The sequence below is a fragment of the Genypterus blacodes genome, unplaced genomic scaffold, assembly GCF_046128005.1.
Source record: "Genypterus blacodes isolate CSIRO-AG114 ecotype Tasmania unplaced genomic scaffold, CSIRO-AGI_Gbla_v1 ptg000045l_1, whole genome shotgun sequence".
Lineage (NCBI taxonomy): Eukaryota > Metazoa > Chordata > Actinopteri > Ophidiiformes > Ophidiidae > Genypterus > Genypterus blacodes.
The window spans coordinates 901,063-1,189,420 of record NW_027466858.1 but is presented as its reverse complement, the minus strand read 5'-3'; the positions used below and the strand labels follow the sequence as shown (position 1 = coordinate 1,189,420).

General features: G+C 41.1%; 12 protein-coding genes, 1 long non-coding RNA gene and 3 other non-coding genes across 21 annotated transcripts; 7 read left to right on the top strand and 9 right to left on the bottom strand.

The window, feature by feature from the left end:
• The first annotated feature begins 2,091 nt into the window (after positions 1 to 2,091).
• LOC143000136 (putative phospholipid-transporting ATPase IM) lies at positions 2,092 to 31,628 on the top strand. The gene is made up of 28 exons (XM_076149342.1): positions 2,092 to 2,219; positions 11,609 to 11,695; positions 12,175 to 12,233; positions 16,004 to 16,117; positions 16,891 to 16,989; positions 19,179 to 19,240; positions 20,439 to 20,511; positions 21,097 to 21,167; positions 21,509 to 21,591; positions 21,687 to 21,845; positions 22,595 to 22,683; positions 22,801 to 22,994; positions 23,153 to 23,361; positions 23,679 to 23,722; positions 24,504 to 24,669; positions 24,866 to 25,054; positions 25,189 to 25,304; positions 25,441 to 25,605; positions 25,741 to 25,852; positions 26,282 to 26,387; positions 26,500 to 26,641; positions 26,720 to 26,903; positions 27,091 to 27,314; positions 27,398 to 27,481; positions 27,596 to 27,841; positions 27,955 to 28,093; positions 28,416 to 28,546; positions 28,634 to 31,628. The coding sequence occupies exons 2-28, from the start codon at positions 11,653 to 11,655 to the stop codon at positions 28,958 to 28,960; spliced, it is 3,630 nt and encodes a 1,209-aa protein (XP_076005457.1). The 5' UTR covers positions 2,092 to 2,219; positions 11,609 to 11,652; the 3' UTR covers positions 28,961 to 31,628.
• trnad-guc (transfer RNA aspartic acid (anticodon GUC)) lies at positions 14,468 to 14,539 on the bottom strand. The gene has a single exon. It is a non-coding gene; the product is annotated as a tRNA-Asp (tRNA).
• Positions 31,629 to 34,124: 2,496 nt separating the features above from the next.
• dapk1 (death-associated protein kinase 1) lies at positions 34,125 to 82,448 on the top strand. 3 transcript variants are annotated; one of them, XM_076149326.1, is made up of 26 exons: positions 34,125 to 34,291; positions 35,011 to 35,196; positions 50,860 to 51,081; positions 54,183 to 54,321; positions 55,500 to 55,629; positions 58,079 to 58,127; positions 58,256 to 58,282; positions 61,515 to 61,667; positions 63,372 to 63,417; positions 63,528 to 63,617; positions 64,122 to 64,214; positions 65,701 to 65,820; positions 67,216 to 67,314; positions 67,720 to 67,818; positions 68,961 to 69,059; positions 69,205 to 69,402; positions 69,489 to 69,686; positions 71,211 to 71,309; positions 74,780 to 74,857; positions 75,966 to 76,182; positions 78,828 to 79,013; positions 79,185 to 79,382; positions 79,504 to 79,642; positions 79,825 to 79,945; positions 80,203 to 80,391; positions 80,850 to 82,448. In XM_076149326.1, exons 2-26 carry the CDS (start codon positions 35,135 to 35,137, stop codon positions 82,143 to 82,145), a joined length of 4,347 nt encoding a protein of 1,448 aa, XP_076005441.1. In that variant the 5' UTR covers positions 34,125 to 34,291; positions 35,011 to 35,134; the 3' UTR covers positions 82,146 to 82,448. The 3 variants fall into 3 exon arrangements, with proteins under 3 accessions (XP_076005441.1, XP_076005443.1, XP_076005442.1); XM_076149328.1 differs by lacking the exon at positions 34,125 to 34,291 and adding an exon at positions 34,628 to 34,839; XM_076149327.1 differs by lacking the exon at positions 34,125 to 34,291 and adding an exon at positions 34,628 to 34,859.
• Positions 82,449 to 85,625: 3,177 nt separating this feature from the next.
• Positions 85,626 to 89,472, bottom strand: LOC143000218 (uncharacterized). The gene is made up of 3 exons (XR_012963604.1): positions 89,362 to 89,472; positions 88,118 to 88,270; positions 85,626 to 87,308 (listed from the first exon to the last, which is right to left on the bottom strand). It is a non-coding gene; the product is annotated as an uncharacterized LOC143000218 (long non-coding RNA).
• A 134-nt stretch (positions 89,473 to 89,606) lies between these two features.
• ctsla (cathepsin La) lies at positions 89,607 to 92,563 on the top strand. The gene is made up of 8 exons (XM_076149329.1): positions 89,607 to 89,698; positions 90,531 to 90,665; positions 90,766 to 90,888; positions 90,979 to 91,131; positions 91,574 to 91,798; positions 91,899 to 92,067; positions 92,172 to 92,289; positions 92,429 to 92,563. Exons 2-8 carry the CDS (start codon positions 90,543 to 90,545, stop codon positions 92,526 to 92,528), a joined length of 1,011 nt encoding a protein of 336 aa, XP_076005444.1. The 5' UTR covers positions 89,607 to 89,698; positions 90,531 to 90,542; the 3' UTR covers positions 92,529 to 92,563.
• Positions 92,564 to 94,473: 1,910 nt separating this feature from the next.
• fbp2 (fructose-1,6-bisphosphatase 2) lies at positions 94,474 to 101,259 on the bottom strand. The gene is made up of 7 exons (XM_076149359.1): positions 101,087 to 101,259; positions 100,394 to 100,556; positions 99,919 to 100,011; positions 98,667 to 98,807; positions 98,180 to 98,317; positions 95,134 to 95,253; positions 94,474 to 94,659 (listed from the first exon to the last, which is right to left on the bottom strand). The coding sequence occupies exons 1-7, from the start codon at positions 101,257 to 101,259 to the stop codon at positions 94,474 to 94,476; spliced, it is 1,014 nt and encodes a 337-aa protein (XP_076005474.1).
• trnaa-ugc (transfer RNA alanine (anticodon UGC)) lies at positions 99,551 to 99,622 on the bottom strand. The gene has a single exon. It is a non-coding gene; the product is annotated as a tRNA-Ala (tRNA).
• Positions 101,260 to 102,299: 1,040 nt separating the features above from the next.
• LOC143000267 (fructose-1,6-bisphosphatase 1-like) lies at positions 102,300 to 105,609 on the bottom strand. Its single transcript, XM_076149521.1, has 7 exons — positions 105,361 to 105,609; positions 104,556 to 104,718; positions 103,867 to 103,959; positions 103,636 to 103,776; positions 103,399 to 103,536; positions 103,072 to 103,191; positions 102,300 to 102,887 (listed from the first exon to the last, which is right to left on the bottom strand). Exons 1-7 carry the CDS (start codon positions 105,528 to 105,530, stop codon positions 102,696 to 102,698), a joined length of 1,017 nt encoding a protein of 338 aa, XP_076005636.1. The 5' UTR covers positions 105,531 to 105,609; the 3' UTR covers positions 102,300 to 102,695.
• Positions 105,610 to 108,285: 2,676 nt separating this feature from the next.
• On the bottom strand, positions 108,286 to 121,962 carry slc39a14 (solute carrier family 39 member 14). Of its 4 annotated transcripts, none has more exons than XM_076149449.1 (10): positions 121,748 to 121,962; positions 117,820 to 117,899; positions 117,097 to 117,434; positions 115,736 to 115,910; positions 113,692 to 113,861; positions 111,451 to 111,573; positions 111,113 to 111,286; positions 110,634 to 110,868; positions 110,297 to 110,481; positions 108,286 to 110,093 (listed from the first exon to the last, which is right to left on the bottom strand). In XM_076149449.1, the coding sequence occupies exons 3-10, from the start codon at positions 117,403 to 117,405 to the stop codon at positions 109,941 to 109,943; spliced, it is 1,524 nt and encodes a 507-aa protein (XP_076005564.1). In that variant the 5' UTR covers positions 117,406 to 117,434; positions 117,820 to 117,899; positions 121,748 to 121,962; the 3' UTR covers positions 108,286 to 109,940. The 4 variants fall into 4 exon arrangements, with proteins under 4 accessions (XP_076005564.1, XP_076005563.1, XP_076005565.1 ...); XM_076149448.1 differs by lacking the exon at positions 113,692 to 113,861 and adding an exon at positions 112,895 to 113,064; XM_076149450.1 differs by lacking the exons at positions 113,692 to 113,861; positions 121,748 to 121,962 and adding exons at positions 112,895 to 113,064; positions 119,884 to 120,170.
• An 856-nt stretch (positions 121,963 to 122,818) lies between these two features.
• On the top strand, positions 122,819 to 129,006 carry LOC143000258 (STAM-binding protein-like A). The gene is made up of 10 exons (XM_076149509.1): positions 122,819 to 122,948; positions 124,090 to 124,314; positions 125,559 to 125,634; positions 125,712 to 125,807; positions 126,350 to 126,731; positions 126,880 to 127,004; positions 127,132 to 127,269; positions 127,577 to 127,689; positions 127,839 to 127,938; positions 128,074 to 129,006. Exons 2-10 carry the CDS (start codon positions 124,112 to 124,114, stop codon positions 128,128 to 128,130), a joined length of 1,290 nt encoding a protein of 429 aa, XP_076005624.1. The 5' UTR covers positions 122,819 to 122,948; positions 124,090 to 124,111; the 3' UTR covers positions 128,131 to 129,006.
• A 2,491-nt stretch (positions 129,007 to 131,497) lies between these two features.
• trnad-guc (transfer RNA aspartic acid (anticodon GUC)) lies at positions 131,498 to 131,569 on the top strand. The gene has a single exon. It is a non-coding gene; the product is annotated as a tRNA-Asp (tRNA).
• Positions 131,570 to 131,977: 408 nt separating this feature from the next.
• Positions 131,978 to 138,955, bottom strand: bmp3 (bone morphogenetic protein 3). The gene is made up of 3 exons (XM_076149551.1): positions 138,273 to 138,955; positions 136,756 to 137,675; positions 131,978 to 135,043 (listed from the first exon to the last, which is right to left on the bottom strand). The coding sequence occupies exons 1-3, from the start codon at positions 138,550 to 138,552 to the stop codon at positions 134,852 to 134,854; spliced, it is 1,392 nt and encodes a 463-aa protein (XP_076005666.1). The 5' UTR covers positions 138,553 to 138,955; the 3' UTR covers positions 131,978 to 134,851.
• Positions 138,956 to 142,538: 3,583 nt separating this feature from the next.
• On the bottom strand, positions 142,539 to 175,033 carry cfap299 (cilia and flagella associated protein 299). The gene is made up of 6 exons (XM_076149358.1): positions 174,926 to 175,033; positions 172,130 to 172,272; positions 162,111 to 162,201; positions 151,902 to 152,044; positions 143,963 to 144,092; positions 142,539 to 142,631 (listed from the first exon to the last, which is right to left on the bottom strand). Exons 1-6 carry the CDS (start codon positions 175,031 to 175,033, stop codon positions 142,539 to 142,541), a joined length of 708 nt encoding a protein of 235 aa, XP_076005473.1.
• Positions 175,034 to 176,592: 1,559 nt separating this feature from the next.
• On the top strand, positions 176,593 to 184,593 carry fgf5 (fibroblast growth factor 5). Its single transcript, XM_076149325.1, has 3 exons — positions 176,593 to 176,803; positions 178,442 to 178,545; positions 184,237 to 184,593. The coding sequence occupies exons 1-3, from the start codon at positions 176,593 to 176,595 to the stop codon at positions 184,591 to 184,593; spliced, it is 672 nt and encodes a 223-aa protein (XP_076005440.1).
• Positions 184,594 to 189,505: 4,912 nt separating this feature from the next.
• prdm8b (PR domain containing 8b) lies at positions 189,506 to 195,020 on the bottom strand. Its single transcript, XM_076149488.1, has 4 exons — positions 194,745 to 195,020; positions 192,160 to 192,384; positions 191,563 to 191,794; positions 189,506 to 191,214 (listed from the first exon to the last, which is right to left on the bottom strand). The coding sequence occupies exons 2-4, from the start codon at positions 192,376 to 192,378 to the stop codon at positions 189,944 to 189,946; spliced, it is 1,722 nt and encodes a 573-aa protein (XP_076005603.1). The 5' UTR covers positions 192,379 to 192,384; positions 194,745 to 195,020; the 3' UTR covers positions 189,506 to 189,943.
• Positions 195,021 to 218,870: 23,850 nt separating this feature from the next.
• Positions 218,871 to 277,784, top strand: antxr2a (ANTXR cell adhesion molecule 2a). The gene is made up of 17 exons (XM_076149415.1): positions 218,871 to 219,388; positions 221,539 to 221,610; positions 225,052 to 225,123; positions 225,570 to 225,651; positions 225,762 to 225,866; positions 226,214 to 226,282; positions 228,616 to 228,696; positions 232,490 to 232,550; positions 233,718 to 233,813; positions 235,343 to 235,412; positions 241,844 to 241,922; positions 242,760 to 242,855; positions 249,041 to 249,091; positions 249,550 to 249,639; positions 251,538 to 251,708; positions 251,831 to 251,911; positions 274,586 to 277,784. Exons 1-17 carry the CDS (start codon positions 219,108 to 219,110, stop codon positions 274,622 to 274,624), a joined length of 1,596 nt encoding a protein of 531 aa, XP_076005530.1. The 5' UTR covers positions 218,871 to 219,107; the 3' UTR covers positions 274,625 to 277,784.
• The last annotated feature ends 10,574 nt before the right edge of the window (positions 277,785 to 288,358 follow it).

Below are 288,358 nucleotides of genomic sequence, written 5' to 3'. Positions count from 1 at the left end.
TGTGCATTCTGTTTACCATGTGCCAAGGAACACAAGCGTTTGTGTTGGTAGCCGTTGTAAACCTCCCACTTTTAACTTCACATTTGCCAAATGACTGCAGCACTTTGGCTTCACCTGCAAAAGGGACTGAGCTTGAATCCCATTTTAAACCAACTTGATTCAGTGACCTGGGGTGAAATAAGACAGCAGAGCTTTGTTTTCTTCAATTCAGCTGTTTTATATCCAACACATGTCTAGAGAATGGACACAGGATAAGACAGAAATGGGGGTTCTACCTTGATCACCCACTGCATTGACAACTGAAGTCTTGCACTCTGTTAAAAAGATTATTTTCAGTTTAAAAAAGAAAAAAAGAAAAAGCCTATGAACAGAGCATGTATTTATTGTATAGAATCAAAGTAAGCTAGAATTGTGACATTTTTAATGTATGTACTGTCAAATATGAAAATGGATCAAATGTATGTAAAGTACTTATCAATATTCTATTGTGATATATGGTGAATATACGGATATTATTTTGTATATAAAATGTTTAAAAAATGAAAGCAGTGGTTTCTATAGTTTTTGTTTTTGAAATATTTATTTGTGGCATTGTTTAATTGTTTTAACACTGGGATCGTGCAGTAATTAGTAATCGGCAGGACAAAAGGTTGAAACTCTGCAACAGACAGGAAGTCCCACAGTAAATCGTCGTGTCCTTGAGGTCATCCAACCCAAAAATACATGAATCTGTCATCCCTAACAGTGTTTTAAAGGACTGAACTGCTCCCCTAACCCCTGATCACTGGACCTTGCTCTGGAACAAATAGGTATTACGTTTCCATGAGTAAACGATTACAGACTCAACAAATTACAATTATGTAGTGCTTTCTCTATTTTTGTTCTGTCGTCTGGAAGGATAAGACTGAAAAAACACAAAGACCAGCATGGAACACAATCATTACTTGTACCTTTCTCTTGTTAATCAATGGAGAAATGGTCACCGATATTGTTTGTTAGAGTATTAGGAAAGTAAATATACACAGAAGAAAAAATGCCACCATGTACCATAGGCCAGGGAATCCCCATAATACCCCCTTCTGTTATTGTCATTGCTTTTCTTTACCACTTGATGGCAATACTGTAATTATCTTGCATGTAGCTGATAGATAAGGTTAAAGAGCCAAATGTGCTTTGCTGTCCCAACATTCAAATGTATTAGAAAGGGAACAGAAAACATCATGAGACTTTCAAATGTGGGACAGTTAATGGCAGTATCAATCGTACAACAGGCTCTGTCTCTATGCCCCCTGAGCTGTCAGGCCCCTGGAAATGTGTCCAGTTGCACTGCTCAGTAATCCAAGTCTTGTTTGTCTTTCTATATGTATGTCCATCGCTTCCTGACACAGAGGTTTGGCTGAATCATACCAAGAACTATCACAGTGAATAATTGATCAGCACTGATACATAATACAGTAAATGCAGGCTGAAGGGTCCAAAGGGCTGTTCCAACAACACACATTTACACACACCACACACTGTTTACCTGACCTCCCACACACTAACAGGTGTGTATTTACTCACTACTGTAGCCACATGCACCGCTGACTATATGAGGATCACTGCAGCAAGCACTCACTGTAGTTTGTGTATTCCACTGAGTGCACTACTGTTAGTTAGGATGAATACTGTTTATTTTAAACACTGTCTGATTTGTAGAATGTGGTCTCTCCTTTTGCCATGATACAATTATAGTAGTAATGAGTGACTGTCAGGTTCACAGAAGTAGCTTAGGAATAGTAACGTTGCCATGAATCATAATAGATGTAATATTAACAATAAAGTACACATCCTTAGTGGGTTACTTTGCATATTAAGCTTGTATATTCAAAAACGTGAATTTAGCCTTAACAAAAAAGTAAGTAGAAAGAAAGAAAGAAAGAAAGAAAGAAAGTGTGGTTGTGCGCATCACAAACACAAAGCGGGAAGTGAGTCAAGTTTAGTGGGAATTGTGCTAAACAGAACCGGGGAGCGTGGACACGGGGCGAGGGAGGCGTGGAAGACGGAAGGGAAGTAGGGGGGACATGAGAGAGGGAGGAAGAGCGGCGGAGGAGGAGGAGAGGAGGGCTGGAGAAAAACATTAGCCCAGGGTTATTCCTGCTGTTTAAGGGGGAGAGACTGTGTGTTGTATCGCCGGGACCGCGGAGGGACGCAGCCGCACGCAGCCAGGACGCAGCACGGTAAGCACGCGCGGCACGGCAGCGACGCTCGGCTCACCTCCAGCGGGGAAGGAGTGACGCTAAGCCGGGGAGGGGAGGGAGGTCTGCTGGGTGAGGAGAACTAACTCAGAAAGGAGACAGATGGAGGAGAAAAGGGAGAGAAAAGTCGCATGCAAAGACGAACAGGAAGTTGTGACGAGTGCGTAAGAAATCCCGTTGTCTCTCTCTCTTCACTTTCCTCGGCCATGGCTTTCTGGGTTCGAAAATAAGAGTTTTGTTCTCCAGGATGGTACGAACAAGCAGATGTCTCCTCCACAGCAGAGGCACACTAGCCGGCTGCTGCAAGCGGAAACATACACAAGGCTCCGGGAGAAAAGCGAGCAATTCGACCCTAAACTTTGTTTGCCTAGTTCGTCAAACTTTTTTTGTGACTGCAGTTTGCTTTTATCGTTCTTGAGATGGTGCCACATGATTGTAGAGTTTCACCTCGTTAACGACTCAGAGAACAAACTAAAGCACAGCATCTGTCTGATAAAGTCGTAAAGGGGAAGGACGGTTAAAGGTCACCTTTATGGGATGATTATGGCTATGATTGTATACTTCTCTGTACACACAGTGATGTCATAGGTCATTCAATTAAAAATGCAGATGATTTGAAAATTAAATCAGTATGTTGTATCTTAGTTCTCATCTCCTTGTAACCTAAAGGAGAATATATATATATGTAAAATAACTCCTATAGTTTGCTCAGTGATATACTACTACAACTAATAATAATAGTAAAAAAAATATCTTAATCATATTTAAATATTTTTTGTTTATAAATTGGCTAAGAAAACAGTCTCAAGCTTTTCAGGTCCTCAACTTTCTTCACACGCAATTTGTTTAAGTCTTTTTGATATTTGACACTTAAGTTTCGAGAGAGAGAGGGAGAGAGAGGGAGAGAGAGAGAGAGTCCAGCATTAACTTCCCCTTTCAGTCCAACTGTCATCGCTCCAGGTTTACATCTTGTGTGTGATGATAACTGTCAGTTCATTAGTGTATTCCAGGATTCCTCTAATGCCTTGCTGTGTTGTGGTGTTTCATATTCAGACTGACTTAGAATACAGAAGTGAGAGTGTGAGCAACACAGATGGACCAAATGTTGGCAAGAATGTGGGCAAAAAGGAGACCTGGCACCCCTTTTGAGTGACAGACTATTTTTCTATGCACACATAGTATTTGGTACTAAATGGTAGTAAATAGGATTCAGCTGTTCTCCCACTTTCTATGTCATGTTGTTTCATTGCAATATGAGAGAAGAGGTAAGGAACTGAAGCTTACTTAGACTGAGACTCCTAGATGCTGGAGTTAATCCCTTTACAGTCACATAAACTCAGTGTGAAACTAAGTGGATTAATTATAATTTCATTCCAATTATGGTCTTTATAGGACATTGGAAACAAATTCCTTATTTGTATGTAATGACAGAATCCTTGAGCCAGATTTCCCCAAGAATCAGTTTCTCTGTTTACCGTTTGCAGACTCTTGCTTGAAATGCTCCGACCATCCCAAGTTGATGGTAAGAGCACAGAATTGGCATTTTATGGTTGTAATTTGTTTTAACTGATCTGTGTAGTTATTAATTGTATTACTGACATGGAAAAGTGAATATAAATTTTAATATGTGCTTGCTACAGTTACATAACTTTACACGAACAGCCATTTAGTTTAGATCTGGGGAATGGTAGTGATTTGTAGTCATTTTGGTTTGGTTGAGTCCCTTTATAAATGATTACATTCACAATAAAGGCTTTTATGTTTCCTGATGTTGTGGGTCTGTAAACCCCTCTGAGACTTTGTATGTGATATTGGGCGATAGAAATGAAGTTGACTTGACTTGACTTAATGCCGTGTGTGGTCCTCTACTCATGATGTGTTTAGGTTTCAGATGTTTGGTCCATAGAAATGAGAAAAAGGTGTGAAATCAAACGTGAATGAAATGAATCTAACAGAAATGAACCCAGGTGAAGGTAAATGGGAGTGTTCCTCAACTGATATCTGTGAGCTGTCCTGTCTAAGTAAATCTGTCAGTGAGCATAATCACTGACAAAATAGTAATAAGTTGTTTGGCCACGATGAGGTGAATTTGATCTCAGCCAAGAAATCGTGCCTCATGAAAGTTTCATGAACTGACTGTGGGTCAAAATCCAAGTTTCTGTCTCGAGCACAAAGACACAGAAGGTCACGGTTATTCAGACGGGGTTGAGACTGAGCCACTATGATACATGTATCTTAATAGGTCAATCAAAATGTCAGGCTTTTGATCAGGTAAGATGAGAGAAGGAGTGGCTTTGTGACCCGAGAGGTCAAGTGAATAATTCATAGGTTGATTGTCTGGACCTTCTCATACGTTTGGGAGCTCCAGCTTGCTCAAAGCACAGATGCTGAGTTGTGCCTTTGTCATATAACAGCTTCTCACTTTTCCGTTGTTGCTTTGATGGTGTCTGTCCTTGTTAATAATTAAGAATTGGAAAAGGTCAGAAGAGGCCAATGCATAGTGAATTAATATGATAAAGAGTGTTAGAGTTCAAAAAGGGTTCATGCAGGCAGAATTCCCCTAAAAATGCTCAAATGTCCCAGCGGCAACGTTTCAGGACTCATTTTGTCTCCATTAGAAAGCAAATCGGCACGAATGAATCACAGAAGAATGCGATATCTGACATTTTAAGCTTCCTATTTCACAGTCACAGTCAAACACATCGCTGCTTATCATTAATGAGTAACCCACAGTGACTTTGTAAAACCCCTGCTGCCTGCATGGAACCTTTTGTTTGTTTGTTTAACCCAGTTGTCAGATAGATGGTAGCAGATTTCATGCTCATTTCAACACTGTGTAAGGGAAATCTGATGGGGGGAAATGGACAAACAATAGCAGGACCTCTTGCTGGCTGGCTGTGTTATGGGTTGCCAAAACGGAAAACAAATTTGGGCGTTCGCTGTTGGTTGAGGTCCATATTTGAACTTTTCTAACTTTTAAGAACTAACTAATACACAGTACGTGTACAATAGGTTTTCTCCGTCTTATTCATATGTGACTTTTGTGGTTAGCGGAGGAGGAGATTGTGATCTGTGTGCTTCAGTAGGCAACAAAACAGTAAAGCAGTGTGACGGTGGAGAAGAGACGACGACGATGGCTGAGGAAGATATCAAAACTCTGTGTCCATTATGTGATATTGGGCTACACAAATGAAATTGAATTGAGTTTTAGTCACAAATTAGTCCAGGTCTGGTCACAAGTCAGTGATGTCCAAGTCTGAGCTCACTTAGATATCAAGTGGTCAGCAAAGTCCTGGATCTCAAGTCCACAACACTGGATGAGCCTTTGGTTGATGAGATTTAGAGGCAGATCTGGATACAGGGTTTTCTCTCACTTTGTTTAACGTGGGAAGATAGAATCAGTTCCTCATGTCTAGCAGATTTGGTCATATGCTCAGAACAGCAGTCAGCAGGTTTGAATACATCTGCTTTCAAGTTAGAACAGTTTAATTTTAGATTTAAATGAGAAGAAGAGCATTTGTGTGATGTATTTATTCTCATTGGTGCATATTTGAAACTGTTATCAATGAAAAGAAGAACAAAATGTGTAATTGTTTCGTTGAACGGCATTAGTGCAGGAAGCGCATGCAGGCACTGGGTGTTCTATAGCTTCCTCTAAGGCTGAGAGTAGAAACCTGTGGTTAAACAGTGAAATCCAGAACCCCCTCTGCAAAAGAAGAGTGTTGCTCATTTCTTCACTTGGAGCAATGACCTAGATAGATCTGTGGTTGAGTCTAACAATCACTGTGGGATTGAACTTGTTCTTGTCCAAACCTAAAGCTTACCTAGCCACTGTGCTCACTTTGTGCCAAAGAACATTTCTACAGTGCACAAACCATTGCAACAATCACATTCATAAAGTCAGCAGCATTCAACCATGAATGTCTTATTTACATTTGCACACAGATGAGAAAGTGTAGTAGATACACAGACTTGGCAATACTTTACGAAGGATATACTTAATGGCACAAGTTGTTCAAGGTTACAGCTACTTTACTCTTTGTTTCACCTGTCCAAATATCCTTGTAAAAGACCAATAAAGGTCGACATTGAATGATTGATTGGTAGACAATTACTTTACTCACATGCCTGTCGTGCATCCAGGCATACGTTTAGTTTCTCTGAGGTGGACAGGAAACTCTGATTTGCCCGTCTGTGTGAATGTGAATCAGCTTCTCAACCTGTGTCAGCCCTGTGATGGACTGGAGCCCGATCCAGAGTGATGAGGCACTTACAGAGAATGGATGGAGAGACGGATGTTTTAGCCTGCAAGACTTCCTCCATGCTTGATCAGTGTCGCCTTAATGGCTTACAAATCATCAGTGCCGCCTTAAAAGTGTTTTAGATCCTTTTTCCAAACATTGTGAGTTACTGTCAGTGCCAATTAGCGCGACCCTTCTATCATCAATCATTTCCGACAATTGAAAATACATTAACAGCAACACTGTTTGTGTATTATAAGACAACACACACACACACACAGAAACACACATACACTATTTTCAGAGAGTGTGTAGTTGTAGGTGTGGTATTCACACAGGGGAGTTTCCATGTATTTCAACAGAAAAGCTTTGATCAGAGCGATTTACAAAACCCGTTCTGTTGACCATACAGCTGTGTGTCGCTATTTTATTTATTTATTTTATTTTCTATCACTCCTAAAGAGATCTGCAAATCAGCCAATGATCTAAGTGTCCAGTTTGAGTACTGCAGATACCGTCATACACACAAGGAAGCTGATCAGGAAATTCTCAAGAAAAGTGACGTAATACCAATGAAGTTGCAATAATTCTAAGTGACAGTAACGTCTTGAGACTGTTCTGGAAGTTACAGTGGGAATGGAAGCTATTAATAGTTGGGAACACTGATAAGACAAGTACCTGTTGAAAGAGAAATTGTGAGAAGGATGGTTGTGGAATGTTGCACACTGCAGCATGGGTTCACTTGGGCTTGTGTTAAGATTTAGGCAAGGTTTCTTTCTCTCACCTAGAAACACAAAAATCCAAATCTCTGCTCTGTGGTCCTTCCTTAGGTCCTCCCCCCCAAACTGGTTTACATTTACCACATTGCTCATTTTAGTGTCAAACAAACTCGCACAGACAAATAACATGTGGTCCCAGAAATACAACACCTGTCTCTACTGACTAATCTACTGTGTGTGTATATGTCTGATTATTTGCTCTTGGAAACTATTATGTAACGGCTCTTATCATGCTCAGTTTTTTGAAGTAGTTGCACGAGGGTTTCGTGTTATTTTAGTTGTGATACAAGTTTGGACGTGCCTCATAAAGTTGGTGTAATGGGGTGTAAATAAATGGCTGGACCAGGATTTTGATGGTGGTCAAGATGCTAAAGTGAAAGGAGTTATGGGGACGGTGTGGATCGTTAGAATGTATAGAGAGGGACCTTTGGTGACAAGAGGATACTCAAAAACTAGATTAGTCACATTTCTGCCACGTACTCAACTAGCTGATGTGGAAGTGATGGTATGAAGTTGTAGCATAAGGAAGTTCTTTTTTTGAGGCACATGTGGTCCGAGGATGCAGTTCTGATCCGGGATTCCAACCCCCAGAAGCTTTACCTCTGCTCTGGCCTGATGTCCCAACAAATACAACTGCACCTGTTTCCTTTAAGGAAGCACGACCAATTCAGTTCTCAGCAGCGGTTATAAGGGCTCATAGTGAAGTATGATTAAAACATTTCCCATCAAGACATGCTTGAGATACTATGCCCACGTCACAAATTTATCACGGTATAATAAAGTAACGTCTGGTTGGGTGCTTTAACGAGAACACAAAGGTTATCTTTCACGATGTGGGATTATGACTGCGTGTTTCATTGATAACCTTTGTCAGACTTGGACCAAACATTGTATACATAAATGTTGTGTCAATCCCAAAATGTATTCAGATTCTACACTTTCAGGATCAGACATTATTGACAAAAGTTTTGTTATAGCGTTACCATCAGGTCAACTGATAACACTTTTTGCAGAAGAAGTGGATTTGGTTACAATAGACAATAAACATTCACAAGCTCTTCCTAGCTTTCTAGACTCCACAAAAAGTGCCCTTGCATTAGACAGAGCCACACCCTCTCAAATTTCAAACTGGCAAATAAGATAAAACTTTTAGTCAGCTTGGTCCAGAAATGCTACATGTACAATTTGTGACAAACAGCTAAAATTGGTGGCGATGCAAAAATTCTAAATGGAGAAATTACATAATTATAACTTTTTTTTTTTAAAACGTTTTCATCCATATACTATTGATCAATTGAGATAGTTGACAGTTTAATTTACATGAGCTTGTTTCTTCAAGCTCTGACTGCTGTTAGTTGTTAACCTGAGACTGTGTAACGTTGTAGTGCTGTACATACTTACAGCCAACACACAATAACTCAAAAGGGCTCTTTGGGCATTTGAACACACTGCCATCTGTCTACAAAAACACACACACACCTGCGCCTGTGCACACACACACATACTTAGGTACATTTGAATGCCCACGTGCACCGAGTGGAAAAGGATCTTTCTTTCAGGAGCAAACAAGGAGTCAGTTTGATAAAAGAACACTGTTTGGTAGAGAAACCAGAGATCACAGAGACAGACAAGACACCCATTCATCTATACGACCTCTGACCTCTTCAGCCAGTCACAGGTGACTGTGACACTGGGATAGTGTTACACACTTTTGTTTGACCTGAATGACACTAATGCATTTGTTTGCTGCCTACACTTAAATCAGTAAAAGGGCCTTGAGAACTTTCTGTGGAAAAGAAAGTGGAAGATACAGATACAGGTCTCTACCTTGGTGCTGCCGTTTTTTATTGGTAAATGCGGTTGAACTTAGACCGCACCATGTTCTGTTTAAACCCCTGCATCTCCTCCCTCCTCCTTCTAACCCCAAATGTTTCCACTGTGGCTTTGCAGCTCAATTAAACGACAACTTAACCAACACTACAGATCTATAGGTTTCTCAGAGTAAAAATTATCACTGTTATGATTATTCCAGCTTAATGTTCAAATATGAGACCTGTTAGAAGGACAGTAGCTTACCTAAGACAAATTACCATTTCTAGACTTGTCTTAAGGCAAGATTTCTAGAATAAAATGTTATTTTCTACAGATACACAGATACGTGTATTGTGTATTGTGGATGAAGTCTGCGTAGTAAGTGTTAAGTATGAACAGATTGCCTGCATTGTGATTGCAGGCAATCTATTAAGCATTGTTATAGTGAGTTGCTCTGTGTTGCTATTCAGCACAGTAAGTAAAGGCATAGTGCCATGACAAATGAAGTCTCTTAATCTTAATCTTAATGACACTTTTTTATTTAACCAGCCCTGGAATAAAAAAAAATACTTTGACATTTAGCATTAAAGCCTCGACATGATAACTGTTGGACATAAGTCTCACTTTTTCCAGTTGTAAAGTGCTGACGCGTGGGCGCTGAGACGCCCCTCTGCGTCAGATCACCTTTGACTGTGGAATAAACTGAGTGGATCATTTAGTGGAGCTGTAAAGTGGATGATTGAATATTTGCTTTGAATGTTTGCTTTAGTGGTTTTGGTGGGACTTTGACAAAGTGGATATTTGCTAGGATGTTATAGTTAGTGTATGTGTGTGTGTATGTGTGTGTTTGTGTGAGTGTAAACTGACATAACGCAACCCACACATACACATTTGCAGACGCAACAACTGGGATGCAGATACACAGGCCTGCTCATGTGTCCAGGTACAAAGCGTATGTGTGTATTTTTCCATGGCCTTCCATGGCCTTGGCATTCCTGTTAAAACACACATTCTTCAACACACACATATGGGTGATATTTATAGCTCCTGCACTGACGTTACCTTGGCAACCACCATTTAGGGGTGGGATGGCAAAAACCATTGCTTCCTGTCTGGGAATCCTAAATAGCAATACTCGGACTTGCTCAACACACACACACACACACGCTCACTCACAGAAACACAAATACACACACCAATATGTCTGTCACTTATGACCCCAGGTTTATTTTGACACATATGCATGCATGCACACACACACACACAGACACCCACCCACACACACACACACACACACACACACACACACACACACACACACACACACACACACACACACACACACACACAGTGTGTATATGTATATATGCCAGGTGTGTGTAGAGGTTTCTTTATGGGAACATAGTTGAGTAATACCAGGGTAAATGACATCAGATGTTGGGAAATGCTAACAAAACAGTAATGTTTAAAACTGCAACTGACATAAACTTACTTATCGTTATGACTTTTGGCTCCAAAGTCAAACAGAACTATTCAAAGTATCACTTCCATTAGAAAGGGTGGCTAAACAAAGGAAATGCAGATATGGAAACTTTCATGATCAGTACGGGTCACCATGTTGGGTTTTGCTGGCACAGAGTAAAAATAATAATTTTTTACAAAAATGTCTCTAGTTTGTCTTTCATATCCAACACAGAAAATAATCAACCTCACTGCATTCATTAGTAAACACACTGTGTCGGGCCAGAACCCTCAGAGCACCAATACATATCTGACTGTGCCAAAAAGTGAAAAAGTATTGGAAATGCTCTGCAGGGCAAAAATATGCCCAGAAAACAGGAAGCGAGAGAGTAGTGTGTGCGTGTATGTGTGTAGTAGGACACAGCCCTCGGTGCTGTTTCTGTACGTCAGGGCTCCTGGGTGAGTGACTGGATGAGTGGATTGGAGGCCTGGGGGGTGCCTGAGTCACTCTCTGCTACATGGGAAAAACATTAAGAGGGCTTGATTAAAACTGTTGGAGGGAAAAGGAAGTGAAGGCTTGACACACACACACACACGCACACACTGAGCTTGATACTGGATTGTAAACACTGGATTGTTTCTTCTTTAAATGACTTTTGGCTTTCTTATTTTTTCTATAAAGGAATCCAAGTAGAAGGCAGAAGTAAACAACTGCTATTGCTGCAGTGATACTTGAACTGTAGTTGATGTACAGGATGCAACTGTCATATCTTCTCTCAGTCAAACCGGATATTTCATTGTCAATAAATAGAAACAAAATCTTAAGAACAGCTGTGCACAGCAGAGCAAACACCCAAGACACTCAAACAGTCAATTAAAATCACATGCTCCTAGGAAAGCATTACCTCATATGTCATGGAAATGGTCTAATGGCAGCTGGTGTGTGTACAGAGTCCTCACTGAGCAGTGAACTTTAAATACCCAGCATGCTGAATATAAGTAGGTTTTCGGCGGAGACATTGGGTGACACAGACTTATCATTCATCCAGTGGTGTAACATCTGTCTATCCTTTCACAGAGCACCATGGTGGATAGATAGCAGAAAGAGAAGAGGAAGAGAAGATGTCATTCTTTGGGCTGGACTGTCTCGGGAAGAAAGAGAGAGGTAGGTTGTGACTATGGAACCTGCAGGACAATTTTTCAGATTTCATTCTCGTAGTCAGACATGTATTTAAAGTCTGCATCTAATGCTGCAAAATCCTAAATTGCCTAAATCCTCAATGTTTTATTAGGTATTTATGTGCATTTATCCAGATGTATTCAATCAGTTTGAAATGTGGACCCACTTCAAGTGCTGCTATTTGAGGATTCTTGCCAGGAGCCATCTTTTCTTGTTAGAATCCCAGTTCCATTTTGGTGGAAATGCTCAGGAAGACAATTATGTGTTGGGGGAAAGTAGACATGACAGTGAACAATGGGTTCCATGGCTAACCAAATCGACTATAAACGTTGACTGTATATTCACTAGGTGGACAGCAACACAACTCTAGTGACAAAGTTTACACACACACACACACACACTTTACACACACATGAGCAAAGTGAACACATGAGTTCTGATCATTTCTCTTTCTTTTTGATCAGAGCTGGAGAGGAAACTCCAAGCCAATGACCGCGAGTACAACCTTTCCTTCAAATATGCTGTAAGTATCCCTGTGTGCGTGTGTGTGTCCATTCACACAAGCACCCAGCCATCATTTAGACAGCCAATTGTTCTCTAAAAATGTGGCCAGCCCCCAAATAAGAGGAAGCGTTGTGCAGTCTTGAGGAACTACCAGACAAAACTGTTCGTTTTTGGGCTGAAATTGTGAGACCATATAGAGAAGAGCGCTGTGTTTGGGGCGTGTCAGTGGCTGCTATCAGGAGACTGGATGTCAGCCAGGATTTAGGAGTTGTTACTGAGTAAGGTCATCCTGCTGACTTTGTGCTCTGTGCTCTGTGTGGTAAGATTGATCTCTTAATTGTCTTCTTAGTGGTGCCCCGGGGCCTAAGTGGTCTCAGATGCAAACTATAACCTTTGTTACAACCTGATGCAGCCTATGTGTGCTGTAGTCATCTAAAAACACACACTTTTTAGACACATATAAAAGAAAATCTACACCCCCCCACTCTCCCATTGTATGTCACCAACTTCAACAATAATACAATTATAAGAAAGGGTCCAAATGATGATACATCCCATTTAATACACATATTTGATAGAGACGTTACATTAAACTGATCATGTGTTCTTTGAAATTACTGGATGTATATACTTTGCTTTGAAATAGATGTTTCCTTCAAGGGATACTAAACATTTCCAAGCCCATCCATACAGTTAACACCACGGAATTGCATCGTCTCAATTTCTCTCACCATTAAATCTTGGGGTTAAAGCACTTGGGGTTATTCTGGAACATTCTACTATATAAACAATCAGTGTTGTGTACATAAAACATTGATGGCTTTATAATTTACTCTCCCACTTCTGTCTTTTGCCTCATGCATTCCTCCTGCACTTACAGTATCTTGAAGCCCTGCAGGCCTAAATGCTACACAGTGAAAGTATCATCAAGCAAATATGTCCCGAGATCCTTAATCCAATATGACTGATTTGATCCATGTTGTTCTTCCCAGAAATTAAGCTAACTTAGCTCAGTGAAGCAGACATGACAGGGTTTGTTATCTGCAAGGGGGTGGAACTGGCAGAAACCAGCAAAAAGGAAGAATCCATTCATTTATCCTCCTCTCCTTTGTTTACATGTGTAAGGCAAACACACATCTGTTCAGTCAGTGGGCTGTGTGGTCCGATGATAAAGCAGTGAGGGGGTTACATTCGCCAAACATTCAACTTCCTCATAAAATCCACCTGGTGCAAAGCCTCTAAACTACAGCCTTCAGGAGCGCTCAAGGATTTTTCACACAACAGAACAAAGGAAACCTGGTAGATTTTGTACCAAGGATCCACAAAGCCACCGTCACCAAATTTCTTAAACCTAGATAGAGCGTTTTACCTCCTGAGATCTTTCCTGAAACCTGCTTGGGCCACCTTTTTTAAATCAACCCAACATCCTTAAGTTCTGGGGGAACACAGAGAGTCACCGAGCACGCAGGCTATGCAGTGTGCAACAGTTGGAGTTACAACATACCTATGCAGTAGGTCATGTCCATGGTGTCTCAACGACTCCATCTTCTCTTTTTATTTCTTATTTAGTCTTTGTGATTTCTTGACTCAACTCATTTCTGATGCAAGAGATTTTGGGGATGTTCCCGTTTTGGGGTTGTGGACTCTGGACTGGCTCGTCTAATGGAATCTGTGTGACGTTGCGGCCAAATGTTTGAAGTCCCAAATCTGTGAATATTACCATTGTGTTTTTACATGTTGTAATAAAATTTGATAAGATATGTTAAGCCTTGTATTGTGAACCAGGCATTAAACGACCCTACACGTATCAGCCTCCCTTAAGGCTTGCTGAGCCGATATGCACTGTTGGATGTCCCAGAACTAAGCACAGATAAGTCAGATATTCTCCCGTTTGGCTTGCCTCCTTCAAATTCTAAATGGAATGACTTTACTCCTGTCTCAGCCATAGGTCCCTACTTTGCTTGCAGTTGGGGCAGAACGTGGCTAATAACCCCGGTCTTCTGCGTGACAGGCAGAGATACGGTCCACTACACTAACAAGTGAATTTGTAAATGTTATCGATACTTTTTAAAGCTCTTTATGCATAACATTCATGCATAAATGTGTAAACATACGTAAATGAGATATTCTTCCTGTTTGGTGCTTTTCAGTCTTACCTGAACTTCACTGGGTGCCAGTTGAATTTAGAATTGACTTTAAGTTAAGATCAAACTTTATTATCGCAAGGGAAATTGCTGATATTATAAAGCAAGTCTCCCCGTCGGGGAATCGAACCCCGGTCTTCTGCGTGACAGGCAGAGATACTGTCCACTATACTAACGAGGAGTGAAATTCGACGGGTCCTCGTCACTTTTGAAAGTTCTTCATACATCATATTCATGTATAGTGATTGGCCACTTTTTCACATCACCGCAGGCAATGTTCGGTCTGCGGGGAATACATCTCAAACGTGATCTAAATGTAGTCTCAGATTCTTTCTAAGGATACTTCCAGCTTCGAAATTACAGGAAGACCACAAATCGATTCCATGTCTTTGCAGAATTAAGGCTGAGAAAGGGAATTATAACTGTTATTCACTTGTGTTATAACCAGAAAATTCTTTTTTCATGGTGAATTAACATGTTCAAATGGTTTTCCAACTTTTTAAATGGCTATTGTTTGTAATGAGGTCTACTTCCTGTCAACACATGCTGAATAACCCTGTACTTCTCAGGTCAGCCAGATAAGGATTGTATGACTCCTTACTGTTTGCCTGTTTAAGAGTCTGCTGCTTCCTTCTCACTAGGTCAATATCTCTTGAGTATATATTCTGTGGCAAGCTCTTCCTCTCTGTGTAGCACCTACTGTTACCATGAACCTTTACCCTGAAATAAACCCCGCCTGGCTGCCTGATCTCATTTCATTGCTGTCACAAACAGCTGATAAGGGATTCACACATATTTTCTGCACCATCACCTACATCCTCATTGCGTTTATCATAGTTTCATGTATCGTGCTGTCCTGTACGATAGGAAACTGCTCACGCCCACAACATCTTCAGTATGAGCGTAAGCCACCTCGACTCCCACTCCTCCCTACATTCCCTCCTCCTCCTCCTCCTCCTTCTCCGTCCTCTTCTTGTCCATACAAGTCTGACACAGTGCATGACATTCTCTCACCATCAGGCTCACAAGAGGTTAAAGTATTCAAAAGTACCTCAAATTTGTACTCATGCACAGGACTCAATGCTTAGTTGTTGCTCATTTTCTTTCCGTCATAGCCAGACAGGAACATAATGACACAACACTTTGGTGTTTGAATATCCAAAGAACCACAGCCAAAAGCAAATATTTATTTAGGCCATGAAGCTGATTTCTCGCCATTTATTTTCTCTTATCATCCCGGATGCACAGAGCCACTTTTACATAAGGTAACCATTAACTGGAAATTTCAAAAGCAGCAGACAAAATGACACACACATCTTCACACACACTCATGTGACATATTCAATATCAACAACTGTATGAAGACTTTGGGGAAACAAAGTTTGATGAGATTCTCAAGCTTTATTTTTATTTCGTCATTGTTCTTCCTCTTTTTATTTCCTCTTTTACTGCTTGGGATTTTTTGGTGGCCTCACTTATACACTGATGAAGCAAAGAAGAATCAGCTAACTGTTAGGAAATGGAGATCTGCTTTGAAATGTCATCAAAGAGCTTGAAAGACTGACATTTACTGAAATATTCCATTAGGTTACTCAATGTCTGTGTTCTTCTCATTTTCTTCTCCCACCTTTCATACCTCCTCCAGACAAATGCCATCAAGACCTCTAAGTACAACCTCTTCACTTTCCTACCTCTCAACCTGTTCGAGCAGCTCCAGAGAATCGCTAATGCCTACTTCCTGTTCCTGCTAGTACTTCAGGTAAGGGGAACACACACACAAACACACACACCTTTCTCTCTGCAAAAATGACAAAAGGAAAGATTTTTTTTAAATATTTTTATTAAAGATAGCAGCTGAAGACATAATAAGCATGACAAGTGAAGTAATAAGCGGAGACAAGTTGTATACTTAGAGGGAAAAACTAATGAAAATAAGTTATATGTTATGATGACATCAATGTGATCCTGTTAGATGATGATATTATTGCTGTATGTTTTCTAGATGACACCTTTTATCGCTCTGCCCTGCAAGTCTTTTGCCACTTTGACAATCTGCTAACATACACATGCACCCATGATCCAGCAGGGCTCATTCACAGCCAGCTGTTATACCGAGAGTCTTTGTGGTAATAAAACCGGATGTTAACAAATCCAGTTTTGTGACCTTAAGTTAGTATGATATGTAGTACAGGAAATTGCGTTATTTTGTGCGCACAACAGTCATGTTGCACAATAACTCTGTACCAACTTCAATACAAAGAAGAATTCTAATTATCTTTTGTTAAATTATTTCATTTACATGTTCATAGCCAAACTGTGTGTCTGTCTTGGTTAGAAAAGACATTTTCCGACAAAATATTGCATAAAAAAACACTTGTTTGTGGCTTGTTTCACCTTAATTTTCTGTATTAATTATTTTGAGTTGCTGATCTCGGTATCACCAACAGAGTATGCTTTTCCTCTCTCTGTGTATTGAAATTGAAATTCTAAACCTAAACTCAAACCATCAACACCATTCTGTTTGTTCTGTAGGTGATCCCTCAGATTTCCTCCCTGTCCTGGTTTACTACTGTAGTGCCCCTGGTCCTGGTGCTGTCAGTCACCGCTGCAAAGGATGCCACTGATGATATTGTAAGTACAATCTGCCACATGGGTCATTTTGTTTTCAACATGTCACCACCAAAACAATTTGAGATCTGAGTATAAGCCTGTGAAGAGACACTGGTGCACTTTGCTGCCTTTCATACAGTTGCGTCTTTAAAGTACGTAGCAACGGATCCCTTAGTGGCAATACTTTAATATCACATGAACGGTGACTGTGCTCATTGATATTATCAGTTCATCCCATTTAAAAACTTTGGTCCAGCATGGAATTCAGAGTATGTGAGACAAAACTGAAACATTGCGGCCTTCTATCTTGAGTCACATTAGTAAGGCATTTTTCTGTGACAAAGTGAAGTTTATTGCTCGAGTGGACGCAGTTCCCTCGGAAAGAAACACAATCAGTCACTCTGGTTATTTACAAATCATTTACCACAGCAGAAACAGAGCAGAGTCATGAATTAATTAGATAGCAATGCTGACTACTATAGCAACTATAGACTTAACACAGATGTTATTCAGGCTTAGCAGCTCCTTAGACAGAAACTCTGGCCAGACTGGGCAGAAATCTGATAAAGCTTAAGCAAAGCAATCTGTTCTCTGTCATGACGTAAGAAAATAAACACCTTGTGCTCGTTTAACACCAATAAGGAGCTGTGTTTTCATTGGCAGCAGAATATCTCAGGACATCGGAATATCAGGATCCAAATACAGAAATCTCTCTTTCTTTTTTATTTTCTCAAAAACTGCTAAACTAATTCTATTGAAAATATCAATATCTATCTGCGTACAATAGATTAAGATACTGCATATGCTTGGACCGAGGGTTCGGGTTGGCCTTCGTGTTGTATTGAACAGGTGGGAAGAGTACACTGTATTGTTTCCTTTGAGTTGCCATCTGAAAACATTGACCAGCTGTGATAATGAAGACCTCCCCCTCGTCACAACAGAGGCTGATTTGTATATTCAAAACTCACCCCTGCTGCATAAACAGTAGTAATAATAATACCTCACACCAACAGCACACAGTGTCACTTCTGTCACTGATAATCATTGTGTACTTTGTGGATGAGGGAACAGCTCCGTGTGCAAAACACCACTTGCCACTACAACACTCGGTCCACCTTTTAAAATTGCAATGTTCTCCCTGATTTACCATGGCAACTCGTGCTGGAGCAAGGGCCATATTGACTTAGAGCTCAAGCCCATTTTCACCTCAGCGGACCCCACACTGCTGTTGTGTTTGTATCGTGAGAATAAGCTGCTCCTGCCTCAGTGTGACTCATATCTTTTCTGTGGAAGTGAAATTACACAGATTCTTACTTGATACATCCTGATTTGTGGGAATGCTATCGAGTAGTGACAAAACCTAGCGTCATGTAAAAGTTAAACTGGAGTTAGTTATTCCTGAAGCTCTCCTCCCTCCAGACAGACTTGTTATCACCTTATCAGTAAGATACAACAAGGAGAAAAAGCAATGAAATGAGTTTCTCCCAGCAAACGGGGAATGTGATGTCGTGGATTAAATATTAACTTAATGGAGAGAACAAGGGCGTTTCTGTATGTGGCTGTGCTCTTGGCCGATCCTCAGCACCGTTTGCCATCTGTTGCTTTGGGGACGTCACAGGATTTAGACCTGATTTTGCTTTTAGCAGATACCAACCACAGTCTGGCCATGTATGGTAGGGAGACCAGCTTACAAAGTAAATGCTGAAATAGCTAAACAAAGCACAAAGTAAAGTACAGTTTTACCAGCTACTTCTAACCTCATACAGGAAGAAGTTGCAGTGAAGCCACAAGCCTCAGAGGCCTAAGACACAGTTCAAACGGTTATGTGTGAGAAATGTCATCCATCCATCCAATATCTATCACCGCTTATCCACTTGTCTAGTGGGTCGCGGGGTCGCTGGAGCCAATCCCAGCTGTCAACGGGCCGCTCCGATATGTTACCTCTTTACAAATATATACAAATTATAGAATGAGATGTTCAATGTAATGTTAACTCTCCATTGTAAACAGTTCTGCCAGTATATATACAAATATACAGTACAGTACATATGGAGTACAGTTTTGGATTATGATAAGCAGGCTAGTGGAATCCTTTTATTTGATGGCTTCCCATTGGCAATGACTTTGATTATTAATGTCATTAATTAATGGTTTTTGTGGTTTATTTATTGATTTTCTTTCTTGTGCTCTCTCTCTGTTCTCCCTTCTAGAACCGTTACAAGAGTGACAATCAAGTCAACAACCGCAAAGTTCAAGTTCTTATCGATAGAAAGTAAGTGTTAATGTCTAAGTAAGGATTCATATCTTTGGAATGTTCCAAATATTTGAAGTTTTGGCTACGTCATGATGCATGTTGCTTGTGAATCTTTCTGCTTGTGTGCTTTGTGGTGCCTCACAAACACAACACACTGGTAAGATGAGGCTCTTTGGATAAAACAGTCGGCAAGTATGTTGTGTCTTTGATGATTTTCCTGAAATTCCTGGTTTCTCTGGCTGGCTGCTTGCCAGTATTTTGATGTCCTCCCTGTAAGACAACCAGGATGACAGGAAACAGCTGCAGGGTGGCAGGAAGTGCATGTTGTCTTCCTGTTGCTGTTAAAAATATGTGGGTGACATTTCTCTTGGTCTCGATCTGACCTGGACTTTCACTATCACGTGGCCAAATTTCATCAGATGTACGAACAGATCAGGTTGCATTCATAAAGTAATGATCAAGCACTTGTTTGAGTTATTGGATAGTTTGAATTGGCGTTTAAGCAAAGACCCTTGTAAGCAATATTATTTGGTTTTACTGACCTAATGTAGATTGTTGTGAGCATTACAGCATTTAAAGAAGTGAAAAGAGTGAGTGAACAGATTTTTTTCTCTTTATTTTCTTCTATTTTGGAAGATTTCACCAAATTGTGGTGAAAGAAGATTGACCACAAATCCTACATAATGAAAAAGTGGTTTGTTCATAATAGTAGCTTGTTTCATTGAGGGTATTTCTTTCATTGTGCTTCATTTTGATCCCACCATTTCTTTTCTTGTAGTAAAAAAGCACATGTACCTTGTACTGGTGTTGACTCAAAATATTGATTTGATTAGATTTGACACTCGACTTAAATGAATCAAAAAGACTTCCAACTCTACTTTGACACCATTGACTTATGACTCAAATGTTAAAAGTTAAGCTAGCTAAGCTGTCTAGAAAAAGTGGATCTTAATGTTTTTTTTTATTGCTTCTATTTTAAGCACACAGACTTATGATACAGGAAGCTGGCAGGAAAATCCAGTGAAGCAGAGCAGTACTATTAAAATGACCTCAGTGTCCAGGGATGTGTTATAGTCCCTCAGAGTGACTGTGCAAAACTAAAGGGAAAACCCTCTCTTATATGTGTGTGTGTGTGTGTGTGTGTGTGTGCGTGTGCGTGTGTATGTGTGTGTGTTTGTGTGGGTCATTCACTTACCAGTCTGTTCTCTCCTTGTAGACTACGGAGTGAGAAATGGATGGACGTGCAAGTTGGCGACATCATCAAGCTGGAAAACAACCAGTTTGTCACGGTGAGTGTATTAGTGAAAGTCATCAGCTTCATTTGTCTGAATTTAAAACTGAACAGCCATTTTTGTATAAAACCAAAAAAAGAACGAGGACGTAGGACATTTCAGTGTCACATGATATCCATATTTATCAGTCTCATCCTTTGCATTACTTGCCTCCATTCACCATTTCTTGCACGATCAAAGTGGACTGCAGAATCAAAATGTGGAAAATGTCATTCCCATAGACTCTTGACATGAGACCATAATGTCATGAACTATGTAGAATGTAGGTTCCATGAAACAATGCTCACTATCTGGCCCTGTAACACTGAATAATGGTGATATGATCTGCATGTACACAGGGAGCTCTTACTGAGATATTACATATAACGTTCCATGTGTATCCTAGATCAGGAAATAAAGATTTCTTTTAATCATCACTCGCTCATTCTGACATACAGTGAACATATTAGTCAAACATTGTTAATTTTGTGTTAAGTAAATTTTAATTAAGCAGGAGCCAATTTAGCTGTTATGACAGGTGACTGCTTATTCACCACTCAAATATGAAGGTGAATAAATGAATCACCTTCTCTGTAATTTCAGGCCGATCTCCTCCTGCTCTCAAGCAGCGAGCCGCTTAACTTGGTCTACATCGAGACAGCAGAACTAGATGGGTAAGTCTGTGTGTGTGTGTGCGCGTGTGTGTGTGTGTGTGTGTGTTTGTGTGTGTGTGTGTGTGTGTGTGTGTGAGAGAGACAGAGTGAAAGTAATTAATCCATTTTGAAGGAAATCATGATGAAGATGAACTTTCTTCATCACCTATTTCCATGTTTTTCTCCTCTTCTTTCTCATTTTTGTCTCCTTTCATTCTCCCGTTTGCCTTCTTCTCTTCTTCTGGCTGATTCTCCTCTTTCCCCACATATTTTCTTTTTTCCGCTCTTAATCTCATTGTTTCTGCTTCACCTCACCCATCTGTGTGATATTTTAACTCCTTCAAATCACTCCTCTTCCTCAGAGAGACCAATCTAAAGGTGAGACAGGCCCTGCCAGTGACAGGAGACCTGGAAGACAACATTGAGAGACTGGCAGACTTTAACGGTGAGACTACTGGGGGAAAAAAACTCTGTATAGATGCACGTGTTCCATTTCCTTTGTGATGAGACTGTTATTGTTTTGCCCTTGTCCTCCTCTAGGCGCGGTGGCCTGCGAGCCCCCCAACAACCGCCTCGACCGCTTCGCAGGGACACTAAGCTACGGTGGTCAGAAATATTCCCTGGATAATGAAAAGATCCTGCTGCGGGGCTGCACACTGAGGAACACTAAGTGGTGCTTTGGACTGGTGCTGTTTGGAGGTGGGCAGATGTTTCAGTGGCTGTGATTTATTCACTGCTAAACAAAAGCAGAAAGTATTGATCTTATATTCCAAAATATTTGAAGTTCTTTTGAAGCCCGCGAGCGATGGCAAAGGTTTCTATCAGCATGAAAATCCTGGGAATTCAGGGATTTAGAAAATGTGTCTGGATTTTTTTGGGAAAACGACTAAACAGCTAAGTGTTTGGAAAAGTGATGGAATTTTAAATAATGGTCTTGATCTCGACAAGTCAAACTAGAACCAGAGAAAAGGTTATTCTTTAATACAAAACAACAGAACTGATGCCTGTTCCACCTCATTTTCTGTGGGTGTTACCACCAAATTAGTTAGAATTAAGGCTGCCAGCAAACATAGAAATCTGTAGCCGACAGATAAGAAAGTCCCATCCACAGACGTTATGTGCACTCAGGTGGAGCAACGGCTGTTCAATGTTTTCAAGACGGTTGGATTGCAAAAAGACTACAGGGGTTACAGCACAGTTAACACTTTTTGGAAAACACCTTGTTTCATGTAATTCCTTAAAATTGCAGTCCACACCTCAGCTTGTGTGACAAGTTCAGTTAAGAAGGTCAGAGTGTGTGTAAGGTCACTTTACTTATGACATTGTAGAAATAAAATTGCAGATATTTGGTAGGTACAGTACTTATGAACAGGCCATGTTGATGTTTTTGAAATGTTATGGCACTAAGAATGTTGAATGAAATCAAAGGGGACTTCTTATTGTTGCAGGTCCAGAGACTAAACTGATGCAGAACTGTGGGAAGAGCACATTTAAGAGGACCACCATAGACCGACTGATGAACGTCCTCGTGCTTAGTGTGAGCTCTCCTGTCATTCTATTGTTTGGCTTGTTTCATGCTCCCAAGTTTGTTAAAGGTCCACATCTTCTTTTGGCTTGGGAATTCTCTAAACCCCTTTTTAAATTCTGTCTGCAGATTTTTGGTTTCCTAGCCTTGATGTGCACCGTCCTGGCTATAGGAAATGGATTCTGGGAGATTAACGAGGGCTCTGAATTCATGGTCTTCTTGCCTAGGCAAGATGACAACAGTTCTTTTCTGTCCGCCTTCCTCACATTCTGGTCCTATGTCATCATCCTCAACACCGTGGTGCCCATCTCTCTCTATGTAAGGTAAACATGTGCAACCACTTCACCCAAAGTATGCTTTTTGTACTATGAACGGGAAAGAGGGATTTAGGGCAAAGTAGATTTCAAACATTTGGGGAAAACGATACAAACGCAAATTACATTGAAATTAAATTCTTCATATACTGCTCTGCTTTTGGCAGTGTGGAGTTTATTCGGCTAGGGAACAGCTTCTACATCGACTGGGACAGGAAGATGTACCATGCACACAGTAACACCCCAGCCGAGGCTCGTACCACTACACTGAACGAGGAGCTGGGCCAGATCAAGTATGTCTTTAGTGACAAAACCGGGACACTGACTCAGAACATCATGACCTTCAAAAAGTGCTCCATCAATGGCAAATCCTATGGTAAGAATCAACACCTGTAGTTTATATTACCATATAAGTGATCTTGGTCATCAAAAGTAAGTAGAAGAGCTACTACAGATGAAAGGTTTGTAGAAGCAGTTTTAGGTTTCATGGAGTTCCTCAGGGAATGCTCTCAGGCCCCCTCTGTTGTGATCTGACACTTAGAATCCTATGTAATCCTTCTCACTCTCATCCTTCATGTTTTTACAAGAATACCTCAGATTAAGAAACGAACATGGCTGTTCTTCATTAGAATATCAAATAAAATAAGTTTCCCACAGCACTAAGTAATTCACATTTCCTCTTCTCCTCTCCAGGGGATGTATATGACTACAGTGGCCAACGAACAGAAATTACTGAGGTGAATTCAATTCTGCTGATGGTGCATATGTGTATTCTGTCAGATTATCTTTTATTTTCCTTTTCTACTCTTAAAAGCTAATCCACAACATATTTACTTCACATAAAAACAGTGTTGTCAACTGTTATCTTCTTGCAACATGCATAGATGCTACAATATATTTCAGGGCATTGGATTCAATTATAGCAGAGTGTGTAGGAAAGGGGAGGGGAAAGGAAGGGGAAAAGAAAAATGAAGAAACCAAGGTGATCAGATCATTGGAGGCATCTGAGAGGTAGGAGTGGAGCAAATATAAACAAATTTTCAGCAGAGTAAAGGAGAACAAAGGGAGAGGAAAGTGAAAGAAATGAGAATGATAGATCAGGATGAAAATCCAGTTTATTTTGGTTTGATTTCCATTTATCTCTGGATTCTATTTCCCAAAATGAAAAACCAGTCTGCACTCTCCCAGCTTCACAAATACACCAATTTCAACAAATTCCCTCAGGATAGATAAAGTTCTATCTTATCTTATCTTCACAACTCTCCCAAACTCTCCACCTGGATCCGCAAAGCTGCTTCCCATTATACGAACAAACAGTGGCCACCCCTGAACAGTTCTCAGACCTGAATGACATGGCCTTTTATCCCCCTACCTAAAGTACTCACCATTTTTGAACTGGACAAAACATACACACACCTCTTTCCCACTTTCATCACACCAATCTTTAAGGAGTAATTGCCGTGAATGCTTCCAGCCACGTTTCTCCTTTCTGACGTTCCTTTGTCTGCTGCTCACCAGCACACTGAGGTGGTGGACTTCTCCTTCAACCCACTGGCCGACCTTCGTTTCACCTTCCATGACCATGCTCTGGTGGAGACGGTGAAGCTGGAGAACCCAGAGGCCCATGCCTTCTTCAGACTGCTGGCCCTCTGCCACACTGTTATGGCTGAGGACAAAGAAGAAGGTGAGGGGAGGAAAATGTGTTTGTATGAGAGATTGGAACACAAACCATATCTCAATCTCACATTGCGTGTAATGCTTCACATATGATTTTCCCACTTTAACCTCAACTCAGAAGCACAATCCTTGCAATCCTACTAGAATTTGTGGAAGGATTCCTCTTCCTCCTGTTACAAGAAATGACCTCATTGTTCCTCCAGGTGAGCTGCTCTACCAGGCCCAATCTCCAGATGAGGGAGCGTTGGTTACGGCAGCCAGGAATTTTGGATTTGTCTTCCAGTCACGCACACCAGCGAGCGTTTCCATCGTTGAAATGGGAAAGCGGCGCAGCTATGAGCTTCTGGCCATTCTCGATTTCAACAATGTCCGAAAGAGAATGTCTGTCATAGGTAAATCATCCATTAGAGGTTGTTTGTATACACTGTATGTACACTGTTACTGCATAAACTGTTGTCCCAGGTCTTAAGTAAAGAAAATGCATCTTTGGTCTAATGTGTGTATGTGTGTGTGTTTGTGTTTATAGTGCGGAGTCCAGAAGGGAAGCTCTCTCTGTATTGTAAAGGTGCCGACACTATCATCTATGAGAGGCTGCACCCGTCCTGTAGCAAGTTAATGGAAGTCACTACAGACCATCTGGATGTCAGTAATATTCTGTTTGACTGTGTTTGTTTGTGGTTGTCTGAACCTGCTGATTTGAACTTGCAGATGTGTTTAAATCATTTGTGACATACTAACCGTAGTATTGATTGATATCCATGTGCGTATGTGCATGCAGGAGTTTGCAGGGGAGGGCTTGCGGACTCTGGCTCTGGCCTATAGAGATCTGGATGAGGAGTATTTCAGACAGTGGAAACAGCGCCACCACGAAGTCAGCGTTTCACTGGACAACCGAGAAGACAGACTGGACCTTCTGTATGAGGAGATAGAAAAAGACCTCATGGTAGATTCATTTTATGTTTACATGAACAGGCACGAACAAATGTATTAATTGGAACATTGAAGTTAAAGCAAATCATAATTCCATGATGTGTAATACTGATCATGTATTTGATGTGTGTTTTCTTTTTCTTTTCAGTTGCTTGGAGCGACAGCCATTGAAGATAAGTTACAAGATGGAGTACCTCAGACCATTGAGCAGCTTTCCAAAGCCGACATTAAAATCTGGGTTTTGACTGGTGACAAGCAAGGTATCATCATCACAGAGCGTCACAGAACATGTACCTTAATTCCCCTCATTATGTATGAGCCATGATGACCCATAAGCATTAAATATGAACCTGTAGATAACGCCAAATCAAATGAATGTATGTTTTATGCCATTGATTATGTCATTTGGATCCTGCAACTCTTCTAGTATTCCAATATTCAGGCTTTGCTACTCATTAGTTGGGACTCAAGTACAAATTTACAGATCATGTTCAGTTAAGATACGGTTATTATTTTCAAACTACATACAGTATACCATAGGCATATAGGCCTACATTATTTATGCAATGCTGCCACTTGCTGGACATAGTGACCATGTCGTATTTGTTTTGAAAGTAACAGCTTTTCATCAGTGTCACGCTTCTCAGATCCATTTTTCATGATGGCGGAATTTTTTTCATGTGCAACAGAAACTGCAGAGAATATCGGATACTCGTGCAACTTACTGAGGGAGGAAATGAACGAGGTCTTCATCATCTCAGGCAACACACCTGACGACGTGAGGCAGGAACTGAGGTCAGAAGAAGTGTTGTGGTTGCCTTTAAAGAACAATTTCCACTGCATGCCGTTCAGGCTGAGCAGAATTGAATCAGTGATTGTAAATATTGTTTCCTTTCTTGCGGTCTAGAAATGCACAGACCACCATGAAACCAGAAGGTGCAGACGGCACGTTCTTTCTGCAGGGGGGCATTCTGGGTAATAGTTCAAAGGTTGTCGAAGATGAGATGGTGAATGGAGAATACGGCCTCGTTATCAACGGACCCAGCCTGGTAATTACACTTTTATCTTATTATAACGCAGTCATCAATTTTTTTGATTCATTGTTAGACTAAGAACTGATTTTGCAGGCGTACGCCCTGGAGCCCGGCATGGAGCTGGAGTTCCTGAGGACAGCGTGCATGTCCAAGGCTGTGATATGCTGTCGGGTCACACCTCTCCAAAAGGCTCAGGTGGTCGAACTGGTCAAGAAGTACAAGCAGGCGGTCACACTGGCTATAGGAGATGGGGCCAATGATGTCAGCATGATCAAAGGTATGAGAAGAGTCCTTATGATGGTACTCATCCCCCCCACCGATTTGTTGATCCATCCATCCTTCCATTTTTCATAACTTATATTCATATCAGAAGAATGAAGACAATGATACATGATAGGAAATACAGTACTTTGTCTTTGTCTCTATCTGTCTCCCCCTCACACCCCGCCCCCATACACTCACAGCGGCCCATATAGGTGTGGGCATCTCTGGACAGGAAGGCATGCAGGCTGTGCTGTCCAGCGATTACTCCATTGCCCAGTTTCGATTCCTGCAGCGCCTCCTGCTGGTCCACGGCCGCTGGTCCTACCTACGCATGTGCAAGTTCCTTCGCTACTTCTTCTACAAGAACTTCACCTTCACCTTTGTCCACTTCTGGTACGCCTTCTTCTGTGGATACTCTGCCCAGGTAAGAAAGTGATGAAGTGGAAAGCGAAGAGGACATTCTCACTTTTTACAGCCATAGTTTTGACTTTCTGCTTTGGTTTTCAGACGGTGTATGATGAGTGGTTTATAACACTCTACAATTTGGTGTACACAGCACTACCTGTACTGGGAATGAGCCTGTTTGAACAGGTAACTACTGCGTGTTAGGGGCACGGTGGCCACAGTGGTTAGCCCTGATGCCTCACAACAAGAAGGTCACACACACACACACAGATCCTCTTCTTTGTTCCTTCTTTGTGTCAGGATGTAAATGACGTGTGGAGTTTCCAGCACCCTCAGCTGTACGTCCCGGGTCAGCTCAACGTTTATTTCAGCAAAAAGGCCTTCTTCAAGTGTGCCCTCCATAGCTGTTACAGCTCCATGGTGCTCTTCTTCATCCCTTACGCTGCCATGCATGACACAGTGAGGAATGATGGGAAGGATGTAGCTGACTATCAGTCTTTTGCTGTCCTCGCCCAGACATGCTTACTTTTTGCCGTCACCATCCAGGTATCAGCAAAAATCATCTTTTGTGTTTAAACTCCTGCAGTTTGTTAAGTCGCTGAAGAAAGTTTGCAATATTTGTATCTAATTGTACTTTTTTGTTTTCTCCTCCTCTCTAGCTGGCGTTGGACATGACATACTGGACAGCAGTTAACGCAGGCTTTGTGTTGGGCAGCCTGGCCATGTACTTTGCTGTCACCTTCGCCATGTACAGTAATGGCATGTTTCTCATAATGCCATCAACCTTCCCCTTCATAGGTGAGTGAGTGATCTGTCACTGAACAATAACATTAAAGGCACAGCACCTAACCTCTTGCTTTTGCATAACATTATCATTATCTTTTGTATGTTTTTGTTCTTCCATTCAAAGTATTCTTTAGCACCTTCCTTAGAGAGAACTCAGGGGGTTTACAGGACCGGACAGGAAGTTCTTAACTGCAATGTATCTATAAAGTCTAAAAAATTAGGAATAATGTTCGGAGTTCATAGATAGTACTTATAAATATAAATGCACAGTACATTTATGTGAATCTATGCATGTATGTGTGAACGTATGTACCTTATGTGTGCAATTAACCAGGAACGGCAAGGAACTCTCTTAACCAGCCCAACATTTGGCTCACAATCCTCCTCACATCCGTTCTGTGTGTTCTTCCTGTGGTTGCCTACCGCTTCCTATTGCTCCAGGTCTCCCCCACCATCAACGACAAGGTACAAAGTAGCACTGGAAACAAACCAGAAACAAACAATGAATTGGTCACAGAGTGTTTCAGCTGCCCTTTCATTTGGAATTTTCAGGTCATGTTCAAAGCGAGACAGGCCAAAGCAATGCCGCCTCCTCCAACTCGACGCGCCCGCATCCGCCGCACCAGTTCCCGCCGGTCAGGCTACGCCTTCTCACATGCACAGGGCTACGGGGACTTGGTAACATCTGGCAACTTTCTGCGACGTCCCGCAGCGGCACGATCATCTGGTTTCACCCACACAGGACGCACCACCGGCTTCAGCCCCATGGGAAGATCAGCTGGCTACAGTCCAAGTGGACGGCCACAGAATGTCAGGTTTCAGGATGTAGAAGCGACCTCGCTGCAAATGTACAGAACAATCAAGGATCCATCACTCTGAGAGCCAGGGACGGATAAGTTTTGGAGGTGGTTGTAGGACCACAGATATCTCTTGAGGTCTCTCTGCGACATCCCTGCTGTGAAGAACTTGCCCGGCCATTTCAGAGATAGGTGTCAAGTACTTTTACAGCCCAGTCAACTAAGAGAGTTTTGAAGAAAAAAATACTTTTGAATTTTAGAATTGAATTTTGCAATGGTTTATCAATGACACCGACCACTTCTGATGGGTATATGAATCACTTTCCACATTCTGCTGCTCATGAGATTCTAAGATCGTGAGTGCTGATTTCAAACATGTTTGATTTAAGGGCTTGCCACAAAATGAGAGACTGACAAATGCAGTCTTTCTATTACTAGAAACGGTAGCAGGGTGACTCATCTCTAGGCAAGAACTACTCTGTGATGAGTATGAAAGAGAACATTTCTTTGTCGAGTTAATTAACACACACTTAGTACAATCTGTATTAATCCCTGTTGGCAGTGGTGAGTTCAAAATGTTTACAGACGACCCAGGGTGTATCAAATATTCTTAACAATGGGAGTCCAGAGATATTGCAGGGATTTGTATGGAGGATATCACCAGCATCCTATCTTTGCAATGGAAATAGAGATTGTAGCATTTGGGCTGTGCAAAGCGGCAGATGAACTGAATACATGATATCAGGATGCACACAAGGTAAAGATGTGGGATGTTATAGCCAGTCAGTCTTTTCTGTACGGACTTCTATTCTTTTATCTCCGTGTGCTGAGACAATTTCCTGGAAGTGACAATACTAAACTACAATTTTGGGCAAATAAGGCAAATCTCAGCGAGGACCAGGATGAGAAGATGCCTACTGTTTTGCCTTTCTCATTTTTTAATTATCTTGACTTAAAGAAGATATGTGATAGAAACAACTTGTCTACAGTATAACTTGTCATTGCCTGAGGCCTTGTTTGAACTGAGAGTTAGTCTAGATTTCTCTGAGAAGGACTTAAGTTTACACCTGTTCCAGTCCTGTATGGACCAAGAAAGTGGACTGGCAGCTGGAGAGTTGCCAGTTTGCCTCCAGGGCACTGCTGGGGTGCCCATGAGCAAGGCACCAAACCCCTAAGAGGGGCACGCAAGACAAACTTCAGATTGACGTGTTTGCATGTGATTTGACCCATTAAAGTTTCTTAGAGAAGAGGAGCTCAGGCACAAAGCTGTCTGGTGTGAAGGGATCACAGTGCATCTTACAAGTCTTACTTAACTTCACCAAGGAGGTTATGTTTATTGTTGAATAATCAATTTGCATGAATATCTCCTCATCATTCCGAGGTGGCTCAGGAAGGTAGACCAGTCATTTAGGAATCTGAACGTTTCTGGCTCAATTCTAGTCTCCCCCAGAGAGCCTCTTAAAGTGTTCCTGCAAGACACTAACTGCCCCTGATGTGCAGGTCGGCTCCTTGCATGGTATTTCCCTGTCACCAGTACATGACTGGGTGAATGTGATGTCATTCTAAATATAAGTACAATCCATGTTTCCAAGGTCAAGGAGTGAGATTATGAAGTTAAATGTACACAGATATGAATAGAAATGTTTGGTGTGATTGCAGTTTAGAGAGACAGTTTAGTCTTGGTAAAGGTTTGCAGTCTCTCTCATTGTAAATCTGTTGAAGCATTTAGCTAGTCATTACTATGTCTATCTATTCAGACAATCAACATTTTCTTGGTTGGGAAGGAGGTTCCTAATCAGCAGAGTAAAGCACCAGTAAGCCTTATCTGTTTATATCAGCACCAGGTTTGCCTTTGACCTCATTCTAAATGTTGAAGTTTAAAAACTACACAGGCTGAATTCAGTTCATAAGTAAATTAATTCCCAACAATTATAATATGCGTGTTTACCTTTGCTGCAGCTTTTATCTAACTTGCAAAATTAACACATTGATAAGGAATCTACGTTTTGGACATGGTCATGGATTCAGGCTTTTAATTGGTTTTATTTGGTTTATGTCTTTTATTAAAATGTCCAAACGGAATCAAGTCAATAATTAAATGGCTTTATTTTTCATATTTCATGGTATCCATGAATATTAAGGGACTGGTTTTGTACACTTTGTATTAAAGATCTAACAGATGCCAGGAAGCCATTGTAGTCTTTGAATTAGAACATCTGTTACCAAAATTGAATGTACTGTGTATCGGCTGTGAACCAAAGATTGTGCATCAGACAGACACGTGTTAGTGAGGTAAAGCATCTATCTCTGTCCCCACAGGGAGAGATGTCTGTCATCTTCTCTCACTGCAGATATGCCAGTGATTATAAATCAAATACTGCATTTGACTCCACACCCAAGATAATGTTATAGAACTTTTCAGCTGTGGAAACGATGAAGAACTGTCAAGAGGCGTTGCTCTAAATTATTTTAAATCTCAATGAGCTTTGATGGAAGAACCAATCCGGTTTAAATGTATTAGGGTATATAATTACTTCTTTGTTTAATGTTTCTATGGTACGTTCCATTATAAACTGCAGCTTTCATGGTTATTCCATACATGACTGATTTTAGCTCCAGACGCTGCGACATGAGAGATTTTTGCAGCCTGGCAGTGAACTGAATGACTTTTACCTTTGTTTTTCTGGAAAACCCATTTGTATAACTTTGTACAATAAAATCGTTTTACATTAATAAAAATGACTCAAAGATCCAAAGGCATCCTATTTTACACCTTTTTCCCCCACAATTTTCCCCCACAGATTCTCCATTTGGACAGCAAACTTATTTATTTAATATTTCTGTCAGCTGACACAAATGCAGTGGCAATTTCCATTCAAGAAAACATTCAATAAGTTTCAATAGTGTTTAAAACAAGCAAAGGGAGAGTAAAATTAGACATGCAGTAAGATTCTTCATATCCAGGTTGTCACCAGTAGATGGCAGAACAGCCCCTGGTTTACACCAATGAGCATCATCCCAACCATAACACACCAGTCTGATGGCTTTCATTAAGGAGAAGCACTGAAGGGATCTCAGTTTACTGCAGCCCAGCAGATGTGGGGGAGTGGCCCAGGTTGGTTACAGACACACACTGACACTTATTGACTTCTAGATCAAAATGATCTTGGTCTGCAGAAAGTGATATCATTAACCAGACTAGTTACAGGTGGCTGAAGTTTTAAATTCTTCTTACAACTCATTCTCCATGTTGTACTATTTCTGACCACAGTGCCACAGTCCTATGGCAAGGCAAAATCTTATCTCATATCTTAGATCTTATGTCATCTTATATACTATATCATTGGAGAGCAGTGTGTGTTTGTCTGTCTTTAGCACCATTCCTACAATCGCACCCACACTTCTTATAAATGCTGTTCAGGTGTCCAGAGGAATGGCAAAAGGTAGAACCCCCCAAAAGATGCTTTAATGGGGTGGGACGAGGGAGGCAGGGGGGAGGAAGGGTGTTCAGGAGAGGCTGGGGTTAGGAGTAATGGTAGGCTGGAGCGATGGGGGAGGATATATAGGGAAACGCACACGATTGCTTTGCTCTAGCCACTGTAGATTGATTGGTCTGGCTCTATATCTCCTGTCTGCTGAACCCTGACCTCTGGTCCGCTTCCAACACATCAAGATCTATTTGACTCTCTTTCTGAGGGTTGATGTTTAAATACATTTTGATTGCTTACTTTTCTCTATTTTTGATTAAGAATATTTAAACTGAGATAGGATCTTAATACTATTCACTAAATTACACTCTTGTTTTCATTAAACTGACATTCATTCGTGATGCAATGGCACCTGTAAAGAGAAAACAAACTCAATGCTGACCAGTTAATCTGTAGGATGAGATGAGATACTTTCTGTGGAAAAGAAATAAATGGATATTTTGAATCTACGTTCCAACAACACAGGACCCCACATTCTGTAAATCTTAGATATAATGCAGTTTTGGAGGGAGTAACTCATCACCATCACTACAGTAATGATCTCCATTATTCAAAATCTTACCCTCGGGTGTAAGCATAAATGATTTAGTGAGAAACAAACTGCACAAATTAGACCAAGAGGCCCCTGTTGACCTTTGGGTCTGTGGGCCTCATTATGACAGTGATTTGCATTGTACATGCTTAGCCAAGGTGAAGTGCATGTGCATGCTGACCAGCTGTGACCCTTCTGTGAAAGCTCTTCTACACTGGAAAGGTTATAACAACCAACGCCATGGAAAGATTCTGATTATTTTAGACCCTCTTCCATGGTAATGATATTACTCCTTTAGTTCCGACATCTTAGGATACTAAAGATACTCCGCTCTGAAGTGAGGACGTGTTTGGACTTGTGGCCCTTGGAACAATTTGTCCATCATCTAAAGAGCATCTGAGGCATATAATTGTGCACTTAGTGAAGGAACCAGCAAAAGTGACCACTGAGTTAGAGTTCAATTATTTACCACATTCCAAATAGGTGCTATAATAGATCCAAAGCACAGACAGGAGGCGTGTTACTTCTGTACCATCGCTTGAATGCAGAATGTAAGTCTTTTGTTTCATTGTCTATAATAGTGTAAATGTATCAATGCAATCCAAGGATTCCTATTTTTGAGATGACTGCAACATGGATTAACTATTGCAGATGCTATGACACACAAATATGGCATTAAATAATTAATATTCGGTGTCTCTTTCGTGATTTAAATAGTTTATCTGGACTTACATTCTTCCTAAATTAAATTGTGAGCTTCGTGTAAAAGTTAAAGCATTGCTGCCCTCCTCCGGCCGAAGTGGTGCATCAACTGGCACTCAGAATTGCTGCATTCAGGGCGCAGAAAAACGTAGCAGTTACGGAACCCCTACTTGAAAAGACAATTTACTTGTATTTCTATTTGAGAAACTCTACTATTAGTAGCCCATCATGTGACTTAAGTTGATAAAATCGCCCATTTTCTTCGATTTCATCCACGGTGAGCTTCACTGGGCGTAATCGTATTCTTTATAAATACGACACATAAGTTCCGGAAAGAAGCCACGCATAACGAAATCTACCGCGGTTACTGTGGTTGCCATTTGGTTAAGGGGCATTGACGTTCCATTTAGGTGTTGTTGTGTTTTTGCGACTTTAAACGAGTCCACACACCCAAACAGCTTCCTCTTCAACAGCTCGCGTCATTTCACGGCTTTTCCCAATTCCCGCACGACTAGAACGCAGCATCACGAGCAGCCAGGCAGCCAGGCTTGCCTCACATTGTTAACGTTGATTTCTCTCCTTCACGCCAGCATTTTGTCTTCCGCGAGCCAAACCCCTGGACCCGGGCTCCCCCCTTATTACGCATGAAACCACGAATGCATTTGACAGCGGGACGGACTCCAGCAGCACCGTAAGCCTCTTTTACAATTTACCCATACATTTGTTGTCAGTTTCCCCGACCAAAAATTCAATAACGCTCTGCTGAATATTCCAGACTACACGGGAGTATCACGGGGGGGAGAGCGAGTCATATTGGAAACCTTAAGAAAAACTCACTGCTTTGCTCTTTAAATGTGTTTTTAAATGGCTGTTACTTTTTTTCGAATGCAATACAACCGGGCTCACACACCTGCCCGGGTCGTGTCAGGTCATTACGAAAAGACCGTAGTGCCGAGCTGTCGTCTTCTTTCGCCTGGACTGAAAGGAGGAGGAGGAGGAGGAGGAGTAGCTTCGCTGGTGCCGAGCCGTGTTTCCCTTGGCTACACCAAGCTTTTTCTCAGGGGTTATTTGCATTCCTGACGAGCCGGTGAAACACAGTTATGGCTACTATGAGCTGTAAAAACCCTGGAAAACTCTTTGATAACACACGAGTCCCTGTGGAGAGGAGGAGCGACAGTAAGGAGGTAGTAGGGAGAGCATAAAAAGCTCAGTCCCAGGAGTCGTGACGTCGCCCTGGAGGTGCAGGTTCACACAGCTCTGTCAGTTTGGTTTCCCTTTGTTGACTGAACACCCACCTCCTTAATCCCCCCAAACTCAGGCCGGTTCTCATGGTTCCAGGTCCACTAATGGGTTTTGTTTTTGTTGTTTTTTTTTCTCTCTCTCTCTCCCCCCCCCATTTTCGTCTTGAAGCCCTAACATGAGGAGGGTTCGGCCGTAACCCTGCCCAGACCGGAGGCTGTTTGTAAGGGGATGGTGCCGCTGTGAAGAGTCACTGTGCCGTTCGGGAGGATTAGCAGACAGCACCTGGACCAAGATGACCGGGTTCAACCAGGAGAATGTGGAGGAATTTTACGAAATTGGAAACGAGCTCGGGAGGTAAGTTGAACTCAAGTCTAACCTCGTCAGCTATAAGTATTCTGAATGCGTACGAACTTCCCCTTTCTATTATTGAGGCGTGAGAATAATAGGAGTGCTTGTCTTTATTTCCTTTATTTTCAATGTAGATGATAGTGTACAGTTGTATATTAACGCCAGTGAGGATATCCAGTGAAGGGCAATAGGTGTAAATGCTGTATATGAGTGTTCCTGCACAGAAACATGAATGGTGACAGTCACACTAGCACCTATGACTGGACGACAAATCATTTCAATCGCCATATTTTTCAACCCTTTGGTATACTTGATACATCTCCACATTATCTGATGATGACCCACGCAGTTTGATGCCTTCTCTATCCTGTAAGAGATGCTGTTAGAGGCGGTGCAATAGATCGCTTGTGCTTCCAGATTTGGTTTGGATTCTGTGTTCCAAGGTTGTGTTTTTGTGCACAACATCTCTTGCTACACCGATCTCATGCTCCATCCAGACTAAAACAGCGTTTTGAATATCTGTAAACGATTTGAACTTTGGTAGACACTCTCCAGAGTGGATAAGTCTGTAGCCTTCAGCTCATCGTTTCATTGCATAGAGGAGCTGGACCTTTTCAAATACTCCAGCCATGTCATTCACACTCTGGCTGTCACACATCATCAGTGGCGAGGGACGTGTTGGGCTGTTGTTTTCATTACTCTCTGTTTTGATTGCTTGGTTGGCATTAAATGCATCTTCAACACACGAGCAGCACAAAGACAAAATGCTTTGCAATCATTGTTGTCATTGATTGTGTTGCAGATTGTGATGAGCTCATTAACATCATCAGTCACACAAAAAAGCCTTGATTTTAGTCCAGGGGCCTCATTTGTAAAACATTGTGTAGAGTCCCAACTAAATCATGGCGATTGCTGAAAACAGAGAAATGGCATTTGTAAAGAAAAAGTCAGATTCATAAGACGAAGAAGAAGAAGACCCTTTTATTCTCCCATCTATAAACGTTCATTCATACATTCAGATACATGCGGTTTATAATTCATGCAGTTCTTACATACATGCTTACATGCTCACATGTTTACATGCTTACGTGCTTACACAATGCAAATCACACACATCTGGAAATTGGGCCCAGCTACACACGCATGCACACAGCCAGCAGTGCCTTGCTCAAGGGCACCTCGGCAGCGCCCTGGAGGCAAACTGGCAACTCTTCAGCTGCCAGCTGTCAGTCCACGCGTTTTGGTCCTCGAGGGACTCGAACCAGCTACCCTCCATTCCCCCATAGACTGCCACCCCCAAAGTCACTTGTATGCAATTTCCCCTTTTTAGATTACAACTGATGAGAAAAGGTTTGCACACCAACAAACCTCATATCGTGCTCCCATCACGGACCCAATTTGCTATAAACGGTCGAATCAAATGGATGAATGAATATTGAAATGAGCCAGTCGTGCACCGTCGAGTGGGAGAACGTCGCTGTCACTGCTGCTGCGTGTGTGTGTCCTGTAGACATTCGGACACAAGCACACATACATTTACATTGTGGATGCTTATTCTCTGGTAGAGGTTGTGTGTTTGTGACGTTGATGCTGTGAAGATGAAGCCCTGTGAAATCTGGTTTCACTGCATGTCCTTCGGCACCTCTCTGAAATGTGCTTACGTATGAGTCAGAGTTGCAGTACTGGTGCGCACATTCTCCTGTAACGTTGCCCTTACAAATCCCAGTGTTTGCGTAGAGAGTGTCGTACGCTACGGTTATAAATGAGGCCTCGGTTCTGGACGGGCGAGTGCCAGTGGAGAACAGGGGAATGATGTGATTTCAGGCACAATTGTGTGGACTTGTGTGGAAAAACTATCCAGACTAGTGTGATGTAGTATGTAGTTTTGTGCGGCAAGACTAGACCTCACATCTGGCCTCACGAGACCATGCATGGCGTCTTGGAGAATACTCGGAACAGCTCAAAGAGTTGAGAATAGATGAAGTGTAGCCTAGAGCCTCTTTACAAAACTTACAAAGCCAAATAGAAATCATCACAATGTTAACAATGTTGCTTAATTTAACATCTCCGGCAAAATCATTTCTAATGTATGGTAAATATTCACTACACCGTCGGGTATGACTCATTACCCATCGGCATACTGCGCGTATACAAATTGTCACACACCAAAGCATTACCCAGAACAGCCTCCCCCTACTGTGAGTGTGTCTGATGGGCTGTGATTAATGCTGCCCATAATGCATCCTTGTCAGTGATGAAGAGGTTAGTGTTGGTTATTGTAGCCGCCTCCCTCCCCAGAGATTTATTGCAAGAGGGGGACATACGGCATCACTCTTTGTCTTTACCTCAGGAGGATTTACATGTAACGCAGCCTGTCTCTGTCTCCGCCTCACTCATTCTCACACACTCTGTGTTCAGGCAGAAACAGTTTGATGTAAAATGTGTGTGTGTGTGAGGTGATGTGTCAAATCTAAACAATGCAGTAGAGTGTGAGGAAGCTGGATCAAGGGTTTATGCAGATGTACGGTTTGTTTAATGTCAAAAGAACTCAGCCTGGTGATATGAGGGCACATAAATCACATTACGTCTCTTTGGTTCACTTAAATCCACTGTTGCATACATCAAAAGCATATTGTATCTAATTCCTGGAGCAGGCACCTTCTCAGATGACAGAGAAACATGGAAGTGGATCTATGGCTCCTGGTCATCAAAGCAACAGATGTCCTTTGTCGATAATAATCACCCAGTTGTTTTTCTAATGTCCAGCGTCTGCCTCACAGTATAGCCTCTCATTAAAGCCCTCACACTCCTGCTCCTGTGAGGCAGCACCGTTGTCGCCGTCGTAGCTGCTTTACTATGCTACTTTGGTAATGGAGACGATTGGAGCTTTGTGTAATGGGATTGAGTTACTGGCTGGAGGTATACAGACTTCTCTCCATGACTGTGATAGTCTCATTCCAAACCTAAGGATCAGTTCTCTTTCCTGGTTTGACTTAGAAGAGTAGAGTAAAGTTATATTGAGGTTATCTGCAATTATGTGCTATACAGTGATAATAGGATAATCAACAACATCAGGCTCAACATCTGGGTTGAGGACATTTTTAAGTCAGTTATCTTGTAAATATGCACGTCATAAATTGTAGACTTGATATTCTGTCTATTCTGAATGAATCTTTGATAGAAGTGACTTGTTAATGCTAATAAATATCCTTTGTTTTGGCGTTCATTAAGATTACCGTACTGTATTTAGAAATACTAGTTTTGTTTTTTAAAGGGATTTTCCACTGTTGGTTTGGCTCCACATAGATGGACTTTGTATTATGATGAATGTTGGTTTATGTCTCTGTTCATTAAGTAGATTACAGCGGCGTGACCTGCTCTGTAAAGCTTTGCACCCTTAACACAGAGAGCCTTTTGATCTGACTGTACTTAAGGTTAGACTCTGGCTGTAAAGAGAATGGGGCCCATTAGGTTTGGCAAAATGGGAATCGCTCAAGCATTTCATTCACGACATTGACACGGCACGCTTCGGTGAGCACGGCTTTGGTGAAGCCTGAAAGAAATCAAGAATTCAAGCTTTATTTCTCCATCTTATCGAGCCACACTAATCATGGAGGCAATGCAGAAGAATGTGGATTTGTCTCACGGTCAGCACCAAATGTAAAAAAAAAAACTAATAGCGTCTACAAGTTTCTCTCCATTTTAGTTGTGAAGTGTTCAGCCGGGAATGTCTGACCCTCTGATGATGATGATGTGACATTAATCATTCTCTGTGCAGAGTTGACCTTTTTTTTCATCATGAGGTCTGTGGAAAAAATGGAGCTTGTCTTCTCCAACCCATCCTCTTTAATAAGCGCTAAAGCTGTGACTGCATCTGTGACCAGCTGATCTCTCTCTCTCTGCCTCAGTGATCATCTGAAACGTCTCCTTTCATCTCTTAAATCAGCAGGGAATTACCTATAGAACTTGTCGATACTGGCATCTATGATACATCTTGAGTTGAGTCATGTTGCAGTGAAGATAACAGCAGTATTCTGCCTGCCGCCTGACGCAGCGACATTTCAGCAGCCCTGTGTGCACGCCACAACCGCCTGTCTCCAGTCCCCAGCTTCATTGTAGCGCCTCTCTTCTGTACGCTGAGGCTTTGGGTAAAGCGTGAGGAGCCAGCACCTGGTGGCAGCTAATTAGTGCCGTGTGCAGGTCGTGCTCTAACTGATAGAGCAAAGATAGGTCAGGCAAAGTCAGACGTAAATGATTCATTCTTCTCTAATGTGCAGAATATTAAGTCGTTATTTCAGTGTGCCATTATGCGCCAATGTCACTGGCTTTGGTTTGTCTGAGTTGTTATCATTGAGTCACACCTTGAATTTGTTGAAATCATTTGGATAACAGGAATTTGAGCTGTAATTGGATAGCCTGTCCAATGGAAATGGAAAATTGGACCACGTGGTAGCCCAAAGTGCAGTTCTTTTGCATCCAGTCGATTCCATGGAACGCATGCCTGACCGGGGTTTCAATTCACGTCAGATCAGGTCTTGTGAGATTTCCTCAGGTCTTGGATCTCTATGTCAGTACCTGGAGTCATTATTTTATCAGCGTAACTGACTATAATTGTGTATTGTTTCTACTCCAGCTCAGGTTTAAGTGTCCTCACATCCTTTTCAGTACGACCTCTCTTTGTTTTTGTTTGTTTTTATATGAATCATTGCATGATGTGTTTCAATTGGATTTCCATAGACATGATTCCACATTTCCACATTTCCATTACACTGTTGGCCTTGTATTTGTTACAGCACAGTGGGCTCATTCAAACTTCTTACTATTGAAATTGAATTAAATCAATTGAATATTGTGTGAGGAGGGTCATTGGAAATGCTTTGCCTTGTGTCAATTTCTATTGGAAGTGTGCACATTATCCTGTCAAGTCTGTCACAATCAAGTTTAATCTGTTACAATTCCCAACTTTTACATAGCGAATCTTTGAAGCACTACATAACAGTGATGGATGGCAAATATTCCAAGGCCTATTCATTGCTTTGTTGCCATTATCCTGTTTGCAATTTTAGTCGTACAGCTCACCCTCTTAGCTGTAGAAGTTCCTGAATACAATAAGTGCTTCGGTCTCTACATTGCCAATGTTACAGAGAAGCGGCAAATAATGCATGAGGCAGAGAGGGATGATTATATTTTTATGAATACTGGGAGATAAGGACAGCAGAAGTAGAGATTTAATTTTGCCTGAAAATGTGCGTGAAAGTAAATGACCCATAAAATGGTTCACATGTTTTTTTCTCCCCCCCCCCCATGATCTCTTTTGTCTACTTGGCAAGTCTGTCCATGTTTGACTTGACACCTTATGTTTCCTCAGACATAATACTCAAATTGCGGTCAGCTTATAATTCAATTGGGATTCACAGGGTAAAATGTACTCGAGTCCTCCAGGAACCTAATGAGTAATTTTCAATTAATCTCTGCAGTCAATGGGGGATGGTTGGAAGCCTGCCAACTGTGTTAGCTGTGTGAATGGCAGGGGATGCCTTGCTTTTTTTGTGTGTCATGGGGTGGAGACTGTGTTGTCACCCATTGTGATCAATGAGGAAAGGACTGCAGCCAGGCAATCGTAGAAACTAAGGGCTATAATTGCTGGGGAATGGTAATATCTTCCTTTTTTCCTTTGATGCATTTTGTTGCTTTTCGAACAGTTGCAAATTGAATTGATTCTGTTTGAAAGGAATGTTTTGAACCTTTTATCATTCATTTAGTTACCATGTAGCTATTGTTTGTAGATCTGCATGTGTTCGCTGGTAAGTTTACCAAAGAGTACATGTCTATAATTAAAAAATAATTACCATCTCCTAACTACCACAACTATTCTTGCTAAGCCCATTAACATGATGGGTTTCTTCTGCTCTAGGCCAGTTTCATGGGATGTGGCATCTTCTGACTGGGCATGGGGTTCTCCAATGGGAGAATGTTGAATGTGTGGAAAGAACTCTGAGGTACCTATGTCCTCTTATGCAGAAACACAAGCTGAAGGTGAACATGAGCAGTTAAAGGCTAAAAATGACTTGCCCAGCTTCCTCTTTGGTTTTAGGGAAGGTAAAGTTAAACACGGGGAGAGTGAAGTTCAGGTCCAGATTCCTCCAAAGTATTTGTTGCAGGATCTGAAGACTCTGCTTAGATCTCCCCTGGGCCCCAAAAGGGACATTATTAAAGCGTGTAGCTGTATACACTCCTCTGAACAAGGATATCGGCCTGTCAGGTTCCTTGACTCATTAACCCTCTGGAATACCTGACCATAAGATTAAAATAGAAGTAGGAGCTTCAGTCATGCTGCTTAGGAACCTGCAAGATCAAGGTCAGGGTCAAGGGAATGAGCAAGTTGACATTTACCTTCCTTGGCCTGTGTTCGATAACGGCAGCTTTACACAGCATTCTGCAGGGGCGAGCGAGCCAGCAGTGTGCAGATTTTCATTGTTCCAGTCATAATAAATGGGGACACAAACTTTCACTTCAGGAGATGAGTGGGATTGTTGTCTTTTGTGTTTTTGTAGCCGCCAGACAATTGTATTGTAAATGGATAAAGGATAGAGTTTTTCTTCCACTTCTCTCTGTGGAGTGCTGACAGCATGTTGACGGGCAAATTAAATTAAGGTAGGAAGTGTAGCCCTTTCTAAATTTCACACCTCACCACAAGTGGCCAGTCTCTGCTTGAAGCGGAAGGGCTTAATGGAGTGGTAGAGTTGAAAATCTTCTTCTTCTCTTCTAGTTCTTTTTTTTGTTGTATCTTTGCCAATGTTGCCTAAGTTGTGTTCATGCTCACACAGTGTTGTTTCTTTTTCCTTAAGGGCAACGGAATGACTTCCAAAAATGTTTTCAATTTAATGAATGCCACATTGGTGAAACTTGAGATAAAGATTCATATTAGTCTGAACATCATTTACCCTTCAAATGTCATCTGTCATCAAAGAAGGGGTCAAACCGGCACACAAGGTCTCAGCAAAACATACGAAACCTGTTGTGCTCCTCCCCACGTTGACTGAGTTATGGTCGAGGTAGCCACCATGAAAGCAGGTAAATGTCAGTTTCAGCAGACATGCGGGGCCCTGTCCTAAAGACCAAACAAAGTTGATATAGGAGATGACAGACGAACCCGCTGATTGCCTCCTTGAGTACCACCACTCCTCCAAAACGTCTGCCACCATTGCCTCTGTTGTCAATGGTCTTGAGTCCCTCTCAAACTGACATCCATGCTAGAATTTCTAGTATCTACTTATACATATGTGATGAGTGCACCAAAGCCTTTCCCTGTTCAAAGGGTCATTCAAGAATTGCTTAACCTACATGTCTGAGTGCAAACATGAATGTGTGGTAAGGTCGTAAACAGGGTTTCAGTGGACCAGAGAGGTGTGTCTCACCTCTTAGCATTACATTACTATTCAGTGCTTTTCAAAGCTCACATGGGTCACAAACTGGTTCAAACTGTGAAATCTGCAGTAACAGAAAAATTGCTTATTGCTAATTGTCATTTTTTTAAAAACTATTTCTGATATTTTTAAATGTGTGCAAGTTCCTTAACTTGTCCCAATTTTCAGATTTATTTTCCATAGGGAATCACCAGATGTACAAGTGTATTTGTGAGTCTAATGATTGTTTTCATTTCGGACAAATTTGCATTTCTGTAGCAAAGACCAGTGATCACAAGTAGTGAGACCAGATTCTTAAAATGTAACAAAGATGCAAGCATATTTACGTCAATATAGATTATGAAAGACGTATGCTTGAATCTTCGTTATTCTGTACTGTGTACTCTTTTGCCGTCTTACTTTATTTGGGAGTCCTCCATGATGATCATATCCGGCCCAATGTAATCAGAGCCACTGGACATAGACGTGTGGTTTGCAGTACCTTTCACCTCTCCCTAACTCTAAACACAATGTGTCCTTTGTTGATGCTGCCTTAAAACTTCAATTTGGGGGAGCTGAATGACATTCCACTGACATGTTGAATTGCCTTTTTTCTGTGGTTATTAGACGAGGGCAAACACTGCCTACTCTCATTGGGGTTTCCATTAGACATATGCCTGTCATTGCACATAGTTTTTAGAAGCTCCTACCAAGTTCAGATATTTATTTGGCAGGTCAACAGTAAATCTGGAATGTGCATAAACACATTCCAGGTGATAAAAATGTTAGGGTTGTTTTGACTGAGGATCATTAACAATTTCCAGAGACTACGTTACACTTCTGCAGTTTTAATGTCAGCTTTTTGGCTGGCTAACTGGACTGTCTCGTCCGCAATTGTTTGAAATTGTTTAAGTCATCAGATTGGCACCATATCTATTCTTATGAGGGAAGTAGCTGCAGTGGTATGTAATGCAACTATGCTAGTTTGGTTTATTAGATCATCTTACCATGCTGCATAGCGGTTGTAACTAACAAATAAGTTGTTCAACTGAGTTAACTCTTCTCAAGTCACTACACAACTTATATTTGAGAGTAAAGGGCAGGCTTTTAAGAGGCAGACATTTTCCTCAAAATATGGGAATAAGGCAACATTACCAAAGTCAAACTACACTCCCTCTTTTCCAGACAAATGATATTGTCTGATTTTTTGCCTCAAGGTGCTTAAAAATGGCCTTAGACAATGGCTTCAGTAATACTGGCTTGCAGATTTAAAGGACTTCAAAACCATTGTCATCAAGATTTGATAGTACAAACAGACACTTGGTACTGTGTTTAAATATTAAGACAGTCCTTTGTCCAAAGTCAAATTTTGAGCCTATTGAAATTAAGCTCTTCTGTTTATTATAACAGCTAACAAAACAAGTAGGAGGGAGATCATCTCATGGCTTCCTCAAATTTGTTATTGAACATTAACTGGGTCATCCGTTTGTGTATCGTGTGTTTCTAGGCCTTAAATCAAGGACTGGGAAATATGGGTTAAAATTTAGCTTCCATCAAAATGTGTATATAAATATTTGTTCATATTTTACATAAATAAAATCTTAATATTGTCTGCCGCCGTAGGACAGCACAATGAATATCAAATGACTCAGTATGGTCTGCGGTCAGACAAAATCTGATCATTCGGACAAAACACACTCTGTGTGTAGACAAACAATTTTCTCACCCAGCCAGGATTATCTACCACACTCTTCCTTCCTCTAGACAGCACATGTTCCACTGTTCAATCTCTGTATCCTGTTGCCATGGTTATCCTTCCGTCGTACACAATGGCTTGGCGGTTGCATAATGTTTTTCTGCCAGTGTAGTTTGTGGCCCACACTACAGCTGAGTGGGCAGGGAGCACTCCAAGCCACCCTCCCACACTTTGTTCCATGCTAATGAAAAGCTTGGCCTCACAAGGGAATTTTCACAGAGAATGATCCTCCTCCCAGTCAGATAAGAAAGATTCTTGGAGTGTGTTGTTGTTACCTTGCTTTCAAGGCTGTGTTCTTCAGACTCCTCCACTGCCTTAGAATTGAACTGCAAATGTAAGGCAGTCAAAGATTGATATTCATCCCTGAACCTGGTGGAACTCCACAGGGCCGTCCAACTTAGCTTTGGGTATAACTTAAGTTTTATGGCGATTTTATTGGAGTTGATTGTGTGAACTGTATTGGGTATCCAGTAACTATAAGATCTATTCATTTAATTAAGTCACTGAGCTTTTATTGGGTGCAATACAATGGGGTTTAGATGAGAAATGATTTAAAGTGGAGTAGAGTAAAGTAATTGTGATGTAATGAAACCAGCTTAAAGAAAATAAAACTTGCTCTGTTGCCGAGTTCTTCTCTGAAATCAAATGAAAGTTTGAATGACTGCAGCTTGTTCTGGAGTCCCTTCATTGTAACGGTGCAGTGGTGCTGTGACTGAAGTGTCTCCCTGGGCTGCTAGTGACAACAATTGCTCAATTGCATGGATGCTGAACATTTATTGTTGATCACTGTTAAGTGTCCATGGAGCACTGAATGCCAATTGACATGTGTGGGAGTGTTGGTTGATACATTTTTCTGTTTGTTTGTTTTTTTGAATTGTCCTGCTTTGCATTGTGTTTTAATATTTTAAAGTACAGTAATTCTCAGGTGATGCTAACAGCAATTCCATTCTATTCCTCCCATGCGCCAAAGATAATTCAGGTTGGTCGTTTTTTCACTTTTTTTGTGAAGATGACCTAATTCCTCTTTGGGTTATGTTATTGACATGAAACAGTAATATCTGCACACACATATATACGCTGAAACATTTCCCACTTACACAGCTGTACTTTTCTATCGCTCTTGTTCTCACTTCTTCTTTCTTTGTGTCTGGACCAGTGCCAAAGTAATTGGCAGGAGGTATTCTTGAAGTATTAATCTCTGCTTTTCAAAAGGAAATTGCCTATTACACATCCAAGGTTATTACTCTTTTTTTGTTCTTTACATGACTTAAGAACTTAAGCTAAATGGGGCAGTGATATTTGTTAAATCACAGTCATCACTACACATGTTGGTAAGTGCAAAAGGTTGACTGAGTATTCTTACAGAAGCCCAGAGCTGATGTTTTGACTTTTAAACAAACTGATTGTTGGACACATTATTTGATATTAAACTATACCATCTTCCTTCTTCTGAACTAAGTGATAGAAATATATCAGATAGATGTTTAGAACTCCTGCACTGTTCAGAATTGAAGTCGAAAGATGCACAACATTGCTGCCCATTATAATGGCTCAGATCAGATCGAGGATGGATATTCCTCTGTCTTAAGCAATAAACCTACTGTTGTTCATTATGTAATTATTATTATGATCCTGTATTTAGCTCACTGGGGAACAGCAATGGCCAGGTAAAACCTTTTGCCATTGCATTTGAATTAATGTGATCCACTCTTACTTTTGCTTGTACAGTATTAAGAGTTAACAAAAAACCTATTGTACTCCAAACCATAACTTTAGGTGTGATCACACCCATTGTGTTTTTCTCTTGTGTGTATTCCTCCCTCAGTTATGCACAAGTATCGCTTTTGACAGAGGGAAATTTGTCTCTGGTATACTGTATGTGGCTCACTGCTACCCTGTCTGCAAATGTACTGAACACTTTTCGGCTTTTCAGCACCATATCCTATTACACAGTAGTAGTAGTAGTAGTAGTACACTGCCAATCAATAGCTGGCTCACTGCAACACAAGCTTGTACCGGTCAGTGTAGTACTTCTTTTTTTTTTGCTGTTTCGATAACCCCTCTCACACTAATCCAACTCTGGCTGAGGTGGTCATTCTGTGAGAGAAACTTTGGAGACTACAGAGACTTTGGAGACAGAATCCCCACAGGCTGAATCCCCATTTTGTTGTCAAACATGCTTGTGTCACTATAACTATTTGATACAAACACCACAGAATATGTATTGGACTGAAAGGATTATCTAGTATTTTGTTTGGCAGATTTGCTGGTATAGTATAGCTAGTAACCACCATGGAACAAGTTTAGCAGGTAACCTATCCATCCTGTGCCAGGCATTTCATATGATATATAACATGACCTTAAACTCCCACCCACATTATTATTATAAATTATTAACAAAGAAGACGTAAGCATCCAAATGACAATTAATAAATAAATAAATCTTATCTTATCTTACCTAGCAACAAATCTTTTGATGATTTATTTATTTATTGACTATGTACTGTATATACTTATAGGGTGGAGGTATGAGGTGATGGTCTTCGGAGCCCTCACTGGTCTTATTATTAAGCAATTGATGAATTGATTGAATTCCAGTTATTTTCGGGATTTAGTGTTTGGAAGGCTCATACTGAGAGTGCCTGCTTGATCATTTACTGAAGTGTGTGTGTGTGTGTGTGTGTGTGTGTGTGTGTGTGTGTGTGTGTGTGTGTGTGTGTGTGTGTGTGTGTGTGTGTGTGTGTGTGTGTGTGTGTGTGTGTGTGTGTGTGTGTGTGTGTGTGTGTGTGGAAAGTAGCTCTACATGTGTCATTGACGGCAAGTCAACTGCTGTCAGCCCAAGCTGTGCCAGACACCCTTCATGACAACTTTAGCATTAGCCTGATCTTGTTATCACCACGTTCTCCTAAAGGAAGCTGTCTTTGAACCCTATAAAACATTGTATCACATTTAAATTACCCATGCATACTGATGTGTCTTATATGCTATTGAGTTACACATGAGCTGATGTTGTTTATAATTGTCCATCAGTGTGTTCACTGTTATGTTATCATGCAGTGCACATTCTGTAAAAGAGCAATAGCTTATTCTCTTCCTGGGTGTCTGGATCTCACCGTGGGATTCATATTGTAAACATAAATGAGGTGGGAAATACAAAAATGTACTGCAAATATAGAAAAGTAGCTTTACAGAAAACATCTAACCTCCAGCTCCTTTTTTTATTGATAATGATTTACCTACTTTATATTATACACTTAAGTTGAGTTGTTTCTGGTTTTAGTTTACAAGGCCTTTCTAATGCTTATTGCATCATGGAAGGACCGAGCACCATAGCTTTGCATCTGTGGATTGCTGCAATATCTTTCTTGGCCATCCAGCCAGCAGTGTTAAGTAATCCAAGGCTGTCCTACACCCTGGCCAGTCTGACTGAAAACAAAATAACCTCGCTTTTCCTCCGTCATTGCTTTCCCCACCTCTCCACTTCTCTCCTTTCCCCTCTTAACATCCCCTCCCCTGCAGTTGGACTATGGAAACAAGTAGGCCAAAAGTTAGAAGCCTTGTCTGTCCTAAAGCACAACAAAGGAAAGAAAGCAATTTGATCCTGCACACTATCTGGGGTTTTGCACTTCACAGGGGTGGGGGGAGCTGCTTGCAAAAATGACTTCTCTACCTCTGCTTGTGTGTGAATTTCAAGCTGCATTTTTCTCCACTACTCGCTCATTATCTCCGTCCCTCCTTTGTGCTTATTCAGCAGCACTTGTGCGAGTCAGTGCTCTCCCAGAGAATCCCTGAGGAATAAGAGGGATTTCCTTGCTCGCATCCGATTGTACATACAACACGAGTACACAATCATACAGGGGGAATCCACAGCATGAATGTTTTGACTGCCAGTCTTAGCTTTAAGTAGGTAAAACTTTAGTTTTTTTATGGCAGCATTGGATTTTGGGTTTCCTCTCCTGCCTCACTAAGGAAAGAGAGTGCATTTGAACCACTGCCATTTCCCTCTTTTTGTATCTGTATGCAGCTGGTGTTGTTAATGAAGGTTGGGTTCACTTTCCCATCTCTTTATGTGTGTACATTGGAAGAATTTTGGCAATAACAGCAGTGTGGGGTATTGGTTAGCTTCCCACAGGCTATGAGCTATAACTACAAACAAGCAGCTGGCAGCTGTTTTCCTAATAGGACTTTGACTGTGATATTTTCTTAGTCTACGCACTTAAATGGGCGGTAGGAATATTTGTCATATTTTTTGTTTTGTTTCCTGGACACAGAGAAGAATGTTCCTCAATATTATTGATTTGCCGTCATACAAGTTTCATTTAAGTTTTAACATGCAAGTAGTAATACTGATGGGAATTTAGTTAAATTAAAATGTAAGTTTTATCCTGCCAACCCTGAGTGGAATAAGTCATTGTTACTGAAAGAAGAAAAGAGCAGCAGAGGAGATGCACGGGAGATTTCACCTGTTTTTCAGTCGATCCAAGAAGAAACTATTGCGAAACACCATGGATGCAGAGGATTTCACATGTAAAGGATGACGATTAAGTCACCTTAGTGTGGATGTAACAACAGTGGCAGTCACGTTAGGTGCGGGTCAGGACAAGATTACTGACGCTGTCCCGAGGGATGAGGAATTGCAACATTGGGAGGTGGAGATTTTCTAGGATTTTGTCTATTTTTTTTCTGTTTAAAGCTCATGAATATCTGGCCTTGTGTTAGTCTGGATGCTCGTCAAATTTTGGTAGATGCATGATAGAGAGTGGAAGCCATATCACTAAATTACTAAACCACTTCCTGACAACTGTGCACTCTACTCTTGGCAGAGCTTAGGGAGTCAGATGACAGGACACACGGCTGCCTCTTCATTTTGGCCACATTCGTGCCAAGGAAGGGAAGCTTTTGCCAGATTGCTTCCTCACTACCGAAAGTCTGTCTGAAAGTGTACCAATCTGAAAATTTTAACAGAACGTACCATTCTCTCTTCTTCAACTCTCTCACTTTTCATTTTCTCCCCCTCCCTCTGTGGGTGTTCAGTACATTAAGTGCTCGGCGACTGCCAGGGCCATGAGGTGGCACAATTGGCAGAGGCGTCAACAGCCCACAGTCAAGTGTCCTTGCTTCCCCAAGTGGTTTCACTGTCGGTGCTTTGGTCGAATGGCAATGGAGTCGGCAGTACCCAGTCTCATAGCACCATTCAACAATACATGGCAACGGGACAGTGGAATTCCTTCTTCATGCCTACGTATACGTCATACATGTTCACCACATTTGGATTGCCTCAAACTGTGAAATTTCATATGCTGGCTCTTCAGCACTTGTTGCATCTGATCAATTTCCTTGCAGTAAACCGAGACCTTTACGTCATACAGTCACATTAACCTGTTGGGTAACCTGTTTGGCAAAAAATACAAGGACTTTTGAGGGTGTTTAAATGTGTTCATATCAGTGTTTTGTGTGGGATCCACATCCAAAATGCTCATAACTATTTTGAAGTTATTTGAGGTTGGAACATGTGCTGCATATGGGGATAAGAACATGCCAGATGGATTCATGATGGAGAGTTCCTTTGATCACTTCAATGCACATTAAGTGTACAAATATTTAACATTTTTTAAATTGAATTGCCATTTATGTGGATCATTCATAGTTGATCAGTATTTAAGTTTAAAATGTTTGTAGGTGAAGATTAATCCTCCATCAAACATTAAGCTTTTGATGAACTATGGCATTAGAGATGCGTATGTAGCAACCTTCATTACATTTCCGTTTTAATAATTCAAAGTTGACACGTGAATAATGTAAGAAATCAGAAAACATTTCAGAGAAGCAGTTTTACAGGCAAATTTTAACATGCTAAATTCCACAATAAAACGTTCACTCTTTTTAATTAGTCGTATGAAAGATCTGTAATTGATGATTGATTGCATGATTCATATAATGTCAGTGTAGTGAATTACACATTTAATTTAAGCAGCAAAGGTTTATGCCACCTTTCAACATTGATCCGTAGTTGAGGCTTTTCACGTAGCCACGTTGCTTGGCTGGTTGTCAGGTGGAGGGGATGATGGTGTGGTGAGCGGTGTGTTGCTGACACTCAGCACTAGATTTTACACACTGTTGTCAAACGGAATATGAGCAGTCGCTAAGAGTAAACGCAGGTGCTGTTTGTCTTCCACACAGATGCTTGATACCTCTTTTTCCCACTCCTGTAATGATTACTGAGTAGGAATCTACTCTGTACTCCTCTAAATAACATTGCTGTCATGTAACCAACTTCCCAGCAAGAAAGTTTATCCTTTTTTATATTACAAAAGAAACAGAATGGTTTATTAGATTAACAGAAAAACTTGTTTTGAACCTTATTTCTTTCTTATTTCTTTCTTGCATTGGAAAGTGTTTGATATACTGTTCTACAAATAGCAACTAACTTTCTATAGTATCTATCTGAAGTGATAATGATCATAAGTGTTAAATGCCTGGTGCACCTTCTTGTTCTTATCTTGGCAGCGGTCAGTTTGCTGTGGTCAGGAGATGTCGGAACAGAAGCACAGGTGGGGACTATGCTGCCAAGTATATCAAGAAGCGGCGGAGCAAATCGAGCCGTCGAGGGGTGACCAGGGAGGACATAGAGCGCGAGGTGAACATCCTGAAGGAAATCCAGCACCCCAACATCATCACTCTACAAGAAGTCTATGAAAATAAGGCTGAAGTGATCCTCATCCTGGAGCTGTGAGTGGCTTGATCTCCTCCTTTTGCAGTGCAATGATCTCCTGTTGTATTTCTAGATGGCTCTCCTCTGTTTGTGTCTCCTAATAACTCTCTGCATCCATTACGCAACATTTATGGTCTGATCTTCTGCCTGAATGGAAAGAAGGGGATTGAGTCATTTGTAAGGAATATCAGCTCAAAGCGATTGGCAACGGATCAATTGCAGCTGTTGGTTACATACTGTACATACCCATGTCTATGTACTAAGAACAGTCAGTCATATTATTTGCTGATATAGTCAAATACATATGTACTGCAAATTCTATTAAGGTTTAATGAGATCTGTATTGTCAAAATGGACAATGTGCTGTAAGAATTGTGTAAGCGGACATTCAATGGGAAAAGGTTATCAACTGTATATATTGTTTGCGAAAAGGCTAACAGGAGTTTCGAGGGTTTAACAGTATAATTGAACTGACATGTGAACATGGTCCAATAACAATAGTAGCACATACACATGTACTGTGAGTGTGTGCAGCTCTAATCTGTTTCAGTTAATGTGGAACGGGCACTAAGCTCCAGTCAGACCAGTTTTACCAGATATACAACGCTCACACAAAATGCTGCACGGTTATTTGTTTATATTACTAACATGTAGGCGACTCTCTTGTACAACAGAAACCACTTAGTCGGGTCCCTTTTTTCCGACCTATATTAATGAGTGCAAAGGTCAAAGCAGTTGCCAAACAACATTCCTGACCCTAAATCATGTAAGATAATGGACCTGGAAAGAAATACAAATATGATCTATGGATTGTGCTCAAAGTGGAGATTGCAGGAGATGGAGTATAATTTGTCAGGGGGAGGTTGTTGGTTTTATTGTTAACGAGTTCATGTGGCATTTTCAGCAAAACAACAATTATCAAGTTTGGTCACATTAGTTTGGGACACTGACAGCAGTGATCAGTATACATTGGGTTATTAATACCATTGCAATCAAGTAGCTGATGTGTGAATCTTAAATCTATTGTTAAACTAGGCTTCATACAAAGTAATGCAGTTTAGCGCAATTGACACTTATCTGGCAAAGGCAAGATACGGAAGAATCACAATTTGTTAGAGAATCTATGTTTCTTGCCATGGCTAATGCTGAGGAGAAGAAGGCAGCAACATCTGCTGGGAAAGTGCTGTCAGGTGCTTTCCTGGAAGAAAGGTTTAACATGCTTACAACGTTTTTGTTTCTTTTCTGGTTTGGGTGCTGACTGTGCAAGGTGCCCTTCCCCAAGGTGTTTACCCCACAGCTGGCCCAGTGAAAACCAGCTCTACTGAGTGGCTCCCACCTGTGAATGTGTGTGATAGAATCAGCGTGAGCTCATGCCTGCAAAGCAAATCTGTGAAAATGGGATGAAAGTAGTAAATTGTACTCGATGACTGGTCCCCACTGTTTGCTTTTTGCTTGGTTGGTGCAAGGACAAGAAGGTTCAGCAAAATGTATTTCAAACTCTGTCCTATTCATACTATGTAGTCATGGTATTGTTAACTGGTCATCACCAGATGTTATGGCTGTTTTTAAGTAGATCTTCTCTGTCCCGCCATTGCATGGTGGCACAATTGGACGTGAGGAAAAATGCAGTGTTTTGCCCAAAGAGACTGTAGATATGTTGTGTATGTGTGTGTGTAAGCCACACACACCTTCCTCTTAATCACTGTTGTAGTGTTTTTATCTTACCTCTGTTGACATGGTTCAAGCATTTCCATTAGAATATTTAACAAGCATTCATAAGCCATTTATTGCAGTTAGGTAATGTGCATTCCATAATGTAGGAGACGTAAACATTTTTAGTTCAAAAGTCTATCGAGGTTTTAAGTACTTTGATGACATAGAACCTTTCCACTGTGACCAGGGCCACCTTATCAACATTCTACAAGAAAATGAAGAAATCCTGCAGCCCAAACAGGACAGCAGACAAACATGATGCCATTTTTTTTTAGCACATCTCAAATTATTTTGACCGAACTTCCATTTACTATATTTAATGTAATTTGATTATTAACACTATTTTCATACTGACTTCCTAGAGAGTTTGGGTGGAGTCATCGAATTTCCTGATGTTGTCAGCTTGTAAAGCCCTTTGAGGCATTGCCTTTCATGTTGGGCTATAGAAATAAAGTTGACTTGCCTTGACTATAAACAGCACGACTGTTGACTGAAATAAAATGTTTTCTGAACATTTTGTAAAATTGGGAATGACCCAAAGGTGTAACTGTTACAGCTGAGTGAAAGATGTCGGAGGGAAAGATCAACGCGTGTTTGTGTTTGGATGGCTCAGTGAATGCTGAAAGACTGGATCAGCATGGCCGTAATTACAGTTCTCTTCACGCTTCCTTTATCTTTCGTTCTGTGTCACACTTCCCCTGGCCACCGACTGTGACTAATTTGCTGCTCTCCGTCTCTCTCTCTCTCTCTCTCTCTCGTTCTGAGTTTCGTCATTCCTCCTTTTTTTCCTGGTCGTCATCTGTTTTTGCCATGCTCTGTTTCTGTGCTTGTTTTTAAGTAAACGAGACAGCATGGGAATCAAGACACAATTAGATTGGATTCTTATATTTTGAAATTTAGTGTGTATATCAAATGGATCCAAACACCCCTTAGGAATTTGACATAAATTACGCATACACATACACGTTGTACACACTTTTAACTTTTAAATGTATTTACTTTACTAATAACTTATGTATCTATGTGTTATAATGCATGCATGAGTCTGTTATGTAATGAATTAAAAAAATGTCCAAATATTCCAATAACTCAACCCATTTGCTCTACAACATTTGTTTCACATCTCTAAATTTGCTTCCTTTTTGTATTTATTGGATGGTTTGCATTATATGAAAATGACTTAGGAGTGAGATATGAGGAGTTAATTGTGGAAGGATATGTTCAAAATGTTCTGCAGATGTGTAAATGAGTCAGACTCTAATGTATCATAGTGTCAGGATGATTAGATTACACTGCTTTAGCTCTTTTAAGAAGGGATTTGTAGTTGGCCCTGATCCTGCATTCTCTTTCTCTCCCTCTCCCTCTCCCTCTCCCTCTCCCTCTCCCTCTCTCTCCCTCTGTCTAGTGTGGCTGGTGGTGAGCTCTTCGACTTCTTGGCTGAGAAGGAGTCGCTGTCTGAGGAGGAAGCCACCCAGTTCCTTAAGCAGATCCTGGATGGAGTGTTCTACCTGCACTCCAAACGCATTGCCCACTTTGACCTTAAGGTACTGCCTCAACAAAACACAAATAATCCCTCTGTCAATTTTGTCTGCTGACAGATCAAGCAGTGAGACTGACTTTGTCTCTGTCTTTGACTCAGGCCATTGTGTGTTTCTCTCTATATCTGTTTTAAGAGATGGATGCATTAAGTCTTGATCAAGGCAACACAGTGTTGATCAAGCAAACATAGTGGGAAATTCATGGTCAGAGAAAGAAGCATCCCTGTGGCCCCAATGACCTGTAAACTGCAGGTACCCAGTGTAAAGTCATACTGACGTGACGGTTCTTACAAATGATTCTCTTTTTGCAGTCTGATCAATTCTACAGAGACAGAAATATTGGCCGTGCTCGTACTTATTGAGTTGTGGCACAGCATTAAATTAGTCTGCCCTTTCCCCTAATGGAGTTTAATATCAAATCATCATCAGTGGCCATAGCCATTCATATGCATTTGGTATTGTCAGTGGCGTAAATGACTTGACGACTCATTCTAACTGTTTATACATAATAACTGTTCTCTCTAGTGAGGCTCCAGAAGTAGAGGCAGCAATACATTTATTGTGTTCAAATTTTGATCACCGAGGACTGGGTTGCTACTCTTGATATGAATGCAAAACGGTGATCTCAGAGTTAGTTTGTATTTTCTCATCACCTCATGTTCAATTTTTCAATGCTTCCCACCTTGAATCGGTTCTTTTTCATTCCTCTGCTAAATCTTTAATCTATAGGCTAATGCTCAAATTACACAAAGGCATATAAATGGCCCCTCTTTGTGTAGTTTGACATTGCTTTCTGCCCATCTTTACCCTCCTGTCCTTTCTTCTCTGCCACTACCTCATGAGATTTGACCCATGTTTTGCATGGGATTTCCATGGCTGATGAGTCACCTGTTCCTGGTGTGTGATCTGCTGTCTCTGTGCTGCGTGTTCTGTTTTTACACTTTGAATAGTTTTGCATCATTCCCTGATAATTGTGCTCTAGCTGGTTAATTTTCTTTCGTCTTTCAAAGTGATGTATTTGCGTTGTTACAGTTTCTAATTGAATCCTCACAGATGGGCTCCTGTAACAAATTGTTTGAAAGTCTATACTTTGCTTGTGTGAATTTGAAATTGTCCTTGCATCTTTCTCTTACTGTTCCGGTTTAACTCTCTCTCTCTCTGTCTTTGTTCATCTCCTTCTATAGCCGGAGAACATCATGCTGTTGAACCGCACAATGCCTCACCCACGTATCAAGCTCATTGATTTTGGCCTGGCACACAAGATTGATTTCGGCAATGACTTCAAAAACATTTTTGGCACTCCAGAGTTTGTAGGTCAGTCATGTGTCTTTTTCTGTGTGAGTGTGTGTGTGTCCGTGTGTGTCTCTGTCTCCGTGCCCTTGAGAAATGAGAGGAATTAACAAATTGGTTAAATGAGTTGGTAATAATGAGGAGTATAGAAAGAGAGGAACATTTGTTAATTGGTTTGTGATCACAATTATCAAACCCCCTGAAATTATAATCACAGCACAGTTTGAATTTTGGATCGTAATAATACATGTTATTTATTTTCCCCTCATTGTTTTGATGGCATTTAATGCTAAACCAAGCATTTGTGTGGCTGATAAAATACCACTCACACTACTGTTGTGGATATAAGATATTTGTTTTCACCAGCTGTGCTTTTATCCATTGTTGGCTATTTAGCACCTCAAAGGGCAAAATGTCGAGTATGAGGAATTTGAGCATGCACAACTACAACATAACGAGCTATCAGTGCACATTTAGAGGACATATTCCAGCACAATGCTACACAGGCAGCAGTCTTAGGATTTCTGCATACATTTTCCATCAAATGTGGTTTGATATGCACCTACGTGACAATAGACAAACACACTCTGGCTGAACTCGTTTAACTCTTCCTCTGGTTTTATGACTCAGTCCCATGGGTTTTGAACTCTACTCTCATGTGGTGGGCATCCTGCGAAGAGCCCACCAATACCACAATATACAGAACTGAAAGAGGTGAAAAAGAACCCATGGGTAATAGCGAGAGGTATTTACGACATGATGGTTCATTTGTAAACAGCAGCTATGAGATATAACCTGGAGAAGGCTGTTCATATAAGTAATAACAGAAATATTGCTGAACTGAAAGTGTTGTGTTGTGAGGAACAGTCTAAACGTATCATCAGTGTCTCATCCCTGTTGTGTACGCTTATTCAGCATCAACAGGAAACATCTGGTGGAGATTGCTGTTGCTATAGAAGTAGATTCTAGCAGTCAATACAAGGTCCGCTTACTTTTTACCCTGGGCTATGGATTCTAAAAGAAGATGTTCAATAAATACATGCACAATTTTGCCATTATTTTAAGCAGAATATGTTTTATGTTTATGGAGTTTAAACCATATTTGATAGGTAATGTGGAGAATTCCAGGACTCCAAAAATGTTTTCTGCTACTGTGTCTGTGAATAGAACAGGTTGAGAATGTGTTCTGCTCCGACAGAACTTGTGCTCTACCTCACTTATACTGTGCAGTTTAAGCGAGCTTGTACCCCACCTGGGACCTGATGTGGGCTCTCAGGGTTCGACATGCTCAACACTGTTGTGAAGAGTTAACCGGGTTAGCCTTCCTGTCAACTCAAACCACTCTGGCCATTCACCTCTGACTTCTCTCATAAACATTTTCCGCCCGCAGAAATGCAGAAACTGCTCACTGGTCTTTACTTATTTTACTTTTTTTTGCACCATTCTTTGTAAGATCTAGAAACTGTTGTGCACAAAAGTCCCAGATTATTATTTTCGGAAATACTTCCAAGTAACCAACAAGCTGATGGTTGATGTGCTTCCTCATGTTTGGCTTGAATGAATGAGCAGGTATTTCCAATAAAGTGGTGTGAGTACCAGTTATACTGCCCACCCCTATCTATGAAGTGTCTCTGCACTCACTTACACACGCACATTCCCTATGCTTTACTCACAGAGAGGAAACCAACCTGTTTTCTTGGCTGTATTGCATCGTGTGTTAGCAGTGTCATAGGGACAAAGTGAGAACGACCTGATGAATGACAGGAGAGCTGCAGAACTGTGCTTCCTTGCCAACACAAACACATACTGAAACACTCCACTGGCTCTGTCACATTTTCTTCACCTACTGCCTTGCCAGGGGTGTGTGCCAGCACTGCCACTCTCATCGTGCCCAGTGTCAGTGCCCACTAACAGTCAGAGGCCAGCGCTTGTTCCCAACTCAGCAGGCTGACGGCATTCAAATGGTCTAAATAAAGATGATCCAGTGGCCATAAGCCAGATCAAAAGAGAATTGATCCTGGATAACATGACAGGTCATTCAGGGTGGCTAGGCATGCTTTCATTTAAATAAGCACAAACAATAATTTGACTAATTGGGGAAAATAACTTGAGGGCAGATTTGCAGTTCCATTTGCCTTTCCAGAATTCTGTTTTTATTGTGCCAGGCTGTTGTGTGTAATAGCTGCCACCAACATGTCTACAGCTATAGCTTATCCATTTTTATTCCAACCCCTAATGTGATTGTTTAGATTTGATTTGACGTATTGATTTTGACTGCTTTATAACATTAATGTAATTGTATTAAAAGTATTATCAAACAAAATCAATGGAACAGAGGGTATAGACTGAATAACACACTGTGCAGGGAGGCAAACGTCATCAAAGAATAATGCAGTTTGTGAGTGTAAAACTATGTGTGAATTGTGCATTGACCTCAACAATAATGTTCAGTCTGTTGTGCATTGGCTTTCAGCTCCTGAGGTGGTCAACTATGAACCTTTGGGCCTGGAGGCAGACATGTGGTGAGTAAATACACACTCCACACAGATTTTGAGGCCCTGCATGTAGTATTACAGTCACCATATACAATTGTTCCTGTAATGTTATTTGAATTCTCTTCCTTTTCTCTGTCCCCCCCCTCCCATCTCAGGAGTGTTGGCGTGATAACCTACATACTGTAAGTACCTGGAATGCCACCAATGCACCAATGATAAATGACTTAAGACTGTGTGAACCATGTTGCACGACTCGGAGACATCCCTTCCCGCAGGGTTACGACATGCTCCCTCCCCATTATGCTGACACCATCTTAAAAGCCACAGGGGCTATGTCTCTCAGAACAAACTATGTATGAATGTTTGTCAAGGCATGAAGAGGCTGATGGCTGCTCTCTGACACATTTATGCCATTCAACCCAGCGGTCCACTTGGGGGTCGCAGTGCTGCTGTGTACGCCATTTGTCATGAATAATGTAATAACTTGCAGCAAGGACCACTGGTGTGTGTGTGTGTGTGTTCATTTGAGTGTGCATGTGCGTTTGGATGTGACATCCCTTCAGCCATAGTGTGAGCACTGTACGGTGCTTTTCAACTAGTTTGTACACAAATCTTGCTTTGCTGATGAATAAATCCTCTTACTCCACGCAGAAATGTTCTAAGTCAGCCCAGTGGGAATCAAACCCAGGACCTTCTTGGTTTGAGGAAACATTGCCACTTGCACAATCGGTGTTGCCCCCAGTCATTGATTATGATTGTAGATCTGGCATGTTAATCATTTGATAAACTCTCCTTCAACACTAGTGTATATTCACCCACATGTATATCTTACTTGCGTTTTGCCTTAATGCATTACAGCACAAAACAATCTGTGTTTAAAATGAATCTATCTTTATATTTTGTAATATCTATGTCGCTCAGTCCACCAGATTCCTCCCAAACCTGACCTGGTACTGTATAGAGACTGATAGTGGACGGTCAAACTAAGATACTCACATTGGACTTTGTTCAAAGTCCAGTAAGCCTTTATTGGAGCGTGTCAGCATGTTATGCTTCTGTTAGCCATATTGATGTCTTTCTGTCTTTTAAACATGGCACGTGACTAAACCAAGTATTTCTAAACCGCAACTTTTTACCTGTGTGCCAGTCTGTGGGCTGTGTCTCACCACAAAGTAGCAATGTAAAAAACAAAATGCATTTTGACGCTTGTTGGACAGCCCATTCTAAAACCATGTGCATTAATATGGGAGGGGAGTCTTTGGGAATGTGTGCCTATTCAGCCACAAACGTCAGGCACTGATATCGGACAACAAGGCCTGGCTGGCAGTCAACATTCCAATCATCCCAAAGGTGTTCAATGGAGGTCAGGGCTCTGTAAATGCCACTTGAGTTCCTCCACACCAAACTGGTCAAACCGTCTCTTCTTGCTTTGTGCACAGGGACTGTGCTGGAACAGGAGAGGGCCTTCCCCAAACTGTTGGAATGTTGGAAGCACAATAATGCCTAAAATGCCTTTGTATACTGTAGCATTAAGATGACTCTTAACTGGAAATAAGGGGCCTCGCTCCAGTCCAGACCATTATCTCTCTTCCATCAGACTTTACAGTAGGCACCATGCATTCCGGTAGGATACGTTTTCCTGGCACCTGCCACACCCATATTCCTCCATCCGAGTGCCAGATAGTGAAGCGTGATTCATCCCTGAACATCACTGCGGACACATTTCCACTGCTCCTGACTCCAGTGACGGCGTGCTTTACACCGCTCCAGCCGACGCCTTGCATTGTACATAATGATCTTCCATTTACGCAGCTGCTGGCCCATGGAAACCCATTTCATGAAACTCCACACGCACAGTTGCTTCTAGAGGCAATTTTGAACTCACTCACAGCAGTGAGTGAGCACGCACAGCTGACTTGGGCAGATCTGACAGAGCAGAACAGCAAGGTTGCATCCTATGACATTGCCTCATTTTAAAGTCGGTGATCTCTTCAGTATCAGTATGGCCCCATCTACTTCCAATGTTTGTCTATGGAGATGGAATGTCTCTTTGCACCTGTGAGCAATGGGTGTGGCTGAAAAACCAGAACTCCATAATTAGGAGGGGTGTCCACATTTTGGTCATGTTGTGTATGAGCAGACATTTGCCTCCCTATTGGCTAGTGTAAATGTGTAATGCCATTATGATCCAAACCGTAAAATCATACTTTATATAACTTCTAACATTTGAGATGAGCAAAGCTAGTACAGTTAAAATGTATGGCTCATTTTCCATCTTCTCTATGGAGCCAGACATTAACTTGCACTGCATTCGTAGATACATGGATACACTTACTCTCACACACACATGCTCTGTTCATGGTGTCCACCCACACAGCTGTCACAGCTTAGCCTGGCATGGTAAAAAAATAGACATTTCACTGTTTATTATCAGGGCCAAGCAACAGCAAGGTGCTGGATACTATTCTGCATTTAGAAGAATTTAAGAAAAATGCTGAAAATTGATGTACCCACAGTCGCCTCCGCTGTTCTTTTCAACAGTGGCTTTCTCTCTGCCACATTCATGTACAGGTGTAACTGGTGAAGCACACAAGACAACAGCAGCTTTATGCCCGGCCTCGCCAAACCATATAAATAACATACAACATAATAACAACATAAACTCGCCATATAACACAGCCCCTCCAGAGGTGCCTTGTCAATAACCATGTTGCGGATGTGCGTTAATTTGTCTACATCATATCCCTTTGCACTAACTGCTCACCATCTTCCGTATAAAGGTGCATTTTTGTCTCACATTGACTGCACACAGGGGACCTCAATTCCCTGGGGCATCCAATGGATAGCTTGTTTCCTGTCCTGCTGTTACATGAAGGCTCATGCCAACAATAAAGACGATTGGGGAAGAATTGCCTTAATTAGTTGTTTGTTGTGAGCAGATGTGCCTTATGCATTTGACAAATTCATATATTTCCATTTAGCCTGTGCTTGACCCTTACAGCCACAATATATGATCCAGCTGGCATGTTAATTAACTGCTGCTGAGTTATAGAGGCATTACCCCCCCCCACACACACACACACACTCACGCGTGACCTTATTAGAATGTGTTACCTGTGTGTGTGTGTGTGTGTGTGTGTGTGTGTGTGTGTGTGTGTACTGTATATCTGCATATAGTTGGGAATTGTGAATGTGCTTCAGTGTTCATAGGATTAAATTATTTAGGGTTTAATGTTTCGGCACTTAACTGAAAAGTGACAGTGTTCAATTCATATATGCTGCTGTTTTTTAAAAGGGCCAATTCTTCTTTTTTAATGAATATTCACTTAAATTGTTGTCGTTCTCTCTGCTTAGGAAGAGAAGCCATTGTGTTCTCCTCTAACCTTGTTGCTAATCTCTCTTCCTTCTGTTCAGTCTAAGCGGTGCATCTCCCTTTCTGGGTGACAACAAGCAAGAAACGCTGGCCAACGTGTCTGCTGTGGACTACAGTTTTGACGAGGAGTTCTTCAGCAACACCAGCATCCTGGCCAAAGATTTCATTGCGAGGCTACTCGTCAAAGATCCCAAGTATGCATGCTCATCCTTTGTTAGGAATCTGTTGTCGATTGGTATATTTCAACAAAGCGACTGATAATTAAAGTCAATCATAAAATGGAATGTAGGCATTCTACAGATATTCTAAATAAAAGCCCCTTGTTAAGACCGGAACATATGCATGTTGGTGTAATTACATGAAACAGAACATCCTATCCTTTTTTCTAAAAACCGTTGAATAGCTGCAACTGCATTTTATGATAGTGAGTGGCATCAAAATTTTTGTCACACATAATTACTTTAGAACAATGGTGTGAGAGCGAGGGGGCAGACGGTGGTGAATAATTGTAGGTGTTGAGATAATTTCATTTAGAGAAGCTAATGTAAGATAAGAGACAGCAAAAGGGAAGCCACAGTTTACATTAAACAGACAGTGGGTGAATAAACTAGGCCGGCTTTACAAACCTCACGTAACGGGGCTTTTAGTATATGACAATGGAGCTACTTTTAATTGATCTAAAGTACATTGTGTGCAGACATGGATCCACAGAGCTGGCAGGAAGATTCATGAAGCGTCCCTTTAGAGAAAGTACTCATTACTGTTGAGCTACGTCTGGGACACTGCACCAGCAGTTATTGCGTCTTGTGCTCTATGCTGTACATTTTCGGTGCTTAGATTGGGGTAATACTCTGTGACACTATCCAACATTAGGGCGGCTGTTAACACATTGGCTTAAAGGTCACGGGAGTCACAGGCTGTAGGTTGTTAAGTGTGCTGCAGTTGTTTGTTGGTGTAGGAACAGCCTCAGTTTGAAACATGGATGTGGTAATACAGGGATGTGGACAGAAGGAACCGATGTGTACAGCTCATGTCTGACCACAGCAGTGTCGCTTTGTATTGTTATTTCCTGTTTTGACTGTAAGGTTGGTAGGTTTCTTACGTCAAAGACGAGTACCAAATACCAGTGAAGGATGTGGCAAGATCAAGGAGAGTGGTGTTTATGGTTGACCAGACCATGCCAAACTATGCTGGCTTATATTGAATATCAGATGATTAAATGTCTTGATCATTTGAGCATTAGTCTGTCCTTTACTTTTTTACTTGCCTGTAACCATTGGGTTGTCTCAGTACTTTGTTTGAGGTATAGCTAAAGAGAAGTAAGAGGTGTTGTGAAAAGGAAATAAGATGTTCTGGATCATACTTTTCTCTTAAGGGTCAGGTTAGGAGAAATTTCTACAGGGATTATGACGCATTATGGGGAAACGGCAAGATTGGATACGTTTTAGTATCTTGTAATTCTCTGCAATAATGGACCATTGAGAGATCCATTGAAAATCCACTCTCTGGTCGTATGTAAATAATACTTTGTATGTGCCAACAGTGTCTAGTTCACTATGTGCACAGCTGTCAAGGATTATTGACTTGTTATCAGTGTCTCCACCCATCTCTGACTCTGACCCTTATTTTCCAAATATAGCTTCAATTGAATTATGCATTTAACAACCTAACACAATCCAATAATACATTAATCTTTGTCAAAACCTTGTGGTAAATTGTGAAGCCATATTTTGCAATTGATATTGACTAAAGTTGTCTCCCAGTAAAGAAAAAAAGGGAAAAACCATCCAGATTTTCTGTCACTTATACTTTCACCTCACAGGATATCATTTTTCTGCTGCAAAACTGACTCTTGACTTGTTTCCATCTTCTTAATTTGTATTTTTGTCTGTTCAAAGAAAGAGAATGACTATTCAGGACAGCCTCCTGCATCCCTGGATCAAGGTTGGCAGGCTAATCTCTTTCTCCTGAACACAAAAAGCACATTTAATTAGTGTTGTTTTTCTATTTTTATGTTGTGGTATTTATTAATACATTGATTGTTTTAAAACCAGCCAAAAGACACTCAACAGGCACTGAGCCGAAAGGAGTCAGCTGTCAACATGGAAAAATTCAAGAAGTTTGCAGCACGAAGAAAATGGAAAGTAAGTCTTTATTGTTCTTGATGCATACACTCATGTTTCAAGAAAGCTTTTGTCTAGAACACCCCACAGTTATTTTACTTTGATGGCACCGCTGTCCTGCCCGTACCACAATCAGCAGATTTACTGCCAGTGCCTGCTTGAATAGTAGACACCCTGTCTGTTATGGTTTATCATGCCTGACCCATCCCTGCCACTGCTAGCCTGTGGGGAAGGCTGGGATACTTCATCTGTGGTGGCTTGTCGGTGTTGTCATACCATATCTGTGTCACTGCTCTAAGAGCCTGGCACGCGCTCAGCTTCTAGCCCTTCAGATGACTTTGGCTTTATTTACTTACAAAAATTACAAAAATACAGTTGGTGAGTCAGATAGTCGTGCAATATCTCATGCAATAACAAGAAATCAAAGTAAAGTCAGAGAGCATGAGGTTCCCTGTATTCAATACTTGTTCTGTAGGTGTTGATTAATATGCAACTCTTCTTCTTTTTGTCTCTGATATTTCCCAGCAATCTGTTCGACTTATCTCCTTATGCAACCGCCTCTCCCGCTCTTTCCTGTCCCGAAGTAACATGAGCGTGGCACGTAGTGAGGACACATTGGTAAGTGCTGAAAATATATATAAATATATATATATGAAATATAAATATAGGACATGTCCATGTATTTGCTGCATGTCTGCATAAGAAGGCTTGACTGTTATTTGTGATTTAAGTATCAGTTTATGAATTAATCCAAGCAAGCGTGGCTGAGAGGGAAGGATTGCAACCTGGGTGAGAGGTTAAATGATTTGCAAAGCATTACAAGCAGGCCGAGGCCATGTTTCTGGTGCATTGGTAGATCGGAGTAGACATGTTGAAGATGCTGCGCCCCCGTACTTTTCAAAGAGAATTTTGGCAGCATTTGTTTTTGAAGTTGAGGTTACCGAGTGCCATGACAGTCTTCATCGCCAGGTCAGTTTCAGGATTAAATGCATTCTTGACAAGCTCAACCTCTGGTAGGATTTAAGGAACCTCTGTACATTTTGAAACAATGCTTAAAATGTTTGTGTTTAGTCTTAGAGGCTCTGTGTCAGAGGGTAAGAAAGTATTATCATAGCATATTATGCATGGGATGAATAATTAGAGAATCATTCAGAGATAAGGGCCCAAAAAAAGTAAATGCAATTTATTAATAAGTATCAAATGCAGTGCAAAGCTTTTTGTGGAAGAGGAGAGATGCATCTCTTCTCTCTACCAGCTCAGTTTTCCGAGCCTGTCACGGATTGCAGCTGCTGACCTTCAGTCACAAGACCACTTCTGTAATTTGCTGGATACCAACCCCCTTTCTTTGCGCAGTGTGTAGTGTTTATTTGTTGTTGTGATTCCTTTGATCAGGAGTCAGAGGAGTCGAATAAACATAAGAGGTCAAACACAAACACAGTCTGTCATTCATTTGTCTTCGTTTGATAGGGGATTTCTTAAATGGGCGGTCACTTTCAGTTGACTATTATTAGAAACCACGTCTCTAAATAGTTAACTCTGAGGTAAAGCAGGTGGGTAATGCTTTTTAATTCTGCTTCACTCGTTACACCGCTAGTAGGCAATATCCAGATGGGCGACAGCAAAATCCCCAGCAGGGAGTTTGCTGTTCATATATATTTGTGTTTGGTTTCCTCCACTCTGAGATAGTTTAGTCATGGCTCACCCAGCAGGGAGGTTATGGTGAGGAATGCAGCGAGAGTTTCACGCATGGCTGAACAAAACCCCATATCAGTCTTGTTTCCTTCCTCCTTCCTTCGCTCTTTTCCCTTCTGGCTCTTGATGTTTTGTGCAGTAGAGCATTGCAGCCAGGTTCTGTGCTGTCTAGCTGACTCTGGTTGAAGGTTGTTGGATTACATGACATGTTGCACATAGAAGGTCTGTGTTTTTCATCTGAATTGTAGGTGCTGATTTCTCCCCAAGGGGAATTGGTCTTTGTGTTCTCATCACAGATCACCCATGCTTGAGAACTACATCATTGCCAACTCTAAGAGAACCCACAGGAGTGATTCAGGTTTACAATGCCCTATAAACACCTAACATGTATCTGCCTTCCCCACCCATCCAGGATGAGGAAGACTCCTTTGTGATGAAGGCCATCATCCATGCCATAAATGATGACAACGTGCCCGGCCTGCAGCACCTGCTTGGCTCCTTGACCAGTTATGACGTCAACCAGCCCAACAAGGTGAAACACACATGCATGACAATCTTTATAATATTGTTATTAGTTTGATAATGGCTGTGCTTAATCAACCAGCAACTGATTTTGAAGATGTGCTAATTTAGATGCTAGTGGCTACGCTCTCACACAACAGCACCATAACACAAGTGTCGTATTTAATTGAGATCGTGTGTGATTGCCTGTTGACTGAAGAAAATGTGCCTGCATATACCAAGTTATTATATAACAACATTTAAAAGAATTGGATCATTACAGTAAACAGACTACAGTGTGAAATATTAAAATAAAATCTTGCTATTCTGCTATGCTACTTCTTAACAGGGAATTTATTGTGAATTATTTATTTTGTATTATTTATTTATTCATATGCTTTCATAGAATATTGTGTTTTTATGGAGACTATTTAGTTTTCAACATGTTTTCTTCTGGATTTTGTTCCACCTTATTAGCCATTTTTCATCTGTGTTCTAAAGGGGAAGAGATGTGTCTGCTGGTTTACTGTCACATATGTTTACTATGCAACATTGCACAACCACATCAGGAATGCCACACCCCAGCAGAGCTATAAACTATAATTATTGGAATAATGCCTTGGAACACAATGCACCAGAAAGCAAATAAGGCGGGATTGCCACCAGCTGTCTTTGTGTTTTATTGTTACCATTCCACTCTTCAATCATCATAAAGGCATTGAGACTCTAGTGCCATTTCTATATAATTCCTCAATGCGTTCTCTGTTATCTTACCTTCCCAAAGACGTGACTGCAAATATTTGGAGCATCAGAGAAAAGACCCTGTTTGTTGACATTGACAAGTGGGGGGTATATGTGATGGTGTCATGCTCAGGGAAGTGTGGACGAAAAGGGGAGTAGGAAGTCAAAGAGAGTGTAAACAAGAATATTTAGAGATGCAGAAAGGAGAGAGAGATTGTAAAGAACACAGAAAGATAGCACGTGAGAGGGGGCAAAACAGAGTGTTGGCAGTCGGCGGTTGGCAGCTTTCATCACTGCCGAAGCACGTGAACACATTCACAAAAGGTCCTTGTGCCAATCTCACACTCGCTCGCTCTCTGTCGGCGCCCTCCATCCTTCTATCTTCCTCCCTTGATCTTTTCTGCTTTCACAATTGTCTCCTTTTACACACATACATGTGTTGTACCTGAACATTTGGATTGTGAATCACACTTGAGGAAACTTGTAAACACCGTTATATTCACACTATTCTTTATTAAGTGTGGTGGAAAATCAGGCCTGATCTCTTTTATGTATAATTGCTGGTTTCCTGTCACATTTGTGTATACAGCTCTAGATTTAGCACACTTAAAGACAAACAGCTCATTAACAAGCTATGGCCTCTAAGACTGAAATGATAATGTGTGTGTACATGTGCATATTGCAGCATGGGACTCCTCCCCTTCTGATTGCAGCCGACTGTGGTAACATCCAGATCATTGAGGTGCTGATGAGAAAAGGTGCTGAGATACAAGCCCATGATAAGGTGAGTTTACCTAGTATGAATACGACTGAGTCTCAACACGTTATAGACATTGCAGGCATTAATAGTGTAGTAATGAATACTAATGAGTTCACAGCTCATTTGGAGTACACATGCAAAATTGCAACATGCCTCCAGAGTTGAGAGATCATGCAATTGGCGTTCTGAGTGCAGGACCTATACAGCTGTGGGCAGAGTAATGGGTGTTCAGCTCTACAGGGCGGCAAATGCATACTGTATCCCAAATTATCAGTTAAACAGTCAAGGAGGTATATACAGATATATACTATATGAATATGTTGAGCAGTATTTTCAGAGAGGAGCTCATATTTTGTGGCTCCCAGCACAGTCCCAGAATGAAGGCTGAGGAAATGTTAGCTCCCTTCTCACTCGTTCCTCTCCCTCCAGAGTGGAGCCAATGCTATCTACTATGCAGCAAGACATGGCCATGTGGAGACCCTGAAATTCCTTCATCAAAAGAAGTGCCCCCTGGACGTCCAAGATAAGGTGACTCAATACCCCATTTTCTCTCTCCCTGTGTCTCTCACAGGCACACACAGATCCACAGATGCACTCACTTTGAAGCACTCAGCACACTCATCTATCTGCAATTACTCACATACTCCAATCTATGAGCCCCCCCTTGGAACCATTAGTTTTTTTTCTCAAAATGTTGAGAAACAACCACACACAGGAACACAGACACACACAGACACACGCAGAGCACTCCACACCTGGGTATTCTGGCATTTTATCATCTTATTTGCTGTTGCTATAGAAACAGGTCTTACAGAAGATGTGAAAATGGGTGTGTGTGTGCTTGCTGTGTGTATGTGAATGTGTCTGCTTTTGATGCTGGTCTAGCCTCAATTACAAAGCTAGCTAGAGTAAACCAAATCCCCAAAGCATTTCTCTGTGTTTTTGGACATTTTACCCTGTGGCCTCCTCCTCCTCTTCCTCTTTATAATGTGTAACCATGCACTCGTGCAACGCAAGTGAGTCCCTAGATCAGAGCTAATCTGCACTCCAGGCGCTATTCTGATTATTATCTACTTACTTTGAAAGCGTGATTGCAGTTTCATCTTACTTTATATTAAAATCCGAAGATGAGGTGTTATTATTAATGTGAGAAACAAGAGAGCACTCAGTTTCACAGCACAGCAGAACTTTTCACACCATATTTCACTTGTGCTGCAGATTTCTATAACTCTCTAATTAAATCTGTGAAGCTTTTTCAGTCCCCGTCTTGGTAAAGCAGTTTCTCTGCTGTTCTAGCCGACGGCTCCATTTCCATCAAGTCTAGTGACTGCAGAGACAGTCGAGCAAAATCAGAATCAGTCTGGAGAGGAGGAGGTTATTTTTCATAGTTGCTGAATCAGGGGAATTATATGACTAACAGGGATGGGCTTTTCACTGACATTTCTACATACTTCCAAGTACAGAACCACAAGAAATATTGGGAAATGTCACATCTGTGGTTGTCCTCTGTCAAGGATTTGTCTCCTTTTAATTTCATGAAAGTGATTGTTTGGTCTTCTAAGAAATATGCTTTACTCTGGAAACATTTGCTTAACATATCAACCTATCTTTGAACAGTTGAACATTTGACATGAAGTACTGATTTGTAATGTTATTGGTGTATCCTGTAGTCTGGGGAGACGGCTCTTCATGTGGCAGCTCGATATGGCAACGTGGATGTGATCAGCTATCTCTGCAGAATCCAGGCCAATCCAAATTTGACTGACAGGGTGAGTATACACACACACACACACACACACACACACACACACACACACACACACACACACACACACACACACACACACACACACAGACAAACAGCATTGTTACTTTAGTTTTTTTAGACAATCTTTCCTCCATTTGTGCTTGTAGGAGCAGGAAACCCCGCTACATTGTGCTGCCTGGCATGGATACTCAGCAGTTGCCCGGGCCTTGTGCCAGGCAGGCTGCCAGGTCAATGCCCGGAACCGCGAGGGAGAGAGTCCCCTGCTAACGGCTTCGGCTCGGGGGTTCGTAGACATCGTGGAGTGTTTGGTTGAGAACAGGGCTGATGTGGAAGCGACTGACAAGGTAATGAACATTAGGTTTTTTTGACTGACACATACTTAATGAAACTGAGGATTCAGATTTGACCTCCGGCATGTGTGTGTATCTAGGATGGCCACACAGCTCTCCACCTGGCAGTACGGAGGTGCCAGGTCGAAGTTGTCCGCTGCCTCCTCAGACACCACTGTCATCCAGACCACCAGGATCGCCATGGCAATACACCTCTGCACATCGCCTGTAAAGATGGCAACCTGGCCATTGTTATGGCGATATGCAGTGCCAAGACCAGCCTGGACCTCCCCAACAAGGTCAGAATATCTACCAACACCCTATTTTTGAGCCATATTCTTTTGAAATGTTAGACCGATGCCAAGCTACAACCTAATCTGACTTTATTACTTGAACAGAATTATCCTTTTCCCCAAACCTAATTTACTGACAAAGAGCTTTCTGTCTAGACGTTTAGTGAGTGAGAGTTATAGATATATCTGAATTATGTAGCGATAATATCTGAATGGTCCATTTCTGCATTGATTTTGCATTAGTTGCCTATGCAAACTTGGCAAATTTGACAGAAGTCTCGCAAATTACCAATAGATGTTGAATAACCTAATTAAACCCCACTTTTATAAAAGTTACATGCAAAAGAAGACCCACCCTGAAAGAGACCCAAGGACAGTCAAACCTGCTTTCACATACACCCAAGGATGATAAGACCCAATGCATAATTCATAATGCAGCTGACGGCTGCAAATTAACAAACAGATTCCCTTTCAACATGCTCCTCACACCCACCTCACACCAAGAGCCCCTCCATTTCTGGATGATTATGATGCACCATGTGACCAGAGCTGTTAGGGAGTCTGCTTGTATCTACCAGGACAAAGACATATAGACACCCAGGCCAATAGCAGGGGATGAGACCCAATTAGACATTAATAGATAAATAATTAGATACAATTTGAACCAGACCCAACTTGAGTCCCACGTTGGTTCCTTGGAAACGTGTGGACCCATGTTTGGGTTTCTGAAACTCAATAACAGCAAGTGTTGTCCAAGATATCCCAGGCCTTAACATTGACCAGACTAAAGTCATCATTTACGTTTGAGTTTAAACATTAAACAACAGACAGAGTATGTACTTATATTACAGGGTTGTTGTCTTTGTAAAATGTATAATGTGGGGTATTTCATGTTGGTAATGCTTTAGTTAGTCTCTCTATCCAGCAGGGCGCTCTGGGAAGACACAATTCAAATTTACACGTCTCAAATTTCCTGTGAATGTGTTTGCACCACACATTTTAATGTATTATATGGGATTGTTTTTCAAAGACCCTCAGCTTTCCGAAATACGAAGAGATTTTATCGCAGAGCTGCTCACTGAGAAGTGATGTGTATCTTGAGAAGACTGTACAGTCTGAGATTGGTAATTTATTCATTACTTTCAGTTTTTGCTTGTTTCTTTAGGCCTAGCTCAAGCAGCGTGTCACACAGCACTGACCCTGGGCCTGGATCTGTTTTCATTGTAGGCACTGAAAGGGAAAATATGAAAGATGGAAATTAAATTAGCTTCTACACCGTTTACAGCTGAGTAGAATATGTTAAATGCTTCTTTCAATCATCACAAATAGAGTTCCACTTGAAATGCTGCTTTCAAAGTTGATGATTATTGCAGAAATAGTTAATATGCCGCATCTTCAGGTTAATGAGAGTCATGTATTCAATCATTCTTCAAAGTATTTCTTATATGTGGACTGCGACTGGTTTATCTCCAACCTTAAGACATTATTGTCACCTGTTATTAAATAGAAGCTTTCTCTGTCTTTGTGCAGTATGGGAGAACTCCCCTCCACCTGGCAGCTAATAATGGCAGTCTTGAAGTTGTCCGACATCTTTGCCTGGCTGGAGCCAATATTGAAGCTGTCACTAACGTAAGTCCCCACTGAGCCTTTTTTCTCCCCACATTCTCCTTTTAACTTGCAGGTGAAAGCCAAGTGAGGAATGCACGGTGGAGGCTGTGGGTAATTGTCAAAGCAGAGATATGTGTGTGTGTGTACACCCTTCATTCATGTTACTTAGTATGTAGTTATTTGTGTTGCAAGTTCTTACTGTGCAACACACACTCCTAAAAACAGACATGGATGAAGTAATGACAATGAAAAATGTGGTTAAGTGTTTACTGTCACAGTGTTCATTAGAGCAACTTCAAATGTAATACATGAGTAATTTGCATTCATTTCATATTTAACATTAAACATTTCATGACATTATCTTCTGTTCTGCCATATTTTAGATGATTCTTTTAACATATTTAACGCTCAAGGCAATATTTCCTCCTAATCTAGAGAGTAATTATGTTGGCTGCTTTCATTCACATGTAATCACATATGAATGATGTGCAACATTAAAGAATGAAGCAATTCTTAATAGGCGTCCATCCCGAATGCACCACACTGAGGTTTCTCCTCCTCTCCCAGTATAGCCGAGCTGTTAATATTGTATGACATCTGATGTGGCATACATTTTTAATCTAAAAAGCATACATTGAGATGTATATTTAATTGCTCAGTGGCTTACGGTCAGTGGTTTGTTGTTGAGCAGCTGATGGAGGATAAACTTAGGCCTCCACTGTTAACTTAAATTCTGGTTTGAATCCAATTCTTCCAATATCCTGCCAGTCATCAAAGGTGTCTTTGTCCAATATCTCCTGTCACTCTGCCCTGTACGGTCAAACTCTGTTATGACTACATAGAACTTAAACTATGCTTAAAAAGTCAAGTGTCCTGTAAGGAAGGATGAGTGATGGATGAGTTTCAGATGCTACGTTCACAGGTGCAATCTTAATTGTAAAAATGAGAGATTATTTTGCATTGCATTTCAAGCTGTCTTCAGTATTTGTTGTTGCTAAGCAGTAATATTATAAATTGCCATGCTACCATCTGCAAGAATAGGATTTCATGTATTTGCTCGTGTATTAATTTACACTAAGGGCTTGAATTTCAAAAGCTGCACTTCATTTACATTTACAATTATAGCATTTATTTTATTCAAGCAGTGTAATGGTCAGAGTTCAGGGGCCTCCTTTAAAAACACATTGCATAGAATCCCAACTAAATCCTTGCGTCATGTTTAAAATCAAAGTCAGATGTATTAAACCTTGCGCACACACATTTATATGCAGGTTCCACTTTATACTGTAAATCACAACTGACGTGACCCTCATGTATCCCGCTACACTCCCACAATTTATGATAGCATCCACTGCAGATGAATTCATGCATATTGAAGCGAGCCAGTGTGACACCGCTCAGAATGCCGACGTCTCAACCTAAGACCGAAAGAAAAACTTTGCGGAGGCAGGAATTTATGTACTTATGCGAGGTGGAAATGAGGAAAAATGTTTTGTTTTTGTCGGCCGCAGCAGTGGGATAACAAATAAAAAAAAGTCGAGTGAAGTTAGAAATGAGTTGAGTGGGAGAATGGTGCGGCCGCTGTTACTGATTAGCATTATGAAAGAATGGAGTCTGTTGTTCTGTTGCCTCTTTAAAAGACACTGCATAACTTCTTCCTGGATTGGTGTGCATGTGTTGGATGATAGAGTTAGGAGAGTTTTGGTTTTCTCACATTCCTGCAGCATTTTAGCAGCTCTGTGTACTCACACCACGGGCGACTCTGCACAGCTCATCTGTGCTCCGAGAGTTTAGGAACGGAGTGTGGAGCACATGGGGAGCAGACAGGTGGTGAATTTCTGCGTATATTGTAATTTATTGAGAACTTTGGTGGATGAACCATAAGGATGCTATTGCAGAAGTCAGGTCTTGAGGAGATTAATACGTGGATGAGAGTTTCTCTGGCTCAGAAGGAGAGGCAGGATCGGAGACCAGCTTATTTTCTGACCCCAAAAGCATGAGACTTCAGCAGAAGGAAAACAATACACAGACACAGACACAGCTGCAAACCGGAATATCTGTCATTGATCTGTTTTCACATTTAGATAAAGTGACAGGATCTGTTCAAAACAAACCCAGCTGGAGCACCATTTGCTGCCTAGGAAGTGGGAAGCAACCTGTGGGTGTTAGAGGCTGTCCAGGCTTTTCCCTCTGAAAAAGCGTCCAGGGCAGATGGCTGATTTAGTGAAAGAGACGGAGACAAGAAAGTTGTTCAGATTTTATTGCATCAGTGTGCTGTGGGGGGAATGGAGAGATGAATTAGAGCTCAGGCACAGTGCTTGTGTGTCTTCCATGATTGATAGTTTTTTCCCGTTCATACAACACAGCTCCTTTTAAGATGGTTGTCTGAAATATGTAACCCTGACGATAGCTCCGGGTCCCAGTCCTGTCAAATTGTTTGGCTCTGTGGTTCACAATCTTGGTCCTCATCAGCTCTGCAAATTTGCTGTATGTTCCAAAGAGCTCTCCTCCTTTGACCCCCGCCTCACCCCTACACCCTTCCTACCAGGGAGAGTGAGACAGAGAATGGAAGGAGACGAGGAGGGGAGGAGAGGACGCCAGTAATGGACTGTTGTCTTTCCTGTTCTGCCATATGCAGCATTGATGAATGAGGAAATGTCTCTAACTGAGGTTTTACTCTTTCAGCAACACAGATCACAACTCACACAAAAGTATGCAATATTGATGGATTGATCTATTATAGTTTATTATTTTATTTATGAGCTGAGCTGAATTCCATTGGATGTTACATCTGCTGCAGTGTTCTTGAAAAGAAGATATTCAAGGACATATAGAATGAAGTCAAATCCTCTGCCCCCCCCCCTCTGGTAGCTACTGACCAACTAAGGGTGACCTGAGCCTAATGTAAGCCTAAAACCTTGGCTGGCTAATCTCTCTACCGCACTACAGACTGTGATTACTTCCTGTTTATATCTGCAATTATGCACAGGCAAGGTATCATGAGAGTAAGTAGGTTTGTCTTTGAGATTTAGAGATTACAAGAGAATTGGCCTCCTTGACAGTTGCAGGGAGTTTACTCCAGAGAAAATGATCCTGTTAAGAGAAGGCTCTACCTCCTGCATGGTCCTCGGAACAACAATGGCCAAGGAGGAAGGACCAATAATGTCTCTCCTGGGATCTTAGGGCCTGTTAAGGAATGTATGGGGGTTTATTAAGTTTAGAGGAGCCAAGCCCTGAAATATTTTATATGTAAGAAGCAGAACCTTAATATCTGACCTGGTATTGATTGGAAGCAGTGTTATGAATATGCTGCAGTTCAGAGCAGTATAAAAAATGTACCTGCTACCCTGCAATTTCTCACTAATGTAAAATGTCAATAACACAACATATGAGACACATGAACGCATCCCAAGTGGACTTTCTTTTTGTAGCAGATTTGTATATAAAGTATGTATTTTCCCTGCGTATCTAATTTTGTGTCTCTCTTGCAGGATGGGAAGACAGCTGAGGACTTGGCTTCAAGTGAACAACATGAACACATAGTTGTGTTGCTGGGCAAGCTTAAAAAGGTAGATTTACTCACACACACTAATTAAAACAGAATCTTGGGGAGAAAAGAGGAAAAACTGGTATCCGAGTCGCTCCTCACACTTTGTCTATTTCAGTGCAGAGGTGTGGAAAGAGGTGTTTCCACCAGGAATGTGCTATACTGCACATAATATAACATAATCCCACCATTTGTAGACTTTCTGTTAACACTACCCTTAGGGAGAGATCAGAATTAGGATGTCTATCAGGTACTCAAATAATTCTAAAACTTTTTCCTACTTTTCCTAGAACATTCTGCTGCCTTGCCAACGGCTTCACTGTTACGCCGATGGTTGTACTACAGTATATGTCAAGTTTTGTCATGTTTCAGTGCATATGACTGAACTGCTTCAGCCTGAGATGCATATGTATTATTCATATATATTCTTTACATTCAGGGGATTGTGAAAGCAGCTACCATGGATCAGTCATCCTCTGCACACGCTGAGCTATTTTAAAAATGACTTGGCACACTGATGGCAAATTTTGAGGAGAAAAAGATTTGCCCGGAACTCATTAGAAACCAAAATCCCATGCAGGAAACACTCTGACAGAAAACAAGCTTATCTATGTCAAAATGAAAAGTTGTTCACAGAATCACTCAAAGAAGACATCATTATTTCCCAATGTGTTAGTTGGCATTAGTTGGAATCCAGGGTGGGAGGATGGAGTGTTTTCCACATCCCACTCAAACACTCACAATGTATGAGGCCACTTTTGATATGACTCATCTGTCATGGTTAAAATGTGTGTTGCATATTATTTAATGTGATCACTTTAAATGGCAGTGGAGGCAGCCGGCTGAGGACTTTTGTTGTTCTACACTTGTACACAGCTACACAGCACATGTTCAGCGAATTTATATTACGGTTGTGTTATTCACCAGATACATAAGGGTTTCTTGAGACGCTCCGGAACAAACTGGCTCTTCTGAAGCGTTCCGAGGGTTCCTTTTGGGGAGACAGTGAACGACTAGACTGTCTAGCTAATAGCAAAGAATCTTCTAGGCAGACTGATTACTGTGTGGGAGTCTGTTCTGAGTTCATCTATATGGGTTCTCAAATGAAAACCTTTTTGTTTCTGTGTCAGGACAACCACAAGCAGAACTACATCCAACAACTGCGGCCCACTCAGACAGTCCAGCCCAGGATTAAGCTGAAGCTGTTTGGCCACACGGGGGCTGGAAAGAGCACCCTGCTGGAGTCTCTGAAGTGTGGCATCCTGCGCAGCTTCTTCAGGAGGAGGAGACCACGTATGAGCAACACAGCCCGCCACCCCAACTCCCCTATCAACTCCAAACCTGCTGGTAGGTGCCTGTTGGGTCTGGGGAAGCTGCAATCATCCTTCCTACAATGTACTTTGTAGTGTCTTACCTCCCATGGGCTGGGAACCAAAAACACAGATCTGCCATAGATAGTTTGTACAAAATTATTATTCAGTGAATTTGTTCATTGAAATGGTAAAACATTTATGTCAAAATCTAAATGTGTTGACCATGTAAAGCCAAATCCACACACACAGTAATTGAAGAAGTTGAATTCAACCCCGAAACTATTTGCTTGTAACTTCTCTGTTCATATCAGCTATAAATTAACCTTTAATGACTACAAAAACAGAACGTTGATAACTTGGATAGAGTCGTTCTCTGTCCCTTCATTGAAAGACTTCTTCTTCTTCTTCTTTTTTTAGTGGAGTGCCAGCAGCTCTGCTTTCTGTTAAGTAAATATTTGGTGGTGGAGAGTGAGAAGTAGATGAGAATGGAAACATGAAGCAAGTTAGCAAATATTCAGAGATTGTTGTTTGTATCCAGCCCGTATAACACACAGTCTTGAGGAATAAAAGATGGAAACTGGTCTTGTGCAACTTCTGATACTGGAAAAGCAGATTTGATGCATCCCTGTGCTCGGTACAAGCAGATGTAACAGTTATGAAAATAGCCTACAGATCAAAAGACAGGCTTGTAAGATCCCTGATTCAAATCGCTCAACTGACTCGACAAATATTGAAGGGAAACCTGTCTTCCACCCCTTGTTCTATTTCAAACTGATGTCAGAATAACCAAACCAAACCATCTCCATTCAGATCATGTAACATCTCAAACTGTTGGGTGCCACCTACTCTTACTCTAAAAATGTATCCTACTCTTTGAAAGCCCTCACAATGAAACCCTCTGAAGTAAATACTGCCCGACTGTCACCATTACCTCCCCTACTACATAACCCGGCGTCTCCATTACTCCAGTAACCTAAACTGCAATCTTAAAGCTGAAAGGAGTTGATGCTTTCTCCTGCTCCTACACAGAGCAATTGGTCTGGGTTAAGACTCCCTGACGTGTTCGCTGAAGTGTAGCAAACATGTTCAAGCACACATTCAGACACTTTGTCCCTATTTCAGTCACTCTCTGTGTGTGTGTGCTCTCTCTCTCACACGTCCCCACAGTTGTGTTCCCTTTAACCACTCTATTTAGTGATGTGGTGCCCGGTCAGATAATAGTCAATTAAATGAGCCGTATATAGATCTACTCATCCCATCCTCCACACTGTGAACATCTCTAGCGTCTTTAAGTGCTTGCTCGTGATCTTTTAATTGAAGATGGATACCGTAATGGTCTATTGACTGTGTTATATGTGTAGCAAAATACCAAGCGAGTCTGCAGCCCAACACAAAGAAGCAGGCCTGAGAGTGAACGCGTCGTGTCATGATACCTATTTGTGCCACTCATTGATTTCTATACCAGCAAACCAAACAAAACCATCACTTATGTTCCTTTCTTAGCGTGTAAGATGCTTGTCAACACATACAGTATATGCATTGATGGCCTTTAAGGTTATTTGTGCTCACTCTTGCATGTGGAATGACATCTTAAAAGTAAAGACACTGTGCATCGCTTGAATGCAGCCTAGGGTTTTCATTTAGTTGACATTTGTAAATTATTGTCTTATCAAGTTTGTTTTTCATGTGCCTTAGACAGCAGCCAGACAGGATGTCACAAAAGCGAGACGCAGATCAATGACAGAAATTAATTGAGGATATTATAACCACAGTATTCTGTTCTTCTACCGGTAACGTCTGTCTGTCTGAACCATTTCTCTATTTCCCTCGTGTAATTGCAGGACAGGCATCTGATCGCAGTCTCCTGACAAACACAAGATTGTAGTCAATTAATTATACAAGCACTGAAATAATTTGAGTGAAATAAAGTCTGGGGTGAAGCTTTTTTTAGTTTGTGGTTTGGACACTGTGAGCAGTGACTCATTGTTGACACAACAAAGAGATGAGCATTCCTTGTGTATTCCCCAGAGTGCATTGCACATCACTGAGCTGCAGCATGCTTTTGTAGCTTGGTTGTTATAAGGCTCAGTCAGGCATGTATTGGACCGGTGTATTCTCTTTTGAGATGTATTTGTTTGGCCCAGATATGATTTTTGAAGGCCACAGCTCGATGCCTGAAAGTGTGAAAACAGAACTGCTGTGTAAATTCAGAGTTTGAAGAAAATCAGACAAATACAGCTAACACCTCCAAAACAGGTGTGTTATCTGGGTGTAAGGAGCTCCATTTCAACATGAGGTTAACCGTGGCCGGTGCAAACTAAACTATAACCATGCATAATATAAGTGTGTTAAAATATAACAACATAAAACTTGGAAATCAATGTCACTTTGTAATCCCTGGTTACCTAATAATGAGCCAGTTTGTAACTAAAGTAGTACAAAATGCAGAAATGCCATTTTCTGGCACCCAGCGTGTGTCGAGGAGGATGCTGCTTATTAGTGACTTTATTTACAATAGAACAGCACCCCCATGTGTTAGCAAGAGTAAAACCACATTTAGATGTATCCAAATTTAGTTTAGAGTCAAACAAAGCACCCCGCTAAACTGTTAAGTCTGACGTTGGTTTTGAGACTGATAATCTGCAACACCTCCTCATGTCAACTATCCTCTGTCTCCAGTATCAGTGAGCATTTCCAACCTGTACCCGGGCTGTGAGAACGTGAGCGTGCGGAGTCGCAGCATGATGTTTGAGCCCAGTCTGACAAAGGGCGTCCTGGAGGTCTTCTCCCCAACCCACGGTGGCCTGTCCACAGCTGACGACCAGGCCACCAAGGCCATCGACATCCAGCACGCCAACATCCACGGTGAGAACAAGAGAGAGGCAGATATGGAATGAAAGCCACAGACATCATCAGAGTTGTTTTTGGTTATTAAGCTTTGAGTAGTCGTAGTAAAACTTCGATCTTCACAATAAAGGAACTTGCCTGCTCATTAATCTCACAAACACCTCTCCACTTTGTCTCCTCGCCCTGCAGGTGTTGGGGATTTCAGTGTATGGGAGTTTTCGGGGAACCCAGTCTATTGCTGCTCCTACGACTACTTTGCGGCCAACGATGTCATCGCCATCCACCTGGTGCTCTTCAGCCTGGAGGAATCGTACGAGATCCAGCTAGGCCACATCACCTACTGGCTCAATCTGCTGAAAGCCCTCACGCTGCCCCAGGACAACATTGGTAAGGACTGACAGCAAGAATAACACCGTGTGGATGTAACCTATAAAGTTAAGCCTACAGAAGTTTCACTCGTTTGTGTGTGTGTGTGTGTGTGTGTGTGTGTATGCCTGTCTTGCATCAGCTTTTGGAGGTCGTATCCAGCAGCCCCTTGTGGTGGTCCTGGTGGCCACACATGCTGACCTGGCAGACGTCCCTAGAGCTTTTTCTGGAGACTTTAGCTACGATAAGGAAAAGGTGCTGCTCAAGGAAGTCAAGAACAGGTAAGGACACCACACACACACACCACACCACAGCACACAGGAGGTTATCTGCTCACAGCGCATGAAGGGAAGCTCCTGTAGGACAAGGACAGGAAGAAAGAGTGATTCTTGATAAAAAAGGATATGGTGAAAAGTTTTACTCTGAACAAACTGCATGTATGTTGCTGTATGTTCTATTGTAGATTTGGGAATGACCTAGAAATCTATGACAAGCTCTTTATCGTGGATGCTGGAGCCTCCAATTCCAAAGACATGAAGCTCCTGAGGAGTTACCTTCAGGAACTTCGTACCAACATCATCTCGGTGAGCTCCACACACGCACGCACGCACGCACGCACGCACGCACGCACGCACGCACGCACGCACGCACGCACGCACGCACGCACGCACGCACGCACGCACACACACACACACAGGTTCTATTGTTTGTGTGCATAGTGTTCATTCTTTGTAGGAAGATATACTCATCAAATTCAGATATGTGATTGTGGATCAATAAGATAACGATATATGAAGCCACTTACTGTGTGTGTGTGTCCACTCGTCCTTTGTGGGTGCAGAGGTGCAGTCCCATGACGTTGCTGTCGGAGCGCTTGCTGGCCACGCTGCCAACCTGGAGGAAGCTGAGCGGACCCAACCAGCTGACGTCATGGCAGCAGTTTGTCAGCGACGTCCAGGAACACATCAACCCCCTGGTCAGCCAGGATCACCTCCGCACCATGGCCCTGCAGCTCCACAGCATGGGAGAGGTGAGCAGAAACTCTGTTCAGCTTCAATCCACAGTAGCTACAAAGCCATTTATAAATTCTGAGATTAGTTTTTTGAGGTTAGGAGCATCACAGAAAAGAAAAGAAGCTTTGACTTGTATTGTTTCTCTGACGCCTCTCTGTCAGTTCACCACTCTGCCACCAGGGTTCGCTCTTTCTCCATCATTGTTAAGTGTCCACACAAATTCAGTAAGACAAAGGAATAACTGCCAACTTACTGAAGCATTTTCTTCTTTTTTGAGCTCAGATAAAGCACAATGGGTGTCTTGTTGCATGTTCATTGTGTCCCTGCTCTCTCATTCACACACACTGTTTACTTATTTATGCGTTGGTCCAATGTTTACTCTTCCTCTATCATGTTTTCTGTCCCAATGGTTTCTTTCCCTTGCTCTGTCTTTCTCTACACCTTCTCTGGATTTCTTCTCTTGTCCCCTCTACAGATCAACATCATGCAGAGTGAGACGGTACAGGATGTGGTGCTGTTGGAGCCACGTTGGTTATGTAGCAACGTCCTAGCCAGGTTGCTATCCATGGAGACGCCCAAGGCCATACACCACTACAGGGGTCGCTACAGGCTGGAGGAGGTGCAGGCGCTGGCACCCGAGAGCGACGTGGACGAGCTGCTGCAGATACTGGACGCCATGGACGTGTGCGCCCGCGACATGGCCAATCCTTTTATGGTGGACGTACCCGCTCTCATCAAGACTAATGGCCTCCATCGCTCGTGGACGGAAGAAGAGGAGGAGGAGTCGATGCTATACGGTGGAGTACGTCTGGTCCCTGCTGAGCACATAACGGCCTTCCCCTGTGGCTTATTTCACAAACTGCAAGTCAACCTTTGTCGCTGGAGCCACCAGCACAAGCCTGAAGAGGAGGGCGGGGAGGATATGGACGGATACATCCACCTCTGGACCAACGGTGCTAAGGTGAGTCAGGCAGGAGCCGAGGCCATGGTCTCGTTGGTCAATCACGGCCAGGGGCTGGAGATCCAAGTGCGCGGGCACGAATCGGAGCGGGCCAAGTGTTACATGTTGCTGGACACCATTTGTAGTATAACAGAGAACCTCCTGGCCTCCACGCTCCCCGGACTGCTTACAGCCAAATACTATCTGAGCCCTCAGCAGATGCGAGAACATCACGCCCCCATCATGATCTACCAACCCAAAGATTTCTTCCGGGCTCAGGTCCAGCGAGAAAACTCCCTCACCAACACCATGGGCGGCTACAGAGAGAGCTTCAGCAGCATCCTGGCCTTTGGCTGCGCTGAGGTTTACCAACAGGGGACTTTAGGAACGGACATCCACATATCAGACGTTCCCCTATTGGCCCGTAGGAAGCTCTGCCGCATGCTCGACCCCCCGGACGCTTTAGGCAAAGACTGGTGCCTTTTGGCCATGAACTTGGGCCTGACGGAGTTAGTGGCCAAACACAGCAACGGGACCCCCAACGGCACCCCCGAGCTCGACTCCAGCCCGGAGCTGCCGCAGGCCCCGCTGCCGCCCAGCCCCACAGCAGCTCTGCTCCAGGAGTGGAGCGGGCGGGCAGACAGCACCGTCGGCGTTCTGATGGCCAAGCTGAGGGAGCTGGGCCGCCGAGACGTGGCCGACTTCCTGCTTAAAGTTTCGCCCGTTTTCCGGGTCAACACGGAAGCGGTGGGAGGCGCCGCCACCGGCTACGTCCCCACCTGTAACGGAGGAACGTCTTACAACTCCATCAGCTCTGTTGTGTCGCGCTGAAGTAACCAGGGTTTGTCCCAGAGATACAGAGGGTGGAGTGACGTCACAGCTGTGTGAACAAAGTGCAATCCTGGCCAGAGTGTTTAGCTGCTCGTCCCTTTTTTTCTCCGTGAAGGTGCGATAACCTGTGAACCAGATGTTGTGTTTGTGCTGTCCATGCCTGTATTGCCGACCCTTTCCCTCCTCTATGAATGTTGTTAATGAGCCGGTCGTCCTGAGCTCCAAAGAGGAATTCTGTGCTTTACTGATTTGTATTCTATTCTTAATATGTCGTGCTGCTCTTTTTAATACACAGCCCCCCCCCCCCAGTGCACATCCATGTCCACCATTCTTACAGCTGAAGGATACATGATGAGATGATCGGCGGTAATATTGTGTTGTTTTCTAAGGAGTCGGTCGGTGCTTTGGCAGCTCTGATTCTCCATTTCGCTGCTGCACTCAAGATTTGTAGTAATTCAACCTTGAGCTGTTTGCCAATGAGCTTTCAAACATGCACCCGATGACAGAAGAACTGTATTTGAAGTTTAAAGGTTGTACAGTGCCGTCTACTGGTGTTATTAAGGAACCGGTGTAGAGTTCAACTTTAAAGTCGTACCAAAAACGGGACCCGCAGGGGATCACACGGTCAGAAGTAACCAGACTGAACTACTCGGGCTTTGCAGGCTGGCATGTAGTCAAGCTCATATTTGGAATTGTGAGATGAATGAATCCAGAGTTTACAGAGCGTCTCGATGTCACACTTGTTGATCTTGCATGGACGCTCTCATGAACCAAGGAGATCCTGCATGCAACACAACGAGTGAAGCTAGAGTCACACTGCAGAGCTATTTTACCACTGATTCTCTAAATCAAAACTACATTTTTACAGTCTTCAACCAACTCTACATCCTGGATCTTAACAGATGGCAATCTGGCCTTCGGATGGAGTTTTTCATGTCCATTCTGCAGTGCAAAACTGAGGATTGCAGCGTGTTTCATCATCATGTGGCTGCCATCTTGATGCACTCTGTCACAGATAGAGAATCACCTTCCTTGCTCACATGTATCTGATGTTATAACGACCCGTGGGTTCACAGAGTTGCCTTTGTGGCCTTCTACCTCCCTAAAGAGCACAAATACACTTGATAATATATCAAACAATAGTTTTATTCAGACTTTAGAAGAACTGTGCCTTGTTGACACAAATGGTAAAATCTATTTAAAATCAAGTCCAGAGAGCAGAAGAAGTGTCTGCATTTCCATACAGGTCAATATTTAAAATAGAGTTCAAAAGAAAATGCAAACTTGACCACATTTCCATGAGGTAATATCTCTACCCAATATCATTCAATATGTTCTTTATTTGACTGCTGGCACCACAATAAGACCAGAGTGGCTTTCCACTCTATGAAACGCAGCTTCGGACTCCATTTGTTCCTTTAATGGTCCACAGTTTGTTGTTCTTCTGTTGTATTCATCATATCTTCACTTCTCAAAGTTTGTATACAAATATCTGGATGGAAACGTAGCCACAGACATGGAAAGGCCATTTTCTACTGCAGGTTATAAAGAAGAAATATTATGAAGAAGGAAAGTGTTCCGTAAAAAAAAAAAAACAGAATTTAACAACAAAGCTAAAATCGATTGATTCATCGATCTGGGAAATCTAGATTTGTGTGCCAAGTCAGCAGATAAGACGGCTTCAAGGAGCCAGGGATGCTTTGTGGGAAACACAGGCAGAGTCAGAGGGAAACATTGCTTCATGTTTCATGGATAAGTCTGTTGGATGAGGTGTTCTCCTGCAGTCTCATTGAAGGTTGATCCCTCCCATAGCACCAAAGGTAAGGATCACACCGTCTAGGCCTTGTGGTCCCATGTTGACTCCATTAAGGACAGCGTCAGCACATTGTCACCAGGTTGTGTTCATCTCTAAGGTATTCTAACTCTCAGCTCAGATCATTCCAGAGTCGTAGCCACAAGCTTTCAGTGCACCGACGCTGAACATTCTCCTGTTTTCTAAACGGGGCGGCTTTCTGCATTATTGACCAGCAGCGAAGCTCAAGTTACTGTCCGTTGTATCAAAACTGCTCCTTGGACATCAGCGCAGCTTGTGTTGGGGCTAAAGTGAAGCTTCTGTCAGTGTAGCTGTGTGTGTTGCTCAGCCTCTTTCAGTATGATGTTTAATGATGCTAACATGAAGCTCAGCCTGGCCGGGTCAGCAGCAGCAGGGAAAAATGATTTTCAAGGAATGTTTGTAGTATTTCTAGTTGAAAAGGCCAAAGCTGATGCTAATTGATAAAAAAAAAAATACACACACACACTTTTCTAACTTTGAAATTTTCACTTTTCTGACGTGTCTGCTGATATTTTTCAGTGTATAAAAAAAAGAATTGCCCGTACTCAGAAACTGAGGATGATTTTTCTATGCTTTCTTTTCCATATATGGGCGATGACAGGTGGAGAAAAGAATCATTCCGAAAAAAAAGTTTGACTATGTGGATTTAAAGGGCCAGTGTGTCATTCTATGTGCCAGAGTGCAGTATTTCTGTTCCGCTTTCACTCCCTTAGTGTTAACTGTTCAGTCAACACACTCTTTGAAAAAAAGGCTTTGATTTCTTCTTATTTTTGTTTTAACCTGAACTTGCCAATCAAAACTGTGTGTATGTGTAGCTGTGATGTAAATATTCCAGGCCCGTGTTTGTGTTGAAGCTTTTTTTTTTCCCGATCCCAATAAGGTGAAATGAATGTACCACACATTTTCCTACGGTTTGAAAAATGGTGATTAAAGTCCAAACTATATGTAGAGAGAGAGAAAAAGAATTATCCCAAAGTGGTTAGAAATATCCAGAGTCCATTCTCTTGCATTGAAGCAGTTTGAGACAGTGTGTAAAGTTTTTGTTTCTTCTAAAGATTTGGTGATACCATTGCCAATGTTGTGTGCCTAAGCACACATGTCATTCCTGCCTTATACACGAGACAAACTGAAGAGTGATGTTTGAGAAAGGGAAGGGAATATTTAGTTTCTCTTGTTCAAAACAAGGCGCATTTTATAGAAACTGGGAATCACTTTACTGTCATTGAGTTTGCCCTCCTTTTCTGTCTTTTTGGTATAATTGTGACTTTAAGAGGCGCCGCTCTCACCCGCAATGTGTCCAAGCACATCTGAGGGAGGAGAGACGAGGCCACTCTGGAGATAAACGTAATCTCACAAGTGTTTCTGTTCAGTCTGTGCTCTACATAGGAAACACACTCGATGTCATCGAGTGGCTTTCTCACGGTCCAGACGCTGTATTGCACACAAGTCTTTTTGTTGCTATTTATGTTAAGTTCTTTTAGCATGTCTTGGAATGCCATGTTCTTAGTACTTCTGACACTTTATAGTGTAATACATTTTATAATAAATTCTTTACGCAGAACGTCTCTGTCATCATTGAAGATCTGATTGGAAATGTTGAGTCAATAAACTCTGTGTAGCTGCATCTCACACTCGTTCAACCAAAAAGCACTGATTTAGATCAGAATCAGAGGAGCTTTATCGCCAAGTAGGTTTTCACTTATAAGGAGTTTGCTTTGGTAGTTGGTGCAAGCAACAATCAACATAATCAGAGCAGGCAAATTTAAATTAAAACAGTTATTTTACAGAAAATATAATACTATTAACAATTGTACAGATGAAAGAGAGCAGAATGTGCAAGATCAAATGATTTTATTATCATTTTACTTTGCATTTCAGGCAGTCCAGGACGGGGTTGTGTGACTGGAGTTGGGTGACTGTGGGGTTTCGGGCTGGGATGTCCTCTCTGGTTCTTTTCTCTCTCTGTTTCTCACCTATCTCTCTCTCTCTCTCTATCACAACCTGTGATGCGATTAATACTAGCCTACATTGCTGATTGACATCATCCTGTAAATCTGTATGTACCCTATGACATCATTGCAACTCCAGTCCACTTGTACTCTCCCTCATGGTCTCTGTGTATAAAGTTCAACAACAATAGTAGGGATAACACAACCTTCCTTCCTTCTCTCAATCTCTCTCTCTCCTCTTTCCCCTCTTTCTATATAAAAAAAATGATCTCCAAAATATTCTACACCTGTATGCACAATGTCATGTACAATGCCTGCTTCAATAAAAACAGAAAAAAAAAGAAAACAAGATCAAATGATACTGTGCTTGAGATGTATCGCCCTGTCAGGGAATCAAATGCTGTTCTTCCACATGACAGGCAGAGATACTGTCCATTATACTAACAAGGCCTACGTAAGCATAGTTGGTATCACTTAGGATGATTTTCCCATAAACATTAGATCACTTAAACAGAAATCAGAATTTATATTCCTTAATGAAACCCACTTTATGATTTCCCTGGAGAACAAAAGGATGTCAGTAACTTTATCTAGTTCCAACATCATGATGCTCCTCACAGACTTCCTTATTTTGTGAAGCAGCAGCACAAAGGCATCGCTGCTATAAGAGACGACCAATCATGTCAGTTGCCGTCTCATTTGTTTACACGTCAGTACCAAAATTCTCTATGTGAGTTACTCAAAGTGATGAAGCAGAATTAGAGTTTCATTTGTTCACATATTCAGCATTCACATTCTGCCGCTGAAGTTAGATCATTCCACTCGTTAATGGGAGGAAAATACTAAGAAGAAGAGGAAGAAACTTTATTGGGTCAAGTCACATGCAAACATGTCGTAGCGCGCGCACACACACATGCTTTACAGAGGGGTCAGCGCAGGGCAGCCATGATAAGGCGCCCCTGGAGCAATTTTGAGGGTTTCGGTGCCTTGCTCAAGGGCAACTCAAACTGGCGGTTTCTATTTTGTAATTTGACAAATAACAGTTTCACAAAACATGAAATAAATACACCAAAAGTTTTAATAATGAGCATAATCTTAACAAGTCTCAATAGAATCTGAGATGGTTCATTCTGCTGCTGTACAGTTTCACATAGATGGGAAACGGGTTCTGTGTTTGCTTCTGGCGTTGCTCTCTAACAAATTCCAGGTTGTGTTACTCATGCTTCCCCGACTTCTTTGTGTGATGCTTCAACTGCAGGAGCCTCATCAGTCCACCCACGCCGACGCTCACATGATCGGTCTGTTAGGCTGAAGTACTCAGTCAGGGTTTGTCTTAACTTGCCTGTACTGCTGACAGTTGACACCGTCAGCTAAAAACATCTGAACAGAAAGAGATGTGACGAAGGTGTCGCAGTGATTATTGAGCTGCATTAGGAATGATTGGTTGTATTCAAAGGTAAAGGCGCTGTTTGTCCAGTCCCACATTGTTGTTTCTTTGAGATCTGGTCTTGTGGTACATTATTTACTAATTCTCCACTAAGATGATATAGACAAGACAAAATAACCCAAATATGTTCAGTTTGGATGTCGGTGTCTCTCACAAACACTGTCTTTGTTGATTTGATGCACGCTTTCCTTCCTTTCTTTTGCAGGTGTTACTGCCGGTAGAATCTTTTGAAGACATTTTGAACGACATTGAACGGTGCAGTAAGTGTAAGAGATGAAGGAAAGTACAGTGTTGCATTGCGTTGAGTCGCCTACCTAAATAAGTCTTTCTCAAGAACTTCTACGGCACAAAACATGACTACAGCAGATCTATCCATTTATTACTTTGTTAGTCTGGGTCAATAAGCTTGCAGGTTTTCTATTATCTAAGCAGAGAGCTCCTCCTCCCTTGTTGTGTTTACACACTTCAAAGCAGAGGCCTGGCTGTACTTTAAAGGTGAAATGCCTGCAACAACATGAGCGACCTGGTCTGCCAGCATGTATATCAGGTCTGTTCACCTTTGCTGTGCATTTTGGGAGTTAAACACACAATCAGTAAGCTTCTTCCTCTGTTATGTTGTCTGGGGAACTTCAGACGGAGGATAAGATGTTACAACACAAGTCATTTGTTACAGTTAAAGATTAATTAGATCTGAATGGGGTTGCAGATAGACAGGAAACGACTTATACACACAGATGCTGACCATGTGGACTGTATGAGGTGATGACTTGGGTCCAAACTGTACGGTTATGGTTCCAATCTTTCATTGTCATGCAGGAAGTGGCCGAGTCATTATCATGTGTCCGCTCCGCTTGAGCAACAAGATCCACTCACACGTCTGCTGTCTCTGCTGCCACTGTAAGGGAAATGTTATTTTAGAATATAGAAATACATCATCTCATTTTAACTGACCACATCGCTGCACCAGGCAAAAATCACATGAGTGCACATAAATAAGCCTTATGCATGTCATTTAAGATTTAAGATTTAAGATACTTTATTAATCGTCATTTTGCATGCAATTCACAGCAAATCGCATGCAATTGAAATGTATCTTGCATTATCTTGCAATAAACGTGTTGCATTCAAGTGCATAATTACACACCAACATTTGCAGCTTATGGAGATTTTCTGTTGTGTAAGAACTTATCTCACCCCTGACATCATGCATTATTATTAATAACGCAAAATCTACACCATTAAACTGAAATATTACTTCTCTATTTGGTTATGATAAGACCTATTGACATGACATGGAGTAAGTCTAGACTTTGGACTGTATGGGGAGACTTTTGCTGTCAAAAATAAGATGTCACAAGTCGCAACTTTCAAAACAAAAGCTCAGCTTGCGTGAGGAAAACATCAGCTGTTCAGAGTTTCTCATTCTTATCGCATGAACATCCAGCATGATAAGGATTCATTGGTGAATCTCAGTGTGTGTGCTGTACTGTAGTGTACACTCACTGTGAATACTCCCTGCTGCTGTGTCTCCACATCCAGTATAAACAGTAACGCTTTATTAAGTACAGATCCTTTCTCGGATCTAGGATGTCCATGTAAATATTCATGGTGAATAGTCAACCAAGGCCATCCTTGAGTCAACTTAAGCTGAGTGATGATGTGATTTATCTATGTCAAACTCTGCTTTCTCCTGTTTCACTCCAAGTTTCTCTAAATTTAGACTTGTATGAACCGGGTGATCGGTATCTATATCACAAAGTCTAAGTACTTTAGTATAAATGTATAAATGTGACATCATTGGTGTAACTTTCTTTCAGATGACATCATAAACCAGATATTACTGCACAATGTTCAATGGCTACCCGATGATATACATGTTATTCTAGCTGGCATGCATTATTTTTGTACACATTGTCCCAATATTTATTCAGTCATATTTGCTATCTTTAAACAGATTTTAGGGGTTTAAACGCATAAAGTTCTGACCAGCTGCTGGGTCTCTGTGAACAAAGGGGGTTTGCGGTCATGAAGCAGCTTTCTTCCGTGTTTATGTGCGGAAATACGCCTGAAGAAACACTCTGTCCTTTTCTCCAGCCACATGATATTCCAAAGAGAAAAAAAGAAGGGGGGAGAATCACGTGTAAGAAGTGACGTCATCTTCTGGGCGGGGCTGAACGGGAATAAACAACAGGAACGAGCCAATCAGAGAGCTCCGTATAACCTTCTGCAGATCCCGTTCATCCCTTTATAAACTTCAGTCTAGCTCATTGCGAGGAGGCTTGTTTAGTTTTCCACTCTGACCTCAACAGCAGAACAAATAACAGTAAGTGTCTTGCGAGCATATATTTTAATTCAACATGTCTTTATTCTACGTTTTCTAACGCAATGTTTTAAAATATTACGAATTTCTTGTCGTTTTTAAAGGGAGCTGTTTTCATTGTTTTCCACGCTCTTTCTTTCTCATTGTGCATTTGTTTTTGACTTGTGTGAGTTAGAAATGGCGACTTGTGAAGTCTTGATCCACTGTCCCAGCTGCTTTCCTTATGCGTCGTCGTCGCCCCTGCATAAACAACATCCCCTGGCTCGGCATAAATCAATATAGAAAGCGGAAAACTCCTCCAGCGGCCCTCTATAAATAGCAACATTAGTGGTATTTTTTTTACTTTTCTTTTCGTTTCCCTGTTTCGGGTTTCGTTACCGGTTGAGTTTTTCCTCTTGGCTCGCGGCGTCAGGCAGCAGATCCCGTGACTGCCTGGGAACAAAACAAAACCAGGGACGGATTTTTTTTTTGTAGTGTTGGGATTTGGCTCGAATTCCTCCCGAAAGTCTTCATAAAAACAACGTTTGTGCCTTCTTATAATCGACATTTTAATGACCACATTTAAATGTTTAGTTGCATTTGAATCTTTAGCAGGCCTTTGCGCATTTACAGGGACACAGTTTAGGGCGAGGAAGGAACTGCCTGGGCTGGGAATTGCAGCGTCATGCAGGGTCTCTTTGTCCGTACACAGACTTTCAATAACAACATTGCGCCGACATGTTTGTTTGTCTTTACAAAGACGAAGATAAGGAGGCTTTAGCGTTATATCTTATTACTGATCAATCCGTTAGTTAAGGGAGGCCCTCTAACGTTTTTATCCTCTTTCCTCCTGTAGGAAAAACACAAAATGCTGCCTTTAGCTGTGTTGGCAGTTTGCCTTAGCGCCACTCTATCGGCACCGAGCCTGGACCCGCAGCTGGATAAGCACTGGTCGTTGTGGAAGAACTGGCACAGCAAAGATTACCATGAGGTACCTGGGAAAGCGACGTCATTATGTCTAGCACATATACAAATACCTGCTACATTTGAAAAGTGACGAAAGAAAGAAATGATGATGGTGATGTTTGCAGAAGGAAGAAGGCTGGAGGAGGATGGTGTGGGAGAAGAACCTGAGGAAGATTGAGCTGCACAATCTGGAGCACTCCCTGGGCAAGCACTCATACAACCTGGGCATGAACCACTTTGGAGACATGGTATGACCCCGCTTTGTCTAAACAAAACAACCTCCACGCCCTTTAAGTTTGCTTTTGCAGTGTTTTTAATGTGATGTTGTTCTTCTTCAGACTCACGAAGAGTTCCGACAAGTCATGAACGGCTACAAACGCAAACCTGTGAGGAAATTCACCGGCTCTCTGTTCTTGGAGCCCAATTTTGTGGAGGCTCCCCGCTCTGTGGACTGGAGGGAGAAAGGCTACGTCACCCCCGTTAAGGACCAGGTAACCAGGCTTTGACCTACTACAACCTCACCAATTGGTTGCTTTAGGTTGCTTGAACAGAGACAAGATGGCCACTCCTAGGTTGTTTTGTTATCTTTCTGCTCCACACTCTTCTCACCCCTCCTCCTCCTCTTCCTCCTTATCTGCACAGTATGTCCTCTCCGCCACAGTCTAGGCTGAAATGTTTCCTATCAGGCTAAACTGGTTATGTTTACCTTTAGTCACAGTGCAAAGTAGAGATCTATGTCAAATGACTGAAAACTGCGAGTGTGTAGTGTGTGTATTTGAACTCTTCTTTTGATTTTTAACACAGATGATACCAAAGAAAAAGTCAAGTTTCTTAGAGCCAGTGTTTCTTTTATATCACTAACATTTCCAAGACTGTTATGTTGTGTTAACTGTTACCAAAATTCACCAAATCTGTCTCCCTGCTCTCTTCCAGGGCCAGTGTGGCTCCTGTTGGGCCTTCAGCACCACTGGGGCTATGGAGGGGCAACACTTCAGGCAGTCGGGCAAGCTGGTGTCTCTGAGTGAGCAGAACCTGGTGGACTGTTCCCGGCCAGAGGGCAACGAGGGATGCAACGGCGGCTTGATGGACCAGGCCTTCCAGTACATCAAAGACAACAGCGGCCTGGACTCAGAGGACGCCTACCCTTACCTGGGGACGGTAAGAGGCCTTACTAGTCTCCATCTTAAACAGAATCCTTCATGCACACACTATACAGCTGTGGTGATCACTTCCCTTCTGCCCCCACTTCCTTCTCCAGGACGACCAGCCATGCCACTATGACCCCAAGTTCAACACCGCTAATGACACCGGCTTCGTCGACGTTCCCAGCGGCAAGGAGCGCGCCCTGATGAAGGCCGTGGCCACTGTGGGCCCCGTGTCTGTAGCCATCGATGCGGGCCACGACTCCTTCCAGTTCTACCAATCAGGTCCGTTTGTTATTTCATGAAATCTAACTTGCAATGTAGATACAAAGTCCATTTTTCTGGTCATAGCGTTCTGTTGGTGACTGACCTGGTTGTGTCTTCTGTAGGCATCTACTACGAGAAGGAGTGCAGCAGTGAGGAGCTGGACCACGGTGTGCTGGTGGTGGGCTACGGCTTTGAGGGAGAGGATGTGGATGGCAAGAAATTCTGGATCGTCAAGAACAGGTTTGTTTAACGCAGCATTCTAAGATAAGAAGGCACAGGATCTCCTTGTTATGTTTGAATGGCACACATGAAGTTTCCTCCTGAGCTGCGGTTTGATCGACTCTCTCTCTCTCTCTCTCTCCCTCTACTCTCTCAACAGCTGGAGTGAAAAGTGGGGCGACAAAGGCTACATCATGATGGCCAAAGATAGGAAGAACCACTGTGGAATCGCGACGGCTGCCAGTTATCCTCTGGTGTGACGGCCGCACGCTGCAGCCACGTAGTCTTTTAATTGCCGTTGCCCCGTTTGGAGCCGAAGCTTCAGACGGCAACACGTTGACAGGAGATTCTGCAAATGTTAATACTGTTTTTAGGGAAATATGCTATTTTTGGTTTGGCCGGTGTTCTGCCACTTTATTCATTGAAGATTTTAGTTTGAGTGTTTGTTCCTTGTACATACGTGTTCATGCTACCTAGTGAGTGGACTCACAACACTCGCTTTGTGTAAGATTTTTTTTCTACTTTTAACTGTGATCAATAAAAGTTGTAAAACACTGACTTTGGATTTTGGTCTTGTGTGTGTGTGTGTGAAGATAAGTCCCCCAGTCAAGTCAAGCTATTGATTGTTTAAATTGATTCCCAATCCAATCTAATACGAAATCCCTTTAGTATTAGAAAGATAAATCCTTAAAACTGCGACTCCTTCATGGTGCCTTTGCCCTCTGGACCCCAGCTCAGACCTCCAGGTGGCCACAGTGTTATTGATGCCCACACTGCTCCATGTTTGCCTGCTGAACTCTGTGCTAGTTTGACAGGTGGAGGCAGGACGGAGTCACATGAGCCCTTGTCACATAAACACGGCTGAGCTCTCTGTCGCTCTGAGCGCCGTGTGGCACTGAGCTCTGAAAGGATTATGATCGATTCATTCACAATCATCTCAGAAAGTGCGTGTTAAAGGTTAAATCTTAAGTCCTTCATGTCTTAACTTGCCCTGGATAGTTTGTTTGTGCCGGAAGCATTGAAACAAATTTTCTAAAAAACAAAAACCGAAGATAACTCAAAGCATGACCAAGAAATGTTTCGCATAATCCAGAACAATCAATCAATAAGACTGAGTCAGTCCTGCACTTGACCCTAAAGGGTTTCTTACCATTTTAGATCAGTGAGTTCAGGTCAGACTTGTGTGTGTGTGTAGCCTATCTAGCCTTTGCCTGACCCAGATTCCAGCAGTGTGATGTTAGTTTGTTGATCTTTTATAAACACTCATGATCTCACATGAACTCTTAACAAAAGTGAAATCTGGTCGACCCAAATCCCAACAGTACAGTGACGAGTCCCTCTATAATGCTATTTATGTGCCTTGTTTACTTCACCTCAGGGCTCAGAGCAGACTGACGCCCCCGTAGCAACAGCAGGAATGTGTCGTGCAAGCTGGAGAGGGAAAGATGCCAGTCAGGCAAAGGAGGGCGACTGGGATTGAGAGAGAGAGAGAGACGGAGCACAAAGAAATAACTCACCCCAGAAAAAGTGATCTGATCACACCCGGCAGAGTTTGACCCGACAGGAGCGCAAGTAACTTATGTGCCTTCGTCTAAGCGGGCATTTAGTCCAGCATTCTGCATGTGTAAGAGTAAAGTTGGTAATGACTGTGAATGTGCATTTATAGACATTTAAACAGTATTTTGGTCGTGGATGCAAGATGGCTGCCACACATACCTTGTGTTTGTTTGTAGCAACGGTTGTCCACACCAAATAGATTAAGAGGGATTCTTTCACAAGGTGCACTTTGATTGACAGTACAGTATATACAACAAAAACCAGAATGGCAGTAATGTGACCTTTCCCCTCTGCTGCAGTGACGTGACGTGTTTGGTTGTCACAGACCTGCAGTTGGAGGAGTGTGAGTATTAATGGGGCCTTCCCGAGATGAATCTCCTCATATTTATCAGTCCCTAATATATCTAAAAGGGGAATATAACAAGAAGCATTGTTTGTCTGCTGTAACTCTGCATTTCTCTCTGTCAGTTTGCATTTTCACCTTCAGAGTCCTTGCATTCCCTCAGTAAATGGTTCTGAGCAAAATCTCTCAAAAACTCCAAAAACTATTCTTTAGTTCTCTAAATGAGGTCATGAGCGTGTAATGATTGAACACACGCACGCTGAGAAACACTGGGGTCAAGTCAAGTTTTGTAAAATCGATGTTTATTATGGGTATTTCTTGACAAAGGACAGATACTCGTTGACATCATCATGTGATCCCACCACGAAGGGCACCCGCTGATGGAGGGCCTCGGGCTGGACGTCCAGTATCCTCTGGGTGCCGGTGGTGGCGACGCCTCCGGCCTGCTCGATGAGGAAGGCGATGGGGTTGCACTCGTACAGCAGCCGCAGCTTTAGGGAGAGAGAGATGAAGGGATCGGGATTATGGAGGTATGAGGTCGGACCGAGAGTTGGTAGTGAATTATTTACAGCAGACTTCACACAGGATAAAGTTTATTAAACACACAAAATGCCACCATAGTATCAGAGTCGGTACTGTTAAGGGAGCGGTAGTGCCGGTGTTGTTGCTGGTATCAGAGAAATATGAACGTGACTCAGACCTGCCAACCAAATATGGATTGAGCAGAATGACTGTTGATCATGGGAGGAGACGGAGCTCTTTGCAAAGGGCCGTGTTTCTCAAACTGTGTTACAAATACAACTACAACACGTCCTCTCTCTTTGACCTTCTGCTTTGCTCTGTGTGTGTCCTGGCACCGGATTCCAACCTGGTTTGGACGTGTGTTTACCATTGGACTAAATGATTGAAGAATAACATGGCCAACATTAAGAGATGTCTAGCATTGACTCTCTTGTCGGTGTTACCTTTCCCTTGGGGCTCTTCTCATTGGCGGGGTACATGAAGATCCCTCCATAGGCGATGGTACGGTGGACATCTGAGACCATCGAGCCCACATACCGGCCACCATAGGGGGCGCTGCCATCCTAAAAGACACAGGGGAGCACATAATATAAGGCACGGAGCTGGAATCGAACATGTTCAAGGTCTATCGTCAGCATTTGAACCAAGAGTCTTGAGAGCAAACAGTATCTGTGTTTGTTATTGTGTATGTTTCTCAGATTGCAATTTAGTGAAGGAGTTGGTGTCAAGTTGTGAATTTGAGTTCAGTCAACTGCAGAGGTACAACACAGGGCTTTGATTGACTTATAAGTGCTTGCGCAATTCTTGTTGACCTCTTGTCTGTTGTACTGTGCACAACAATCACATGACTAAAAGGGCAAAGTCCGCTTGTCACGCACATACGGATCAATGTCTGCATTGAAAATGATAAAGATAAGTTTGAGACAAAGCTCAGTTATGCTGCGCAATCGTTTAGGCAAAGCTCTGTCTGGCCTTTGTGTGAGACACATTAGATCAGAGTGGAGTGTGTGTGTGTTTAAAGTTGTGTTACGGTTCAGTTGTTTTCTCTGGAGCTCATTAGCTTCAGAACAGTCGGCTGTAACAACATTACATGAAACAGACTCGTGATCTGAGCTGTTAGTTCATTTACTCCTCTGCTGCCTTTGGGTTCCAACAAATCACGGCTATAGAACTACACACACACACACACACACACACACACACACACACACACACACACACACCAGAGTCAATACTGTATTATTTACATTATTACACTCATAGCATTGACTCTATTTGAATGTGAGGCACTAATTGTTTGGGCTTTGGACTTTGACAAAAAAACAATTAAACTTATAAGACACCTGGATTTGAGCATTTTTACTTTTTGAATATTAAAATTGTATGAATGAATTTCCAGATAAGGTGTATAATTAATTTGTTGATCAAGTCTACAAATCTAAACGCTCTCAACCAAGTAAAGTCACAAGTCATCATTGTCAACGTCAAAGTTGACTCATTTTGCTATCAAGTTGGATCAAGTCAGCAAATCTGTGGCTCAGATCCAAGTCAAGTGTACTGTAAGTCATATGATCTCTGGCTTTAACATCCTGCACGATGACAAAACAAGCTAGCTGGGGAACATCTCAGTTAGAGAAGTCCTTGATTCATTTCAGTGGTTTGTTAAGCAGCAGACACACTGATGTCTCCTCTCTGCTTCACAGGGCACGCTGGGGTTTCGTCTGCACAGTCTGATGCAGAGTCATGTGCTTGCTGAGTCACATCCCACTCAGTCAAATGGGAGGAGTGTGTGTCAGTGTTTGTGTGTGTGTGTGTGTGAATGTGTGTGGAAATCCTGGAAAAAACGCACCCTCCCTAACTACGCTGAATTCTCACAATCATCAATCAAAAGTAGATCGGAGGAAGAGGAAGTGAAGAAGAAAAGATAGCGGGAAAACGTGTGTGGGAATCTTTGCTGTAAAGTAAAAACTCAGTCAGTCAGGGTTGCTGGCAGGGAAACTAGTGAATGGTATGAACTCTGTGCTCAAACTCAGGTGACTTTGTAACTTTCTGCAGGTCACAATTCTGCAATTTTATATGAGCAACACAAACTTGCAAGATAGATAAATTACATTCAGCATAAAGATCCTTATATCTGTTATGCTATAATGACTATAATGTCTTAGAAAATCAATGCTCTTACTACTACTATTTGTCCTGACATCAGCATGCATTCACTCATCACCTCACATTAAAAATAAAGATGTTTTGATGGCTAAAACACTTTTAGATCCACAAAGACCAAAGCCACAGTTCGTAAGTCATAGATATGATATTTTGCTTAATTCTCAATATCTCAGTTTGAGGTCATTCATCGATTTGCAATGAGAATTTCAGCAAATTCTACTGCACCCCCTCTGTAATGCATGTGTTTGTGTGTGTGTGTGTGATATGTAAGAGGGGGTGCAATATAATGTGACCTGACCAAAGTAAAGTATCTTATCTTATCTTATCTTATCTTATCTTAAAAGCTTACATAGTGTAGCTTTATGGCATTAAGATCAGTCCCATATTAGAATCAAGAGGTAGCCACTTCTACACAGCTTCATTATGTCTGAGTTGCGATTGTAATGAAAATGCTGATGACCAAGCAGCTCAAGCTTCATCCCTGGTGTGTGTATATGTGTGTGTGTGTGTGAGAGAGAAGTGCTGAGTGTGCATGTGTGACTGGAGTGTCCTGAGGAGGTGCTGCCCTGGTTTCCTGAGGAACAGGCTGCTTCCTGCTGCTCAGCTGACCGTGTCCTGTCCCGCCACTCACATGCTTGCTTACGTTCGTGCTAACTTTGCTTGCGACACCCAGATTCTCTACACGAGACGTTTTTATGCTGTTCGACACTTTCATAAATGAGCAAACATGAATGAATAATCCCTGATGGTGACGGTGAAAGGTCAGCTTCATACAACTGGGCTTTATAAATGTTCTACTCACTTCTTAAAACCAGGACTATTTAAAGAAAGAGAGATAGAAAGACCAGAAGTCCTCTTTACAAGCCTACACTCCATTTCTGAATTGTTGTGATCACTGAAGAAAAGAGAAGTACAAGCTTCAAACTTGATCAAATTCCATCCTCCATCCTTTATTCTAACTGAACTGACATTTATTTAATAGAAATCAGTAATCGTAGCCCCGTCAAACATTTACACAGTTTCTGACTTCGGACCTGCTGAAACCTGCAGGAAAACACTTTGGCATGTTCACGTGAATTCATTCTACCTTCACAAACGCTTTGTCAGGACTCACATGATGCGTCTGACAGGTCGCTGCTGTTTGTGGATGAATCAGCAAAAAGAGATCCTTTCAACGGCACGGAGTCAAAGGATTCCATTCCAAAACAGAAAGTCAAAGCAGTGGAAGTGACGAATGCCACATCTGAGAATAAATCTGTGTGTGTGTGTGTGTGTGTGTGTGTGTGTGTGTGTGTGTGTGTGTGTGTGTGTGTGTGATGTCACCTCAGGGTACTTCTTGTGCTTGAGGTACTCGTTAATGGACGGGTGGAAGTATTTGGCGTAGCCCTCGTTCAGGCTGTAGATCTTTCCCTTGGGTTTGATCCTCACGTTCTTCTCAGTCAGGATGAACTCGCCGATGGCCTGAGGAGCAGGAACAAAGAGCGTAAAAGTCTGCAGAGTTTCCCAGTTATCATAATGTTTTCCACCGGACACACAAGTCTGAAACATCAACTCTTCGCCCCCTCTTTGATAATGTTTAATGCCTTCATATTATCTTTACAGTTTAATGCTTAACCACATGAGCAGGTTTGGTTTTAATACCCAGTGTCAGAGCAATATAAGTTTACTACATGAAAATAAGCTTCAGGGCAGTTAGGAATATAACTGTAATAAAATAAGAGCAGGAAACACAATCATGTTTTCTTTAGCAGAATAATGTTGACGCTAAACGACAGTAAACATCTGAGTGAGCTCAGACTGAAGCACTCACAGGGTCCAGCATGAAGAAGTTGAGGCCGGCTCCCGTGCTGAGAGCCACCAGGGTGGCGCTGCCGTACAGAGCGTAACCTGCACACACGATGCTGCTGCCTGGCTGCAGGGCGTCTGCATCTGTGGGTTCCCCCTCTGATACCTGAGGCCAACAAGATGAGTTAACACAGAGAGAGGAGAGCTGAGCCCTGATACACACCAGGTGAGGGTTAACAGTGTGTGGGTTGTCCTGTGGGAGGTGAAGAGTAGCTCACGAAGCATGCATCTATCAAATGTAGTGTTTTTTGGACTTCTGTACAAATCCAGAGAACAATAAACTGTTACATGTCAACATATCTTCTATTTGAGGTGACGGCTCAGATTCAATGAGCCTATTTGCAAATCTGAGCTTGATCTTGTGGGTTAGTTGGTCTCTCAGTCTGCCGTTTGTGGACACCGCTGTCCCACAATACAAAACGCAAAGCAAAAGGGCCGGCCTGGACAAAATAAGGTCAAATAGAATACACCACAGTGTGTTTTGTTCTTGTTGCTGTGAGTAGCCCCATGGATTGGACAGCAGCGCTCTCTTGTGTCCTTATAGTGTTACTGAACTTGTGAAAAAGCAGATGTAGAATAGAAGTGTGGATATAAGACAAATGAATGAGCGGCATCACAACAGGATTTATAATGAAAATGACGCTGACTTGATCCTCACTCTTTATTGCAAAAGGCTGCAGACTAAAGATAAACTCAGTGACAACATCGCTGCTTTTACTGCAGAGTCATTTCTGAACATGAAGATGGTGCAGAGAAATATCACACACAGTTCAGTCAATAAGATGACAGCTTATAATCATAAGAGGACAATGCACATATAATAACTTATACACACAGGGTGCATTAAAGTGGAGATGCTGGGGATTGAACCCAGGACCTCATACATGCAAAGCATACGCTCTACCACTGAGCTACATCCCCATGTGAATCCAGGTGAACACACACTTTTGCTATCCTCTAATCACGCATACATTTCCCCCAAAGCTGAGCTGAAGACATTTGACACTGGAACTGCTTATGCTTCAGGATTTACTGTATGATGAAACACATAACAGTTTACATTTGCTTTTTATTTGTCTTCATTTGTTTATCTAATATGTCTGGAATGAGCTTCATGACCTTTGAGACCTGGGAGAGCATGCACTACGTAAAGACTTTAGCTAAATGAACATAATGTGATAGCAAAGTGTGCCTGCAGGGTTTGTGGTCAGACTCACCCGTTTGTAGATGGCAAAGATGGTGCCGATAGAAGCCAAGCAGTCGATGTTGCTGGAGCCGTCCAGAGGATCAAAGCAGATCACATACTTCCCCTGAAACCACAGCAGAACATGAAGCAATTGAATTTAACTCAGCCCGGCCTTAGATTTCTGCTAATTAATATTCGGATTTTTAGTTTTTAAGATTTAAGTTTTAGATTTTAAGTTATTTACACACAAATGTCCAGCTCAGTTACAATATTGGTATTCTTTAAATATTGTAAATCTTACAAAAGAGCTGGGATGTTCTCTCACCAAGCTTTATGTGTTTGTGTCTGGAATCTGAAAATAGGATGAACTCTGGTGCCACCCAGAGGAAATAAGAGGTACTTTTTAATTTTGGAAAGTTTGAAGGTTTTCTATACCCAGAAATAAAAGTAACAACATTCTTTTCCCAGCAGATTCAGTTTGTCAGTTCTGTGTTCTCTGCCCCTACCCTCTTCTCTTCTGGGGTGACGATGAGCTTCTCGTTCTCCTCAGACACCATGCAGCAGGACCCGTAGGAGGCCTTCAGCATGTTGATGACCAGGTCGTTAGACAGCACGTCTAGCTTCTTCACATCGTCCCCCGTCACGTTCACTGAACCGGCCAAGCCCTGCCTGCACACACCAACAAGCAGCCGGGCATCAGACTGACACACAGCTTAGACTGCAGCTCCTTCAGGTTATTAAGCCCATAGAACACCTACTGGGTGTTGAATTTGGTGGAACAGATCAGCATTCTGATCCCAACGTCAATGCAAAGTGTAAAAGTGGCCTATGCGTGTGTGTGAGACTCAGCCGCAGCCATGTTGTCATGTTCAGCTGTGGTTAGACTCATGGTTACAGATTGTGATTGATTTATCAGCTGTTGCTTCAGAGCTTCACCTCCGAACAAAGACGGCCCCTTGCCTCACAGAAACCATTCAGAAATGCCCACAGTGTTCTTCATTTCACAACATTCATTTCTCAAGGACACGAGCTGCACTCTAATGTCAATTTACACAAAACAGAAATGGTTATTGTGTCACTTTTCTTACTTTTTAAAGCTTCCACAAACATGTCACACAACAAAGGGCAGCCAGGTCAAGGACAGAATGAGGTCTTAAAGGTGTGTTCAGTATGTGGACATGAAGTACCTGAGTACTTACAGGTGAGCCAGACCCGCCTTGCGCACGGCAGAGGAAATGGCTTTGATGGCGGTCAGCATGGCGTTGATGAGCTGGGTCAGCTCGCCCGTCGCCCCCTTGGCCTGGCGACCCGTCTCCATGACGAACCGGGTGAGCGTCCATACGTCCGTGTCAAAGGCCGAGCGGTCTGTCATGCTGGCTGCAGGTCTGTGTCTGTCGGTGTGGAGAGTCCTCGTAGTCTGTGTGTGTGTGTGTGTGAACAGACGGTGAGTGTGTGAGCGATCTCGTTACAGCACAGGTCCTTTTCATTCCCACAGCCATGAAGGCCGGCCAGGGGATCTATTTGTGTGTGTGTGTGTGTGTGTGTGTGTGTGTGTGTGTGTGTGTGTGTGAGCGTGTGTGTGTCAGTGTGTGGGTGTCAGATGACAGCTGCACTTTTCAGCCCTGCACACTATAATAGAACTTTATTGAGCCAAAAGAAACTTTGCTACAGACTTAACAGGAAGAACGTTTGACTCTTCAATTAGAATAAAATCATTTGGCTTATATTCTCCGTATTAGAACCTTGATGTGTGAACAGCATAGAATTTCTGATTTCATTAGCCGAGTTCATGTGGTGAACAGTTAACTCTTTCATTTCTAATTGTGTGTGTTTACTTCCATCATTTACAACCGGTGCTAAATGAACTTTAACCTATTTTGTCTGCTTTATTTTGTTTATTAAACTTCTTCTGCTGGTGTAAATCACTGCGTTCTTACTCGGTTTGAAGGTTTAAAACCCTGTTGATACAAATTCAAGTGCCCTGTGTGATACGATGTCAAATATTATGAAGAATTCCAGCAGAATATGGAGTAAATACAATAGAATCAGTGTGTAAACTCAGTTGCTCTGTTCAACTGTGTGCCTCAAATGTCACAGGGAGTGTGTGTGTGTGTGTGTGTGTGTGCTACCTTTGACCTTTAGCTTAAAGGTCAATCCCCCTGGATAAAGTATCTCTGAACCTTTGCTTCTGAACAGTACATCTTATGATCTTTGATACGTACACACACACGTTTATCAAACACACAAATCTGTTTCAAATCATCATAATGTCAAATTTTGGAATCTTTGAAATCTCGAGATTCAAAGGAAAATCAGACTTCAATCTCTCAGGATCAATAAACAAACTAAACTAGTGTCAAGTTGAGTTTCTGTAAAGGTGAAGCAGCTTTCAAAGGATCAAAAACACCACGATTGTCTTTTCATTTGGTTTATTAAGAGACTTCATCGTTCCAAACAGGATCCCTTCGTCTAATAAGGCACAGAGTTATGATTTCATTTGGTCCTTCATCATAATAGAACATCTGGAAATGCGAATCGAGGTACAAATGGAGGTAAAATGTTACGGAATGCATTTGTCTTTGGTCTTCTTTGGGCTCAGTTTGGTTTTGGTCACAGTTTGGTCCTGACAGTCACAGCCTTCTACACACAGAGCTTTAATACTGCAGTGCTGCCGTGAGTGTGTCGTCAATCAAAGTGACATATTTGATTCTTTAGGGGTTTAAGCTCATTCTCTGGCTCCTGAGGCTTTATGCACTCAAAAGAACTCTCTAAACACGAGAACTCAGTCCCCTGAGTTTGGTCCCAGGCTCATTTCTTGGCGTGTTTCTTACAAATGGCGACATATTCCAGCACGTCCTCCCGGGAGCCCAGAGCGATGGGCGCCCTCTGGTGGATGTTCTCAGGCTGGATGTCCAGGATGGTCTCCAGGCCCGTGCTGGCCAGCCCGCCCGCCTGCTCCATGATGAAGGCCATGGGGATGCATTCGTACAGCAGCCGCAGCTTTGAGGGACAGAGGGCGGAGTTTAGTCACAATGTCAAAGTCTCCGCATGTGAAAAGTGTTCTAAAGTGGCATTTACAGGTTTGTTTCAAAACTGGAAGGATGTGGAGAGTGAAGAAACGAGATTGTGACACAGCTTTCAGCATGCCAGTTACCAAAGTGACACAGTGCAGATCTGTGTATACCTTTCCCTGTGGGCTCTTTGCGTTCCCCGGGTATAAGAAGATTCCTCCGTACATGAGGGTTCGGTGGACGTCTGCCACCATGGAGCCGATGTAGCGAGAGCCGTAGGCCTCAGTGCCGTCCTGCAGGCAAGAAGAAGAAGAAGAAGAAGCTCGCCTTAGTGTGTATGCATGTAAAGGTGGAGTTAGTGTGAAGGAAATTGGGCTATCAAATCAACTTCATCCTACAAAATCTGATACCAGGCAGAAATCAAGGCGACTTCTAACCCCAGAAATGTGATTGATCAACATGTGAGGATGATTAAGGATCGTGTCCTGCAGCATGGTTACCTGAGGGAACTTCTTCTTCTGCAGGTACTCTGTGACGGCCGGCTCAAACTGTTTGGCGTAGCCTTCGTTCAGACTGTAGATCTTTCCTCGGTTCTTGATCTTCACATCCCGATCCACGAGGATAAATTCACCGATGGCCTGACGGGAAGAAAACGATGGATAACATCAAACCTCCTGATATCACAGCCTCTTCTCTACATTTGATTGTTAAAAGACAAAGACAGACTGGTTACTGACTGGGTCCAGCATGAAGCAGTTGACTCCCTGTCCTGTGGAGATCACCATCATGGTGGCGCTGCCGTAGAGAGCGTATCCTGCCGCCACCAGGTTCCTGCCGGACTGCAGAGCGTCCTTCTCATTCGGCTCATCGTCCGTGTTCTAAACAAACACACACAGAGATTACATTAACGTCCAGAAATGCTGATCAACACCGAGCACGAGCAGCGGGGGGGAAACAAGGTGGAATACCTTTTTGTAGATTGAGAAGATGGTGCCGATGGAGACGAGACAGTCGATGTTGGAGGAGCCGTCCAAAGGATCGAAGCACACGATGTACTTACCCTGAGAAAAGAAGGAGACGTTCTTAAATTGAGTGATGTAATCGCTGCTATAATCATAGTTCTGACACATTTAATACATGTGTGTGAGAGCTGAGACTCACACACTCATAAACATCATCATGGAAGAGATTTGACCTTTCTGCTTCAGGGGCAAGAATGTTGTGATTGAGCAAAATGTATTCACACCAATCTAGGTTTCCTAACACAAACTGAATGGACTGTGTGTTTGTGTGTGTGTGTTTGTGTGTGTGTTTGTGTGTGTGTGTGTGTGTGTGTGTGTGTGTGTGTGTGTGTGTGTGTGTGTTCAGGACTTTGCTGTGTTGCTGTCACGGTCCAACTTGATCCACGTGTTTCCAACAAAGCAGGAGAGAGAATGAGAGTGAGATTAGACCTAAGCTTCTGTCTGGAGCAGATTCAGGCCTCGGAGTTGTGAACACAGGACCAAATCAACTGAAACACTCTTGTTCTCTCTTAAAGAATCTGTGGATCCAGTTTTACTTCGCTGAGGGCCGATAAGAGACAAACGCTCCTTACGGAAGTGAAAGCGGGTATTGTGTACTGTAATGAGGAAATGCAGGTTTGTTTGTTTTCACTCACCCTGCTGTCCGGCTCCACGATGATGGCTCGCTCGTTCTCCTCGGACACCAGGACGCACGAGGTGAAGGAGGACTTCAGCATGTTGATGATCAGGTCGTTGGAGAGGATGTCCAGCTTCTTCACCTGGTCGCCCGTCACGTTGGTGCTTCCAGCGATGCCGTAACTGAGACACGACAGATCAGAACGACGCAGAATGAAAGGTGTTAAAGCTTCATGGATGAGTGAACTTGATTCCTGTTTGACCAGAATGAAGTTGACAGTTTAACCCAGAGGACGGTGATGAGGGCTGATGTGATGAAGACTCCATGACACCGCGTTGCTAAACTGCAGTTATTGCATTAGAATGAATTTCGAAATCAATGTGAAATCTTCTTTATTTGACCACAAAGCAAAACTGACATCGTGCTTCTCTCTTCAGCAAACAAAAGCAAGTTAAGCTCAATGCATGGAACTTTCAAAACACTGATCAGACAAGCAGGCTGACACTTACATCAGCTTTTCATATGGAACGTTTTGTAAAATGAGCAACAGTCTATCTTATACACTGCATGCATTATGTAATATGAATCTTGATGGGAGTGTGTGTAAGTTTTGGAGCTATGCGCTTCCTGATTGGCGCACTGAGAACCTGAAACTCCTGCCAACGTGGATGGAGCTGGTTGAACCTGGAAGTGCATCCAGCATTCCTACACCACTAAACAACAACACAGAGTCCTGATAGAAAAGCTACTTTCCCAAAACTTTCCCTTCCACGGGGAGTGTGAGTCTCTGTGTGTGTGTGGGGTGTGTGTGTGTGTTTACTCACAGATGGGCAATCCCGGCTTTACGCACGGCGCTGGAGATCGCTTTCACCGCCGTGCACATTGAGTTGAGCAGGTTGGTGAGCTCCCCGGTGCCTTTCGCTCTCCGGCCCTCCTCCATGACGAACCGGGTCATGGTGACCACGTTGGTGTCGAACGGCCCGGATTCCGTCATGATGCTTCGGCGATGCTGCCCCTGACTGCGCAACCGAAAGAAGTGTGTGTCTGTGTGCGGAAGGAGGAAACACTGGCGGACTTTAAAAGCGCAGGACGCGGAACTTGGTTGCGGCCAATGCGGGCGCAGCGGCGGCGGAGGTGTGGCTGCGCGCTGGAAACACGATCCGAGATAAAGATACAAATGCGTGGATGTGACGGGAACAAAAGGACTCTTTGTTTGTTTCTGTGTTTTAGCGACAATCTGGATCACGTACGAGTTTGAGATTTTGGGAGGAATGAATGTTTCGACAGTTTGGTAATCTGAGCATGTGACTGAAACACGGCTCCATGTCCTGCAGCCTCAGTCTGAACTTTAGGGACAAAACGCACAGAAGAACAGTTTGAGTTTGATTGCGTAACAACGACATGTTCTCCAAAAGTATGAAGGTTTAAATGTAAAGCGAGGACTTAGAGGGCTAACATGCTTGGTTTTAAAGGAGAGGTTTGTTCATTAAACATTTAGAGAGAGAAAGACATTAAGCATTTAAAGTAAGTCATGTAACTAAGTGTGAAGAGACATTAGAGACATTGTGATCAATTAATGGTTCATCCTTTAATTCTTCAGTAACTTTAAGTCACCTGTACCTTTTAATGATACAAGCTTCTTTATTTTTGCAGCACCTGGAGCAGTTTTTCATCTGCAGCTCCACAAGAAGTCCACAGTATAATTTAGATATAATCTTTCAGTGGCGGTTCCGAAGAGCTGAAACGCCCAAACCAACTGTATAGGCCTCCATTGCTTATCATGATAAGTTTTTTTAAATGTATCTGGACCAAATTGTATATAAATATATATATAATACTACTTGGATGATTTGGTTAGTAATGGCGAACCATATTTTAATGAGCATCGTTTATCCCACATGCTCGCTCCTATTACTGTTCTGGCTCCTCCCCCTTGGAATGGAATGCACGTGAAAGTTGAAGCACGCAATCTGCTGTCAACATTCAGGTTTATTCGGATCATATCTAACTACTTTGCTAGTGTAGCGCCACCCTTGTGCAGTGTTCCATACGTGCAGCTCCTTTAACTGAAGCGGCTTGGAGGTGAAAACCTGGTTTAATATACTGCCACCCTGTGGTGACATGGAGCACTACATGTAGTCCAAGCTCTCGACTCGCAGGTTCAAACAATAATACAAAATGTAATAGCCCACCGTTTCTCTTAATAATAATAATAATAATAATAATAAATTCATCCTTCTTCAGCATTTGCACAATACATGAAATAAATAGAAGAAAAAATGAAAAAAAATGTTGAAGGAGTAATGTTAGATCTCGCCTGTATTTTTGCTTGTTTTGTTCTTCATAAACACATCACAGAAACACAGTAAAGTCCAAAATTGTTGTAGACACCTTCACCATGAGAGTCCACTGAAAGAAAGGCCTGATCGCTGGCCCTTTGAATTTTGGGGTGGTCAACAAAACGTGGCGTCACATCTCCGGCCTGATTAGAGCGAACAAGATGTCAATCAAAAGCTTGAAAGCTCTACAATTGGATAAAACCAATATTTATGAAGTATAAAACCTACAATTATAAAACAGAACAAGTTCAATAACAATTGACACAGAGGTTTTTTTCTTCTTTTTGGGAAAACGTGGTATTTATAAAAAAGCTTTACATGAAACACAGAAGATTCTCATCATTTACATCAGGCACAATAGTTGTGAAACTGAACTATGAGTCAGAAAGAGCATCAACAAAGTTCCCAGAAAGTAAATGTGCACATGTAAAGTCGTGTCCTTGTCCTCTTCATCATCTCAGTCATTTTTCTCATGTAAATCATTCTAGTTTGTGTTTGAGCTGTCAACACTGATCTTGTTCTCAGAGCATAAATAAATATTGCATATCTCAAACAGCAACAAATGATCTTAGGTCACAAGCATCATAACTTCATCTGCTATCATCGCTGAAAGAAAATGTCGTCATTAATATGGTACAGCATGATTAAAATACTAAGATTGAATTTGTATATAGTATGTCACTTCTGTTTACAGTTCATATTCATATTGGATTATAAAGACTCTGGATACTGGAGAGAAACATCTGTACACTCCTGGACATATACTCTTATCAGAAGGCGCTGGTTTAGAAGCATTAATGACTTAAAACGTGTATAGAGTGATGTCCCAAAGTCTGACACACACTGTTTATAGAGTAACATGAAGACGATACAGATATTTGAAAGATTTACCTCTTAATTATGCTATTTTCTGGAGTTTGCTGGAGTAAAACCCAAATATCCCAATGATGTTCCAACTGTTCCAATATTCAAATTCCTGTTTCTTACATTAGCCCTTGAGAACAGAGTTTTTGTTTGTTGCGTGGACAAAGTAGTTTGACCCACAATGGGATTAATAAATATGCTGAAGTTATAAACAGACTGTGAATAAGCGGAGGGTAGGACCGTAATAAAGCTCAAACTCTCCTTCATGAGCACCTGTCAAAGCCATTAAAATTCAAAGCCTTAAAACAGTTCTCATCCCAGGTTGAGGTTGAACTTTTAGTGCTTCAATAAACTGCTAATGTTACAGATGCTGAGCAGTTTGTTGCTGGTTCTTCCAAGCTTTAAATGACTGAGTGAATCAAATAGTTTGCCTTTACAATCTGTTTATCTACACAGAATACAATACAACTTCCTTTCCCTGTATTGCATCACTGTGGATGCAGGTTGCAGAGTTGTCATGGTTGTATTGTGAGAAGAATGGAAGTCTGTGAGAAACATTTTCTTTAATGTATTGGAAGTTAAAAATCCATGAATAAGTACACATCATTCTGGTAAAACAGCCCATGTTTGAGTAAACCTACTTCATGTGACCTTTTTTTAAAAACAGTCCGATGATGTGAAGAATATCTGGATAAATACAAGAAAATAAAAAAATAAACATTGACATTTGGAGTGTTTAGGTTTCAGTAATCACTTCCTTCAAATTGAGGAAGATGGTAAAAATAAAAAGAATCTCTAAGTCTGGTGATTTCTGAAGGTACTGTACTTTCAATCAACCAGATTTGAGCGACTCTGGCTCCCAATACTGCGTATGCCCTCACCTGGTAGCTCTCCACCTCTGATTGCGTGAAACCATCTGATTTGACTGATCAGGTCTGAATGGAGCCGAGGTAGAAGAGAGCCAGAGTATGAAGAGCACATGAGGAGCAGCGCTGGAACCTCTGGGCCGTGATTTGATCCTGGCTCAGAGGTCGAGATGAGCTCTCTGCCTCGGCTCGCACGACACAGCCAACTCACAACTAGAGTCTTAATAATTACCTCCATAAACCATTCTTTCCTATTCTAATAGGAGCAAAAGTCTTCGTTCTTAGAATTAAAACACATTTGGGACAAAGATGTGACCTCTTTCCTGCCTCAGATTCAAAAGTAGATGATGTCATCGCCCCCTGCTCCTTAAAGATCCTTCTAAAGACCTTGTAATCTCTTTTTCAGCTGCTATGTCTACAAGCTTTCATTAAATAATCCAGAACAGCTACGCTTCTATAACAAACACAAATACTCATAACATACAGGCTTCGTTTGCCTCCATCACATTTCTAAAACATGTTGGAGACGATGGAGGTGTATACTTTCAAACCCGTCACACAAATACAGAAACGAGACTTTTTGGATATGTGGAATTCCCAAAAGGTGAAAACGTAGATGGCACAAAGCAAAAAGGTGATTTATGGCTTTCATGTGACAACAAAGGTGAAAAAAAGGAAAGGAAAATTAAGCGTGCCCTTCCCACCAACGCCCATATTTGGTCTTCAAAACAAAGTCTCATTATCGTGTAGAAAAACAGCAACACACAACAATAAACTAAACTAAACTGTACTGAACTGCATTTTGGTCCAAAGCTGTGTTAAATTAGCCGTAGACATAAACACGGATAGAGACTCAAGGGATGATGACAATTTAGCTGTGACATTAGTTGGTCCTGGTTGAGACTCCATGATGTGTGTTACTGCATATCAGCTCAGTTCAGTTCAAGAGTCTCATGTCCTTAAATCTGCAGTTACCTCCGAGCCCACGCTGCAGTTAGGGGGAAAGAAAGAGAGCAGTGATGAGGAAACGTGATGAGGAAACTACTGCATGGGAAAACTAAACACGAGGTCCACATCATGTTTTGATAGATGTGTAGATTGTGAGTTCCTGCCGCACAGCAGCCACATTCACAACATTCTATAGTCCCAATAACTGGGGATTACATGTAAAAAAAAAGGATCTGAGATGGAGGGAGAAGAATAAAAAAAGGAGAAGAACTGGAGCCTCTCTTCTTCGTCTACACGGTCCTTGTTGGGCCCAGTTTAAACTGTTATAAACCAGTAAAAATCCCAGTTCCAGTTCAGGGGTCCCAGCTGGTGTGGAGACCCGAGCTGCTAAGCCATCTGCATCTGTCCAGAGTACATGGTGAGCAGGAGCATGATGGCAAAGCCCGTCAGCAGGCCGGCGTTCTGGATAGCAAAGGTGAGGAGGAAGCTACTGCCGCCTGCGTCCTCTTCCTCACGACTCACTTCGTTCATCTCTGGGAACTGAGGGAGGGCAATAGATAGAAGTTAGATTTATCCAGGGACAGTCGGCTGAGTAGACAATGCATTATCACATGAAGAGTTACACACATTCACACAGAGCAGATTCAGTGTAGGAAGCAGGACAGAAAAGGAAAAGTCCAACCTAAAAAACTACAACTGTGATTAGAAGGTCCAGAATATTTAGATTGATTTCAGACACTGACCATGTCTGCCAGAGCAATGTAGAGGAACATTCCCCCTGCCAGAGCAAAGATCCAATTGGGAGAGAAGCTGTTGCCAGCAAGGATGCCAAAGGCCATGCCCAAGTAGCAGCAACAGGCTGACAGGAAGTTGAAGAATAGAGCCTGCTGGATACTCATGCCAGCATTCAGTAGGATCACAAAATCACCTGGGAAGAGAGGAAGATACAAAGAGAAGGAAATACATGTTAGATATGTGGGATCTGAATGTTCCACTATTGTGTTTGTTCTTTAAACACAGATTCTTCCTTGTCTGCATGCGTACTGTATCTCCACCACATTGCCTCTCCTCCTGACTCACCCAGCTCATGGGGGAACTCCTCACACAGGATGGCTACAGAGGTGCTGATTCCCTGGAAGACCGATGCAGTGAAAGAAGCCCCGATGGCCAGGCCGTCGATGAAGTTGTGTAAGCCGTCGCTCAGCGTAATCATCCAGGCCAGCGTGCCGATATCAGAGTAGCTCGTTCCCTTCAGCCAATAGCAGGCACCGTTACTGCGACGTGTCCGCCCACCGCCCTCTGGGCTCTCAGAGTCCTAGGATAAACAGAGCAAGAACAAAAGAATACATGATTGGTATTAAATCCAATTGAACACATTCAGTGTGTTTGCATGCACTCCTTCCTGTGACAAACATGTGATTAAGCCACATACACACACAGAACTAAGAGGATTTCACAGTTCCCTAAACAAACATTATAAACGGTATAAAACTAGCTCTGAAATGAATCAGTGATGCCCAGGACTTCTGTTCTATCAGATGTGATTCTCTCTCCCTTACCTGTGGCGTCTGCACCGGGTTGAGCATGAGCTCACCGTCTCCTGTATCCACTTTGCCCAGGGCCAGACTGCTGGCCTCTCCATTCTGCTGCAGCTTCTCCGTCACTCCCTCCTCCATGTCCCCGCAAGCTGGTGGGTAACGGTCAGCAGCAGAGTAATGACTGTGACTGTGGGCCTGAGAGAGACGCAGAAGACACAGACTCAGAGATAATACTGCTGTTGTGGGCCTGTAAAGTTAAAAAAAGGTTCTTTCTAATGTGGCTCATCTGAAGTGTTCCCTATCTCCCTTTGGATTACGTGTACAACAAAGAAAGATAGAATTGTTTTTCATTGACTCACCCCAGGTTTCTGTTTGAGAAGCACTTTCAGGACTTTCTCAGTGAAGAAGAAGAGATAGAAGCCTCCAAACACCACCGCCGATTTGGATACGTAGAAATCCACCATGGGGTCAAAGCCAAAGGCCTGCGGTTACAGGAAGGAAGAGAATGATGGTATACAATGATCTCACTGCTGACTGTCCCCTAAGATACAAGTGTCCAAGTGTTCACCTGTTCCTGTGCTAGCTTTATTTATTTGTTCATTAGCATTAGGTCATGGGTTTGAGCCGGTTCAGACACAGCTTTGTGGAGGAGTGGGGTGTGGCCCAAGAAGAACCCAGTAAACTCTGGTGCCCAGGAACAAAACCTCACCCAGGAGTAGAGAGCACATGAGACCGGGTCTGCAGCAAAGGATCAATGAATCCAGAATGCTATTGCATGCATAGATTAGGATGGGTTCTCTATTCTATCCTCTTCTATTCTGTGTATTCATGATGTATTTATTGTAGTCATGACAGCAGAGCTTATTAATTAGAGTGTCTATGACCGTAAACTACTCTTTGTCTTGATTTATACGACTTTGTTGTTGTATATTTTGCTGCACACCTGGTATCATGTGATCACATAAATATTGCTCTGATAAATAACAATCTGGGAGGAAGAGACTCAGTGTGCTGGACGAGCTGGACGTTTCCTATCTCTATGGTTACGAACACCAGGGGTCACTAATACACTTCTCACCTCCTGCACTCAATGGTGCACTGATTTAGTCAATTTGCACCTCTTTAGTAGATATGATCAATCTCTCTGTAGCAGCAGACTCTGTACCACATTCCTGTAAAGCAGCTGTAGTTAAACCAGCTCCATGAACTTTAACCACAACTACACGCCTGTATCTTATCTCCCCTTTCTCTTTAAGATCCTTGAGAAAGCAGCTGCCAATCAGTTTGTGTGGCCGTCTACTTAACAGCTTTGTTCGAGTGTCGTTAAGTCACAAACAAGCTCTTAGTTGCATGAGACAAAGGACTTCTCTCTTACTTGTCCTTTTAGATCTTAGTGCTGCATTTGATGACCCTGCTCATCACATCCTGTTACAGAGACTGGAACATGGAACTGGCATTAGAGGAACTGTATTCAAAGCTGGTTTAGGTCAGATTTATCAGCTCCATTTCAGTTGTATATCAAACAGCTCACAGCTCCAAAGATCTCAACAGTAAAACACAACAGTAATACTACACAATTAAATATTATAATAATCTACACCTACATGTTTGTCCTACTAAGACAAGACGTCCAAACATGAGATTATACTGGAGTATCTTCCACTGCATATTTTACAACCCCTCCCTGCTTTACACACACACACACCTGAATTAGCCAATAGTGTGTGAGTAGAGCAGGGAGAGCAAAGACAGAGGCAGTGTTGGATCAGAATGGAGAAGCACAGGTGAGTGAATCCACTCTACCTCAGGGATGAGTTGAAACAGGGCGTTGGAATAGAGCGTGCCAATGGCCAGGGCTATGAAGTACAGCAGCAGTCTCTTGTAAAAGGTTTTCCTCATGAAGGGCACCACACTCGCCCCCACGAGGGAACACAGCGAGATCAACGTCACACACAGGAACCCATAACCCCACACTGACCACCGTCCGGATGAAGAGAGGAGCCAGAGAGAAAAGAGGTAAACAAAGCAAAGAGGTGATTAGTTGAGTGAAGGTTTGTTTATATGCATACAGTCACCGGGAGAGAGAAGGAACGACGGTGCAGTTCAAACCTGGAAGAATGCAAAGGTTAAGTGATAGAACCCCAAATGACACAACCGGCTCACGGCCAGGAAGAGCGGCAGACACCAAATCTCACATGCAAATGATGAGAAGACTTTTCAAGGTCGTATGCAATCACGTTCATTTTCTCGAGTGAAATTAAGGGTTTTCAGAAAACGTGTACAGACAAAGATATGCAGACATGGAGTGGAACCATAGCTGCACACATAAACCCTTAGATCAGTGATGTTATGCAGATAGAGGTGTCAGTAACCACGGTCACCTTCATTGGTGCTTATTCAAACCCAGAGAAAAGCAGAAATGGAAAACAGGCAGTGAGGAGAGAGAAACAACCAGAGGGCACGAAATGGAGTGGAGCCATTGGAACTGCATTTTGTAAAAAAGCAATGTTGTACTACCGTGAACTCTTTCAACTCTACTTCTACTTTCTAAAAGCAAAAAACTAAAAAGGATGTGGTTGATGGATTGATGAATTGCAAACCTCAGGCAGGAGCTGGAAGACAGCAGAGCAGTAGAGTGTGGCAACGGACAGAGCAATCAAAAAGCTGCGTGCACAGTTCATGTAGCGTGTCTTCATGACGGGCACCAGGAAGGCTCCGGTGAGGGAGAAGGCACTCACTACTGTCACACTCAGGAAAGAGAAGCCCCACACTGGAGGGGTTGGGGGAAAATGGAAGGTGAAACATACTGGCATGTGTTCACCCGTACACAGGGCATGCATACATATCTGTTTTTAAAGAACAAAAACAAGGTATCACAATGTTTTAGACACTTCATACTGAGCCGTGAAGTCACAGCAGATTCAGTGTGGGGTTCATATCTGCAGTCACTAGCTTTGTTTCCATCCAACTATTTGTTTGTTTGATGAACTTGAATGCTGCTAAACTCTGACGGACATACATTCACCAAACAGAAAGGTAAAGGAAATGGAGCGACTTCATTCATCGTTCCTGCTGTCAAACAAGCATCAAGGGACTGAATCTCATATACGAGAAAAACATTGTAATATAAGAAAGCAGCACCAGGATGTCTGCAGCAGAATGTCTACATGTAGCAGGTACAGAGGACTAATGTAAGGAATAGATTGAAGAGGATGAAGCAGCGTTACATAAGAGAAACTCAGGTTTGTAGAGTTTGTTCTGTGATGTTTTCTTCTCTTGTATGTGGATGGAAAGGTGGTCTAATGTGGATAGAAACATAGCTAGTGTTTAACATATAATAATAAAAAGGGTCAAACAAAGTGGACATTAAAAAGAAGAGGTATCAAGTTAAGGTTTGGATTGCAAAAGAGGTTAAAATAATAAAGCAGCAAGAGGATGTTGAGATCAGACATAGAGATGTTGACATCTGCCTCCCTGCTGTCGGTTAAAGCTCCATGGCCTAAACAAAGAAAAACAGCTCGCATTCTTAAAGCCGCAGGTGCAACTGTGTGGCAACCTGAGGGCAGGAGTGCATGGTAAGGAAATAATATTTGTCAGTGGAGAGAGGCGGTTGGAGTTCGGGGCCAGAGCTCCATTTCTCCTCTGCCTGCAAAGCGCGGGATGAAACTATGTTAAGAGGACTTTGAGCAGTTTAGTGTTTGAGTCAGCACACAGTTTTATCACCTTTAAAGTTAGAAGTGAACATTTTACATGCAAACGTGTAAAAAGCTGCATTGTCTGCTTGAAGTATAGTTGGTTTAGATTTATGGTGTTGACAGATTAACAGCAACCACCTGTAGAAAGTTAGGTCACAATATGGATTTCTCTCTACTGTCTAGTCATGACTTCCTGTATGGCTGTGAAGATCAGCCAGGACACTGAAAGGAGAGCGTGATCGCTATCGTGTTACACAAACAAAAAAAGAGAGGAGAGCATCAGTCTGCACATGAGGAATGTACCATAGCACTGGGTTAGAGAAGGAGATCAGCACTTTCGGATCTAAAATGACCCTCATGGTTAGAGACAAGATGCCAATGATTCCCCAACACACCACATGTAAAAAGCATTTACAGTATAACTGAACAATAAAACAGAAGCATGACCTTTCCTTTATACGGCTCTCTGTAATGCACAATCACTGACTGATCAATCAGGACATTCTAGGGTCAATTATTTTGACTTTGACATTGACTAGAATTGCAATTGAGTATTTCTAACATACATTAAAATTTGTATTGTTAAGTGTTTTGATCGATCATGGTTGACTAAATAATGTCAAAGTTTACTGAAGTGAAGTGTGTGTGTGTGTAAATAGATAATTCAGACTGACAGGAGAAGGGGGAGGGACTGACTGAGGGATAACTGTGACCCCACTGGCAGAGAGAGCTCTAAATACTTTTGAAGTTACATGTGTTATTAAATAAAGGCTTACCATGCCCTGCTCATAATAATAAAAAGTGAAGTTAAGTCTATATGAGAGGAAAGACACTATTAAATAAAAACTGATTTTAAAGTTTCCAAAATTAAATACATCGCATAGATATTGTCACTAAATGGAAAGCGAGTTTTTTCTCTCAATAATCCTACTTCTGATGCAGTACTCACCTTCAGCACCAGAGGGCCTGGGAGGGGGCTCACTAAGCTCCTCCTCTTTCTGTGCGCCACAGGTGCCAGCATCTAGCTGCTGCAGCATGGTGGGGCAGAGCTCCTTGAATCCCCGCTCATCCAATCGCGAATGCTCACTGATGTTGTAACTTGCCAAGGTGTCTGCAGTAAAGCACTGGGAATAGAAACAGGTCAGTCAGTTTGTGCCTGTGTCCATTTTCTTTAGCTCTACACAGTCACAGGATGTAGCCTAACATTGTTTGTGCCCCGTTCAAACTGTTCCAAGGCCAACGGTGCCGACTGATTTCACTTCTGAAGCTCCCAGACAAAATAAATTGGAGCCAATCGGGCAAATTTACAAATGTACAAACACTCAGTATACAAACGGGACATTTGTTAGTCTATAGATTGATGGAAGAGACTGTGAAAACAAGAATATCGCCAAACATGTCTGGTTTTCCTCTTCTGATCTCGTGCACCTGCATACGCTGTAGGAGCAATATTTCACATTTGCAACAGGCCCAAGATTTGTCCTAATTTATTTGTGTTAAGAATCATTTCTTTTTAATAAACCACAGATAGCTACAGACTTCTGCCCTGTCCGTGTAACTGTTCACACCTAGTTTTTTAGTTTGTATGATGACAAAAACAAAACTTATCCAACTTACTAACCAAATCAACATAAGCCTGATTGCAAAGTTTGATCAAGAATGGTTTAATGTGTTGAATAAAGGGGAGTGTCTGGAAATCCAATCCAACAAGATTACCACCATGAGGACTTTACTACAGGAGTCACCCGGACTTACAGGTCACAGAAAATTGTGTTGGGCTTTAAGTGAACAATACTGCTACCAAATTTGCAAACAGCGTTGTCTTATTGTTTAAAGATATTCAGCATTATTTCGTTGCTGTGCATGTCTAAAGCATTGACGCAAGTGTGTTGTATTTGCTTTCCTACGCCCATGTTTGCACCATGCTTACTACGTTGGCACCCAAACAGCGGATGAAAGTGTAATGTCACATGAGCAAAGGTAAAAAAGAAAGAACACACACTGGTGAATGTTTGTTACCTAATCGTAAAGTTTGCCAAGTTCATGACATTGTCAGATTACATCTGCTCAAAACAGTTTAGCGAGTATGTGAGCCAACGGCACTAAGCTTGGGAAATATGTTCAGTATGTCAGCTGAATGAATGACTGAACCTATGAGGGCCTTGCTTTCTTTAACAGCAATGGAGGCTCTGGGTACGACACAAGTGCTGCACACGACATACAGTTATGACTGGACAAGAAGCATGTGTTAATGTTTATGTTGAAGTTGCTGATTGCCAACACACAATAAGAGAATATTTTTGTTTTCACCTTGGATCTGTTGGATTTCCGTGTTGTGGCTGAAGGTCTGTCAGTGATGGCGGTCCCATTGCTGCTGCCACTGTCAGCCTGACCCAGGCTGAGTCGGGCCAGCAGAGAGCGTAACTGGGGCACAGTGATAGTGTCGTTATCCCCATAGCGGGCCAGCAGATCCTGGAGCACCTGAGCAGGGGATTGTGTCTGGCTCTGTCCGTGGCCCGTCACACAGAAGAGTACCGCCACGGCCAAGATGACTTTGACCTGGGACTGGAGGAGTGCGTTGGTCATTGTGCTCTGGCCATGATGGAACCAGAAGAGCATGGCTCCTTCACTGGCTACAGAATCTACACCTGTGAGGGAAGAGGGGTGGGAACAAGAGAAAATAGGTTTCATTTGTAGAAAGCAGCTCAGTCTTAGTTTAGACACCAAATCAAACTGCTGCATCACAAAAGGTCAACTGTGGCTAATCGAAAGATCATGGTCAACATTCCAATTCCATTCTCTGTGTCTGCTAACACTGAGATATTCGCTTCAGATGATTCTACATATTGAGATTTCCTTGCCTCTCATGTTGAATGGTATATTAAGTACTCAAGATTTCCTGCAGCCTTAATATAGCTGAACATGTGTTGGATAGTAGGAAAGTATCAAGGAGGCATGTCTAATCAAACACATTAAGTAAAGAGGCTGAATGCGTTTCGGCTCGGAGTAAGCCGACTCATGTCTACATGTTACCTGGAAGCAGTGATGAAGGGGAATAGCAGGTGAAGAAGACAAAACGCCTGCAGAGCAGTTGTCCTCAACAGCGCAGTAGACTGAAAGTGAGACAGACAGATGAAGCAAAGGTTACAACTAATTGGTGAGGAATAAAGGTACAGAAGAAAGCAAACAAGGATGAGTCCATGTCTGCTTACAGAGCTGCAGCATTTCATTCACTTATTGACTTTCTTCATTCACATTTAGCAGATGTTGGAAGGGAGTGTTTTTTTTTTTTTATGTAGGTAGCCATTAGGTTTCTAATCTAACAGCTCCATATCACACCTGTATCATTCATTTTCTAAAATAGGAACATTCACTGAATTGTGTCCAGCCGCATCAATGGAGGCCTTTTAGCTTGCAGGCAGCAGAATCAGACAAGGAGAAACTGCAGAAACTGAGCTCATCTCACCGTCTGATTATGTGTCTGTAACTGTGTTATCAGGTCACAACTGTGATTCATGCTCAGACTCCCCTCACTAACTGGAGAGTCTATAAAGACAAAGTAAAAAGGAGCGAGGGGTTTGGTAACTTCATGGGCATCTCTGAGGTATATTAAAGTGAAAGTACTGGGTAGCTCAGGTGGAATAGAACAGAACACACATAAGGCAAGGCATTTATGAAAGAAGGTTAACACACAGCGATTGACAATCGACACAAAGGGAAGTAAAGTAAATTGATGCTCCATCCTCCTCGTGTATCAATTATTTATTAGGCCAGGAAGAGAAGCAAGGTGCTGAGTAACACAAAGACATTCAAGCCCTACAAGTACATAGAAAGCCACAAACACACACAGTACTTAGTGGAAAAAGAGGTTGAAATATATATATATTTTTAAGTAATTGCATCAAACAAGCTCTGCTCTTTATCACAGCAAACAAGCAGTAGGAAGGCAATCAAAGTGGCATCTATAATTCCATCAGGGTTTAGGGAAAATGTAATCCTCAGTTTCTTCAGGTAGAGTGACTTGGTAAAGCTTCAATATAGTTTTAAGATACAACCAGTCTCCACAAAAAGCACTTCCTTAGCTACTGTGCCCTTAACAGCTGAGTTACAGTAAACCCTGAAGGAGCAGCAGTCTTTGTCTTTTGCTACCTACATTGCCCGACTGAGCGCTGAGACCTAAAAAACAAACTGGGGTCTCAGCTCAGGTCCGTTTTGAGTGTAATGGAAAAATAGGCGGACCATCGACTCAGATTGGCTCCGTATGATCGACCCCCCCGAGTAGACTATAGTCTCAGATCAAGTGCAGAAATGTTGCTCCACCTTGCCTTTTCATGTCAGAATGTCAGGTCAAACTACAATGTCAGACTTCATGTTATACTCTGATAAAACACACAGAGTCACCGTGTCCAAAGCTGAGCTGTGTGTGTCTGCGTGTATGTGTGGATGCTCTAAGAGCAAAGTGTATTTGTGGCTGTGGAGATAAGAGGTGATAGGAACAGACTGTCTTCATACGACCAGGCAGCAGACTCTCTACAGCAAACAGGCAGAATTCACCAAAACACTAAAAAACGTCTTGTGTACTAGATAAAGGCTTTACTGGAACGCCAGAGAGGAAAGAGCAGGAGAAGAATGAACTGTTTTTGTGGGATATACAACCTGACATACAGAACGGAAACAAAAAGAACACCACCAAGTATTTCACCCTTTCACTCACTCAACCAAATGCATTGCCCCTGGACTCATTTCAGCACTGTCACCTGCAGCTGCAACCACAGGCAAACACGCCACAAACAGACATTCACACACACCCTTCACCCATATACACACAGCTCACTGAGAAATTTCCCTTGTCATCACCATTAGAAAAATCAACTCAACTCAAAATCAACTCAACTAGAGGCAACAGAGAAAAGGCCATAGTATTGTGATATTTTAAGCACCTATTGTCAGAAAAGACCTCTCAAAAGACCTCCTAAGTCTGGATCCCAATGTCTTTTGTGTGTCTTTTCTTGCGTAGGCGCTGTCTGGATCAGGTCAGTCAAACACAGGAAAGATGCTCCTTTGTCAGAGACAGCAAATGACTAAAAAGCACCTTACCTTTTTGAAGAACAGAGAGAAATCAACTGTACACAGCTCTTTCAATATCTTTCTTCACTGAAAGCAGTTTGCTCCTTCTAGCAGACTGTGGTTCGTCTCCTCACAAACACTTACTGAACTGAACAATTCCTGATCACAGCTTATACCCAGAGGCAGGTTAAATACTTATCTAGTTTCTTCCAAGGTCCGTAATTATTGCTTCACTCGGTCCTTATGCTGATATCATCAACCGAGACTATCATTAGTTAAGAAAATAATGGGTGTGGACGCAATGTTGGTTCACCAACCACAATGTCTTCTCTTCTCACGCGCAACAAAAGGCAATGCAACGTAGTATTACAGGGTTGACTTGGTCCAGCTCAACCCCCTACTTTCCCAACAGTCAGCTTAGTAGCAGAGTACAATTGATGAATGAGGAGTGATATTGAAAAGGGTTCATTTGTTCTTTTAAAGTTAGATGAGTTGCTCCAAACTGTCATGAAAAGCAGTCAGAGGAAATTTGGAACTTAACTGTGAACACTGAAGAGGAGATTCTTAGAAATGGTTCATGGTCTCGGATCACACGTCATGCAGGCTGAGTTGTAACTGAAATATTGCTTTTCCACTGACAAGACCGGTTTTTCATACTTATAACTCATAATGCAACATATGATGACGTGTGCCTCCAGTCACAGTCAACTGCCCCAGGGTGTGCTGAACACACAGGACTTAACGATACAATATAAATATTAAGTCCTTCGCTCTTAGCCAATAGGGAAGCCCCACCAAAACAATGGCAAAGGGAAATACAAAGATGAGTGCAGGCAAAACTGACACAAGCAGGTGATAAGATTGGTGACAAATAGGATTGCTAATCATTTCGGAGACAAAAGAATAAATCACTGCACAAATGTTTTCTTAAGTAGTTCATCAAGATCCAACTGATTTCTATCAACATCGGTCTCTATAAGCACTAGAAAATAAATACAAATACTGGTCAAATCACAACTAATCCCAATAGGGGTTGTACTAGAAATTCATGAATATTAACACAACTTTCAAACATTCTTTGTGAAGGAAGTGGAACAGGAAAATGACAAATTGGATGGCTCATTATTTAGTTTGCTGGTAAATCGTCCTGGATTTTTCATCAAAATGGTCAAAATAAAGGTAAAATTACTTGAATTGAATGTGGGGGTAAAGAAGGATGTTGCGTGTAAACAATAACATTGCAGACATCAGAGACAATGACCGCCTTCATATTCACCATATGGAGGAAAGCAATGGCTTCAATCTTTGTTTACTACCACAGCGCTGCGTATTTGTCTGTCTCTTCCCAGATTTAACCTCACCTGAGGGGTAGTTTCGGACAAAGCGAAGGTTGTGACTTAGCGAGCTTACTTGGGGCTTCATTTTGAATTTAAAAGGTCCAGAAATGGCAGCCGACTTGATGGAGGTATTAGAGGTCAATTGCCTGAGACCCTGTGCGAGGTAGGGGAAGTCCCAATTTCTTAAGCAGTGTGTAAGCAGCAAATTTAGTTTTGATATTATAATTCTGATTTGAATTTCATATATATGTTCCATATGTGAATACAATTGTTAAAAGATGTACTGCACGTATTAGTTAGTGATGAAGATGATGAAGACAAGCCAATAACACAACATAGCCCCCCAAATAAACACAACTTAAAACTAGCTACAGTAGCTAGAAGCGCAAGTCGTGGAGCTCGGCCTTATGTTTAATTTATTAGATAAAAGAAAGCAAATTAGGCAGCGTTTAAGGGAAACAGCGCGGGATGAAGGAGACATACTTAGCCGGTTCCTATGTGTCGTAGTGAAGCGTAGCCTGTCTGCTTATTAGCTGTACGGGTTGACGTTAGCTTACCCAGTGATGCTGTTGGGCGCACATACGAGCTTGACGTGATCTCCTTTTTTATCGACAACGTCTGTAACTTTTGAGAGAGATGTGACATCAAAATAGACAGAATACGGAGAACAGAGCTGCCCCAAGTGCTTTCAGAGTCGGGAAGGATTTGGCCCCATTCAAGGCACACGGCAGGCAGACAGCGCGTGCGGAATGTCTTAGGGTCATTTTCAGTGGTGACGTCGACACTTCGTTATCTGGTATACAAAATGATTGTGTCGCCCTCATGTGGACGGTAAACAATATTGCAACATGTCAACGCTATATATTAAAGATTTGCACTTTATTCTAGAATATAAATTGATATCATGAAAATAGTAGTTTAAAAAGAGAGTTTGATTAATTAAGATACGCAAGAGGTGAGGAAACAGTCAATACAAAAGTTTTTAATTTTTTGTTTTGTTTTGTCAATTGTTAAATAGCTTGCTCCTATAATGAAACAATCGCTTTAAACTATGTCTGGGTATGGCTGGTTGGTTTGTCAGCTCTGGACCCATTTTTCCATTTAATTTAGATGGTGATACAGCTTTGAATGTAGCTTCCGTTTTTTTTCCATCACTTTTTCTGACATTGCGCGATGTGACATTTTTTTAAAACTCTTTTTCAAAAACTAGCGATATAGATAGAAGATATATGAACAAAACAGAAGTTGTCATTTATAAGGTCACTCAAAAGTGCCGCATTAGGGATATAAACATACAACTGCCAGGCAATGTGTAGCCAAGATGTTGTAGTATGTTATAAACAATTTTGACGCAGTTATCTTCAGTCATTACAGATCGAGAATCAGAAGTAGATGTAGAATGTCCGTAATAATGGATTGATGCCGCACGCCAAATATGCTGTCAACTGTGATTTAATTCTCTACCCGGTTAATACAACACATTAAAATCATGAAAATGTGATTTCTTTTCTCCTTGGGATCAATCAATTTGACTCAACACACACGGAAGTATAAACAGTATCAATAGTAAAAATATGTGATAACAAAAAGGTTTTGATTCGAATGAAATCCGTCGGGCGGAAGTTGTTGTTATTGCGGAAGTGTCCGGATGTAGGAAGAGCTCACTGAGCACTCTGCCTTATTGCCCCTAATAATTTGGGCTTTGTTTTGATCTAGCCACATGTAGGCTGCGGAAACGTCACTCCTCAACACTATCAGGTAAGAATGTTCATAAAACGTGTATGTGTGTGTTAGACTCCGCTTTAGACGTCGACTTGTGAAGCTACTAGGCTCTGCTAAGTTCGCTAACAGTTGGGCGCAGCTAATGGTCCGTTGATTCGAAGAAGCAAAATGTCGAGAGCTCCTGGCGTTAATAATGTCTGAGTAACATCCGCGATCTAACGGTTTGTGAAGAGGTGGAGATGAATGTAATGTGTATACTGAGTTTGCGCCGAGAGGGGACGACAAGTGCACGATATCAACTCTGCCTGTGTGTGTGTGTTTGTGTGAGACATAAAGGGACTGTTTGGTTTCCGGTTTTGGTTCGAATCACTTATTTTTTTTTAGATATAGATAAGAATTATTATTATTAGTATGTTATCATTCATTATTAAAAAAAATTAACTTAACTCATAAGTGTATGCGCACTGTCATGTCAAATGCTTGCTTCAATAAAAATAAAAAAGATATTGATAAGAATTCTATCGGGTAAGGCCAACAGCAAGGAGATCATACTTGGAAAGACCAGGTTGTACATTACAATCATTATTTGACAACTGTGCAGCAATCATCAAATACAGGATTCAAATGGAATAATCTTCTAAATGTGAGCACACAGTTTATCACATGATCTTGCTGCTCTATTCAAGGAGCTTAACAATGTTTCCATGTGTTCCTCTTGTGACTCGTTTCATTTTTGGCACCCTCATAATAAATGTTTTTCTGAACCTCTTGTCATTCTACCATCCATCCCTAAATTCTCTGTAATTTCAAGTCAATCTTTTGCACATGGCCCTTATATGGGCAGCCCTGCCTTTGTTTACTTTAGCTTATTACAACATTCTGATTAAGATCAGGTGGGATTCTTCAACAAGTCCACCAGGGCCTGATGAAATTAGGTGGCTTCATTGAATCACAGGTGGCTCCTCTTATTTTGATTTATTTTCCCTCAGGTACCCCAAAATGAAAGAAATGTTAGGTGGCATCTATGTGTCTTTTAATGGCTCATACTCAATATGCTCAACACATTACCATTAATAGTACTGTACTGTATTACTGTATATCTCGTATGCAAAGAACTTGTGAAGTTGTCAGTTGTGCAGCGTCGCTGTGAAATCAAACCTTGCCTCTGTCTCCTCAGCGTACCACATCGGGCTGTCATCATGGCAGACCACAACGATGTCAGCCTGCTCCCAGCCGAACGTGTCCGGGCATTAATCAAGAAGGGAAGCACTGTTGATGTGAACGACGACGTGCCACCGCGACGCTACTTCCGCTCTGGCATGGAAATGATCCGTATGGCTAACATCTACACAGACGAGGGCAACGTGGAGCACGCATTTGTCCTCTATAATAAGTACATCACGTAAGTACAGCAAGGAATCAGGAGTTTGTGATTTCTACAAAGGCTTCACCTTTTGACTAGTTTATAAATTCGCAATGGTGGTGTTGCCGGTCAGGAGGAGGCAGAGTGGCAGTGGAACCCCAGCAGGTGTGTTTATTGGAGAAGGATAACGGTGAACAGTGTTTGTGCTCTTGTATTGTGCTTGGCAGTGACGGTCCTGCAGGGGTTTGGAGATTGCAGCGATTCTGCTCTGTCAGGCTTTGCTGTCTGTCTGAAATCAAAAGGAGATTGCTCTGAATATAAGCCTCACTCACCTAGGCTCGAGGCTCCGTTTATGTTGAGCCGAGGGAAGTTCTGATGGTAATAATTGGCCACCCGCCCTGTCTTGTTGGCATTTCCCCGCCATGTGCTCCTTGTTTACAAATAGAAACAAAGCGGGCGAAGCTGATCCAGCCAATCATTCTCTGTCTGTGGTGCTGTGGTGCTGTGGTGCCCCAACAGATTCCAAACAGGACTTACTACAGGAGGAGGAAGACAAAGTTATTTTAAATTGTGTTGACCTGACCTGACCCAGCAGCTGTACAGTTCGCATCACAGTTCATCTGCATAGCCATGGGAAGCCCCAGCATTATGGTCCACAGTGAAGTCCTGATGAACCAGGAACCACCTGGGGAACTATACTACTAAGCACAGTTAAGGGGTTAGTCAGCGTTGTTGAAGCTCAAGTCTGATTCTTCAATGTTACAAAGCAGACTCACATCTGGTTCCATTCTGTCAACACGGTAACTTACGCTGTCCAGCAATCCTGGTCAGGAGCTGAGTTGGGCTGAATAATAAAGCACCGCGTTTGGGAAAATAGCGCCACCGTCCTTGCAGGACTCCTTTGGCGTTTCTTTAGGGGGGTTCCCTGTATAAAGCGGGGTGAGGATACTTGGGCTGTGGCAAAAATCAACTTCACTTCCCCGAGGATATTCCTCACCAACGCTACAGATTCTCAGCGGAAGGCAGACATTTATGTACGCTTTGATTTGCCTTGCTGTGTGTTTCACACTGCGGGGATTACAACTAAAAGAGTAATGATGAGTGATGCTTCATCTCTAAGGTATTGATCACAAGTGATACTCAATCAATGAGATACAATGTATGCCGTCACAGTCCGTCACAATGATTATGGTACAGTTGTTATACCTAAGTGCAGCTGTATGGGAATATTGATGGGTTAATAATTGATGGGTTAATAATGAGATCTCTTTCTTTTTGCTCAGGTTGTTTATAGAGAAACTTCCTAAGCACCGGGAATACAAAACAGGATTCATTCCTGAGAAGAAGGACACTCTGAAGGTGCTTATATAGTATTTCATTGTGCGTCTTAGACAACCGATCAATTGCTAAAGCTGTGTTTTGTTTTTCTGCTGCAGAGACTGAAAGATGTTGCATTCCCTCAAGCGGAGGTCCTGAAGAAAGCTCTTCTGAGGAGATATGATCAAGAACATGCACACTACCTTGAGAAAAAGGTAAAGTGGAGTTCACGTGTTGATGTTTTCCTGTCATTATAGTCTCAACACTGTAAGCATGAAGGCACAACAACACTGATGATTAAAACTAGAGCCTGTAAGTCTGTTTGTCTTTGCTTGTCTCCTAACTGTTTGCCACGAGTGACACTGCGTCCCAGTGTGCCCTGATTGCATAGCGGACATTCTGTGGAGACTGGAATGACATCATTGATAATGTCACTTAGGTACAGGTAATGATCCCATAGGGGCAGGTTGTCACAGGATGACAGCATCCAGTGTACCAACAGTTCTCAAACGCACCATGGGCCATGGCAAAGACAAAAGGGGGGAGTGTGAGGGGGGCACATTGTTATTGAAGTCCAGAACTGCTAGGTGGAAACAACCATATGCCACACAGTATAAGCAATCTTTTAGAAATAAATATGATGGCCAGCCTTTGCTAACCCGAAAAATACACTGAACCGAAAAAAGTGTTTGATAAATAAAAAAGGTTCATGGCATTCTCTTTGTAATAATTGAACCTCCTCTGTGTTTATGCTTAGAAAGAGGAAGATGAAGCCCTGGCACGGGAGCAATCCAAGCAGCGAGCGTTGGACGCAGAGCGGGAACGCGTGGCTCATATGCAGCGGCGTCAGCAGGAGCAGGAGCAGTTTAGTGCCTTTGAGGAGATGATTCGACGCAAAGAGCTGGAGAAGGAGCGCCAACGAGTGCTCCTGGAGTTTGCCACACCGGCCACGCCTCCTCCTGACATGCTCCTTCCAGGCATCCAGGGCCCCCCTCCTCCCCACACAGTCTCCCCGACCCCCCCTCAGAGCCCAGGGGACCTGTCGAGCGGCACCAATTCCCAGTCCGGTGGCCTTCCCACTACAGGGACCAATCGACCTACTTTTGACCGATCACTCAAGCCCGGCTCTGTGGGTAATGGTGAGTCGGAGGATTGCAAACACAATCCTGTCTCCTGCTTTGAAGTGTTTCCTCTTCTGAAGTGATTTGTTTATACCATGTTTCAGAAGAATCCAGACTCTAACTTTCCCTTTCAGCTTTTGTTTATTCTGCTCCATGCTCTTTGCAGATACGATGGTTGATGCCCTCCGCAATCTGGCTGTCCCGGCTGAGCTGTGCCGGGGTTTTTTGAGGTTGGCAGAAGCGAACACGAGCCGAGCAGTCGAAACTTGTGGCATCCTGTGTGGCAAACTGGTAATGGCAAATCTTTAAATAGAATATTTTTATTGAAACACCAAAATCAGTGCAAAATTACAGAAATTACATAAAATTGCATGATTAAAAAGGATCTAACTGTTATTTTTTGGTGTGATTGCTTTAGACCAGAAACGAGTTTACAGTGACTCATGTCATAGTACCAAAGCAGTCCGGTGGGCCCGACTACTGTGACACAGAAAACGAGGAGGAACTCTTCCTCATACAGGACCAGTATGATCTCATCACCCTGGGCTGGATCCATGTGAGTTAAGATCTGCAGACATTAGCCAGCATCAGACTTTACTTTCTACATCTCATTAAGTGATCCAACTCCTTTTGGATTACAAAGCAAAGATTCTAGAGCCGTTTATCATTTTTGAAGACTGTTACATGCATAAAAGAGTTTCTTACCTTCAAGCAATTTCCCTCAACTTTGCCTGTTGCCTCCTTTCTGTTTGCAGAAGGTGCTTGTGTTTGAATTTTTAAACCAAATGACTTGTGTGTGTTTTTGCATCTACACTTGCTGAACATGTAAACTGAAGTCTGGCTCTCATGTGTACTTCTCCCAGACTCACCCCACACAAACAGCCTTCCTGTCCAGCGTCGACCTCCACACCCACTGCTCCTACCAGATGATGCTTCCGGAGGCCATTGCTATCGTCTGCTCACCCAAGTTTAACGAGTGAGTCAGTCGGTAGAAAAGCTCTTCTCATTTTGTCGGTGGCCTGGTTTCAGCTTGGTGCCCTTAGATTTGTCAGTATATTGCCACAACGCAGTCTTCAAGTCAGTTCTGAGCTGAAGTGTGACAGCGTTTGTTCTTCATTATTGCAGAATCGGCTACTTCAAGTTGACAGATCGAGGGACAGACGAGATCTCAACATGTAAACAGAAAGGCTTTCACCCTCACAGCAGAGACCCTCCCCTCTTTACAGTGAGTACACCTGCTTTGGGACGACGCACTTCACTGTATTTCAACAACTTTACCCAATCTAGCCAATTTATTCTGCTTGAATAAAATGAAATGATAATGATACAAGCTGACGTAACTCTTGTTTCTCCCTTACAGCACGCAGGACACGTCACTATCACCGACGGCACAGTCTCCATGTTGGATTTGCGCTGATGGTCGTTTTCACCAGCTCACGCACTGACTGTCTGAGAAACAAAAACTTTATTTTGAGGACGGTACTATGATTTACCATCTACACGGACTGTTCTTTCAAGGAGAACAACATTGTGAACTGATTTGCTGTGTCAAACACACACACACACACACACACACACACACACACACACACACACACACACACACACACACATTATTGCACTTTCCAAATAACCTCTTTTCTCTACATAACATATTCATCCTTTTTGTTGTCATTAATGTCCTTGTATGTTTGTCAGTGACATGTAGCTATCAGGTGACCCAAGTTTAGTTTTGTCATTTTTCAGCAAACGCGGTAATGCCTGACAGATAAGTGCCAAGGATAAGAGGATTCATTTGATGACCCCAACATGGATCGTCATCATCAAAGTCTTAAGTTTGACATAAATCAAGTTTTTCTTTTGTCTTGTGAATTGGTTCTATTGGTATTGAGATGCTGAGAGTAGTGAGAGAATGAAATGAAAGCCGACTGTAACTCAGGTTTGCTGGCAGCACTGCTGTCATATATTACATATTTTATATACAAAAACCTATCACTCCACATTATCATTCTTTATCTGAACGTGATTCAGTTTGAAGTTTCATTCCTGTTTCTGATGGATCCAGTTTTGACCTGTTTATTTTGAAGGAAACCTAAACCCTAAGACATGCAGGACACTTGTGCTCCAGGTAATCTGAATGTACTGTACCTTTTACTACACACACCTAACAATCTGACTTCATTCATACATCTGTTTATGTTTGCTCCCTTCTCTGGGTAGATGGTCAAATTTAAAATAATGCATAATTATCTTAACTAAATGCCAAGAAATAAATAAACTTGGTCTAAATTAATATATGCTGCTGTTTTTTGTCAGTTTCTCCCATAATTTAAACCATTTTTTATGACATTACTTGGCCAGTGAGGTAGGAGACAAGGAAGGAAGACTAAATCAAGCAGAAGGATATATGATATATGAAATAATGAAGTGCATGCCCATATACACACACTTGCAATATGATGGAGGAACTGGCAAGGTTTTGTGATGTAAAATGAATTTGAAAATGTGATTCCCAGGCCTCGGAAATGTTTTGAGTTTTGAATAAGTCATGAAAGTTGAGTCATCATCACTGCCAGGCCAAAGTAGTTTGAATTAGGCAATGTGATATGCTGAAATATAAACATTGCTGTGAAAAGGTGTTTGCTCCCTTACATATTTCTTCTGTTTTTGCTTTTTTTTGTCACACTCAAATGTTTCAGATTATCAAACACATTTTAATATCAGACAAAGATAACCTGAGAAAATACAGAAGACAGCTTTTAAATGAGGATTTCATTTATTAAGGGACAGAAGCTATCCAAACCAACCTGACCCTATGTGAAAAAGGAATTGCCCCCTCAACCTAATAACTGGTTATGCCCCCCAACAATTGCAATGAAGCGTTTGAAGTAACTGGCAATGAGTCTTTCACATCCCTGTGGAGGAATTTTGTGATTCTTATCCTCGTACTGCTGCATAACCCAAGTGGGCTTGAGCTTAAGGTCACAAACTGACGGCGGGTCATTCTCCTTCAGGATTTCCTGGTAGAGAGCAGAATTCATGGTTCCATCAATTACGGCAAGTCGTCCAGGTCCTGAAGCAGCAAAGCAGCACCAGACCATCGCACTACCACCACCATGTTTGACTGTCAGTATGATCTTCTTTGTGTTTTTGCTGTCCTTTTTCACACAAGGTCAGATTGGTTTGGATGGCTTTTTTCCCCTGAATAAATGAAATCATCTTTTAAAAAGTGATTTTTGTATATACTCAGGTTATCTATGTGATATTAAAAATTGATAATCTGAAACATTTGTGACAAAAAAGCAAAAACAGAAGAAATCTGTAAGGGGGCAAATACTTTCTCACAGCTCTGTATATTGACTCAAACACACACAGGACCTGCTGGTATGTTGATCTTGCAAATGTCTTATTTTTGAGTTTCTCTATGAGTGCAGAAACCCTGTTCTGAAATTTGAATCCAAAATTGCAAAATCCAGCATATTACAGGCACGGATCATTTCCTTCCCATTGCACGGTATAATTATAGAACTTTATGTACTTTCATGCATTATCTTATTGTTTGTGTGTGTGTCTGTGTGCAGATTCTATGTCCGTGCTGAAGACTACAAAAGCGAAAGCATTAAAAAGCAAATGAAGCCAAAATTATCTCCCTCCCCCCACTTCTAGGAGTGGCTTTATCTTTCATACCACCAACAAACGGTAACCCTTCTAATGTCTGTCTCCCTGGTTTTGCACATTTCCAATTTCACAAAAGCCTTTATTAGAGTTGTTTCCATGTGGTTATTTCTGCTTCCCATGACCAATAAACTTAATTTCAGTGCCTGTTTGGTTTAAATGCGTCTCTAATTATTGTTAAATAAAATAAGATGTGGACTTGCATTTATAGACTAAAATGATCAATGTAAGTCTATACAAATGACTACCATCACACATCTGTGGCTAGGACAACCTGCACCTGGGCAGCATTGCCAGATGGGAAAGTTTGTAGACCGTTATTTACATAAAAGGAGTTCATGATGGACTGGAGGAAGGAAGCGTAACAGCGGCCTCTTAGCAGAGAGCAGGTGCACAGAATGAAACATTCCTTTTACGTCTCCAACGAGAGTGACCTGTTGCTGCCTGAAAGAAACAAGTGCACCCATTAGGCAAGAAGCATGTAGATAGTTGAGATAAGATTTGGCATTGGTGCTGAGAGGATATTTTCAAGTGATGTGGCTGGAACTATGAGTCAGAGGTATTCAGTTTAGAATCTGGATCTACAGTAAGACATAAGAGCCACAGAGATTTCTTCCCTAGAAGAATGAATGATTTGCTCCAGAATGTGGATTGCAACCAGAATGATTAATGTAGCTTGTCTGCATCACCTTGAAGCATCAAGGTCACTAAAATCAGGTGTGCCAGTGATCTCATTAACAACTGTGACATTATTTATGATTCCTTTCATATCTCACATCTCCCACTGCTATTATTTGGTGATGCAACTAAAAAATAAAACTGATAAGTTTATGTAAATGAGATGAAAAGCACCCTATGCAATTTTCAAGACCCCTGAACTTTGTTTCCAGGGACAAGTTTGGAGGCAACTGGAAGAATTGTGTTTGTTGTGGAAATTATTTGTCAGATGGTGAGTAAAGAATTGAAGGCGGTCTTTCGTGGCGTTTATTCTGCAGCTACAGCTACAGACGTTGGCGCAGGGAGTATGACAAAATAATGTTTATCTGCAGTACAAAAGTTTCCTGGGTGTTTAAAATTCTTTTCCAGTCCGATCCCAATACAGCCACCAGTCCTCGTTAGTATAGTGGACAGTATCTCCGCCTGTCACGCGGAAGACCGGGGTTCGATTCCCCGACGGGGAGGTTCCTTTTCTTTACAACGATAGCCACAGTGAATTATGGATATGCCAGATTCGATCATACAGCATTTCACAACAGCCGCACATTAAGCAGCGACGGGACAAAGGGCTGCATGGTTTGAAAGCAGATCGAAAATTGCATCTGAATAAGATTTTGAGCTATGGTATCTGGTGGTTAACCAGAGAATTGTAACCTTAACTAGTTTGGGCAACAGCACCATCGTGTGTTCGACTTAATGATTGCAGCTGATAATAATTGATCTACCTTTTCAGTTTGTAGTGAGAAATGTCCATCCCAGATATTAAAACCATTAACATTTCCAAGCTTTTCTTCTCTGTGCCCACATCTGTGAAACCCACACCACCTCCAGATATGTATTGTACACAGAAAGAAATAGATGCAAAAGTCATGTTAAAGGTCATTTCCATATACAAATAGATTTTTATGCAGCTTATTGTACAAGCAGTTCTTACCTACATCATTACATTTACAAGACATGACTGAACATTTAAGGAAAGGAAGCTCTTAAAAAAAAAACTGCAGCTATACCGTTTATCACATGTGAGTGTCTGATACCTGCACTTCAAACATGTTATTGGTTTGAATAACTTGGATTCAGTTGCCAATGCAGTAAGGGCAGAGGTCTCAAAACCAGCAGTCCTTATTCATGCAGTTATCTGAATAGGCTGTACAGGCAGCACTTTTCCAGTGGAAGGCAAATCAATTTAAGAGCACACAATAAAAAACTGTGTTGGTATAAGATGAGAAAAAAACATATTGGAAAAAAAGTCAGTACAAAATTGTCATTTATATAAAGTAAAACAATCTTCTTCTAGCAATTGACACAAAATAAATGTCTCTGAAATATTAAAATAGTGAATGACTTAAAATACAGTTTGGAATAAGCTCCACTGGCAATCAGAGTATTTCAAAGAATGCAATCATTTTAGACCCTCTGTACCATTACAAGAACCCTTTGCTTCTCATTGCAAACTCTTTATGACTGACAGGAAGTGACATGAATCAGACATGGAGAAGCTGAAATCTACCCAAAGTCAACATATAATGTGCTATATACAAAAGAAGGTACGAGTCTGTATAGAAAAAGATAACTTCTATATTTCAATGTAGATGCTCTAAATAAATATATTTGATTTTCTTCTTCTACAATAATGCACAATCCATGGCAAGGCTTTAGCATTTGACAGTTCTTGCATGAGTGACTGCTGTAAAGTCAATGTATTGTTAACGCAAGGTGTCCTACCACCGTGGAATGTATTATTATGCTCCAGCCACAGCCACGGCTTCTCTTGTTGCCAAGGCCGAAGGCAAAAGTTATTAATCTATAAGGTAAATCTGTTTCACCAAGGAGAGACGCTGGTAATGTAGCATGAAGCAGAAGCATTAAAATAGTGGACTTAGATAAGTCAAACACAAGTACTTCCATTGGCCTTGGTATAGGTAATCAAATAACACACCAAGCCAATACTGTATTTGCAATATTCATTAATAGTGTATAACAGTGATAGTAAAGACATAAATGCACACACGTAGTAACAACAATCATGCAACTGTGAGCACAGGCATCTTTATGATGTTGGTGAAGAAGGAGAAAAAGATCATCAGGACTCCTGAGTTCAAACTAACAGCATTTGCTATTGAACAGATACATTTTCCTGAAAGCTTTCGATAGTTTACCTCTTTCCATTTTTGTTTTTCTTATTAGATCATGAAATGGTTGATGCAAAGTCAACAACAACAGTGATATGAAAGGCTTGTAACCTTTGTGAGTGTTGACGGGGAAAGCAGATCCTTCCTGATGCTCCATGTCATTTGTAAGTTAAAACTGATTCCAGACCAACATGTTTACTTGGGAATCCATGGGTAGCATCTATGAATATGATACCTAGATATGAATCCAACGATGGGCTTAACATCTTGGAAATCCAGTTCTCCACAATCCTAACCCACTGCCATTTGTTCTATTGCCATAAATTGCTAAAAATATAGAAAATAACCCATTCTCCCCAACTGGAAACAGTTCCCTTTACTCTGTAGCTCATGGTACTAATACCTACCCTTAGCCTTGCGCCAACTAGGCTAAGCGAAGGACTCGTCTCCTCTGACACACATGGAGTCACCACACACTTTCCCACCAGCAGTGAGGACCTTCAACAAGAGGCAATAACAAGCATGGAGATTCCAAATAATTTCCCAGACCACACCCCATCCACACAGGTATCCCAACTAACCAGCAGAGTCACCAATTAGTGAGAAGAATATGATCCTGTTAATTTCACGAGTCACACTACCTCATACCTCCCTGAAGGGAAATGAAACGAGACTTTATGCTGTAAATATGGGAGAAACATTATGAAGCTGTAACAAATGTGTTAAGTAGAATACCAGGCCCTTTCCTATGCCCATTTTCAATTAATATTTAAAAAATGTTCCGGAATATGGGAGTTATATCTTTGGGAAAGACAAAACAAATGGGTCACTCCAAACTAAAACTGTTCATCTATTACTGAACACCATTAATGACCTGCACCTTAATTTTCTTGCCTATTCCTAAATTTCATAATGTGGATTCTGTACTACGCAGCAGTGATCTAAACAAAATGACATATGATGATCTACTGTCTATGTCACAATTATGGCTTTAGAATCATATTCATTTCTCTATAGCAGCCAAGCCAATAATTTTGCGCAAAATTCATTCATATAGTGAATAACACAGTGATAGTAAAGACATAAATATACATATATAGTAACAAAAATCATGGAACTGCGAGCACAGGCATCTTTATGATGTTGGTGACAAAGGAAACAGAGATAATCAGGGCTCCTTCAAATGCACCAGTTCAAACTAATAGCATTTGTTTTTGGCTTAAAGAAAAGATAATTGTTTACTTCATTTCTCCTCTCTTATTGGATCATAACATGTCAAGATTGTAAGATTCATGATTGCCTTCCCCCTGCTTACCACCCAGCAGGTAAAGATCTGTGATACCGACGCCATAAATAATGATTGTTGCTTTGTTTGCTTTGATGAGGACGAGGGATGTGATCCATTCATTTCCATTAATAGGTAAGGTGTCACTCTCCTCTTCACATGGGACAACAGGCAGTATTCTCCTACAGTGCAAAAAAAGGAATCATGTTTTCATGTGAATGGTTGTTTGGCAGTCAACAAGAGGAGAGTTTTCTTCTCGGCTGCAATTCATTTCTGTTGTGATCTCTCCTGTTTGATTTGAAGTGTGTGTTTACTCCTGTAAAGAGAAACTATCTACAGGCACAAGAGTCTACGGTCATGTTGGGGTAGACTTTCAGCACCACATTCTTGTCCTCGTCAAAGAAGAGGACACTAAGGGAGGACATCTTCTCAGGGACGCAGCATGGTTCAGGGATGCCCTGAACGACCCCTACTGCCCTCACTATGCTCTGGATGGTGGCATGGTTAGAAGGCTTCAGAGCCTAAAGGAGGGAGACAAAAAGATGTTAAACTCCAGCAAATATGAAGGGTTTTGTTCGAACAGTGCCATATTCACATGTTTAACCACTTAAGCACAGAATGGAAATGTTCTACCAAGTTCATCCCAGATGTCCTCTTAAAAGCCATCAAACATTAAAAACAAATCAAAACTCGTGCTTAAGTGATTTTTGGGACATTTTGGTAAACGTACTTGTTTGCCCTCACATTCAGATGAAAAGAATTATATCTGCATCATCTGCATATGTATACAATAGGTCCAGCATAGATATACAGTAGGTCCAGTACATGTTTAGCCTAATTAGTACAAAGACTGGAAGAGACAGGAAACTGCTAGGCAAGCTTAAGCAAAAGAGAAACTTGATTGACCCAATGGCAAAGAAGAGCACTAAACTCAAGTTTTTGCAAATTAAAGCACGTATCGTCCATATTGCTGCATAAGGCCGGGAGTCAAACCTCCCTTTGCTGTCGGTCTTGAGCAGACCAGTGTTCGTATCACCACTGATTTGACGTTATATAAATAAAGTTGAATTGAATTTTCCAACTACACGTTAGTACTTACTGTGTTAAGACCTGAGCAAGCAACAATGTTTCACCATTTGTGAATTTAAACAGTATTTTATGAACCCTAATTCCTTGTAAAGCTTCAAACTCTTACTGTTCACAAAGAATCGTGCATCTATTCTTTGTTTGGAACACAAATGACCTGCACCTCTATCAAGCAGATCAAAGCCTGGGGGACGATGGCTGCCTCAAGAGCAGATGATGTGTGTGTGTGTGTGTGTGTGTGTGTGTGTGTGTGTGTCATCAGCTAATCAACTGCCTCCCCTACCTCATTTGGATGCATTAAGTGATAGGGCTCTTCATACACATAACAATAACATCACATACTTCCACAGAGCTCTCACAGTGTCAGCAGCTGGTTAGCAGCCTCTGAAAGTGTAGCTTGACAAAGGAGCAACATCACAGGGTGTGTGCCTGAGGGCCTTAGGCCTTCCTGTGGGAATAATTACATCCAACAACAAAGACTCTCTACTCCGAGGCAATGAATTAAGTGGATGGCATTTGTGCATTCCAGCCATGTTTAGAATACCTGTGATGTTATCTTGTCATTAGGGGCAACGGGAAACAAAGTGAGCTAATGTTTAACATCATCTGAAGCAATGGTTTTCCTAGTTTAAATATAGAAACTGACACATTTTCTTAACCCCCACATAGACACCACCCATGTTTTGAATCAAGATAGAACCAATTTACATTTAAATACAAATCACCTACAACAGTGTAACAACTTCCTGTATACTTGCAGTTGAATTAGACGTTTATGTGGCACTATTAGAGGTTAATATTAGGTTCTATGACCAGATGCAGACATGACTCATCCTCGCCTGTTCTCTCATCTCGTTTACCATGCTGCTCCTGTTAATGCTGCATAGAATCAACATACAGACAGATCTATGCAATCTCCTGTGTATTGTCTTGCAGCTAAATGAAGTTGTTGCGACACTATGGGATGCAGTTATGTGAGTTTGGATTTGGTGACAAAGAAAATGAAATGTTCGACCACAAGATGGTGCTGATGTTCAAATAAAGACTGATTCTAAACTTCTGCCAGTGACCAAACAAACAGCACACAATGATGGTTCAAGGGTTAAAGTATGTCACAAACACTGTACTATGAAAGACTGAGGCTCACCTTCGGCATGGGGAATGGACAAGATCCTGAGCAATAGTAGGCATCAAAGGACTTGGGTGAAATAATCCATTCACTCCAGCCAATGTCAGCAAAGTCCACCTTTAGGTATCTTCTTGCACAGTTCCGGGGCTCGTTCCATTGCTTCTTTCGCGCCTTTTTAATAGTCTGCTCATCAAACTGCAGCAGGGGCATCTTGTGCCGTTGATTTTTGCGTGTCTTCTTTCGTGGCCGACGGGTCTGTTTGTTTTCAAATGGCACATATGGACTCGTCTCAGTCCACCCGGTTGTCTCGTAAGGGTATTCAGGCCCAGGGAGTTCATTGTTTTGCAGTGGAAGCAGAATGTTCACTGAGCGCTTGTGTCTAGGCTGCAGCTGTTCTTCTTCTGTGTTGTTATGCTCTTGCAGTCCTGATTCATGGAAGCCTGGTGCGATGGAGCCTTCTCCTCCCACAGAGTGGTGTCTCTGGAGAGAGGCTACCACACTCTCAGGCTCTGAAATCGCAGAATCATTGGCGTAGACCAAGATGTAGGGCGAGCAGACAGAGAGTAGCCTCTTCAACGGCGTATGTGAGGGCAAATCAATACCAATAAAAAGCTCATCGTAGTTCTTGGCCTGGTTGACCACACGGGTTATGTCCCTCCACTGCCAAGATATGAAGTCCCTGTAGAGTATGGACACATTCACAAGGACATGTCCCAGTGTCCTCATCTTATTATCTACAGTGGCAAAACTCCAGATAGCCATTTGGATGTGTCCGTGCCTCTTAAGGGTGTGGTGGCTACAGCTCTTTGTCCTGTAACAGCCATGGGTGCTGTTATGGAGGTCTCCAATGGAATAATGGAGAGTAGCAGTCAGAACATCTTCTGACTTAGTGAGGGAGGTGAGGTTGAAAATCTGCATCTGTTTCTTGTTTATAGTACCTGCAAAGAAAATAATTTTAATTTATAAAAGGAAATACAAATGGGCAGTAATTCAAAAACTAAATTATGCCATAAAGTAACAACAACAACAACAACAACAACAACAACTACTAACAAACAAATACTCATACTAATTGACATATTTTGCCTGGTTCAGTAATCAAATTGTTTGATAGACGTCTACACATCGATAGGCGGCAGTATAACCTAACAAACTTTTCAACTTAGATAGCGATAATGCCTTTAAATAAACAAAAACTCACGAATAGAAGCTTTTAGATTTGAGTTAACAGCATGATTAATAATAAATCAATCAAAAATGAGCAAATGATGTCAATATCCAGGCGGATTCTCTCTCCAAATCTGTGCAAAGTTGTTACCCACATTTCATCACACACACACAAGCTGAATCAACAGGTGGATTTCTGCTTCGGCTCAGCCAAAACTCTCAAATTACAAAATAAGACACCAGCATCAGTTTACGTTACAACTACTCCACTTTAAAGCAATTAAAACTGGATTATAGATAATTTCCTATAGAAATTTTGTTCAGATTGTTGTGCAGATACTTATACATGTTTGAATCTCTTTACATACCCCACTGCGCTTTGAAACTGCGGACGGTGTTTCCGTCCTTAAAAGGGAATCCAGCCCGGTTGTACTTGGCGTAAAGCACCTGCATGTGTTCCGTCATTGTGTCGTGAAACAGCACATCTTGCTCTGTTTTGCTCGGATGCTGCAGTTCGTCCGTCAAATCCGCAAACGCGTTGCTTCTCGCAGCGAAATGATCTTTTTTCAACATCGCGCAGTATCCAACGCACAGAGAACTCCATCCATAAAGCAGCACGACCAAGAAGCCGGAGCAGTATCGAGTCATGTTGGAGCCAGAAAAAGCAAGAAAGAGATAATTCAAAATGTAGAAACAGGTAAAAAAAAATAGTTAGGGTAAAATAAAAACAGCGTGCTTCTTATCTCCAAAAAGACAAACCATCAGCGAATAGGTGCGAATAGATACCATCACCTTTGTTACGGTGCATTTACAGCAGCGGAGGAAGGTGAGGACGGACCAAAAAAAAAGTGTTATCCAACGAGCGTCCCTCTGTGATGTTGATAAGTTGTAGAAATGTGCTCAAGTCCAAAGTTTCAGGGTGGAACAGAGTGTGTAATCATGCAGATGCGGTAGAACTACACTGGTGTATGTTTTCTCTCTTTTTTTTGTTTTTTTGTTTCCCAGTCTGGCCTCATTTGCAGCAGTCAACCGTCCCCCTTCTCAGCTTTCATTGAAGGTAAAGCATGTTGTGCTTCCTATTATAGGGTTTGTGGGACCAGCTGGGTATTCTTCACACATAATCTCTCTCTCTCTCTCTCTCTCTCGCTCGCCCTCTCTCTCTCTCTCCCCGTGTGTGGAGAGAGAGAGAGAGAGAGAGCTAGAGAGAGAGAGATATTTTCAGATTGTTTAAATAACTTAACACGAACACAAAACCATTATTTAACACACTCGGGGGGTTAATTGTGCTGTTTTATTGCACTGATTCGTCACGTATACACTCCTCTGATTTGTAGTACCTGACGTAGTACCTGAACACATCAGGGCTGCAGCCACTACACAGTCCCTGAATGCGTCATTTCTACTCCGCAGAGCTGTGAGTCTGCCGGGCTCGTTGTTGAATGAGGTGGCTTATTGTCGGCATTATAGGCTCGCTCCCCTATTTAGTTTAGTTCAATAGAGTTAAGCACACACATCCTGTACCATCACGGTCTGATCCGGATGCTGTACTTTAAGCCCACCAACCCTCCGCGAAACAACATACCGAGGGCGGGGCTTAAACACCGGACCCCGCCCCCCTTTCCTCACCCCACCCTCCTGTCCCACTCAGCTGGGCTTCCCCACAACTGGGCTTCTCTTTCATGAGCATTTTGCAGATATGCTTAGACCAGGGATGTCCAATCCCTGGTAATACCATTTCCACGCCCGCGGACGTCTGATGGCAATAATATTAGAATGCCACGTCCTTGATAGCAGTCAACTGTGTAGGGAAAAGATAAGCAGGGTCACTTTAACTGTAGCTATGTTTACATTCACATCAATGGACTAACACTAACTGACTATGGGCATTAGGAGTCAGACCACGATATGACCTTAGATCTTAATCCACTAAGATGATTACATTACATTTACATTACGATCATTTGGCAGACGCTTTTATCCAAAGCGACTTACATTACATTACCACCCTTTGCAGAGGGGGGAGCAATTGAGGGTTCGGTGCCTTGCTCAGGGGCACCTCGGCAGGGGCTCGAACCGGCGACCCTCCGGTCCCCAAGCTGAAGCACTACCCACTGAGCCACTGCCTCCCTGATCTAAAAGAGGAGTTATTGTGACAATTTGTGAATCACTGTGTGACTAATGTGATCACTGGATGACATTAAACTGACTGGAGGCCCCCTTTCCTCCTTGTACCAAACAAAGTAACCAATGCACAGGGGCAAAAACAAACCCTCCTTGAGACAGTCAATTGCTGCCACCTTTGTATCTGTGTGTTATCCTTCCTGTATCTATTCAGTTACAGGTTGCACCACCATGCATACTGAGACAAAGGCATTAAAAACCTGCTTCCTTCATGGCTGCCAGAAAAATGTCTTCCCCTTCTTCTTTTACCACTTGAAGAACCACAGGAACAGCACCCCTCTCCACCCTCCATAAAACCAGTCAATGAAATTTTGAAGTGTAAAAGGCTTTTCCAGCATTTGTTTATTCACAGCCCAAAACAGAACCAGAACCCACATCTCTGAAAACTATAAACCCACTAAGAAAACCTGGAACGACAGCCCCTAACCCCAAACCCACATCCCCTTGTCATCGTGCATATTGTTTCAATGAGGCCTGTGGTCAACAGCTTTACAATTCAGTCAGAGCAGACAAACAGATGGAGCTATTTGAGGACTGGTTAGGTATCTGGGTATCACAGAGACAGATGTTGGTGTTGGAATAAACTCTTTTATTCAAAGCCTGTAAGAGTTAGGGAAAAGAAAGTCTTTAGGCCGCATGGGTACTTAGTTAATCTACTTCATTATAGTAGAGAGTACTCCAGTTTAAAGAGGATTCTCTACAAACTCATTGATGGCACTTTGTGAATGATTTTAGAGTTAAGATGGAACAGACTTGAACTAAAACTATATTTCTCAATCAATAGCAGTCATTTCAGTCACTTTGGTACATTTCTCAGAGCAAAATTGAAATTCTCAAAACTACTTGTTTACCTCCACACAATTGTCCTTTTTTTGAACAAATTGCAATTGTAAACATTCATGCAGATGATAATGCACAATTGTCTGCCGTTTCCTACATTATCAATCGCTTATGTCATGTTGCTCAACTGCTAAGAGCTGTGAGATAGATAGATAGATAGATAGATAGATAGATAGATCATCCAAAAATAGGAAACCTTTTAATTCAGAACAAAATTCTGCCCTGGCTATATTGCTCTGTATCTGATTTTCTGTTCTGTTCTCAATAAAGTTGGGATACTGTAGATATATAGTTTATTCACCCCCTAGGGAAAATTCAAGCATCCTGTAGCTTACAGAAGACAAAACACACAATGGATCATAAATACAAAAGACGCATAGGAGAAGACACTCGGATGGAGGGAAGAGTATTGTGCAGTGTGCATTATTGATAAATAATAAACAAAGACAAAATGCTGGTAACCAACATATGTGCTGAAATAGAATTTTGGATATATTTATCTGCAGAATTTACAGATCGATCACACAAATGCAAATAATGTTAATTAAAATATTTTGAATGACACTTTGAGTAGTGTGAGTATGAGTTTGAATGGTCATAAAAAACTACAGGAAGCCAGTTGCAAAGTGACAACTGCTGCAATCAAGCTATTTGTGAACTTGTCTTCCATTAAAATGTCAGAGTGAGTGACTAATATGTAAATGATAGAGGCCTTTGATGTCCTGTAAAGTCTGCCTTGCATCTAGGAACATGCGGAATGCTTTAAACCCATTATCCATTCTTCCAGTCCAATTGGAGCTACCGCAGCCTGGGGGAGGACATAAAAGCAACCCCCATCATCTTTCAAAGTTCTTATGCCTTTAATTTGTTTAGACAAACAGCCCAAAACATGCCAGGCCAAATGATGAGACCAGCCTGGGGTCCCAAAGCAAGTTCCTGCCCATAACATAATAACTTTGGGAATGCTAAACAAACTGAGGTCAAACTGGGTTTGGTCACTAAATAGAATACAAAGACCAAGCAGGCTAAACATTATTTGCACGTGTAAATGTACGCATGTGCTTGCTTTATTTCATATGAACACCTTGTGGTATTGTGGGCGGATTTAACTTGACAAATACGTCCCAGCATTATGGACTGAGTTTACACCTGACTAAGTGTTACTGAGATAGGATCACAGTATGAACATCTGAAACTGCTCTGGCTGGTGGCACAGCAGTTGGATTGCACTTGCATGTTACTAATTAGATGATCCAGCTGATGTTTTGTTGAGGCAGGAGTGAAACAGCCGATTGCCAATCAGCTGATAAATGCACAACTTCATTGTCAGTGCCTGAACTACCTCAAAGTCAATCAACCTACATGCAGCTCAGATAGATGTTCACGTTTCTACTGTAAACTCCAACTTTTTTTAAATTTATTTTTGTCACACTGGTCCAGCATTTCCTGTGGGAGAGTTCAGGCAAAAACAGTTTAGGAGTCAGCGCCCTCCACCAAGATGGCATGCATGATACAAGAGGAAATGTAAATAATGGTGCAACTACAGCTAATTTGTTTATCCAGTTAAGAGAGACTTCTAGTGCGCTCAAAAGTGTCGGCACAGCCTCTGAGGGCTAGACTGTCCTGATATTGTGGTCGTAGATGACCACTTGGATGTAGAGATCCGAATGCAGGAGCACCCTTTTCGAGTCCTCATCGGGTCTAGACTGGAACACAGCACAGAGAGACTAGGGTTAGCAGGCTTGTTTGTAGTTCTAATACAAATGATTAAATCTGACACCAATTTAGTCAAAAGAGAAATTCCTGAGTCTCCCAAAAGCATCCAGTGTGTGTGGATCAATCGTCAACCAGTACACTGAATTTAAACTGTTACTCAGACACAGTTGTGGTCGTCCTAACGCAATGCAGTCTTCCTTTGCAATTTCAAAAGAACGACAATAAAAATAGCATTGGGAGAAAATGGGGAAACTAGATGATAAGCATCTATTTTCACAGAAACCAAAATGTGTTGTTTTATTCATGTCACATAAACTGCTCCCTTTCAACAGCTGCATCTGAATGTATTTTTTGCTTAGAGTGTATGAAGCAACGAGAAGCTTGGAGTCTTTCCAGCTCATTGGTAGGCAGGGCGCACCCTAGATACTCCCAACAGCAATGAGGAGGTATAGGGAATGCAGGTATATTGAATGGATGGATGCGTCAAACCACTGCGATAACAAATATTACACAGCTCCCCCCTTGACTAAATAAATTGGTCATGGTCAAAAGGCTGAAAACCAAACAAACCACCCAAAATGAGTTGATGAGAGCCTTGATTTTGGAAGCTCCGTCTGTGGAACTGTGGCCACATGAGCAGCTAGTGAGATCATAACAGGTTAAAATCCAGATGGTTCTGTGCTTCTCCATACTGAGCCAATCTGGGCTAATCTGAGCTAGGGTTCTGGGCGCACGGGTGGTTTGCTACATCTGACTTCCTATGCCTTCTCTTGTGTTTTTAATAGACAGCCTGGTTGGGGCGGTGCTCGACCGCAGCTAGAACATAGTGCCATTTTGGCGCTTGGCCTCAAAAACGCAGTCCACACAGCTCTGTCTGCAATTTCAAAATAGTTCAGCCCCATCATCTACTTCCCTACCCCCCAGCAAGGAGAGAAACCAGAGAGAAAAACACACGGCTGTCAGTCGTTATTGTTCTAGGGACTTTGCAGGAATGTGAATGTGGAGGAAGCACCTGTCTCAAACCCTTGATCCTTCACCCTGTATGCAGGTGGAGAGCTAAACACCAATCAATTATTTGTCTTTCCCTCAAACGTTTTCTCTTACAGTGAGGCTCTATGAATATCTGTGGTTAATGAAGACAACATGCCAATTAATGAAGTTGGCTGATTGAAGAGATATTACCACCAGTTACTGATAAAATTGTAGTTTTTGCATTAGGTAATAGAAACTGCATGGAGGAAGAATTATGAGGGGCTTCCCTTTCAAAACAGGAGAGTAAAAGCAAACTAAAAGAGGAGCAAGGCACCAAACATATACATACCCAGGGATCCACATTCAGTATCTTTTTATCCTTTTTGCTCTTGAAGAGGAGGCCGTTTGGGTCATCGTGAATCACTTCGTAGTTGAGGCTCGAGTTGCACGAAGTCTTATGTGTCTTCCAATTGCAGTAGCTGTCAAGGAAGAAAGTAAACTTATTAACAGATTAAGATGACACTGTTCAGGAAGCTCTAATTTGATCCTTGCTTGGTACAAAAATGAACTACAAAGCTTCAATCGTGCAACAGTACAATGAAGCCCCAAACCTCTGTAGATGCATATGTTCCATTTGCCAGTGAGAATGGTGATGCTATAAAGGCCACCCTGTGCACTTGTGTGTTAGTAATCAGATGATGATTGATAATTATCCAAAACCAGCTAATGTATTATTGAGACAAGAATGAAACAGCCGATTGCCAATCGTCTGATAAATGCACAGCTGCATTGTCAGTGCCTGAACTACCTCAAAGTCAATTAACCTACATAGAACTAAGATAAATATGTTTATTTTCATGTCTCTAAACTCTTTACATTACTGGACCACAAAGCTGGCAGATCTTTGGTCTTTGGTGATGCAAATTACAACGAAAATAGCTGGGAAATTAAGATATGTCATTATAATACACGGCCTAAATATTGTCTTGTTCTCATGTCAAGTTTGAAGTCAATGTAAGTTCACAAACAAAACCCAACCTGCAGGTGAAAAGGTCCAGGTGTGGTCAAACATGTGTCAATAGTGTTTTCTCACTCAGTGACCTATGATGTCATTATAACAATAGACTGCAGCCTCACACATCAGTGATAACACTTTTTTTTACTGACGCTGCCCTGTTGCTGTTAGAGCTGTGGTCTCTAGGCAGAAGTGACATTTTGGCAGTGTTCAGTGGTTTGCACTGGTGGTGTGAAAAGCAGCTGCTTTGCAATAACACAACTCCAAATCGGACACTTTTGGGCACTAAAAGCTGCTTCACTGGGCTTTCGCTCTTTCCTTGCTGTAGTTTGTGGTCCGAGAACAGAGTGGACAGAGTGGGATGGCTCTCAGCAGTAAGTTGTAAATTGTATAGCATCACATAATAATGGAGTGAGGCCAGTGTGCAGCTATATGATATATTTTACATCTCACTATAGCCAATACATAGCAAACAAGCAAATTTTAATGGATCAAGCTGGTTTTCTCCACCGTTTCTTTCTTCAGCATCCTCTAGTGCCACCTAAAATTGTTTGCCAATACCCAAATACCTTTTTTTCCGACACCTTTAGTACTATATGCTTGCTATAAACAACCATAAAGTACAAGCAATATACAACTTTACCTGTGTGGCCTTTCTAAAACCCACTAGTTTTCTCCCTGCAGGAAAAGCAAATATAATTCCTTACGTAATAGCTTGTTTATGATGAGATAAGGCCAAGTACTCCAGCCAATAAACGCAGAGCAGCTGATTCTACTACTGTATCCAAGCAACATGCTTCCCTGGAATGGTGACTTGTCAGATCGCCAAATGCAGTAATTCAGAATGAGGGGGAAAAGATTGCCTTTGTTGATAGCCTGCTCCTGAGGTCTCACACCAAGGATCAGAAGATATTCTAGCTTTGTTGCCAGCAAATGTGAAAGATTTGAATGTGAGCCTCACTGTTAAGGTTGTACTTTATACGAGTCACAGATTAGATGGTGTGATGGCGTTCTGATGGTTTCTCCAACACCATTTACATACATGAAGAAGACAGAAGATGTGACAATATTCTTTTCATGAATTTTGTATCATGTGAAGTATCTAAGATGTGTGTTGGAATGCACTATGTCTTCAGTCCAAACTGTGTGGAGGAAGATACACTGATGCATAAAATTACAAGGTATGAAAGTGGAATTACGGCCTTTTTTGAGCTTCCGGCAGAGCAGACTTCTACAGCGCCCCAATGAAATAAATTGAGGGTTTTTCCCCAATGTCTGCCACAGACATAGGCATGCTTTTCATTGTAAATAAGAATTGTCAGTGTTTCAGTAGCTATTTATACAGAAATACTGTGCAACAATTAACATTTTGCGGTAGACCGCTCTTCCTGAACCACTTGCTTTTGCTAGAGAAATATGACAGATGCAAGATGTTTGAACACAGAATGAAGAAGGAAAGGGTGAACCCAGTGCCCAAACTTGAAGCAACATTAAGAATCTCATTCATGTGCTTGTTTATTGGTGTCACTTCCATCGCTGTCCCTTATAAACTTTCACCAGGACAACTAACTGCATGGTATGTTCACATTTGGTCACACATAAAACCCCAGCAGCTGGATAGCACCACACACAGTCACACACACACACAAGTAAAAGTGTCAGAACCTGCATTTGGTGTTTTGCTGGCATTTAGCATTGCAGGTAGACATGTGCAATATGCCCTCTCAATGTTCAAAGTAACTGAAAGGCTGAATATAATCTAGTAACCGCTACGTTTTTCTCTTAAAACCACCTAAATCATGAGAAGTAACACAGTAGAGAGATTATCAAGGAAATAAGGAACATGCAAATGCAGTAGTGAGTAAAGGTAAAGCTCTTTTCCCACCTCTGAATGTATACACATATGAGATTTTAATGTTTTGCTGATTACTGTCAGCCGTCCAGAATGCGGCTCATGCACACACACACAAAGGCCAGAGTAGTTACATAATGCACTGACACGAATGGGTGTTACACTATTCAATATGAGTAGAGCTCGAGAGGCTAACTGCCTGGACTGAGAGAGGTCAAATATGTTGTGGTCCCTGGAGGTTCCTCTCTGTTTTTAAAAAGAGCCTAGAATAATATAGGGGACTGGCCCGATTCTTCACTCATATTCCAAGAATGCTCATGAACTACAATGTATGACTCTGGCATGATACCATTTAACAGCAGAGATTTATGGTCACTGATAAACTCTTACAAGCTTGTTCATTTTATAGTTCTACACGTGGGACACTGCAATCAATTCAAACATAAAATCTTAATTGTATAGCTGACATAATAGCCCATCAAGTATGGCAGGAGATTTAAATCCATCAAATACAACGAAGGCAGTATCCACCCTGACGACAAAGAATTCATCTTTACTTTAATTCGGAATATAAATATACTGTATGTCTACCATGTGTGAAGATCCGGCCACATGACATGGAATGTTCTGTCTTTGCAAAGATGCTGGAGGCACATCTGGAATGGCAGGAAGCTTGACGCATGGAGCTGGAGATGTGGGATAATTCAGTGGAGGTTAGACCTATGGCGTGTGTGTGTGTGTGTGTGTGTGTGTCTGTTTGAATTAATGGAGATAAAATGTAATGAAGTTTTAGTCTTTAGGAGCAGCAAACAATTATTCATGAATTAATTAATTAATTCTCCATAGCTGCTTATCCTCTTAGGATGGTGGGGAGGCTGGAGCCGATTCCAGCAGTCACTGGGTGGCTAGATAGAGGCAGGCTACAGCCAGGATAGGTCGCCAGCCTATCGCAGGGCAAACACACAGACAGACTCGGTGCCACTCCCATTCACACCTCAGGGAGTCTCTGATTCTCCTCAGCTGCATGTGTTTGGGGGTGGGAGGAACCAGAAGCACCCGGAGGAATTACTGGATAATGTGAAAACAAAATGCCCCCTATTTGTCTTCCCTAGGGTTTATGATCTCACTGTTACAATAACTAAGACATTCCAGTGATCATCCCCTTAATAATTCAACAACAAAAAAATTAAATAATTCATGTGCACTTACTTAAATGTACATGCAACATAAAATAATGAATTTGTAAACCTTCACATAAACTAAATCATTACTTATGTATAATTCTCTGATTCTGAGGCCCTGCACCTGAGCGTAAACACTGATTGACAGATTGCACCTACTGGTAGAATATCATGGAAAAAAATATACCTGATTTTATCGTTACATTGGTGTATTACTTTATACAAAATTATTGGAAAATTCTTGCGTCTGCCTGTGGATACTGATCGTTCAATAATCCTGCAAACAAACTAACTAAGCATCTACCCAACTAATGGATCCAGACAAAAATATTACCTTGTTCAACGATGCGAAAAACCTCATGTTCCAGACAGATTTAACACTTCTGTCCCTACTGAAACTTATTAACATAAGATATTTTGGTTGAAAACATTACTAAAGTTGAAGACAAAGCAAGCATTTAAGCATTTAAGCATTTAAGCGTGTTCTGCGGTTTAGTTTATTACAATATTCCTTCTTATTTGGAATGATCTGAAATCCATCAAACAAAGTTGGCCAGTTAAGTGAAGTTTTCCACAGACTAAAGTTGATTCACTGTTGTGTTGTTGCAGATCCATGCACTGCTTTTTCATGATAAGATAACCAATAGACATGTCAGTTGTCTAGTGTTTTATGCTTGGTGAGTGAGAAATATTGCTGACTGCCAGTGTGAACCTATCTACCCTTGTTTGAGGTGGGAGGTGGAGACCAGAGCTGGCGCTGGTGTCACTGGTCTGTGTTCTTTGTGGCTGTGGAGGAGGAGGTGGGATGGGATTCAGAGTCCTGCGGTGGGAGGTTTAGTGCACTGAGTGGGCAGCAGCTCTCCAGCATCTGCTCCCTCTTAGCAGCAACCACACTGGTTGTTATTGTTCCCGACAGAGATGAAAAAAGGGAGGGGGGGGTGGAGGATGACATAGGAGGGGAGTGAAGGGTAGAGGTAGCAAAGTATGGAATGTGAGTTTTTAAAAGTAGAAACAGATACATGTATACGGCTCATTAATTCTATAGTCTTAGTGGGCAAAATAAGAGAGTGCTAAGTCAGAGGTCTGTACTATGAAGTGAGATTTAGGGGTTGCAACTGAAACAGATACAGCAGAAAACATGGAAGAAGACTTGTATTTTGTGAATTAAGTCAAATCAAATCCAGCTTTATTTAAAGTGCATTAGACATGGAAGGCTCTGTACACTTTACATAGATCCATAAAAATAGGACAATACACACACACACACACACACACACACACACACGCTCCTTTGACATGAAATATGTATAAGCTGCATGTGAGCGTTCTTCCTATAGGTTTGTTGTTGTGGACACTCCAGCTTTTATGGCACGCCAGGCACGTCGCCTCTTAACGAAGTCGGCATTAACAATGTGTGTTGATTACCAGCTTTGTGATACCCATTCAGTGTCATATCAGGGTTTTGATTTTGTCAAGCCATCTTACACAACCAAGGCCAAGGTCAGTTGAGCTTCCTTGCTAGTATAGGCCCCAGATGTTGGATGGGGAGGACAGGGACACCTGTGGATGGGGGTAACAGCCTCATAACAGCATCAGTCGGGAGTTGCATGATTCTCCAGGCTCAAGCCTACAGTTTGGTAGGGGTTCTACTCACCATAGCCAAGGCATAGCGCTGCCAGGATACATAGGACGAAATGGACAAAGAAAGGGTTTGCATTGCAACTACTGCAACCCAATTTTTACTGTCCTATTAGGGCTGCAGCAAAAATACTTGACGGTGTGTTGCGCTTTTATTGTGGCATGCATAACTTCTATAGTGGTTCTCTCTTCTATAGTGGTTCTCTTGAAGAAATAGCAAACTTATCCAGGTTCATTCAAAGACCTGCAGACCTGGGAAGTTAAGTAAATATCTCCAAAAATGCTGCAACCTATAAATTTCATTGTCATTGTCAACATCATTGACCAAGTTTAGACGTAACTCCCACAAAAATCAGTTCATTCATTAAATGTAATGTAATGTACTGTAATGTCATACTTATATAAATATAACCAGTCCCATGCCTGACCTTTAGCAATGCTGTCCAGGTCAGGTCACTGGGGAACATGCTTAGCTGTTAGGTCTTGTTGCAGTGTCACTGAGGTTGCACAGATTGTTAGATGTTTGGCTGTGTTTGTGCAAGACACACTGTCATTCTCAGTCTGCTGTGTTTCTCCACATGGGATTTTTAGCACATATCTGAAAGGTAGGTAATGTGTTACTATGCAAGAGCATGTGGAATGTGGGAATGGTTTTGGCTCTGATAATTTGCTGACAGCTTTCTATGTACATAGCTCCCCTGTTAGAAAATTATAAAGATATTACCTACCCCACTGAAGGATATAGGCAAGATTTGAGGTTTTAGCCTTCACTTGTGAGGTCAGCAGTTCATTTGTGGTGTGTCCTGGAATCCTGTGATTGGCTCTGATGCACATAGTTACTCTAGCTGTAGCAACATATGTCTGTTTATCCTGTCCTGATCAAGCAGAGCTGTACACTGAAGACATGGACTCCATTCGGCCTCAAGTCATGAAAATGAGAAGTTAAGGCCTGTGTGCTTTCAGACTGATCTAACTTTTACACGTATTGTATCTGCTGTTAATAGTTCACCTCTATGTACACTTACAATGCATTGTGGGGCATATTAACAAAACTTAAATTAAATTTCAGTTTAACCTTAAATTTAAGATTAAACTTAATTTCAGTTTAACTTTAGAGAATTTACACAGACTGGCTTAAATAGTCATAGATTTATCTTGTTCTGAATGAAACTAAAACACAAGAAAGTGGGCAAATGGGCCACTCCCTAGTTTGCCTATATCCAGAAACAGCCGTGGTATACGCACTAGAGAGATACTGTATGTTCCAACTCAGTCTCGCCAAAAGTTCTGCACAAATGCTACGATAATTTTCAGGCTTGTTTCAATTCTGGATGACTTATCTTCAAGTACTGCTGCACACCCTGGACAAATTTGGCTTTCACTTATCAAGTCTGTAGGCATTTGAATAGACCCTTATGGAACCCTGTGTTATATCTTCAACAGCGCAAAGATAGGGCTAAGCATGACATAATAAAAGCTAAGTGTTTCTTGCAGATGTGTCACACTAATGCATGGTTAAAGTAACATTTTCTTTGAGTAAAATTTTTCCTTGCAACGTCCTGCACGCATCTCCACAACATTCGCTCAGCTGCTACACATAAATTCAGCGTGAAACATCAGAGGAAAACATTTTCTGAGGCAACAGAGAACAGGTTACTAGCCAACTTAACTTCTAAATAACTTGTATTAGAGTAGTTTTTAAATTTGTTTAGCACAGGGATCCATGAGGGTCCATTAAAATTTTAATATTTTTTTTATATTGATTGGATTAGTGCTCACCACAGCTCCAATCACAAGTAAACAAGATAATACAAACCAACAGAGAAAAGATTTGACATGTTTACCATGCCACCACCAAACTTTACAAATGTATCTGGAATGACGAGGGACAACATATAATGCATTGGTTTTCTCTGAGGGTGGACCCACTGCTTTATTTGAACAAAGTCATGCAGTACAGAAGAGCGGTGGTGGCGTGCTAAAGCTGAATGAATGGCTGGCGTGATGTGCTGACTTCTTGACTTGTAGAACTATTGGCTGATTCGGTGGTTGGGAGCGAGTCGTTGCCGTCTCTATTTCATTTATGAGTAATCTCAGTCAGTGCTCAAAAACTATTGTCAAACGTGATCTTATCTTAAATGTCCTGAATCCAGATCAAGAACCCCATCACCACATCATTTAATGGGTTTCTCCATGGAAACAGTCATGAAAACCAGAGCTGATAAAGACTGCAAAGTCAAGGAAACTGCCATCAAAAGGGTTACTTCCTGTTAGTGCTTAACACAACAAGAACAGCTGTAAAGTCACGTCTTGTATACTTATTTCATTGTGTATAATCCTTTCACATCTATAAAGGGAAGAGATTGTGTGCATGCTGGTTTGCTGAGGCCCTGAGAGGCCCTGGTTCACAGTGGTTGGTGCTGTATATACTAACCTCAGTGACTATTTGCAGAGCTCCTTCCAAGCATATTGGTCTTTCACGTCAAAATGAATCTTTAATCCTGGATAATCAGATTTCCTTACCCTTCAAATCTTGTCAAAGCTCACTCAAGTCACGGCCTCCCCAACCAATGTGGACATGTTACAATGGAAGCAGACTTACCATAAATCTGAACGTCGTGGCATGAGCCTCTTCTTTCCACTGAAGTATGGTTCAAAATCTTGGGTTTTGAGTTTGTGGGCGTAGTCTATATAGCCTGATACTTCCTGTCCAAGAATATTATGATCCCTTATGAAAATGACAGACTGTAAAAAGACAGAAAAAGAAAGAAACCCTGTGTAAATAATCATGACCATTCAGCCTCTCAAGTAAAAGCCAGGAAGGTCTGGGTCACTTTATACATGTGAAGAGACAGAGGGGTTCAGTTTCACATACACCGACTTTAAAATACAACAGCTAATGTTAGACTGTGAATCCGATTCAAATCAAGAAGACTCCAACATGTGTGTGTGTGCATGCAATGGCCCAAGCTAAATAGGATGAGCTGTCAAAAGAACATCCTGCTCAGATAAGTGTGTGGGCCTGAATCCTTGAAATTACAGTAACTGGAATCTCACTTCCATTCCAACACACCTACAGTAGTGAGAATGCAGCACTGTATGGTATCTAGTTTGAAAGGACAATGTAAAACTTAAAAGGTTGCTTGTGTTATGACTTTTTTGGTAAAAGAATGAAAAGAAAGGTTTGCAAACGTCTTAATTGTCCATCGTTAAAGCACATCATGAGAGCCTGTTGAGGATCTGAACATTTTTTTTCCAAACCAAATCATACAAATTCCAGTGAGGCAGTTAAATATACAGAAACTTTGAGCTGCATCCTTTACTCTTTATTCAATTTCACTTCTTTAGGGGGTCCAGGCACGAAGCATTCCACCCGTAATGCCCTAAAAGTGAACCTACAGCCAAAATATTGCAACATGGAAAAGTGAATGTTGGAAGTTAGGTAAAGGGGAATGAGATCTAGCCACACGTAGAAAATTACACTTCACAACCAGGAAAGGATTAAGCAAAAAGCATAATGGATAATAACTTACTAACTGTGAGACTTTGTTTGGCCAATCAAGCTGCATCTACTGGCACCCAATTCTGCCTATAATTTTTTCCACAAATTTGCAAAATAAAGAGACATGGTGTCAAACTATTCTTTAGAATTTCAAAAAAGTTATCCAAAACATTTCAACTTCATATGCTGGCTACATAGCTCTGAACATTTGGCTTTGTAATTTGCGTCACAATGAGAACATGCAACCAAAAACATTCTCCTGTTCACCTGAAACAACGTTCCCTTCCAAATGGGACCTTGCCATGGATTGCATCAGGGTGCTTGAACCCTTTATTAATTGTTTTCACGTCCAGTTACATTGTACACTGTCAGTTACATTGTCAGTCACACACAAATTCTTTGAAGTGGCTTCAAACTATGCCAGCAAAGACAAAATCAGTGAAATCCGACACAACTGAAAGGCCACCTCAACAAATCCCCTTGGGTGACAGAAAAAAAATGAATGTCCTTTTGATGTTGATTTGATAGCTTTGATGACATTACGACAAACATAGTCAAGTATCAAGAGGTTGTTCGTCTCCATTGACAAAATAAAAAGGTAGCACTTCTTTTTTATGTCTAACTTGCAGGACCTACTTAGTCTGGGCATGAATGAGTCCCACTTGTTAGCCAAAAGCATCTCAGTAAGAACTCAACATAGACTATATCAGCTAGTGATGTCACATTTGTATTACTGTCAGAACACAGTCCATCTGTGGATCGTTTAACTAAAAGGCCAGAGACAAACAGAGCTCAAAAGAGAAGATGGTCTCTCCCTCTCTCTCTCTCTAACATTTAAAACAGATGCCATCAACCTCACAGCTGGCAGGAAGCCTGAGCCAGATACCCCATCCTACTCACTTCTGTGCTTCGGCAGCCCGCCTTGAAAAGACATCATCAGGTGGACCCAGCCAAAGCAACACTAAAAGGGTGTTGAGAGAGTGAAATGAACTATCAAGCAGCTCATAATTAGGTCTGCCAAGGATTTCATGTTTACATACGTCATTTAGGAGTGAGCTATTTTGAAAACCATGTAACAGATTCTAAGCTTGAAAGTTTTGTACTATAAGGAACATTTCCGACTTGCCAGAGGGGGAGAAGGAGACCTAGTATTGACTAAGTTCTCTTGTAGCGTGTAGTACATCTGTTTTTTGCTGCAACAGTATTAGTATCATTACAAGACCATTAAAAAAAGGCAAATCCAATTAGACCATCTGTGTAATAATAATACTAATTCTGATAATCATTATAATAACTATTATCATCATCATCATGCATTTTATTTATAGCTCATTATTGAAAACTCCTCTTCCCCTCTGTATTTATAACAACAATCTCCAAAATTGTCCCATAACTGTATGCTCATTGTTATGTCAGATGCTTTCTTCAATAAAAAAAATCAGCAAAATATACAATAACCCTATCGTAGTTTGCGTACAGCTTAATGAAATGAAGCTCATGATTCCGTGGATTGCAATGAAAGGAAGTGTATTCGCTGCAGTTTCACTGTTATAAAATGTGTAAATGACAGGGGCCTTACTGCTTAAGGGTACAGAGGGAGCTCCCTCTTACACAATGCAAAAAAAGTGGAGATCTTACGTCACCTCCGAACGTTTACAAAGAACAGGTGCTGTGACCTCACAGGGCAGTAAGTGAGAGGCCCTGGTTTATAGCAAACTTCAGTCTGTTAAGTGCCTGGAAAGCTGAGCCTTGCCCAGGTCCCAGGTAATGGCTGGATCTACAATACTCAGGTGTTTCTCTTCAAGGTCTTTCTGTGCAGATGGTTGTAATTCCAGATGACTGGAATAAAAACACAAGTGACCTTAAGATTAAGGTTACGTAAACTACTATAGAATCGTAGGGCGGGAGTTCCCTTTAAATCTATGATCCATGTAGTTTATAAACACAAAGCATTTCAAATTATTGTGGGTAACCCACCCTCAAAGAATCCACTATGTGCACAAACACTGAAACTTGATCAGTGTTGACTATAGCAATCAATGAGGTCTGAAAAAACAGGGGAGAGACCCCTCTGCCAAGTCAGATCTGCAATAATGTGGATTACTTGACTAATTCATATGAAGGATGGATAATCCATAGTAAAACCACAATAAAATGATATCCCATTATAAGTACGAGTAATTCAGTACAAATTACTTTTACAAACAAAAGCAGTAAAACATCAAACATTAACATGAAAAGAACGATTATGATGCTTAGTCCTCCATTCCACAGTAAAGGACATGTCTTATTTTTTCTAGTTATAATTTTAGAAATACCTTAAAATGTGTGAACATTACACCTGAAAAAAACAAAAACAAACTGAAAACCTGCTATCAAATGTATATTGTTAGGTTAATAATAATATACTTTCAGTATAAAGGTAGACATACCTAAAATGAGTTTGTGTGTGTGAGTTTCACTAGGTCAGTAAAACAGCATCCCCACAACAGTGAACCACATTTGACTTAATCCCCTTTTGGACACCAACACCACCCACAAACTATCCAGTCACCCCCATGCCTGCGATCCACTTGCCCAACTGCACCCGCCCCTTGCAGTCCATGGGAACAATTCTGCACTGTCAGGGAGCTGTGCAGGTGCCTTGTGGTGTCAGCTGCCATACTGTTTATTATTGGTGGGCTGCGCTTTAGGAGGATTCCTGGGCCATCACTAACAACTGTGTAAATTTGTTGGGTTAATGAAAACATGGCCTAAACTTGAGGAATGTTTTTAAGTGGGAGTCCTTTTCTGGCAGGATTAGCCTATGTCCCCTTTCTAGATATTCCTTGAGGAGTGCATGTGTGTGCTTTGTATGTGTGTATTGGGGGGTTTGGGAAGGGTTGATGGGTTAAGATGGGGTGGTATTTGACTTGGAAGTGATGTCACACAGCTTGTTGTGTAATAGATGTAAGTTGAGAAAAAAATCATATGCACTGTAGCACCATGCAGGGGATGCAGAAGTCAATCACTGTTTGTAGGCAACCAGGCAAGTTTTTAAACTATAAGCCAGCGGAAAGGTCCAAACCTGTATGAGCATCAGCAACACCCATAAACTGCCCTTACTTTGTTTACTGGTTGTGTTAAAAATGTCAATCTAAAAATCTGGTATTCTCCTGAAGCAATGAGAGCGCCAAGCATGAAATGTTGGTAAGACTAAAGTATGGCGTTTATTATAAACAAATAAATAATTAAATAGAGATTTTTCCCTCATGCATATTTAGCATTTTGTCCCATTGATTGAAATTCGAAGAGAGGATTTCAGACCTTAGTGTTAGCCGGGTATTAGTTAATGAAATTGCAATTTGATTGCATACTGGTCTATGCCATTAAGATCACTCACATTTTACAGACAATAATAATGAGTTCAGATTCGTTTAAGATCCCTGCCTGAAAACGTCTGGATCTGGATCCAATGGACTGAAATTTGCAGCAAGCAAAAAATAAACACAAATGAAAACATAACCTCCTTGGCAGAGGTAATAAAGTTTGAGTATGACAATGTACTATCCCAGCAACATCTTCCACATCTTCCATTGCCATCTGCCACATCTGTCAGGAAACTGTGGTGGCTCAACAGCTCCAGGATCATTATTTGGCATCAAACGAAAATCAAAAACATTGTGTAATAACCCTCTCAGCCAGATATCAAGAGCTTCAATCAACTTCAAATATTTCAGTATCGATGTTGTAACCACAACATTTTAGAGCTTGACATTTCTGTCACTGTTCGGAATTACACTGTGCCATCATGTCACTGGGATTTTAGTCCACAATGCCAAAAATTTAAAGGAACAAAAATACTTCTTTTCTTGACTAAAACAGGCCCAATGTGTGCATATGCATGCAATAAGTAGGAAAATAATCAAAAGATTTCATTCATTTGTCATTTACAATTATAGGGTGTGTCCCTTGACAGATGTCTTGGAACTAGATACAAAACTGCACAACTGTTCAAAAGGAATTCTTGCTTTAATGATATAGCTCAGCATTTCTGAGCAATGTATGGGAAACAGCTTTAATGATATGGATTGTTTGGCTGTTTAGTACAAGGGTGATTTGACCATTTGGTTGTCTCATGTGCTGCCGATCCGTAGCTAAAAAGAGAGTGCATGCGTATTTGTGGAGGAGATGGAACAAAAATCCAGCAGCAGGTGTCCTCCTATTGGGCTTTCTGAACACCCAATAGCAGACAGCTACACCCAGTGAGGTTAGCCATGAGGGCAGGACAACTGTGGCCAGATACCAAACTGGAAGCTGCTCGGTCAATCAGTAAGGAAGTTAAAGCTCAACCCCAGGTTGCGTTGGCCTATGTCTTTTTTGGAGAATTCACCAGTAAAGCCGTCACCACAAATAAGTGACTTGAACCCACACACTTCAAATTACAGGGCACTTGGACTCAGAAAATGCTATCCTGCTTTTCGCAATTGGTGTTTTAGAAATTCTATTAAAACCTCTTTAGTGTGGCCTGCTGTACAGCTGCTGTTTTGCTCTTACTGCATCAGTTCACAATGGTTGAAAGACTTTCGTTATTATCTGTGTTTTGTTTGAATTGATAATGAAAAGGTAAGTATCCCACCACATGGTACATGTAGACCTAAACTCAGTACATAAGGCTGCATTAAATCACAGATGTAACAGAAAGAGCACAGGTTCTGAGCAAGAAGATAACAATGGGAAAGGATATGAGGATATTCCTCGGATTCAGTATGAACATGCCCATTAAAGAGTAAAGTTGACCTCGGAAGAGTTACAGCAGTACACATCCTGTTGCTTAAAATTGATTGATTTATAATCCAAACCCATTGATAGCAATGCAGGAGGTTTGTCTATGTGGATTAAATGCTGGTCCATGAAGACAGAATACCTTTGGTCTAGGCCTGCCAGATCTGCCTCTGGCCTGTGGGATTACTTTAAATTACTATGTCCAAAATGTGCAGCAAAGTCAACATAAAACTGACAAAATGAAAAATAAAATAACAAACAATTCTGAAATATGCAGCGTTTTGTTTAAAATTCTCCCAGGTGACAGACGTTCAACTGATTCACTACTTCATCTGATAAAGGCCTTCCCCATACGGAGCACACACCACTCAGCCTGACAGGTGGCATCACTTATTCTGCTTGGTGGAGAGGTCTGTTACAGAACAGGGGTAATGTTTCTGTTCCCTGGATGAAAAAAATCCCTACAGTAAATTAGTCACATGCCTGAATTCATGGTGGAGTTACGGGTTGAGAATAGCAGGCGGGTCTGGTACATGTGGTTGAAACACAAATCAGTCCTACGCCATCTCAGCTACAGATTTCAGACACCGAAGCGACCAACCAAGGTATATCTATTTCTCCCTCCTCTCCTATAACCATTTTCGACATTCCACTGGCTTTTAAATTACCAGTGGGAAGAAGAATACAAGTTTAGCTAAAAATACACAAGACCGCAAGGACTGCACTGGAGTCATTGTGCACTGAGAAGGCCCTTGTCCCTCTAGCATGAAGCAGATTGATGTGAACTGATCAACACGGAAGAATCCAGTGTTGGGGATTAGCTAGCAACAATTAGTGATCGTACTAACTTAACTACCTTTTCAGTAGCTGGAGAGTAGCGCAACTATTTTCAAAACAATGCAGCTTTTGCAGTAACTATTTTTTAGTAGCTGAGTAGCTTTGAAAAATACTTAGAATGTGAAGGAGGAGTCAGTGAAGAGCACTTTTTTAACCGTTGCTAAACTTCATTCCAATCACACACGTTGACCTCTCAAACACACTGCTACTGGCATCGCTACTCCCGTGATTTATTAAAAAAAACTTTTTTTTATAACTACAGTTTCAGACAGAGATCAGTTTAGAGTTTAAACACACCTGTGTCTAACTCTTTCTGAATACCAAACGCACAAATGTTGAGCTAAAGGCCAGGACTATGGCCAAATACAAACCTCAAAATGTATTGCTGTTCATAACACACACAATCCCAATGAGATTTACATGTTGGCTAGTGTGCAAAATGCTCTAGGCATTACAACATTGTATACATATAATAACAGGAGCAGCAAAATAAGGGCCTTATATTTCTGGCCATGTTTCCAGGCCGACAAAGCCACAGGTGCAAGGCTTTTCAAGGGAAAGTTTACATAAAGCACTGTTCTTAAGACTGAGAAATGACTGCTCGGGCACAGAGCTTAAGGACAATGTGTGTGCTCAATGCAATTACTGTTCTTCAATGAGTCTACATTGAATGTGACTTCCTATGAGAGGTAATTCATAAAACAATCCATGGAAATAACGCAGCGGAACTACCACTTCAATTCACCATCAGGCTGAAAAGGATGTTGAGTTTTGTGTGTGTTTTATGAATGGCTTCCTGACATGCCGATGAGGAAATACCACAGTAACACCTCTTTCAAGGCAAACAAAAGATGATTTATGAATGGGGGAACATGATACAATTTCCCTTCCTTTTATTGACACAGTAAATGTTTAAGTTAAACAATTTACTGGAGAAAAAGAGGAATTACTGTCTCGCACGATACATAAAGCAAATTATACCACTCTGTTAGAGAGACAGTGTCAAAATTATGCTGAAGAACACATTCTCTCTGTAAAATGTGGCCAGATTTTATTTATATAGTGAAACGCAGATAATTAAGCAGTCAAACATTAACAATTAAAATACCAGCAAAATATTGATTTTCAGTTTGACAATTAAAGGTTGAGTTGAGAGAACAGTGAATAAATGAAAGAGTCGTTCATTTAATTAGCAGCACATCTATCCTCAGACAAAAACAAAGCAGAGTAAGTTCCGGAAAATGAAAGTTATGCCTCTGCCAGCAAAGACAATCAGAGACATGAAACTGGCAACAAACATCACCAGTCTGCAAATTTGAGGATTCAGCCTCCAACCAATCACAATTATGGTGCGAGGTACATCCATAGTGGTATCTGTTGGGCAATGTGATTTTTGCCTGTGTGGAATAAGAGTTACACATATGCACCACATACAGTGCCAAATGAAAAACACACACAAAGATGAGATTGAGCAGGATGGATTGATTTTGGAGCAGCTTTTTTCTCTACAGAGCAGTGAATGGACCATATTGTTTTCTGGTATGTTATTAGCAGCGTTGAGCTTCTAAAATGCTATAGCCTTATAGTATAGCTTTATTTGATTTGGGTTCTGAACAGTCTTTGCCATAAATATCACACACTCAATACATCTGGCTGTCATTTCACTTTTAGTCAACATTGTTTTGAAACCGTGTAAGAGCCTCTGAAAACACACAGGGAGTAGGGTGGGTGGTGGTAGCACACCTTCAGTTTCAGAAGTGAACCTGCAACAATGGACACCCTCAGGCATCTCTTGCAGGTGTGACCTGGATTTGATAAAAACTGAACTTTTTACCCAGTGCAAATAAAGCCAGAGCTGCCCAGGTGCAGCTTTTGTTTGAGCGTGACTTTTGGCAGTGAAGCAGCTTTCGCAACAGGGCTGGGAAAGAAAAAGCACAATGAGGGCAGAGTAATGAGGGCTTTAGAAGTTCATCTGAGCAAGATCTGAGATCTGAGAAGCAACACTCCTGCAACATAGCGTTAGGGTTACTGAGTGTTTATTAAGAGAAGACTGAACATAGTGTTATGTAAGTGGACCTTACTTCACTAGTAAGCGTTTCTGTTCCCCTCCAAGTTTGAAGTAGGGGGAAGGAAAGCATGCAGGACAGAAGAGATAGAATAACCTGAAAAGTGTGTTAATTGAGAGGTGCAATTTCAACCTGAAGGCTGAGCATGACTTGAAATGAGAGGCCCATCTGATGATGACAGATGATGGTAATAGGGATTTTCATGCACTTAAAGAAAGCCAATAACTCAATTTAAGTGGATTAGTTTCCTCTTCTTTTGTGCAGCTGAAATAGTTGGCGATCTGTTTCTTAATTATAGTTTAAAAATAACAAATAAATGAATGAATCCCTCATGGTTAATTAAGTACATCTGAAGTTGAAGTTGAAATTGAAGTTTTGTAACCAACCAGATTGTAAGAATCAAGATTCTTACAAGTATTCCAAAATGGAAGGCAACACATCATCCCTCAAAGAACGTGTTTTCTTTTTAACTTTATATGTGTCAACACTGTCAATTTTGCTCAATTTTGCTCAATTTCGATCTGCAGAGCTTCAAACTTTCGAAAGGCCTAAGACTATGTATGAAGTATCTCTGTAGTAAGATATGATTGATATGATATGATGCATTCACTGATCTGCTACAATGTACACTACACTGTCTTCCTGCAACAACGGTTGATTGTACGTACAGATTTGTTCGTGTTCCCTTCTTTGAAAAACTCTTTTTACATAGAATTAACAGAACAGTGGAATCACATCTGATTTTACTTTCATCACATAAAGGACAAATCATAGTAGTATTGAGTGCAAATATAAACATGCAACAAGCTTTTTTTAAAAAAAGATTTTTTTTGTAGAATTGGCTGGAATCCATGGAAGCACCTCCGACTGATGGAATCTGATTTGGGGAAAACCTTTTAAGGCCACAAAGTACCACCTTCTACCACAATAGGGATTGCTACTTGGCATGTCAATCTTGTCTCATGTTCTAAAGTGGGAGGAGGGAGAGGACACAGCAGATAGGGAGAGGAGGAGGGAGTTGATCACATTTTCTCGGTCATTCGTCCCACACCACAATCTTCCAAATTGCTGCCTTAACCAGCAAAATTCCTCTTCTGCATAAGGGAATAGTTTACCTTTCTGACAGAAAGAAGCATGAGTAGTGACAGTGACACGTCTGGACACTGCAACATTTCATTATGTACTTATTCAAACGCAATACAAGGTTGTCTGTGAGAGGAGGAGTACGTGCTTCATGTAGCCGCACCGTTTACAGTTGGATTTATGAGAAACAAAAGATCTCATACCCAATTAATGAAGAACTCAATATTATTACTCAACATTAATGTAAGTTGTATTCTAACCCAAAGCAACAAGTTGGCAAAAATATGAAGCTCTTCCAGGTCTGTACCTCCTCAAATGAGACAGGAGGTGATGTGACAGTCTATGTTGTGTTTTCATTCTGAAGAGAACAAGGTGTTTGTAGATGGGAGCAAGGCTATGGCTGGGAGTGGGGCAGGCAGCTGGTATTTGTGGAAGTAAAGGGGGTATTTTCATTCAACCTGACACAGTATGGATTTTGTTCCCATCCTAAGGGAACTGCAGACATATTTGAGGGGAATCCCATTACGTAGCAATTAGAGTGCTGTAATAATGTACTCACAGTCATTTTCCCAGTGCGGTTGGCCTCCTCTCGCTCAGCTAGGGCTTTCAGGAAGTTATCTTGAAGTTCTTTTCCTGCACTTGCCAGTGTCCTGGAAAAGACAACAGTTTGAAATGTTTCTTTTAACCCCAAAAGGCACATGGATTTTCAGCCTTAACCATATTGTAAATCCATTCTATTTCTGTTCTAATTTTAAGTAAAAGGTGTGAAGTAAAGTCAAGTCAACTTTATTTCTGTAGCCCAATACCACATACAATGTCTCAAAGGACTTTACAGGCCCATCAGGAAATTCCCGCCTCCGCCCAAAAGCTCTCTTGGAAGACAAGGAAAAACCTTAAAAGGTATAAGGAAAAAAGGAAGAAACCTCAGGAGAGGCAATTCCAAGAGATTCCCCCTCCACGAAAAGCCGGGTGTGCAATAGGAACTCCCAGGGGATTATACAAAAGAACAATAAAGCAGGCAAAGAAGTAAACACAAACAGTCGTGCAGTAGGAAATAAGGTGTAAGAAAGAGACGAGGGAGAGAGGCAGAAAGGGACAAAGAAAGAATTACACAACAACTGAAACAACTATCTGATGCACAGGCCGCTGCCTTACTTTCTAAATGTCCTACTCAAAGCCCCTCTCCACTGCACCACACTGAAAAGCTCACAGCCATAACAAGTTCCGACAAACTAGAATTTGAGGAAAGAAAAATGCAATTTATACTAGTCTTTTGGCCAATGTTGATAATGAAAGAAGGAATCACAGTGGTAAAAGTGCAGGGACAGCACATATTTGGAGGCTGGAACCCTACTCCAACTTCTGAGTGAATGAAGGATTGCTGATGGGTCATGGGGGCCGAGGCCCCAAAGTAAACACAGGTGTTGAGGAGGCAAGTGACTGGGGTAACCCCATCCAGTAGCTAAAGTAATACACAGTCACGCTTAGGGAGTGAATAATACTTCAGCAAAACATATGGAGTGCTGCACAAGTCTTCATCAACAGTTTTCTAGCAGGCCTCATTTAGAAGAGACAAGGATTTTGCTATTAAATGATGGTTATTATGGACTAATGACTGGGAACTAAGATAGCTGTGATCAATCATGTATTTAAAGAGTCTAATTTTTTGGTCTGTGGTCTATGCAGGTGGGCCTTGAAATGAGCACTAAAAAGGAATGTGAACATTTATCCAGCTCATTAAAGAAAGCACATTATGTGAAATATATGTGCTACAGTTTGTGCTAACAATAGCAACTACATTTTTCAATATGTTATTGCAAAAGTATTTTCAAAAACTAATTACATTTTCAATTAAAGTATTACTTGGTTAGTGTTAAAATACCAAATACAACCAAAACACATGAAAATCTATCTGCTTCTAGGATATTTTCATTTGAGTGACCAAGAATGTGCTAGAACAAATTTATTTTATGTTATAATATATTAACAAACATTACAACCATTTCTACATATTTACAATCTCCTCATCTTTCCTCTGACTGGTGCTGACATTAAATGATAACACTTTCTATGTTAACATGGACTTTTCAACTTTAATTATACTGTGATTAAGGATATAAATCAGATTAAAAATCAATGTATGCTTACGCTAAATAACAGACCTTCCTTGCCTTGTGTCTAGCTTCTAGTTCTCAATTCATAGCTAACTGGGCAGAACCAACTAACCAAAAAAATTGACTCAGCGAGACAATTCTTTACAAAGGTTCAAAGCCCAGAGACTGCCACATAGCCCAAGGCTTTAAGGACACGTTACACCGCCCTTTTTTTCAGTGGAGTCTTTGGTTTCTTTATATTTGGCTGCAATGCCAGTGAAAAGTCAAAGTGATGTTCTTCTGTGGCCCTGTTCCTTCATTTTTCAAACAAAAGATGCCATATGTCCCTTCAAATTTTGCTTGGATAAATGCATGCAAATACTTTGAACCTCATTATCCCACCACTGAAATACTGCAGCAGTGCTGTCCTACATATTTCTTGTTTTCTTTCTTGTTTTCAGAAGACCAACCACAATGAAATCAGATCTGATTGTGCAGACTGTGGCCATATTGTCACAATCAGATTGGCCATATTGTCAGATTCCGATTCTAATACCACATATGAAAGTGGCTCCAACCTGACCTGATCAAAAATCTCATCCATGTAACATGTGAGGAAGAATCGGATCTGGCCAAATTTATACCTGCTAAGATCTCCCGCCCTTATTGACCTATGAGCTGCCCCTTTACTTTCCTCCTTGCATTTGCCACTATCTTTAGCATATTTAAGCCCTTTGTTACCATTCCCTGCCAGATAGTCTTGTGCCATACCCTTATCAAGCAGTCAAGCCATTGTTCTTTCGTAGTTATCTACCTGTTTTTTGATCTTGCTTGGGACTGGAGTGCAGCTCGGCTGAAAAGCCAATTAGGCTGGCAACCCTTGGGAACTCCTGGTAAATCCTTCCAAAGCACGTCTAACCTCGCTCTTTATTTCCCACCTGGCTGTCTCAATCACACAGGTGGGAGGAAAGGATGAAGGCACAAGATTTGGGGGAGGAGAGACGTCGGAGTCATACATCAGAGAGAGGGCATCCGGCTAAATATTCTTGGAACCTGGGCAATATGAGAAAGAGAAGTTAAAGCGGTTGAAGAAAAGTGCCCACCTGGCTTGCATGGAATTAAGTCTTATTCTTAGTCTATATTTTGTGATCCGTTCAAATGAAAAATGGCTGCTCAGTCCCTTCCAGCCAGTGCCACCACTCCTCTAGTGCAAGCTTGATAAATAATAGTAGTTCCACTCAGCAAAGAAGAGCTTCCGTGCCTTGTCATCTACTTCAAAGCGCTGGGGTAGAACCGCCCCCATTCCAAAATCAGAAGCATCCACTACCACAACAAGAGAAAAGATGTGTTGAACACAAGAGACAAGAGGAATCAAAATAGGAGGAAGACATAACACAACACCCACTGAATGACAACCACCTTTGCCCACGCCTTGAAGTGAGCTTTAATCATGACAGATGTCAGAGAAGAACTGGATGCTACAACACCCTTATCAACTGCCTGTGAGGGCTAAAACTGCTCTGTTCCCCTCTGCCTTCATCTAATCTTTAATCTTGCTCCTTCATATCATTATCTATTCTATCATCTGGCTTCTTTTCATGTCTCCTTTTATGTCGGTTAAAATGCTTACAACCAGCCCGTATCAAAATGGGACAACATTTTGTGCGTTTAGGACCCAAAAACATAGCAAAAGTCTGTGTCATCAATTTGTGTAGGATAAACAAGAGATGTTGAAGCTCCACACGTTTGGGTCGTCAAACTCTGTGGCCACAATGTTAAAAAAACATTATGTGGAATCCAGACCAGGAAATAGAAATAGGAGCAATTGAAACTTCAGCATTAATGAAGGTGCCTGGTGACCAAATTCAAAGGCAGAGGAAGTAAAGGGGCTGCAACTTTCCCATTAGAGGGTGCTTAATTGAAAGACAGAAAGAATCCCTTGTGGTACCAGACTTCACCTTTTGCAGGGCTAAATAGGGTCCAGTAGAAAATCCAAGCACTTCAGAGGCCACGTGCATGCACAATAGTGAAGGAGAGGACAGCTGCATGCATTCTGGGAAATTGTGTCTCTTGGCACAGGTTTTGCAGAAATTTCAACAGTCAGCTTTAAGGCTGGACACTATCAAGGTGAGCTGCCATGGAAACAAGACACTTGTGCTCCATGACAATTTAATAGCAAAGAAAAGATTTGAAAGCTGAAAGAAAAGACTGAGTGCTGCTGATGCACTAATGAGAGATACACCAGCGTCATACACCATGTTCTGCTGATAGCCCTGACAGAAACAGACATTTTTGCTTTGAGATCCTTGTGACTCTACCTACTCAGGATACTAAAAATGAGTTCCGTGTGGCACCTATCCCCTTTCAGCTTGCTGCAACCATCAGAAAGTTTGGGTTAGACCAAACAACCAGAAGATTTCAAGGCTTATTTCAACGTTTATTCTTCTCCCTGAACTGCGGTATTTATTTTTCAAATAAATACACATCAGTCCGAGATATTTCTTGCGAGGACATTTTAATTTGATGACAGGTAATACATTAGCTTTATTCTCAAAACAGATGAACAGATTGAAGCTTTCACTCGCCTGCAGCTTTCAATAGCATTTCAGATGGGAACTTTCAATAATGCAGTGATTCAAGAAACAACACATACTGTACCAGAATATTTTTCCACAGAGTGCTTGAGAAAATGAATCTTATGGACAATATTATTTTGGGCTGGTGGACGTTTAAGGGAAATTCCACACAGCATGACAATTTACTTTATTTCGGGCTTTTTCTAAAATCCTCTGTCACCTCTGATTACAATGAGCTGAATGTATCAGTTACAGATGTGCTCTGCATGATATTCTACCTGAGCCCTCTGTGTATTGTGGCCATATTGGCTCTATTGGGGTTGAGACAGTCGTACATTACACTTGCCAGCCTAAGTTTGTATGTGTTCCTGAATATGGATCCAGTAAAGCATTGTCATGCTTTTACCACAAAATTCTCAGTCAGGAAAAATGAAATAGATTCCTCATGGGTAAAAATGCCTCCAGGTATTGTCATTTCTGTTTCTTCCTCATCAATTACATTTTGCTCACATGTAATCATCTGTGTCCATGGCTACAGCTTGGCAGTGATACAATCAGAAACAGTCATTCACTAAATACTTCACTAATAAATGGTCATTACAAACAACTTTATTTTTCAACTGCACAATATTCACCAACTAACACACTAACCACAGCTTTCATAGAATGTAGAAGCCATGTAAGTCTAAACAAACAATACAGTGGCAAAAACAATAAACAATAAGAAGTAGCCGAATTCGGATGTGATCACTTTTCCCTGAGGTCCCTGGGTAATTTTATGAAAAACAGACACCCCCTAGTGTTATTAATTGCGTCCGTATCCAACGTGTGTTTTTACACACAACTCATGTACACAGAGGGAGTTCCTAAGCTAAGCCAGTTAAAAGGAACACACACTGCTTTTATCGCAGACCTTTGGGATGTGAAAATTACATGTTCATAAAATGCTATGTTGACCCTGACACTAGAAACACACAGCAGGCGGGACTTCAAAGAGTCAAAGTTGCAATGTTGAGTTTCACTTTATGGCATTACAACCCACTGATGATGCTGCACCAGCTGCTCCAAAGCTGCTTGGTAGGGATAGGTGATGCTACCATTTTTTTATTTGATAACTAAATTTTATACTGATACCAATACCATATAACTATCATTATTATTATTATTCTTATTATATAAGAATCACAACAACAATGCAAGGCAAAAACAATGACAGTGAATATTTAAACTTTTGAATATTTAGTTTTTATTAATTGGTACAGGACAATCCAAATTTATCCAATTAACTCAATTGCATGACTCCACCTGCCCATCACAGCTTATATATTGCAAATTAAAATAAATGCAAACCTGAGAGTTTAGGTCTCTGTTCCGTCTGTGAAATTTGTCAAAATATGTCATGAAATAGGCAAATCAATATGGCCAAAAGGATCTGCATTTTTCTGGTAATGATTGATAACTGTATAGTGCCTCAGTATCTATGTATTACCCGTCTTCATATGCATATCCCTGGTGCAGGTTGATCTATACACTGCATTGACAGGATACAGTGGAGAGCCGATACCTGGCAGGACATGTGTCTCTGGACAAAGTTTACTAGAACAACTCCAACCTTACACACACGTTCAAAATTGTTCGATTCAAAGTGCACGGGAGGCAATTGGTTTGACAGCACGTGTAATGGAGACTGCAAAACTTCATAGCCAGAGGCATTTGCCAGAGTAACAGTGGATGAGAATGGCAAGGGTTAGGCTCACTACAAACAATCACTTCTCATCTCAGTTGCATCCACAATCTTATTTGCGCTATACATCTGTAGGTTGGCTATGCAGTGCAATGTATTCAATGCATGTGTATGTTCATAACACTGGTTTTACTTGGCACAGTAAGTGATAGCTTAATTTTAATATAGAGACCAGAGAATTCTTGAGGCAGACTGTAAAAATGTAGCAGCACAATGGACAATGAGCTTGTCTGTGGTTTGGACTGTGGGGAGTCTGATGGAAACCTTACAGGGCTGCCATGAGCACGCGAGGTCAGGACTGTGGACTATGCTGACATGGACTTCTGGGCCTGAGCCAGAACCGAGCAGAGAGGAAACTGAACCCTTGTGTCTTCTCAGCAACGCTCCCTGGTCTTCTTGTTTGTCTCAAACTTTATGTCAAAAGCGATATCGTGCATGTCTGAGATTGAACATATGGCCGTAACACTGACAGTTTATTTTGTTTGCAATAAAGTCAAAGCAATTTCCCTCACATGGTAACTACAGATGTATGAGTGGTAAATTCAAGGCAGTAATGCTATGGGAATGATAACTTGAATAAGAATTTTAGTGAATGGACACAAAACTGAATTTGTAATACAAAATAAATGCCAAAGGTAATCGGTATTTAATTTTAGGTTGATCTGACACTAGCCTTTTGACATGGGCTTCCCCATAACTAAACAACCACAGATGTGACTAAGCATCCTTTTCATTCAAGTTCTGTTTTCCATCCATGCGTTGAACTTCACTAATGTCTGATGAGAGCACCAAGTCTTTTGTTTAGTCTTTTGTGAAGTGCTGGCAAAGCCCCCCTTTCACAGTCAAGCTGTCAAGAGAAGCATGTTGTCCTAAAGAATGAGACAGGGCAACATCTGATTAGCATTCACTGCATTATCTCCACTCCCTTGGTATTTTATTACCACAGGTGCAGGGGTATTCATTGATCAGATGCATGCTACAGAAGACGTTAGGCCTTAATTGAAAACAGCTCTATTTATACACCTGCAGGCACTAAAGGTCTCCAAGAGAGCACAGAGAGGCGGAAAAGAGAAAGGAGGGGAAAAGAGACCAGTGAGAAAAAAAAGATGTGCTTTGGGAGACATACAAGGCCTACAGAGAAAACAAAAGGCATTTCCAAAGCAACATGGCTACGGACTGACAGGGCCAGAAAGCTATGCAGGTGCCAAACGTTTTTGTTCGCCCTTGTTTTTTTTTTTCTGTCTGTCTTTCTTTCTCACACACACACACAGTTTTTTCAACTACCATTTGAACAGATAACTAGAGGTTAATCTCCATGCGCTGATATTTAATTGGTTTTCTAACCACTACATTTACTTTGTTCACGGTACAGCTGTCAATTTGGTTAGAACACAATACTGTTTGTGCTAATGACCTTCACAGGTGGTTTGCTGCATCCTTAGGCTTATGTTTTCACAATGTCACCAGTATGTGAGGTCATGGGGTCAGACTGCTGGAAGACCAATCAGGAAACCACAGTGGAAAGAGCAATGCAGACATTGTGCATTAATTTCCACTTTTGTCTTTTGAAGGTTGTCAAATATGCAGATATGAGAAAGTTATATCCCCATCCTGTGAATTAGTTTATTTCAAATATGTGCATGTCACACTTGCCTATAATAATTAATTAGCCGCTGGCTTTGCAACAACAATTCAAACATTAGGAGAACAATTCTATGGCCACAGTGTGTAACAGCCATTAAAGACAACACACAGTAATAATAAAAGCATAGAGGTGAATTCCAAAACAAAAAATAATTTACTGTAATTCGGGATCATTGAGTTGTTACAGCAGCAAAATAGCTGATCAATAGCTTAAATCAGAGCAGTGGAGCATAGGTTTCAATTTCACAACCTTTCCAATGGGACTGGGGAAAGCAGCATCACACTGTATCTAACATCACCATGAACCGTTGGGACCAGATGAAAGGCTTTGCGACCTAATATGACTGTAACTGCAGGTGTGGAGGCTCCTGTTTCACCAGTGTCACTGATGTGCTGCACATTTGGAAGAGCATCTGAGAGTTCAATCAAATGCAACACCTAGCAGGTAAAGGCTTAGATACCACGAGATACCGTGTGTGTGTGTGTGTGTGTGTGTGTGTGTGTGTGTGTGTGTGTGTGTGTGTGTGTGTGATTATCTAGTGTCTGTTCTGGCTTGTCATCAAAGACGACACTACAACCACTTGGGCCTTTCAAGAATGAGAACATTTCTGATGCTACCCTTCAGGAAAGGTAGTTTGTTTGAGAGCATTGCAATTTGTAATGCAGTCTTTCAGCCTGCTGATATTAAAATACATTGGAGGATTTTGTATTACACATTTTGACCTCGCCATGACCCGCAATGGCTTCAAACCGGGTAGGGATCATTAGAGGACATTACAAGCTTCAAAATGACGGAGCGTTTGGCAAATTTATTCCATATTTTGGTGAAGTTATTCCATATCAAGGCTGCTGCTGTACCTGATGGCTGGCTACTACTGGTTAACTCAAATGTCACATTTATACTTGCAGGTGTCAGCGGCTATCCCTTCTGGTGCTGGCTCCAGAGGAGCAGAGGAGAGGTGCTACAATGTCATTCATGCCCAGGCGCAGCTCAGTTGTGGGTCTCGCAGTACTTGGATGTGTCTGGAGGGAGGCTTCTCGACCAACCAGGCAAAAGTGTGCCTGATTGATAAGTGTTGTGCTATCCATAAAGTAACACTAAATCTCGGCAGAGATCCGGAAAATCATCTGGACCCACTGTATGGCAGCATTCTAAATTAGGGAACCAGTAATGCAGCGCCTTGAAAGAGGTACAGTTACAGTACAAGCAGGCTGACATCAATTTTTTATTGAAGTGTCTATCACATGTTTCAGTTCTTGTATTTGTGCTGCAACATTGTTGATTGCCTGTATTGTCTCCCCATTTGGCTTGTAGGACTGTGTCTGTCAGCACAGGGCCAGAGCAGCAGTCCGGTCAGTGGAGCCGACTGAATCCACTGACGTGGCAACATTCTCCCACTCCAGCAACTTTCTTTTATTGGTGATCCAACTGCTGAGACCAACAAAAAGAACACCATCACTCCCTTCCATCTCGGTGACAAGGGTGTCGATCTCCGCCTCAGTGAAGTTGTTTTTTTTCCACCTTGCTTCTGTATAATTTCACTATTCTGGATGAACTGCTGTCCGAGAGTGGCTGGTTTAATATGATTTGCATTCACCATTTATGGCTTGTTGCGGGAGTGGAGTGGGCCGCAAGTGTGTTTTTTGCACTTGCACCTCATTTCACGTCAGCTGTGATTTATGACCCTAACTTTCTCTCTGTGTACGCCATTTCTCTGATTTCAGCGTCCCTCAAAAAGTCTCACATGACACCAATTGTAATCTCTCTCCAATGTCCCCCATGAAATACAGAATTCAATTCAAAGTTATGTTGACGCCCTATAGAGCTCTGCATAGTCAGACACCTGCCTACATTAGAGCTCTCCTGCAACACGATGTCACCAGCAGGTCTCCAAGGTTCTCTGATCATGGTTTGCTGGTTGTTCTTCAGGCTAGGCTTAAAATTAAAGGACACTGTGCCTTTGAAGTTGTGGCTCATAAACTCTGTAACTCTATCCCATTAGAGTTAAGATCTGTATACACCTTATATTGTGTTTTCATCTATATGTATAATTATGCTTCATTGTGACGCACTTTATGACGGCCATGCTCTTGAAAGGTGCTGTATCAATAAAGATTACTTACCTACTTCCTTACTTAGATTTGCCACTGGCTGCTTGTGACAGAGACCACACCTACACCCGTTGGAAAGCAATCTGATCACAATGCATTTTGTGAGCATTGCATGTGACCTTGTTATCTGGATATGTATGTTTCCCACCCTAAACATCTGAACACCATAATAATCTATTCCACAGCTGACACACAAATCCTCCTCTCACTTTTCTGATGCGTGTCTGCTTCGAGGTCAGGGTTTGCTCTCCCTTGGCAACAAATACTATTATACTACTATTCAGACATTAACCAGATTTTTAGAATATAACAAACTTGCTGGTCTTGGTTATTTGACCAATGGTGTTAATTTATCTCACCTGTTAGTTATACAGACACTAAGGAAAGGATTGCTGATAAATTAACTCACATGGTCTTTCTCCTGCTGTAGAATGCATTGGTCTTTGCAGCCTCTGCAGCCTGTGTGGTTGCTTTCTTCTCCTTAAATTCCTCTCTGCTCAGGACTGTGCCCTTGTGGCCAAACTCTACCAGCTGGCGGGCCACCTCCCTGCTCTGGGAGAGACACGAGAAGGAGCTGGTCAGTCAAAGAGAGTGGAGATTGCCAACAACCTGGGCCTGAAATGCTCACACATTCCCCGTTATTTTTATTTGAGGACATCTGTGCAAAGCAAAGGTGCAATGAAATATGCTAAACAAAAACATTAAATGTTCCTTTATTTCACTCTCCATTCTAAAAATGACTTATTTTCCATTATGTAACTGCAATTTTATGTAATAATTTAAATTTAGGGATTGTAAAGGGTGAGGATTCAAACACAGGCAGAACAGCTTCAATAGATCAAATTGTTCAAAACCGAAATGTTTTAAGTCCTGAACTAAAAATGCCCGGGCAAGGAAAAAAACTCAAAAAAACACAAAAGGAAATCCACAAGTAAACAAAAGTGCAAAAATAAACTTACACAAAACAAGAGAAACCAGGCCGGGGAACAAATGAGGAATCCAGGGAAATGACCATGAGTGGAAAAAAGACATTCAAGGAGTTAACTTGACAAACTATAGAACAGGAGAAACAGGGATGCAGAGATAACAAGGAAAACACAGAATCCAGGACTTATGACAACAAGATAACATGAAGCAAAAGTGGGAGAAACTGGGTGCAACACAGGAAAACAAAATAACATGACAACCTGGCAAAAAGCATCCAAAAACAAAGAGTATAAATAAAGTTAGAATAATGAGTGAACGAGGATCAGGAGGTGAGGGGAACATGGAACAATGGGAAACTAAACAGACACAGGTGAAACCAATGAGTATCAGTCAAGAGGAAACAAGAAAGGGAGATAATACAAAATAAAACAGGAAATGGAGGAAACACAATCAAACACCAGAACACAAGATCATTACAACTAGTGTCACTCTTTCCAGCCTTTTGTTAAAATGTTCTTCACCAATTTAGTGATTTATCTTACAGTGATTACCTCCTCCGCATCACAAGTCTTACATTTAGTTTGGTTTTAAGCTTTGATAGTGATTCCTAACATCTGCACGGGCCAGTTTACTTTCCTATCTTTTAAAAATATCTTTGTGCATTTTTTCCAGTGCCGTTTCAAAGGGTTTGTTTAGCTTCATTCAAATTACTGATTGCAGACTTACAATTCCCTGAGACCACATCTAGTCAAGTCATACTGTCAAATTCTGTGGTTTGAGAGATCAAAGCTTTTACCACACATATTCAAAGAATGTCATACTACCAGATGTGAGTTTAAGACTTCTGCTGGTCCCAAAATGGATCTGAGAATTGTTGTCTTCCTTTGCAAGACTCATTGGTCAAGGACTTTTGAATGAGCTGCTCACAGTCAACACACCAGGATCTGACTTCATATGTTAGCCTGGCAAAAGAAAGCACTAGTGTAATGTCTAACTACTTCACATTTCTGAATAATTATACTCTTTCACAAATTGTAAATAAGTGCAAGCAGGAAAAATAGGTTTGGAATGATTTTATTTATCAGCACTTAGGCCATATCAGCCTGACTGCACAGGTTAGATGACCTGATCTGCCTGCACCATGTGACAGCACAGGGATGAATGAATTTGACAGTGATTAACTGCAGCTGATTATTGGGTAAGATATGACTTATCTGTGTGGACACAGGTGTTCAAACAAAATGAGCAGCGTGAGCCTTGATGTTATTAGCGAGTGTGCCATCTACTGGGAAAATGAGGATACACTTTCTTGACATATAGCCATTAAAAACTATTTAGAGTCCAATAAATAAGGAGGACAACAAGGGCACATAAACATGGGCACAACTATGAGGCAATGTTTTTTTAAGAGGACTTATTTTGCTTAAAACAAGTCCAAATGCTCTAAATACCCCAACTTTCATGCAACAGATTCATCTCATTTTTCCCATCTTCATGAGAAGAATTTTACTAGTTTGAAATCTTGAGATGATGAAGATAACTTATCTACATTTTCTCATTAAGTAAATTTCTAATTTCTCGATCAGCAGTTCCACATATGAACCCGAAGGTAAAAATCAGTGCTCGACTGCCACCGTGCGTCTAGAAACAGAATAGCAAGCTCACGCAGCAGCTGAGAGATTCCAGAGCAGCAACTACATTACCTAATGCTGAAAATGTTGATGTGTAAAATGTTTAAAACGACAATAAATTTAGAACAACGGCGAATTATAAGTTTAGATACATTTAAACTGTGTCCATCTTAACACCTTGTTCTCCAAATTCCGTGAGAACTTATTTTACTTACATCTTTCAAACAGGGATACAAATTTAAGCATGGATTGAAACTATTTGTGGAATAGTTAATGATAATAAATCACGAGAAACGTCTTTACACGCATATTGGTATTTATCAGGCAAATAGGTCGTTAAATTGTTGAATGAAATGTTTTTCTGTTAGTGTCACAGACTTTCTCATGTCCTGTGTACATGTTCAGTTAAATGTTGGGAATGTCCCTCCGGAGCTGCCGTAAAGGTCCGATGAGTTCTATATTGTTGTATAGACTTTATATCAAAATCAAGTTAGGTCATTGCTTACATGGAATAACATCGTCGCCGTCCTGTGTCCTTATCTGACCCCAACCTAACGATGACACAAACCCTTAATCCGTAGTTACATTAGGCAATCTAAGGCAGCGTTCTAAAGCTTACATGAGGCATTTATAATGGAGTGACTCACTTCCAAGTAAAACAAATCCACAGACGTAATTCTGGAGTCCAGATAATCCTCGTAAACCTTAAACTGTGTGATGGAATTGTCGTGTCTATCAGTCGCGTTGTCCTCCATGGTGCGTTGTTAATGGCTGCTATGGTAACCGCGGGAAGCACGTGACCCCTCCAGTCGTTCCTGTCACGTCATATTTACTCGAAACTAAAACGCCTTTCTTTTCCCTCTCCAAACCCGGAATTCCTACTACCCCCTTAAAACACCGCTGTTGAGATTATGTTTCCATTTAGGCTGCCTGTCCACTATGTTTGGTCGAATATTCATGTGTATACTTGACTCTTATCAGTATTGCCACTTCTGTAAGTAATATTCTTGCGGATGTGGAGTGCAGAGACATGAGGAAACATCTTCATGCGTGGGAGATGTCTCAGTCAAACAAAGGTGGAATTGAAAAGTAAGTTTCTTGTGTTCATAATCTACCCCACATCTACACACACAAATTGAAAACATTGTGTTTGTTTGAGTGTTCAGAAATGGGGTTTTTTTTTTGTATGTTCAATAGAAGATAAACATACAAACCTCACCCTGGTTATGCCTCCCAGTTGGACTGAGTTCTGCTACTGTCATTGTTATGATTGTTCCTGTTAGTGATTATGATTGGTTGTGTTAGTTATAGGTGTGGGTCCTGGGTTTAGGTAGAGGATTTCACACAGGGCGTAACTGTAAAAGTGCTTGATGCTCTGTTGGCTCTCTCCTGGACCGCCATGTGTGTATAACTGATAAGAGTATAGGGAAGAGAAGTGTGAGCCTATCAGTTATTATTCATGAATAAACAGAAAGGAAAATACAGCAATGCAATAGAAATGTATTTAATCAACAATCATACACTTTAGCATAAAATGAGTGTAGGATGAAATCAGATTTCAAAGTGAAATCTTCAGTAATCCACAGGAATACAGAGGAGAACAGTTCTCCCCTTTTCCCTGTGTATTCCTGTGGGAGAGGTGAGTAAAATAGTTCCCTGAAGTATACATGTATGTGTACACACATGTAGATGTGGAGACAATGTGTGTTTCTTCTCTGAAATTTCTCAGAATAAGGACACTGCTGTAACCATGAGACAGTGGATTAAACTTTTATAATTCTGGATGCAAGAGGCTCCAGATGAGCAAGAGCAGAAAGAAACTCGTTTGCTCCACCTGGGGGCAGATGACCTGTGTTACTATGTGCTTGAACTATGCGCCACTGTCCTCTCTGATGCAGTCAACCATACATCTTTGCTTTAACACTGGATATGCAGGAAAGACATTCAGATGCAACACTTTCTAACCCATGTTTACCAGCTAGTGAAATGTTGCCTTCAAGGCGTTGCAGTTTGCGCGTTGATTCCTCGACAAATGTGCGTCCGGAGTGATTTGTTAACGCGGGGCTTCTGTAGATTCGTGCCGGTCAACAGCGGCATTTCGACGACAAACTCTGGATGAATGAGCGTCCTTTAGAGTTCAGGCATGCACCAAGTAGTGAGATCATTGGTGTTATAAATATCCCAATGCCTGCAGAACAACTCCAGTGCCCAGGAGCGCTGCGTTTCCACGCGTGTGCGCACGGTGACCCAGAGAAACACAAGCACCGCCAAAGGAAGAGAGAAGTGGCGTAACCAATGTCTCCTTTTTGGAAGAATGAAAGTTCCTCTTTACCTTCTGACCTTCACTCAGCTGATGTGCGCCGTGGTAGAAGCAGAGCGCGTCTTGTTGAAGCACCAACTTCTGGATGAAGGGAGCCGGTCTGGACGCAGGACTTGCAGGCTGTACTGCAGGGTCGGCATCGGCTTCCATCTCCAGATTCATCCCGACGGCAGAGTCAACGGAAGCCACGAACCCGACCAGCAAAGTAAGTTGTTCACTGCTCAAGAAGCACTGTGACTAAATTAGAAAGATAAAATGTAAAATTGACGCACGGGTGAATCCTGTCCATTCTCTGAACTTGCATTTGCTGTTTTTGAATCACTTATACTGTGCATTTAACTCCACTGTGTGTTGTAAATGTGACGATTTGCTTTCATTTTTTGCGGAGAGGTCGGGTAAACTGACTGACAGAATCTGTGATATGTGGCCATCTGGTCCACGCGTCTTGTTCAGGTCTCCCTGGGATGTTGGTAGATGGACTATTTGTAGAAGTAACAGGTGCTGCAGTGAGACACCAGAACGTGCTGGATGGACAGTCACGGTGCTATCATCATACTTTACGGCCACACACACAACACTTATTCTGAGTTTCCACTGGAAAATAGTTTTGCTCCAAGTACATGTCAATAAAGGCAAAACGTCTGGTATGAATAAAACCATGCCATCATCAAATATCTGTTTCTGATTTTACTGCATCATAAGATCTCTTATTGGTTGGCTGATGAAGCCAAAGCTCATCATAGATGTGTACTTGTGAGCATATGAATAGTTAAATTCCACCTTGTCTCCACCTACTGTTTTAGACTTTTGCAGCTTGGCTTGTAAGCCAGAGTGTTTGAAATATGTCACCAACTTTTTCACATCAGTCAGAAGCTTGTCAACTTCAGGAGCTCTATTCATCCCAGCTGAGGAGAAAGCATGTGACAGGTTGGCACAGCAGCTCAATCATTTGAAGCTGCGCAGAGCCACGATCATGTTTGGGGAGTGACAGAGACAATTTGATCTCCCACCCTCTTGAGTTTCTGAAAAAGTAAAGCTTGAATGTTCTCTCTTGTCTTTGATGCACCTTCCAGAAAAGGGGTTGCACAAAGCCCTATCCCTCATTGATGTAAGGAAAGGAGTGCCATCTTTCGATCATTTTCAGTCCAGTTATTTGTCACTATACACCCATACTGTCAGGTCGTCAACAGCAGACCTCAGTGTTTCTTCTCTGTCATCCAGTCAACGTGATACAGTGATTGGATGGGGCAACATATCTCTCAAATCAAACTTTCCAATCCTGGCTGCGGTGTCAACAAGATGCTACAACAACAAGATGCTTTGACACACACGGTCAAAAGGCCGTAGATCTGCATATACATTTTTTTTTGTTAATTTGTCAGTTTCAAGTTATGATTTCACCCTTCATAACTTGACGCATGTGGTTTTTCAGACCTAGTGGCAGACTTGTGATCACTGTATGAGAGCACTTTATTGCATTTATCACTGCAGGCAAACTACAAAGTATTTACCATCACTGTTGCATACAATGGAAAGACTGCCAAATGTCTGACTTTAAATTCCTTGGTTACACAGTTTTAAAGTCGCCTTTCTTTAAAGAAGCATCCTTATCTTCGTTCGTCAGGGATCTTTGTTGTTCGACTGTATTTAGGACAGCTAACCAGACACAAACAAGTGAACAGGAGGCTGAGTTTGTATAGGTTGTATAACTTGCGTCTGGAATAGACATGCACAAAACAGCATGAAAAGTGGGCAGAAGAAAAATATTGTTTTTGCCAGAATTTTGCACCCACTTTCAGAAAGTGGGTGCAAAATTCATCAGGTATGATGTTTGTCCTCGCAGGTGTCCTGGAGCTCTTTGCAGTTTCTCAGGGGGTCATCGGAATCAAAGGGGTCCATAGCAACAGATTCCTAGCTATGAATAAACGAGGACGGCTGCATAGCACTGTAAGTAGTATTACACACTAATCTTCACTAAAATTGACCAGTTATTGTTTTTAGTGACTATTATTTGGTATTGTGCACCATGGTATATTGACTTGACTTGAGCTGGACTCATATTTACCCTTAGGAAAGACATTTTCTATCTTACAGTTAAATTCACGCTGACTATGGATTGTTGGAGTTAACTTTGACATGAATACTAGGTATAAGATCATGCCTAGACCTTGATATAATATGTATCCAGACACAGGCGTTGAGGACCAGACAGTACTTGAAGGAGGGGTGGAGGCTACATCTGTAAAATGAAATGGAGGAGAATAAAGGACTGATGGTGGGGTCACTGAGTAGGGGAAGTGGAGAGATGCATGGGAGTTAAAGCTGACACTCATAGTGGGCCTATAGCTTTTAACAAGCTACGTTGGCCTCTCTGCCTCCTAGTTAGTTGGTTAGTTTTAGTAGTAGACACGTCCTCATTTTATTTTTTAGTAGCCGTCATCCATTAACCTCCCAGGCAAAAGAATACATCAGGTGTAAAGGTGTGTATCACAACAATCCAGTATATAAAACTGAATTGAGTGTGAAGGCTAGTTAGTGTAGAAAATGTAATTATTCAAAGGCTGATTTTAATTATCTATGATTAGGAGTAGGGGGGTCGTTGAAAGAGCTGGTTATCTGGGATGGATGAGAGCATGTGAGGTTCAGGATTGCGTTCTGCCTCTCAGGCGTGTCGTTCTTGTTCAAGTTCACATGTAGCTAAGGTACATTAAGTACATCCAGCCCATGGAGATCAAGATTGTTGTTGTGAATGTAAGTGTGAATTGCCTGATAAGATCGATTATTGATGCCAAGTCTGGCGGTAGATAAGGCAGCACCAAATCCAGAAGGAATAGGTGGGATGGTGTTCTGGATATCTGCCTGATTTACGGATGACTTGGTAAAAATGTAAGTGGAACTGAATTCTTCCTGTTCCTGTGAGAAAGTGTGGGTCTGGTGGTGTAGTATTGTGTGTACAGGTACAGGACCTTGAACTTGTTTATTTGATTAGTGGCTTATAAGGGTTAAAATAAAGTTGCTAAATGCCCTTGGTTACTAAGTGGTGAAATAAAGGTTTAGGTGGAAGATTGGATTGAACTCCATAGCTGCTTAGTTTTGCTTTGCCAGAATGTAAATATGAGCGAGATCTGCTCTGTGATATGGGATGGGATGACGAGAAAGATTGTAGTTTAAGGAAGTAAGGGCTAATTCAGGAAGCGCCTCAGAAAGCCAAAGAAAGGCATGGACTTTCTTTCATTCCCAAACCTACCTGTGTTGGTCATGATTGGTTTTGATCGGATCATTAGTACTTGGGTTTAGGCATATGAACCACATAGGAAAACAAGGAATTCTCCTCATTTTGGAAAAGCTGTTGGGTCTTTTAAGCATTGAAATCATACATATGCCACACAATGCTAAAAGATGATACTAAAAGAAGTGTCTAGGTCTAATGACAAGTAGTAAGTCATCTTTTCTTTTCATTAGAGAGCTTTATGGTGCAGTGGTTTGCACTGTTGACGCTAATCAAGACGTTTGCAGGTTTGAATGTCTGTGCTGAATGCATAAGTCAGTGTTGACGAAGAGCTTTAGCATCTGTACGGTGTAATGAAATTTCTAAATCTAACAATAGCATGTCATGTTGTAATCTTTAGAAATCTGAATTTGTAAGGTGTTTCAAATCCCCCCCACAAACAATAAGTACAAATCTGGCAAAAGCAGCATGGTCTTGAAGCCATAAGCTAGCCATCCATCCATCCAGCCAGCCACTCACACTGGCAAGCTGTACAGTATGTAAGAACCTTGGCAGCCTATAGATGCAGCTCAATAATAGCGCATGTTAATGGGAAGAGCAGATTATGTCCTGTCTGGGAAGGCTGATAATATACAGCTGAGTATGCAAGAAAGTGAAAATCAATATGTTGAGTTAATAATGAGCCAGACGAGCAACAATACCGAGCCAGAGAGTGTGTGACTGTAAAGTGCATCCAACAGGCTGTGGGTGTTCATGCTGCATGCCAACAATGTATGCCCCCTCAGCTCCTCTTGTTGTTTTATTAATGTCATTCATATCAGCAGGTGGAGATGTGGTGTTATTAATCGTGTGAATCACCACTGCTTGTTAAAAATGCCCTAATGCCAACTGAACTGTTCCCTGTTAGGCAGATGATAGAACTTACAGAATGTAGTTGTTATTTCCCCTCATGAAGTGAACAATTAAACTGCAAGCTTTATCCAATATGTTTTAGAGCTAGAGCTCCAACTTTTTCAATCCTCTCCCCTTGTGCCATTCAGAGGTCAATTATCTGTCAACATGATCAGACCTAAACTGAGACCCTTGGAGATGCGAGGTTTCTATGGGTCAAGGGGAAACAATTAGATAAGCTGCAGGGGTCCCAATAGCAGGACTCCTAATTAAGACCCGTGGCCAGATTGTTATAGATCAACATCTCTGAAGATGATGAGATTTATTATCTTGCTCAAGGACATTTCAGTGTGGGGGACGATGTCGCCTGGAAGAAGTGGTTCAGTCAAGTTCAGTCAGACGCCTTGAGTAAGTCAGTCTTTTGCCCTTTTGTGTCTTGTTACTTCGTGTTCTGTTAGTTCCTACTGTGTTTTTTTGCTATGCTACTTGATGCTGACACATCCTTCTAGCGAGATCACAGACCCTAGCCAAGCTCAAGCTGTTGAGCTCCGACTGCCTCATCCTGGTATTGTTAGTGCAGACGTGGATCACTATGTTATCAAAAGGTTTTAGGCTATGGGAGCTATGTGCATGGAGATGGTTCCGAGCTGGATTAGCCCTGGTGTCCGCCAGCAGTGTAAAATTGGATCCTTACGTCAGGAGCTCTGCCAGCCAGTAAACAGAGAACCTTGGCCGGCCTAGCTATTCGAATGCTGCAGTCGATCGAATCCCCAATAACTAGTATCTGTGGAGCCACTAGGGAGCCTCAATATATAGGTGTTCCTTGGTAATGAATGTAAATTGTTGTCAATGAGAGGAGAGGAAGCTCTGTGCTAACAAAATGTTTTATATACCTACCTTGCAATGGGAGAATTTCAATTGAAGCACTAAGAAAAAGAAACTTATGAAGGCAACTTATATATGATGCATTATGAGTAAAGTACCGTTTTTGAATATTATTGTGATTGTGTCATTCAGGTCAGGTTTATTTTGAATCAATTTGATTTCACCACAGACCAAACTGAGGATGGAGAGCCACTGTTACGGATCTGCTGACTACTGATGATTGAAAGAAGCTTTGAGAATTCCTCGGATTGCCTGTGAACTTTGCCAACTGCCAGAGTGGTAGGACAAAATCCCCCCGGGCGTGTGTGTTATTTTATGTATTGCTGTTTTACCAATAGATGTTTTAATTTCACAATTTTGAGGAACAAATGTGTTATTTCCAAAATAAATGCATGGGTATGAATAGTTTTTGATGAGCCTTAAACCTGTATTCCCCCCATAAAGAGGCATTTGTGCATTGTGCACATAGCGGAATGATGCAATAAAATTTATTAAATAGAGAAAGACAGAGAAAAAGATCTCAGTCTGCAAACCTAAACCTTAGTTTCATTGTTGTTAGACATTTAAAGCACATTCTGAAGGCAGTATTCTTGAGCATTTCTCTCAGGATTATATTCTCCATGACAGATTGTTTACAGTCTGCTTTGTGTTATTACTTTGGTTTCAAGCTGGAACACCAATAACAAACAGCTAGGTCATGTGAAAACTTAGTTCAGCAAGGGAGCAAACTGCATTCACAACTTTAACTACAAACATAAGGAGCAGTATGAAGAATGTTATTCTTAAAAACGTTTTTTATTTAGCGCTTTTCAACCCTAAACAGTTAACAGTATCAGTAATTCAAATATATTCCGGAGTAGAGCTCAGTCACAACGAACACACATTACATTTTCTCAATGATGTTTGCCTTTTATGTTCAAGGTAATTTTCAGTTTTCAACCACTTATTGTTTGTTGATTATTGTTTTTAACTTAATCACTACAAAATAATCTTGAATTACTGTTTCAAAATAAACGTGCGAAATCCAAATAATTGTTTGAAATATTTATTATTTACATACTGTAGTGGTCTATTCTTTTTTGTAGACAGTCTTTACATTTAGCGGAACTAAATAGGCAAAGCCTAACTAAAGATAAACTTGACTTAAAGAGAATGACACAAAATTAGACTTCGGTGATTGCATGTTGTGATGTCGTGAGTTTGTACATCAGACATGATTTCCCTTCCATCAACAAGATAACTTTTTAAGATTAAAATGCAAAGTCAACCAATGAATTACCAGTGGAGTCCTGTATCTGTACTTCAGAATAACTGCAAAGAGAATAGAACTTCATAAGTGGTCCGCTTGGGGCCAGAGCACAGGCACTAAGAGCTAAAACTACCGATCATGGGAACAGTACCCTTTTAGGAGTCTGACTAATCCAGCGTGGCATAAGTCTGGTTTAACAGCTGTGTAAGCGTTATGATTTTAACACAACATATGATCTCTGCAGTCAAGCCTCACCCATTAAAATCTATGTAACAGCAGGGATGAAAGCATCTGTGTATTCCTGTGTGTGTGTGTGTGTGTGTGTGTGTGTGTGTGTGTGTGTAAGGCTGGAGTCTGAGTAGTAGTCTGTAGATGTGCAAAAGTTAAAAGGCATAGCAAGTCACTTTGTATAACTTCAATGTTTGTACTGCTCTCTTGTGAATGGCATGTTTACTGAATGCTGGAATGGCATCATTTTCTGCTGTACTGCACTCTTCAGCAAAGCAGAACAGTTTGTTATTTCAGAAATGGAGGAGGAGGTTATATAAGGAAGTCATATGACAGCATGGAAGCAGACATCTCTGAGTAGATTTCCCACCAAAAGTATTTTGGGGTAGAAATCAGGAAACACTGAAAAAGAGGGTCTCACATTCTGACACTAAGCTATGGGGTAGCAGGGTAACATATACATTTTGACATTTAAATATTGTTCTGCATTTTGAGGCTGTTGTACTTAAGTTGAACAAAACGCCTAGAATTCCTCAAAAATGTTGCACCCATTCAGTTCTTTTGAAGTCAATGATGAGAGTTGATATGAAAGGGATATTGACATTACGCCCCTTGCACTGGGATTGTGCCTCTACTCTTCCCTATCCTGACTCGTGAAAAAGGCCAAGTTGTTTTGTTGCACCTGTTCTAACTCCTCCCTCGGTTTGCCGTTGTCCCTTGTCTGAGGGACACTCACTTGTTGTAGTTTGTTGCTGTTGTCATTGCTGTCCACAGCATATTTCACACCACAGGATTTGGACTCTTTGACAGCTCTATAGTTTCAAGGATGATCTTGAATAGACATTTGTATGGCTGTGACCAACTCTCACCAATTACCGATTTACGAGGACCAATTTCTTTGCTGGCAGGCTTGTCACTGTTGGTGCTGCATCCCCACTGGGACATTTTTAGTTTGGATGAAAAATACTTTTTGGGTCTTTGAGGAGTCATACATAATTTATTAACAATGAGATACCATCAAACAATACAAACCAATAGGTAGGTTAGGTTCACAACTTATATAATCATTGCAATTTTGCATTGACAGTCATTTCAGATCAGATTTTGAGATGAATTATTATATGTTTTTTTTCTTGTCTTTCTTAAACTCTTCTAGGAACGGTTCACAGATGACTGTAAATTCAGGGAGCGTTTTCAAGAGAACAGCTACAACACCTATGCCTCAGTCATCCACATGAATCACAGGACTGGTCGCGAGTGGTTTGTTGCCCTCAACAAGAGAGGGAAAGCTAAGATGGGCTCCAGTACACAGGTCAAGTCCCAACATGTCTCCACTCACTTCTTGCCCAGAGTCAGCCTGCTTGACAGTAGTGAGCTTGCCTTCACCATCACGGACTGGAGCAAGGAGAGAAAGAAAACTCCAGCAGCCCTGCCACACAAAGCTAACATCCATGCAGGCTCAGCGGCGAGACGGACACAAGTCAAATACTGGCCTAAGTACCGATTTGGATGAATTTCACGGCGTTTGCCAGAAGGAGACATGGACATGGTAAAAACAGACACTGGTCATTCGGCATGTTCTAATAATTCCAATTATTTGTGTGTATAATGTTCTGTTTTGTATACTAAGGGCTCACTAGTTTCACTGTTTTCACTGTTAACAGTAAATTATGTAACTAAAATGAGAAATCCTTATGTCAGAGTTTTTTTTACTTTTTATTCAAAGTGATGTACATGGAATCTCTTTGTTTTTTCCCGCCACATTTTCTCTATTTTCTGCTATGCATATTCTAAGCTTTCTTCATAACTATGAGAAATTAATCAATGTATAGTTTACAGAGCATTAAGAAAAACTTTAGCTATGCCTGTGCTTGATGAAAGCTTACAATGTTGGGTCAAACTGGCAACTCTCCAGGTGCCAGTCCAATTTCTTGGTCCATATGGGGATTCAAACCCGCGACCCTCTGGTTGCCAAGCCGAGTCCCCTATGGACTGAGCTACTGCCGCCCCTTCCACCAATGAGCTATGTTCACTAACAGATGACTACCTTTGTTCTGAGAAGAGCTCCACCTGTGTGTAAAAATCTGTCTTCTGCTTTGTATCATTTCAGTATTGGGCTGATGTTCTCATCCAGAGCAGGCAGCCATTCAGTGCCTTGCTCATGGACACATTGAGAGGACATTTGGCTGTAGCTGGACCCTTCCACTGCTGGGACTGGTGCTTTGACCATTCTGTTTCCTGACAATCTGTTTTACTACAAGGCCATAATCCAGATTTCTAGCATGCCTTCCAGCTTCTACTGGTGGGGCTGGTGAGGCAGTGAGGCACTGGTGGAGGGTGAGCAGGTAGACAGGGAGACATGGAATGTGATGAAATCAGTCATATTTTTCCATCAGGTTACACAAACAAGGTTTTGTTATATTATATATACTTAGCCCAAAAACAAACACCAACCACCTGTCCTTTTACTGACACCAGGCTAAAGGAAATCAGCATGAAAATAAGGACTTGGCGCTTGACAGCTGTGGGGGATCAAGAAGAAAACTGTCCATCAAAACCATAGTTTTAGCAACCAGCTGTCACCCAAAAAATCCACAGTCATGACCCTACGACATTCCACCCAGGAGGAGCTCACTCCACCACCACTGCAGGGATAAAGATGCCGGGCATGAGTGGAGTCTTGTGTTGAAGAAGGCTCAAGCTGGAGGTTATCAGATGGTATGGCAGCAGGCATGACATGGAATGTGGAGAAAGACATTGATTGGCTGAAAGGATCATATATCCAGTGTTGTTTTAACCTTAAAACTTTCAAAGAACTGATCATGCGTTTAATCTGTACAATGATACAAAGACATGCACATGTGAGTAACAGTTTTTACAGTCTGTCTCAAAACTTTAAATGTAATGTGATTCTGATCTTATTGTTTGTAATGATTAATCCTGAAGTATTTTTACATTAAGGGTTGAAATAGATTGTGAGGGGAGGTGTTCCACCTTGCTCCAGTTACTACCTCTCTGTTCTCCTCATAATGGATGGGGTTCTGCAGACTGCAACCAAAGGTGCCAGCGTAGCACTAAACATATTGATTTATTGTTTTGTTTCATCAAATTGGCTTTTTAGTATTTAGTTAGTAAGAGTTAACAGACTCAGGCTGTGGGTTTGGACCGGGCTTCCATGTTTGGGTTGTTGTGTATTTTGTGTTGCATATATTGGGTTGGGGTATTCAAGTTCTTTTAAAATTAGTGGTCCTTCGTGGGACTCTTTAACTCTGGGTTATTAATATGTTTGCATCTTTTTAAGTATCTAGGAGACTGAGTTCCGTAAGGCCAATGTAATCACAAACTTACTTTGGGGCAGTGTGCTTTCCGGACATTTATTTAATTTTATTTTATTGCTGTAGGAAGTCTGGACAGTACATTAACACTCTCGGGGTCCAGCTGTCCAAGCATGACACACCACTGTACTCAAAACACAACTGTTTGTTTTTTATTTATTTATTCAACTTATTTGTTGAGCATTGCAGTAAAAGGTATTGTACTCCAGAATTGTTGTCTGATATAGTTGCTTCCCAACAAGGAAGTTGCCAGTCTATTGGCTCCCCTTTCCTTGTGACATTTATATACAATTCCTGTTGTGATGGCCCCTTGGTTTGTCCTGCGTGGGTCTTTCTCCCATTCAGGTAGCTGCTTTCCTGTGTCAGAGGCAATAAGCACGATTGACTCCACCTGGAGAGGAGGCCTTAAAGCCTTCTTCTCCTCTCTGTTCTGGTGCTCTCTCACCTCCTGCCTCGATGGCTGGTGCCTGGGCCCTATGAGTTTGTTTGGTTTTGTTTGATTGCACCTTACAACACCCATTCATGTTGCACTCTTATCATGGCACCCAAGCACTTGCACTTCATACTGATCTACTAACAACCACACAGCATACTATTATGTTATTGCTTATTTTGGTAAATTAAAATTAAAACTTTTGTTTAAACCAAACCCTTTACTGTGTGGTCTCCCCTTTTTGTTATGATCGAGACGAGCGGTCATAACACTATGTTCGAACATTAGCTATCCTACTGCAGTATATTGAAGTTTACAAGCTTGGCAGTGGATACATGGGATGTTAACAATTAAAATCGACTTTACAGAAACAAACACAAAGTATCAGCATGGCCTAGCGATATGAGAGCCTGCAATGGTTCATTTCAAGCCTTGACAGCCGTGTGTGCTTTAGAAAGACACTAGATCCTCCTGATTTCTCTACCTGCTCATATTCCTATTAGGTCACACTGGACTACTGTGTCAGCTAAATGCCTGAAATGCAAAATGTACAAATGTAGTATGAGCAGGCTGCAGGCCAAATGGAAGTGCAGGCTTAGCAGAGATATGCTGTGTGAGCTGAGTGATGCAGTGACAAATGTGTAGAGGGGTATAAGGCACAAAAGGCATGATGACATAAGCAGCAAAGCACGGGGCACTAAATATCACAGGGGAAAGGCACTGCAGTTCCAGGAGTGTGTGTGTGAGTGTGTGAGTGTGTGTGTGTGTGTGTGTGTGTGTGTGTGTGTGTGTGTGTGTGTGAGTGTGAGTGCGTGCAGACACAGGGATGAGAGTTAGCAATGTTTCTCTCTCTCTCTCTCCAACCACAAGCCTTGTGGTGAAGCTGCGCTGGTAGGTTTGTTGACATTGGGTGTTTTGATCAGAAATGAGATAAAATATGTAGACATGTGTACTGTTAACACATTACAGGTCTTGGCATATTGAGAATATATATAATAAATAAGGAGTAAGGGTTGAAGCAGAGGTTTGACAGCCCCTTCCCCCAAACCGTCCTATAACCAAAAGCTTAGAGTTTATGCTTGTATGAAGTTGTTAACAAACAAGAACATTTCTATGAGCGACAATAATATTTATTGATAATTTAATTACAGGAATCACTCATATTAAAAAGGAAATGTTTCTGTTGTGTGCTTGTGCAAAGCTATTGCACTGTGATGTAATGTCTCCTCTTTGTTTTTTTAATTGCATTTTAATTAGCAACAGAGCTTCAAAGTAGCAGTTTGTATGATGAACATTCACTGACACAAAATGGTTCATTTCATGCAAAAGCAGTGTCTTATTGAGATTTGTACATAGTCTATGCTTTTGGAATCTATTATAGGCTTGGGCTACACCACAGTATAAGACCGAGCTTCTTTAATAGAAGCATGTAGTTCACATATAAGCCTTTTGATGGCGATGTTGAACTATTTTCCATGGCTCTCTTATGAGAACGTGTCCACACTGTGGTCTTATTACGACTACTCTGTTGTAGTATTTGTAGTATTGATGTATTGATCGCGTTTTGAGTAAAAAAAAAGGAAGACAGAAGTTAATGTTATAACCACTCAAAGCTTGTCTCTTTTACCCACGAAAATAAATCCCTTTGTAAGCTTCAACAAATCACGTAAATACTTACTGGGAAAAAACGTATAATAAGTAAGAGAATTGGAAATTATTCTTTGTTGTGTTTAATATTTGGCTTTAATCAATAGGTCTCTGTCTCTGTCTCTGTCTCTCTCTCCTTTCCTTTACCCGTTTTTCTGTCCATGTCTTTATGAAGTATATTTAAACAATTAGATTTCCTTGTTTGTTCACGGCTTCTAAGAATGTCACTCAGTCAAACGTGACTGATTTGCCTCAAATGCAGACCTCTGTGTTTCATCACATTTAAACCAGCATGTATCCCTCATTAACCAATAATAATATAATTCAATACAAGAATCTTCTGCCACCGAGTTCTGAGGTAATTAAACAGACCATATATCATCTTTGTATGACTTTAAATTCCAATAAATATGTTTTAAATATGCAAATGTATGGAATATGTGATTTCATTAATTGAATATTAATTTATATTTCAACGGCCAAATGGGGTCTCACAGGGGAATAAGGGTAGAACTGAAAAACCTGTTTCAAATAATAAAAATAATAATGATAATAATGATAATAATGTAAATTGTGTGATTTTTATGTAATTTTAAATCCAAATCAATAAAATCTTGGTGGCATTTACTTATTTTTATTTACAGTGTACAATACACTGTGTTTGTTATTTATATTGTTTTATTTTTGTTCCTAATTTTTAACACTAGAATAAATGTTGACTGAGACAAACATCATATCTAATGCATCAATGATGCTTGGCGTTGGGTTACTGGTTGAGGTAATTCAATAATTTCGTATTTCATGTGTAGTAAAAACCAAAATAGAGGAAGGACACGGTTGAAAATAAAGCTATTTTTATTGTCAATGCATTCAACATGAGTAGATAAACTATCAAGAAGTAAATTTCCATAAAAGGAAGAAACACTGAAACTACTCCCCACTGACACAAAATATTACACTTTGTATTTCAGATAAAACAAGGTATTTACATTGCAATGTATAGACTGCATCTTAAATCAATATTATTTCATATTACATGCACTCTGAAATAGATAATATTCCCAATTTGTGTCCATATTCATTGTAGACATGAAAAACTTGCCATGTTGTAAACCATAAAATGAGACGACACTGGTATTTCTTTTCTATATTTGCATTTGTACGATATAAAATACAACTTACTGTACATTTAAACATATTTAAATCTTCCCTCATTTTCAAAGTTTAAGTGCTTCATAAATAGATTCATTTCTGAAGTCAGAACACATTTTCATACACCCAAAACATGACATTTCATACAGGGGACAAAAAGTAACAGACCCAAAAAGAACTAGAAGAGCATTGTCCAAAGTGAAAACAAGTGCACGGAGGAGTTCGTCAATCTCCAATTGAAGCGGTGATATTCCATGTCTGTCCTAGAAAAGTCCCTCCCATATTCATCTTAAAAGTCAGTTATGGGAGGTCATGTGACGTGACAGGTGATGCCGCTCTCGGAATGATTCATTGCAAATGGGACACTTGAGTTTCTCCTCGCGACGCCGCTTGACCAGTGGCTCCATGGCGTACTCCTTTTTGTGATGGGATCGCATGTGGTAAACCAAGTCTGAGGTCATGCGGAAGGAGGCATTGCATTTGGCACACCAGTTCTGTGCTGGTAGACACAGGGAGGTGAAGGAGGGTGGCAGCAGGGTGAGCGCTGAGGGCATCTGAAGCTGAATAGGTCCAGAGTTCTTGGGCCAGAAGGCAGTGGCGTACACAAAGGGGTTTTGCTTGCCCATGCCGCCTGGCACAGGGCAGTTGGCACCTAGCTCTGCCCCATGCAGCTTAGCAGCCAAGTGGTCAGCTTGGTAAAGTCTGTTGGAAGAGATGGTGTCGCCAACCGCAGGATGGCAGTCCAGAAGCTTGGGTGGCATCACCAGTGGTGAAATCTGGGAGAAGGAGGAGCGTGATGGCTGGCTGAATGCGCTCTTCCTCTCTCCACCAGGCCCACCATTGCCCTGCTGGCCCACCGAGGTGAAGGCACTGCCCATGTGTGAAGTCTGCGGTAGCTGTGTCTCTGACAGCACCTGTCTGATGGTGACGTGCTTCTCTGATGGATTGCTGTTGGGATGCCCACCATCCTTGTTTTCTGTGTTGGTGCTCTGCAGGGTTTTGGTGCTATTGTGGTGCTTGAGGTTATGGCCGGACTTTTTGACCTCAGTGAAGGCGCTGCGTTTTGCCTCACCTAGCTCTGTTGATCTTGGTGGGGAAAGAGCCCTGTGGTTCTCCTCCAGGCCATATGCCCCTCTGTAATTATGTGCCGAAGACGCTAGCTCGTCTTTAGATTTAGGCTGAGGCTTCGGAAGACCAGGCCTTCTGCACTCCCTCTCCTCTACGTCTGAGAACTTCCTCTTCCCTGAACTCTCACTGCAGATTTCAGCATCCTTATTGCTTGGCGGGCTGGTCCGGTTGTTCTCTAGATCCCTTGCCAGGTTGTGAAAGTCTGTGGAGGGTTTGCTGCTGTCCAGCGGGCTGGAGAATCCCTCAGAGCGGCCCAGCTTTGGACTGGCCCTGGTTGCGGGTATGTTTGGTATCTCTATGCTGCTCTTCTTGCCGGACTCCTCATCGGGCCCAGTGACACTTTGTAGTCTCTTGGTGCAACGGAACCGAAGGTGAGCCAGGAATGGAAACTCAAACTGGAATCGTTGGCTGCAGTCTGGACACGAGTGATGGGAGGAACCTGGAAGAGAAGGGATTCGATTTTAGAAGCAATAAAACAAAAATAAAACACTATATCATGAAAAAATACACTGATGGGGTGCAGGGATCAATATTAATGAAAATGTTTTCCATTTTGTATGAAGGTGCAAGTTTCAAATTTTCAGAAATCAAATAAATTGTACATAATCAGCACGGATAGAAAGGCAATAGAGCGAAAGATTATACATTCATCAGTGAGAAAAATACATTTCCACGATGTGAATATAATTCTAAATCGGGTGTGTGAATTGTGAACTGAAAATAGTGAGCATTAACGCCGTGTGTGTGTGTGTGTGTGTGTGTGTTTCAGTCCATCTGGCTTCCTCACCTTTGCTTTTTGCCACTACTCGACTGGAGTTGAGGAGCAGCAGGTCGATGAGGTCTTTGCCATACCAGACCAGCAGCTCCTCGTCCTTCTCAATCCTGCGGAGGGAGCGGTAGAAGAGCTGGCCGTTCTTCACGTAGGCTTCCAGGTTTTGCTCTTCCTTGTCCCGTGCAGACTGAACCAGCCTGAGCCACATCAAGCCCTCCGAGGTGCTGTTGGCTGCTGATGTGTCCACCTGTGCAACACACACACATACACACACATGGTTATTATCTTATAAATGCAAAAACCATTCTGGATATATTGGTTTGACTTTTTATTAAAGCAAATGCCAGGAGTTTATAACACATTTTCTGTTAATAAGTATCAATTTCTTTCCATTCAAAATTATAAAGAAATGTAACAATATCGTAGAAAGATGATAATTCTTTCTTTGGTCAATTACAAATTACAAAAGTACAAAGAATTTTGCTTAGTGCAGGTTTCTACAAAAATCTAAATTCCTCAACAAACTATTGTATTTTATTTCAAGTCCTAATTCCCGCCTGTATCAATTGATTTGTTATGGTTGTCTGATCATCTCAAGGTAAACAAACTCACCCTGAATATATAAGGAGCAGTCCGTTTGTCAGTGGATTTCAGGGCTATAAAGGCGATGCTGTCATACAGCGACGTGTGGCTCAGCACACATGGCCCAAAAATGGCGTTTTCTGGTATGTCACATGTTGTGTAGACGCTTGTAAAAATGTCTGTCAAACATTGCTGGACTGCTTTGGCGTCCCCGTCCCAGACCAACTTCTGAGAGCTGGACTCCTCCATCACACGCTGCAGAAAAGACAGAGAAGTGCGGTCATTGAGGTGCTCAGTAATCAAGATGGTCACTTTGTGATTAATACAAGAAACAACATCAGCATGAATGCAACAACAGCTAGGTGCTGACCTTTCCTCCATCCATGCCTCCATCCAGCCTCTATAACAGCTGTGCTATTCCTGTCTGGGGTCTAAAATAACACTGAAATGTTGATTGTTTATTTGGTTTTAACCCTTCACTGTCCCAAAGAAATAAATAGCGCTCTAGGCAGACAAACCAGCTGTCAAGGGCACCGTTTGGGGTGACCCCCACCCCTTTTTGGCTGGGCTTCCGAATTAATTAAAAGCCATAATAACATTTCCTCAAATATATTTATTTATATTTTCAAGATCAAAATTGAATGCTCATGACAACACTATTACCAAAAACACTGTCAAGTCAGCCAGTTATTATTATTATTATGAATTATTATTATTGTTATTATTATTGTGGGTTGTAGGTTATCGTTAGTGAAATGTAGATGAATTATTATGATATATTATTAAAACATACATTATAACACACGTTTGATAAGCTATGGATATTATGATACACAAACGTTCCTTTATTTTTTATAGTTGATTACAATACATCTTGCATAAAATTAATATTGAAAAAAATATTCTTGTTATTATTATAATTGTAATTATTAGTGGAAATATCATTGCAATTATTATTTTTGTTGTTTTTGCTGCTGTAAATTCCTCCTCCTACACTCACGGTGCCTTAACGTGCCTTTATGGGCGCCTAACAGAGGCCGTGTGTGGTTTGGGTTAATCATGAATTCTTCTTTAAACATATAACTCATCTAATATTTGTTTAAATTAATAACACGGCTGTATTTACTCGTCATGAATATCCGAAATAACCAATAATAACATAACAGAATCCTGGTAATAGCTGGTGCATGTGTGAGGAGCGTGTCCGTGTGTTCCAGTGGCCTGTGAAAGTCGCTGCTTTCACGTCAGCCAAGCTTTCACTTCCCTCCACACGCGGCAGCCAGGCAGCCAGGCAGGCAGGCAGACAGACAGGCAGGCAGCCTCTGTGGCCTCATTACCATAATCCAACACTTTCCCCTCTGAGACTGTAAGGCAGCACATCCACTTCATCATTTCTTCTCTTCCCTTTCTAATCTCTGAATCCATGCGAGATCTGGACCTCATTCACACTTGTTCATATTTATATTAGACTGACTATCCCACTAAAAAAACAATAAACAAATAAACAAACAGGACGAAATTTAACGCTATAATGTTTATAACGTTGAAGGTTACAAAACATCAAATCGTAAATATTTTCAACGTCAGACCTTCGGGTGTTATAATTACAGTTATTATTACCATTATAATTATTATTATGACGCTAGCCAGTTGCTGAATTTCCAGCCTTCAGCGCGTTGCTCATCTGCCTATAAAGCGCAACGCGATGTACAATTAATCACTTTCAAACATAGAACCAAACTCATTTTAAATCCGCTATTGTGGTTTAATTTCGTTTGCTTCTCCACGTAATCCTGAAGCGAGGTAATTTAAAAAAAGACAGACTGAGCGCTGCACTAATAACAATAAAATAAGCCGTTTCTATCTCCTTCTCAACAAATCGGCTGTAACACGCAGAATATAAAGTCTCTCCTGTGATCTAGCTTCTCCTTGGCTGATTGATTGTTTCTCTGCTTTGCTAAATGAATGATCACAGGCAGATTTTGTCTAATTGTGTTGATTTCCAGCATTATTCCTTCCCTTTCTCCCTTCCCTAACAGCTGCGTGAAGGTCCCGTGTAAAGCTTCAACCTTTAGCGCACCGTGCCAATGCGCCGTCCCTCTCCGGAGCCCAGCCAGTACTGCGCTTCACAGCCGAAAGAAGCGGGTTTCTGCTGCTACACACACAGAGCCTCTTTTATGTTCGCAGAGTCTCTCATTGAGAAACCCCTCACAGGCGCCTGGATGAATGATGCGCGTCCCGGCGAGGCTCGGATAAGGGAAAGAAGAGAAAGAGGGGGATGTATTTACATCCATAAACTGAAGGGACCACCACCACCTTCCCAATTCAGCCCCACTGCGGGTGGGGGAGAAGAGGAGAGCCCGTGGTGGTGGTGGGAGGGGGGGGCAGGGGGAGGAGGGGGGGTCACCCATCTGTTAACGCCGTGCCAGGCTGAAAAGTGTCCTAAATCAGCGTTTACGCTCAAATCGCGGGTTTTGTCCGGAATAGATCGGCGGCGATCTCTCTCAACGCCGCTTGAGTCTCCTACAATACTTCACATAACACACAGAAATCATTCACACTCAGTCACTTGTAAACTATTTCAACCACACACACCTGCATCGTTGCACGCCTACCTTTTAAGTAAGACTGAAAAATAATCCACAAATTGCGAGCGATGCCGGGGTATGCAAGACGTCGTATACCCTCCCTCCAAAAAAAAAAGCGACAAAAGGGTGACGGGGGGCGGAGGGGGGGCTTTCTGCGGTCCCGGTCCCGGTTTGTAGGGTCAATACATTCCTCCCCGATGTGCTGAGAGAGTACAACCAAAAGAGCCAGGAGCGAGCGAGCGGGTACAGCTGGACGGATAAAGGGAGAGACAGGGACAGAGCCAGAGACGGAGACAGAGAGGAGTGCAGATGGGGCCCGATGGTCTGTCTGACTGCCACACCGACACACACTTTTTGTTTGCGGCACATAATCTACCCAATGAGGCGTGTCACTCTCCGTCTCCTCCCTTTAACTCTTCACTGGCTGACTGTCATTTGATGCGATTTATGGATGTGCACAAGACTAAGGACCCCCCCCCCCCCCGTATTATTATTGTAATTATAATTACAATAGCTGGTGGTTGGATGGATAAGAATAAAGTGGCATTCAATTAGTGGGACGTTAGAAAAATATAGGAGTTAAATGCAGTTCCTCTAATGAGTCAACAGAAAGCAAATAATACTAATAACAATAATAATAATAATGATAATATTGGTAATAATGGTAATAATGATTCATTTTGAAGGATTTTAACTGAGGATGAACCCTGGCTGCCACACGCTTTTAGGCGCAGACACCCAGAATGTATTTTAATGATTGGCACATTAACAGTTTAATGGGTTTCCTTTTTGGTTTTTGAAGTGTTTTTGGCTCCTCGCACCCTCGCCCGTGGCCAGAGCAGCACCGGAGCGGTGGGAGCTCCCCCGTGCCAGTGGGCTCTGCATGCGGCCAGTGCTTATGTGTTCAAACCGGGGATTTCATGCCGAGGGACCGTGTGCTGCTGCTGCTGTTTCTGGCTGTATGTACTGTGCGCTGGCTCACTTAGGGGGCGCCAGTGTATAATTTGCATTCGATGAACAGGCTGAGATTTAACCACCTTTAACACTGTAATCCTTCATTAACTGCATAATAATGGGTTTGTCATTTTCAGCTTTATTGCCAGGCCTTCGGTTGTGTGTGTATTGCTCGTGTATTCACGTTTGTGATTCTCTAGGGGGAGCAAAAAAAAGAAGATCTAAGCAAAAAAACGAGTGAGATTTTCCAAATTCAAGTTTAAAGCAGTTTGATTTTAAATCCACTGCATTTGAATCAAAATCCCAAAGTAATTTCTTTATTATTTTCTATTTTGGCCATTTAGATGCAGAATCATATGAGAATTCACTCAGAATCAATACTATTCATATCAACCCCAGTCTTGCACTGATTTGAAAGTGTATAACCATATTTCTTTCAGATCTACCTGCATATTACAAAGATAAAGTAAGATATACTTTAAAGAACAACTGCCACATTTAGCAAAAGAGAAACAAAAAAAACAATAGAATGCCAAATAATCAATGACTATGTTTAAAGGAATTGCCATGTCTGCACACTTCAAGTGAGGATGGGCACCTTAGTTTTCAAGCTGAAGTGTGTTACCTTTTGGCATTAAGCAGAAAGGAAAGAAGTTTTTTTTATTCCCCAGACACCTCAGTTCAATGGTTAATGACAAAAGAAAAGCAAATGCTTTTTAAAAGAAGTAATGCCTTATGCCTTATAAGTACCATCCCATTTATACAACAGCAACCATGGAGTTTTACTGTATTTATTTGACATATCAAATTAGAAGTGCATGATTGTTTTACGCCGCAAGACAACCACAACGATTCATGAAGGAGGACACAAGAAAACAAGGAGACTTATTTCCATTGTGATCCATGCTCTCAGAAGTGTGTGTGTGTGTGTGTGTGTGTGTTTGAGGCAGGTACATCAATAGAAGCACTCTGCTGCCTTTCACTGGTTATTAAGTTGATAATCCTGAGATATCAGAAATTAAGTGTTCTCAGCGTTTTTTGAGAAAGACAGTTTTTTTGTGTGGCTCGCAGTGTGCACATTTCTTAGGTTGTGATGAACGTTTTGATTAACATTTTGCAAATGTTTATTATTCTATTTTAATACATTTTTCATCTGTATGTGTTCACATACACTAAACATTTTTGGAGATGCAGCATTTAGAGAAACACTTCCCCTGATCAATGACGGCTGCTGGCATTTGTGTCACTACCACTAACCTTTTTTTTTTTTTTTTTTTATCGTTTTGGGTGAATAACTTTTCATTCTTGGTCTATATGAAAGAAAATTGTCCACACAATCGTTTCCAATATAAATTTAGAATGTTACACATGATGACAGTAACTGTAAAAGCTCTAATTTTGACTTCACAACATCATTTAGATTTGTATTTCAACTGAATTTCTTGAATCTCAGGTGCCTCACATATGTTTTAAAATTCACATTAATTACATATTGTTTGTAAAATTGTGTGTGTGTGTGTGTGTGTGTGCGGTGTGTGTGTGTGTGTGTGTGTGTGTGCAGTGTATTACCTTGATACAGACAATAGAAAAGCTGGAATTGGTGCATTTGGGCAAACAGTGAGGGTAAAACAAAGACAGATAAACTGAAGGAGCTTCAACAAATGAAGTTACTTTAGAATTTAAGAAAACCGCTGAAGAAATCTGTTTATTTAAGGCAATAAATTGGATTATTTGGCAAAAACCTGTCGACTAAATATAAGTATGATTGAAGCTGACATTTGACATGATATTTGAATTAAATATTTCCTCACAAACAATATTCCCAGTCTTATCTTTTCTTTTTCCCAAAATGTTGTCTTCTTTTGTCGTCTACTGAAAAAATTCTCTGATAATGAGAAGGCGTCAATTCCTGGCCCATTTTTTGTGCACATCAGCAAAATAGCAACAGAAGCTTTGTAAACTGATTTCGGTTAACTTTTCCCAAATCACTTTTTATATATCTGATGACTGTTACTATTTTACACTGAACAGGTTTACAGATTTTACTATTAAAAAAAGATAAATAAGACAATTGGTTATTATTAGAATTATTTGAATGATAGCATCATCACATCACATCCTGTCTCCTATTTCCTGATATGGTGCTACCATATTGCAATGTTGGTTTTCTGGGTGTATCACTTGAGGACAGCAACTTCTGATGGGAGGGCAAATGTAACCTGCCGGTACCAAACCCTGTAAAGGATTTGTACCACATAGCACCACTCCTGGAACTCTGTACGAGCGAGAATGCATGAAAAACAGAGGAGGGGCTCCAATCGCACCAGGCCGTACAATGATAGAAGGAGAAAAACTCACTGTAACTTTGTTATGAAAAGTTTACCCGCTTTGTCTTTTTGCCCGCTACCAGGGTGAACTAGATAGGAAAAGAAACCCCCCAAAAAATTAAAACAAAAAATATTCCCACGGCAAGAGCAGCTAATGGACCACTGATGCTCTGCAGGGGATAAAATATTACAACTCTACTTCGACATCGACTACCATCCGCCTTCATCCCAGGAGAGAAGCAAAATGTTAAAAGTTACACACATTCAAACCTGACAATATAAAAACATCAAACGCAGAAGAGGCCTACCAGTTATCCCTGCACTTGCTTTACCTGCACGCAAGCGTGGACTGAGGTGTGCACCCGCCTCACTCCACTGGCCTGAACCAACAGTTGCAGCCTGTGTTCCTCCTGCAGGTAGCCTTGTATCTTCAAAACTACACAAATTCGTGCACCTCCCCACCACATATGTTTTGGGTTTTTTATTTCATTCACATATATAATATATGCTTTAAACATGTTCTGAAGTTCTCCTATACGAACTAATATAAATAGTATAAAGCTAGCTCTATAACTTTACTTTCATCCAGATACTGTATATGGGCAAGGAACCAGAAGATTACAATGATGAATTACAATGATGAGTTTGTTTTTATGAACAATGCCAAGCTCTAATTGACTTAACTTGGAAAAAAGAAGTCCCCAGTTTGGTGATGGTGTACACAGAGAGAGAGAGAGAGAGAGAGAGAGAGAGAGAGAGAGCGCTGCTTAAGTGGGAGTAACTCAGGACCTTACATTCTCTTTCCAATGGAGGGCAGAAGAGGAGAGGGAAGTGAGACACTTCTGATTGGAGGCAAAAACTAAATGTTTCAATTTGTGTGTGTGTGTGTGTGTGTGTGTATGTGTGTGTGTGTGTGTGTGCGCGCGTGTGTGTGTGTGTCCGGTGTGTGTGTGTGTCCGGTGTGTGTGTGTGTGTGTGTGTGTGTGTGTGTGTGTGTGTGTGTGTGTGTCAGTGTGCATTGGGAAGGGGCAGATGATGGGGTACAATAGGGATGGATGTGATGGAGAGAGGAAAAGTGGAGATAGTCATTGGTGGAAGTATGCAAGTTCCGAAAAAGTACAGATACAGCTCTAAAAGTTAAATGTAATTCCCTGTCATCATTCAAGCAAAAGTCCTTCACAAACGCCTCAGGTTCCATACAATGTACTTAGGTATCAAAGTACTCACCAGTACTGAGATAACTATGAAACTATGCATTAAGTGGTAAGTGGTGTTTCACAGTCAAGTTGTAACTGTACAAGTTGTTGTCAAATGATTATGTTGGATACACTGTTGGATATCAATAATGCATCATCATGAATTTCTTTAAGATCTTATATTATCAAATTTGAATCGGCAGAGTAAGTAAAGCTGTTCAATGTAGAGAGGGGAAGTGAGTAGAAAGTATCCTAATTGGTACTTAGACTTTCCATTTGAAGTACTGGTACTTCACTTAAGAACAGTAAATGTAGTCACATCTGGTTGAATTGCGCACTTTCTTACTTAGCAAACTCTTGTGTGATGTATTTCAGGACAGTAACTGTGAGTTAATGTAATTAGTTAAGTAGACCAATACTACAGGATAGATGCAACATACAGTAAATGCACGAAGATGGAGTTCTATTGGCTAACTCAAAGCTTTAATCCACACAATAAATCATTCTATTGTTTTTTTCCTTGTAGACATCAAACAGATCTGGAAACGGAAAAAAACACAGAACGAACTGAAAGGAAAAAAACTGGGAATGAATGAATTAATAATGAGCCACTTTATACCAGATCCAGTGATTATACAAATGGGGGAAACAGCCAAAAAATATTCTGTATGGCATATGGCACTTCAGCTGCCATATGCGCCAGTTTTCACAAAAATTGGCAACAACGTTCATGATGATCGGTAGCAACTGCCAAAAACACAGCAAGGCTGAACATGGGGGGGGGGGAGGGAGGGAGGGGGGCACAGAGAGAGAGAAAGAGAGAGAGAGAGAGAGAGAGAGAGAGAGAGAGAGAGAGAGAGAGAGAGAGAGAGAGAGAGAGAGAGAGGATGGAAGGATGAGTAGTGATGCATCAATAGCTTTTCTGGCTGACTTGGATTCTTCCTTCCTTCAATGGCTCCTGGTGCTCAAACAACAAAGAGACAGAGAGAGAGGAGAGAGAGACTGAGGCTAACTTCATAACAAGCATTGTGTCCTTTGGTTCAGTTTGTTTGGTCAGGATTGAACAAAGCTGGTCATACTTTGTTGGTTTCACTGAGATTGCTCTGTTGTAAATTTCCACATTGCAATGACTTGACCAAAAATGCCCACCCTCACTTGACTGAACCAGCCAATCACACTAGTCATCCATTCACACTTCCTGATTCCTCTCAAACAGCTTTGATAGCCTTGTGTGCACACCATGAGTTTTCAATCAGTGTGGATCTCTGAGAGAACACATGCATTTTGTGTTGTCCCTGTCGATAAAGACCAAATCTAAGTTTTAATAGTACTAAATCACAACTTCAACATAGATCCAGTTGAATCTTTTTTACTTTGCTATGTATTTCCACATTTATGTTAGTTGGAGCTAGCACACATGAACGCAATAGCTTATTGCTTTTTTATTATTTATTATTATTAGGTTTCTCTAACTTCTCTTGAGGAAGTGTAGCTTAAGACCTCATGCATGGCACCGCTCACTGTCACCTTCAAGCAAACCCTCAACTCAAACACACTGCAAGCAAGCACACTGTCTTCTAACAATATTGCACATCACCTTACAATGCTACAAAAAAAAACAATAAAAAAACAAAAGACCTGTTCCCTCATCAAACTCTTAATATGGTGAAACATTGACAGTAAATATTGCACTTGATGACAGTCCTAGAAAAAATCAGCATGTCATCAAATTCCATGAAAGCATAACTTCAATAAATATCTATAATAGATATCTTGCAATAAATAAGATGCTCATGTGCCATACCTTTAAATCATCAAACATGTCAAATTTATAGCCTGACCAGCAGCATGCTTAATGGTGTGATGACCAATACTAAAAAAAGGAAAAGAGAATAGATTCAATATCACACTAAGCAGAGTCATGGTTATAGTCTTGACATTCAAGTACGTTTTGATAATACTCAAGATGCATGACTTATAATCAATCTGCATCCAGTTTACACCACCTTCCGTCTGCCTGCCGATGGCTGGAGGCGTAATTACTGCATGCCTAAACGGCGACCATTCTCCCCTCAACTACCGTGTTCTGAGCTAGCAAACAAATGCTTCGCATCGCATGTGCTGCCTGCCACACTGCAGACATGTTTGGTGGACCGGTAGTAGAGTGGGCAAACTTCCTACCTGTTTCCCTAAATGATCTCCCTCCACTCCCCTGGGTCCTAAACAAATTTCTGCTACATTCAAACAAAACTTCTCTCCCTGGTCAATTGACAAACTGTACAGCTGCAACTCACTCCCTTGATTAAATGTGTTTCATAGTTTAATGCTCTTTTAGCCACTATCTTTGTCATCACCTTTCGATCACTGATGTTATAGCCTATTTTATGGCCACTGTTATTACTGGACTTGATGTCCCTCTGCTGCCATCTGTTGTGGTTTTTCTGATAATCGGCCGACTGCTTGGCTTTACTGTCATTGTCCTGAAGCCTGCTGTCAACATTTGGTGATCCTTCATCTGCGGCGGCGTGGATTTTGGCGTTTACCGGAATGGATCAGGCTCTGATCTACTGCCTACCAGTTTGGTTGCCTGGCTCTGTCTCTGCCGCTCCACTCTTTTTTGCGACTTCCTCCACTGCAGTTTGATTCATCGCAGCAGTAAGACTTTGAAATTGGCCTATTCTGAAATATCAGCCTCCTAAACATTGAGGGAAAAATCTTCAGTCTCTAGTTTTGGCTCACAGGCTGTCAGAGTACCTGGGATTAAAACATCTGATTAAAACATCATTTGAAAAAGCTGGGATCGCAGGCTCTCCCGGCTGTCTGGAACATGCTAGTACCATCTGGCATATAGATGGTTAAAAAGGAGGGATCAGACCTGGTATTCCTGTACCTCCCAAACACCTTTCAGTCCCTCAGAAGTTCCTCTGGACTACTTATTCAGGCTACTTATTCAGGCTACTTATTCAGGGTTCCAGCAGCTCTCATAAGACTTATCATGATCGTGATGCTAGCTAGCATGTCAAAGGTGCGCAGTGGCTCATATCAACTAGTCCTGTAAAGCAATTAACAGTGAGTTGATCATATCACTGAACTCATCAGTGGCAGTCTGATTGTGTGCTAATGCCATAGCATACCATGATGCTGCTCGTGAGAATGGTCCCAATAGTGCACTGGAAGAAGTTGTGGAGGAGTGTTGAGGACAACTGGAAATTCCATAGCCTCCTCAGGAAGTACAGCCTCTGTTGTGCCTTCCTGATCAGCTGTCCTCACTGATGGAACTTGGAGCCCAAGGAACTTGAAGATGTTGACCTTTTCCACCTCAACGCCACCTCCCCCCACCTACACACATGGATGAGTCACCACTAGAGTCACTCATTGATGTTACTGATGAGACCTAGGATTCGACAATGGTGGCATTCTCAAATGAGGCTACTCAGTCATGAGTCACATATAGACTGAGATGTCCTGGAAGTGGTATTCCCAATCCTGACAGACGGTTGTCAGCAGATGAAGATGTCTAAGATGCCCCAGTGGTTTCCATCTAAAACCTCTGTCAAAACAATTCTAGTGGGAATGCAAGGTCAGCAGGGAACTTTCACTGAAGAACCTTTCCATCTGATTTCACGCTCAATGCTCTCAAGTGAGAACACCATTGCTGGGTAATCCACCAAGTAAGCTCATTGGGTACTGACCTAGGTTTGTAGACTAGGCTGTGCTTGAGGGTCCACATAAATGACAGCTTTTACCTCCTTCAGTGCCCAGTTCATCCTTGAACACATTCTCATGATGAGCCAGCATCTTATCCAAAACTGTGGGTGTGATCACCTCCATTATGTTGACTGGATAAATCTCAATAGCCAGCTCGCTGATCCAATGTCAACCTACAATTTTTGGACCCGAAACCACCACAACTGTGACAGGTAACATCTTGGTCTTTTATTTTATATGCAGCAGTAACTTGAACCATGCCTTTCACTCCTAGTCTTTCTCCATTGTAGGTTTCTTCATATTTGCTACTTCATCAAGTCCCCTGCAACAATGAAAACCCATTCCAGATGTGTATTTCGCAAGTCACTGATGTTTTGGTGGAGAACACTCAGGGCCTCCTTAGTATTCACAGTGGGTGTGATGTACACTGCTGTGAGGGTGACGGTAGTAAATTCCCTGGGTAGGTAGAAGGGTCTGCATTTTAAAGTAAAAAACTCCAGGTATGTAGAGCAATGAGTTGCAACCACCGATACATTACACCAATTGTTACACCAATAGAGCAAACAGGGAGGGAGGTGATCTGCATAGGGACCTCTGTCATGAGTATTTGAGTATATGTACTTACTTCCTACTGTCGCTACCTCAGCACCTGTATTCCTCAACCCATCACAGATAGTCTTCAACTGTTCAAAGTGGCTCGTATTCTGTGGAGAGCAACCTAGACAAAAACTCAGAGAATCTCTGAAATGGTTTTGGCAAGCAAGATTTTTTTCTCATTCCAACTGATTCTGCATCAAAGGGCTCCCCTGGCTCTTTGACAGAGGCCTCCTGTTTGTATTGACCATGAAAAACTGGTGGGAAGCACGTAAATGCATCTCTAACCTCACTGCCTTTTGAAAATTCTCTCTGTATTTGTTGTTGTTCTGAGATTAATTCCCAGTAGCCAAGAATCACCTGGCTTGCCCTCCAAAGCGGGTAGTTTTGGGACATTGTCAAAGGGAGAGTTACACATGCTCTGTCTGCTTCATACTAATTATTTGCATTAGTTTCCTAAAATGTTTTTATTTGTTTTGGACAATTTCTTTTTGGGATGATGCAAACAAAGACATTGGCAAAGTTTCCTTTTCAAGTTTCCAAAAATAGACATAAAAGTAGTGGCTCAGACAAGTAATGGGTGTGTGTTCATAGAGTGAAAAATAACAAGCTGAAGGCTTTTTCCAAGCCTGTGCCACCCTTTAAGTCACCTCCATCACAGGCAAGCTGACAGAGAAGTTCAAAGCTCAGAACTGTGCTGAAGCACTGTGTCAGGCCTCAGTTTTCCAGGTCCTTTTGTGTTAGGGGCATCTTCCATTGAACAACCTAACGCACACAAGCATACATTGGGGACAGGGTTTCTTGTCAGTCAGTGTCCGGTCAGGCCAAAGTCCTCCAAACTCTTCAATTGGCTTGCCACACTTAAATTAGACCTTGTTACCTCATCACATAGGTGATTTTTAATTAATGCTATGACCAAATTCTTCAAATATCCCAATGAATTACTCTCCTTTTGCACACCTTTTCTTTTTACCTTTTCTGTGCAAATTCAAATTCTAAATAATGGTTAAACTTGAGCACTGAATGGAAAAATTGTTGATGTAGAGGCAGGCAGTGGCTCAGTGGGTAGTGCTTCCGCTTGGGAACCGGGGGGTTGCCGGTTCGAGCCCCTGCCGAGGCGCCCCTGAGTAAGGCACCGAACCCTCAATTGCTCCCCCCTCTGCGAAGGGTGGTAATGTAATGTAAGTCGCTTTGGATAAAAGCATCTGCCAAATGATCGTAATGTAATGTAAAACACCTTAAGGAGAAGCTGTCAGTAACTAACATCCCATGCAGCATTCACACATAACACCAAATCATAGCCAGCTAAAGCAAACACACACACCTGCAGCTGTGTCCCACTGTTTGCTTTAATCCCCTACCGCCTTGTGTGTGTGTTTGTGAGGGGGGGTGAGAGAGCAGAGTGTGTGCAAGTGTGTGTGAAGTTGCGCAAAGCAGGGCGTCATTAAGGATAAATGCATCGTTTCAGGCTGGTCCAGTGAGAAATGTTGAAAAGGTGAATCTTGAATCAGAGAGATGTGGCTGTTTAAACATTTGAATGAAAGAGGTGTCACGGTTCTCCACTCTTCTCCCTGACTGACACAGGGAAGAAAGATGAGCTGCAACTGGGAAATCCTTTGTAAAAATGTTTGTGACTACAGAGGTGTAGCTGTTTTGGATGTTCCAGGCTTTTACCATATTTGCCTTACATTTGGTTGCAGTAATACAAGTATCAGTTTTTGCATCTGCATTATCTATATTTATCTACAATATAATATACAGTATATACTGTCTATATTTACCATTGTGAGAAAGGGCCATTTTCAACATTCTGCCTTCTATCTCCAGAGACATCTAAATGCCCAAAGTAAGGGAACTCAGAAAACAGCCTCACAATACTATCTATCATCCATGCTACTAGTTTACGCTGTGCAAACAAAGACTGCAGAATACTCTAAAGGTAAAACATGTTGGAATAATCTCACTATAACGACTCATGCATTCTAAGAAAAGATACATTTTTTAGGACAATTTGTTTCATTGTACTGGGAAATGACAGCAGTCACCAGGGATCTTTTAACTTCTGATGCAGGTCGACATGGATAACCATGTACAAAGTGTTACTATAATTGCTTTGAAGTGCTCCGCTCCTTCAAGACACTGAAGCCAAGGGAAGAGTCCTGCCTTTAATGAATGACCTCTGGTGGTAACATTGCCCCTGGCAGTATAGTCATTGGGTGTAGTATTTTGGGGTCAGGTATACAGGATACATCAACCTCATTCTTGTCATGTCAGTAATTACCAGACAGTATTGTCCAGCACACTCTTAAACACGAGGGATATTTTCACAGCAGATGTACTTCCCAGCACTTTTTAGCTCATTCTCTTAGGAATATTCTTCTTTCCAAAGTAATATTTGTAGTTGTGCATCTGAGTCACACACCAAGCCACTGGACCCATTGGTCATTGTTTTTTTGGTTTTTAAATGGGGAAGAGAATGCAGGCTTTGTGGGACAAATGTGAATGAGAGAATGTGCATCATGTTATCCGGATGCCTGCCAAAAGAAATTATGTTTGTAGGCCTGTGCTCAATTTTTTATTTCTATTCAGCAGAGAGTCGAAGGGAATAGTGCAAAACATTGCAAAGACAAAAAACAATCGTTGTTACTGTAATATAATTGTGTATAACTGTGCAAATCAAGCACAGTTATACACTCTGAAAAATGAGTTCCTGGTAATTCAACTCTTGTGTTTTGAAAATGAAGCAGATCATCTTACACTGCCTGAGGGAGTTGGTGCAAAAGACGCTTGGAAACAGCACGTTTAATTGTTAAGCAAAGTATGTAGAATATATAGAGCACACACTCACACACACACAAACTCACCACCCTCTTGTACTTGAGTGGCATTTTCTGTTAACATGACTTGAGTCTCAGGCACTGCAGATCAATGTCCAGCTAAATATTGCTGAGATTGGCCAAGTTAACTGGTATCAAAACTGTTCCCATTTAATCCCACAGCCTAGGACAACACATCCGCAGTGCTCATTACTGTCACTGCACTTTAATCGTAGATTAGTGACCCTATAGATATTAGAGGATGGCCAGAGAAAGGGTGATTGCCAGGAGGGATGTGCACAGCTATTTGGCCACCATCCATCCAAACCTCTTATGTTCGCTTTGGGAAAACGGACACCATAGCCTGGACTCAAATCATCCTATGCGGCAAGTAATCTCATTAAAAGTTCACAGGGTGAAATAAACTGTGCCATGCTGTGTCAAAGGCATTCCACGCGAAGGAAATGCAGTGGAAGAAGGAAGTGTGGTGTACACTAAAGGGAGAGCGCTCCAGAGTTTAATAGCCAAAGGTCTTATTGATACTCACATGGTGATGCAAAGCCACTGAGTGAATAGGAGCAGAAGATATGGGAACCTGCTGATTTGTTCTAAAGGCACTTTCAAAATAAGTTTCACTATTTCCATATGGAAAATCACAGACTAAGTAACTACTTAGGGCACAAATGTTTACTTATTTGGTACACATCACCACTTTTTTTCCTACTTCGGATAACCTACGATGATGATAGAAAAACAAGTAAATGCAAAATGTGTAGGTCTCTCTGACTCACTGAGATGCGGCATGAGTTTTGGCAAGGACTTCTTTATTATGGGGTCAGCAGGATGATGGTCAAGACTGGCCAGCATAACTGAACCCTCCAATCCCTGGAATGTCCCATTATGGAAGAGGGACAATAGCTGACTGTTCTGTGTGGACTGCGTGGGATAAACCACATCAGCGGGTACTGGCAGGTTAAGATATACTGCAAGGATGGTCCAAAGACAATCTTCTACATCGGGCAGGGGCAGTTTAAGGGTTATGCTCTTTGGCCTCTGGAATGCCCCTCCAACCTTTGTTTGGCTGATGGCGACGGTCTTGGCCAAACTCCCCTGGAAACCATTGTGTTGTCTATATCTACCACCCCCACACCTATGCTGTGGGGTCTGCAGGAGTTGTTCAAAGCCATAAACTCTGCTCCCACGGAGTGTCCTGACCTATCACTGCTTCTATTGCTTTTTTTGTGGCATTGAAATGCATGGCAACCCAGTACATCGTCTGACGCACAAAGAACAGACCTTCCGATAGGACAAGACTTGCATTGCATCTTTTTAACCAGCTGTGGAAGGTACTCACAAGCCAGCAACCCATGGAGTGCTGCTAATGCCTCCATTCTGAGGAGTTGGAGAAAGTAGCACTGCTGGTGGCAACTCTTTGTGACACCAACTAGGTTGAGGGTGACAGAGAGGAACGCGACAAAACTAAGTGTCAATTGACATGAAGGAGAAGCATGATGGCTTGACTTGATGACAGTGGGTCAATATCCTGATTTGTCTGTTGTTCTGCACTGGACAAAAGAGTACTCATAATAGGCCAATCTCTCCCTGAATGATGAACTGTTGTACTGCCACTGGTAGGCACCTGGAGACATCCAGGCTCCTGCTGCTGCTCTGACTTCACTCCTAGGTCCTTCATTTGGTCCAGCGTAGAGCTTACTTCTAATGGCTGAACATTGAGATCTCTTTGATGTTGCATGTCTTCCAAACACCAAGTTCCTTAAACAACAAATTCATATTCCTTTAGCCTGCTATCATTATTCATGAATGCTTTAATACATACTTCTAAAATATACAACATTTGGCTCAGGCAGATTTGCTGAGGTTATTGGTAACACTTTCAAGAACCGCTGAGGAGTGAACTCGTGTGTCAGCCAGTACAGCTGAGCGTATGTAATGTGACTGATGTAAGCCAAAGTGTCAGTTTGACAGAGAAGTCCCCTCCATTTTTCCAAAATACATTCCGCTTCTTTGCTTACTATTTTACTTTTTAACTGCAGCAATTATAAATCATGAATATCGAGCAAAACAAAAAACAATATGATGAAGTAGGTATAAGTTAGAAGCAATTTTTATTTGATAATTTGATAATATAATGTAGGTACAAAATATGGAGAATTAGAGGTATTGCCTGTTGTTTCATTTTGATATTCTAATTTTCTTATTAGCACCAGTTCAATGTTAAATAACCACCTCACCATATTTCCAACTTTGCACAAGTTGAGATTTGTCATTATGCCTTCTGTCTTTCTCCAGCTGCAATTACTCACATTAGACCAACTTCCTTTTACGTTTTATGTGTGAAAACAAGAGCAAGAAAAGGTGGGGAGAAAGCAAAGTTAAGGAGGAGTTGGTGGTTGGAACATAAAATGGCAGCTGTCAAAAGATGTAAATGCTGATGGGAGTTGGTAAGACCCCACCCCATTCTGTCAGAGGACTTCACATGCTCAGATATTTGCGGACGTCAGAGTAAATGCGGGCCGGCAAGCTTGTCAAGTTGAGTGAGGAGGTATGTGTGTCCATGTGTGAACTCAAGTGTGATTGTTTAGGTAAATCCATTAAAGGAAGGAGTCCAGCGGGGTTGTTCACTTATTTAGCCCAGCCTGTTAGAGCCCATGTTATATAATAACAATATATTCTGAGTATAATGCCCCAAAAATAGTGAACTGTTCAATCAATGTGCAACATTCACATCAAGATTGGCAAAAGTTATATTTTCTTAAAGAGCGCGTACACTGTATGTGCTGAAGGAACTAGGAAGAGGAGGAAGGGAGATTGATAGATAGAGACAAGAGAAAAACCTTTCACACGATCTGCACATTCCTCATCATTAATAACCTAAAGAAAGCAACTGTATTTTTACTTTAATAACACAAGAAACTTGAAAGACACTCATGTGTTACAAACATGTACAAAAATCAAAGGAGGGCAAATAGAGAAGAACTGAGAAACCCTAATAGATTCCTAAACAGAAGTGTCACCGAAAGGTTAAGCAAAGTCAACGTTCATGCACCACATAGTTATATGATATGGTTTATCATACTAAAGGACAAGTATAATGATATTATTCAGCAGCAGCACAAGAAGCACCTGTTTGCTTTATGGTCATGTCAGGTCAAAACCTCTTAGGTACAAACAAAACAATGTTTTAGTAGGTTTCCTTTCAGCACTAGAAAGTGCAAAGGCTCTCTGACAGGCTAGGATGAACTGTGAACACAGCCATTGTTTATCATTTTCGTCCAGTAAATGCCTTAGGCAATTTGAACCACTGCTGGTGGAAGGGGGAGACGGTGTGGTTATGAGGTTCGATGGATTATTTGCTGCCAAGTTAAGCGACAGTAAGAGCTTGTGGACTTCCTTCTTTACAAGTGTTTTTGGCCTCAGGGGATACAGCTCTGTGGAACAATCATTATGGCCCTCACCAATCAGCTCCTGTCAGTGCCTCAGTGCTTGACAAGTGAATCAACATGTTAGGATCTGGCCCGAGAGAGAACACGAAGCCAGATCGAGAGCAAGGAGGAGGACTCAAGTGCAGGGCCAAACAGATAACAGAGAAGGGTCTTTAATGACGGAATGGCACTTTGACACAAGCTTGACATAGAACACACAAGGAAGCCTGGGAAACAAAACTGGAAAAATTCAATTCCATGGCGAGCAAAGCACAGGTCAAAGAGGAAATCAACTAATATAGCAGGCATACAAATCTTGGAACAACAAGGGGTCAAAGGAAAAGTCAGGCCCAAGGCTACAGGAAGACAGGGAAACTCCAATACGGGTTCAAAGTAGGCTCAGGGAGTAGGGGGAAAAATAAAATCTACTCACATTGAGCGTCAGAGAAAACCGACAGTAAACACACAAATGGAGATAAGGACGAGGGCAACACTGAACAAGGAGAATGACCACAGAGGTTCACGGGAAACAAGTGACGTGGAAAAAAGGGGATCAAACCTAGGAACACAGGAGCAGGGGCAACCAGGAGTAAATGCAGGGACAAAAGCAGTGAACAACCCACAGGAAAATCAACAGGAGAACATACAGGAAACCAACAGGACGAACCAACAAAAGGTGAGGGAAAGACACAGACTTAATACACACAGGGTTGATGACAACAGAGAACAGGTGAGGGACAATAACACCGGAGGAAATAATCAGGTAACACAACACAGGAAACACAATGGCAGGAAGTAAAATACACAAAATAGACCAAATACACAACAGAAAATACTACAAAATATAACAGGAACTAACAAAAACACAGGACACACACACACACACACACACACACACACACACACACACACACACACACACACACACACACACACACATGCACTCACTTTCCCCAAACTGACTGAAAACACAATTGAAACAAAAAAACTATACATTAGAAACAACTATAGAAACTCCAACTGTTTTCAGGTCTTCTTCTCTGTTCATGCAAACTGTGAAGCTCTATTTTGGGGTAAGGGCAATTGATAGTCTGCTAAAGGTCGAAGTGTGGGGAGGAACTGCCTCTGGTTAAGGACAGTAACTATCTCCCCTTCCTCTCCCTTCCATTTGCAGAGTGCCATACTATCACTCAGTGGTAACTTGGTCAATAACTGTACTTATGTATCAGTCCCAATTATAATGTGCCAGTCACGCATTTCTAAATGCCCTTAAGCAAGACTGCAAACTCCTTACACATTTATACTGAGTGTCACCTGAAAAAACCTCCTCCTAAAATGAAACAAGGGAAAATAAATCTTACTTTGATTCCCACTTTGACACTGAACAAAAGTATTTCAGCATCGCTTTTGGTTTCAGCATGCCCCAGCAGACGTTTCATCACCGTGGAAAAAAAACTGAAGGTATTGAGAGCACAACATTACTGACACTCATATCCAGTGCTTTGGACAGCAAGGTGAGCAAACAATCACCAGGAGCAGGTGCCGTTTGATGGACCAACCTGCCAACATGAAGGCTTCGTGGCAGCCCAGTAGATAAAACAAAGACTGCGAGAGGAGGGAGGGGAGGAGGGAAAGAGAAAAATGAGATGGAGAACAAATGATGCTTGTGTGTTTATAGACAATAGAGCAGTGTCAGATTTTAGAGAGGAAGCAGATATGTGCTGTTTCGTCAGTTTGGGAAGGCAACGCATCTATGTTGTGTGTAGGTTCATCTACAATCACAAATAGCTGCTGCCTAACTTAAAGCTTGCTCAATATTGATATAATTGATTGATATCATTTGTTTAAACTAGAATGCACCCAAAGAATACATATATACTGTATATAAAGGCTTCATAATTCTATGCTGTTACTGTCGCACCACCTTTAGGTGAACTGGCACCAGAGTTTGACAGATTCATTTGAGTTTATAATCCATCTAAATGTATTATTAAAACTAGGTGGTTTAGTATAGCTCAGTGGAATTAGGTTTCATCTCTCCCCCTTGGCACGGTCAGTTTGGGCAGGTGTACATACAGCAGGCACACTCCATTCACGTGTACCTACTCTTCAAAAACAACCAAATTATATAGACTCACTGTAAACAAAACCTTCTATTGTCTTTCGGCCTTGTCACTATACTGCTAAAGGTGATTGATTAAGGTAAATAAATATTCCCAATCTGACATTAATAGTTTCAGCTGAATGATTCCCTACATTAAACCATTTACATTAAACATTGCCTCAACATTGCTACACGACAAGCTGAAGAAGACTTCTGAAATGACTTCATCACCTCTTTGCCTACGTTCACCCCTCCCCAAAGCCACATTTAAGAGTGTATTAATCCCGACTTCCTTCTAATCCAATTAAAAATGGGAGAAGAGGTGCTGTCACTGCCAAACATGTTTCTACAGGCGTGAACTGCAAAAAAGCTTCAAGACAGATTAAGGCAAAGAAGATCCTTAATTTGTTAATCACTGAACTCTGCTGTCACTGATAGGGGAAATGAACACGTCTTGAAACACGGCTGCTGATATGAGCAGCGAGTCAAGCGTGTAACACAAAGAGGGAATCGCGAACAATTACCAAGAGACGATGAGAGGATGAAACGTGGATTAATTACATTATCTGGACAATGTCTCACCACCAAGTCTTCTCTAAATGGTAACGACTAACTCTAAGGACCACTGCCCATGTGTGCAAGGAGGCTGATCATGCAGGGTGTGGTGGAGTGTCAACGATTGTACCCACCTTTTTATTTCACAGAACATATACTGTTTGTCATGTCAGTCTGGCATATATTGTTACTGCACTATTCTGTTCAACTCATGCTGCATTGCTTTCTGCTTTTATGATTGTATAGTTGATCAGAGTTATAGTTCTATAGTGGTTGTTTTTTTAAGCCGTCTGGTCATCAATTTTAGATTTAGATCCATTTACTTTTAGATTGTAGTTTGTTTTTGTTTTTATTGTATGTACTGTTGGTAAAATGTATCCTATTGTGTGTCTGTTTTTCAACAATACTAGTTAACATTGTGTGTATTTACAGTTTGTTTTTTAATCCTGCAGTGCTGCAATGCTATAAGCATATCTTTTTTTATCTTGTCCATTTTGTATAGAAAGTAGCATTAAATTGATCAACTCAAGAGTGAAAGCTGATTTCACATGTTTGTCGTTGACAAAATGATTTATTGTACCTATGATATCTTGCAGTCTAATCCTTGATCTTCTCTTTTTTTCCCCAAACCACTTGCCAAGCAGAGTGTCATCAATTCTCAAACTCCCCCAGATCAGCTGCCCATGCCATTATGTGCATAATCCTTAAAATTGCACAAAAACATCATAGCTAGCATCATCATTCAGCAGAGAGGATACACCTTTAGGCCTTTAGCATCCACCAGTAGGCAACCGTGCCTCCTCAATTTTACACATCTAGAGTCTGCTTTTTCCTGTGGGAGGTGGTAAGTGCACTGCCATTTTCATGGACAGACTTAAATGTAACCAGGAAATATAGTAGTAGGAAGATGGACTATGAATCTGCCTTGTATAGAGGACTATTATCACTGGGCTAACCGATACCCAATAGCCTCCTGGCTGCATTACAATTGACCAGTTCCTTTACAGCAAGCCCTGTAACGCAAACACAGCCAAAACCCCTGCTCCCTGTCAGCCAGCTTCAGTTCCATCAGTTCCTTCATCTCCTCCAGCCCTGCAGCTCAGCTTGCTGTGCCTCCAGCCTGGTGGCTTCAGTTACTACTGAGTCTTCAACTGGTTTGACTTAGTGCCTGCCTCAGTTCATGTCCCAGATCCTGCCACAGTCCTCTTGATGCCTGCCTCTATTCCTGTTCTGACATAAGGAGCAGTTGTATTGCCACCAACACCTGCAGAGGCCTCAGAAAGGCCAGTCCATCATCTGCAACAACTGCTGCTTTTCTGTCTGGTTCCTGGACTTCAGGCCAACCACATGAAGAAATGTCCTGTACGCACAAACCACCTGTCCTGTCCTGACCTGACCTGAGTTTTGCCAACCAGTTCTGAGCATGAGACCTTTCTAGTGTTGTGGGCCTGTAAAGCCCTTTGAGACATTGTATGTGATATTGGGCTATAGAAATAAAGTTCACTTGACTTGACTGAGCATCTGCCCAAACACCCGATTCTTCCTGGAACCTTCACTTCTGCCTGGAACCCGGTGCTTAGGCCACCTGCCTGTGCCATCAATCCTGCCAGCCTCCAGTTCTCAGGCCATACATCAGAGCCCCCATGCCATCTGCCAGGTTGGTTTATACTTTACACACACATACTGGCTGACTCATCAATTTTACAACAATTATGCATCCAGATGATCGTGATATAGTTGATATACTGTTTTATTGACCAACAATCACCGTCTTATACTTTATGCAAGCATTGTAACTTAAGACAGACTTCATCCAAATGCATTTCACACAGAAATGTCCAAAGGTATCACTGCCTCAACATCCAGCACTTTAATATTCTTTAAACATCAGCCACCCATGTTAAATGACAAGCATGCAAGACAAATGCTCATTAAGTAGATTCAGCCTAGGATTCTGGCACTGTTCCATTATAAAGCTGCAACAGTAAATGGCATAAAGTGACAAAGTGAGTCCCAGTCTTTTAGTCCACTTCAGCACTCTGATAACTTGGGGGTAGAAGCTGTCCCTGACCCTGATCAGATGTTAATGATCCAGTATCATTTGTTAGACAGTAGCGGAGTGAATGGTTCATTAATGGGGGAACAGGTGATATTGTGGGACTACTCCCTAAGGTGTGGATATCCTTGGGTCAATGATGTAAGCGATGGAGAAAATCACTGAGGGGTAGCTGATGAATTAATAATGTATTGTATTAGTAATAAAATATAGATTGTTAGAAAATGCAAGATGGTCATGGCATGTATAACCACATAGTGTATATACTGTATATAAGAGGCAGGAATAGAAACTGTCCACCTCCCAGACACATATTTACACTCATACACACACTTTTGCCTTTTGTGCATTGTGACACATGGCCTCAAGGCATGATTGATAGATTGCTGCTTATTTCTCAGCAAGGCACTCAATTTCAACTTAAGATGCCATTAGTGACAAATAATGCATCCACAAAGGAGGAAAAACAAGCTAAAACAACAATTATTGAGGTAATTATGACTTATAGATGCCATTAGGGCACAATAGATCTTTGTTATTGTGAATAATAATTGGTTGGTTTTCTTGAGAAGCCTTGGTTTTCGGATGCCTCTGCAATTTTGACAACAAGGTTTTTTCCCTGTTGAATCAATGACAACATACATATTCTGCATTTCTCAGGTTCAAGGGCCTGCAGTGGACAAAGTTAGACAATCTTCTTAGTATCGAAATATTTTGCTTCTGTGTATACTGTATACCTTTAGCATGTTATACATCTGCCCCCGGCCCAGTCAGTGATGTCAGTGCAACCAAATAGTGTGACCACAAATCGTAATGGGAAATTGTGATCAGTAATAGCTAAATGCACCAGTGTCATGTGACAGCTATTTAGTCTGATGGTGAATATCGTCTATTCATTAAATGAAGAGTCACAGGGGACTCCAACAGGCTACCCTGCGGTTCCCAACCCAAGTCTTCTATGGACTGAGCTACTGCCACCCCAGAAGCCGAATCGACACTTTCATGCGCAGGGTCAACGTACACACATAGTACCAGGTAAGACAGGCCTACCCCCCACTAGGTGTCGTTAAGCACCTGATACAACAACAAAACGGTTGTCTCATGTTGCAGATTAAATATTTTTTAACATCAACAGCACTGAACTAACGCTCCGCAACCATTACGGTTCTTCTTCTTCTATTGGTTTTGTGGCAATTAGCATCCATACTGTTGTATACGAGCTTTTTAGTGTTTTGAATGCGGCGCTCTGATTAAATGAAACATACTTGTCTCATTTTGAAGGTTAAAAACATTAAAAGAACAACGGCACTGGTGAAAAACAGCTCTTCTTCAATGGCGTTTTTGGCGGTTGTCATCCATACCGTTGCATTATCGCCATCTGCTGGACTGTCCCTCGCCTGGACGGTCCCTTGCCCTGTTGACGGCCTTAACACAGGTAGTTTCTTTGCATGTCCGAATACTGAAAATCATCAGCGGTGCCTGAAAGGTTAACACAGCTTTAAGCCATGTCCTATATGTGAAAGGGCATGCAACTGTGTGATGAGCAAATCACAGCTATTAGCAGCCAGCTATCACAATGAACTACTGATTGATGAATTGAATGCTTCTTAGTTGCTAAGCTTAGATGTCAAAGTAAAATAAAAGCTAGTGATAAATGTTTGTGCTTCTTCTGTACTGTACTGTACAGAATTGTATGAAGAATACAAATCCTCTGTGACTGGCATCCATAAAAAAAGAAAAAAGAGCCACATAGAAAGTAAGAATAACAACTAAAATACATGTACCATAGACTAAAATACCACAAAACACTACTTTAGAAATTCCCTTCCAAGTCTGGTCTTCTAAAGCTTGACTAGTGGCGTGACCGGTGGCATATCCATGTTTTTGTACCCTGCCTCTTGCCCTGTGGACACTGGGACTTTGTGATTACAAATGTTTAATAGTTGCACCTTTTCAGTTTGTCATGGATTCATCTTTTGTTGTGCTTCATCACATCACTGCTTCCATAAATTAGTATTAGCTGTCCCATTTAATTTATTCTCCAGCTCAAAAGCCCCATGACAAATCAATATATGACAGCCCTTTTCTCAAGTCACTGACTTTTTGAGAACACTATAAAAAGACTACAAAACACTATAAAATATGTGCTTGCTCTTTGTTTATTTTCTTTGTTTTATGGTACCCTTCACATGATACACAGTGTTGCACAGGTAGCATTTACTGAAACCAAATAGCATGCAAAATAATTAACATTGTAATTAAAATCTAATTAGACTTAGATTTGCAAGATAATTATATTTGTGTATTCCTGTTCTCTGGACCATTCATATTTGATGAAGTGTGTTAGGGTAATTATCTAGCTGATGGGGAATTGTGTGACAGCACAGCTTTCACATAAAAGATAAAACATTTAGCTGCTTTGCATAACCATGTTTAAATAGAGACTCTGGTGTATCACTGTAGCTCCCACACCGTTTGTTTACAGTGCTTCTAGGTTCAATTCAAAGCATAAAAACCGACTGCTGTCTTACCAGTTTTTATAGATCCATGTATCTTCTTTTTAAATAAAAAAAATAATACAATTTATTGAAGAAAACATTTGACAGGACAATGAGCGTACAGTTATGGGACATATAGAAGATCGTTTTTGCACATACAGAAGGGGCCGAGGCTTAAAACCCAAGGCCACCTGGCTGTGAGGCATCACTGTGCCACAGCATTTAAAGCATGTAAACAGTAAACAAACATGTATATAGGTGTTACTCCGTTATTCAAAACATGTGTTGCTACAGATAGAAGTAAACCAGGTAGACGCAAACATCTGCTGTGGCATTTTCACTTTCAGTTCCTGGTTGTGTTTCACCTAATTCCACCGCCTGGAGTCACATTCTTATTGCCATACATACACATGTGTTGTTCAAACAAGAGTTTTAAGTGAGTAGTCAAGATCAAAACCGCAAGCCTGGAATTTTTCTGCCAATTGCGGATCCATGTCATCCACCTTTATTATAACCTGAGGGTATGCAAATGCACAGGAGCGATGACTCATCTAGAATCAAAACATACAACTGTGAGAGCATTTGCAACATCCTTTGTTGTATTTTCTCAAATATTTAAGGTGTTGCAATGTGATTTTGCCACATGTCATACGCAATATATACGTGGTGGGGAAAGGCTTGGGTTTAATGGGGAGTTGCATCATACAATGCCAGGTTTTGGGGTACAGCTCCTTGAGTGGCTCAGAGATTAGAGCAGTAACTCAGCCAGGTTTGGAGACTTGAATCATGAATGCGGAAGAAGGAGTTCTTATTATTTTTTGGGATTATAATGCAAACTAAAATGTTACGTGAAAATTAATTTGTACCACACCATAGCAGCATCTATTTCCCTTCTACTCGCTCTTGTAGTTTTGCCAGGAGCAGAGCAAGGGCATTTAAGAGTCTGTGACGTTGCATGACCTCTGTCTCAGAAACATGTACCACATCTGCAGAGTCTTCCTGCTCACATTTTGCCAAGATGTTTCCTTTGCTTTCAGTCACTGTTCTCTCTGTAGCGGATGTGGAGTTACGGCTTTGTTTGCCACATGTTCATACTGTACTGAACTCAGTGTGCTGTGGATTTAGTTAAGTTTATTAATTATGATATATGATTATATGATCAGGAACATCCATAATTACGTACTGTACATTATTGAAACTAATCAATGACAATAAGAGCAACCCCAAATGTTTATTCAATGGCACAGCTTTCAAACAAACCCGATGCCACAATTAAGGGATGAATTAAGTATTTATCTATCTATCTATCCTCTTTGATCCAAGCTTTGTGTTGTGTTAGGTGAGGTGAAAGTTCAAGTCGCCTTTTCTCAAAGTTGTTACAAATGTTGGGTGTGTACTCCTCAGTCCCAAGTCCCCCTGATACACCCAAGTCCAAAAGCTGCATCTCACGCATGCGCACTTGAGCGGAGTTTGATGATGCCTTTGGGTGTTGTTGGTAAAATTGTAATATAGCAACCATCGGACCCAACAAAATAGGAAACTGAGCTGTTTGGAAGTCTTATTGTTACGTGTCCTGTGGTTTTGTTGCTTCGAGTGCTACTTGTGTGAACTTCTTGTCAGCAGACACCTCGTGAGACATTAAGCGTTAGCAAAATGATAATTTGAGCAGTATGCAAAAGCTGGAATAGCCTAAAAAGCATACATTGACAGTGTTTATTACAAACTACATTGTAATATAAGTGTAATAATATATAGATGAGAAGTGATTGAATTGCTGCCCCGATAAAAACATTCAGACTGCACGTGATGAATTATTGTATCCCCATTACAAAGTAAAATCTACCTTTCCCCTTCCCCGTATATCGACCGCAGCGAGGGGCAGTGAAGGCATCCTAACTTTTCCGGTGTGTACTGTATACTTTAGCTGAGTGAAGTTGCGGTAGAAAAGATTGTGTTTTTACGTCAGACTCATTTGAGCTGACGAGCCAGGTGAGGTTTTATAGAGGAAATCAGTGAGTCAGAAGATGGAGAAACAACAAAGTGAATGACGCAACCTGGGTGATTCCCATTATTTCGCAGGACAGTCAGTTAAGTTAGTAGTTTTCAGGAACTTTGACATGATACTCGTCACACTCCGGGATGAACGTGTCGCATTTATCGGTCTCTCACCGTTCGGCGCTCCGTGAAACAGTTAAAGGATATTTATTTTACTATCGACAACCTCCCTGTTATTTTATTGGGAAAATGTTTGAGGCGTTGTCGCGTTCTTTGGCCAATAAGCGTAAAATTATTAACGGAAAGACTCGGCGGACTACAGCTGCAGCAGCTGCCGTGGTCCTCCTGAGTTTGTTTTGTTCGTGCTGCTTTGCGGAGGAGGCGTCCTGTCATGGAGCTTACGACCTCTACTTTGTTCTGGACAAGTAAGTAAAACACGTTTCTGAAACTTTTCTGTCAGACCTGGAAATACTGACACCACTGCATAAACTCATCGGGGGCCTTGTATTCTCTAATATGATTAGTATGCAGCCCCCCCGCCCCCCCTCACCAGGCTCAGAATAGATAGATAGATAGATAGATAGATAGATAGATAGATAGATACTTTATTAATCTCCATGAGAAATGCACGTTTTACAGCAGCTTAAACAAGGTTGAAACTGAATATGACACATATTACTTATCCTTACATGAAGGTAGCGAGCTGGACTTGCCCACCATATCTACTGGAGCAGAGACATGAGAGATGTCCCTGTCTTTGGCCAGAGATTTAACTTCGCCAACTTTGATTTGAGAGTTATTGTTGTGGTTTAGATTAGGTTTAGGGATGGATTTCTTGTAAACCCAACCCTGCTGAGTACAAAAGGTGGTTCAGATGCCACAGTCTTCTTCTAATTTGCTGTATTTCATGGATATGTGTGATATGGTCCCATGCCTGTTGATTAAAAATAAGATCCTAATAAATTGGAAAGCTTTCATATGAATCTGTCTAACACCAAAACCAAAATGTGTTTTTGGTTAACTAAAGGAAACCATGGCTTGCGCTTCCTCTTTATGATGCTGTGACGTGTGCACACAGTCCAGGGGTTGATTTGCTGTATAATGGATTTGTCTTGCGTGCAGAGATGAGTCAGTATCATATCTCAGGGGAGGCGGGATATGTAACTGCTGGTTTGAGTTTGTGTTGGAAAGTTGTACCACCAAGAGCCTATGAGCAAAACAGTGTGCTCTAGCCAGGCCTGATGATCTGAAACAGGTGTGTTTATGTGTTTAGCTAATCAGATTCAGCAACGGTTTATCAAATGAACGCCTGTTAAGATGAATCAGTCGTAGAGCAGGGGGGGTATGCACCAAATATTTGCTCATTTATTCATAATGAGTGACTTTGGTATTTAAATGGTCAGGTTAAGCCAGGTTGGATCACATCCTGACTCTGTCATGTCTGATGACTCAAGTCCTTACAGAACCCTGTCCCTTATGTGTGTGGTTGTCAGTGGTAACATGTCGTAAATGTTACTTATTTAACTGAAACTATTACTTTATTTTATTCATTCATAATTTAATCATTTGGGACCACCAGCATTCCCACATTTGTGAAATTATTTGATTAAACTCACTGTATATTGCGTAATCTTTACAGTCATTTGGCCCAGCTGCATTGGTAAAACCAAGCTTACAGGGAAGCCAGTAGATGTAATAGAAACAAATTCTATGATATTATATTGTATCCAATTGTCTTTTCAAAGATGAAACACTGACTGATGTATTTTTTGCTTTTGTATTGTGTGCTAATATATATATTATTGTTATGAAATTATTAGTATAATGATTATCTTTGTGTGTTACTCTATCCCTTTCAATTACTCTACATACAAGTCAGCAGAAACTCCAACCCCAAGTGCTTCCCCCTAAAGTTTGCTTCATGTCATACATCTGCAGAAAAAATATGAATTGGTGGGTGTATGATGGACCCTACAAGTTTGGAGCTTACCTGGCAAAAGAGTGTAGGAACAGTGGATATAGTCGGATTGTTCTCTGAAGCAGTACAAATTGAAGTGGCCATCCATTTAAGTACTACACAACGACTGATTACATTTTCTAAGTATGAACCTGGTAATTACATGGTGACATCGTAATGTTGTCAAAGTGCTGTAGAACTTTCCTTTTATTCTCACCATCGTCTCGTTCCTCCACTGTGTGACCTTGTCAATGGGCACAAGGGAGGACAGAGGTGGCATGAAAGATGAGCCTCCTAATGGTCAAACTCTTCTGTTTTATGTTCTCTGCACATACATTGAATTGTAATTATTGGTTTAATTACCCTTTCCTCATTTCATCAAGGGCACATTTTACACTTTGTGTTCATTTTGGTCAGATTGACTTATTGAGGGGTGAGAAGGATCAGGTTTTACCAGCCGACACCCACATCACATTAGTTTGCCCTTGATTACAACTAGATTTTTCTCCTTCAGGTTCTATGATGATTACAAAGTCTTAATTCACTTTAACCAACCAAAAAGAGTTTCTGTTCAGATGTCCAACTTTGCTGGCAAGCTAACTGTGTTTGTTGTTCCAGGTCAGGAAGTGTTGCTGGTGACTGGTTCGAGATTTACTCTTTTGTGAAGAATCTCACAGACAGATTTGTCAGGTGAGTAGCAGTGTGTTATGCTTGTCAAAATCAGGGTGAAAATATGAAAGGAGATTTTAAATGTATACCCTCTAATCACTTTGACATTTTCAAAGAGCTTTACAATCATTGGTGGGGAGTTAAACTTGAGTTAGACAATTTTAAAGCTTTAATTAAGGTACAATAATACTTTCTTTATATTTTGCCAATTACCTTTTATCGTGCATGTGGACCTGATTCATGTTACTTAGAATCGACTTACACTCAAGTAACTAGACTCAAAGGAATGACTTGAACTTGAAAAAAACCGGACTAAGACACTGACCTGTGACTTCACTTGCACTTGAGCCTTTTACGTTGAAAGACTTGATAAGTTACAATAGTACACACATTAAGGTATAAAAGTCATTTGCAACATAATTAATACAGTTTTTAAAAGGCATCCCCTATTTGTGTAAATCAACTTCAACATACAGTATATGGAATATCATTTGGTATAGTGCCTGATGACTTCTTTTGGACTTTCTTAGGACTTTAACTTGACTTGAGCCACATTCACATTACAGGCTGATGTGGCCCAATTTGATTGTTGTGCGCCTAGAATCAGTGTGAACTCCTGGAAGCCTCTTTAATTCTCAGAGCCGAAATAATGGCTATGGAACCTCCTTAAACATTCCATAGCAGACTTATTTCCTGGTCACACAGGGACTGATGATAAATAAGTGAGGTCAAATCAAATAAGAGCTTTGGAGCACATAGCACATTTCCATAGGTTTGTATGGAGAAGCCTACATCCAAACTAAGTGAACTTATCACAACCCAGCAAGTTTGTTTCAAGAAAGTGCTTGAAAAATGGCTGATTGGACTTGTATGTTTAGCATTTGTACAGCTGACTTTCAAACATGAGTATCATTCAGGCACAAAGATGCTACCTGAGTATAATAATCAGAATTGGCAAAAATATATTTTTCTCCACTTAGCAATGCGTTCGCCTGCTCGGCCATTTTGTATTTAATATTCTTCACTCTGCGCAATCTGTCACACCATCACACTACTGTGTTCCTGAAAAAAAGGCCATGTATCTATGAATGAGAGATACACAAGAAGAGCACTATCATGACATGAACATAAAAGCATGCGTGCAGTAAATATTAGCTGCAATAGAAGAACTTGGTCTGTACATTGCCAGGATAAATAATTTCACAGGATGAAAAAAAGGGTTCAGAAAGCAAACAAGTTTTTTAGTCTCAATCGCTTTTATCTGCTCTATGTCATATCTAGATGAGAAAGCATTTTTCTCTCTTTATTTATTATGTATATGATCTATTTTACCGCTGGTGTCTATTATGCTTTAGCTACAATGAGCTACATTTTTATTGTAAGCCATGAAATTGTGAAACTTTTCCATTTGTACACAATTTATTAAAAGACAAACAACAAACCAGAGAATCGTCGAGACGATCAGCTTGCATAACATTTGAGTCAAACAGTGCTTGCCAGCACACTACAGACGGTAGCGACCCAGCCAGAATGAAGTGCTTGGTTGAAGAAAATAGCAAAGGCACCAGGTGGGAGTGGGTGGCAGAGAGGAGCAATCTTCTGGGCTGTGAGAATGGCCATTTGCACCAGGGGGGTCTGGTTCCACACTTATTCCATGCTTCCACCAAAGAACGGCTGACAGGCAGACAATGTACAGTAAAGCAAAAGAACACTGGAACGCGAAGACGACAATCTGCTAAACAATGGTCACTTACCAAGACCACTTCTGTTCTGCCATGTGGAACAAACTGGACTACTTCATCAACTCCATCCCCACATCACCCCCTCAAATTCCGCCGCCACACTCTTATTTCTCTTTTGCATCACTGCCTCTTTATTCTAAGTCTTTCTGCAAAATATAGCGTCCAAGTACTGCAGCGGTACAAGATCCAAAAAGTCTGAAGTTTGACATTAGCCCCCACAATCTTTCGTTCGTGAGCTAGGTCTATAATCCATGTAAACTATGACTCTGAAAGTGGAACTTGCGGACAGGATGTGGATGTATATGGCTGCCAGTGTTCCCTGCCAAATCTGGCCGTGTGGCTTAAAAGATTGTGCTAATGTTTGTGGGGGAGGATCGCAACTGGGCCATGTGTCATGTGGGTGAGAAATATCAGCACCTCTCCTTATGCTCTGAAGGCTTTGGATCCCTGAAGGCTCCTTTCAGGAAACACTTCACTTAATTGTCTGAAGTTGAATTCCCTCTATGCTGTAGCGTTATTTGTGTGTTTCATTATTGCACCATTTTTAACACAAGGAGGGGAAGTTAAGGACGTTTCTTTTTTGAAATTTACTTTGATTTCATAGATAGTTGGATATTTTACTTACTGAAGAAACCAGCAGAGTCTCTATGTCCTTGGAATAGTGATGACTTTTGAAAAGGTGTTTTCCAGGCAAATGTTTTCAGAAAATAATGAAGTACCCCAAAGGTTTAAAAAAAAGATAAATGGATATTTGCCTTCCTGAACTAATTACTACCTTTTCATATTCCAGCAAAATCCAGCTCTAATTTAATTACTTGTTAGGCTTGGAAAATGCTCAAAAACCTCTATTAAAAGTAATTTCCAGTGGTAACTAAACTGAAACTCGCCAACATAAATATGTGTTGTGATGACCAGCCATACACTGGAACTCCCCAGCTGTGTGGCAATAGAAAGACTATTCCTCATTAAAGGTTTTTGTTGTTCTTACAGTTCCAAAGCATTTGATCAGCATTATTCTGTGAATTCAACTCATTTACTTTTACATAACAAGTTGAGTTTACAATGACATAGTTGTCGTAAAGCTTTACTTATACACAGTGAAAGTGTTGAAGCCCCTTGAGCTGTGTTTACAACAAAGCAGATTTATGAGGATGCAAGTCATTGCTTTGATATATCAGAGGGATAGTGAACACACAGCAGAGAGAATTAGTCTGGTCCCACGCATTCTGCGCCAAGAACACACTGCAGTGTCCAGTGCCTGTTCACACCCTTAAAAAGTCACAGGTACAAACTATTATTTGTGTAACAGGATGTGTGCGTTTGTGTGTGTGGGCATGACTCAACCTCACAACAACCTGTTTCCTATCACTTCATCACTTCCCTCCCCACAGAAGCCAAAATTGCTGTTTAATTCATACACTAATATTAGTCGAAACATAAAAACTGTTAAACTATTTATACATTGTATCTCTGCTTATTATGAACATCTAAAAGCTTTATATGAAATTGTTATCGCAAAGATTTCTCCAAAGCACATCAGTATTTTACATGTCATCCCATGTGGGTTGTGGTTTGATTAAATATGTTGACTGTTAAGGCAAGAAAGGAAGGGTATGAAAACTTGAGTTAAAGCTGAATGAAAGCTTCACATGTTTTGCCATAGCTGAGTGTTTTTCTGTTGCTTTTAAACAGTGTCTTCATTTTTTCTTTTCTTTTTCAGCCCTAGAATGAGAGTGTCCTTCATCGTTTTCTCAGCCAGGGCACAAGTCCTGCTGCCTCTGACTGGAGACAGGTACTGAACCATGAAATTAACCATGAATTCTCCCAAAATTCAAGGAAATTTCATTTACGCCACAATTTGTCTCCTGAAGGCATCAATTTGCAATTTCATAATCCACGTCTGTTACTTTGAGTAAGCTTACAATAATTTATGCCATTTTCCTCATTATGGTGTTAACATGAAGTTTTAATGTGAATATAAGCATAGTGACTATTACTCTTACATATTCTTGCTTCTCCAATGAACTGTCCCATGTCACTGTCACTGAAAATTGCAGCCCTAAACCACGTGTATGTTAAAATCCCTTCAGTTGGCTTAAGTGCTCCATCAGAAACCAAGTGCTTTGGAAAGGGAAACAACAGCATTAGAAAAGATGAAAGTCATATTTCATACACATGGTGTGATTTGAAGTGGCACATGTCTGAGGTCCAATCATATCATTCTGTCTCTGTTTGAAGTTACGAGATAGAAGAGGGTCTGAATCGCTTGCGGGACGTGAAACCAGCAGGTGAAACGTATATGCATGAGGGAATTAGTGAGGTAGGTTTAATTTCACTTATTAGCTTGGCTGCTACGTTGACCCACTTTGATGATTTGATGGTGAAACAGTGTTGCATTCATATATTTTCACCCTGTGATTAAACCTTCAGGCATCAGCTCAGATACGAAAACAGACGACCAAATCCTCTAGCATTATCCTGGCTTTGACAGATGGGAAGCTTGAAGTCTATGTTCACGAACTCACTGTAAAGGAGGTGAGGTCATATTTTGGCATGGTATTATGAATACTTTGATTTATTGAGTGTTGAGAATCCACTGCCAAAACAGAATTCATGCTAATCACTGTAAATGGTGTTATGAGATCTTGAATGCTTTTAGTGCATGGTTGAAGCCTGAACTGTCAGCGCTTCTGTAGACGTATTTGAATTAGTCTTGTTCCTTTTCATTCAGTTAAGCTTGGTTATGGTACAGCACATTCACCAGCAGACGAATGGAACAGTATGAGAAAGAGAATGGACCAGAACAACCTGTGTGATATCTGATATGACAGAATTGTTTCTTCACGTTGTCGTGATTTTTGACAACTTTGTTTAAATTTCAGGCTGATCAAGCAAGAAAATTTGGCGCTCGGGTTTACTGTGTGGGTATCAAGGCTTTTGATGAGCAGCAGGTAAGACAGCTTTCTGCAAATAACAGTTAATGTCCACACCTTGACATGTGCATTGCATGTCACTCTTGTATTTTCATGCCTGCACATCATGACTGCCAAAACAAAACACAAGAAGTAGGGTTGGTCGTACTCAACGTACATGTTTGTTACATTATTATTGTAGTAGAAAATTGCTGTTCACATGATCATTTACTGGATAATGACCATTTACACGCACTCAGTACTGATTATCATCTGCACTACGATGAAGGCAAATATGCAAACATCTATGCATTATTCTGTATACATGGACAGATTCCCCTCGCATCCCCCGAGTATACATGAAGCATTCTATAGTCCTCCCATTTTGGAAATGCAAACGGACACCTAAGTAAAATGTTTACATCCATGAGTGAAGCCTCATACTGTCAGTCTTCAATCTTATTAAGGTATTTACATGACGTTTGAATTAAACCCCAATTTGTTGCCTTTATTGTATTTATTGTTTAAACAGCGCTGTAAGACAGAATTCTTTGTCGAACGAGTATATTATCTTGAATCAGTCCCCTCAGGATGTTTGTGATTAAATTTCTGATTTTGCAGCGGTAGAGTTTTGCGGCAAATTTTGCAATTGTATTCCATTTATGCCAACTTTTACTCATTTTATTTGAGCTATGTTAGACAAACGATGTTAATCTACATCTATTGGTAAGTGAATTTAACCAGTCACATACATGCTGCACAGACAAGTACATGTAAATGCATATGTCCTTGTGTTACATCCCACGTTTAACTACTCTGTTAGTTATCAAGTTTCTGCCTGCGAAACTAAGCAGAAAAAAATAAAACATTAAAACAAGCAAGTATATTTGATTCATAATATTAGATTAGAGGCCTTCTGAGGCTTCTCCAAGCCAATGAACAATTGAAGGATTTACAGCATTTCTGTTTTTTAAGTACTTTCACTCCAATACGTTTACATTGGCATTATTTTTTGCTCACCTTCCAAAGCTCACAATAGAATCAGTCTGCTTCCTTTTCCACTACACTAAGTGCACACACTGTTGTCAACTCAAAGCGAGTTGACACCCTAGTTTTCATGCTGGTCTCTGCCATCTATGGTGCCTCCATGTCATAGTGATGCAACGATTGGCTCAAAGACTACACCATTACAAACGGCAATGACAGAGGCCCCATGTTAAGTAGACCAGACAATTCTATTGCAAAAAATTGCAGAAACTCTCTACAAATCCCTATTTCTGTGTAAACAACAGAACTGGATTACAGAGAATGTTTGAAGACCAAATCCTAGGAGATTTGGGTGGCTAAGTGTGCAACTGGAGAGTCATTTCTCTGTGTTCTAAACCAATATGAGCCAGGCTTTACATTTAGCATACGTGTAATCCATCAAACAGCTCCTATTTTAACAAAATTTCCCATTAATTGTCGGCTCTGTTGAAACAGACCATGGAGAATGGAGAAATATTGAGCTTCCTTTACATCACTTTGGATTGTGTGTTGGCTTGAGTGCAGACGGAAAAATCTTGATTCAGAGTTCCGAAAAAATGATTACAGTATATCATAACGTTTTATTGGCTTTAGTCTGATCGTTTCCCTTTATACGTCATTGATTTTAACCCATGCTTAATCTTCTGTCTACCGGGAGATTCTAATTCAATAGATTCCACACTTGATCCTTGCTGAGACCGTATAAGGGCCGGTTTGGTATGTCTACATAATTGGATTCAACAGCAGTGGAAAAACACCATAAGTCTTGAAGTCATACATACATACATACATACATACATACATACATATGTAGTGCCGAAGGACGGGAGTCGGAGGCGGCGTATTGAGTGTTAAAGCCAACTTTATAGACATGCGGGTTCTCTCGTCTCATACAATCAATACAGCAGAACAACAACTCTTACGGACCGGAAGTCCGTGCCCTTTTAACGTCCGTGGGGAACACACCTACCCACACCATAGTCCGTGGGGGAATTATGTATAATCACCACATCATATATATTTATTTAATTCTGTTTAAACATGGTGACATGTCTGTTGTAACCATTGGTAACCATTCTCCCAACATCTAGTGATTAGCGCCTGCTAAGTCAAAAACAAAGACAATACTGCTCCCGTTTGTGCTGCAATGTTTTTTTTAAGGTTGAACAAAGTGTTTGCCACAGTCATGCCATCTGCTATGTTTCCTCCTGCCCATGATAAGAAAGAAAGAAAAAAAAAAGAATAGACAGTGCTCATTCATAATGCGCAAAACAGAAAAAGATGAGAGCTCTGTTAAGCAGGACTTCAGGTTTAATTGCACAGTGACTCTTTTATCGTACAAACAGCTTGCTGAAATTGCAGACACCAAGGACCAAGTGTTTCCTGTCAAAGATGGCTTCCACGCTCTCAAAGGCATTGTGAATTCTGTAAGTTTACCTTCTATGTCTGTGTGTGTGCATGTGTGTTATTCAGTGTGTTCATGTGAAATATGATACTTTTCAGTCTAGCGATGCATGTTCTTTTTTGTTTTGGTCAGAGTTGTGATTTGGGTAATCTATTCCAATGTAATTCCGTCTCTGCTAGCCATTTAGAGGTTCTTAAAATTGCTAAAGAATGTAGGAATCTGATGAGCAGATGGTCTCACTGTTTTAGTAAAACACCAGTGACTACTACACACACACACACACACACACGCACAGTTACTACTAATTATTTGTTGACAGACATGGAAATGAGTACATCTTAACAGTCCACATGGTACAGGTTGTAGTATTGTGGTGAGAATCCACAGTGTCATAAGAATTCTGTCTGTAGTTCGGCCATACAAATTCTCTGTGTTAGGGCAGTAACTATGCCCCTTCCTATCCCTTTCATTTGTCCAGTGCTACAGCACTCAGTGGACAGTCTGGGTTTTGTTATTATATTCTCAATTCTATTTCTAATGAACATTTAAATTGTAAACCCACCAAAACTCTGTGCCAGGTAGGCCCAGGATTAGGTGGATAAAGTTTCATACAAATATTATATGGGTAATGTAATCGATAAAAAGCTGTCAGATGTTTATATCAGCAAAGAGAGGTTTTAGCCAGTGTGATGTGAAGTTTCTCCATATTCTCTGCCAGCCAATTAGTGATACTTTCCATTTGCAGCTTTAGCTCAAATGCTCTTAGCCAAGGCGAGAGTTTATATGGCAACATTTTTACATGAGTGTAAGCATCTAGCCCTGGGGATCACACTGACTGGAGCTGTTGAGGCACAGCTCACATTTTACTTTTAGGTTCAGGCTGACATGGCTTGTTAAGCAAAAGAGAAGAGCCGGACGTAGCTGTCAAATTTAAAGCTGGAAGTCACATTATGCCAAAGAGTGTGTTGTATTTCTGTTTTGCAGTGCTTTGTACAAGATTCTCTCTTAAACTCTCAACAGAGTCCAGCACTTTGACAGACAAAAATGTCCATTTACATTCCTGAATGACAAACATGCTTTTCTTTTCTTTTCTTTTCTTTTGTAATTCTTTTGTATTCATTAATTGATTATATAGATCAAAAACATTCTCATCTCATATACCAAGAAAACCACGAAAAATGCAAAGAAAAGTTGAATCCAGGAAAAAACAGGTGTTAAGTAAATTAAGTTAAATCAAGTCAATAATGAGCATGTTGTCTCTCTCACAACTGAGCATTTCAAACGTATGATATTGTCAATGTATCTGCTGGATTGTGCAGTCTCCTCTTTTGATTTTTGGTTATTGGTTTTTCTCCACCAAGCATAGTGTTGCTCTCTGAAAGCAAGGCCAAGGCAGAGCATTCTTCACCAATTAGTAATGCTAAACATCTGACTAGTTGGCCTCCTTGTTCCTCAGTTAAAGTTCCAGGATTTTATATTATCCTTGTTTTACTGCCAGAATCACTCTGTCTTTGTTCAGCTCATTCAGTAATGATCAGTTCTATCAACAATTGAATAAAGAATGGTGGATGCCACTCTAATTTAGATGACTGATGTAACACAACAAATGAAAATGGCATGGACAAAATCATTTATACCCCTTAGAAGATAATAATCGATTGGATTGTAGCGATATTGCCAGCAGACTGTTAACTTTAATTGGTATCACAGGTGTCTTCAATCTTATAATCTCTGTTTAAATAGAGAAAAGTTCTTTTTGGTTTTATTGTGTGCACCACACTGAATCGTGGACAAGAGAAGGAAAAGAAGAGAGTTGTCTGAAAAGATGAGAAAGAAAATAATTGGCAAGCATGGTCAAGATAAAGGCTACAAGACCAAGCAGCTTGATGTTCTTGTGATCACGGGTGCTAATATTAGCGGGACGGTAGCCAACCTCCCTGGAAATGGATGCAAGACACAAATTGAGCAGATTGAACAGAAAGATAGTTCGAATTGTGGAAAAAGAAGCAAGGAAAACTTCAAAACAGATTTAAGATGAACTCCAAGATCAAGGTACAACCATGTCTGGTCGTGCGATCAGTCGCATACTGAATGAAAGTGGGCTCCATGGAAGGAGATCCAGGAAGTCTAACTTTTGAAAGAGAAATATAAAAAAAAGCCAGACTGAGGTATCCTAATATTCATTCGTTTTATTATGCCATCACTTCCCACTATATACTTTATGTAACATTTAGCACTGTGTTTTTGGTGTGTGGCACCTGGGAATGAGCCCTGTGATATCTATACAGAGGATCCTGTGTGATGGCATGCAGGCATAATCACAGATGGGAAACCAATTACCAGCCTCGGCTGCATGTGATGTCGCTAATGGACCAACAGTGCATTCATAGATTTTGTTTGGATAAGCAATCCAATTGAGAAATCTCCATGCCCTGCATTTTCTTTCCTGTCATCTTGCGTCAGTGCAGTAGTCCTTTTAGTGCTTTGAGAAGGGCAATGCTGAATCACAAATGTGTAAAAGAGGGGTTTTTACTTTTGGTTGCTTCCCAAATATGTCTGTTCAATTGACTGCACACATACTCTATATCAGTGGGACCAGTGAGACATTGTTTGTGATATTAGGGCTATACAAGTAAATTGACTTGACTTGACCACCAGCAGACAATGAAAATGTAATCCCCCGTTCTTCTCGGTTAGGTGGAAACATGTGTTGCTGTGTTTATTCATTACTCTGCGTCCTTAATGTCACAAAACAAGATCACATATTTGGTGGCATTTGAATGTTTATCACATCATTTGGAAGCCATTCTTATAAATAACACTGCACTTTTCCTATCACACAGGTTTTTGCAAGATTTCAGGCAGGTGCTCGTTTTAAATTTGGAGACAGGAGATATTGATTTTGAAATCTCATTCCCAGATAGATGAGTGATCCTGACAACCATAGAGGCGTGGACTGGATGCTACTGATTTGACTAACCTAATGTGCCACCCATAAATTGAGTTTCGCACTGGCACATCTAAACTCTGAACACAAATAACTTTTTCCCACGGATCTTTTGGCTCAAGCAGTTCCATTGCAGTGGCTAATTTTTGTTTTGATGCAAAATCGTTCAGATATCATTATGTAACCGGAAACAGAGCTGATTGCATGCGTCCTCTTATCAGTTTGAACTCAAACAGCTCTTCAGCACTGTCAAGCAAGTAATTAGACAGGAAAAATAGTGGCACAGAGGAACAGCAGCAGATTTCTTTCCTCCCAGCTGTCATCTACAGCTCTTTCACCTTTTAATGATTCTATCTCAAACCATCATGTTTAATAAGGCTACTGTAAACGGTTTCCTCTCCACACTTTAAATTAAAGTCTAGCCTAACATCAAATGAAAGGATTAAATATCCTATATAGCAGTTAATAGACTTCTTTTTTGTCGACTGTGTACTGGGATTTGCAAAGTTTGTCCTTTGTTGATTTATTAAATCATTGAGAATGGTGCAGCTCCATGACAGTGGGCTCACATGAACCTCTTTATATGATAATGTAGGCTCCCGGACGTTTTTAATAGAACTGAGGAATGTAATAGTTTTGCATAATTTTCCTATAAAGGCTGACACAACTGCCATTTCTTCCTCCTGCTGATATTTAGCTCTCTCTTTTGGCTGCCAGGTTCCGATCAGGCACAAGACATTTCTCAAGTGTTGCACCCTAATCTGTTTTCCGAACTTGACAGAGCTGATAAACGGCTGGGCCTTGATGTATTTATTCGTGGCCCTTGTGTAATAATGTATCCATTTCATTATTTTTTCTCATCCTCTAGATACTAAAGCGATCGTGCACAGAGATCCTGACAATTGAGCCGTCGAGTGTGTGTGTCAATGGTGAGAGAATATTCCTTCTGCTGCCTGCAGCCATTCACAATTACATTTAAGCCTTTTACTGTATACATTTCTCTTTGTACAGCACTTGTTAAAGTCAGGGTACTGAATTGAGTCCCAAGGTGTAGTATGGAAAAAGTTTAGTTTAAGTATTACTGTGGAGGAAACTCTGAAGGCTTAAGAAGTTACCTAAACACACCAATGACCCTCTCCAATTGGATAAAATAAGACACCAAGGGGAAATTCAGGAATAACAATTACGATTCATTCTTTTTTTAGAAAATCTACCAACAAATTTTAACGGACCTCCTGTATGATACTTTTTAGCTGTTCATAAAAGTTAGACAAGTGCAGTTTCCAGTGTTAATTATGTCAGCATAAGCATATTGTACAAAGGAGATTTACTAAGCATGATGTAAATTATGGTCCAGACCACAAATGTCTGTGGTGCTGCATGTTTTCAATTTAGTAAAGGGTATTTACAAAGACTGATTATGTAAATGAGCACAGCCGCAGCAAGTTCGATATTATAGTACGATATTGGACACAGCACAGATTTCAGCACTGGAGACAGCTGTCAAGGAAAAAGCCCCAGAATCGGATCAGGAATATTCTGGAACTCTCTCCCAACACTTAGTAAAAATCTCCCAAAATTGAAGTCAAAGGAGTCTAAAGAAGCAGTCTGACAGAATCAGGTGTAGTTCAGGTTTATTGCCCACTGAGTGTACAGCAATCAACCATTGACTTTCACGTCTGGACTTGACAACTGATTTTGTGATCACTGGACATCTTCTTTCATACAGTCACACGGTCCCTCCTAGCATATTGTAGCCTTTTCTTAATATACACCCATTTTTAAATTGACACATTATCATCTTCCGCATTGTAATACAGTCTTGCCCAAATTTGCTTTTCCTGGGTTGCACCTGTGTCATGTTTGTCTACACATGATCTAGTGTTTCCCAGAAATACTATTAAAGAATGTGTCTCTACGCTGTCCCGGTGTCAGCCTGTATGTAATGTAAAAATGTAATGTGCCAGTCTTCCTTCATGCTTTATACAGGGAACATTTTTGAACATGTGCATGAACTTATAACTGTATATACAACATGTTAATGGGGTTTTTAAACATCCACTGAGTCTTATCTCCCATATGTTTACAACCTGCAGAGTCCTTTGACGTCGTCCTCAGAGGGAACGGCTTCACCATCGGCCGCAGTAATGAAGGCGTCATCTGCAGCTTTATAGTCAATCAGCAAACATTCAGTAAGTGATGGACACTTGGAAGCAATAACTGCAGTCTGGCACCTGTCAACAACATTGCTAAATCAAAATAACTATACATTTAATAATAATATTTTTTTATCAATTTTATTATTAATGTTTTTGTTGCAAGCATTTTCCACTCTTTGTTGATAAATGATGTCTCTTGTAAAGAAGCGGAGTGCTTTGTTTCCATCTTGTCATAGTCTAAATTGAGGAACACGGTGACTGGTTGTAGAAAGGAAATAGCAAAATAAACCCCTGCTTGTACTTGTACATTATCTTGCTGCAATTTCTTATCTAAGCTGTCTAAATTCAACAGAGGAAAGGAGGCGATGTAGGTCACTCTGCTCCTTATTTTGAGCTTGCAGTCTGTTCTGTTGAGAAATCCTTTTTCAGGAAGCAAATGGGATTTGGCACTAAAAAACAATCTTTTCAAGCATTCGTTTGGCTGTGGGATCTGTGGAATTGACGATTGCCAATGACAACACTTCTCTCCTTGTCAAGTTATTTTTGATTATCAACATTTCAACTCCACTAAAATGCTTGATATTTTTTTTTCTTCTTAAAAAAGACTGAATTAGGAAGTGGCCATTAGCAGATGTCTTCCTGTTAGTCCTTTCTCAGTTTAGGCTGTCTCACATTCGCCCACTTGGGGCTATTTATTCCCTTATTGGCTTTTGCATGTGTTCTGCCTCGACCTTTTTAACAGTGGGGCACCTTATAATTATGGACAAGCATCATGGCAACTATAGAACACACACCACATATGCGGAACAGATGCTACCATCTTCTCCATCACCAGTTGGCGTCTTTAGCTGACGACTGAGACTTTTCTGTGAAATACCTCCATGGATTAAGATGAGTCTGGCTCCTATGAACCTGTGCTGGGATTTAAAATATGTCAAGATTCACTCACACATTCAGGTTCATACCAGCACACAGATCATCACCAGGACCAGTTTCAGGACACAGGTCTCTTTATCAAACATCTGCTTAGTGATGAAATGCACTTCTCATTTTGTATGAAAGAATGAAGTTCAATGAGAAAAATAACATTATTAGTAAACAGAGTGCTTAAATATAAAATCTTACAATTTGTTATTCAATTTTAAGAGGCCTAAGATTTTATCTGACTTAAAGTAAGATTAGATTTTCTTTTTTATTATAGAGATCCTTGGAAATGTCTCATATTGATTTTTTTTTTGTAGTCAAAAGCTTTTATGATTAATCATATCCACTCTGACAACATTTTCTCTCTAATCTTCCATAATGCTTTGATCATTCAAAGATTAGAGCACTGTGTGATTGTACTTGATGCAGAATTTAGCTTTCGTTTCTGATGCAATGAATAATACAGATTTATATCACAAAACTAAGTTTACTCTCAAGACTAAACAGTGTGTAGATAACACACTTTAAAGTTTGTAAAATATAATATTTGTTTCCGACTGTATTATCCCTTAGGAAGTAGGCCTTTTTCTAACCATCCTTTAATAACATAAGCACATTTGTTTTTTATTTGTTTGCAGATATTAAGCCAAGCACTGTGCTTAATGAATACCTTCTTTGTCCCGCACCCAAGCTCTATGAAGTTGGACAGTAAGTACCAAGCACTAATATACTTCTACTACTTATGTACTGTATGTGTTTTGCGTTAAACTATATTTGGTGAGTTACTATATGGTACCAATATTTAAATTAATTATTAGATCTTGACCAATAATATAGCCCACCTCAGGAGTGACAAGTGTTCATGACTTTCATTTTATGTTTTGAGAAATACATGTTTCTGTCTTCCACCGAGTAATGATGTAAAGAGGGGTGTGTGTGTGTGTGTGTGTGTGTGTGTGTGTGTGTGTGTGTGTGTGTGTGGGCAGTGTGATAGGAATAGAAGAAAGGCTGGGTTTTCATTTGAAATGTTACTCTTGAACATTCTAGATAAACATATAATGCAGTGGTTGATCATTATTCTAAGTAGGTGAAGGTTATTCTTAATTAATTTCTTAACTGACACTAATGCTGTTTTTTTTATAGCTTTAACAATAAACATTTATTTAGTTAAAGATGGCATTAACTGTAAATGTAAGATTTCTAAATTTCAGGGGGAATTAGATTATTATCAATAATAACATTGTACAAGAAATTCAACCACAACAAATTAAAAATTTCTTCTCACATACATTTATTATTTCTGCATACCTGCTATTTGTGCTAACACATCTAAACATAACAAATCTTTAATAAGCCATTATCAGCCAATCAAATCAGACCCATCAATAAACTGATTGCTGATTGCCAGAATTAACAATTAGCATGCTTCTTTTTTTTTTTTTACACAGACACACATGGTCACACACTTCCACTTCCATGTTTCTAGGTGTTGTTTTTTGTTTTTGCTGTTGCCTTGGGTGAACCAGTCTTGTTTATGGGCAAACTCTTCTGTTTTTACTTTGTCTTGTGTGCAATGAAATTACTTGTCTTCATTTTCCAGCTTTTTAAATGTTTGTGGAAATAAGATAAGCATATCCTAAACCTATAAATCAGATGTAAGAAAAACAATAGATGAACTGTGTAGGGATAATGATTTCATATAGCACAGAGGCACAGTAAACACTGTAGCTTGTGTCACACAAATACCTACACGCCACAAATCACCAAGTAAAAATGTACATACCATAAATATACATAAATATATTCTAAGTTGGATAGCTGTTGTTTGATTTCAACGTCATTACTTAGAATCCCAAACCATAACAGATGATCACTGAGGCATTGTAGATGGAACAACAGATTTTAATGTCCTCGCTGACTACAAATCCAATCAAAAATGTATGATTATGTTGGCTCCTGAAGGTCTTTGTGAGTTTCAGCTCTAAAAGAGATTATGCATGGTATGATGATGATAACATTGTAACTGCTACAAACCAACATTAACATCACCTCAGATAATCCCCTGCTTTTCAGTCCAAGCTGCTCTTGATAACATGTTTTTCGAGTAGACTTGCATACTTTATGACAGCTGGTAATACAGTAGTGGCCGCTGCAGATGTCTTTCTTCTAGCTTTTTATTGCAGATTGCCTTTCTTGAAAATTGTCCAGGGGGGAGTGAAACAAACAAACTGAGCAAATCCCAACCAACTCCAATGAAAGAAAATTCAGCACTAACATCTGTAAAGCACCAGCCTAGAGCTCCAGTTATACTGATTGGACCTGAACTGGTGCTACATGCCAGCCATTTGCAAAAGGCCTGCTTAATTAACTCTTGGCTGCCAATGGTGACCCATTAAGTTGTTAGCTTGTGCGGGGCGGTGAGTAAACACATCTGCTGGAGGGGCTCTAAAAGGATGTGCGACAGATGCAGCTATTCCCTTTTCCATGGTCCCCATTTAAATAATTCACCCGTTCTGGGATGCACTGACAATCCCTGCGTCCCGGTCCACCTGCATGGAACGTCAGAGCCTGGAAACTTCTGTCTCCGTCCATCTGTCTATAGCTAGAAAAGAAATGTGTTGCTCGAGTCTATATGCTTGATCCTGTACACATGAATTGCTTGGATACACACTGGGATACATAGAATATTTCACATATAGCAGTCATACAAGATGAGGTGCTCAGCTGTGGCATCCCATTTCACCAGGGACTCGTATCAGACAGCTACTCATCCAACCTCTGTGTCCCAGAATCACAGTGTCCTCAGTTGGTCACTGAGTTGTGTTGGAGCACTCGTGGCACAGGAATCATCTGCACTGACAGCTGCCAACATCGGCCTTGAAATACTGGCATCTGTTGACACACTTCCCTACCCTTCTCCTCCCCCTGCTTCCCAGTTAGGGGACTTGGCTTTCTCTCTGGGGTACCAACCAAGAGGTGAAGTGACTGCACTAGCATGTCCTCACCTTGTGTTTTCACAATAGTAGCGGTTGGCAAATAATAACTGAGGGGGAAGTCAACACCTGCTTTACAAAGCAGGTACAGAAGCTAATGTAGTGGTTTACATTAATAATTAACAGTATGTCCCAGGGCTGCTGCTAGCAGTGCTGTGATTCCATCTGCTGTACTGGGGGAACAGAGATGTCCTGTTGTTTGATTGTCCTCTTTTTGTGGCAGAGACATGTTGGATATGCATTCAATTTTATGTATGTATGTATGCATTGATCATATGTTGAGTCAGGACCCAGTTATTTTTGAATATTGGTTGAAGAAAGAAGAAAGGGGAGAAATAATGCAGTAATTCTAATAGATTTTGGGGGAAATCACGTCCAAACTGGGTTACTGACATTGTTTTTTGTAAGTTATAGGAACTGGTGGTATTTGTTGGTCATAATCTATGTGAAGTTCTAAGTTTAGTTAGATACAAATATGTCCAGCGTTGCCTCAGAAAGTGTATGCCCTGAAATGTTCTCTTTAGAATGTATTTTAGTAACTTCCTGGTGTCTTCTTACAACAGTTTGCTGCTTTCACAATCTCACCACATAACGTGAAGTAGCTGAAAGAATGTTGTGGAGATATACAGAGAAAGAAGGATGAAAAAAAGCAACTGTATTTTACAATTATTATTGTATAATTATAGATTATAGTCCTTATAGCTTATCACTGTTCTATTTGGGAATCCTCAAGATATTTCGAGGTTTTTGTGTTCCGCGCATAACCTCTGTCTTTGAGCTGTTAAAGAAACAGCATGATATTCCAAGAGCGCCCTTCAAAGGCCTGTGCAGCTGGTGAGTGAGGCAAAATCTCACCAAAACTACACCAACTTACAAAATAGTTATGTCTTGACCTAGTTCAGATATAATTTCCTTAAAAATCATTACATTTTTTACAAATCACAGGAGTGTCACTCTTTTCTATAAATGTAAAATTGTAGAATTTGTAGAAAATGTAAAATCTACTATGCAAATTTACTAACTAATGTCCATAATACTCAGTATTGCTAAAACAAAATATACAAGTCATCCAGTCAGTAAAAGTTTGATTAACTAGGGGTTTAACCAATGTTAAAAATGTAAAATGTACCACAAATGTGTTTTAGTCGCGTGCTGGCGGCCACTTTATAACAGAGCATGTCACTCTTTCCAAACGGTGTGTGTCTCTTTTTGGAACACAGCTTTTCATCTTAGTCCCACGTTTCTCTGATACAATGAGAACTGCTGCCACACAAACTGGTCCTGACTGATGACTCCTGGATGCTGAGAGACAAGCCTCACATGTTTCACTGTGAATAATTTAGCCCCCTCTATTTAAAAATCTTTAAGGGAATTTCAAAAGCCATTAGCATTGCTACTGTCAGCCAATCCAGTGTCACATCACCAAAGCTTAGTGTCACGACAAGTCTACTTTGTGACTTGGGGAGAATGTTTTCCAACATCAGGCTAGAGATATGCAGCAGGAAGAAGCCGTCTGCCAGTCAACTGCTCCCACCGCGTCCCTCAGAGCCCATGGTCACTTTCTACCGAAACATTGACTGATCCCTTGGTCCCATGACATTCAGCTCTCTCATCACCCATTTACTCAAACGCAACCATCAGCCCACCAAGCAGCTGCAACTCTGTCAGTCTCTTGCCTTCATCATATAAATGATAGTGACCATTGCGGTAAATTATTCATTTCTATGTTTTTGATAGTAACTGAATTTCCCTGTTATCCTTATTTCTTATTTTAACTACAATTTTATTTTTTATGTGGTCTGCTCAACACTCAGTAATGGCTGTTACTTTGAGCAACAATTCTAAAAGCAAATAGTCTCCATTTTTCCATTCCAATTTTGCACAAAACAGGCCAATTTATGGGAGTCGACAAAATCAAATATGCATTTGCATTGTTTCTATTAAATTCCATCTAGTAGCTCTCAGACAGTAAATTCTCACTGTATTAAATCAAATCTATGTGCTTCTTGCGATGACCAAATGCCATCTGCTAGATTAACATTTAAGTCATGTTCTACTGGGTTGATAACAGAGCTGAGTGAAGTAACTATAGACTGTTGTCCCAACATTTCATCCACATGGTCTTATCCTCTTGAATCTCTTAATAGATTCTTAGGTTTTGTTGTTTATTTCTGTCTTGTAAAGCTGTTACTTCTTTTCCTCTTACTAAAAACTTCTTGAAACAACCTAGAAAGTCAACATTTAATGTAATGTCCTATGTCAGCATAGCAAACCTTCAAGACTGTGTCTGTTACTGCTTTATCTACTTGCCACAGAATCCATCTCCAGTGAGCATAATTTAATGTTTTTGCAATATTTGAGGATTTTCTTCTCAATTTGAGCCTTTCTATTATTACAGATTTGGCGAAACATTTTGATACTATTCCAATAATGATAAAAGCAACACAATCTTCTCTGAAATAGGATGAAACTGACACAAGTAATAAGCATCCTCCAATTCTTAATTCTTACTAACACTTTGCTTTTGATTTTCGATACATATTCGAAATATTTGAAATGATAAAATAAATGAAATTGCTTGTTCAAAATTAGAAATGAAAATAGATAATTGCATGGGGCGATATTACAATCAGACGTTTTTCTGTCATTAGTATCACAGGTGTTTTCAACCTTCAAATCATCCAGTCAGTCATTCAGCCAATTAAAATGGAGAAAAGCTCTACCAATGCTGTTTGGTATCATTGATTGATGAACTGATTGTTGCCGCCCTCATCATACTGAGATCTTTGCCAAATAGCTTTTTAAATATAGAATGTGTATGAGTTTAGATTCATTCTATTTCTTTCTGTCATAATAATTGCCAGAAACAATCAGATGAAGAAGGTGACAAGATGTATGACTTGTGCCTCTGGAGCAGATTCTTCAAAATGCTCATCAGTGTAACTTGCTTGGGAGCTTGCTCCTCCCTCACATGCCAAGTCCATACCTACAGCTTGATTAACAGCCTGCTTTCCATTATCACGGATTGAGGGTGTCAGCTAAATTAGCCTTTCCCCTCACTCATTCAGCAGAAACGCTTAGTTAACATGCAAGAACCTACAGTGGCTTTGTTTCTTGTCTGTTGATGATCCACAATGGAATTTGCTCTGATGTTCCGCTCAATCCCACCAAATAAAGGCAGAAATTGGTACCATTGTATACAACAAGTTCAGTGAAGTGTCAAGGTGCATCTGGTTTTAAAGAGCTTTGAATTGTAGTTTAAATATTTACCATGGATAAGTAAGGGTAGGTGTAAAGGGGTCAATTTAGAATATTTAGAATACACTGCATAGTAACACACATGTTCTGGTTGCTCATCTGTTAGAACCCTAACCCTAACCCACAAGAGGATCGGTGGCCCAAGGCACAGCCTCAGGCAAAATCCTAAGCAAAGACGGCTCTCTTGTTATTATTCAACAGCACAGGTTTTTATTCAGGCCTCCCCTGTACACTACCACACACTCACAGCTGGCCCCCTCGCAGACTGTAGCACTCTCCAATGTTCTCTCTCCTCTTTTTTTTGTTGAAGGGTGGATATCAGGCTTTTCAAGCATTCTATATACTGAATTTTCATTAAACCTGTGGTAATTGGATTGGGCATAATAGACATATGGAAATTGCAGTGCCGTTCATCATTATGGTTTTAATTGCACCCGTTTGGCCTCCCGGCTTTTCTCTCAAAATAAGTCATTGGACTTCATGTGCCTCGTTACTGCGAGCCAGGTTGGTTATTCCACAATCACTAATGGCAGTGATAATTAGAGGATTTGCATTGATCGTATCAACATTTAACCATTTAGTTTGCATCTATTGTGTTTTTACATTGTAGTAGATATGTGGTAGAATAGTACATACTGTAAATTGTGAAAATTAATAAAATGCAGCAGGAGTTAAAAGGGACCGTCTTTGATTTTTCCTTGTAACAATTGCTAGGAAAAATCTCTGGGTATTTACTGACAAATTAATTTGAGACGCCTGCAGCGTGAAAAGAGACATCTACAGTAATTGCAATCATGATGTCCATTGTGAAATGTGTGTAATGCCAAAGCCTCTTCTCACTGATGAACATATTGCTGTGGCTGATCAAACCTTTACTGTTTTTAACAGGACAATGGATGTTCTCGTCAGCCTAAACAATGGCAAGTCCTTTATCACGAGTGCCAACACCATCACTGCTTCCACATGTGTGAGTCTGACTTACCTTCATGTTTGGATCATAATCATGTGTTGTACATCCCCATAATCATGTGTGAACAAATTATGATAAGCTCCAATCTTCTGTTGCTTCTCCATCTTCTACAATAACAAATCATCTTGTTTTGATAAAAATATGTTTTTGTATTATATTATCTTTTTCATTTTATGTTGACAGACACAGGCACACACACACACACACACACTCAGAATTTCCTTGTGTAACCACCCTTTGTCTTTAATTGATAGGTTCAGTGTTGACTAATTGATTTACATAAAAAGAGTGACTGGCACATTTTTAAGTTGACTGTTTCTAACATTTAATTGAGTCATTCATCAAGTAAACTGCACAACATTTGCTGCTTACAGCTTCTTAAATCGAAACAAATGCGAGTACTTTTCTTTTCATATTACGATGTGAATTCAGGGAAAATAGTATAAACCTAAAGACATTTTCCCCTCTGGGAGCCTGTGACTGGCTTTTAGTTTTCACTTTCTTTTTAATTTAGATTTTATACATTAGCTGATTAATGAAATATTGTAATTAAATAAAAGCAATACATTAAACAATTATTTAAAACACCTAGAGGTGTCATTGCTTGTGAAACCATTGCTCTCTCCTGTTCTGATAATAATGGCTTCCCTTCTAGATAGGGAACGTTTTACATCTGAATAATTGTTAATCATGAACCCTTTTTTCTTTCAGTGAATAAGGGCTTCTTTGTTTTTTTTACTTCATTTTCGCTTGCAGGAAAGAAAAAGAGCAACATTCCCTCTCTGTAGTAGAACTGTAATTGAGAAGTATCTGTATTGACTTGTTCTCTTCCAGTCGGATGGTTTTGCAGTGGCTATAGTGTTCTTGGTGCTGCTGATCCTTGTGGCTCTGGCCCTCATGTGGTGGTTCTGGCCTCTCTGCTGCAAACTGGTGAGTGTTTCAGTCCTGTTCATACACCAGTCACATAACATCCAGTTCACTGATTCTTCATAACTCATTCATTTGGGATAACCATGGGAATAACTACTGTCATTTCTACATGAACTATGTATGAAACCTGAATATCAGTGTGGAAAATCAACACATATTTTTCCAGTTTTGTCTGCATTCAAAAATGACAATCAGATGAAAATGTAGGATTTTCTCATATCTGTTATAATAAAATGATTTTATCAAAAAGATTTTCAAAAACACGTAATAGAAATACCAAGTACGAAATTATTAATACAAAATAAGTACTGCATTGTTAAATGATAATTAAAGGTAATTCATAAAGCTTCGCTATCATTAATTAGTGCATAAGTATAACATTAATGATATGTTGTTGCGATGGGTGTACCAGGTAAAAAGGCAATGATTTATGAACTGCTGCACATTTAAGAGCCACTCTTTCATTGGTGTAAAAACTAAATGCACATTAAATTAATAATTAATTCAATAACTCCTGCCATATGAGGTGGGGTATGCTTTGTGGTTTGTTTGTCTCTGTGTGAGAGAGCGGTTGAAGGAGGTGCAACTCCAGTCGAATGTGTCTGTGATCAGATATATATTTAAATAATAATCAACTAAATATGAAGAGTTATTGATCACCAACACAAGTGAACTCAATACAGTTGTAATCATGTTATAGGTATTAGGTAATAGATTATACTGCTATAAGTTAACATCAGTCTGAAATAGATCTTCTGTCTTGTCTTGTCCAACATGAAAATTACACTTTCAAATTACAAATTCATCTTTCAAGGCCAAATACTATCAAGGCCTGTAACAGATGTTTATCAGTGAAAGATCATGGTTTCTTGATGCAATTTCCCCTTTAACAACATGTAAAATCTACCGCCCTTGGTTTTACAAATATTAAGAAATCCTTCTGACAGAAAGTTCAGCACCTTATCAAAAAGGCATGTGAGCTACTGTTTGCCCTCGCAGTTAAAGTAAAAGCTGTAAGCATAATCCAGTGATAACCACGCCATAAACACAGAAGATAGGCTTTGTTCAAAATCCTGCGATCAATGAGAGTGGTGTTGAGCATCTGTTCTACTCTGTCACCTCCCATACACAATATATTGTTTACCAGCTGTGGCATAACAACCTCACAAAGGAAGAACCTCAAACAGGAAGTGAAGAGCTCACATCCTGTTAAACTTGTGACTGCTTAATTCGTGTGATCAGATGTGAGAACAGATGAAGTTACTTCCTATGACTGCAATAACAAGGGGAACAACACAAAAGACAAGACGGAGTGACAGATTTCATGAAAGTTGACGAAAGCCTACCTATCACAAAGATTTTTTATTATGTTAACTCCATTTAAATCTGCGGTGTCCAAGCCCCATCTTATTGTTTTTACTGGTAGGCCGGTGGAGAGATTTTCATTTCAGTACTAGTGGCTGCATAGAAAAACTAAACATAATACTCTAAACTTTGTGTTGAAGTAAATGAAAAGGAAAGAAGGTTACTTGCGTCACATCTTTCTAGTCCCATGTGAAAAACCATGTAGGAGGAACTAGAGGTAACGGACTTGAATTTGCAGTTTTACAGTGTGGTTTTCCGGATCTTGTGTTTATATTAGTTAACTTTTGTTTCGTCTTGGATATTTCTGACATCTATAATTGTGAACTCCTCATCCTGCTCTCATCCCCTTTGGACAACCAGTCTCACCCATTTACACGATTTTTCAAAAATCCACAACAGATTATTGTTTGAGGCTATGAGAGCGAGGCAACAGATGGTGCACCTCTCTCTCTTTCTCCCCCTTTCTTTCTCTGTGTCTCTTTTTGCTATTTGGATCTGATAAAGGCAAATACCATATAACCCCGCCTCCACCCTCCCCGCCCCGCAACCAGCACTACAGTTCTCTTCTGCTCCCACCATGCCACCCCTCAAATGATAAACGTCACCTGGCTTTGTGGACCTGAAGTGAGTCCATCCAGGATGAGAAGGAAGCATATTTTGGAAAACCAACAAAGGCATTAAAATGTAAACCCCCTGCAGCATGTCTGGCCACAGACGTGTTTGTCTTGGTAGAGGGAGCTGCTGTTGCCTTCCATCGAGGGACGTGACAGAAGAGGAGGGCCATGTGTGGCTTGTTAATATTTAAACCCCCAGTCTGCCAGCTTTAGCTGTCAGGATAAGGCCATACACACACAAACACACACACACACAGGATCACACAACTTTTCTACCACAATTTCTCTCTCTTTTTCTCTATCTATCTATCTATCTATCTATCTATCTATCTATCTATCTATCTATCTATCTATCTATCTATCTATCTATCTATCTATCTATCTATCTATCGGTAAAAAGAGCATGATCACACATGCAATACATCTGACGAATCACAAAAAAATAAGCACATCAATGAAAAAGTTTATACAGTCAAAGTTACATAGCTTATTAGCAGAGTCCATCCTCCTACCACGATTCATAAAGTCCATCATCACTTAAATCATATCCAGTCTGATGTTGTGAAAGCGTTAGTGCTTCCCTGTTGTTGTGATACGTGGATATACAAGGTCATAATTCACCGAAAGCCATTGGTCTGGTGGGTTATGTGTATACTGAGGGGCTGCGGGACTCCTGGGGTGTATTACTCACAAGCTGCTTGTGGTAAAACTGTAATGCATTCCCTTTAAAGGAGCATAGGGTAACCATGGCAATGGAAGCACCATTTTGTATTTAAGCAGGAGATTTCCAGTGCCCTTATAGACTCTTGGAGGATGTAAAGGGCTGCAAATTTCTGCTCCTTGGAGTTTACAATCAGTGGACCGGACCTCATCAGACTGTCCATGCAGATTAGTTTTTAAGTTTCCTCAATGAGTTGCCAGACACTACACAGCCCACTTTCTCATCCTCTACCGCCAAGCACATGGTGGAACACCACATCTCCACCACTGGCCCGCCTGTCAGGTCTGGGGCCTCGACATCACCAGAGCACTCTTTCAGCGGCTAAGCCAAAATGACCTGATCGTCAACCCTGCCATGTCCCAGTTCAGACAATCGACTTCCTTTGACATCACATCACAAAAGAGGGAGCAGTTCCCCTTCCTGCAAAGTTGAACCCAGTAAAGAACTTTCCATGCTGTTTCCATGCAGTTTTAGGGTATAGTGAACTTCCACCGCCGCTTTATTCCCTGAGTGGCATAGATGATGCAGCCGCTGTACGAGGCCCTGGAGGGCAAGGTTGTCAGCCAAATGGTGGACTGGTCTGCTCACAAGGAACACCTGCATGTGTCATCTGCAGAGTTGGTTTATGGCCAACTGAAGACAACTTGCATTAACAAAGGAAGTCAAATCAAATCCAGCTTTGTTTGAATTGCATTTGACTCCTCTCACTTGAATTATTTATCTGCATGTGACTGTTCAATCTTGTTCCAATAGGCTCATATTTGCAGAGACGCCCCTTTTTATGAGCGTGCACACGTTTCCGCATTAACAAGGCCACAATTAGCAACTCTTGCTGATTAGCGGCTTTGTGATAACGACTAAGCCTGATTGTGATTGCCTCATTGTGAAACAAGGCAGAGGTCAGTTGAGCTTCCTTCGTGGTACAAGTCCCAGGACTTTAGAGGATGTGCATTCCATCAACAAAAACTGCCCATGTGCACTTATTGGACACTGCTTAACATATTTCCTGTGATTCTCAAGAATCGTGATTTACTACTGAGTTGATAACCCCATTGTTAATTGAGGTTCTCTGATTAAGGTAAACCTTATTCATCACCATTCATTATGGTCTCTTACATATAGCCGTATATGTCACAGTTAAAAGTGCAGATAATTTGTTAAATCATTTAGAAATTACAAATTATCTGTGGGTTAAATTTATCTATATAAGTCAAGCCACACAATTGTGGAGACGGCTACATGGGGATGATGCTGTGAACATACCTTATTGGTTAGAGGCGGTGGTGGCTTGGTGTTGTGGTTGTGGCTAATGTCAGATGGCTTAGTATCCTGTGGTTGAGTTTTCAATCGTGCCATGAGGTGCCACCAACCTTGCTGAATGCTCCAGTCCACATCGCATCTGTCCATCAGGTAGCAGAGGCCGGGGCATTTGTATAATACTTTATTTATCCCACAATATGTCCAGGAAGTCTGCTGCATAATTACTCAATAGAAGGAGATAATCCTATAAGCATAAGGTGTGAAAATATGGAAGGTTGAGATAAAATGTTAATCAGTGCTCCAAAAGACCTTTAGTGGATTTGCTGAAGAGTACTTAATTAAGCCTAATTGATTGTTTTTCATTATATTCATGTCGTCAACATGCCAAGAGTGTAATGGCATTTCTGTGCTTAACTGAGAATGAAACATCTGTTAGAATCTATATGTCCATGATATAATCTATGATATGCCGTAAATCTTTTCCCCCCTTAAAAACAGTTTAGCAAATGCACACCCTGTGACTCGCTCGTGTATCTATCTTTGAAGAGTAATGGATTTTGTTCACGCTATTGTCATCTCAAGCTGAGATATGGCATATACATACTTTATTTATAGCCATGTCCCTTTAGAGAGAAGTTCAGCTGTCATATAACAGGGTGAGGAGAGTTGTAGAATTTTATGGGTTTGAATCTGAGCGCAGTCAGTTACAAGTGAAATTGTCACAATGCCAAGCAGAGCAGACAAGTAGCTAGGGGTGGTACTGTGTGTGTGAAACGTCAGCACTTTATTACACCAGTAATTCCTTCACATTTGAAGCGTCTTGATTTTAAAAGCGATGATGCCAATTTCTGAGAGAGCCCGTGCATCATTTGTTGTCCCCGATCATTTCAGAACAATAGTTGATAAGTCATCAAACACAGATTGAATGTTAATATGGTGGGATCTTTTTCTCTTGTGGTGATTTCCTCATTTACATTCATTTGAAGTTGTGATGCACACATGGATGCTACTGCAGAGAATGATGATGATAATGATGATGATTATTATTGCTGCTGCTGATAATTATTGTTATTCATCAACTTCCTTGTCATAATCCTGATCAAATAATAACATCATATAAGGCCAAGAACATGCATTAAAGTCTGTGGTCTCCATGCAACAAAGCGGGGGGCGGGGCACACAGGGGCAGAACATTGAAGATCATGCCCATGCCCATGCACCTGACCTTGTCTTCTCAGCTCACGTTCATTCAGAAAGATCTGTGAATGAGATGTGACTTGCTATAAAGAGAGGCCAATCTCTGGAACACAGATGGTGACAGCCAATGCAAAAGAAAATCTTTAAAACTGATGAAGAGCACCTTCAAGAGCCCATCGTGATTTTGCCTAATGAATTTCTGATCTGCTATGTTGGACCAGTGCAGTAGTGTCCTTTCTTTGATTCATCATGCTTAAACAAACTATTGTTCCTTGAATATTGCAAAATTAAACCAAAAGAATAAATTGCACAACTCCTGGCAAAAGAAACTCTCTCTGAGTTGTCTGATGGACGATTGACAAATGTCATTCTTATGGCACTGCTTGGTGAAGAATCACTAATCTTGCCTTTGTGTGGAATCGCATTGCTGCAACTCAGGTCCCATTTAATGCAGAGTTGTCAGGAACTGTACTGCTGTGCTGGTCACTTCCACTGATGTGTAAGGAATAGTGTGGGTGTGTGTGTGTTCGTGTGTGTGTGTACCATCTTCCACTCGGAAACTGTTTGGATCCAATCCCAAGCCTCCTCCTCTGTATCTCATTGGAGCTAATTACCTCCTTAGGACTGTATGATTGGAGGGATTGCTTGGGAGCAATGAACCCCATCCAATTAATTAACAGCTAAATGGACAGCAGTGCTCGCCCCAAAGACTCCCCTGTCAACAAGTTGATTTCCAGTGTTTCTTTATTTTGCGGGGCCCCTGATATTGGTTTACAAGCGGAACCCTTGTAATCAGCAGTCAGTGGGGCGATCGGGTTTCCGCTGGCAGTTACAAAGCAGCCTGGCATCGGACACTCAAGTGTACAGCAAACACAGGGATATATCTCATTAGCCTTTATAAATTACCTCCGTCAGCTACGTCTGTGCTTGTAATGACAAGGACTGTTGCATGTACCTGTATGTACTGTAAGTGTTTACATCACCTGTTGGACATTTTGCTGACATACTTTGCTTTTATTTGTATTCAGGTCATCAAAGACCCACCACCTCCTCCTCCACCCTCCCGCCCTCCACCACCTGTGAGTTCATCGTCACAATACTACAATAATCACCAATACTGATAGAATTTTACATGTTCTTGGTAATATTGGCCATTACACATCAATGGATTTTATCTCAATTATTTTATTTTAATTTAGGCTAATGGGATATCTTGTTCTGGTGCCATACTGGGAGACTAGCTCTAGTTTATTGTATAATGATAGTTGTAGTGTGTAAAATGTGATTGTGGTTCAGAACTATATCTGATTAGAAAGAAGTATAAAAGTATATTTAAATTCAATTCAGCATCTAACAGCATCAATCTCCTTTTAGAAATTTGATATCTCAGTAAATTCATGCAGGTTTAACAAAGGTGTTTATTTTGTACAAATGCTTGTTTCATGCCTGTTTCCAGCATAAATACAACAATCAAATTTAAAGAAATACTCAAAAGTGTGGATTCGCCCCCATCTTTATCATTTCTCTGTTTCCTAAGGAGCCTGAGCCACTGCCCAAGAGCAAGTGGCCCACTGTGGATGCCTCCTACTACGGAGGAAGAGGAGCTGGAGGGATCAAGCGTATGGAGGTCAGTGCCTATGCATCATATTGTTTTCAGGATGACAAAAACCTTGCTTAGATTTGAAATTAATTGATTAAACAGCATTCGGTTAGTTTGGGTCAGTAGTTCCCTTTGTTCATGATGAACCAAATGTAAGTGGCACAATGAATACCCATACGCTGCTGAACTTTGACAGAAAATACAACATGTCAACAGTGTTTTTGTGTTGTATTTGGTCAACTTTGACCGCTACAAGCTGTTGAACTCATCGACCCTTCGAATGATCACGGTAAACTGCTGAGTAAAGTGTTCTGTCGGAAGATAGAAGTTTGCCAAGTTGGCAGTGTAACACAGGCAGTCGTGAGGAGGCACCAGCCAGCCAGGTTGCTGTCCTAGTCAGCTGTCTGATGACTCCAACATGACAGGCACTGCCATCTAGTCCTTGGCCATCCAAGCCTGATTGGATCACGTCATTGTCAGGATGAAAGATTGAGCGCTGCTGTCAAATTGACATATCCATGTCACACACCTCTCCACCCCCCAAGACTTACAAACCTTGCCAGCCGCTTTGTTATCAGCCGGCTTTCACTTTCCACCAAGGGGAATCCAGGTTTAAAGGCTAGCACCCCTCCCCCACCCGGCCTAACTTTTCCCCACCTGGTGTACCTCATGCCACTTCTCAGCCCCGGGGAAAGTGGCGGCATTGCGTTTCCCAGAATCCTGAGGGAGAACCTACCCCAAAGGAAGCTAATTTTCCTGGACAGGCCCATCTCCACTTCTGAAGGTTCCCCTGTGGATCAGGGAAGAGGTGCTTGTTAAGATCAACCCTTCTCTGCATCTACATTTAATCTTGCTGAGAGAAGCACCCGCACCACCTCCACTTCTCTGCCACTGCCAATATTACAAACGTGTTTTCAAACTGCTGAGATGACAATGTATCTTTTATTCATCAGAACACGCATCCATTTCTTTTCTAAAGGCCAAGGGATGAATCCCAGTGATGATTCTGAAAAGATGTTCTATATTGTCACGGCTTAACCTACAGCTTGAAGACTGTGTTGCTAATTAATTACCTCTCACCGTTCATGTGATTTTTTTCCTTTTTCCTTGCAACAGATGTAAGGAATTAAATTAAAAGCAGGGGGCTGAAAACACACACATGCATTCATACTCACTCACACATACACACACAAAACAGCATTTGCACGTAGCCACAAAAAACATGCTAAGAGTTCATCTGATGTTTCACTGAAATGTAAAATGATTGGTGACAAGCTTTGATCTATGTTGGTCTTTGCTCTTTTCAGTAAAAACAAAGAATAAGACTGGATGTTTCTCACAAAATAAATAAAAGAGTTGCACACAGTTGGAAAATAAGATAAATATTAATAAAATAAAATATTATTATTGAAAATGTGAAAACTGAACATTTTTATCCTAATCTTTATGCATAATCTCCTTAAATGAGCTGTGCAACTTAACAAAGATATCCCTGCTGAAATGGCTCCATTTTATTTTTGCTGCTCCTTTTTGAGAGGGCACACACACACTCTTACACAAATGCTTAATACCAGGCATGTGAAACAGTGAGAGCTATTTGTACCGGCCCTCAGATATACTGTATGTCTCAGCCGTCCGCTCTGGTTAATACAGTGTGTATAGTGCAGGTGGGCACAAATTCAGTTGATTTGTCTATGTCTCTCTCATGTTGTGTGAGAGTGGAAGACAAGAGGGGGAGAGAGAGAGACAGGTAGAAAGACACAGGGACAGACCCATTGCTTTTGCTTTTTAATTTAATCTATACTCTGAGGGTGCATGTAAACATACTGACTGTATGGCCATACATGATTTCTGAACATGAATAAAACAGAATAGAATAAGCTGTACTCTCCTCTTGATGCTCTGATGGGGGTTTATTTATCCAGGTGCGCTGGGGAGAGAAGGGCTCCACCGAAGAAGGGGCAAGACTGGAGATGGCCAAGAATGCTAAAGTGTCCATACCCGAGGATGTAGAGGAGCCTATGATCAAAGGTCCCGCTCGGAAGCCTGCCCCTAACTGCCAACCAACTGAGAACAAGTGGTACACTCCCATCAAGGTAAGCACAGATGCTGTGAGTGGGGCTGAATGCAAATACTTTTGTTGTACTCCATCATATTGATGTTGTTGTTGATATTATTGCTTCACATTTCAATTTTTGAAAATCATCTGTTCCTTCAGGGTCGGCTTGATGCTTTGTGGGCTTTGTTAGGACGGCAGTATGATCGAGTCTCACTGATGCGTCCCTCCTCTGCAGACAAGGTATGCTTACTGAGAGTGACATAAAAGTAATTTGGAACATTTTTGCCAATCCTTAACCAGCTTCCTCTATCTAGATCACCTGGAGTTCTGAATTTTTCAACCTAAAATGTTATCTGCACCTGAATGTAGTTTCTATGTGATAGTGGTCATTACTTTATTTTCAACTGAGTTTGAACTATTGTCTTGTGCAGTTACTAAACCTTTTCACCCAAAGCCTTTTTTTATTTAGCATTGGTAGGCCACTGCTCCCCATGCTCTACATGTCATTCATGCTTTTCGTATGATTAACTCTGCATGTGGTGAGAACATGTAAGTCTGTTGCCTGCTTATTTAGTAATCTCTTATGACCACCAGTCGTACAATTTCAGTAAAATAACTTAAACATTTCTTGGCGGGGACTAATTTGCTACCTCGCAGTGCAGTGTGTTAAATACAAGCAAAGGTACACCCTGCTGTGTGGTTGTAATCTAACCACAGGATGTGTTCTGCAGCTGCATGGCCTCACTGAGAGATGCATGCGAGGGACCTAATATGGTCAAACTCTGGTCTCTTCTTAACCTCTGAAAGTGAAAAAGAAAACACTACCAGTACCGCAAAAACTGACAAACTGAAATCACCACCAAACACAAAATCAAGTGTCAATTCACACATTGTTTGTGGGAGTGAAGCTCAACAGCTTTTCCCAGAATGAGTGGCATTGTTCACAGTTTATTTGCATTGATATGTATGTGAGTTACTTAGTGTAGTAACTATGGAGACAGTAAACTATAAACAGATTATTTTTTCAGGCCTAGTCAAATTCCATTGGCGCAGCTATGGTAAACAAAATTGTCTGTTGACTTTCCACCAAACAAAAATGTTTTAAGTGCTCATTCATTGTACACTGTGAGGCCAAAGAAGTCAAAATATAGTGTCAGTGTATATATGAATATCTGGGAAGTTCTAGTGGAGACACACCTCAGAGAAATTCTCTGGCTAAGCATTTCAGGAGGTTGCAGCCAACATTTCTAAATGATGGGTTGTTATTCTGTGCTATGTACAGTGTACGGCCTATGAGACAGTTATGAGTGCTGTACATATCCTGACAGAGTGAAGAAATGCTGATTAGTAGCCACACCCAAAACAATGAATATTTTTCAGATTGATCTTTGCTAATTGTTTTTAAAAGTAGGTACAGGCTTGCTTTAAAGACAGTCTTCTTTACTGTTTGTGTCAGTTTATTTCCTGTGATAAGTCTGGACATTAAACTAATATAGATGTAGTAGAGATCAAAGTGTGTGGAGTCAGTGTTGTGCCGGTGGCAGGTGAGTGCTACCAGGAGTGTGGATAACTATAGGTAGAACAGAGCAGGACCGACATGGGAAAGAGAGGGGATAAGAGTAACAGAGGGAGTGAAGGCAGGATGAGCAGGGAGGCAGGGATGGAACGCTCTTTGATGGCAGACAGGAAACCTCAAGGGTCATGAATTTTTCAGTGGCTTGCATCCACGGGGTTACAAGGACTCATACAGGTGCAAGCAAGCAGGTTGTTACAGACATCTGTTCAGCATGGGGACCTCAGCGTCCAAGCCCCCCCCAACCATCACCCCCACCCCCCACTACTTCCTCAAGGCAAACTGCTGGATTGTCAGTAGATGTAGAAGAGAGAGAGAGAAAATGTTTTTTTGTTTTTTTTTGGTCTCACAATTATCGCCCCAGGGCTTTCAACACCAAAGGTAGAGTGGGGGTGGACACAGCTGCAGTGCTGCACTTGCCCCAGGCACAAATAAAGAGATCTAATATGGTTTGACTGTGTTGTCGGTGAGATCGGGGAGCCAGGGAGGCACTTCAGAGCCAACTTAGCACAGCAACATCTGCCGCCAAGTTTTGCTGGGGATTGAGTGGGCACACCAGATTGGGGAAGGTGGCAGAGAGGCTGAAGGAGAGAGACAGGGAAAGCAGGCCTTGTCATGGTACTCAAGCGCTTTGTGCAGGGAGAAATGTCTTTTTCTGTCTAAATGCCCCACACACACACACATGAAAATTAGCCCTCTGCATAATGTCCATACAAGGTCCACAATGGAGCTCAAAAAGCACTCAAAAGCAAGCCAGAAATGTTTTGTCCTTGTAGATTTCCATTTGGATTTCTATTTGTTCTCTCATCAATTCCTCAGCAGGGAGATGTGTTGGCAGAGTATGTTGGTGTGTTTTGAGGTTAGGTCAGTATTTTCGCGCTGATCCTGACAATTGCTAAGCATATTTACTTTTGAACTTGGTTTGTTGTGCATTTTGCATTCGGGTTGGATGATGCCTTCTTGGACAGGGAAAATTTGATCAAACTTGGTGATGACGAGGAAGAAGTTTCCTGAATGTTGGTCAAGATCTAGAATCTATTTTGCACACATTAAACTCCAGTAAACATGTTTTCTCTGCCACATCTCAGGCGGCTTTGCTCCTCTCATCTATCCTACTGTATGTGACATGATATTGCTGCGTTTCCGCTGTTAGGGCACTTTGTCAAAAAGCAAAAGAACACATTTGAAGTACTTCTCAAATGAAGCCACTGAGCCAATGGTACAAACCAACTGTAGTGGGGAGCTGTTTTATGATTTCCTATCAACATAGCCTATGAATGCAATTCTTTGACCCAGCTGTTGGCCAGCTGAGCCAACACTCTCATATGTACGCCATTTTCACCTTCATCACAGTTGCACTACTACCAATGTGGTGGGAAGATCTCTGTGTTTAGTCTATGGGTGTTGTGGCATTTGATATGTATTACTTGTGACTTGTTCTGCTGTGATGTGTATACAGTCGTACCAACTACTTAACCAGCCTATCTGTTCAAGAACGTACGTACACAACTCTATCCTTGTCAGGTAACGTAACATTAGGCAGGCTGATGTCACATGTATACATTAGCTTAGCTTAGCTTAGTTTAGCATAGCTTGAGGTGTTTATCGCTTCCTGACAGAGAAGAGATAGCAGAATTTTCCAGTCCATTTTTAGCACAGCAACAACTTAACAACTAAGAATCAGTGGAATTCACAGAAGCTGGTTATAATACACATTGTACCTCAGTGTAGTGAGTCATAGCCATGCCACACCATTAACAGTTTACCAGATAATTTACTCATGCATGAGTAAGACATGGAAGTGATCTAAGAGAGGAAGTGACTGGTTCACAGGAAATGTAGCACTAACTGTAGTGAGGATGCATTGAGATGTTGTAAACTGTGCTAACATTTTGCTAACATTTGCTTAGTATTGTTAAACAAACAAACAGATGCAGACGTACTCATCTTTTCACACATCCTGTTTGCTGCTTTTTTTCCCTATATTACAATGCCACACTGGATATGAGGAAAACACATGTCTTGTAACTAATAATAGCTATCAAACGGCATTGAGTGTTAAAATAAATGGAGCCAGAAGATGATACATCTTTCCACATGTTAGCCTTTGCAGAAGGCTGATGTTTTACTCTCCTTTCAACCACTGGAAGTTACAATGATTTATTGTGTTGTAATATATCTCTATATGACTGTGGAACAAATGTAGGCAAACAGATAAGGGAAGATTTCTACTATGGCTTTTTCTTTATGCGGCTTAGGTAACAGCTTGACCGCAGTCACAGTATTTATCATCACAGATAAATGCCCTGTTAAAGCACATTTCACAATAAAGGTCTTTTATCAAGTAAACAACATGACAATTAGTCTGAAATAAACTCCTATATCAGAGAGCATGGGCTTTCCTCATTAACAAGCTTAATAGGAATTAAACCAAAGCGTCACAAAACATTAAGCATCAAGAAAAGGAATAAGGAAAGGCTGGGTGTGACTCAGAAAAGCAATGCCTAAAATAGCAATCACTCAGTATGCATGCTTGGCAATTAACCCCTCATGACCACCCTTTTCTTTTTTATTTTCTTTGAATTACATTTTGTTGCTCCTTTGTTTGCTAAGGAAAGAGGAGTTCTGTGTCTTTGTTTGGGTTTTATTCCACAAAGAGATGTACGACTGGTCTGCGCTCCTTTGGGAGCCCTTGTTGGAGGGATGTTTTCTCATTTCATAAAGGTTTTGTGAATCTGACTGTACATTCGTGAATCATTGCCAAATAAAGAGGCTCGTTTCCATGCATGTAGTGACTGCGTGGTTTGCGGACACGAATCTGCACGCCTCAGGCCTTTAGGTTACATCAAGATGTTAGATCTTGTTTTTACAAAAAATTTGAAAATATGTGTAATTAGCAGATTTAGTTTTCTTTTGTGACCTAATAAGATGTATGTTTACACATTGGATTACATTTTGGTCTTTACTACGTCTACTACTCTTCTGTCCAAAACATATTCTGCGGTCTTGTTCCACACATCTTAGCCTTTCTTCATGTTATGGCTCAGACCGGGGAGGCAGTGGGCTGTGTGGAGTAGCGGCCAGCCCTGAGTCTCATTAGTCCTATCAGTGGACGGCCTTGTTACCCCTAACAAGTAGCCAGCTGACAGCTCCATTCAGCCGCTGCTCCCCCACAAGAGAAGTGACAGCTTCAACTCTGGTGGAGAGCGCCACCAATTTATGAGCCGTGCCCGTGCTCTCTTAACCAGATTAGGTCTTTTTACGTTGACTAAAGAAAAGTAGGGCAGGTGTCTGTATGACTGGTTGTGAATTTGATAATGACTGCCATGTTAATCTCCCCTCACCCCCATCCACATCCATGAAGGCTGGGGCCTGGTTGGTAACTGGATTCTGAGCGGACCACCATCCCTGTGTGTCTGTGTTTGTGTGAGTGTGTGTTTTCATGCAGAGAGAAAAGCAGCTAATTAGTGATGGTGGTGGATGGGTGAAATGAGTGTCCTATAGTGAGAAATATAGAAATACAGAATGGCTAGCTCTTCTCAGATTTCTACCAGGAATTTTTTTGTTTTTGTTTTGATCTTTATTTTAGGTCTTACAGTTTTAAAAAAAATCCTTAATTTGAAATGAAATTGTAAAATAAAATCTTCAAATATTTTGCATCATCAACAACATTTTAAAAGAACAAATCAATTAGCAAAAGAGAAATATTAGTGCTTATGCATAACATATATTGTATGTTTTGCTGAATTATTTTGTACATGTGTCACATATATGCACCCACATATTCACAGCTCAGGCCTTAATGTAGGCTCTGACTGACCAGTGTGGTACAAAATAGAAAATAATAACGGTGTTATCAAAATGATTTCTCCGTTGGCTTATTTTTTATTCAATAAAAACAAAATGTTTCACAGGTTTCCGTACAACAAATGAATCTTAAATCTGAATCTTAAAATCCCATCTTAAATATATTTGTTGTAGTGTTGTTGTCTAGTTGTTGTTGAAGGGACAGCCCAGGCCTCTTGGTTAAAAAATATCTTCTTTTGCTTTGGTATGAATATCAGTTTTGTTGCATTTGAGTTACCTGTATCCACTGATGTTTTACCTCAGACTGGTTTAAAGAAAAACAAGAGCCTTGTGTTTCTGTGAGGAGCACTGGGATCCTGGCTTTAATTAAATTACATTATTGTTAATGTCAGCTTTTGCCAAGGCTGGTTCTCTGCATGCATGCACTTTGCCCTCCTCCTTCTCCTCCTCCTCCTTGCCCTCCCTTGCCAACCTCCTCACAGACATATAGGGCTGGAATCACACATAAATTTAGTAATTTATTCTAATGCGCCCCTCTTCTCCTCCCATCCATTTGAATTTTTTAAAAGGATGGGAGCATGTAGTCGTGTTATTGCGTGGAATATGTTCACAGTGAATATTCAATAAGCCTGCGCTCATATTTTGTATACATGAATGTAACGCTGTGACGATGCTGGTTAATATGGAGTGAAAGGCCCTCGGATAGAACTACATGTAACATGATCTCCACTATAATATTTGTATTTGATAACAGCCGTACATTATGAATAAACATAAGAGTAAGCATGTGCCACCAAACCTCAGATGTTAATTAGTTCACTGAATGAACATACAGCATATATGACACTGCTACAGAGACAATGTCCTCTTTTGTTTAATGTTTAAGCGGCCCTGAGTTGATTATGTCATTTTAGTTGGCCGCTATTACACTTTCAAAATTGCTTTCAGATTTCCATTGCTCAAACCTCACTCAGTTGCTCTTTCAGTTTCTTTTACATTTGTTAAATAGGATTGTTAATATTCGCCTCAGTTTCCTGTCCTGGGAAAAGCCACGGCCTTTTTGTTGTGTCGGTCAGAAAACAAAATGTGGGCAGTTGTCCTCGTAAAACAATACAGAATACTGAATACAGGATGTCGCCCTCAGAGCCTCTCTCCTTTTGTGAGCAGACCAGTGGTGTGTCACTAATATGGCTCTATTCATTGCTGTGCAGGCTGGAGTAAGGTCTTCATGGCCACCCCCTCCCACTTCTTTAAACACTTCTCTTATCTTCAGCAGGACTGCTGGGCAAAGTCAAGTTGGTAGATGATCAATCCTACAGGTCGTTCTGTAAACACACACAGAGCTTTGAAGAAAAATCCGTCAGTACGCACTTAATTACGACAAAGTCTTAGGGCCACTGTTTCGGAAAATAAGAGAGATTTTCAGAATGAAATTGTGATATTTTAAGAAAAAACTTCACAAGAATAAAGTCACAATGAGAATTGATAGAAAACAGCCAGGCTCTGGCACAATGGTTTTAATGTCCTAATACTTCTAATAATCTGGTGTTAATCTTTTCATTATTTCAGAAGCCAACTTCAGCAGAGCCTCCTCATCCTTCATTTTGACACTCAGGCTGGCAGGCTCGCTCATGTTTGCTCATAAAACTGTTATTCTTTTTTTTCTCTAAATATTACAACTTTATTCTCATAACATACAGTCCATTTTTTTCTTTATTCTTCTAAAATTGACTGTTATGTTGCGACTTAATTCTCAATATCTTTCATATTTATTTTCTTCAACAGTTGCCTTAATACTAATACGATCCCTAGGTGAGGAAATTCATGTGCAGAATGTTTGCGGCAATTTATGACAAGAGACTGGAGTGTTTACACAGATTTAAATTTGTGGCAGTTGCAGTGTTATTAAGGTGTTCAAAATAATTAAGTCATACCCTGAATCAAAGTAATGTGCTTGCAAACCTACTGACTGAGATTGCAGTAATGGTGAAATCCCAGTTAAAGGAAATCCCAGTAAAACCCTCCTAACATACATGAAAGAGATCACCCACCATGGTGCTAATGAGCATTGGTCTTCTTTTATTACACAGTTAACAGTTAGGCTTACATTTGAAAGGTTAGGTTAGAAAACAATGATTTATTATCACACAATAGTCCTCAATAAAGTCAGTGTTAGTTTTCCTGACATTTATGTTTCAACTCTGAGTATTTTGAGTTGAATTAACCATATGTGTATGTAATATATCACTGGCTAATCTTCCTCCAGTCACAGGCTCCACCTCATTAATGTCCCCACTGCGGTGTCTGCTGATTTTTTTTTTAAATTCTTTTTAATTGGGTTAATTATGCAAATGAGCATGCAAAAGCACATTGAGCTCTTGCCTCCTAAGATGTTGGCTTAGCAGTTATTTAAAGACAATTTTATATTTAACACTAATTAATCATGCATCTTAAAGCATGACGTTGCTCATATTATGGACTGAGTGCAGGAGAAGGCCTTCGAGACTTTCTCTCTTCTCCTGCTTTGTGATCCTACATCAACCTGCTGCTTAAGTGTTGCATGAGTAACTTATAGACAGTGTTTCATAATTGATTGATTTAGGGAAAAGCTGCAGATGTGACAATAGTATGCAACATTGTGCCATGACAGAAGAAAATACATTATTAATTTTAAAGAAATGACATTTTATGGTATATTTCAAATTTTATGAGACAATGCATCAGGCAATTATTTTATTTATTTATTTTAGGTGTATAGTGTACTAATATAATCAGTATCAGGTTATCAGCCTCCAAAAATGTGTGTTCTGATCATTCTCCCTCTTGGTTATGTAAGTGCACACATTATCATAATCCATCGTTGTAACATGACGCCAATTTTACAGCCTATTCTATCAATATGTCATTTATCATTCTAATTGATCTTTCTGATTTTAATGATGATAGTTTATAAAACAGCTTATTAACCTTAATGACAGAGTGATCTTTTACGATTGATAGGTTATCTCACCTCCAATTATACTGAGTAATGATACAGATTTAATGAATGCTTAAGTGCTCTAATGGCTTTTACATGGCTATATAACAGCTATAGTTCCATTGACCATTTAATTTGTTGTTGTTTATTTGCATCTTTATCAGTGGTTGTCACGATAGCAGGTGTTTCATTGGTCACATGAGAGATCAGGCGATTATCTTACTTTCAGGAGATTTAGAATGCAAAAATGATATCGGCTCCTTCAAGTGTTAATGCATGTTAGGCTTTTCCGCCTTAACAAGCTGAGTTGAAGAGAAAACAAAAAGAATCTTGTATTATCCCTTTGGTCCGCTGCAGTTGCCTCTTATGTGTGTGTCTGTGTTTTACAGTGAAAGCCTAATAAGCGTTATTCAGTCTCACTCATTGGGAGCACAGATGCACATTCAGCCGCGTGTTCGCTGCAGTCTTAATAGCGTTAACCCATCAGCTGTCCCCAAACTGAGGATACAAGCTTCTTCAGTGTTTTTGCCACTAAGCCGGATTTTCACCCTTCTTGCCGACCAGTAGCCAACACGAATCCGCAGTAACTCTCCTGCTCTTCTTTTGTGCTAAATCATCCCCCTTCTCTCATTTCTCATTCTCCCTTCTTTTTAATGTCTATTTCCACACTTATTGTGAAATAAACAATTACTATTCTTTTGAAGGGGTTTCAGAAAAAGAAAATACGTTTTTTATGTTAATCAAAAGGGTCGCTGAATTTCTCTGCTTCAGTCAGGTTTTTGTTTAGTCACTGTTTTCCAATACAGGCTATGTATTATTTTGTGTGTCACACTTGCATTTTATTTAAATTAATATATTTTTTCATCATCAGCTTCTTTTTAATTGTACATTTTTTATTTGCATGCAAATTTATTTCACATGCCATGCTGAATCATCCATTTATAGTTAGTAATTTTAATGTCACTATCCTGTCCTGTCACCTGTTTGACCTGCTACATTTTTCCCCACATTTCTCATTTCTTCTTTGGCCCACTTCCTCACTTTTTCCTCCACTGTACATCTTTTCCTTTCTTCCTGTCACTCCTTTTGTCTGCTGCATTGGTGTCTGACTTTGTCCCCCTCTCTGTCTTTCACACTCACTCGGTCTCCGTCCCTCCCTGTCTGTTCATATTGGGACAAAGGATGCTGGATGCCTCTGACAGTGCTCCTAATTAAGACGTAAAACTGTGGGCAGCAGGTTTCTGAAGGTTACACTGTCTATAATGCAGGAAGTGATAAAGAATGGAGTCACTGATGACAAGTGACGTTTTCACTGGGGATGATGCAAACTGCTGCTAATGAAGCTGGGGCTATGGATGAGAAAGAGAAGGGGACAGGGGCCTGTGTGTGTATGCGTGTGTGTGTGTGTATGCGTGTGTAGGTGCAGGTTTTTGCTCTAGAATATTTGAGTCAATTAGACAGATCGGATAAATTAGTTGCTGCCCTGCACTTACATCTCAGACAGATAACTAAAGTTGCTGATACATCAGATCACTTGATATTGTGTTTGTGTATGCGGTCATATGTAAAGTCTAAAAAAATTATGGATAATATCAACACTTCAAATACGTGCCCTATTTTGAGTGTAATCCTTCCAAACCTTACAGATAAGATAAGATAAGATAATCCTTTATTCGTAACACAACAGGGAAATTCACATTGTTACAGCAGAAAGTGGATAGTACAAAGCAAAATAAGAGCGTAGTAAAAGTAAAGACCCTAACAGAAGAACAACAATACAACTAAACAGCGCAACAGTACATAAAGAGAAATTTAATCTTAAATATTTTTTTACATTTTCAACACACATTTGTTTGTATTATTATTTTTATAATATTTTACGAAAAACTAAATCTTGAATCATTAAGTGAACAAATACAATTTTCATCTGAAAAAAATTACATGACACCAGATTTTTTAATTGCATGCCATATTTCATTATGACTACAAGTATGAATTGTTATTCCCCAGCAAGCAATCAAGTCCTGAACAAGTGTAATACATGTTTGAAACATGTGATGTGTGAATTGTTGAAGCACAAGTCTGGCCACATTTTCCAACTGCAGCGTGGTAGAGAAATTAAGTGAAAAGTGTATGCATAAAACATGACATGCTGTGTTGAAAAGCACAGGATAAAAGCCTGAGTGAAGAGCCATGGCAATGAGCATGTATGTCGCCTTAACAGTACAACTCAACTCCCCAAAACTCTTGGAAATATGTAACGAAAAGCTCACAATCAGTTAATATAACATCATATGTGGGCCATCACATAAGTAAATAGTAATGATTTACACCGCCACCAACCTTGCCTTAAGGGATTCCATTGATATTTGCCTTTTTAATGCCAAGTAATGGATGCAGATTGTGTTGGATGAGGCTTCAGGCAAACATGAATACACAGTATGTAGTGCTCAACATGTACAAATACATTAACTGAAGATTTCTGCTGCTGACAGCAAGAGAGTTTCTTGTAAAAATCATTTTATTATTTCCATTATTTCTCACCACCAGCACACACCTGCATGGGTTGACCCAACTGGGTGCTGGGCAGCTGCTGAGGACCAACATATGACACCCCTTGGGAGATGCTGCATTAGAATAATTACTCCTTGTCAGCCCCCCTTTTAAAGGCCTAACTAATTCTCACACACGCATACACATACAATCCAATTTGAGCATACATATTTCTATTAGTTTCAGCCCAAACATTACCACACTAGTAATGGCATGATGGAATGATCATGTCAGCCTGTTTCCATCTACAGTAGCATATCCGGTTCTGTGTTGGCACGATGGCAGGCAATGTGAAGCTCCCCACCAGTAAAGATGGCAGTTATTTCCAGGTTTTGACTCAAGAATAAGATGTAGGATAACTGCATGTTGGGTGTCTGCTGCTATATTGACGATACACGATTTACAGTATTTTACCAGCACTCCTAAACTGCTACAACTCATGCTATGTGGCTTCCCATTGGAGTGGTTGTGAGCATTTCGATGTGAACTTGTTGCCCAAATTTGACACACTGGCTCTGGCCATATGCAAGTGTTGCGAGTTCACTATTCATGAGTATTGGCTGAGGTTACACTCTGACTCACTTTAGGCCTCACAAAGGATGAGGCCAAGCTCTGTCAGTCCAGGCCAAGCCAGGACTTTAAGACTCATAACACACCCCTTCTCCAAACAGTCTATCCAAGATTGGTCTCCATTGAGACAGGGAGGGAAAGCCCTTTTTGTGCAAGAGCAGCACTCAGCTTGGCAGCTTGGCAATGATTGGTTTGAGGTTGAGCCCTACCGCCCCCTAAATACCCAATTACCCATCCTAACTGACTTCTTGGGACAAAAATCAGTGAATGAATTTGCCCTGTGTTCATTGTGTATGTATCACAAGAAGTGTACATACCAGCTTAAGATGCATCGGACTGCAACTTGTCTGAGCAACATGTTTCACAGCAACCTTTTATCACATGCAAAAAGCACTGTCACAGATAGATTAGAAGCAGAGACTTGTAAGACGTACCTAAAGGCTGTAGCATTAAGCACATAGTCCATCACACAGTATCAAAACAGTGATGCTGGAATTGTGAAACACAGTATTTATGTTTTCAGGCCCCAGGTTCCTAACGGGTTCTGTTTCTGAGTTGTTCTTCAAGCCAAATTTGTCAGAATGGTTTTGTATGGTTCACATCTAAGGTCAAAGTGAAACACAACATACACAACATTGTTTATTTATTTCTAACTGTGGGCTGCCTGTACTCACACACAATAGACAATAGATGAACCTCACACAGACACTACACGATTGATTCTTAAGTATTGAGCTGCCGATCCAAATTGCTTTACTGTAACACAGTAAAACACTATATGTGGCAAAATGAAATAATCCTAACTCTGTCATTTTGTCATCACTCTTTCCACCATTATCCTATCAGTCTGCGCTGTGTGTGTGCTAGTCATGTCTTCTTTGTTCAGGTCACATTAACCCAGTTCTCACAGTTTGGAGCCCACATTTAAAACACACCAGCACCTCCCCTGCAGTCAGTGTGGATTCAGTCTGCTCCATGCTGTTATATCTGCAGCATTGCTGGCCTGTGACCACATTATTTACTACCTGTATTAACATGCGGCTTGATAAGCATATTTTGCTCAGTAGAGCTAACAATGTTTTATCACCCAGCCTTCCCACCAGGCAGGGCAGGGCAGGCCCCTGTGTCTCACTCAGACTTCCACCCTGTTAGTTTACAGCCATATAAATAACCACAGCTGAGATTTAAAGCTGGAATTTTGCTGTAAAATCAGATTTAACTTTGAATATAGAGTCTTTGGTTGTGAATTATATACGGTGCACCTTTAAGATAAATTAACCATGAGCTATGCTAAATAAGCAGAATACCTCTGGAATTAGTTGAGTTAATTTCTTAAATGCAGTTGGCGGGGAAACAATTAACTTTTATGTTATCATATTTTAAACTACAAGAAGTAAAATTATATATTGTGTTTTAATTTGTTCATTTACTTTTTTAGGATTAAAGATAAAGGAGGAACAGATTAGACAGAGAAAGTAACTCTTTTTCCTTTGAATGCTGTATGCTAATAAGGCAGTTACAGATGAAATAAACAAATTTGTCACAAAAATAACCAATTTGTTAACAAGAAATGCAATTAGCTTCATTGTGTCTCTGATTAGACAGAATTGGCCATTCATGTTTTTGTTCTACCTTTTGTTATTGAAAGCTTTGCATGCTTTAGGATTTCCACATCGGCACATTAGTTCCAAATCTGCATATTTAAGTTGTTTGACTCTTAAAACAGAAATGAGGACTCTTTCCCACTAATTATGTCAGTAAATATTATAATATGAAAATGATATTTCTTTTTAGATCTGAAAATCATTAAGTGAATGAAAAATATGAATATTCATTAGAAATCAACCTCAGTGACAGCATATATTTCAAAACTGTAAATTACAACAACACAGCAGAGACAAATGCATCCAATTCACATTCATTTTTAGGGGTCCAAGTGTTCCAGATTCAGGTCAGGGTCGACCTAATCCAAGCTTCCCCTTTCACCTCTTGCTTGGGCGTCTCGCCAAAGCCATTTCCTCTTGCATTAGTCTCATCAGGGACTTTAATGTTTGCCACCCTGTTGGAGGGGAGCCGCCCTGGCATGCATACAGCACACACACTCGCAAACACACCACCCTGTCTTGACAGCTCACTCCAATTACTGGCCCTCCCTGTCGTATGGCCTGCATCTCTGCTCAGAGCAGATCGCATGTGACCTCATCCAGCATACCGCTGGTGAAGGGGGAAAGGGGGAACCATGCAGGGAGTAGAAGTGGTAACACAAACATGCAATGACACTTAACAAAAATGAGGCATGTTCCATAATAAGATCTTCAACACTTCCTTACAAAAAGACTCCTGGCATGAAAGTAAAGCACATTGCTGGTAATGACTTGTTGGAATTGCGTGTTTTTTTTTTTTAATATTGTCAGATTATTTAGCGAAAAAATAATAGTTTCAATAGCTATTTTTGGAAAGGACATTGTACAGAAATTTAAAAAATTCTGATGATGATGAGATGAGATGATGAACAAAAATGATACCCTGTACCTTAAACAGTGACAATGTAGTTCATCCAGCAGCTGATTGTATTGACTCAAATGAAGCCAGATCAGTGAGTCAATTTATCTGAGAAATTTCCATCATTTCAGAATAACAACTTCTTGTAAATATGATAATCTCAATCTTAATCTTTATAGGGATTTCTTAATAGACTACTACTGCTAAATATGAGACACGGCCAGGACCTGGAAATGATGATGATGTAGCCATGAGCCTTTCTGAAAGGATCTTTGTGATGACACATGATTTAAAATTACAGATGAAGCCCCTCTCTATGGAGCTGATACACCATGGCACCACTAAGAAACATAAACAAATGGCCTCTGTAATTTTTGGTGATTGGCCCCTTATTTCAGAACAGCACTGTAAAGCCTGTGTATCAACTCATAGTCTGTCTTTTCCCGTGTGGTTACTTTTGGAGGAATCAAGGCCTTTTGGACCTAAATGTGCTAAACTTTAAATTTCTTTTTTTTTTTTATTTTTCTAACTCCTTTCCGGCCCATTTCCTCGCAGATATAGTTTTCCTGTTTAACTATTAGGTAAAAGCCCTTTGTACAAGTGGTATTTCTTCAGTTTGCAGTGTTGAAAGGTCATTACACACACTGCACCAGGCTGTATGCTGAGAAAAGCACAAACTTAAGGTATCGTGACCCTAAATAAGTATTTAAACTTCTAGTGGAAGAAAACTGTGCCTCAATATCTGCTGTTAGGCACCAAAACTGCAACTAGTTCTTTCTACAAGCATCTGCTCAGCATTATTAGCTAAAAAGGAGATGCCTGCCAGACAGAAGAGCTAAGTATAAATGTGAAGTCTGTGACATGCTAGCATTACATAGGAAATGTAGGGAAACAAGTGTGCGTGTTTGTGTGTGTGTGTGTATGTGTGTGTCTGTGTGTGTGCATTTGCGTGTGTGGTGGTGGGGGAAGGGGTCGATCTAACTCACCCATCAGCCTAAGAACAATTTCTCCTCTGTCTGATCCTCCTGGCACCCATCCATGCTGATCCACCCACGATCTCCCTCTCCTCTTATGATTATTTTATCATATTAAATTCTTTATGCCTCATGCCCTGCCAGAGCAGAGCGCTGCGTTGGCCATACAGTACATTCACACTACAGTTATTTGGACGCGGCTCCGGTGTGGCTCTGTCCCGGTCCCTCAGTTGGATTCTGCTCGTCCATTAGTGCCATCTGTGCCTTCCTGCACCGTCTGTGAAAGCCCTGCTGACGCCAAAAGGATTGGCATTTCTCTGGAACAACCAGAGGGATGGTGCCCAGAGCTTTTAGCTGCCAATGATGTGCAATTACTATGACAAAACCGGGGGGGGGGGGCAGCTGCACCTACAGAACTGTAGCATCCATGTTCAAGCTTCAGGAGTAGCCACTTTATACCAGTAGACAAGCGATACAGAGTCAAGAGCCATTTCATAATCTACATGTGAGGCGTTTAAAGTAGCTATTGCCGTTGTCCACAGTGAAGTGAATGAGTGAACGCATTTTAACTGAGTGCATTGCTGATTGGTATTTGAGCAGCACACATGGCTGTTCGACCATGGCTGACTGCAAGAGCTGTAACCTTCACATTGTTCAACTACTGTACACTTTATTCTAAAACATCTTACTTAACGTTGCCATAGCCTTGGCCTGAGTTTAAGCACCATAAATGCATATAACTGCTCTCATTGTCATGTGGCTTGTATTGTAACTCTCAATGAAAAACTTCCTAGTGTGCTTTAGAGAGCTTTGTCATGACAACCAATGATCAATGGCATATTGTTGAGCAATGGGTAGCTTTGCTTTGTTGCCTCAGAGAAAGAAAGCCCGGGGTTCAGTGCCACCCCTCATCCTCTCTGTGTGGAGTCTGCATGTTCGCCCCATATTTGTATGGTTTTCTGTGGGTACTCCAGTGTTTCCCACCATCAAAACACATCATCGTATTGTAGTGTAGTATTAAGTTAATGACTCCGGCCGTTGCCTTGAGCTATACTATCAGCTTAGAAAATGTCCTATTTATACGACTACTTCTTATATTATTAAGTATCTAAGACAGTTGGGCTTAGGAGGTTCTCTTGGAGGGAGCGAACTTGTATTTGTGTATTTCTCAATCCTCATATTCAACTGCAGAGTATCACTTTCAACCTTTTTCTTTCTATCAATTTATGTGGAAAATGCCATTTCACCTTCACAACATGAGTTACTTCCTCCCACAACAAGCTTGCTAACTGTGACTAGTGGCCACTGACAGATGTTAACCATGTATCACTCATGAAGTGTCATGGTCGTGTTGCAGGGAAGCTTTTGTTTTGTTTTTGTAGGTAAATTACAGCACAATCACGGTCCCATTACTGAGACTGGAGTCTGATTGAATACAAGCATGTATCTGTTTCCAAATGGCTTTTAACTCTAAACTATCAATTACAAAAATGCTGAAATTTAGTTCATAACAAAGAGTATGACTTTTGTGCTCACACCCTTTTCACATTCCTGATGGAATATTCTCATTCGTATGCTCCTCTGTGCTCTCTAGGCCAGCCAAGTACCCATACAGAGCTGGATTGCTTGTTATGTACCATCATTGCAATGAGCGCTGCTGGGTGAAAGGCCCCATAATGATTATGAGGGATCTCATGTCAACACCTTTGTGTTTGAGGATCTGAACTGGCAGATTAACTTTGATCTAAATCAACATTAACAATACATATTAATATTGTTCCACATTCAGCCATTAAATGAAGCAGAACCATAAGGAAACCTGGCAACAGCAACATAGTACAGCATAGAAAACCTCTTTGATTCTGCCACAAACATGTTTACTGGTAAATTAGAGCAAAATCGTGTGTGTGTGTGTGTGTGTGTGTGTGTGTTTGGGGGGGGGTAAGCTATTGAAACATTTAGCCTTTGGTCATTTTGGTGGATGTAGAACCAAAACCTGTTCTCAAAACACTTAATTATTATAATCTGCAATGTTCATATGTGAGTCACTGCCTTATAAGCAGTAGGAAGGTTAATACTGGGTATAGATGGAAACACATTTCTTTGTTGGAAACGGATACATTTCGAGCTGAAGCCATTTTTTTCAGTGCATTCCAAAAAATCTGCTAAACTTCCTAGTATCGAAAAGGAGTAGCTGGTGGAGTCTTTTTTTCTGCCATGTACCTTATGTGCTTGTATAATCTTTATTCATCTCTTTACAATGAGCAGAATTGCCTGAATTGTCAGCAAGCATGATGTATTTGGCCGAGTCTCAGGTGGCTCTGATTTCCCAGCAGGCCAGATGGCAGAGCTGTGTGGGCAGTGTGTGGACGAGGGGCTGTGAGAAGAGGGCCGTGCAGCCTCGTTGAGGGAGGATTGCTCACATTCTGGCTTCCTCATCAGTGATCCTACAGCTGTGCTCCTACCAACTTGAACTTTTAATTTGTTCAATATGTGGCAGAAGACACAGAGTAAAACACAACACATGTCTCACGGCTGAAGCTTGACAGATAGGGACTTGAAGGAAGCTGAAGTACTTCCATGAGGTTTCTGGTTTTATTCAGGGTTTTGACAGTTGTCTTCGGAAGTCATGGACATTTTTAATAACCATGATCTAATCGGCAAATAAGTTTAGGAACCTTGTGTATCCTTGTAATCTTTTTGTTATTAAAGTCCTTTACACAACAGGAAGGGGCTGTTGGATTGCTAATGGAACAACACAAGAGCACTGACAAAGGGCATGTAGTGCTGATATCCTTTACAATTTTAAAGTTGTAACATTGCTGGAAAAGGAACATCCAACAGCTAAAACAGTACTTAATTTACTAGAGTGTACTTTAAAGTGTGTACTTTATAACTTCTGGCTTCTACTACCAGCACGGTAAGGCTCTGCAAAATGTAGTTAGAAAACACATTCTTTGTCTGAGTAACTTGATTTTATATTGATTAATGCCAGTAGGTAAACATCACAGTTAAGGTACAACACGCACACAACACATTTCCCGAATAGACAAACTCACTTGATTACACAATGCTTTGTTTACATTGTAGTACATAGTTTGAAGTCCATTTGAGACCAAATCTCTCTGGTGATGCTTCTGTACACACAGAGAAGAGGGAAAGAGTTTATCTTTTAAACCTGCAGTTGTAAATACTTTTAATACTGAAAGCTATTTTGAAGGTTAGATAATAACATCTAATGGAGTGTTTTACAAGCTGAAACTGAAATATCACTGAAACAAATAGTCAACAGAGTTGCTTTTCATTTCTAGTAGTTTGTTGGTTCTTTATGCAAAAGGACAACAGCTGCATCTGAACTGTGAATATGAGTTTGCTGTTTTACAGAACAGACACGTGTTTGAATATTTGGAGGAAAGTTGCTGTTAGTTTAAGTAAACAGTAGATTAACTAAGCTACTGTATAGGCGGCAAAGCTCTAATGTGGGAAATGTCTCAGTTGTGGCAATAAAATCTTTCAAAGCCCGTAGCTTATCATTGCAAAATAAGCATCTTGCAACTGGATTACAACGCGGATGCTTGCGAGCATTTTCACACTACAGTCCAGATGGGAGACTCATTCTGCAACCTAGATGGATGCTTTTTACGCATGTTATTTTTCCTCCTTAATATTATAAATGTGACGAGCAATGCTATCAACTAATGCAACAAGCCAATACCAACATTTGGAACAGAGCTAGCTCACCAAAGGCTGTGTTTGTTTCCGGCTATCTGTCTATCAAAAGTGTCAGAGAGACACATTGGTTCCAAACTCATCCAGAATATCACACTAGCAACTATGAATTAAAGGGAGTAATTTTGTTTACATTAGAGAAGGAACATAAAGAAAGGAAACCCTTCTAGTATGTAATGAAACACAGCAGGTTGTACTTTAGAGGGTCTAACTTGTTCCTCCCTGTACCCTGCAAGTTGACCCAATGGAGCATACAACATGTGTCAGTGAGTTGATGTGATGTTTTAAAGATGACATGGTGGAAAGTGTCTGCAACCACTTGTGTCCACTTATCGGTTCACACACTATCCACTTTCTATTAGCTGCCGTATCCAAGGAAATATAGGTGTTCCTTGTTTTGATACAGCAGCTTTGGATTAAGTTTACTCTCATTGGATACCATGACGTGGATGACTGAGAACCTTCACAGACATTAGCTGCTGTATTAAAAGTCCTCACATTCCATACCTGCACACAATGAACAGTTTCCATATGGAAGTCAGGAAGCTTATTACATTGCATACCAATATGGACTCATTTCTGTCCCAGACCTTTCATTTCTGAACCATATTTGGTTCTTACTCCAGGGGAGGTGATGCTTCAGGAGCTGCGGAATAGAGCATTGCATTAACATTGCTGTTTGGTCAAACGTTAGAAACGGTCATTGGAACCCAGAATGACTCAAAACAAGAAGCAGTTCAGGGAAAATAATAGTACTAGCAGGTGTCTCAATCATGAAATTTAAGACCAGACCATAAAGAATGAGCCCCGCCCCCTCTAATTTGCCAGCAGAGCAAAACAATACACAACTTCAAATTTAAATATGCAAGTATGAGTGCTGATTATTGTTTTTTTTAGATTCTAGAGAGAACATTAAAGTCAAAAGCGCAATGAAACTTAGAGGCCACATGATAATACTTTCAAATTGTTTCATTTTTTTGTACAGGTGACAACAATCTGAAGTCCCTTTGTAATATTCTTATAATCTATGAACACAGTATGTTCACATATTTATATAACTTCTGCAAGCAAACATATTCCTCCATACCTTAAATATTATTTTTCATATTTCACAATTACCATCTACAGTATCTTATATGTTGGATAGAAATTGCAGAAAAGGCTCTGAGTTCGGTCCAAGCTTTAAGGTGTCACCCCCCGTTTTCTGGATCTCACTTTTTGGTGCAAGACAGCTCCTTGGGGAGTTGCAGCACTGGGGGAATCAAGCTGCTCAGCGTGCGAACAGCAAGCCATGAGATGTAAAATCACACTCAGACTCCACTTCTGGAGCACTGCCTCAAGTTACAAGCCAACAAACCAGTGTGACAAACATGTTGAACGAGGACTGGGCAAATGCAGACCTCTGCAAGTCGTGTCAACACCAAGCTAGGACCACTCACACAACTTCAGCATGTGATGCTAGGTTCAGTCAGATGGGCAGAAGATTCCACACATGCTGTCTGAGGCACCGACAGGACGTTTGTAATGCTGAGGCCAACCCTGCTGGCCAACACTTTTGAGAATGTACGAGAAAAAAAGGTTTGGGAAGGGATGGTGTCACAATTCTGTTTTTGCACCGTCTTTGTTGGGCTGAGTTCTTTATTACAAAAATATTTCCACACCCTTGTTCCGAGTTACAATAATTTCACAACTGTTATTTTGGAATGTTTGACTTTGTCAGTACTAGATGCTAGTTTAACCTAATGCTCAATCTAACTTTAAGGAAGTCACCACTCACCATTTCCATTTATTTCAATATAAAGGCAATGGAGTGGCTGTAATGAACCTTATTAATCACAGCCTTCATTTGGAGGAACATGCCCCCCCTCCCCACCCATCTCCTTCCCTTGTCTCTTCACTTATCCATCTTTTTACCTCACTCATACCCCTGTCTCCCTGTAGTCATGCTCCCATCCATCTGATGAGCTTCCACTGACATTCCATGCTGACATATTCAGACTATTGTTCTGCCACTCTGGGTGGCACAGGTGGGCTGCCATCTATCCAAAATGGCCCAGTTACAAATCCACATTTCCTGCCAAGTCAGGCCTCACTCATCCGGGAACAGGGGAGCTTGAATGGGTTTGACCGTATTGTGCTGCACCTGCTTAGCCCCTACACCATATCCCCCTGCTTCCCCTACCATTCTGCTGCTACAGAGAGTACTTTCTGTTTTTTTTACATGCCTTAAACCCGCAAAATCCACTGAACTTAGCCGCTCTGACGGCCATGGCCAAAACAGCATCTGATGTGCCTTATTTGTTGACTATGTGAGATTAGTTGCAGAGGGTACACGTCGAGGAGCTTACCATGCAGAGACGGAGTGAGCCCCCCCACCCCAACCACCGCCCCCACCCCCCCACTCCTCTATCAAACACCCTGCATCATTGCCAAATAATGACAAATGGAAGATTCCCCTAGCTTGTCTAAAGCCCCATTCAGTTGGTCCATGCACATTCCAGCTCCTCAGCCAGACTGTAGCGCAGATACTGTACGAACTCACGGCAGATGAAACAGCACAGGCGAGGTGGCTGTTGAGTTTGGCGTACAGGGTGCAGCAGAGGGCCCACCTTTTGGGCATGTGTGCTCTTGAGCAACCATCTGCACTGTGGGAGGCTGAGAATATGAAAGAATGTGCTTTTATTTTCAGCTCATGGTGACACAAAGAAAGAATTGTTTTCTAACAGATCAATTCTTTTCACATCAGAATGAAATCAAGGTCACAAATACTTGAAATTTGTGACCCTGTAATTCCAAACACCGACCCCTCAAAGTACAATTCTAGTTAACCCTTTTTTCTTGACAGTCTGCATCTAACATGTTTTTTCAATCACATGTCGGGAGAAAAAAGTAGTGAACCAAGAAAATCAATTAGTGATGTCACAAGTGATGAAGAAACTAGTGATGAGGTTTTGCACCATGGGTCCAGTTGGTACTTAACCCCTTTCACTCGAGGCTTAGGCCTAAAAGACACAACCAAAATCAATCAGTAAGTTCAACAACTGTAATGCCAGAATGTACAGTCAGATTATGGATAGGAAACAAGTATGCAGTAATGAGAACGCAGTAGTTGCTGCTGCTGAATATGAAAAACTACCACACTTCATGACGTAGAAGGAAAGCACAACAATTCTACATCCATTTTAGTCAGATTAAAAATTATTGTATATATTTATGGTATATTTATTATTAAGTTTTGTTTATATGTCACGACAAGGACAATTGTCAGTGTATGTTTAATAGTAGGTTGCTTTACAAGTGGGCCCCATTCGTCCTCTATTTAAACACTTAGGCAAAAGTTGACTCCCTACCAGGTTTTTGATAAATTGTGTATGAAATTGTAGAAATACTTACATTTTAACTAATTACTCTGATAGTGAAAGCTTTATTATTGTATGTCTCTCAAAAACAGGATGCATTACATGTGATGCTGACTGAGTCCTGTAAAATAAAAAACATGCGTATAGTGTAAAAGTATCATTTCCACCTCTTCAGTAGTTAATTATCCTGCCACAGAAATAGACCTCAGAGAAGTAGCTTCATTTGTACTAATAATATGAAGATTTCAGTCCCTTTAAGTTTTGGCCTTACTCTTCACTCTAAACAGGTCTTTACTATGTCTATGTGTTCATCTGTGTAATATCCTCATGTTTCTACTCTACTGCCAGCAAATAGTCGTAGTGTCCAACCAGACCCCTTGAAGAAGCTTGGAAAGTGCAAATTGTTCAATGAACCCAGGAGTGAGACAGAGGAGACAGCGTGAGAAACAGACAGGCAGTGCTGTGGCTAGGTGTCAGACTGCTGGATATTCGCTGTGCGAGAGCTCCCTCTTGGTGCCAGTATGCCCACTGTTAGAAAATGGGCCTCAGACAGCTGCCTGCACAGCCATCTGCTGCACACCCCAACACACACACGCTCATGCGCAGGCATGTTGGGTGAAATCACGCACAGTGTAACTAACTTGAGACGTGGTGTCTTGTCTGTACACTTCAGGAATGTGGCCGCAGGTTTGCCTGCTGATTCTTCATTTTGGTGTTTGTCTATGCATTACTTTGTTATTTTCTGTTCACTACACATTTGAATGCTGTGTTTAATTAAACTTGTCTCCTTCAGCTTGCAGTGTACATTTGTAATCTTTGATGAAGAGGTCACCAATTGATCTCTCTCTCTCTCCTCTCTCTCTCTCGCAGGGCAGGTGCATGAACTTCAGCCGTGTGCCGAATCAGTAGATGAGAAGGACTACTTTCTGAACACAAAGATATACCAAGAAACTTTGTCATGTTTTGGAGCTTCTGTATTCCTGTGCCTTAAACCACTATCTCTTGTGTTTTGTCCATGAAGATTTCCACAGGTTTCTTCGCTTAACATTTTAAGCTTACAGTGTAATGATGATATTAACACCTCCTCATTGAGTTATTTACACACTCCATTGAAGGTCCATACAATTCTTTTAGGCTGTATTCAGACCTGGCTTGTTTTGGACACTTATTCTGAAACCGGTTGCGTTTACATCCCTAGATTGGTTTGTTTTGGTATATGTGAGCACAGCAATCGCACTCGGGTCTGGACCGAATCAACCGATACGAGTCTGCCTGGAGAGCGTGGTCTTAGCCCTCTTGCGATCGCTCCACGGAGCGGTTTGTTTGCAGGGAGAAAGCAACTTGCACTTGCTGCACTATATATGCAATGCATAATGGGAAACTTTTGCTTTGAATAACTGGCAGCACATTCTGTTTACCACATATACGGTAGCAAGTCTGCTCCGACGGAACTATCTTAAGGGAGTGTGTCTCCTAATTGGATGCATCAACACATTGTATTCCAATTGTAGCCTCGATGCGCTCAAAATGTAAGTGTTGTTTATATACATTACATTGATGGATGAATGAGGCAATAGCAAGAACAGCAATTCGGCACACATGCTGCTGATTTTCTATTTTTTCGTGATTTTAAAAGGAGGAAACTTTTTCAGGTTCATCTTTCCGGTCTACTCTGACCTATCACAAAACAGTTTGCAAGCACGTTGCGTTTGTTTACAAGTCTCATAGCATTTGTAAACATTATTCCCCAAATTGGAACAAAGCAAACGAACCACAGGTCTGAATACAGCCTCAAACACAGTCCACGTTACAACCTTTTCTTCATTCCAACTCATTTTCTATGAAAGTTAAGCCATTGCACAACACCAGCGCAACCCAGAACACAGGATTTAGATGAAGTAGCTTTTTGTGCACTCAACATATTCTGACCATATTTTGCCTTTTGTAGAATGAAACTAATTTCATGGACAGATTAAAATCATGGAGAAAGAGGCTGTTTGCCTTTGGCATAGCAGTAGGAATGATCCCAGTGGGTCTCACAAGTGCAGAAGTGCATTGCCTTTTGGCGCTTTCTCATCACAATCCTCTCCAACTTCAGCAGTGCTGAATGCCTGGCAGCTCTTCTTTGACTGGCTATCTTGTCATTTCAACACTGAGAAGTGCACACGCATGACAAATTGTAGACAGGATGCCCGAAGGTATTGGAAGGCACCAAGACTTTGCCCTTTAGATTTTTTTTGTGTAGACACCTTCTTTTCATTACGCACTTGGGGAAGGGAAATTAATAGAGCGTTATTCCACCGCAGGACAGCCTTGTGACCAAGAAGATCTCCAGCTAGGTTTGAGGGATTGATGCCTCAAGACCTTGACATGGCTCTTGGTGTTTTTTGCCCCTATTTCAGTGCAGTCTGCTCTATGCTCAGCAAGGCGTAGCACATCAAAATCCATAAACAGGCCAATCAGGGAAGAGTTTGAAGAAAGATACAGCTGTCTCAACACTCTTTAAGGCACCGTATCCAGTATTCTCCAAGGGCTTTCTCTGTCGTCACAACACGCTAGTCCTTTTAGCAGCAGAATATCAAAGTTTAATTAAAATAATTAAAGGGAACAGCAAGCAGCAGCCTGTGAAGAGTTGGTTGTCTGTTTTTTATGCATTTTGACATTGAATGACCTATTATCGTATAATTCAGAAAAAAACGAGGACAGCACATCGTGGAGACAGTGCACCATGTCCAAAATGCAAACCTAAAGCAACGGATGCGATGGACGGATAAGTATTGTTCATTTCCAGAAATTATGTTACCAGGCACATGGGTGACCCCCCCACCCAAAAAAGTAGGGGATATATATTAATATATGTTGTGGATTTGTCAGGCGTGCTGTCATGATGCCAATCCCAAATGATGTTAGTGTGAGCGGAAACACTGTGGGGGAGGAAAGGGGGCAGAAGAAAAAGGCTGGAACGATCCAGTCACTTCGTATACAGTACTTCAGATGCAAAATGGATATTCGAGTGGAAACCTGACAAAGCGCGCCAGCTTTGACGGGAAGCTGTATAGACAATGACCAGTGGCTGGGTCAGTGGGATGTCTCTGTGCAAGCAGGGAAGCTTATCAAATGACACTAAAAATAAGTTCAACAACCATCAAGTTTGAGGGGGAGTGGGTGAACAGATCACATTTGGTGGGCAAGTCGAGTGACATCCATCACACCAGTCTAATTATTCTTTTGTTTTATTTGTGGCAATCGTAGTCATAAATAATTCTCCTGGTCAACCAACAAATCCTCTGGGTGCTCTGGTGTTTATTTCTGACTTAAACACTTTTAACGTCTTGCATAATTTTGCAGAATGACATTTCATAGGCTAATCAGCCTCTTAGTGGACGGATCTAGACAGAGTTGGAATATTTTAACACTTTGATCTTGTCTTTTTTTTTTTCCCAGCTGAGTCGAATGCTATTAGGTTTCTACTAATGAGGTATTTCTGTAGCAAACACAGCCAGAGCCTCATAACAAATCACAGCCTCCTCTGTCTTCTTCCCATTTATCACTGAGACATTGTTCAAAGTATTTTTTATACATGCGTTTTAGAGATAACATTTTGCTCTGTTTTAGGTATAAATTGTTTTGTTGATAAAAAAAAAAGGTATCAATGAAACAAACAAAAAAAGATACTGGCTATTAATTTAATACCAACAATAACATTGTTACTGCACTCACTGTTGTTTAAACACCAAAAATGATGGAATGTAATCGTGATATTTCCTGATGAAAACTTTTTATTTGATACTTAAATCCCAGGTTTCATTGACAGGTGATGTAATGACCAAGATACAGTCTGTCCAATTCATCATTTTATATTTGTATTGTTTCTTCTGTTCTTCCTTATATTATCATGTAGTATCTTTTGGTCCAGATCAAACTCATGCATACAGTTTGTGTGGGATTGGTGACTAAGAGGAACAAACATGTCCAACTTTTTATACACAACATTTTGTGGATTATTAATTTCTGTTCTTGTTTTACACTGTTTTCATTTTTGTCAAATATACATTGATTGAAAGCTGAACAGTGTTTTTGTTCTTCTTTTTAACATGTGCATGCTGGTAGGAGTGGACATGCTAAAGGCTATCTTTAATTGGGCCCTTACAGATTTATAGGGCGCGACAGGGGATCTGATTATATGGTGTGTGTGGACAGAGGAGTGGACAGTGCAACCTCTTCCCCTGTGAAGTCAGTCACCGGAGGCAGTACAACACACACACGCATACACATACACACACACGGGCACACACAAGGGCACACACACGGGCACACACACAAACACACACACACACACACACACACACACACACACACACACACACACACACACACAAACACATCCCTTCAAGGTCTGCGACGCCCCAAAAACAAGGTATTGCATTTAGTAAAAATATGTGCATGTACACCATCTGCTTTATCCACATTTGATGTAATGAGATTCCACTTGAGGTGTATGTGTGCCCGCGTGTTTGTGTGTGTGTGTGCATGCGAGTTAGTGTGTGAGTGAGTGAATGCGTGTATGCCTTGTATGTTGATGGTGAGTTTGCTGGTTTACATTTACAACCACAAGCAAGTTTAGAAACTATTTACTGTAGAAAATCATGTTTCAAAAGTAACCTGTATATATAAATGCTGATAATTTTTGTTGACATTTTGGAGGATTCCCTACTGTTCATTCAGTAATGAGTGGAGGGACTGTTTTTAATCTTAGAATAAAATAATATTTTTCATCAGTAATTCATTAGTTTTACTAAACAGGGACCACACAAATAGAATTTGAATTTAAGATTAAAATAGAATTGGCTAATGTAATGTATAAGAGTAGAGCTCTAACTGCTGATTACGTAAAGATCAGATAATAATGAATATGATTAAAACTAGATTGTATTAAAACACAGTGTATGTCTGTGTGGTATCAGAACATGTACGTGAATGTTATGTAGGGTGTGTGTGTGTGTGTGTCTGTGCCCTTAATCTAGTTTACACCACACTTATGAAGTCAGTGATTGTTCCATTATAGTATATGACAAATGCTGCTTTATCTATTTCTGTTTTCAGTTTGAGCAAAATCTCCTTAAAGTGAATATGGTTGCAGTGATTTTATTTATGTGTGTATCCCATACGTCATAAATTGGAGATGTAAGATTTTCACCAAAGAGTCAAATTAAACATTTTCTCATTAAGTTACTTTTATTAAGTTATTGTAACTTTTAAAGCTAGTTATGCAATTTCAACACAATCATTTCAAGTATTTATATTTAGCTATTTTGAGTAAGGCACCAGATTTTAGTTCTTTTTCCTCAGCTGGTAAACTGGAGTGTCAGTAGATGCAGCTTGAATTTAGGACGACCACAGCAGAGCTCCAGCTGTGATGAGGGAAAAGTTGTTAAGTATTTTTTTCTTCTGTGTTTATAAATGAGTTCATGATTACAAATCTATCCATCCCTCCCTGACACACTTAACTTTTTCCTATACTACCCATTTCAAACAAGTGGTATCATAGGTATTGGTGATGATAGTTTTGACTAAATATTTAACTCGACAAATACTACAGACGCAGATGCAGTAGTAAATCAAAAGACTCCATTAAACGTGATGGGCAGTGCAATATGTATCCAGCCTGTGCCCAGCCGGTCAGTCAGGATTATATTAAAGATGCTGTATAATTGAAGATGGCTCAGAGGTGCAATGTCAAAAGGAAGCAAAGTCATGAAAATAGTCCAGATGATGGCAAATTTGTAATGTAATGCATGTAGTAATAACTCCCACCAGTCCCAGTAAGTGACATTCCCACTACCTCACAGGGTGCTAACAGTGGCGTTGGGCATTATCACACTGATTAATGGGTCATAAAAATCTTTCTTGCGATCTTGTGAATAACTTGAGATAATCTTGGGATAACATACTTAAAGTAATTAAAGTGGGACATGAGGAAACGGAGCGAGGCACCAGCATCTGAAGGTCTTTGCATTCCTCTATTTTTATATTAACATTCGCAGCCAAGAAAACACCAAGCAAACTCTTAAATCCACCCTGAGCTGTGCCACAATGTTCTGTTTTCACAATTTGATGGAGAGGGCTTTGCTGCCATAAAATATCAACCTCCACTTCCCCTGATAAAGTCTCTCTGGCAGCTAGTGAATGGACACAAGCAGCTGTTGGCCCCTGAAAGCCCGTCTGGCTTCCCAGGTTATCCTGATTTGCACAGTTGTCCCTGAAAATTTGGTAACTGTGGGATCAAATGCTGTAACTCTGTATAGCCGCTAACCTTTGAAAGCCTGAGCCCAGACCCTGCTGCAGCCCTACCCGCCCTAGGAACAGCTTGTTAGAATTGACACTTGATTTTAAGCATTGTATTTCTGAGAGCATTACAAGTAAATCCCCTTCTCAGGCGATTTGGAAGGCTTCTAGTCAGAGACGGCTGTGGAAAATGCAGGTGGAGGATTAGGAGAGCTTGACGGTTTGGGATTTTCGGAGCTTTATCATGATGCTCTTTTCTGTGAGCTTACTCTGAATGTTAAAGCCCAATATAGTATATATGCTGATAAAGATTTGGGACTTATGTAAGATGATTAGATTCTGTGTGTGTATGATGATGTACAGTCGTTTCAAGAGAGCTGTAAGGAAATGGAAATCCACATATGTAAATTCTGGATACTTGTTGATACTTACCGTATATTGGACAAATCTTATTACACACAAGGTTTTGGCAATTGTGTGCACGACTGAACAACTTATTATACCATGAGACAATATCATTTGTTCTGTTGCCTAAAGAGCTCTACGCCTATGTATATCAGATATGTTGTCTTTGTCATTACCAAGACAGTACTGGATTGTTTGAATTTTGTTTTTTACCATTGAAGTCTGGGGCCTGCTCTCGGAAGTGAGATTAAGGTGTCAGCAAAGTTCAGGATGGAGTCTGATTTCTTGATGTCATGCAGCTGTCTCACTTCTGATGGTGCTGTGTTTCCATGGTAACTTATGCTCCGCGGCAAGCCCGGTCCGGGGTTGGAGCTTAGTCGGGTAGAACTATAAAGTGTAGTGAACTAAATCATAATGTTATCTTACCTTAGATGCCAAAATCAATACGTTTGCATTCATGTTTATGTTACAATCATGTATTGTCTTAGAGATCATTCATTTTGAGTACAACAGATCTTAACACAACCGCAATTAAAACTTTTCTTTTTAAAATACGAGACCACAATAGACAAAGACCAAAGCTAAGGTTGGCAAACGTTTACGTCTCAATAGAGTAATATGTACACCTGGACTGACACCTGGACAGTCTAGAAACATTTAAACAGTGTAACATTGGTGGGAATTGGGCATCTGGGCGGACACCTGGACAGCTTAGCAACATTTTAAAAGTGTGACATTGAGAAAAGAAGCATTTCTGTGAAATTGTGGTAAACAACAAAGTCATGTGTAGACAAAACAGGACACAAGTAGACACAAGTATATCCCAGGGAGAGAAAATATGGGCAAGACAATGTAATGATGACAAATGAGAGAAACATGGCATCAATAGAATAGGGTAGCACTGAAACAGAACAGTGTTAGTGAAGATGAGACGGTAAGAGAAGCATCAAGGGACGGAAAACAATACCAACAGGCAGAGAAAATAGCTCATCTGACACTGCAGATAAAGAACAATATCAGCAAAGTAGAGATGCACTTGAAGCAGGATACAAAAGATTATAGCAGCTGTGGGCGAAAGACACGTACACCAAGTATGGAATGGGATGAAGAACTAGCAACAGTTGGAACAGAGTTGGAAACCACACTTCTTTGTCGAGAGGGAGAAGAAATTGGCCAGGCTAATGAACAACCACACAGGCCTGAAGAAGTTGGGACATGCAGGAAAACACTTATACCAGATAAATGGAGACATGACCCTAAGGGGAGGAAAGCCGACTGGGCAAACCCTCAGAGGAGGAAAAATGCTAGAAATCAAACAGAGGTTGAACTGTGTGTATCACCCTCAGTGGAAAGAGCAGTGAAACGAGTGAATGGCACCTTAAGTTAGTCGAGATAATGCTTTTGGACTTAAATGGTTGGAGTCTTTGAGAGAACAATCTAAGAGAGTCACACACCCAAACCCGGTGCTTAGGGATCAACCCATGCCTATGCTCTATCACAGAGGAACGTACTGTGTAATGGTCCTCCACTTGAGCAATAAAAAGAAAGCTAATCAGCTACGTGAAGCACTTAACTCTAATCCATAAAGCAATCGTTCAACAGGTTAAAGGTTAAAGGTGCTTCGACAGGAAGGAACCCTGCCATTCCAGTTGAACAGCAGCAGATAAGCCCAGGCAATTGGGTTTACATCAAAGTGTTCACAAGAAAGTGGGCTCAGACGAGTTGATCCGAAGGTAAGACTGAAACTTAGGTGAAACGTTTGGTTTTCACCTAAACCACTGCTGTAAAGCGGAGTATCCAGAGGTCACCACTGAAGCAGATAGAAGAAGGGGGCGGAAGAGGAAGGCTAAGCCATCCTGCAGGGACAGGACCAGCCTCACGACAGCCTCTCACCAGTTGTGACAATAGCTGGATGGAGTACTCAGCTAGAGCAGTGAGACATGAGACTTACCTGTTATAACTCCAACAATGCTCCCACAAGTATGGCCACATCCAGGAAGTTGAGTTAAGAGCTGCCCTGATTTAGATTTAGAGTGTTTTGCCAAATGTGTAAGGAACACGGCAGGTGGATATTCAGATTATTCAGATGATTCCGTCAATCACAAATACTGTCACAGAGGGTTAAAGAGACACCAGATCAAATATGGAACTACACTGCCACCTGGGGTGAGAAGAGTTTGGTGAGACACATTTCCATTCTGCATTGTTGGAGAAGAGCTGGAAAATGTGGTGTATTGGGTAAAAATGCACTAAATGATTTGAAAGGTTTGGTGCAGTGCCAAAATGAAACATGTTATCCAAACAATGACACCTGATGTTATGGCCACATTCAACAATTTTGGCTCACCGCATGGCCAGCAACATACAAAGAGAACACCATACCAGAGTGCAGCAGAAAGTAGATTTTATTTACAAGCAACACCAAACAAAGTGGCAGGGACTATTAGAGTCAGATTGATAGAGGAAATCTGGGGATAGGAGGATAAACAAACCAACAAAGGTTTAAAATGATAAACAAAGCCGAAAAAAAGCTTTACTTCCAGACCAGACCACAGAGCAGGGAACAACATCCAAGATACAACTGGAGAGCTGCTTAACCGACGTGTGAGTGAGAGAGAGACCCCTCCTCCAGTCCCCTTTAAATAGGGTGGCAGGCCAATCACGCCACCCACACCTACTGCAGGTCACCGGGAGAAGGGTAAGCGGGTAACACCGGCATGGGCAGCTAAGACCCCTCTTAGAAGCTATTGGACAGAGCAGGACAAACACAACACACACACCTTGGTGTGCGTAAAGATTTCAAAACACTGTGAGGAGTAGGGGCTCAGTAAGTCATTTCCGAGTGCATTGCAGTGCAACTTTTGCATTTACATGATTTGCTATTTTCCGCCAGCATTCCTCTCTGTCATGAGCAGCAGTGGTGTTGTTTCTTTGTGAGCATTTGGGTTTTATATTTTTCATACCCCTCTCATCTCCCTGATGTTTCAATCTTTTTCCGATATGCTCTCTTCTTTGCAGACACTGCCCCTTTAATGGGAGCACGCAAGTCGTCACATTAGGAAAGCTGTTGTTAACAAAGTGTGTTGATAACCTGTGTTGTCAAGCCAGCTTACACAAACAAGGCAGCAGTCTGTACAGTTCCCGTTTTAAAGTGAACAGATGGTAAATGCATATAAAAGGTAAAGGATTCTTTTTTACACTTTGTTTTTCATTCTGATTCCACTCTCTCATCTATTGGTTTACACAAACACACATATGAAAATGAATGAATGCCTTTTTTTCACAGCAATCTGCTTTTCGAACCATGTTACTAAATCTAGACTGGGCCCTAGGAAAGCCCTGCTAGGTATGAAATAATGATGGCAAAATATGTCTGTGTAAGCTCCACAGGGCAAATGTTGAGTCAGAACAACAATCAACATCACCTGTTCAGTTGGAGGGGGTCAGCAGGCCGTCTGAAGCCCGCTGATTATAAAGCTCCGACAGCTCATGGCAGGCCTTCAATGACCAAGTAACAGACTCACACAGACATGCCTCTGCTTCTGCTCAGTGTCTGAATCTATACTGTCCCTGCACAATGTCTGACAGTCAGCCTTTAAGCCAATAGTGCAGTGCTGTTTATGCTGTGACACACATGTCTGGGGTGGAGTACCTAAAGTCACCTTGCCAGGAGCGGTTCTGCATTGTGAAGAAGGCAGAGGGTAACATTGGCTGGAGGTGTTTCATGTCATGATCATGTCATATTTGTAAATAATTATACGTAGCAGAGGCCCTGGAGAGGTGGAGAGTTCTACCAGCAGATGTTTAGAAATGTGCTAATTTCACAGATTATGGGACAGATGTACTTTCCTTTGCACTGGTTTGGGCGAATGCTAAAAAAACCAATCTATGATTTGTATCCTGGAAGCACATTTGTGCATGTCGGCTATGTGAGTCATTGCAAGGTGCGATTCCATCCATTATACATACTGTCTGTATTTAAGGGAGCATCACAAGTTTCACGCAATTGGCGGGGGTAAATTCCGCATGAAATTTCTCCTCCTCTGAAGAACAGGGGATAATTGTCAAAGGTGGCACTGAATACACTGTTATGATGCACAGATACATTCAGATACCTGCACAGCAGCGTTGTCTGCTCAATATCATTTACATCCTCATCACAGTCAGCTGGTGTAGTGTAGCTGGATTAATGTCCTCCATCTGCAGACTGGTGGTTACAGTTACATGTAAACTGTTACTGAAAGTCTTTGCAGGGAGAGGCATATCTTTAATTTAACTATATCGATGTTGTTTTTGTCTGAGAATGGATGCACTGATATTTTAATGAATGACTCTTTTATATATTCACCGTCCACAAACAGCTTTCAATCTACAAGTTGTTCATATAAGAACACTTTCTGGATTGAATCTCAACTGTGAGAAAGTGTTGCTTGGTTCATGTGTGGTTATGATGTTCACATTACATTCACATTACGAGCATTTGGCAGACGCTTTTATCCAAAGCGACTTACATCACATTACCACCCTACGCAGAGGGGGGAGCAATTGAGGGTTCGGTGCCTTGCTCAGGGGCACCTTGGCAGGGACTCGAACCGGCGACCCTCCAGTTCCCAAGCGGAAGCTCTACCCACTGAGCTACTGCCTGCCTGGCTGCCATTTCGACTTTGTTAAAGAACTGAACAGAAGCCTTCCACTTCTCCCAGTGCACTGACAATCCATCAGAGGGCAGCACATAAGGTTTCTATCCAACTATATGGGAATCTAGATTTTGCTTGTAAGAAAGCTGAATGGAAACAGAAGAAATTTGCATAAACGTGAAGCAATTGGCTGAGGTGGATTAGCTGATGTTTCACTTTAGACAAAAAGTAGTTAATGCTGATGGAATTAGTTTATTCACAACTGATGATGGTGCAGCGTGTTGAACACAGCAGCATCATGTGCACTGCCTGGTGATCCCACACACAAGAAGAGCAGACTTTCATGAAAGAGTGAAGTCCTGCAGAATGACGGATGGCCACCCCGTTCTGTTTACAAAGTGCCGTCATCCTCCACTGGAGGAAGAACCAGGATGTGTGTCATGGACTTGCAGAGCATGGTTCGCTGTGTAGCTGCACAGGGCTATTTGTTGTGCCTCTGCCAGGCCAGGCAACTTCATGCAGCGGCTCATCAGTTTCTCACGGATCGCTTGACACACTGCATACACACAACAATAGACATTCAGTCATTTTGCTCCATCAAAGAGTTCACCTATCGCCACTGTCCAACCTTCTGGGTGCATTTAATACAGCCATGTATAGATGACGGCTGGATCTGCTCGCATGATACTCTAATGAAATAATACTTATGTTAAGGCTGTATGTTCCAACTCTAGTAGCTTACACTTGTGATTTCATTAGCAGAAATATGACAAAGACAAAAAGTGGATCCTGCACTTAGATCAGTGCCACAGGATAAAGGTTATGTTATTTAAACATTACATTAATTTAAAATACCATTTAAAATAGCAGAAGCTTGGCCGATGCGTCCTGCTTAAAGCCCCGCCTCTTCCATGACAAACTTCCTCTCGCACACACACCACTATGTTGTCGCTCATGATCGCACATATAGACAATTACGAACACGCACACTACAACCACCTCTCATTCACATATGTATGATCGCACAAAGTGACGTTTGCACTTACACTCGTGTGTGCATGCATGTTATAGGTATGTGTGTGTGAATGTAACATGGAGTCAACCAGGAACATCCCTCTCTCTTTCTCTGGGACTTCACCACTGATTCCTTATTATTATTTGTGTGTTACAGGCAAAGCCTATCACGCAGCTATGAGTGGCTACTATGGATGCTTCATACACAGTCATGTCTTGGCTTTACAAATCTCATTTCCCTTTTAACTCGACAAATACATCAGGGAAATACATCATAACCTGATTGATGATTTCTGTCCTTGCAAAAATTTGTGACAAAATTCCATATCTGCTGCCTTTTCACTGCCTCACCATTCTCCAGATGCAGAAATACAGACAGACTTCCCCCTCTAGAGCCTGGTGCGCCTCAGTGCTTCCTTTCTTGCGCCAATCCTTGATCTAGCCCAGACCGCAGGAGAAAAGATGGATCAGAAATGTTGTTTACAACCTCAGCTGCTGCCACTCACTGGGACGAACAAACACAACCCTCCCACACGCCCGATTCCACTTCTCTCCATGGCTGGCATCATTTAACATTATGATATTTTCCCGGTGTTTGCCCACGGATGATGATGCTCTCATTGCTATGCATGTGCCAGATGAATCATAAACCTATACCATATGCCATTGCAATTTGCTGATGGGCCCAAGCTGTTTTGGTGGATATAAAATCCAGGGATTATCGAGGCTTGATCCTCAGTGAATGAAGGGAGGAGGACAGAGACATGCAAAGAGTATGGGTGGAAAGGTGGCACGTAATTTCTCATCTTCTATTAAACGCATCACCAAAAAAAAGTTTAATCACCGTGTCAGGTATTACGTCAACCTGCTGGAATTAAAGGCATGCACAATATGTCATGTGCATACAGACAACAACATGTTTGTCACCTTGTGCCCGGTGTCATGTGGTGGTAATTGAAGTACCTTTCAAAAACAAAAGGAAAAAGCCTCTGGGATTCACTGTTGTTGTCACAAATGGGCCAATCATAATTTCAGTAAAGCACTTAGATATATTAAAAGTAATATCTGCTTTCTCTTGGTTAGTTGACTGTCCTGGTTACCTGGAGGGACAGATATTATTGTGTGTTTAATAGATGAAACAACTAATACAGTGTTATACTGTATGTGTTGTCTTAATACCAATTCATGAGATAATAAATATGTATATAAACTAAATAATGTATCTAATGCTCTGTCCTTTCAACAGTTACAGGCAGGGTGCGTTTTTTTGTATTGTATATGTCTATGTTGCTGAAAGGCTGATCCCTTATTGGAAGAGCACCAGTAGGTTATATTCTAAACTCAAGAAGCAAATCCTTCTTTGTTTGACAGTTACTTGATATTTCTAGAATAATGGAATTTTGCTAAATTCAACATCAGAGCAAGCAAAAGTGAAAGGGATTTTCACGCCAAGAAAGAGCTGCACAGATTACAATGCGAGTAAAGCTATACTGTATGTGAAGACACTCCCTACATTCCGATCCAATGTTTACATATACTAAAGAATTTTTTTACCTCTGTTTACCCCCCAGATTCCTTGGCTTGACTTATTTTATTGCCTTAATTATAGTGTAATGGAAGTTTTAATGTGCATGTAAACGTCCTGGGTGACAGCAGTAGCAGAGACACTAACTAAAGATGTATGTACATGAAACCCCTGCTCCTTATGTGCATGCTGGCTCCTTGCATGATATCTTGCTGCCATCAGTGTTGTGACGTGATCCCATTGTGAAGCTCTTTGGAGAAAAGTGCCATATAAGTACAGTCCATTCATGGAAGTTTTCAATTTTGATAAATGTATGGACTGACTGGAGGGGACATCTATCCAATAGCGTTGAGAAATGTCATACAATTCCCCTTTAGTGTGTTGAATATGTTCTTTAGATGTGAGGTAAGTGAAGTGTGTGTGTGTGCTGTAACAGTGTGTTCAGCAACAGGGACAGTGCTGACAACATGCAGACTTTGATATACCAGCAGTTTTAATACACCTTTGCTAATTTGCGTCTGGTTTTCATTAGTCAAGAAATTTCGTGACCCACATGCAGGACAGTGTACTTGTTTGAGACAAACTGTAACACACAAGTTATTTTAGAGCAGAATCTGCACCTCAAACCAGCGCACAAGGCTCAGAATTTAAGTGTAAAGATATGACGCAAACGTAAAAGATACTACTGTATAAAATTAGAATTAAAGTAAAATTGACAATTAAAAAGGTGTAATTTGACAACAACAACAGGGTTTCTAACCCAAATTAGCATCACAG

Bases quoted from the DNA above. Each gene is read 5' to 3' on its own strand.
- LOC143000136 (XM_076149342.1), top strand. From the start codon at position 11,653: ATGTCATTCTTTGGGCTGGACTGTCTCGGGAAGAAAGAGAGAG. The intron at 26,642-26,719 runs GTAATTACACTT...CTGATTTTGCAG, and splicing joins TTATCAACGGACCCAGCCTG to GCGTACGCCCTGGAGCCCGG. The intron at 26,904-27,090 runs GTATGAGAAGAG...ATACACTCACAG, and splicing joins TGATGTCAGCATGATCAAAG to CGGCCCATATAGGTGTGGGC.
- dapk1 (XM_076149326.1), top strand. From the start codon at position 35,135: ATGACCGGGTTCAACCAGGAGAATGTGGAGGAATTTTACGAAATTGGA. The intron at 64,215-65,700 runs GTAAGTGCTGAA...CCACCCATCCAG, and splicing joins CACGTAGTGAGGACACATTG to GATGAGGAAGACTCCTTTGT. The intron at 67,315-67,719 runs GTGAGTTTACCT...CTCTCCCTCCAG, and splicing joins AGATACAAGCCCATGATAAG to AGTGGAGCCAATGCTATCTA.
- ctsla (XM_076149329.1), top strand. From the start codon at position 90,543: ATGCTGCCTTTAGCTGTGTTGGCAGTTTGCCTTAGCGCCACTCTATCG. The intron at 90,889-90,978 runs GTATGACCCCGC...GTTCTTCTTCAG, and splicing joins TGAACCACTTTGGAGACATG to ACTCACGAAGAGTTCCGACA. The intron at 92,068-92,171 runs GTCCGTTTGTTA...TGTCTTCTGTAG, and splicing joins CTTCCAGTTCTACCAATCAG to GCATCTACTACGAGAAGGAG.
- fbp2 (XM_076149359.1), bottom strand. From the start codon at position 101,259: ATGACAGACCGCTCGGCCTTTGACACGGACGTATGGACGCTCACCCGG. The intron at 98,808-99,918 runs GTGAGTCTGACC...TGTTGGCCTCAG, and splicing joins TCTTTGCCATCTACAAACGG to GTATCAGAGGGGGAACCCAC. The intron at 98,318-98,666 runs GTGAGTGCTTCA...CCTGCTCCTCAG, and splicing joins ACTTCTTCATGCTGGACCCT to GCCATCGGCGAGTTCATCCT.
- LOC143000267 (XM_076149521.1), bottom strand. From the start codon at position 105,530: ATGACGGAATCCGGGCCGTTCGACACCAACGTGGTCACCATGACCCGG. The intron at 103,537-103,635 runs GTCAGTAACCAG...TCTTCCCGTCAG, and splicing joins ACTGCTTCATGCTGGACCCA to GCCATCGGTGAATTTATCCT. The intron at 102,888-103,071 runs GTATACACAGAT...TGTCCCTCAAAG, and splicing joins CAAAGAGCCCACAGGGAAAG to CTGCGGCTGCTGTACGAATG.
- slc39a14 (XM_076149449.1), bottom strand. From the start codon at position 117,405: ATGCTCTTCTGGTTCCATCATGGCCAGAGCACAATGACCAACGCACTC. The intron at 110,482-110,633 runs GTGAGTCAGGAG...CTCTCTTCCCAG, and splicing joins GGAGTTCCCCCATGAGCTGG to GTGATTTTGTGATCCTACTG. The intron at 110,094-110,296 runs GTCAGTGTCTGA...GCCCTCCCTCAG, and splicing joins ACATTGCTCTGGCAGACATG to TTCCCAGAGATGAACGAAGT.
- LOC143000258 (XM_076149509.1), top strand. From the start codon at position 124,112: ATGGCAGACCACAACGATGTCAGCCTGCTCCCAGCCGAACGTGTCCGG. The intron at 124,315-125,558 runs GTAAGTACAGCA...CTTTTTGCTCAG, and splicing joins CTCTATAATAAGTACATCAC to GTTGTTTATAGAGAAACTTC. The intron at 126,732-126,879 runs GTGAGTCGGAGG...TGCTCTTTGCAG, and splicing joins GCCCGGCTCTGTGGGTAATG to ATACGATGGTTGATGCCCTC.
- bmp3 (XM_076149551.1), bottom strand. From the start codon at position 138,552: ATGACTCGATACTGCTCCGGCTTCTTGGTCGTGCTGCTTTATGGATGG. The intron at 137,676-138,272 runs GTATGTAAAGAG...TTTTCTTTGCAG, and splicing joins CAGTTTCAAAGCGCAGTGGG to GTACTATAAACAAGAAACAG. The intron at 135,044-136,755 runs GTGAGCCTCAGT...TCCCTCCTTTAG, and splicing joins GTCCATTCCCCATGCCGAAG to GCTCTGAAGCCTTCTAACCA.
- cfap299 (XM_076149358.1), bottom strand. From the start codon at position 175,033: ATGGAGGACAACGCGACTGATAGACACGACAATTCCATCACACAGTTT. The intron at 152,045-162,110 runs GTGAGTACATTA...GTCTTTTTACAG, and splicing joins ACCGCACTGGGAAAATGACT to TCTGTCATTTTCATAAGGGA. The intron at 144,093-151,901 runs GTAAGTCTGCTT...CTTCCTTGACAG, and splicing joins CCACGACGTTCAGATTTATG to CTACTGCAATTGGAAGACAC.
- fgf5 (XM_076149325.1), top strand. From the start codon at position 176,593: ATGAAAGTTCCTCTTTACCTTCTGACCTTCACTCAGCTGATGTGCGCC. The intron at 176,804-178,441 runs GTAAGTTGTTCA...TTGTCCTCGCAG, and splicing joins CCACGAACCCGACCAGCAAA to GTGTCCTGGAGCTCTTTGCA. The intron at 178,546-184,236 runs GTAAGTAGTATT...AAACTCTTCTAG, and splicing joins GAGGACGGCTGCATAGCACT to GAACGGTTCACAGATGACTG.
- prdm8b (XM_076149488.1), bottom strand. From the start codon at position 192,378: ATGGAGGAGTCCAGCTCTCAGAAGTTGGTCTGGGACGGGGACGCCAAA. The intron at 191,795-192,159 runs GTGAGTTTGTTT...TGTGTTGCACAG, and splicing joins CTGCTCCTTATATATTCAGG to GTGGACACATCAGCAGCCAA. The intron at 191,215-191,562 runs GTGAGGAAGCCA...CTTCTCTTCCAG, and splicing joins AGTAGTGGCAAAAAGCAAAG to GTTCCTCCCATCACTCGTGT.
- antxr2a (XM_076149415.1), top strand. From the start codon at position 219,108: ATGAACGTGTCGCATTTATCGGTCTCTCACCGTTCGGCGCTCCGTGAA. The intron at 228,697-232,489 runs GTAAGTTTACCT...CTCATCCTCTAG, and splicing joins TCAAAGGCATTGTGAATTCT to ATACTAAAGCGATCGTGCAC. The intron at 242,856-249,040 runs GTGAGTGTTTCA...ATTTGTATTCAG, and splicing joins GGCCTCTCTGCTGCAAACTG to GTCATCAAAGACCCACCACC.